Here is a 267,078-nt window from a genome sequence, read left to right on the forward strand (position 1 = left end):
AACAACTCGTTGAAATAACCTACTTGGACACCACAGAGCAGACTAGGGGTGAACAAAGTCTGATTTTCAGGGCTTTAGTCACAAACCAAATTGCTTTTTCTGCTAGTGGAGTATTTAGTAGGTAAGAAAGCTTTTTGATTTCTGTATGAACTGGTTTGTCTGTATAATCTCTGCCATTATGTTTGTCTAGTACATATACAATAAATCTATTCCAATTCTAGGACTGCTAATGATTTCCTAGATTTTGCTGATATGTCCAGGGAGGAAGAAGCATAAGCAGACACTCAAAAAATTCTTGTTTTGTGACAAATAAGACTGCAATTAAGTTAATCCCTGAAAGTTTGGAAATTAGGTGAGAGAAAGATTTTCATATTTTTCATGTTAATGTTGTCTGTAATACAGTTCATCCTATATTCTGTCATCACTTCAGCTTTCTTTTTAACAGTGGTGAAAATTCTGTGTATAATGTAATTTCAGGGGGCTTTTACACCCTTTTTTATTTGTTGCTTCCTTAGGGCAAATTATCTGACATCTCATGTTAGATGTTCTCTAACATACACTTAGGAGGATACTCTGTAATGCAACACTATCGTAGATAGTATACTGTCATAAATGGATCGCTGTCCTAAAGTTTCCTCTTTTTTTGATGATGTAGTTCATGACCCAAGACACACTTCAGTAAATTTCACTAGAGTTGGGGGGAAAAAAACCCTGCCACAAAACCCCCACACCTATAAAAGACACTAAAGGAGGAAGAACAATTGATTCTGGAGCCGGAAGCATAGAAAAAGCAAGAACATGGACAAAGGATAAACCTTTCTTCTGATCCCTTGAAGAAGGGATATGCAAAAAAGTGACACGGTCTGTGGGGGAAACCTGTCAAAAATACAATACATAATTATTGTCTATGATTTCAGGAAAAAGGAACTGAAAAATTAAATGGGTAATTAATTAAATAGATACTTAAAGTTTAGGGTTATTGCTTTTGAAGTTTGAATGGGTTCTTTACTGAATAAGGATTTAAAGCATCAAACTAAAAATTTGGTCTCAACTATAACCAGCTAAATTAAATACCAGCACCACTCTAACAGCAGTCTGGAACTTATTGTGGTCTTCTGTATGTTGAAGCTGTGATGCTTCATCAAGTTTTGCAGCCTGCCTGAAGCTTAGCATTGCCTTAGTTAAAAGAGCTACAAAACCTGATCAACCTAGTTTAAAGGTCACTGAATATGCATAAATGACATTGTTATGCTAATGATAACAGTGAAAATATCTCAGATTTGATACACAGAAAATCAATTGTGTATACCAATTTCTATATTGCAATCTGTAATTTTTAAAGAAACAACTGGTTTTTGGCGTGCATAAGTGAATAGATATACATATTTGCATGTTTTGTCTTGTACTGTAGCATCTCATCTGCGTAAATTTGAAAGCAACTAAGATCTGGGGAGAAGTCAATTTTAGATAACTGTCTACTTCATGCAATTCTAATGAAGCCATTTACGGAGGCAAACAGTGCTGAACCAAGTTTTAAATTCTCTGAACATGTCAATTTCGAACATGGATTTAACATGTTTCCTTTAACTCTAGGCAATAATGCTAAGCAGTAGAATTCAATAAATCTTTCAGATCCCTTGAAACTTAAAAAAATATAATCCCACAAACTGTTTGAGATAAGTAAAAACTGCTTAGGTAGAAATCTGATTGTAAGAACAAGAACATATAACAAGAGACATAGTCCCACTCTCCTCTCTACGGTTATGGGAGCTAGTAGCTGTAGTTGATTCCTTGCGTATGTTGCAACAGCTTCAGATGTTTGAGCTTCCAGCCTGTGTGATAAGTCCAAGAAAGCACAATGCTGTGAGACCATTTCCAACAGGATCAAAATTGGTCAGAATTCCTCAATGGAAATTTGACTAAAGAAAAAGTAGATAGAGAAAAATTGTCTTTAGAAATGTATGTTTTATTTCAGAAATACATGTGGATAAGGGCACTAACTTGGATTATCCCTCTGCAGACAGTTACTCTGTATAGATTGGTAGGTGCCAGCAAACGATTTTACGTATGCATATACACCAAATGCATATTGTAGCTCTTGACTTTTGATTTACTATAATATCCCCAAGTTTCCAGGAATGCTGTAAGTGCCTTACCAGCTCTTAAAATATTTGATGCACAAGATTTCTCTCTTAAGATCTTAAGAAACTCCTCTCCCTATCTTGCAATTCAATCCAAAATGTACAGGTGTGACAAGCTGACAAAGGTTGCTAAAGTGAAAACTAGACAGAAGGCTGTGTGTCTGCTAGTAGCAGATACAATGCACCTGTGAAAGATAAGGTGATATTGTATTTTTAGGGCTTAATCCTTACTAACTTTCTTTTGTACCTGATATATTGTTGTTTGTTCTTTTTTTTTTTTTAACTTGTTACAATACTTTTGAAGAAGATAATGCATTTACATGTTTTGTAGTCCCTATTATGATCATCATGCTTAATTCTAATTTTAAAAACCCTCCACAATTTCTACATCATTTTCCATTTTAAAGTTAAGTGCTACAGCATTTAAGGTTTGGGGTAAAAACAGGAGATATTGAATGGCATAGGAAGCGAACTGCAGGGAAGGTGCAGTTTGAATTTACAAATAGCATGTAAATTTAGGATTTAATATAATTCTCCATGATGTAGCTATGAACTGCTGCTCTGGGTGAAAGCACTATGAAAGATTCACAGGACCCAGATTTAATTTCCTTTAAAGAGGTAACAGTTCGTGACTCTAAGAATAAACAGCTTCAAGTAAGGATTGTTACATTTTTCCAAGATAGAAGGCTACATAAAAAAGCAGCAACTACAGTATTCAAAGAGGGACCTGGATGTTTGTACCACACTCAAAAAGCTGTTCTATCTTGTGACTGTGTCATTTACAGTTTTTGTTTGTATGTCAAAAGACTTTGGGAGAATCATTGATGGAGGTGAGTAATAGCATCTGTAATAGTGTCATAGTGGGCTCAATGGTGCTTAATATTCCACCTGGTCTTTCACTTTCCTCTAGAAATTAAGGAAACTGGTGGGTCATCATGTTTTGGGAGGGTTTTTTTTGGGCATGTCTCTGTTCTGTACAAGAAAATAAAGAGAATATGCCTAAAAATGCATCAGGAGCACTGTGCTGATCAAAGTGCTCTAAGAAGTAATTCTTTACACAGGACATGTGCAAGGAAAGAATATGAAGTAGAATTGGTTCATTAGAAAAATGCTTGTTTTCTTACCAAAGCTGCTTAGTAAAACTCTTGGAGAACTGCTTCTTTAGACCAAATTCCAGATTGAAGAATTTGGAAAACATTTTCTCTGAACTTTTAATTCTTATTTTGTTTCTCTGCACTACGAACAAGGCTATTGTATCTGAAAGTCCTAAACAGATGAGCAAAGCTTTTCAGTTATTTCACCCTGTTTAATTCCAGTCCAGTACTGTTTTTCCTTATTGTGACTACTTCCATGGATAGTTGTTAATTTCCTACTGATTACTAGCTATCTTGCTTGGTCTTTTAACTTGCAATCTTAGCTTTTGTTAGTGGAAAAAAAGTCATTATTTTTACTTAATGTTGAAAAACCCACCTACCCTCGCTATGATGTGCTACCCTTGTTCCTGTGCTTATTTGGATTCTTCTATGAGTTTTGAATATAAAATATTCTTATTGTGATTCTCACAACAAAATCCAATGCATATTAAGTTATTGTGTTGACTTCAGATTAAACTGTTTAGTTCTTGTGTATTCTCTGGCAATAAAATCCAGACCTTGCGTAGATGGCAAGATACAACATTGAATGGCTCTTGCCTGAGATCAAAAACATCCTGCTTCTCAAACTCCAAAATCTGTTCACTTCTGCTATTTCTGTTTTATTATGGCTTGACTTCATCATTCACAGCCAATATCTCTTGACAGCAGCTACATATATCCCATTCTAAATTATCTTAGCAAGTGCTGAGGAGTAGCCCATCATGATTTTGTTTGCTAAGAAAATATAATTGGACCTATGAAGCTGCTGAAATTAGCTACATGGTGTATTATGGAGTTGGTCTTGGCAATGCCTGAGTTATTAAAAAGAAAATAATAATAACTAGTAATCTTGTTCAACAAAAGCATTTAGTAGTTAGACTAGACGTTTTATGTAGAACAGTAATGGTATGGACAATCAAAGACAAGAAGAAAATTTATATCCAGGTTGCCTTAGTCAGTTGGAAAGGCAGCAGCAGTAGTCATCTCTGGTTAGGCTGGTTCTTGAGAAGAAAACATGCACAGTGTCATTCCCCTACTGCTAAAGAGTGAGAAAACCAATCTAATCAGAGGAAACATGAAATGAGATTATATAAGTCAAGTATATTTAGTTAGTAAAGAGAATGCCAAGTGGCTTGGATGTCACTGGCCTAAAGGATACAGAAACTACACTAGAATCCACTTTTCCAATTCATGGGTGAAAGGTAATGGAGTTTTTGTGTCACAGTATATACAAAAACAATGTATTGTCTAGAGAAAGGTAAGTAATTCCCAAGTTGTTCCTGTAAGACAAAAGAATTATTGCTATGGTACTGATTTGTATATTTTTTGTCCTTGCAATGACTTGCACTAAGCTGACTTAATTGTAATCAAAACTTTTTTTAGAATGTTTCTTTTATTTTTAAGAGAGTCAAACTTGTGTCTGATGCTAAGATTTTGAAATAATTTCTTAGGTTTTCATATACTGAAATTAATTGATGTCTTGTAAAGTTTATCACAGAACTTTTAGTGTCTCTCTTCCTTTCTAATTTTCTATGTACTTCTTACCATCTACAGGAAGCTCTTGACCATTTTAATAAGCTATTAGTAAGATCATACAGATCCCCTTCTAGTTCTAAAAATGTTGGTAGTAATTTGCAATAGGTAAGTGTTCATTAGAACTAAGTTATGGTGTGATTTGTTTGAAATTTCCTTTTACAAACAGCAGACCCAAGTGCAAAAAAATTGCTATGTCGTGATTAATGATCTTGTATTAAAGAGCATGGTTCTCTGTGGCAACAGAGAAATTGTCCTCCATTCATTAGAGATTTTGTATTTTTTCACCTCATTTGAGTATTAGTGAAATCAAAGCTACAGCTTCTTCTGAATTGTTAAATAATTAGATGAGGTATGTTATGTTCCCTGACCCTTTTTGTTTTTAAAAAAATCAGTCCATAAAAATTACTTTTCCCTTTTTTGCATTTTTATTGCTCTTCTAATGATAGCTAAATCCATGGTTGCTTGTCTTACCATAATGAAAAATCACTTAGCAGCTCAAGTGGATGACTGTCATTGATAGCAATAAAGGGTGGCTTGTTTGCTGAAGTAAAAAATGTCTTACATACTTCAGGGAGAGCTTTGGGTGTGCAAGAGGCATAGAGCTGATTTCTAAATGTGACCATACTCACCATATTTCGTACTTGAAAAATGTATGTCTTTGAAGACATCTTCTGCCAAGATTGTTTTGTGAACGTAGAAACCAATGTGGTCCTGTTGGGTTTGCACTCTGTAACTTCTTTCTTGATGTTAAATGGGCATGTGCTGCACAATGATGGGTTGTCTTGAAAGAGATCTATACTAGCTCAGATAAACAGAGCGGTATGTGTTCATAAATAGTGCATGCAGGAAAAAGGACAGCCATATTGGTAAGGCATCAACCCTTGTGTCATGAAATGACAGTATCTCTTTGTGACAGTGATAATGTATCTCCATGAAGTGATAGTATTATATATTTCCATAGTAAGTATCAGGCACAGGATTTTCTGTCTTTAATGTATATATAGTGTTGGAGGTTACTGCACTACGAACTTGTTCTGTGATAACTGCATTCTAACACATTTGGCATAAAAGCTGCCTATACACCAACATCCTCACTCTAGTTCAGTTTAACATACTCATCATTTTTTTTCCTCTTTTCAGAGTAGAATGTGTAGAATGCAGCTACGAGATAGTATGAAACAGCTCTTCAAAACAGTGAAAAAGAATGGCATTTGCTTGTTCACTGAGAGTAAAGCTCCAAAATTTGAAAGGCTAACAATGATCACAGCAAGCAGAACCTGCATTTTGCAACTTACCTGAAAAGTGATCATCTTTGGTATTTCCAGCACCGTAATGCAATACTGGTTCAGTATACTCTCTACAACACCTTAGAAGTCAATTCTTGAAGACCTTTTAATCACTTACTGGGTTGCAGCCTGACCTTAGCTGAAGTCGTATTTCCTAGTCTATTTAGCCATGCTGAGGAGAAAGTTACAGAGTAAAACACAACAGAGAGGTGTCGATTTATAAGGCAGATCTCACCAGTGCAACTTAAGAATACTTCTTAGCTGATAACTGGATGAGAGTCCGGATACATCTTGACACCAGATTAAGATGAGACCGAGTAAGTAACATTCTTCCTCCACCCTCTTACCTTCTGTGTCCACTCTAATTTCCACTGGAAGGAAAGTGGCTTGCCAGGAAGGGTAGATGTGTAGCTGTTTGCTTTAGGCAAGTGGCGTACCTGGGACTGTGGTTTACTCTCCAGAGCATATTTGCCTTGTGATTTAGACACAAACATAGGTACCAACATAGCTATGGAGCTATAGAGACAATTGGAGCTGTAAACCACATTTGACTAGAAATTACGTCCTGTGTGGGTGTGAAGTACCTGCAGACTTTCCAGCCTGGAGGGTTCAGGGAACGTGCTCTGTTTCGGTAACATTATCATTTTGTGTCTTCAAAGTGAAACTGGATCCCAGTTTGCAGTTTATGAGAAACTTGAAAATACTTGTATTGGTGGGAAATTTAGTCCTTTTTACTACATAACAGAGGGCACTCCATGAGCCGCAGATACTGCCTGTCCCCCAGCTGTATCCACTCTGTTTGCCTCCTGAACAGCAGCTAAACCTGACAGGATTAGTAAATCTGTTTAGTAGGTCAGAACAGGATAGTTTGGTTAGAATGCTGGTAGGTGATGAAGGTGTGTGAGGGAGGAACTTTCTTGTTCTTTTTCCCTCTGAGTTGGGCGGGGGGGAAGTATATAAAGACATAGCTGATAACTAGAAATGCAAGTCAGGGCAATCATAATTTGAGAGGGCAGTTGGTAGTATAATTGCACCACAGTAGCAATAATTATTATAATTACTTTTATTTACATAAATTTATTTTTGCACTAAATGCTGTAATTAATGTTACGGACACATCATGATTTGTGGCTTGTGAAGTGAAAGATAATTCAAATAGAGTTTTCCCCTTGCATGGTGAACAGTGACTTCCTTTTTGAGGCTAAGAAATATCGTAGTTTAATACTTTAAATAACAACAATCAATTTCCTGGAGAAACTCGGCCAAGGGTGGGAGCATATGGAAGGCACCAGCTCCTCTGACCACTGTTTGCTATTCACTAAGAGCAAAGGAGAGAGAGGTCTGCTCAGCTAATCACCTGAAGTCTCACTGATCCCTGCATAAGCAGGAGTCCTAATGTAGCACCTGGCAATAACAGGCTCAAGCCAGAGTCTGAAAGGTGAAGTCCTGAGCAGTGGGTACAAGAATAGGAAGAAGGTGAAATGTTGGTATGGAAACAGAATGGCACAGCACCTGCTGTTTCTGTTGTAGGGAGAGTTAAGGAGGAGTTGCACTCTTTAGTGAAAAATGGAAGGTACCAGAGGGTGGAACTGGTGAGAAACTAAATAATGAAGAGAAGCAAAGGCTTGGGGCTGGCAGTGTTGCTGCTGAGAGAGGCAGGACTTCTTAAGAAAGAGTCAGCTGGAGGATTTTGGGGCAGGTATACTGAGAAAGCAAGGTCTGGTAATGCGGGGGATGGGTGATGTCTTGGAAGAAGAAAAACAGGAAAACTGCTGATGTTTTATCTAGATTGGAAAAGGACAAATAGAATAGATGGGTGACTATAGTCTGTCATGCCTACCCTCTGATTTCTTGTAACCTTGCATGGATTTGGAGCATGTGCTATAAAGATCTGAAAGAAAGCATAAAGGATACTCTACAGCGTGGGAAAGATATGGGCAGAGGCACATGAGAGACGTACCATGTTGGAATACATCAGTGAGATGAGGTAATTAAATATATATATATATATGCTGTAGTATGTGTTGCAAATGTGAACAATGCATTGACAAAAGAGGCTTCCCTTGATGTGAATGGCAAGCACATGCTGAGGCAGTGCCCCAGCCCAGGCAGCGTGCATGAAGCCATTAGCTGTAATAATGAACTTCACAACTTCTCTCAGTTGGGTTCAGGTGGCTAACAAGACTGAGTGAAGCTTTTGCAGGGCCAGAAAACAGCCTGCTTTAAAAATTTTGAATATATAAAACTGATGAAGATGCACCATAAATGGATTAAAAAAGCAGTCTTAAGGATGTTTGTAACAGGACAGAGGGTTCCTTCTGGGCCTTACTGGTATCTTATTGCCACTCATGCTGCTGAGTTTAAACATGAGCCAAAGAGAGACTTCACTACATAAAGGCTTTTGAGGAAACAAAATGCCTGGCTTTGAAAAGGGAGTGACTAGAGCCTGGATTGCGCTAGGAAACCTTGGAGAGAAGCTTGAACTTCTTGGGACTTAGGTGTAGATTTGAGCTGAGGAGGAGGTGGTAAGAATGGTGGTGTTGCTGGGAAGGGTGAGCTGGGGCAGCTGAGGAGCCTCTACTACTGTGGGTGGCATGGAGCTGCATTGTGGTTTTCTGCTTTTCTGAACCTGCATTGGTGTGCTGCAGCTGGTTTTTTTGAGAAGTGCTGAGGATGCTAGCCAGAGAGCTGTGCTACAGCCCAGCATGCGGAAAACCCAAGGGAAGCATGAGGCAAAGGAACTGCAGTGGCAGATTGCTCCAGGACCAAGTGCACTGTAGTGGTAGCTGCAACACAGATTTCTAAGGGAATCCTATAAAGAAGCCTTTATAGAACATTGGTCTGAATCACTGCAAAAAGAGCTGGAAGTTGCATAATTGCTGTGGTGTATAATTTTGTGGGCATTGTAAAAACGATGGCGGGGGAAGTAGCTGCAGGTCACTTGTATATGTTCAGATGCACATGTTTAGCTGTGTATCGATCTACAGCTGAATGCAAGATGATGTTGGGTACTTGAATCCAAGTCTGTTGCCCTGCTTGCTATGCTGTGCAGAGTGCCAGAGAGAGCTGCCCAGCAGAACACGGACTGTGTTCGTGTAACACATTGTGCTTGTCGCTTGAGCTGTCATAGGAATGGGGTAAGTGAAATAGTGGGGTTGATGTGCTGCTCTGCCTGGGCTAATTAAAAGCAATTTGTTTATAGCTTATAATTTCCTAACTTTGTTTTGCTGTTGGGATTTGTTATTTGTTAATGTGTGTGAAATGTGATTTTTGAGAACTGTTAATGAGTTCTTTTGGTAGCATTCATCTGAACATACAAAGTTTTGTGAAGATGATGTTCTTTCTCTTTTAAATGGTTCTGTACTGTTAGGTACCCAGGCTGTTGGGGATGATTTTTTTACTATTATTTTGTTATATTGCTGTTGTAATTGCTAGGTGATGACTTTTAGATGCTGAGTGTTTTCTATGAGGAATGAAGCCACTGGAGTCTGTGGGGATTCAAGGGTGCCTGCCAGCAGTTTGGTCTCTTTTAATATGAGTGTATTTGCTTAATTTTAGTGGATGTGAACATACCCTCTTGGAGAGAGAGGTTTAGGAAAGAACTTTTATCACTTCCTCTTTGCTCACTGTTGGGTGAAGGGGAGCATCAAATAACTGAAAACTAATTAACGAAGAGAATGAATAGTAAGGAAGATACTGTGTTTAAGATGGAGAAGCAAGGACCTTTGAGAGCTCTTTGCTTGCGCTTCTGATCTGTAAGCTGAAAATTTCCCACTTGACAGGAGTGGTATTAACAAAATTCATAAATATTTACACGTTATGGTGACTGCTATGCAGAAAATAATATCTAAAATTTAAATTTAACAGTTTCAAATGCTTTCTGTTTTCTTCTCTGGAAAACAAGACATCAAGGAGGAGTAAGACGATGTGACTTGCTGATGCTGCAGGTAAAGAAACATTCAGCTTGGCTTGTAGTAATTCCTGAATGGAAGCGTGAGGAACATGGTACAGAGATGCCCAAATTCCCTGGGTCTGCAACAGCGTGTCTGTAACAAGGCTGACTGTATTAATGTAGTAGTGCAGCCAGTATCTATTTAAATGGGGTATGAGTTCACAAGAACTTGGCTATGCTACTCCCCATATCTCACTGCTGAATGTGTGATGGCGTGTGATCCCACTTGCATATTTGCTGACTTTCAGACAAAGGCAACATGAAGCTTGCAAGTTGGGTTTGAGTTTAGCTGCTGCTGTGATTTTGTGTAGATCACTTAAGTCTGCCTTCTTCCTTCATTTATGCTGCCTCCCCGAAATGGCAATAATGGTCCACCTTGTCTATCAGTTTAAAGCATTGCTAATTGCAAGCTGTTAATGCTTGTAAAACACTTAGTAAATGGATAGCCATCTTGGATGATGTCAAATTGCCACTCTGTTATTACCACAGAAATAAAAGCACATCAGTGTCAACTTGCTTTAGATCCACTTTTGACCCCAGGCCTGACATCACTGAGGTCTGTGCCTGGGGAGGCAATTTGTGACTCATATAGTGACAACAGAGCTATTTGCTCTCTGTTCTTCAAAACATATATAAATTAAAAAAAAAGTGTTTCAAACCTTGGAGGCAAAACACTGCTTTGCTTTTGTATTACTTCTTGGCAGGCAAGTTTCAGGGGAAGTTTCTCAGGATTTAAAAAATTATTGAGCACTTTGTGAGTAGACTTGGGAATGGCAAAACATTGTGCTAGAAGCCACCAGGGAGAAGTGTGTGGGTGGTAGTATGAGAGGAAGTTCCTATAACGGATACTGCGTACTATCATATTGCTGCCCTTCTGTATTTCTACTAGTGAGTATCAAAACCTGTCAGTTGAAACTGGTACATCCAGGTTCTTATGGCTTTCCCTAGCTACCCCAGACAGGAAATTCCTCTTCACAGATGTGGTACAATTCTGCAAGTCGGAACCCAGTGTTCGCTACTTTAGTGAGCAGTCCCAGCTAAATCTTGGGTCTTCCCACAGGAGAAGGATTTAGCATGGCTGGCTGCTGCTATTAACATTAATTTGTCTGGCAGACTAACTAGAAATCTCTCTTCTAGTTTCAAACCAAGATCCAAGATGACAAGGCGGCAACTGTCTAGTCATGTAAGTAAAATGCTTAGTTTATGCTGAATTTTTAAGCTTTTGATTCTTTCAAAAAAGATAAAAAGAACATAGCGACTCTCTTAACATGAATAGACAAATGCAAAGTCCAGTTGGCTTTGCAGTACTGGAAGGTTGTCCAGTCTATCTAGATCCATGTCCAGATTGATGATTTGGTCCATATCATGGTCAGGGTAAATGAGCTAATGTTCATTTTTAGCAAGGCCATATATTTCATAGCTGAATCTAGTCAAGTTAAAAATTTCCTTTCATCACAAATCCACAGACCTAAGTTGAAGGCTGGAATTAATACAATTCCTGTAGAACTTGTAAGAATATATATGGTCTGTCTTCCATGGCAATTTTTGGTGGCTTCCTTGAATACCTTCTGTTCATAGAGTAGAGCAGACCTTGGTTGTGCCCTTTCTAGTAAAAAAAAAAGTTGGAGGTCCAGTCTTCATGTCTGCAGACTGGGATAACAGGGCTAACCAGGCCCTTGGCAACAGAACCTGCATGTGTGGGCTGCAGGTCAGAGCAGCTTCTGAGTACTGAGCCAAGATACTAAATGCTAGAGGAAATGCAGGTGTGGGGGAAATGATTGCTGAGTCACACAGCAGTGGATAGGGGAGGAAGGTGTGAACATGACATTTAAGCTGTGGAATAAACCAGAAAGCTCAGGTCCCTGTAAAGATCTGTGCACTGGGATATTTGTGTTGAAGGACCTGAAAAGGCAGCCTGGGCTGAAATAAAGCAGACAACATTAGACAACAGCACTCCCAGCTGAGAGCTCAAACTTGCTTAAAGTTTGTAGCAAGTCATTTTAGAGACAGCATGTTGGAGAAACAGTTTGGAGTCTGGCAGACACTGGAGGCTTAAAGCAGAGAAAGATTTGACTGCTGGTTTGCTGTTGGTTGCTTAGGCAGTTTTCTGGGTAGGAAATGACAGCTCTTCCTGTCTTGCCTTAGCAACTGGGTGCAACTGTTCTGAGAGCAGAAAAAATTGGAATGGACAATCTCTCATGGAAAACGTATGTACTGTGACTAGATTCTGGTATTCTAGAACTGCTGATGTCACTTGCGCTTTCGGCAAATTAAATCAGTGTATTCTTTACTATTTATTTGTTTGTTCACTTTGTGGGAACTGTTTGATTTCCATGTTGGTGCAAAGAAGTTTTGGTGAACGCAACAGTGCTATACTTGCCCTGTTTATTCCTAAATTCTAATTACGTACTTTTTGCTTGAAATTAAGATAAAAAAACTCCATCCACCATGGGAATGTTTGTGTCAGGCAACAGTACCATGTGCTGTTACTTCTTGGTGCCAGCTGAAGCTCTTGAAGTTCTTGTTTGTGGTATGGACAATCAAAAAATGGAATCTACAGAGGCCCGAGACTTAAGCTTAATTGAAAGAAACTACTGGAGAATCTTAGGGATTTCTTCTATTCAAGGTGTCTTTCCCCAAACCCTTCCTGGATAGGATCATCCACACATTCTTCTCAAAAATCAAGGTGTGTTTTGGAAAGACAGGTTCTGTGTTAGTGTTCTCTTTAACCCAGTAACAAGAAGGAAAGAAAGGAAACAGATTTTGCTTATGATGACAAACTAGGAAATACAACTCTCAGTATTCTCTTTATAAACTTGGACTGATTCTATTAAGATAAAAAATCCTTGCTCATGAGACACTCTTTAGCTCAATAATATAGGAAATAAAGTACAATATAGAGTACTTTTTTTCCTCCCACAGTTGGCCATTTAGTTGTGGTTTCCAAAGAGTGTCAAGAGGAAAAGAGCTATTACCAACTGCGGTTGAAGCCTTTCTGATCTTGCTGGCTGGTATAGCAGCTGGAGAAATTAGTTTCCTGGCCTTGAACTCCTTTTTCTTTTCAATTTTCTCTTCTTTCTTACTGACAAAGAATAATGCTTGTCTGTGTTACAAATCACCTCCTTCTTTTGTAATTTCTGTAGTGTTTTCATTGGCTTTAGTGCTGCTGACAACTCTGCTGATGATTTCATGGAAGAATTGCCACAGAGATACATGGTTCATGTCTGTAATATCTGCTCATTTTGGATTTGCATATGGGATATTTTAAGAAGAGTAACACTGATTGTGCAACTGTGCCTAATATATGGACTGAGGGGAGAGAGCTCCTCACTTGACTTAAATCCTTCTAGGTCTCAAAGCTGCTCTGAGGTTTTGTGCAGTGTCCCTCCTATAAATACTGCCAGTATTGGAGAAGAGTAACACCTCCCTCTCAGCTGCATCACCTCAATTGTTATTCATAAGTGTGTGTTTCATAAACGGAGGCTGAGGGATTTTGTGGGGTTAGACCAGTGATCTTTGTCCCTCTTGCTGGACTGCTGTCTGTGGGGCTGTAACATAAAGGCCGCTTTCATTCTTCCCTTGGCAGATTCCTTCTATTGTGACTGTCTCCCTCCCTTCAAAAGGAAATCACATACAGTAACGGACGTTCATTATCTTCACATGTCTGATGAGTTCCTGTTAATGCCCTGTTGAAAAATACCCTTTGGAAATAACTGGAAATGGTTTTATTGTCATAATTTGCACCACCTTACAGAATTTCGAGTAGGGGATTTGCCAGCAATTAAAACAGTGGCTAGATATGTCAGGTAATACAGTTTTTTATTTGTTAGACTGCATATGTTTGGTGCATACATATTGGCTGTTCCTCATGTTTGGAAACAATTTTCCCCTCTGTTGTGAGACAATTAACAACAGATAGACACTAACGACAAAACTTAGAAGGTGATGTACATTATTATAAGGCAAAGCCAAGTTATTGAGTTGTCAGATACTTATCAGTTGTTAATCACATCGCTTCCTGGCTCAACATAGCTACACTGCTGTAATGAGGTTCTTGCTGCACAAAATCCGCTTATTTATAGCTTGTATAATTACACATTTGGCTTTAAATTCTGAGGTAGCAAACCAATCTCTACTGGCCAGCTGCTTTCTTAAACAGGAAAAAGTTAGCCTACAGTGCAGGGCAGATCTTTGAGACACCGAAATAAGCAAACTGTGCTTGACCTGGTGGAAAAATTCTGAGGAAATTTTAGGGTAAAAATCCACGTTGCTATGGTCATCTCAGGCTTATAGAGGAACCTGATACCTTTAAGTCCTCTGGAAAATCAATCATGACATCTGTGCCCTGTTTGGATATAAAATTTATTTATAATTTATAGTGCTAGATTGCACTCAGCACTCAGAGGTGTATGTACATTTCCTACTCACGCAAGCACTTGATTATTCAAGCTGTATTATCAAACTAAACTGTAAGTTCTTGCAAATGGGGCGAGGTGTAGGCTAGTTTTCCCTGAGAGCGTCAGTTAGGACTGTGTTGCAGTATGGCCTCCGCCCAATACAGCTTGCGAGCCTAATTCCCCATGGTCTTGCTGCATATGCTGCTTGCTCTTACGATGTGTGTATACAATACCAGACTATCAGGATTCCTTTCTGGCACATATCTACTTCGTACGCAGTTTGTTGTGAAGAATTGGTGTCGGTATTGCTCATGTGTATTCACTAGAAATGACTCAGTGTCGTTCCCATGCAGCATGGCTCTAGAGCTGGATTGGTTGGTACAGGAGAAATGACGTTGTTATGAGGGCTTTGCTGAAGAGCTCCCTTCAAATGAGTCATACAGGTTCCTATCTGTCCAGCTTGGTCATTTCCATACTTTTCATACGCCATAGTTTTTTTCAGAAAGATCTCTATGCTAGTGAGAAAAAGCTTGAAATCTCTTGCAAATCTGAAGCAGTTTTCTTCCAGTTATGAGAGGAGATCACAGTCTGAGGCTGAAATGAAGCCAAATCCCTTTGAAGTGCTGAATAAATAGCAGCAACCTTCAGAAGGATGAAAACTGACAATGCCTAAATCTTACTGACATGTAAAAGACACATTGTTAGCTACTGGAGAAAAGATTTATTTATTTATTTATTTATTTATTTATTTATTTATTACAATGTATTTGGTCTCATCCATTTCTTTAAACTCTACCCTGCCATGATCTGTACGTTTTTCATATAACAGGCATTTTTACTTCTTTGTTTAATTGGACTACCATGTAGCCAAATAATTAAGTGCAACCCTTAGAAAACTTAGCAGAAACACGTGGATGGACTTCGATCTCAAGTCTACCAGTAAGTAAAAAAAGACAGCTCAGATATGTAGAGGTACCACTACCAATGACTATTACTTCTACAAATAATTTCAAGCTTTTGTGTAGCTGCATTTCTTTCTTTTTTTCTAATCTCTGAAGCATTATGTATAGAAATAGGGCCTTTTATGTATCAGGACTCTATAATAAAGTGTGGTGAAATCCAACAACTAGAAAAAAAACCCTCGGTATGTATGTGTGGGCAAATTTAATTTTGCCTAAAGAATGTAACTTTCTGCTTTTTAGTTTGTGGTGCAGATACAGCAAATCTGCAATTAAGCCTTCTAGCAGGCCTGTACGACTGGTAATTGTTTTGTAATCCATCCTTGGAACACAATAAATGCAAACAGTAATCACAGGTTTAATGAGTATAATCTATCATAAAATACCTAACAAAACAGTATGTGCAGTATTACCTTCTGGTTGATGGTTCAGCTATTCCAGCTGTATTAAAGGAGTGCAGCAACTGCTCAGTACCTGTCTAGGCAGGAAGGAGAGGATAGACTTCTAAGTAAACAGTATGTATCTATATGATAAACAAGAAGTCTTAGTCAAAATTCATTTTGGTCTTGTGGACATAAGTGGATGAGTCTTACTGATTGCAGGTGCATGCCCTGCTGCTGCACTTGCACTGAAGCCTAGTTTATCTCAAACCTTCTTTGAGAGATTACACTGAATATACAACAGGATATTTAGAAAAGGTTGCTGAATCATGAACTCTTAAGACTCAACATTTGTCTTAACTGCATCTCTGTAGAAATTCCTATCCATGTCTTTGTTCTCTTGTGTGTTAATTGCTTCAGGTTTCTCACATGTGCATTTACCTTTCAAAAACCACATGGATTGCCTGGTTTCTGACTTCACGTAAACCAAAGGGAGAGTCACTGCAGAGCCGATTATACAGGCTCTAGTTCTACACTGCCCTTACACTTACTCCTTCATGAAATACATCTTGGACCAATCTGAAATTAAAACCCAAGCTGTGTGATTCTGTTGGGGAAGCTAATTGACACTGGATAACACAGAAATAGTTTTAAGCTGAAGTTTCTGGCCAGAGTTACTGAAAGACTCAAAACTTATAAACTTTAAATTGGGAAAACTTTTCAGCCTGAGATTAAACAGAACCTGTGACTTCAGGTGGGCCTTGCTGGCCTTTAGGTTAACTTAACTCTGTTGCTTACCTTCTCACCACCTGGAAATGTTAGGAGAATCTGTTGCTTGAGAAGCAGATAGTTGAAATGACAGTGCAAATACGATTCTTAAGGGATTAACGTTTTCTGCTAGGACAAATGCATAAACCTAATGTATTTTTCTGTTTGTTTGTTTTTGGTTTTTTGTTGTTTTTTTTTCCCTGAGCATACAGAATAGAATCCTATAGGGGTAGAAAGTTGGTATGCCTGGGTGGAAAGTTGACTTATGTATAAACATGTTCTGCAGACCCAGTCGATGTGCCTTTTCTGCAGGCGTCTTGTGCTGCCACCAGAGAAAATGCTATCTGTTTGAAACCTGTGTGTGGCAACTGTTGCCGGCAGTCTCTTTGTCTTTCCTTGGCTTACATCAGTTTAATCCGCTATGGAGTCAGCTAAAGGAACTGACTGTTCAGAAAGCTTACGTGAATTTCTCTTCAGCTGACTTGCAACGCAGTGTTGTTTCCAAGTGATCTGCCAGTCTGACATCAGTATTAAATAGCATATCGCACCTCATGGACTAACCATCTGATTCATTGTGACAATTTTTTTCTCTAATGTCTGAAGTTGTAATTAAGGGAGGAGCACGTGGGAGAGAATAAAAATCAAGAGATAAAATAAGAAACTGGATTGCAAAGGCAGGGAAAGAACACTGTAATTTATTACTCTAAAAGAAATATGGAAGCAATACTAACTGCACAAATAGTTGTATACCCTGGTTAAAAAACCCCAAACCATTTTGATTAATTTTACTTAAAGCTGAGCATTTTTAAAACTTTTTTTCATATGCTTATAGAAGTGTGGCCAATCAAGTAATAAGTGCAAGGAGTAATGCCCTTTACCATTTTCATGGATAAAAACTCCAGAGTAGATGTGTGCTCTTGTATGTAGGCATGTGTGTTATACCAAGCTAAAAACGTAGAACAGGGCGAGCATACCAGCACTCTCAGCTTGTACGTGCTGTGCGTTGATGTGGATTTTCTAGTCTGAGTTGGACTCAATTAGAATAAATCTGAAAGTGACATCTGCCACAAGTTAGCTTGTGTTTTGTAGTCACAGGGCATTAGTTAGTGCTTGTTACAGACAGGAATTTTTGAAATAATTTGATTCACCAAGAGCAGTGTCAGTGGATTCAGTTGCATTAGACTAAAGGTTAATTTGTCTCTGAAAACTAATAATTTCTCTGGAAATGGTGGCATTTTCAGTCACAGGTAATTTTTAAACAACAAAGTGAAGCCATTCCCTGTAAAAATATAGTGAAGTTGTTGAAGACTTTAGTATAATATTAGTTATGGTTTTACTTAATTTACAGCTATTGAGACAGAGAAGTTCTTTTGTGCAGACAAAGCAGGTTGTGGAAGTGGTGATGGGAGACTTCTGGCAGGCAATAGTTTTCCATCCTTTATAGCTTTACAAAAGGCAACAACATTCAGTTGAACAAACTAACCTGGCTTTTTGTGGAAGCTGTGGTCTGTGTGTGGTTTGTATCAGAGATACTTAGACCTTTTGACTACGATGGCAATAGATTCAGTAGCCACCTGCCTGGCATGACACAGACCCTGTGATAATGAGGATCACTTTAAATCATGGCTATGAAGCACGTGAAATACACCTCTCCAATTTCTAAGTGTTCTGAACATAATCGTTTATCAAGTGTAACACCTTTTTTGGTAAGAAAGTTTGACATGGAGGCTGTCTTCAGGGAAGTCCTTGTTAAAAGCCATTTGTAGCTTGGTGCATCCCATACTCGGCTGTGTGAGGGTGGCTGGGATGCGTGTCACCCCAGAGAGGCCCATACTTTTTCCTGGGACAGATGTGGACAGCAATGAGCAAACCTGCTGAACGTATCCCAGGTGCATGCTGTTGGGGAATCAGCTATTTTCTCACAGTATTTGGGCCATCATTCTTGATCCACGAGTTTAGACAGTTTCTCAAAGCGGTGTCTTCTACCATATGACCATATCTTTTGAAAGGATACTAAATGCTGTGGCTCCTGTTCCTTACAGTCCACTGTGCAATAAGGTGTATTCCTTTATAATCTTACTGGAGTTGGATGCCTTTATCTTTGAGCAGGGCTGTGTGGATAACGGAATCCTGGTTTGCAGCCTAGGGGAACAGTTGTTTTCAGTGATCTTAGTGCAATGAACTCACATGGAAGTGAAGATCCTGGGAAAGAGGACTTGTCTGGCAACTGCCTTTTCTTGTGGCATCCCTTTCCCAGTATGCCTACTGTTATTTCTCCCAGCCCTTTCCTACCCTTTCTCAGTGCCTTCTGTTATCACTAGTGCATACAGGCTTGGAAAAACGTAAGGGAAGAAGGGGAAATTTGTTTGCTCAGGAACTCAACATTGTTCTTAGATGCCTGGGAGATACTAGGAACAGTGGGATTGATTTAATACGATTTAAGACCGTTCATTCCAACTTGCCTTTCACCCAGGGATGCCTAGCAAGCAGGGAGAAGTTCTATTCTTTGAGACCTGTGCTTGTACTGTGATGTGGCCTCCTCCAGATCTCTGAAACACAGCCAGCAAACCTCCTGCCTCTTGAGGGGATGGCTGTGCAACAACTTCAGATTTACAGCATGTTGGCTGTTGCTTGGTAATTATTCTGTGTGGGTTTTACTGCTTGGCAAATGAAAGATCACTTGTTCCTCAGTTACTGCTGGGTAAGGGCTGGCACACAGCAAGTACCATGGCTTTGGCTGAAGGGCTGTGAAACTAAAGGAGAGATGACTTGCACTCTGGGCTGTATGCTGTAATCTAAAACAAGTGAGGCATATTCATACAATACAGGCATTTTCCTGTTTTTCCAGACAGGGATTTTTATATTGAATAAAATTTGTTATCAGTTCTGCTTCCAGGGTGGAGAGTTTGATGTTTCTCCTAATGGGGCATTAGGTGTGCTTGATTTTAAGCCTGCTGTGATCTTATTTCTTACTGTGAGGAAAAAAAATTATTGTGAAAGACAGTAAGACAACTAGTTGCAAAGTTATGTATTGAAAATGGATGTAAGTCTCTAACGAATGAAATACAGAATGTATTGTGAGAGCTTGCATCTACATTTGCAGGAATAGCCTGCAATTTTATTATTGTGTATGTTATGTAAATAAATGCTGTGTTCTTGGTCTTATGTTGCTCACCTTTTTTTCTGAAGGTAGCTTATGTGAACACAGAGGTAGGACTTCCTTCCTCCCTTGTAAACTGCTTTAGGCACTGGACAATCATCGTCTGAAAGCACAATTCCGTGAAGTCTGATCACAGTAGCAACACTTCTGCAGTATAAATGACTTTTTGTTTCAAATACTTACGTCACTTACAGAATGAAGCTGAGACTTTAGTGACTTGCTGAGGTAAGAAAGCAACCTCCAAAAGAGGTTTGAAAAGAAATCTGTCTCTTTGGCAGGTTATTCCAGAAAAACCACAGTCTTCTACTAACACGGTTAGTACAGATAAGTAGCAGAATGGTTTTTGAACTGAAAAGGTAAACTTGAAGTCTGGACAATTGCAGCAGTGCTGGCTTTGCCTTTTTTGGGTATTTCCTTTTTTAAAGAGAAGCTCCAGATCTGACTTTTGTCTCCTTGGAGTAATGTAGGATATCTTGGGAAAAGTTTGTTTAGTGATTTGCACGGTGGAACATGCTGAAAAAATACACTTTTTTTCTTTATCAAATCTATGGAATGAATGCAGGCATAAGACGGCTTATGGAAATCTGTAGCAGGTACAGTCTTCCTTTAGAAACACATCCGAGCTGTTTGTAAAATACAGACTGTAGCTTTTCTTGTGACTGGCATAACTGCCTTTCCATAATCTTTGGAAATGAAATCTCTTGACTAGAAAAGGCAATTCACTTAGCTGACTTTTGGAGCACGGGAGGAGAAGGAGGGAAGAGAAAGTAAAGAAAAAATATCTTTTTCACCTAAAGAAGGGCTGCAGGGGCTAGGAAGGACAGCAATACCAATGCCAATGAATCAACCAACCCCCTGTACCACCAGTATGATGTGTATAACCAAACTTAATTTTTTTCCTCATTTTCAAGTGGCTCTAAATTATAGTAAATATTTCCTATATTCCATCCTATCACATTATTCCCTCTTCTCAGGGTAAGTTAAATCACTGTTCTCTGTAGGTAATAACTTATGACAGCAGCAGCATAACTGCTTTCAGTGAAATCCGTAAAACTAGTTATATCCTATTTCCAAAGCAGCCCTGAGGTAGAGTAACGGAATCTGCGTGTGCTTTATGAGTGGATGGCTCCTCTCCAAATAGGCTTTCACTCTAGTAGTGTTAAATAGTGGGGTGTTTCCCCCTGCCTCTTCACCAAAAGGTTTGAAAAGTATGCATACAAAAATGCACCACATTTAGAATTGTGAAGGTGAGTGAACAGGGAAAAAGTGGTTTCAGTATTTCAGTATTGGAGAGGAGGGCTGGGAAGGGGGAATAGAAAAAACAGGAAAAGAATAGTGCAGTCTTTCTGCATGCAGCGGGACCTGATTCCTCACCGATTTAAGCAGCAGTTCGGAATCGTCAGTCTGTTTAGGAGAAGCACAGCAGTCACCTGCTGTGAGTTGCATTTCCAACAAGCAGGCTGTAGTTAATGTAAAATACCTCCTGGTAGTCCTTGAAGCTCTTCTGAGTTTTCATGTTACCAGAGTGAAATGTTGTAGGACCATTTCCTTACAAAATTTGTCCCTATGCTGTAATCTGTAATTGGCACGGAAATTAGGTAAATTCCCCCGATTTGCCATCTTCATTGGAAAAAAAGGACCAAGCAACCACTGCCTCACTGTTCATATACAGCAGTAAAATTAAAGAAAAACAGCAATATTTTGATGCCAGACTGCACAACTACGAATGAATATCCAGAGTGTAAGATGGGGAGAACTGGTGTTAAGGCTCCAGTTAGACGCTTTAGTCTATGTACTAGCCAGTGCTCGACAGACCGTTTTATAAGGAAAACATGCTTGCAGTGTGTATTCTGGGACTAATATTTTGTTGTCATATATATGCAATTAATACATGTTACATTAGGGTTAATGAAAAAGCAGAGATTGCAGATATTCTAGGACTAATCTAGTTGCAAAAGCTTGATGGGAGGAACAAAAAGAAAAATTTGGGGATGGGCTAGTTAAATATTTTAATATGATAAGAATCATATGAATGGAACTGCACTTTTATATGTATATTGCATAATTAGAAAACCCCTTTTGTCAGAGGATCCTAAATTGAGCATGAATTATGCCAGCTTTTACTGAAAGCACGTTTACACAAGTACTGTAGCATTTTTTGTACACAAACTAGATTCTGTATGGCCTAACTTCCTATTGAGGATTTTGTTGGCCTCTTGGCATAGCAGGCATGATTTGGGGACGTAGAATAAAACAGTGATTTTCTTCAATGCCTCCCTACTACAATAAATTACACCAATCTGGTGGCTGTCCTATGTATAATGGATTATTTAGATCAGCCAGCTTCCTGTGTATGTGTATACATATTCAACCATGATCATTAAATGCCCAAAACCTTAATAAAAATCTAATAGCAGTTGAAAGGGAAGAAAATGACAGTTCTGTCATAAAGAACAGGTATTTGGAGCTGTCTTCCATTCTTGAAGTGAAAACAATACAGTGTTTCCTTTTGTTTTAGTGGAGTGAGAGGGATCTAGATGAAGCATGTCAAAGCAAATAGAACATGTGTCAATGACAATTACATTTTACCCACAGTAAATATTCCTTTCCCAAACACGCGTAACTCTGAGGGAGATGTGGCATGACTACAGCTTCCTGAGGTCACGTAGTACTGGAGAACTGGTAGAGAAGGATGAGTGGGAGTGCATCACTTAACAAATGCCTGAAGTCAATTCAGAAGACAGAGAAGCCTAAATATTTCATAGATTCATAGAGTGGTTGGGGTTGGGAGAGACCCTTGGAGATCACGTAGTCCCAAGCCCCTGCCATGGGCAGGGACACCTTCCACCAGATCAGGTTGCTCAAAACCCCATCCAGCCTGGCCCTGAACACGGCCAGGGATGGGGCATCCACAAATTCTCTGGGCAACCTTTTCCAGTGTCTCACCACCCTCACAGTAAAGAGTTTCTTCCAGTTAGGTTCTGGCAGGCTGCAATAAGGTCCCCCCAGAGCCTTCTCTTCTCCAGGCTGAACAACCCCAACTCTCTCAACCTGTCTTGACAGGAGAGGTGCTCCAGCTCTCTCATCTTTGTGGCCCTCCTCTGGACCCACTCCAGCAGCTCCATGCCCTCCTTATGTTGGGAGCCCCAGAGCTGAAGGCAGTCTGCCAGGTGGGGTCTTGCGAGAGCAGAGCAGAGGGGCAGAAACACCTCCCCTGACCTGCTGGCCATGCTTCTTTTGATGCAGCCCTGGATTCAGTTGGCTTTCTGGGCTGCAGGTGCGCATTGTCAGGCCATGTTGAGTTCTTGTCCACCGGTGCCCCAAAGTTCTTCTCTTCAGAGCTGCTCCCAGTCCATTCTCTGCCCAGTCTGGGTCGGTACTGGGGGTTGCCGTGGCTCAGGTGCAAGACCTTGCACTTGGTCTTCTTTAACAGGTACTCAATGTAACTCTTAAATTATTCCAGTGAAACAAATTAATTATCAATCTGTTTGCTTCTGGGGCATAACCCAGAAGATTAGATGGCAAAGAAATTCCAATATAGGAATCCTGTGGCCAGTGAAGCATCCAGTGTAATGTGCAAATAGCCTTGCAAATCTGCATTTTCTCTGAATGGGATCTGCATTTACTGTTCTGCTAAGCCTTTTCTTTGCCTTCCTATAAATTGCTTTAATTATTGTTGAGAGGTTTAGTAGCCAATGTGTTATTTCCAAAGTGCAGAGGTGGGCGTTCTGGAGCCCTTTGTGGTTCAGTGCACCACAGTGCTTGTTTTCTCTTGCAAGTTCAGCAGGGGCAGGGGAAGTTCTTAAATTCCTGCTGTTTTCAAAATGTGCCTCCCAGCACTGACACCTGGTAACAAAGCCATGTGTTACTTCTTAGCTTCCAATGGATTTGGAAAGAGCATCTGAATGCTTGCATTTGTTACCAGGGCTTGTAGTGTTCTTTCTCTCTCTGTTGTGTTTGTGTTGTTTTGTTTTTTTTTTTAGATTTACTTTAATCTAAAAATGCCATTTCCCTTATCTTTAAGAAATCAGGCTGAAATATTTTGCACATCATAATTAATCCTGTGGTAGAATTTAAACAATATTTGGATTTCCTTACATTTAATTATTGTCTTGTATATGTCTGGTTCCAGAATAAAATGAGAGCAGAGTGCAGCAGTCTCTGTGAATAAGTGGCTTTTTTTTTTTTTACTGTTAGCAGGGTGTTGGGATGATAACCGTAAGCTAATCTCATAGTTGCTCTAAAGAATAGGCAGGAACATAAGAATTGTGATGCAAATAGGTCTAAAACATCCATTATAGGTTATTTTTCCCCCAAATTGAGTGGCTGAGGTATGTCCTGAGGTATGTTTTATGTATGTGTAAATCTTATTACCTATGTCAAATATTCTTTTGAATTTGTGAATTCCTGGCATCAACTATATTTTTAGCAATGCTTACAGCAACTAATCTATATGTATTTCCATTAAAATTGCCTTTTGGGTTCACTCTTTTGTATTTTGAAGGTACAGTTAATAGACATGTCAAGTTCATTCTTTCTGTATCTTTACACATATTCAGGTGTTATCCTTTCTTATTTGAATTTCTGATCTTTAGAGTAGCAAGCCCTTCCCAGCAATTTCCCATAGTGCAAATCATTTGCATATGAAAGACATGGAAAAGAACAACAATTTTGAAGACTGGGTGTGTGGAGGTGGCTTAAAGCATGTTATCCAAAGAGGAAACAACTGACTTTTGTATAAATAGTAATGTGTTTTCAGCTTTATCCTCCATTGTTTTCTTTCTTCAGCGAAAGATTTTTGTTGATGCTTTAGCAACAATTGCAGATTCAGCAGAATCTCTCATTGAATGACTCAAAGTGATTTCTAAGTTACTCATCCAAGCTCCTGGAGAATGTGTGGTTTATTCAAGCTGGAAAAAAACAAAATGCCTGATTTCAGAACAGGAACCCAACCTGCCATCTTGTTACCTAGTGACTTCAGTCCTGAAGCTTGTCAGGATCTTTCTTCTAGGCTTACTGAGAGACTTGATTTATCAACACATTACACCCCAGTGCTGGTCAGAAGTTTTGCAAGCTGGTTGGGGCTCTGGAATCAGTACTCCTAGGCTGCCCCACATAGTCTAATTGGCTCTACCCATGTGTAATGTGTATGAAATGATACGTATAATGTGTGTGTGTGTTAGCCACACTGATCTGCAGATGGGACAAGGAAGGGAGTCTGTGTATTTGGCATGCTAGGCAAGAATTGCAAGCACTTTGGAAAAGAGATGTAACTAAAGGAGCTTTCCACCCCAATACAAATCTGACAAGAAGCTGAAGTTATGCTGTGGTGCCAGTTAGGAAGTTGGCTATTAGCAAGAATGCTATTGATCAAAACCAATTTGCCAAAATTAAAAAAGAATGTTGAGCAGATATATATTATCTGGATGAATACTAAGACTAACAAAGAATGCGTTGGCTAAAATGTTAATCATAAATTATGCTTTCACATCAAGTGTTGGGACTGACAAGTGCAGTTGTATCTGCTGAGTTGAGTCTTCTCCATGTCTTCATAATCAAAGTAATTTTTTTAGTTTACAGACTGGGAGGACTTCTTGCATTATCCATTATATTATTGATTTAAACACCATACACCACCCCACCCGCACCCCTATCCCTGCCTGAATCTTGCATATGTCTGAATTCTCCTGATACAATCACTAAAATGGTCTTCAGCATAGTCTGCTCTGTTGAGGCAAGCCTCTGCCAGTGTTACTTCAGTGCAGTTGTGTGAATGTTGAAGAGAGAAAGCAAAGAGTGTCTCTGACAATATGATTTATTCTAAAATAATTTGCTAGCACAGCTACTCCTGTTTCTCTGTTAATTCAGATTTTGCAGTGAGCACAATGAGAAGCCATTTCATCTAATGCAAGGTACTAATTTGAAGCCTGCTTTCCTTAGGATGTGGATATCTGAAAAAAATAATAAAATTTCCATTGGATCTCTAGAGACTGCTGCATCCCAGAGTATCTTTTGAAATTTCAGTTAAAAAATATGAACAAACAGTGTAGGTTAATGTAATGTTTCTTTGTCTGCCTAAAGAGATTAACACAAGGCTGAGTTGTTAGAAGATGTTAATCATTGGCAACAGTGGTTTCAAAATAAATGGCTTTTAAGCCTCATTTATTTAAATATCTTAAATCATCCAAAGAGTACTCTCCTCTTATTTACTTTGCCTGCTGCTACTACGAAATACCTTATATTTGCTAGATGACTTTCACAGTGAAAAGTTTGACTCCGGGAGTCTTGCTTTGGTTATGATAACATGAACTCACCCATCTTTGCAATGCGGACAGCTGTGGAGCTGAAAAAGTGACACACATTTCAGCAATAACCAAACAATTTAACGCAGAATAGCTAAAAAGGGAGCTTTTAACCCCCTTACCTCAAGCTCTCTGGTATTCTCTGCCCTGGGCAAGATATCTGGCATATGCTGTAATGCTCTTAAGTCTTAACCCTGCAAGTACATGCCTTCTATTTTAGCAGCTTTATGCTTTTAAAAAGTTAGGTGAAAACTGCTAATTGCTGAAGAAGTCCTGAGAAGGCTGGATTTCTAAACGATCACAGGCCCTACGATAGTTGGCTTCTCAGCACTGAACTTGTAGGTGTTGCATCTCTAATTCCTTACATATAGGTATTTTGTCCTTCCTACATAATACGCAGAGTTCGACACCTTAGAGTGGGCCTGAAGTGCTGCTGTGTGGCCAAAGCACTCAAGTTAGAGGACAGCCATGTCCTTTGGGCTCCAAGTGCATTGCTTAGATTTGGGATGAATCCCCGAGCTTAATCTTCTCATCCCCTGTGAGAGCACTAATCACAGGGACAAAATTTTCAAGGGTGTTATATGCATGCACCTGTGGCAGGGTGGTGGCAGCCACACTGACTGCAGCCCCCCTGGAAAAATCCAGTCGACCGCTTACAGCCACAGCACAGAATTAAGCTACGTGCAAAAGCTGCTGTGCTAGGATAATGTGCCCTGCTGCCCAAGTCTCAGGTGGTGCTTTAATAGCAAGAGCATCCTTCTCCTTCCTCCTCACTTCGTTATAAACGAGACTAAATATTGCAATATAGTCCTAGCAGGTAGTCACCACGTTTGACATTGGCATACTTATTTAATGGTCTGTATAATTTAGAAGCTTGGTTTCATGCATTCAGGGTTGAAAGCCTTTGCTTGATCATTATTTTTCTATGCTTTGCATATCATGTTGCTATACAGTCTTTTATGTTCACTGCTGGTTATCTAGCTGCGTTGTAATCCAGCCCCTCTGCTACACTGAGACACAATGATTCATAAGAAACCCATATCTACGAAAAAAACCCGAATAATTTAAAATGGCAGTTTCAATCTGTAGCAGCAGTGGGGGTCGTAACAGTCTGGTTGCGGGAGAATTTACTGTAGTCTGTGTCACTGCAATCAGCTGAGCACATCAGCTGATGAGAGATTGTGAGTTTCATCTTGGAGAGCTGGTGAACTGTCAAATAATGAAGATAAAGTAAGGGAATTATGCTATTCCTGCTATTATGCTCCACGGTGCACCATTATGTCTTCCCTTTGCTATTGCATATATCATGTCGTGCTGGTAATGCCCAAGTTCATGAAGAGGGTTTCTGAGAACTTGAAATACTGCTGTCAGGGCTGTTTGTGTAGCTCACTGCTGGGTCAGGCTGGATTCTTTGCTGTGTGAAACAGAACTGTACAGTCTTGAAGCTTGCCTTGAACCCCAAGGAAAGAGGAAAAAAGGCTGCTAGAAAAACATAAGGAAAAAAAAGAGCAGGCCCAGACGTGTCCAGGTGTCATAGTTCTTACGGTGTCTATAGAAGATGATTGCTTTGCCTCCTAAAATTTTGTTGCATTGAATTTCTTCAGTAATGATCCTTTATTACGATGTGAAGTGGAATGCCTGGGCCCAGGCCTCTCTCAAATAAGACAGGGTTTTTCTTCCTGAGCAGGGTAAGAGGTGGATAACACCTCTTCTGGACAAGAGAAGGGCTGGATATCACGTGGCACAAGAGGCCGTGGTTAGCTGTCATCTCTGTCTGATTCCAGGGCAGAAGGTGTCAGCTCTCTTGCCTGAGGAGACGGTGGCAAGCAAAAGCTTAGCCAGGTGTAGTCTGTCACACGGGTCAGGGGTCCTTTTCACCCACGTGGGGGGATTGGGGCTATGGCAGAGAAAACGCACTCAAAAGGAAAAGAGATGAATTGTCCCTTTTGGCTGTCCTTGCTCGTGCATTTGGGCTGTCGCCGGCCTGTTGAATACCAAAATCCCGGAGCTGGGATGGAGGCACTGTCAGCACGCGTCTGCCCTAGGAAGAGCGAGCTGTTCAGCGTGGGTCTCGGCTGGGCAGTGGAAGGCTCCTGCTGCGTGCAATGCTAGTGAGGCCACGGGCACCTGCAGCTGAGCACACGGGGCCTGGCAGCTGCCTTTGCCTCTGGAAAGGGTGGCGTGGTTTGTCCTGGTGTTCCCGTACAATGGGTTTGCTGAGTGAGACGGGGTACCTGCAACCCAGAGGCTGTAATGGGGAGCTGCCTTTTCCATGGCTGTTAAGGCTGAGCTCTTCAAGCTATCTAATTTCACCTGCCTTCAGCTTCTTTGAAAACCCCCCTTTCCATGTTTGGTGGTTACTGATGCTGGCTCCAGATCTAAAACTAGTAACTACTCGCTCTTGCAAATAGCCCCTGGGGGCTATTTTAGTGGCTTTGTATCAGTTAGCTGGAACACTGGCACATTACATATATATGTGTGTGTGCGCGCGCAAGTGTGTGATGTAAACCTGTGACGGTCCATCTTGTACAGCCTTTCAGAGCTATCCCTCCACGCTGTTTCTCTTATTCTGTCAATACCAGAATCACAAAAGCTGTTACTGTAATTCTGAATGCATATGTGCAGCTGGGCTGTCAGCAAGGAATATATGTGGGCGAGTGGCTGAGGGAGCATGAATGAATGATTGAACAGAGGTAAACGCAACAAAAGATGTGGGTGGAAAGAGAAGGATTGAAATTGGCTCACCCACCACTTTAATACATTTTTTACAATGATGTATACAAGTGAGAAAAGGGTGAAGGGGTCTTTACTCCCCCAGCTGTTTGAATTCAATGTGGTTTTGTCTTGGGCATATTTTTGTTTCTGTGCTCTCTTTAGGAAGAGGGAAAATGCCCTGGATGCCAGTGTTCTTACAGCATGCTTGAATTTCCTGAATAAATAAGCTGCAGCTCCTGTGGTGAGTGTAGGGAATCTTGCTGAACTTAATGCTCATGGAAAGCTGCTAGATAAGAGAGCTTGGCTCTGTGAGACTGAGCGAGCAACTGACTGTGAGATTTTCTGATATCCTAACCCCCAAAGTGTTTAGCAGGCAGATTAGGTCAGTGAAGCAGAACAGATATGAGGATGTTTCATTAGTTTGTTCAATTAGATGGTAACTGTGACCTGTTCATGGGGGACGGGTGGGGGTGGGGGTGGAAGAACAATGTTTCTCACCACAGAGGGGGTTTCTGTCTGGGCTATGGCGTGGTTTGCCTGTAGCTGGCCTGCAGGAATTGAAGGGAGAATAAAAAATAACTCAGTCTCTGTGTTGCTGCGTAAGGGTTAGCTGGTGTGCCATGGGGAAAAGCATGTCCTTTGTGGCTGCCTGGGTAGGCAACCAAGCAGAAGAGGGTAAGAAGTATGTGGGTGAGATACCAGCTTTTCTTCTCAAGTCATGTACCATGCTAAGGTGGGAGGGAATCGAGGGAGGAGGGGGCGCCAAGCTGAGCTGTTCATACAGCTGCAGTAAGCCTTTGAACAAGGTAGAACAGGAGAGGAACAAACATTATTGCCTGGCTTCCTTTGAGCTAGGGGACTTGCACGCTTTCCTGTAGTGTGTGACTTGCTCTAGTCCCATCTAATCTCATTAGCCTTGATTTCTTATGTTAATTTGGTATTCTGTGGGAAATGGTACAGTGTCTCAAATACTTTGTCAAGTGCCTGTGAAAAAAAAAAAAAAGGTGTCTTGTACTCTTGATTGTGGTTTGCTTTGTAACCTTAGAGTTGTTAACCTGTGAACTAAAATAGCCTCCTCCCAATGGCAAGCAGTTTCTTTTCGCCCTGTTGTTGGTGCCACAGAATATGCATGCATTCTTACACATGTAATTAATTCAATTCATGGGCCTCATCAGGAACACCATCACATTTTATTCCAATATTTTGCTGAAAGATAAGGGGGCTCCTTAAATTACCTTGGAGAAGTGGAGCTTGCTATAACCATACAAAATCTGGTCAGACTTTGTGGTCAAATCTCCTGCTTTTTCTTTAGTAGTACATTAAACACTTTAAATTACAAACTTTACGGTCTTGACTATCCATCTGGGTTATTTGATACAAGTCAGACATCTTTCATTCAAAGGTGAATTAGAGAGCAGTCGCTGTGAAATTAAGAATTTTGGGGTGATAATGACCATCCGGTCTGTATAACTGACCGATGGTATTGTGGTTGTGGTCATGACATTTGGAACCATCAAATCTCACCTCTGATCTTTACTGAAAATAGGAAGCTATGCTTTTCTTGCCCTTTAAACATCAGAAATTTGTCAGTTTATTTCAGTCTTCATCCAGTTAACCCTGGTCCTAAGTGGGGACTAATGACAGCTCAGTCACTGCTCTGGACGAGTTGGAAAGGGAAGACTTGGAGGGAATATCCCAGCACAAGGGATGTTTAAACACCAACTCCCATGCTGGGGTTAAGCCATCTTGTCTCATTTGGGAGGAGGAAGGGAGCCTGCTTTGCATCCACAGTATTATTTACTTACCTTGTTTTATAACATAGTACCACACCTGCTGTCCTGTTTCAAAGGGATGGCAGGAGCAGCAGCATAGCTTTCTCTAAGACTATTTTGGGAAGCTGACCCATGCTCTAAAGAGCTCGTTTTGCTGGAATCCTGATCTCAGCTTCGTTTTGCAAACAGTATGTGTTTTTACTCTGAAATGCCTCCAGTGTGCAGTTTTGTTTATCTTACGTGTGTTTTCAAGGCATATGATTAGACACAAATCTGACATCTAGTGTGTAAAATTGGCAAAAGAAATAGCTGTATTCAGATCAACAGTCAAAAACTGAATACATTCTGTTGTTAATGACACTTCTGCAAAACAAAAAAAACCCATAAAAATTGAGGTAATGCATACTGTGTGATGGCAATCAAATTCAGTGTTCAAGCTCACTTAGCAGGAAATACTAAAAGAAAGCATGAAATTATCCAGAAAAGAAATAATCTTGCCTGTTAAGTTTTACAATGTATTTTCCCTCTGAGACCCCTTTTACAACATGTTTACATCTTGTAAACTTCTTTTTTAGGTGGGCAAGAGAAAATATGATGTCACAATGCCTAAATGGCAATGAAATTATGAGACCAGAGGAATGTTGCTGCCTCTTCCCTTCATTCTGCTGTAACTCCAGATGTCTAATTCTGAGAAATAAAAATACTACAGTCATTTTTCCTGCAGGAGATGGATTATGTTAGCGTGATATTTAGTCTGCTCTTCATAAACCAGGGTGAGTCGGGTATGGTGTAAAGGCAACTTAAAACTCATTAGATGGATCAAGGAGAGAAGGATTCTCTGTAGAGCTGGGGCAGAAGTTGCTCACCTGTTTTGCTCTCATCACTTGTTGGTCCGTCATGCTTGCTAAAGCACTCACACCACTGTTGGGCCTGATACATTAACTGATATTTAAACTATGGAAAAGGAGGGCTGTGGAAGTTGTGTAGGAGAGATTATGCACTGCAGTTTGTGGATTTCCCTGTAATACCTGTGTGCTATCTGTGTATTAACATCACTGCAAATATTTCTAGTTTGTTAGGGCTGGAAAAGGTTTGTTTTTAATGGTGTTGATATTAATGAAGAAGCTTGCTTGGCTCTAAAGGGATTTAATTGATCAGTAGAGACAGCATCAGGAACTTATTACATCCTGTGCTTATAGATTGACTGAATCCACCCTAAAATAGAAGACTAATGTAAGTTGTTAGTTCTGCTGGCTGCGATGGAGTTTTTGAGGACATACTTAAATGAAGGCTTCCCTCTTGCACTAATGGTGCAATTTATTTCTTGCCTAATCCTTTCCCATTCTCCATCTCCCTCACCAGAGCAGTATGTGTCTCTCCACGCTGCCATTGTGCGCTGTGAGCCTAAAACTATGACTTGGGACAACGATAGCGCATGTGGGTGCTGTTTGGCAGCTAGGCAGCTGCTGGTGTTTGCTTCCATGGTTAGCAGCTGGCAGGGAATTGTTAGGCTAAGCTGCAGCTTACATTTGTGGCGTAACCACTGGTACTTACATGGCTCTTTTTTTCCTTTTTTTTTTTTTTTTCCCAATCAGACTTGAGTGCCCTGCCATCTATATTGCAATTTTATTCACAACAGTTCTGTGGCATAGGGGAATATGAAAGATGTCCTGAAGCATCACTGTGTGTGTAAATGGACTTTGATGCAAAAATACTGCATGCTGTACCCCAAACTTCCAGGTATTCACCTCCAGTAGTGGCACTTCCCAAACTCATTTGGGTGCCTGTGTTCCTTGGGTGTCTAGGACTGGAGCTGAACAGCCACCACATTTGGGTGAAAAAGTGTATAAAAGCCTACCAACATGATAATCTGAGAGAGGTGCACTTACTTACGTGCACTAATGCTGTTTGTTTGGTTACTTGCTGCTACCTTATAGTTCCCAGTTCTCATCTTCTGAGTATGACAGAAAGCTCAGCTGTGGAGTGCCGCCCCGTATATTTATGTATGTGGATCCTCATCTCCAGAGTGAGGCACGTGGTTTTTCCGGTAGTGTGAGTAAGCAGCAATGATGTACGCAAGCCCATGCCTTGCAGGTAGAACTGTGTGTTGTAACCTCAAATACTAAAGAAAGCTTATCAAGTCTGCTTTGCAATCTCAGTTTAAGAAGGGAAAAGATGTTTCCAAAGGGTTTTTTTTTCTTTATCTAGAAATATCTTTGTGTGAAAAGATTTCCAGTAACAGCACTTAATCTAGCAGAGCATGGTATTACAAGAGTCAGAGAAGGGGGCTGAGTAAGACAAAGCTCTGGTAGGAAAAAGTCTTCAGATAGTTGTTCCACCTGTGTCTTGCCTTGAAACGCGCTGGATCCAAGGTTACTTTCTGAAGAGCTGCTGTCAAGTTTCATAGGTTAGCGCCCCTGGGTGAAATGTTCTGGCCTGTCTTCTGCCAGGAGTGAAACCACAGGTTCATGAGTCATCTTAGCATTATGATTGATGAATACTGGCCGATTAAAAATACTGCTTTTTGCACATTTTTGTGTTTTTTTTTTCTTTTTTTCCTTTTTTTTTTTTTTCTCCACTAGGCTAGCTGCATTCTCTTGCATATGGCAACAGTAAACTACTGCTGGTACAATTTTTTCACACGTGGTTTTATTTTTTTAGATAACTAATGGGGTTTAGGTATCCCATGCGAGAAGTATTTTAGTCCCTTGCATCTGCAAATAATTGCAGCTAATATGTGGTTTTTTACTTTTGAACTCTGCACTGTGTACTGTATGAACCAGGGAGCATCCATGTTAGACAATCCAAAAAATGGATTCTTCATCTATGTTGAACCCGTGCTGTCTGCATGTACAGGGTCTTTGCAGAAGTGAGCTGAGACCTGGGTACTTTATTTTTGGCAAGAGGCAGCTCATCCAAGCTTTTGGAATAACTGTTGAGAGCTAGCAATGATGTTGGTGTAGGTCTTCTGATTTCTTGTGCTAGGAGTCTGGCATAAGCTGACTGTCCCTTCCCCGGGACCATTTTCTGTCTCCATTAGACTCTTCTCCGCTCTCTGGATACAGTTCTTCAGTTCAGTTACTGTGGCTCAGTGTGTCTACAGTGGGATGAGACTGAGTATGTCCCTCCTCCTCGCTTGTTGATGGCTCGTCTTGGGGCCTGGTTTTGGAATGATTCACTTCAGCGTTGCATTTCAGTAATGCTGATTTGTCAGGACAAATGTTGGTTACAGCAAACGAAGGAGATGAGCCATCAGCCTACATGCTTTTGCCCTCCCTTCATTATTAACACCCCCATGAGGAGTGTCAGGACAACTCTTGTCATTTTGCTCCGGCTCTTATTACAGTAGGGGTTTCCTACCAAGACTGAAACGTATCTTCAGTATCTCTTAGGTTCCTGCAAGGATTATAGCTTTTTTAATAAAATGAAGGCAGGACTTTAGGTTTATTCTCACTCTCGTATATATTGCACTGTTTCTGAAATGCTACAAGTATGTTTTCATAGGGTGAACATCCCGCAAGGCTACATCTGAACAGTGAGTCACCTGAGCAAAAAGTGGACAGTCTTTGAGCACTGATGACCCAGTGAAACCTCTCCTGTAGTGAGGCTCCTCCTGGCACATCAGCCAGGCTGTCTTAAGGGTCCTGACATGAGTTCTGACTTGCTGATAACTACAGTCACTGTGAATCTCTTTGTATTGTCTTCTTTCTCTTAGGTGTCACCGTGTTTAAAATATTTTTGAATGCCTTCTCGGTTGAGGTTTAACAGAATACACACTGGCAGCTGGAAGGGTAAGAGTGGTGTTACTTTGCTGATCAGTCAATTAGTGAATCTCCTAGCTTACAATGAAGATAATATTAGAGCTCCTACAACAGGGGTCTTGCGTCAGGTAGGCTTTCAGGCTCTTGTGATTTACTGCATCATGCACTGCTACACAGACACTTGCTGATGTTTCCCGTTAGTAACACACATTTGGTTAGCAAAACTTCAGGACTTCCTTTGTGTCAGAATGTCTGCTTATAAACATGTCTGAAGTTTAGTGGCACACCTTGGGGAAATCCTGCAGCAGAAAACAGTGTGAATACTGAACATCCAAGGGGTGGGGACAGAAGCTTCTATTTTTTTGTAGAAGTATAATGATTTTACGTGTAGCTTGCACATAATTAACTATACTGAGATTTAGAAATTCCCTTTGGAGGAGGGGGAAAAAAAAAGCATCCATCCCTTGGCTGTCTGCCTCAGAGCGTGGGTGGGTGGGTGGATAATTCTGTGTGTGTAAACAAAAAAACATGAACAAAAGCCCTGTTCTCAACTTGTTGCTTAGCTGCTGTGGAATTTCATATCATAGAAATTACATTGTCGTGGATTACATGCAATTTGTCAGAAATATTTTGTACCCCAACAACAATTATCTGAGATATAGGACATAAAAGAAACTGAAAGGGTTTTGGTGGGGTGGGTTATTTTTTTGGTGTTCTACATTAAAATACCAGGAGTCAGAGGAGATAACTATTTGTGTCAAATCCACCCTCAGCTGAAGATCAGAGTAATAAAAGCAAGCAAATCTGTAACGTAGCAAAAGTATTTCTTCACTGAAGTGACACTGTGCTTTCCCAATGATTTTTATTTTTTTTTTACATCCTTTTTAGACTGCTCTGCACTCTGTAGAATAGTTGTACTTCTGTGACAGTGGCAAAAGTAGCTGTCCAGGTACAGGAACTTAAAATACTATAGATTTTTGTACCTCACAGATCAAGATTAAAGTTGTTTCAGTGACAGGTTTAGTGAGTTTAAATATTTACTGTTATTATACTTCTGTTGTGCAACAGTGAGACATTGTGTCTGTCAAACACTAGGTGCACTTACTGCCTGAAAGAATGACACAGCCTTAGAAAATTATGGGGAGATTTAAAAAGGAAAAATAAAAAAGAGAATGTGTTGGCTGGGAGGGCTAGCCTGAAATTTGTGTCTTCAGTCGCTAAAGCTTGCTCATGAAAACTCCCTACTAACTGCCTCACTGATGAAAAACGTGAGGTGCCTCTGCCTGCCCTCTTACCCTTCCTGTCCAAGGATTACTGAAGCTTTTTGCCTTTTACATCTCACTAATGTTGCTGGGGCTTGAATTTAGCCTTTAAAATTCTTAAATCCTGCTTGCTGTTGTTATCCTGTAACAAGGCAACAGTTTCTTCTGTGCTTCAATTTTTAGCCAATGGGAATTCCCTGGTTGTATTCCCCGCTGGACTGGTGCTATGCCTGGACGCTGCTGAAATGTGCTACTGTACTTGGTATGCTTGGAGCCGTGCTTGGCTGAACTAGCACAAGCAGAGAAGAAGAGTTGCTTTGTTATGGGTAATCCTAAATCACCCTGGGCTGCAAGTTGTGGAGTATCATACAATGCATTATAGATGCAAATACGTGTACATACATAGATGGAGCATGGCCTCTAGTTTGTGTGTTTGGCACTGTTGCTATATTGTTACACTCTTCCCTAGGAAACCCATAGCTGTTCTTGATGCAACTTTCTGTGCTTTATTTTTGTACATTTCCTGTTTTGGTAGTTTCTTACCTTGACCTCAACTCGCTGCATTTCCCAGGTGCCCTCTCACTGGGACAACAGAGCTGCTGGGCCACTGCCTGTCCCGTGGCAGCATGGAGAGCACCTGGATCCTGCCCGGAGGTCTGTGAGGACTGACCACCCCCAAGAAAGGTCCCTTCATCTCTTTTGCTACAGAAAAAAGCAAAAAAACTGCAGAAAAGCCACCAGGTACTGACATGAAGAAGCTTTTAATGATTTGTATTCTCTTTTCAGTTTATGTGGGCTCCTCAGGAAAGCTTGCCAGGGGATACATTGACTAGCTAGGTTTATAGGAATAAAATTGTTATTTTGGGGGGAAGCAAGCCGAACCTCTTAAGGGAAAATAACAGCTTATACACATTTAGATTTCCAAGTAATTCTCCCTACTCCATTTCCACATGGTCAGGTAAGTTTTAAAACATCACAGCTCCTCTCCTATAGAGCCTGAAAGTCTCATGTCCCTCAGTTCATAGACACTGACTATTTCCAGATCTGGGGGACAAATATACATTTCAAAGCTTTTGCTGTGGTTCAACTAGCTCAGGACAAGCCTTTGTATGGAATCCAAAGCTATGTTACCATGATGATACACCAGTCACTGATACTTAGGACTTTACAGCAACAAATCTGCACTATTTGTGGGAGTGTTTCTAGAAGAAATGGGGGTTTTCCCCAGAGAACAGATAATTTCCTGAAAATGTTTAATTGACCCGTTGAAAATAAAAATGTAATTAGCCTAAAGCTATATGTGGAATTTAAACTTGCAAGACTCTGTCATTATTTTAAAATCCCAACATTGTCTTTTTGGCTTATTTCTATTTGTAACAGTTCTTGGTACAGTAATTTGTTGAAATTGAAAAAATAATATGACCCTTTGTCCTGGTTTCAGCTGGGATAGCGTTAATTTTCTTTTCAGTAGCTGGTACAATGCTGTGTTTTGGATTTGATGTGAGAACAATGTTGATAACCCACTGATGTTTTTAGTATAAGCATTACTTAGCAACAACCAAGTCAAGGACTTTTTGGTTTCTCAAGCAAGAAGGCTGGAAAGGCACAAGAAATTGGGAGGGGACACAGCCAGGACAGCTGACCTGAACCAGTCAAAGGGTTTTCCACATTCCATACCCTATGACGTCACTCTGAGTATATAAACTGGGGGGAGTTGGCCAAGGTCTGCCCATCACTGCTCAGGGACTGGGTGGGCATCGGTCAGCAGGTAGTAAGCTCACATTTTTTGTCAAAATGACAAGTATTGTGCATTGCTTGGGTTTTTTTCCTTCTGGATTTCATTCCTCTTTCCTCTCTCTCTTTTAATTACAATTGTTATTTTTATAATATTTTATTTTAATTCAACTATTAAGCTGAATTATTATTATCTCAGCCCATGAGTTTTACCTTTTTCCTGGTTCTCCTCCCCATCCTGCTGGGTCAGGGATATGGGAGTGAGCAAGTGGCTGCGTGGTACTTAATTGCTGGCTGGGGTTAAGCCACGACACCTTCAACACTCTTAAGTCTGAACAGAAATCCACTCCCCTCTTCCAGATTTGGGTGTCACATTAACATGTGTTAAGGAGCCACGTTTATTTGTATTTGTTTCTGATTGTAAGTAGTTTTCAGTTTTTCCTAACTGAAGTTTAAGTGCAAGCATCTCTTAGTACATGCAAAGCAGAAATTCAACACTGAGAGTTTGAGGGAACGCTTGCTACGGATAATTCAGGTTCATAAAGATGTCTGAGAATAATGCACAACTAAGAGTTTAGTAAAGATTAAGATCTATATGAAGGCAGTTTTGGCCAACAGCATGTTTACCTGCTTTTTAAGAAGGCTTGTGCAAAGCTAAAATAACGAGGGTGAGGAAAGTCAATTTAAGCTCTTACTTACCTGAAAGTTAAAAACTCCTCTTATACCCCCAGCAGGTGACACAGAGGTCTTTTTTTTGTGCATGAATTAGGGCAAGTTTTCTTGCATACTCCTGTTACTGTCACATGCTCACTTAAATTTTGGAGCATATAGCTGTGGGAATGGAGACCATTATACCCATTAACCATATCTACTACTTTAGTTTTGCTGTGTGAACGCAGTAGAGATTCTTTCAGTTTGGTCTGGATATCACTTACCTTAGGCGACTTATTAGACAAAACAATTTCCTTGTAAACCCAATTCTTGTAATCAATTTAATGTATTAGTAGATAATTAGTACTGACTTACATAGTTTGACTTCAGAAATTAGCTTTGAGTACAATTATTTAAACTAGTGATGGAGTACAACTACTATTCCTAGGAAAGACAAATGTATATACAAAGTTTATAGAAAAATGTCTTAAAAAGTAAAACCTAAATTTTATAACTTCATAATCTTCATAACTTGTCACGATCTTCCTCTTTTGTGCATAAAATCTACTTCTAAACAACTATCAAGCATTATGGAAAAATTGAAATGAGTTTAAAAATGATGAACCAAAACATGCAATACATCTTTATATAAAACCTCAGCTGTCATCTTGGGGAAAAAAACAAGACAAAGAAAAAAATCTGAAATTCAGTGCTGACTTTACAAGAAGTCTTATTAATTTGCTTTAGTGATACTGGATTCCGTCCAGAGTTGGCCCAGGTGAGATTCCAAGATGCTGAAGTGCAGCGATGATCGCACGCAGCCGCGCCACAGCAGCGTGCACTGGATGGAGCCTCAGGCTGTCAGGGCACAGCCTGGAGACGCATTGGATGCCAAGCAGAGGAAACGATGCACAGCCGGCTGAAGAACCACTGTAAGAAATAATGAAAATGCCCATTATTCAGTAAGACTGGTCATGTTTGTTTAGAATAAGATCAAACACTGTATTTATTGAAACAAGTATGAAAGAATCAAAGCCACAGCCTCCTCCTTCAGGTCCACCAGCTGGATCTCAACTCTGTTATTCTTCTCCCCCCTTGCGTAAGGGAAGTGTGATGATCTGTGGGTGGGCATGAGCAACATAACTAAGAACTTTGCCTTGGAGTTGGAGGCTCAATCATTTGGAGAGTCAGAGTAATAGCAATAGAATTGCAGTTTTTGAACGTTTTATCTGCAGGGTTTTTGTAATAATTAAACACTGAAAAATCTCCCTGCAATTGGTCATTAAAAAAAACACACAGTGGTCTGTCTTCAGGCACACTTTTTTTTTTTTTAAAATCAAGAAAGGTCCCATCCTCCTATGTTGTATACACAGTATTGTTGTGTACATAACTGAACGTATTTCATCATGTTTAGAATACTGAAGTCTTTTAATTAAAAAAAAAAGAGACATTCAGTTAGTTTCTCATGATTTAGAATTTTGCCTTAAATACATGTTTTCCAGCGCATGTGGGTGAACGAACATTCCCTTTCCAACCGTTATTTTTCTGTTAATATGATGTCCTTGAAAGTGATGGAAAAGAGAGAGTGGAAAAAACCTCAACCTCCAAACCACCAAGTTTTTTTAATCTTGACAGGGCTGTTCTGCTGCTTTACAGCTGTGGCACATGTGCCTCTACATAAATTCTTTGCTTTTCGAAGACTAGTACGTTCAATGTTATGGTATTGTAAGGCCTCTGAACCAATCTGAAGACAGAAGAGCAAGAAAGCTATGGTGAGGCCATACTTTGCAGAAGAGGAGAACCTTGGCATTTGGTGCGGATAATTCACAAACAGAACGGATTGAATGTTCTGTTCTGGATAAATTCTATTTTGCATGATCTCCCACGTCTAATTCACCTTCTCTCTCCCATGTAACAATTTTCTAAAAGTGACAGATCACCTATTCTGATCCCAGGGGTAATTCCCCACCTTGAATGATTCATCTCACTTCAGCAATCTGCAATTTGTAAGCACCTCTGCTGTTACCAAGTTTTTCATAATAGTTTTCTTCAGCTTCAGAGCTTTTAACATTCAAAGCTTTTTTACCCATTTAGTGTAGGTGACTTCAGCTCTACACAAGGAAACAGCTCTTTTAGGAAAGCCCATGTAGGAGTGGAGCTGCCCATTGAACAAGGAGTGGTAATTTTTCATTTTCAGGTCACACAGTAAGGCTAATTTTAGGTTCTTGTGAGAACTTTGGAGGAGGGGGGGATGAACAAGTGAGTTAGAGGCTGAGCAGCAGCAGGGAAGGTACCTATTGTTTTATGGTGTGGGCACTGAACTCCAGTGAGCAGGAGGGCAGCTGGGTCCAGAAATGAGATGTGGAAACACAGTTCTCACAAGCAGCTACTGCTCTTTCCTTTACATGAGAGAAGGGTGGCAGAAAAGACCTCACTGAATATTACCTGTTTTCAGTGCCTCAAAAATAATGCTGCAACAGTCTAAAATGTCATTCCGCCACTTGGAAAAGTTTGAGACACAAATTGAATCAAAGTAACTTAGCTAACAAAGCCTTTAAATAAAATTACCTTTGTCTTCAGGAATAAACTGCATCATTCTGTTACCGTGAACAAATATTACTTAATCCCTTTTATAACTCTAACAATGCAAAATTAAAAATGCTACTCATATCTAAAATGGTAAATTTTAATTTTGAAACTTTCAGGTCCTAAACTCATCTGAAGGAATGAAAACTGAAGAAGAAAATCTAACTTGGACTTTTGGAGCTGTTCAGCACAGACTGTTCTTGCAGAGATCAACAAACTGAAGAAATTCAGTGCCTAAGAAAACCAAGGGATTGGAAATTTGTTAAAGATCTCAAGGAAAAGATTTGCACATACATGGCCAGAATGCAGACATCCTTGTCCTTATCCTTAAAATTTTAATAGCTGTCATCCTTCCATGCATAAAAAGGGTTGCAAGACTCCTTCATTTCCAGGAAAATTAGCAAAATAAGAAATTTTCCAGATTATTTTTTCAGTGTACCCTATCCTTAAAATGAAGGCAAGCTAATTCATGAGGTGATCTAAGTTCAGTTCCTGGTAAGTTTTTTTCTCAGCACAGGTGTTGAAAACTGAACTGATTAAAAAAACCAAAACACAAACCATAGAAAGCAACCGCCAACCCCCCAAAAAACTCAATGAATGCTGTAAACCCAATTTATTTACTTTACCCTCCCAGCAGCAAGTCTAATGATCAAGCCTCATTGAAAGGTAGATGTCCAGTTCTAAAACTGCTATGAGATTACATGTAAGCACACAGGTACCAAAAACTAATTACCCCCCCCCCCCCCCCCCCCAACTATTAAAGAACTCATTAGATGCCCAAAGCTGAGAAACTCACAGTCACTAACACAAGCATCAAAAAATTCTGCTGTTTGTAGAGACAATACCATCACCTGTTGGCTTTTGAGCACTTAAGTGACCATTGGTCTCTTGGTTAATCAGTATTTCTGGACACATGCTTGTATCTGTGCCTTTCAACCTGATTTTGATGTTCGGTACTTTTGATACTGCATGTGTGATCAGTATGGAGGAATACAGCCTCTAGGTGCATAAGCTCAATGAATTGCAATAACTAATGGGAACTCTCTTCAACTGCATCGACAAGTCAGGCAAGTGTCTCGCTGCTTGCAAATCTGCCCTGCAGTAACAAGAATAGGTTGACACCTGATAAAAACCAAGTTCCAGTATAAGCCAGAATGACTTTGAGAATCAGACTGATGTGAAATCAGATCTCTGAGATGCACTTCCATTCTATTGTTACACAAATGCACTCTGACGGAAGGTACTTCCACAAATGTTTTCCATGACAAATAATGTCTCTGTGCCTGTGTTCATATACTTGCTCTTACCTGTGTTAATTAGGCATCTGTTCCCCTTCTGTTGGGCTCCTAGTTGGAGACTAAAAAGAAATAGATGCAATTAATAAATAGTCATGTATATCAATGATAAATTAGGCCAGTGTGGAATGTCTTTCAAAGTTGATTAATTCTCAAAACACATACCTAGGATGAGTCACTTCTTACTTGTTTTACTTCAAATGTGAATATAACATGTGTCCCTGGGAGCAGGGGAGCAAGAGACATCCACAAAAATAGGCAGGTGTTGTGTAGGAGAATGACATGAGGTGCATTTTGTACAAATCTTATTTCTAACAGCCATCTTTACTGGTGGCAATTAGGAGAGGCGGAGGGTACATGGATATTCAGTTGTCTTGGTGAATTCCTCGGTCAAGAGTCTGACTGTGAGCTTGCCTCATGAAGACCTGATTTGGTGACAAATGGGCAGGAAACTAGCTTTTTGTTATTTTCTTGATTTTAAATTTAAGCATCATGTGAAGCTACAGAATACTTAAGAAACTGGAAATAAGCCAGGCTAAAGGTGTAGCTTCACAAGTCTAATGGACACTACTGTAAACTACCAACAAGTATTTTCCAGACTAGAGGCCCTGACTGAAATGCATACCGTTGAAGTCATGAAGAAGATAAATCTTCTGTGACTTCCTCACTCCACACACATACAAAAGCTTGTATATGCTTCAGGTTCCTGAGTTATTTCAACTTTGCTAACTGGGTTGAGTAAAGAAGTCTTGTGTTCCCATCGATCCAAATGTCAAAATTAGTGTCTTTGTTCTTCTTCCTATCGACCTATCAGAGATGATGGAAATTGGTTAATGTGCTCAAAATTAAGTGCTGCTGTTTTAGTTTTCAGGGAACTCTACTTAGACACTAACTGCAAGCTGGAGTGGCATCAACTGATGAATAAGCAATCTGTTAGCAGCCTGGACTAAAAACAAAGTGCTGATGAGGGTTGAGGAATGAAGCCAGACCTTTAGGATAGCAAACGTAATCAATAACCTGCCAGTTTGTGAAAGGTGCATAGAGCTCTTCTGAGTGGTTTTCTGGATGAAGCTGAGGAAGAGATTTGGTCTTTGGCAGATGGTTGAGCAAACTTAATTAAGCCAGAGCTGCTTTATTTTCACAGGCATCTACAAATCTGGAAGAAGAAATTCTGTGGAGGATGCCTCTACTGCAGTGGATGGCCTGGCTGTTTACAGTGCCATACAGAAGCGGGTCAGTATGTCAGTATTGAGCAGCCTGTAGCAACAGACAGTAAAATTGTCCTTCTGGGATATGAAGGCCACTTCCAGTGTAAGTACCTACTGATTTTAACAGCTAAGAAATAAATGCTTTCAGTTGAGTTCCCTGTGGAAAAAACTTTTGACCTTTCCACAGCAGGCCACCTACCTTGCCAGTCTTGCCAAGGATCCCAAGACGGGAACAGACGCAAAGACCGAATTGCTCATTTGCCCCACAGGTATATTTGTCACCAGAGCACTACTAAGAATCTTACATGTTTCCTAAGATCTATATTAATTTTAAACTATTACGTTAAGTTGCTGGCACTGAAATACTACTACTATAATTTTAAAAAAGTCAAGCTTCACATTTGCTTAATGCAGTACTGGTCTTCTGAAGTCCATCTGAATCATAGTTGGTCTTCTGTGGCCTTTATCTTGCTTGTTACCTGGCAGTGGCACCTACTGCTCAGCTCTTGCTGCTACGCTAGAAGTGGAGAACAGTGTCAGCCATTCCCGGTTCTGAGGAGGACTCTTACGCTATACTGGCTGTATCCCGAAAGACAAAGTTCAAGGCTCTACAGATTGGCTATGAGGGGATAACTAACTACAAGCAATTCAAGCCACCTTACGTAGTTTCTGCAATCTTGCACTTAGTTTTAGATGCTGGATGACTAAATCTGTGGGATGTGGCACATAAGGTGCCATAATGTTAATTGCAATAGAAGGCAGATTTTGAAATCTCATTTTCAGAAACAGCTAAATGATATTCACATAGGTAATTCAAATGTCCAAAGGCGCAGATAGTTTGTTTGGTTTTTTTTTTTTAAATAAAATCCTGTGCTAAAAAGTATGGACATGGAACGCATGTGAAAGCTGCATTGTCTTTTAAGACTGTAAAGGAAACTTGTCTAGCCATCCTCACATACATGTTGTCTAAGCTGCTGCCATTCATTCTGTTAGTGGACACGCACAAACCCAAGACTCTTAAGCACTGCCCATAACCTTAAGCGTAAGGTAAGGAATCAGTTACCACAGAGTAAGCTGAGCTCTAACTATTTGTGTGCTCATGTCTTGTGGGATGCCACAGCAGCAGCACGCATCCACCTTAGCATGACAGCACAGCATCTTCCTGGGAGAGCAGCACACATCTGCCTCACTGGGGGCAAATTCTGGCTGTCCCGATTTGGAAATGTCGCCCAGAGGAGACCTATGGCTGAGGCTTTCAAATGCCAAGACATACCTCCTCAGTTCAACTGTTTCAATCCTGCTGTTCTTTCCATTCTTCCTTGTCTCCTCCTCTAGTATTTCACGGTTGGCAAGGTGCCTTTCCGGACACTGTATGAGCCTCGCTTATAAATGAAGTTTCCCATAGGCAGTAGACTACTTCTAGTTCAGTACTTTGGTGGTGTCAGGAAAAATGCCAAGGAAAATCTTAAAATACCTTAAAATGTCTGTGCCACTCAGATTTCAAAATGGAGCTTTTGTCCCCAAATCACTTATGTATTTCCATTAAATTTTATTAAAGGTATTTTTTATTTGTTGTTCTGTTGGCTAATGTCTTGCTTCCTTTCTTGGAAAAGATATTATCAATGTCTATGGGCAAGGCCTTATGTATATTATATAGTAATGAGATACATCATTGTGCCTGTACTTTCTGCAAGTGAACATTCTACATGCTTAGTCCTTATTTTAAGAAAAAATAAATAGGTTTTTGTAGATATTTCATTCTAAGAGTGACGGAACTTTTTCTTTGCAGTTAATTTTTTTGAGGGGTGTTACTCAGTCTGATATTAAACTGTTGCAAAATGAGACACGAATTTTGAGATAGCATCAGATGTTTTAATGGAAGACTGAACTGAGTGCCACTCTCGTTAATAACTTTCATTACAGTGGAAGCAAGATCAAACTTATCAAGAAACTAAAAATTATGTTCCATACCAATTTATAGTAGTTCTTTTCTTTTCTCATTAAAATAAAATCAAATTCCTTTTCTAAAAGGCTTCTGACATGATTGAATCCTCAATCATTACTTCAAAACCCATCTATGAAAAAGGCTGTCTGAATCCTGATTTCAAACATGGAGTCTGAAGGGGGAGGCCCAGATTTTAAAGGTGCAGGTTGAGAGCCTGTATACGCATGTAAGAACTGGAATTCATTAAACAAATCTGAGACCTGCTAACTTTCATGCATACTGCTTTATTAAATGGCATCTGGAATAAAGGGTCTCGAAAACAAATGCTCCCTGGCCTGCTTTCCTTAGGAACTATGAAAGAGAAAAGAATGCGATTATCATTTTTGTTCCAGGCAATTTATTTACACCTGAGCTTAGGTATTGGTCTCCTGAGATTCTTCTTTACTCCTGCCACCAATATGCTCCCAGCTGTAGAGGGAGTTCCATATTTCAGAAGTTCTTATTTTCAAGAAATTAAAGCTTTGATAATAAAGTGCACCGTTGGACAAGACAGGGGTCTCCATAATGATTCTTCCCATTGTATTTCTGCAGAGTGAAGCTGCTGATGTATATGGATCGCAGGATACAAGACAGTGTAACAGAGGGAAGAAAGGTTGGGATCAGAAGGGAACACAGTGACTGTTATCCGACTTACTGGATAATTTCACAAAATTTAAAATTCTGGTGTTGATACTACATTTCTGCTGGTATTATTCAATAACCAAACTCTGGAGGGAGCAGTCAGAGACAGGACTGATGTGGCCTTAGAAGAAAACCCTACAGACAAATACTTTCCAAGAATCACTCTCATGTCATCCTGAGCTTTGCCTTGCCCATAGAAAAGACTGCAGGAACAAATGCAGTGATCCCAGGCCCCCAGGTGCCAAGCACCTCGTGAAGGCTTATGGACTGTCACATGCTCAGGATGCTGCATCCTTACCAAATGTTGAAGATATTAAAGCTGAAATATATAGTATATAGTATATATATAGAAATATAAAGTTTCTACTGCAACTCTGCTAGGGCCAGCAAGAATTTCCCTAAATTGCAGTATCTTGGAGATCCACATAAATATAACACTGTCTAACAGAATAATGAAAACAGTACTGTGGATTATGTTTCTCTTGCAGTACAGAAATTACACATTTAGGCGATAATTTTAAATAGCAATACACAAATGGTACTAAGTCCAACGTGAAAAAGAAACTATTCCCCTTCCAAGAATGTGTATGTACTAGAAGTTTACAGAAGTCACAGGCCTAAACTCAAGAGCATCTAAAGCAATCTTTTCATAACAACAAGAGATCGTTTGCAGGAAATGCAGGTGCTGCTGCTGCAGATGACATTCAATCACAAAGGGAAAAAGCATCTCAGATGACCAGAAGTACAGCTTTTATTAATGACTCACAATACTAAACTGCTGTGACAGTGGAAAGTTCATCAAGAATTGGCCAGTGCAAATTGATAGCTGATTTACAAATAAAATACTGAAGTCATCAAGTATATTGTTCTAAAGGAATCACCTACGCTAACTGTGATGAAGCAGTAGGAAATGGGCTGCAGAAAAGCTGAGCCACGAAGACTTGGTAAACTTTCTGCCCCATTAACTCTCAGTGAGCTCATCTTTGAGATGAAATCTTGACCCTGCTGAAGGCTGATTACACTAAGATAACTGGAATGTGGTCAGATACGGAAAATGCTCATTATAAATTCAATGCCTGATCCAAAAGTCTGCTTATGCTTTGGATCAGACCTTTGCAATATGCTTACAGTTCCAGGCTTCAGTGAAAGGCAGAGAAAGTGCAACTTACCATTCAGATTTTCCTTTTCTAGTCTGTTTCCAATAGTGGGGTCTCTAAGGTGATATGCTTTTTCCTTTAAGTAAAAAACAAGCATAAAACCAGCACCAGAAATCAGTAACGGAAATTTACTGTAGGAATAGCGAATAACTACAAAAAGTTGGATTCTTTAGCACTCTGAAGATCAAGCTTCCCTCTCCAGGAAAATAATGTTGAAAGAATGAAAAATGTCTATGATGTGCTATAAGTAAATACTAATTTTAGCATTTATACCTAAAAACTCTTGTGGAGTTTTTTCCCATCAGAAAGTTACACAGATTCTGGCATTAGATTAAAGAAGCTTGGAGGTTTATTTTTTTTTCTTTGGACAAGCAATTTTTCTCAGAAATCCCAGTGAAGACCAGATAATTGCAGTGACAGCATGAAGTAAATTCATCTGCTCACATTGGGGTGACAGTGAAAGACTTTTCTATGGTACAAACCCAAAGAGCAATCACACACGCAGTGCAGGGTATAAACCACCCCTCGAAAGCAGCTTTTTCCCTGCAGTGAAAACAGGCCAAGTAAATCCTCCTTGAAATACAGGCATCTTCTAGTTGACCAAGAAAAAAAAAGACTTACCTAATCTATGCAAAGGTAGCGGCACTAAGTTGTATCAGCTTCCTCCTTGCCTGACAGAGCAATACCAGCAGCTTCCACCAGCCTGTTTGGCCACAGGCAGACTTGGAAGGGGACGCCCACCACACTCACACGGTTTTCCAACAGCTGGTGCTGTGCTGCTGGTGCCCAGCCTGGGAACTGGGCTCCTAAACTGTTCTAAGCCGTGCTGTGACATGTTGCACTGTGACGACAAAGCTCACGCTATTTCTTCATTAAATGCAAACACAGAGAGCATTTAATCTCTCCTTGTTGACAGCACCTGATAGCTCTCCCGCTCCACATGGCTAGAGGAGCAGACTAGCTTTGGTTCTTCCTCTTTCTACCAAATGCAAAGAAAATATTTTTGTTAATGCACAACCTCATATAAAATGAGGACATAACCTCTTCCTCCAGCTGTCTTCTTAGAAGTAATTAACAAACCTCCTCACCGTGCCTTACTCCTTAGGCTATAGCTTTGATGGAGTTCTTTCAGTGACTCAATGCGTAGGCTTTTGTAAATCCTGGGTTTATGCACCTCACTTTACTCCACACGCTGAATATAAAGGAGCTGAAGAGCACAGCTAACAATTGTGAATTTCACTAAGTAGATTCAACACTTCCAGAGAGGCATCAAGCCTGGTGCAAGTCAATATATATTAACAATGTATGCTTGATATAGTTATGTTTCTGGTAGCTGACGCTGTTCAATAGTGCATTTGGTTTGTTCAGCTACAGAAAGTTTTGTGGTTTCATAAAAGATGCATAAGACCCAAGCGTCACATAGCAGTTCAAAACAGAAAGCTTAGAAGAGCAACGTATTAACTCATGATTTTAACCAAATGCAACAGCACCTGAAGTTAGGCGAAATAAATTCAGAAAGCCTCTCAAGTAAATCAAACCACCATGGAAATGGTTATCTAGAAGATTCAGAACCATACACAGCAAGTTCCTTGGGAGCTGATGGGTATATAAATCATGACTCTTATTTTTGCCCTCATATCTAGGAGCCAAAATACAAGTGTTTGTTTTTGGAACTTCTGATCAAGATTCCTGTCAAGAAACATAAATTTCAGACTCATACCTGTTGAGTAGACTGTAGTATCTGCTTTTCATTCTGCCACTGTTTAAATCTGTCGAGTGCTTCATCCACAGAAATTGCCCCCTTTTTCACCTGTTCCTGCAAGTGGATGAGTTCTTCCTGTTCAGCAGGGATGTTGTGTTTCACAGTGCTATCAATTACTGTGTCAGTGTGGCCTCTGTGTGCTGGTACAAAATGTAGAAAGATAAAGAGAAAATATTATTAACCCATTTCATTTGTTTTGCTTTATGATGAAAACACTTTTTTCAACAAAGGCATGTAAGCAGTGATTTTATAATTGGACATCAATAAAAACACACAGTCTTCAGGGTGGCTCCCTCCCTCCCTTTTCCTCTTTCTGTAGTTTTTTTACTGGGTTTTTTGTTTGTTTGTTTATTTCAATGAGAGAAATTTAACAAATCAGTGAGGATTTTACCATTACTCTTTGGCAGCAGAGTAGCATCTTAGACATTTCATTCGTTACTATTGTCCTGATCCATGGGTTCTCCATTAGTGTCAGTCAGTACTCCTTCTACCGCTAAAGCTGTTACTGACTTTTTAAAGGAAATTGTTGCTATGTTAAGACAAATAATATCCACAGTGCCTTTTTTTCCCCTTCCTTCTCCAACTTCACACATTTCTCAAAAGCTGGGCCTGAAATCTGGTCAGAAAGCATATTGAAATTTCACTTGATTTCCCTACCCCAAATTATTAAATACATTGCAGTGACAAGAAAACCACTAGGACTACAACCCAGTCCCTCCTCGAGGTTATGATACAGGTGCCCAGCTGAAGGGAAACGACAAGGAGACGTGTGTGATCAGTCACAGCTTGGCCCAAGGAGGTGTAGCACCACATATCGCCAGGATACTGATACTGAAATGGCCGATCCAGAACGCATGAGCCACCATGAAGCAGGGCTCTCCCTGCCCTCTATAAGGCTCTTGCAAAGGTGCCATAAAGCACCTGTTTCACTGCACAGGGAATGCAGCCAGGGGAAAAGTTGAAACTGTCGGTATGATTTAGCTCAGTTTTTCTGTGTTGTGCACCAATATCTTCATTTTAAGTGAGGAAGGACTGTGCAAAGGGAAATATACTAAGGAAACTAATGAGGAGCTGCTGTGGCTTCTCCCGTTCCTTCCTTTTGATCATTCGAGCACATGCTAGGCATGAATCTTGGCGAACTGTTTCTGTTTTGATGGTGTACTGACCCTAATGCTTCCACCTGAGAGAATTATTTGGAAATCAGACTAGTTTAGATAAAACTACATTTTTCATATCAGCAAAACAGGTATGCATGTGTGTATTTCTCAGACCCATAAAAACTCTGTTTTATCACAGAATGGTTTGGGTTGGAAGAGACCTTTAAAGATCATCTAGTTCAAGCCCCTGCAGTAAGCAGGAACATCTTCAACTAGATCAGGTTGCTTAGAGCCTTGTCCAACCTGACCTGGAATGTTTCCAGGGATGGGGCATCTACAACCTCTCTGGGCAACCAGTTCCAGTGTTTCAGCACCCTCTTTGTAAAAAATTTCTTCCTTATATCTAGTCCAAATCTACCTTATTTCAGTTTAAAGCCATTACTCCTTGTCCTATTGCAACAGGCCCTACTAAAATGTTTGTCCCCATCTTTCTTGTAGGCTGTAATAAGGTCTCCTCGGAGCCTTCTCTTCTGCAGGCTGAACAACCCTGATTCTCTCAGCCTGTCTTCACAGGAGAGGTGCTCCAGCCCTCTGACCATTTCTCTGTCCCTCCTCTGGACCTGCTCCAACAGGTCCATGTCCTTGTTCTGTTGGGGGCCCCAGAGCTGGACACAGCACTACAGGTGGGGTCTCACCAGAGCAGAGGGGCAGAATCACCTCTCTCAACCTGCTGGCCATGCTTCTTTTGACGCAGCCTAGGATACGGTTGGCTTTCTGGGCTGCAGGCGCACATTGCTGGTTCCTGTCCAGCTTTTCAACCATCAGTACCCTCAGCAGTCCTTCTCCACAGGGCTGCTCTCAATCCCTTCATCCCCCAGCCTGTATTGATACCAGGGGTTGCCCTGACCCAGGTGCAGGATCTTGCACTTGGCCTTGTTGAACCTCATGAGGTTCACATGGGCCCACTTCCTGAGTTTGTCCACATCCCTCTGGATGGTATCCTGTCCCTCAGGCATGTCAACCACACCACTCAGCTTGGTGTTGTCTGCAAACTTGCTGACAGTGCACTCAATCCCACTGTGTCATTGATGATGATATACTGGTCCCAGTATGGACCCCTGAGAGACACCACTTGTCACCGATCTCCATCTGGACATTGAGCCACTGACCACTACTCTCTGGATGCAACCACCCAACCAATTCCTCATCCATTGAACAGTCCATTCGTCAAATCAATATCTCTCCAATTTAGAGAGAAGTATGGATAAGGAGATTGAATGCACCCTCAGTAAGTTTGCAGATGACACCAAGTAGCAGGGCAGGAGTGTTAATCTGCTTGAGGACAGGATCAGAGCAATCTGGACAGGTTGGATTGACGGGCCGAGGCCAATTGTATGAGACTCCACAAGGAGAAGTGCTAGGTCCCGCACCTGGGTCACAACCACCCCACACAACGCTACAGGCTTGGGGAAGGGTGGCTGGAAAGCTGCCCAGCAGAGAAGGAGCTGGGGGGACTGGTAGGCTGAACATGAGCCAGCAGTGTGCCCAGGTGGCCAAGGTGGCCAATAGCATCCTGGCTTGTAACTGAGATACTGTGGCCATGGCCAGCAGGACTAGGGAAGTGATTGTCCCCCTGTACTCAGCGCTGGTGAGGCTGCACCTTGAATCCCGTGTTCAGTTTTGGGCCTCTCACTGCAAGAGGGACACTGAGGTGCTGCAGCGTGTCCAGAGAAGGGCGATGCAGCTGGTGAAGGGTCTGGAGCACAAGTCTTATGAGGAGCGGCTGAGGGAACTGGGGTGGTTTAACCTGGAGAAAAGGAGGCTCAGGGGGACCTTCCTGCTCTGTACAACTACTTGAAAGGAGGTTGTAGCAAGGTGGAAATGGCCTCAAGTTGTGCCAGGGGAGGTTTAGATTGGATGTTAAAAAAATCCTTAACTGAAAGGGTGGTCAAGCATTGGAATAGGCTGCCCAGGGAAGTGGTTGAGTCACCATCCCTGGAGTTATTTAAAAAATGCATAGATGTGGCACTTAGGGATGTGGTTTAGTGGTGGACTAGGCTGTGCTAGGTTAATGGCTGGACTTCAGGATCTTGAGGGTCTTTTCCAACCTAAACAATTCTGTGATTCTATGATTCTATGTTGTGGGGGACCATGTCAAAGGCCTTACAGAAGTCCAGATGGACAATACTGGTAGCTATTCCCTTGTTCACTGATGTAGTTGCTCCATCACAAAAGGCCACTAGGTTGGTTACAAGAGGTATGCTACCAATATTCTAACATAGTAAGAGCTAGAAGGTCCTGTATTCTTTTCCTAAGTGGTTTAGCATTCATAAGAAATATTACCAGTTGCACTGGAGACTGCAGTTCCCTGCTGCAGCAACAGATGCTTATATGCTGTCCTGACCTGCTGCTTGTTAAAAGGAGGAAAAAAATCTTCACTCAATGTTTGTTCATTCATTACGTAACATTGTCAATTATTTTAGAGTACCGTTAATGGAATTTATGGTAGCAACATTTGGATGTGCTACAACTCAAGTAACAACTGAACTGTCACAAGAAATTCATTTTTACATGGATCTTGGGGTAAGCAAGTTGCTCCCCATGCTGCTGCCTTTCCATGGCTGGAATTAGTGCACAGCTGAGCCCTCCTGCCCTTCCTTTTCTTGGTCTTAATCACAATGGAGAATGGAAACAGTACAGCATAAAGTAACTGACTCTACAAATCTTTTCCACAAGACTGTAAGTTTTATTTTTCTTTCCTTAATCTGATCTCCTAATGCTGCAATACCATTAAGGATATAAATGGTATGTGGGAAAATAGATACTAAATCAGTCACAATCAAGTCACAGCAAATCTCTTACTAGTTTTACTGAAAAGCATCAAAGCAGATAAAGAGCTAAATTAAATTCCTTACCGGGCTTCCTGCAGTATGTCCTGTTGTTGTCACCGGGCACTCGGGTGGCCTTTTGCTGGAACACTACAACAAAATTAATAATAAAAGGAAGTTGGTGAAAAATTGCAATAAAGAACATCACACTTCCTGAATGAAGGAAGTAGGCTCAGAAAGCAGGCTGGAATAAATTTCTTGTTCTAGCCTAGGAGTACTTCTCAACCCACTTGTCAGTCTAATGTTAATTACTTGAAAAACTGTTCTGCTGCACAGAATGGCAGAATTACTGATATTACAGATACCATGACAGGAAGCTTTGAAGAAAATAAAACAGACTTATCACATTAATGGAGTACTTGTTTTGAAAAAACAGCTAGATTTTGGAGTTTTCTTCACATGGTGCAGACACTGTAGCCTGTTTCTTCTTTTATGGGGAAAGCTAAGGCAGAAAAAACAATAGTACTTGGTGAGAATGATGACACTACTTAAGAAAGAGTTTGCGCACATTTTTGTCTATTTAAGCACCAGGAACAGCAAAGCATGATCACTTGTTCCACTAGCGTAGCCCATCATCTCCATTCCTGTGAGGTGGCTGGAGAACAGCCAGCCTGGGCATGCCCTGAAAAGCTGCAGTCAAACTTTTGCTGGCAGCGTATGTAAAACCCAGAAGGTGGGAACTTCTTGGCTTCCGACTTAGCTACTGCCATATAGGCTTTCCCTCTGAAGTCTCAGTTCTGTTTTTAGCTAAAAAACCTGATAACTAGAATAATTCCTTCCACTAAGTAATCTTCCTGACATCACTGCAATGCAGCAAAGGTGCCAGTTCAATGGAGCAAAGACTCGCGCAGGGGCCAAGGCCCAGAACAACGGAGCTCTGCTCAAGTGGCAGAGCAGACACGCTCCGCAGGGTACCCAGAGTCCTGGCTTCTTGCTCCTGCTGACCTGGGAAACTGAGTGGACCTTGGCCTGCTCAGCCTGCCTTGTATGATGTATCCACTTCTCTCAGGGGAACTTGTAAAATGGATGCTAAAGTCCGCTGTGAGATCTAAACTCTGTGCGCGCTACATGCAGAGGTGAGGAAGGAGCAATTCCTGAGGGTGTATTTTCTACACTGCAGAATAAAAGTCTCCAGCTAACTCCTGAGCAGGCTTGTATGGAAGGTGATGATGAATGAAAACAGCTGGGGACTTGATGTTCCTTAAAATGTTCTCAGGCTAAATGGAGACACTAGAAGAACTATACAGGCAGCAGAGTCTGTGGATGTTATGTCCCTAGCTCCAGCCTAACACCGTTAAAGTTTAACTTTTGTAATAACTTTTCTCTGTAATTCTCGAAGAATCCTGCTAAATATGGTTGCAGTGTTTCCTTCTATACTTGAAATAGTATTCTCTTTTTAAAGAAGAAATTAAAGTAAACCAGAACACAGAAGTAATGCAGGCAGCTCTAATTTTACTGCGTGAGGAGGAGAAGGGATATACTCAACAATGTCCCTGATTGGAAAGCACTTTAATTGATGTGCTTTGAAATTTCTGCTGAGTTTTGCAATGTTGGCGTAATCAGAAATGGAATTACTCTTACAGTTCAACGTAAAATTGTCAAAACCACTTTACATGCCGCATCTTGCTGAAATGATTTTAGTTGGCAGCAAGTATTCAGTATTCAGCAAGACCTCAGTGGGTGAGGTCAATGAAAACAAATTTCTGTTTCTGGAATGCCTGGAAAGACATATGCATACACCACTGCACGACTGCCACAGGTTTAGGGAAGTCTCTAGCAATTTACCCTTTAATTCCCACATTCTAATTACTTACAAACTGCTTGAATACCGTAGTGGAATTAAAGAAACAGTTAATCTTGCACAGGGATACGCTCCCTTATTTCTTATGGAAGATAAAGTTAATAGTCCTTCAGTAAACCAATAGCAATTAATAGCAGTTTTTTTAAGTGTCAGAATGCCACAGACCTTCAGCTGAGGAAGAAATAAAAAAAGTATTTTTTTTTTCAGAGCCTCTCTGCCATAGATAATCTGATTAAAAAGTTGCAGTACTTCTACTACACTTTTTTGCTTTATGTGTGCCCTCCAGTAATATCTGCATAATTAGAAGGCAAGTCCTTTTGAATTTTTAATCACATTGTGACTGGCTAAAATACCCATAGATGCTTGCAGGTCAAAATCTACAGATTAAATGTCCCGACCCAATACATGCTATATAATTTTTGTCTACAATGTATCTCCTCTCAGTTTCTCAGAATTAAAGGAGGCTGAGAGAACTAATAAGTAATTCCATTTTATTTCCTCTCCTCTCTTCAGTTGCTACAGGACACAGATGAAGTTCTTTGCATGCCCTAAATAAATTTTTATGTCTTAGGTATAAGATCACTTTTAAGGAATGTAATGTGACCTCTGTATTTCTCCAGTAAAGGAAACTCGGAGAGTAAGACACTACTGCAATATTTTCTAATAGGACATCAAACCAGAAAACAAAATTTAAAAAGTGTGACAAAACACAAATTTTGTGGCAAATATGTAGAACTCTGGGAAAATCCTTAAGAGAAGGCATGGAAAGTGAGTGGGATCCAAGGAACTCTAAATTGCCTTTTTTATCTCAATCAGAGTAGCTACAGAGGTTGTTTCAGGCTGTCTGCACATGCAGATAAATAATGTTATGAGGCTTGAAACGGGGTTAATATTGTCATGGTTATCACCACAAACAGAAGGGCTAGAAACATTTTAAATCTAAGTCTCTTGTGTATAGTTTTGTACCAAGAAGAGCATTTTAGTCACACACTGTGCAAGAAACTGTGATGAGTATAAAGGGTCTAGAAAGAGAGAATGAAATTTTTTACAGTAAAGGCAGGTTGACAAAAAGAACAGGAATTTGATTTTCAAAATTAATTGAGGTTCTAACACAAAGCTGTAATAGTAAGGAATCATAGATGCGCTATGACATTTCAAAAATCGCTTAGTGTTACGCCAGTAAGAAGTGAGATAATTAGAAACACAGGCAATTGAAATGCGGAAACAGTTACAATATAGGAGAGGACAACTAATATCAGATAAGAGGCAATGATCAACCAAGATATGGTTTCTAGTCTACATTTTACTTCACCCATCTAAACTACGAGCAATGTTGCCTGATTTGTTGTATTAGCAGCGTTACCTCTAAAAATCAACAACAGTTTGCCACTATTCACTAGCAATTAAAATAAAACCAGACCAAAGAACTTATCCTCTGGAAGAGAATGTGAGTTAATTGTACCTAATACTTACCTACTTACTCAACTTTTCCAGCAGAACAAACGCAAAAGAGAAAAGACACAGTGGAAAACCCCCCAATCAATAAATATCACTAATTTGAATTCAGTTTGCTTGGGGCAATTCAAGATGCATTTATCCATCAGCTTCATTGAGCTGATGTTCCAAACAAAATTACTATCGCCATGACTGTTTAATTTAGGAAACATTCAAAATGAAAATCCAGGGGAACAAAATCTTTATAGGAACACAAGGCTAAGTGATAATGCAAATTAATTAATACACTAGGGTTGCACTTATTAACACATCTCAGCTCAGTTGCAAATTACAGTGAGTTTGTAAGCTTCTTCCTTCTTAGTAGGTTTTTTGCTTCATTCTTTTTAGAATTGTTACACAATTAACTCATGATTAATAGAAGAATGCAGAAGGAGGGGTGAATTGCTGCTTGGGATATGTTGCAGGGAGAGACTCCTATCTTTGCCCACTCTTTTTTCCCCGTTGTTTAAACATTTTAACACTTAAACTGTGTGCACATTGATTTAGATTGTAAATTAGATGTAGCACAGCAAGGGATGATAAATACACAGAGAATACAAAGGAAGGAATATAATACACATATTATTCAGGAGATGAGAACTCTGCAGATGTTCGTTCACATTATTTTAGATCTCATTTCCCTTTTGTCTTGTGTTGTTTGCCGACACACTGACCATCACTCAGCATGAGGACTAGGCAGATGTTACCAATGCAATGCTAACCAACATTTTCTGAGAGATGATAAAGGACTGCCCCTAAAATTTAAGCAAACTAGTTCACATACTTAAAATTAAACCAAAAAAGTCTAGTGATTCTTAACATGAACTCAACCATGGAAACGGGATACTGTAAACAGTATGGACTTCTTTATTTTTCTGAGACAGCTGAGCACAGAACAAAAGTGTATCAGCATGCCTCGTGACCCTGGTCTCATTAGGTCCAAGCACTGGGGAGAAGGGATGGCTGGGCTGTGTTACGCTGTGCAAGGTGACAAAGGCTGAAGTCCCAGAAGCTGTCCTGTCACGGTAGCACAGGTGTTTGAATGCACTTACACTGGTACGAGGCAAGGGGAAAATGACTGGCCAGTTTTTAACTGCACTGGTGTCAGAAAAGCAGTGACCACATCTAAACCGGTACGTAAGTTCTGATCTGTTCTAGATGTGCTGTGTCTGACACTCAAGACATTTATGAGAACCAGCAACAGTTGTTTCAGCAGAATAAAAACTAGATGATGTCAAATGCACTTGTGGTAACACCAAACTGCCATGCTGCTCCGTTATTTGCAGTGGCCCAATGCAGCCCGCCCGAGTTTTTGAACCACAGCATCACGCCCACCCATCACAACTTACACAGGCTGTTGTCAGCCTCTGCCTTCCACAGCCACATAATTAGTCAGTTGAGATTGACAAACCCTATTTTCTCAGACCAAAAGGAAAATGACTTTAAAACCAGTGTAATGACAATGTGAAAACATTAGTCCAAAAATAAACTTATGCTCACCAGCAATTCTCCTCCCAATTTGCAGTGAGATTCTCAGTCTGTCAAATATGAGCTCTGATCTGTTACAACTCCAGCAACCTTGGTCAGGGAGGGACCTCAAGAGACTACACAGAGACAACTCCCCTACACTGAGGCAAGATAATAAAAGTAATACCAGAACCCTTCTTATGGAAGGGGTAAAAATTGAGGGAGAAGAATAGGTACTGGTGGTTAATTTAAGAAGCCGTTCAGAAGACGGTGTCAATGCTTGCTGTGCCACACACAATGCAGAGAACTTTCCCACTGTTGCTCTTACCAGAAATTTAACTTAGTGGATCATAGAAGTTGGAAGGACTCTAGCGATATACTCAAGAATATTTGCCCCAGCCTGTAAAACCCGAATATACTTCTGCAGTCCTGTTTCTTCTGTAGAGAAAAGGAAAAAAGGGGAAGACTCTGTATCTGGTTTTACCAGAAATATGCTATTTAGAACAGTTTGCTTTTAAGCCAAGACAAATATTTTCTCTCTGTGCCCCTTATTCAGTACATGTTTCAATCCACCGAAGTCAAGATAGCAAAAAATCTGATGGAATGAACACAGTGGATGACACTGGTTTACCACTTCCCAGCCGGGTCTGTAAAAACAGTTTAAGTGCTCTAAGACAGCTGAGCAGTGGTTCCTAGTATTTTATTCATGGAAAAACACCCTTAACTTGGGGATACATAATGAAATTCATCTGCACTGCAGTACTTTATACTCACCGTAGGAAAGTACTAAAAAATCCCTCTGTGGGACATAAATGTTTTGCACTTTGCATGAGACTACACTTTGGAAACCCCTGCTTTACAGCAGTTAAACAACGTGCATAATAAGAATTACTAACTCAAGATGCAATCACTACGGTTCCCAGTAATCAGCCTGCTAAGTTTTCAAGACACTAACAGATCTGTTCTGGGTTTTGTTTTTTCAATTCATTTATGTTGTCTATTCTGTATATGAGATATTCTGCCTACCTACAGATATTCACTGGCTGCTGCTACTTCTGCATACCTTCTGATTCTGAGGAGCAATGAGAAAACTATTTTCTTGTGGGATAGTAACTGGGAAACATATTTTTCCGCTTCTAACTTTTAACCCTAGTGTGAAGTCCCCCAGACAGCTGTCTTTAAATAGTAAAACATTTCCAGTGCACAGAGGGGAAACGCATCCCTTCAGGGATTTGTGAGAGGCTTGCAAAGGAATAGTGCATATGAAATTTCATTTATGCTGTTGTAGGTAGGACAGGTGTCCTTGCTGCAGAGAGCCTCTCTCATACTGGTGGTCCCTGATAAAGCGGTAAATGATCAAACCAGGACAGTAACGTAATCCTTAAGCCCTGAGGTAGTCCTGGGAGGTCAGGAATGGGAGGGAGGCATTATAGAAACTCATCCACCTGTCCTAAGATCCACCAGGGACTTTGGTTTCCAGCTCAATCAAATCTGGTCTCAATGGGGAAAATTAAAACTGCACTGTAAACTGAAAGTGCAACACCTTCATACATTTATTTAACAGTTGTTTTGGCAGCACATGATTGAGAAAACACTGAAATAACCTAAAAAGGAATACTAAGCACTTGAGGAATGGAAAGGGAGCACACTAAGAGTCACACAATCTGGACAACAAGCTATATGGCACCAATTTGCAGCTCCATTGGTTGATGAGCCTTTCACACAGAAGGCAGAATTCTTGCAGTGGTCTGAATGTGCTCTCTGTTTGTTAAAGATGCAGTATGTTTAGCAGTGTTCAATACAGTAGTTTGCATGTTCATTAAAATTTGAAAATAGAATAAATGAAACCGAGTAAAAGCAATTAGAATGTTCCTGTTTAAAATATTTCAACTCACTCATGTTTCCCAGAATTCGTCGCAAATTCAGGTCAGCTGGCCAAACCATATATTGTGGTAGTTCAGTTATGACAGCTTGCATCATGAGTGCCTACTGCCTAGGTTTTAAAGTGCAGATCCTGCTCTGAAAGAGACTCGAAAAAACGAACTTGTAAAGTTCCACGTTTGTTTTCTATAGATCAACAGTTCTGCTATCTTATTCTGCAGAGCACCAAGTGGGTAACCTACAGGGAGCAGGCTTTCTGCCTAGTATATACTTGAGCTTCCATCTATTTGAAAGCTACTCATTAGGAAGAGGGCTATTTGCTCACATTCTTTTATGCTGTTCTCACGGAAACCTCACCACTTTCGCTTAAAGGAGAAAATACTCTTTTGTAACTTCATGGACTTCAGTGTGCGGTGAAAACCCTCGTGCGAATTCAGCCACTTAATTTTGTCCTGATGGATTCAAAAAACCAAATTAAAAAGGAGGCACCAAGCATGCAATCCAAAAAGCAAAAGCCATTTCTGCTATGCAATGCTTATGCTTTTTTTTGCCAATAAATAAGCCCATCATCTCTGTGGGTGCATAAAGGGCAAGAAAAATTCTCTTCTTGCATCTCTGCATGGTGCTATCACAACAGCCCCTGTGATCCTTGGGGCATGAAACTTGTTCTTTCCATGAACTCCCCAAGTACATGGGGATCAGTCGTGGGTGACTGTGTAGCCTTAACACAGCCCTCCTCTGTGCATCCTGCTCCATTCTCTAAACCCATTTTTCCCATAGGACCTGCACCTTACTCGACACAGAAGGGATTCTGAAGATCAACCAGAACTGTGCAGTGAAGACAACCTGCTTCTTACAGGAATATTTAATTTGTTTTAAAAGTTAAAAGGTATTTACTGAATGAAAGGAGAACAAAGAGGAGGGAAGGATGCCTCTGTTAAGTAACTAAAAGCTGCTCTGCAGAACAGGGCTTCTCTCTCCAATACAGCCCCAGCGTAACCCCAGATGAGTCATTTCAGTCAGCAATCAGGCTGGTGAATCCAGGACATGAGGGTGCTGACGAGACACACTCATGATTTACTTTGAAGTTTGGAGCACTCGTAGTGGCCATGAAATCAATGGAATCTCTGCTTTCAATAGGTACAACCTTATCCAATACTGTTAGTCTTAGGAATTGCATCTTAGTTACTTCATACTGGAGATCCAAAAAATCAATCCAGAAAAATCCAAGGGTTTATCACAGGAGGGCCTGTGATAACACACTGGGACGTAGGGCAGGCACAAATTTTATTTTAAACAAAAATAGGAATGAAAAAAAAATGAAGAATTTTGCATCTTACGCTCCCCACTTTAAACAACAGATGAAACAGTATCTGTGATAAATAGCAGCATGTGGCTGTATACTTAAGGACTTACGTGTATACATGTATATACACATTTAAGAATTGTAATGTTTGTGGCATGGAGAAAGAAATAAGACAGCAAAATTACCTCAATTCTAACTTTTTGTTTATTCGGCTTTGCAGCTTCTGCAATGCTCTTTTTAACATAATGTATGATAACAAAACCTGAAACTGTCATTAATTTGAGAGATGAAAAATTTGTATATGCACTAGCCAGAGTAATTTTATTCTGCAGTGATTCGATTCTTTTATAAAGCAATGGATGAAAACACATGCAGATTTTAATGATGGACTGGAGTGAAATTTTCTGGTTCTTACAGCGAAATAATCTTTTTTTCTGATTATAAGCAGTTTTAATATAATAAACTGGAAACTGGGATACTGCTGGGCTGGACAGAGTTTTTTAAACCACTGCGGAGGAGGAGAAAAATTGGCAACCCAAGCCACAAGAAAAATCTTTCAGCTGAAGATATATCACTTCTGTCTAACATTTCACTATCTCTCTCAGGAATCCCTGCACAAAACAGGAGAGTGAGAAACTCCAGATCTGGAACCAGTAGGATGGCCAGGCAAAACAGAAGCCTGAGGGGTCAACTGAAGCTTTCTTGAAGCACTTCCACTTTTCTCATGTATGGTGTAAGTAAATGAACTTGACCCAGAGGCTGATTTCACAGAACAACAGGAAACTAATTTGTCTACCACTACCTGCTTACAAAAGCAAAGCTAAAAATCTTGGGGGTGTGTGTATATGTATCTATATATATATATATATCTGGCGTAAAAGAACTATGGTCCCATCAGAGCAGTTCCTCTATAGTCTCTTCTTTAGTGAACAGTTAGGGTAGACAAAGCAGAAACACTCTAGTGCAATAAAAGACAGTAAAAGCAATCTCCCAAATAATTTATCTTCACAGTATGGGTTTTCAAGTCACTGGCCTGTCTATTATTATGGAGGAGGAAGATATGAGACGCTGCTCTAGCAATCTTAGTAAAAGCGACCATTCCAGGACTTTTGTAGTTGTAACAGGCCCCCTGTATACATCCATTCTTGGATTACACTTTAACTGTTACGATTTATCCTTATACCTCCTGAACCTACTGAAGAAAGAGCAACTGAATGATGAATGCATTAGCCTACACATTCTGGCCCTCACCTGGAGTTATACAGCCTGGAGGCAGAGAGCTAGCTAGAAGAATAAAATAAATCACTGACTGAAATAGGCATAGAAAAGGAGGTGCTCCTCTGTGTTTGGCAGAATGATTTGGGTAATATTAATCCTCTTTTAGTGCAGAGCATGCGCTGGATGGAGTAAGCAATCTACTGGTGTCCTTTCTCAGCCTGTTTTTCTACCATTTATTCTTATGCATATTCTTATTACATGGCAGGTTTTTGTAGAAGAGGCTGGAAATGCAGGCAGTATGGATTTGGGGGCTTACACAGAGATCTCTGCAGTAGGTTCACAGAAATTACTTTTGTTATTTTGAAATTTGGCTTGAGTCTGAACTGGACCACATGATAAAAAAATCTCTTTCAGCTTTACCTCTCCATGAATAAGCTCAAAAAGGTCCCCCCATTTTCACAGAAATGGTAAAAGGACACAATCCTTCCTCAGGTGGCCATTTCTAGCCATACATTGCAGAAAGGATATTTGAAAGAAGAGCTCTCACACTCCCATTTCTCCCTACCGCTCTCATCAGGGGAAAAAAAAATCCCCCCAAAAAACCTACTACAATCTTTCTCAGAATTAAGCAAAAAAGTTTTGATAAACTGATAGGAACTGATAGGCTATTCAAATAGCACATTCTGTATCTCACCATTAAGAAGAGACACACTCATAGCTAGCCCAGCGATTCTTAAATTTTCCATCACAATTTTTGTAAAATTAAAGCAAAAAAGTGATGCTATCTGAGATGCAAATTGAAAATTAACATTAGTTAGAGATGTTCTCAGCTCATTTGAAAGGTGAGAACAGGTTGACTGAATCAACTGATATCTTGGTTTGAAAGTAACTGAACAAGGATCTTAGCCTTTTAAAATTACTATTCATCAAATAGAATAGACACATCTGTATTCTACCAGCAAATATTTACAAAGCAGCAGCACTAACCTTGTACTATATAGGGAGTGTTCTCATCCCTGACTGGTGAACACATGGGACGAGGGGCAGGGGCTGGTGGCCTGTTCATGATAAATGACCTGCGTTCTTTCCTTTTCTCCTCCTCCTGTTCAGCCAGTACGAAATCATACGGAGATTCATCCAGTTTCACCAAAGTGTACGGGTCTTCCTCCTCGCCATCTCCCTCGCATGTATCTTGGTCTTCTCTGTAGCGTGCTGTTATGAGTCCACCACCACATTCTCTTTCACTTCTGTCCTCCACAAAATTCCTCTCTGAAAAAGCAAGGAATTGTGTTCCATATATAGGGTAAAGAAAAGAGATTAGGACTTAAAGCTTTATAGTTTCCTAAAGTATCTCAGAGACCTCATTTCACTTCTCAGCTAAAGCACTCTGATTTTCAGAGGCTTCTGATCATCTAAGTCAGAAGAGAGGATGCCCCAAAGGACTAATTCCAACTTCAGGGCCACCTCATGATTTCACATCGGATTATCAAAAGCAGATGCTTGGCTATTAGCCACAAAATAAATGGGCTTATTTAAAAGAAATACCGAGTGCCCCTGTTGCTCCCGCAAGAGTCATGCAAACATATTCTTTAATGGTGAAGCCACGTAAGTGGTTCCTGTGGCATTTTGGAAAGTCACACAATTTGATAGCTGTTGCAACAATGACTTAAGAATTGAAACTTATTTTAGAAGATGTTGGATTTTGTCTTTCCTATATCTTTGATATCCCAACTTGTTTTGAGGGCTTTACCAAGATGTACTGCAGGACAAGGTGAAAAAAAACTTAAAAAGCCCCTTACAGTGTAAATGAAATTTATGACCCCTTATAATCTATGCTAAGACTACGTAACTCCCCCAGTAACTTCCCTGACTCTCTATACTACCTATATTTCATGTATTTCATAGTACAACTACTTGGAAGTTGCTTTCCTTTAGATTTTACATTTTACAGCATTAAAAGGAATCAAAGAGTTTCCCAGTACCTGGATTTGTTTTAATTTGTCTTTAAAACCACCACAAATGGTAAGATTTAGAAGCTGTTACTGAGGTTGGTGTTCCTGTAAATGTCTGTAACTTCCTTGTGCTGATTACCTGTCTTTCCTACAAAAACAGTAGACCTGCCTGGAATTCTTGTACTGAGTTACGTTTTCCTCATGTTGTGATCTACTACATGTGTATCTGCTAAACTAGGCTGTGGTCACTACTGGTGTTTTCAATCCTTTGGCCGCTATTTAAAGAACTGTTTTATCTGTTTATGGGTTCAGGGGAGCTAAACAATCTTTGTAAGTGAGATACATTTATAAATGGGATGTGTCATTTATAAATAGGATATAAATTATTAATATGTACTGTCAACATATATTCTGGCTGAGATGCAAAAATGCTTTAAAACAACAAGTGGGATTGATACACCTGTCATATTAAATATGAAAAATATTTTGTTTCCACGTTGCCATAAAAGTTCTGTTTCTTTCTCTGTCGGATATTCTTCCTTCCAACTCCCACTGGGGGCACTCTAATGCTGCTGCCAAAACAGATTTCACGAAGAGGAGACTTGCCTTTTACGTATTCCACAGCAACACCTAAAACTGTGGCTGACTGAAAATACGTCGCAATGACTCCTAAGAGCTCCTCTTTGAAAGCAAGCACCATCCTCATTTAGAGGAATTCTGATAGCCCCCACCCGACTCCCCAATGACGAAACTGAGGCTAACTCTCAGGAAAATTCACAGCGTGTTTTAAATGAACTATTCACACAGAAGTGCTTTTAGACAAACTCTTCCTCACCAGCACAGGATTCAGCGCAGGACACTACGTAGCTGAGAAACTTTCTCTGCTGGTACCCACACACAGATAGCCGGTGTTTGGCAGAGAGGGTCACATTACTACTTGATGGTATAGCCACATGAGAGCTACTCCAAGACAGGCATTTATATCAAACCCACAGTAACAAATCCTGTATGCCAAACCTGACTCCTCATTTATGCACACATAGCTGCAGTTGAGTATTTTGTGGGAAGTAAACTGCACCTTTAACATTACTTTTATTCTGCCCCTCTTTCTCTTAGAATCCACCTATGACTTCCTGCATACACCAGCTTTTTCTTTCACAGCAGAAAACAGGACAAAACCCTACCTATAGCAGGCTATAAGGCTAGAAAGCTATTTTGATCTACTTATGTAAACTTCAAAGTGCTTGGTGATGTAATTTACGACTTTAATAGGTTATGCCACATTTAAAAACAGAGTTAACTGTAACAAGCAGTGGAGAAACTGAGAAGCAATTTGTGTGCACACTTATCAGTAGTGTCCGTGACAAATAAGCTGGGTTTTTTCACCCTATGTGACTATTTAAGTCTGGTATTTAAGCTCAAATTCTTTTGCATACTTTTCTCAATAAGAAAAAATTATAATCATCCCTTCTGAAACAGATACAAATAGTATTTTGGGCTTTTCATCACTTGAATCAAACTACAATACTAAGAGGTTTTTACTCTGGGACAGAAGCACTTTAAACAAAAAGGAAAGAAAAAAAAAGGGCAAAGCATTTTATTACAGGTCACATTTTCTCTCTCACTTTCCATTCTGCAACACAATATAGCCTCTTATTTCTAACCATAACATAGGCTAAAATGTATTAAAATACTATGTTACCTCTCTCTGCACAGTCCTTTTCTATTAATTCCACCTATGAAATTCCAAGCTGTATTAAATCAAATGTGTTTAATACTTTTACATGGTGAATCTCTCCATACAGTCACTCACTTTCTATTAATTCTACCTATGAAATTCCAAGCTGTATTAAATCAAGATAATATTTAATATTTTTAAAGGGTAAATGCTTGAGTCAACTTGACAAAAATACAAGCTCAATCTTTGTTTCAAGCCTCTCTTGTAAATCCAATGCATCATGTATTATTTGGCAGCTCTCTGAGATGTGCAGTATGGCAAAAACCTGAAACCTGAACCCAGCAGTCCATATCACAGTATAAGCTGACATACCTGGTCATGAAGATCTTGATGTGGCAAAGTTCATGTGCACATGCTTGCTTTGCAAATTTAGAACCATACTGCCCAGCTACCACTGCTAGAAGAAGTAATCAAACATAATCTCTACAGCAGCACCTAGTCTACACTTGCACATGTTTGTACCTGGGGTTATTTTCCTCCCAAGATCATACCTTGTGCTAAATTGTGCAGATCGTCCTGTCTTAGGATGCCAGGTAGATTTTGAGGGGGAGGAGGGGGTGGCCCCTTATAGGAAAAACAGCCTCTTCTGTTCTCTTTGAGATCATCAGGTATGCTGGCATACAAATTGTCAGGACTGTTGTGAAAGCTGTATGAATCTTCCTCTTCTTGATCTTCATGTTCTGTCTCCTTTCTGCTGTCTTCTACATCATCTTTCTTTCCCTCATCCACCTCAGCTTCTTGTTGGCACCTTGATCCAAGTCCACATTGATCTCCTGGGTTCTGCGTGGCTTTTAATGCTAAAGAATGCATTTTATTTCATTTAAAATTTGCCACCTGGAAACATTTCCTGTTTAAAGGATTCCCACAGAAGCAACACAATGGCTTAATAAAACTTTTATGAACTGATACAGTAGGAAAGCTGTCAAATACATACTGTCAGTGAATAGCTCTTTAAATATTTACCAAATCAACAGTGGAAGTTTTTATTTTATCTTGCTACTCTGATACCATCCTTGTGCATGCAATGCTAAACTTTTCTAGAGCTGCTGTCAGAATGAAATCACACACAATTACCTTGCCTCCATGACTTGTATTACTTGACTTTCAGTGCAGCACAGAGCAACACTTAGTAAAACAAAGCTGTAGCTCAGGCAGTTGTGTAACTTGTTTTCGTACAATGGGTTTTGGGTGCTTATTTAAATCTCTTTAAAATGAAAAAAAAAACAACCCAGAAATGTTGTCCCTGGGAGATATGGCTGTATGCTTGTGGAAATGGAACTCTTTTGTCTTCAGTGGCCTGCAGACTGCAGAACAAGAATATAGTGGAGGGATGTGAAAGCGCACATTTTAGTCAGTATGTACAGCATCGAGATTTGGGTAGTCAGCCTCAGTAACATAACAAGAGTAAACTATCCAAGTCCATCAGCAGACTCACAGTCAATGCATAGCAGGTAACACAAACCCCTTGAATTAGGTTTCTACTCTGAGTTACCCTTTGGTGACGCCTTGCTTTCACCACTGATTCAAATGGCAGGTTAGGGCATTTAGCTGGCAAACATGGCCAGCTGTTCCAGTCCACAAGTCTGTGTTCTTCTTCCATGTGCCCATCCTGACGTGTTCCCATGTACAGCATGACAGAAACAGCGAAAATGTGATCGGGGCTAACCAGGTTTCTAGCTCTCATTCTCACAGTGTCTATCATCTACCCAGATGTGCTAAAGCAACCAGATTAAATTTAGCAAATAAGAAATATCCTTTTCATACAGAATATGAGACAGTTGAGAAAACAGAATTGTCAACAAACAGGTAAGATACAAATAGGATAAAGTTTAGCTTTATTGATCCATGATACTGCAAAACATATGCAAAATACACACCACCAGTAAATGCAAACCAGAAATTTTGTTTGCACTTTTCAAGGGGAATATGTATGGTCACACAGATTGTCAACAAGACATGCTTAGATGTATGAACATCAAGCTACAAAATGTCTACTATCTGTGTCTCCAGGACTTGGCTGCCGCTGTAGGCAGAGTCTCCCCTTATATGAAGGCTGTTCTCTGAAAACTTGGAGAATTTATCTGTTTTATAGATTCAGAGCAGAGATCACAGATTTCCAGAATTTACCAGGAGGGGTGGTTGCAGTGAGGTCTGTTTTACTGGGTGGTGACTTTTACCATGACTGCGTCCCTCACCTGCCTTCCCCCTTTTCCTAGGATATCTGCCCTCCCTGGAAGTTGCAGTAACATGTGGATACCGAAAGTATTAAAATAATTTGCCCCCTCTGTTTGTCCATAATCCCACTCAATACAGCGCATGCTCTGTTACTGATAAAGCTGTCTAACAACATCACTTACTCACAGCTCGTTGGGTTTCTGAGCCTAACATAAGCACGTAAGTGTCATCTTCTTCTGCTTCCTTCTTGCAATTGGTGAAGTTATCTGCTGTGTTAATCTTGAAAGAAAAATAAAGGAGAACATTTGTTTTGGTGATATCATCTCCTACCTTCACATTCTGCTATCAATATAATATTCAGCATTCTACTAAGGGAGAAGTGGAGACAGAAATATGCATTTACAACTATGTAGTGGCATAAGTACTATAGGCAAAAGGAATGCATATATCTGGGCACATATAAAAGACATAAGGTTCTGCCATGAAGTGATATCCAAATTTGCACAGCAAGGACTGAGGCTAATTGATCTTTCCTTAGCACTGTGCTGGGCTGTCCAGACAGTCCCCAACTCTGCTCCCAGCAGTGAAGCACTCATAGGTAGTGACAAAGACCAGTAAACCAGAAAGTCTATAGGACATTACTGAACAGCTCAAGGGTGCACAGCGTCCAAGAAATCTGTGGAGAGCCCATTACATTCCCATAGCCTAGTGGTTAGTACCAAAAGCCGCACGTGCACGAAACAGACAGAAACGGGACTGCAAAGCATGCTGACAGTTCTACCTCAGTGCCCAAATGTGGCAAAGTGTTGGATTTTGTTCCTCTAGACAGCTATTATGTTCACACAGCACTATTCAAAATTAACCTCAGGAGGTCAGAACAACAGTTCTCTAAAATGTTATCAATGCATTTCTTCACACAGAAGAGGTACAAACTTCTGCTCACCCATAGCCACTAAGAGCAAACCTGTAACATAACTACACACAGTTCTGTTGTCTTAAAATATACAACACACTTGTTAATTGCTGATTTTCAGAAACAACTGGAATTTCAAAAGGTGCCCTTTGTTTTCCCCCCAAGGAGTCCAGCAGGACCTTGATTCCTATGTAAGTGTAATACACAATGGAGCCCTCAATAATTATTCAGGAATTTTAAATCACAAAATGTTAACTCTGGAGTTTTGAATACACCAACCTCAAAGCAGGCAGAGAAACAGCATGGTCCACACATGATCCAGAGTGCAAGATGAATTACAAGCAGATTAGTGGACTTTGAAGTCAAGAGAAGAAACTGATGAACAGAAACTGCTTTCCAAGAGCTTGTCCAAGACTCTCAAGAAGTTTGTTCCTAATATCCTGCTGTCTCCTGGCATCCACAGCCACTGCCTCAGGGACAGAGTTTTCACTGTGTGAAAGGGGAAAAAGTTTGGAGAAATGGTGTTTTTTTCTGGGGAACTGAGAATGCCTTCTTCCCTGCTGCTCTTGTACACAGTCATCTCATGAATACCAGCTTTAAGACAGTGCAGCCATCAGTCTGTGCATCAGGTGCCTCCCTGGCCCACTTTGGTGCTGTTTTAAGAATATGCCTGGATCTCCACAAGGCTATACCTGCCTCCAACAACGAAGTATTAACCTCGGTCTTCTACGCCATATAATGTGCAAATCAGTGCACACAAACAGAACTCTGTTTTGCCTGAACTTCCCCATCGTTTGTCTTGTTCCTCTACACTTCACAGAAATATGATACCTCTTCAAAGCCCTGAAGTCAGAGCTTTCCAGAATATTTATTTTCAGAAGATTTAGGCCTGTACGTGCTAAATGTAATTGCATAGTTGAGGCAAAAAAAAAGGTCTTCTGATAAGTTCTGCATTTCTCCTGTGAACAGAGGATGTGTGCAGAAGAAATCAAACAAGCAGAGCTCTAGATCTATTAAGTTCTTCTGCTATTACAGTTGAGTACCATGAAATTCTTTTATCTTTGCAAACATGAAGTACACACGGATATATAGTTCATAGAATGAGGTAAAAAGGGCAAGTCAAGGAAACAAATGGCACTTTCTGATTTTCTTCTTTGGCATAGATATTTCTCAGCTGATGGAAACCTGGTGACTTGCAGGAAAACAACAGAATAGATATGATTAATATACATCTTTGAAACCTCAGTGTGTCAGAATATTGAAGGTCAGCCTGCCTGCCCTGCTAGCTTACAGTGGCTCCACTGATAATGCTGTATCTTAGGGAATTCAGGATGCAGTTCAGAAGTTTAGCCGCTGACGACATTTCCTAAAAGTCTCCTGGACCTGGGAAACACAGAAAAAACTGAAAAGATGGAAACAGACTTAAACTAAATATGTTTGCACTAGAAAAAGATTCTGTATAATGCACAAATTATTGATAAAAGCCTCCTCTGATACTGGGCATAAAGACATCATGCAGCTGAAAATGGTGCAGCACCTCCAAAGGCAGTGGAGAGTGTCCTTATTTAAGAATGCAAAGCAACATAGCTAAATCACAATAATCCTATGGCTCGGCTTGGAAACCTTGCCATGATGCCCTGAATTAATGCCTATTACTTTTAGGTTCTTTGATTTACACTTGGATTTCTTATTGATGTCAAGTCACCCTCCACAGGAAGAACTAGCTTTATGGGAAACCGGTATTACAAAAAAAGGTATTAAAAAGTTGTTGCTGTCAGCACAGAGCCGCTCACAACAGACTGCTGAAAAGGGCTCTGAAGGTCTGAAACTCTAGCTTTCTAGTTAGCAATAAAATTTCCTTAACTCAAGATGCCACAGGAATGCTGGAATGAATTGAAAGTCCTCTGAGAGGCTGATGATGTTTCACGTCCTAAGACTAAATGCCACCTCTCAACATCAAAAGGTAGAAACTTAATTTTCTTTCAGTTATGTACTTTGTCTTGATTAGCTGTCTTTCAAAAAGGCCAAGTTTTGTAATAGCTTCAGAACTGTCCCTCTTATACAAAGCCTGAATTGATTTACCTCAGTTATTTACTCAAGAATGCCATTAGCAAAATTATTATAACCATCTTGTCAGCATTTTTTTGCAACGCTTTTCTGAAAAGCTATCCTTTTTAAGACATGTTTTCTAAAGATTTCCTCCTTCTTATGCAAAGGATTTCTTACCCCTCAAAAATATTTCTCTCCAGTGAGTATGTACTGCGAGGGAATCCTCCCCCTGGCAAGGGCCCACACCATTGTGTATAGAGAGGAGTGAAACATGAAAGAATTCAGAGGAATCTAACCCAACAGTGACATTGTATCAAGTTATGGCAAGAGTGAGAAGCACCTTCACTTATAAACAGTAGTTCACAGGTAAATACATCAATCACAGCTCACATTAGCCTTTATGTATAAGATATAAATGGATATATAGAAAAATATATCCATACCTTATATTCCTAGAAAAGAAGTAACACAGAACTCCTTACAGTACATTGCTGAACAGCTTCAAAATCAGATCTTCATGCTTAAAATTGGGCACAGGACAATGCTTAGGGTAATAATTCATTAATTCATGTGATTCGTATGTGCTTGATTCCATTGTTTTTCCCAATTGTCTCCTTATCAGTTGTCCTTTTCTTCCAGAAAATCAGCCCTTAATAAGTTGGAAGTCAACCGTGTGTATATCTATCTACCTACCTATCGATCTATCTGTCCCTCTCTTATACACTGAATAATTACATCACTCGTGAGTCTACGTTCAGACTCACCAGTACAGTAAGAGGAAATAGAGATGTATTTCTTAAGTTGTAATTTGGGAGTTCATGCTTTCTCCTACATCCTCAGTTTTTCGGCATTGCAGCAACTAGGAAAACTGCTAGAGAAAATCCTCACCATTGCTTGTAAAATTCTTATGGATCCTTTTGACAAGACATTCTTTTTAGTTACAGCTGAATTAAAAAATAATTATTAGCCCATGGAAGTTAGTTCCCTGATGTGATGCAGGGTAGCTCATAGAAGCGCACTGGAATATTTAAGTTGTTGTATGGACTAACAAAGAGTTGCTTGTTTAGGCTTAAATATCAAGCACACCATTAAAATGCTGACATGGACTCAACAGTTTTGTGTCTCTGTCTTGACAAATCTGTCATCCCTTCTGTTCATTATTCTCTCACTTCTTGTAGACTTTGTATTCTCAAGTCACAGCTCTGTGCTGTCTGGCGTTCAGTGTTGCTGCACCTGAGAGCTCAAATGCCACCTTGGCAAACCCCTTAAATCTGGACAAGGCACATTACTGCAGAACCACTTACAACGCTAAATGAAATGTGTATTCTGTGGGGCTCTGCAGTGAATCTTTTCATTAAACACCGGAACTGCAGACAATTTTCTTCTCTACAAGTCAGTCAGACTCTGCCAGGCCTACCACGATATACTTTGCTGCATTCTCTCCACATATCTTCTTCTTCAGGATGAAATGATGTTTTTGCATCCTGTGTAAAAGATGTGTGAAAAACACCATGTTTTCCTTCCTCGAGACAAGATTTTCTTTCCTGAAAGTCAGTGCATTACTGCCTGAGCTAGGTGATCCTCTCCTCCTTTTCAGTACAAATTATCTTCCTTGTAGGCAGTATCTCAAGCAGGAGAGCACAAAAAAGGCAGCTCCCTGCAGCCAGTCTTGCAAAGCCCATAATTTATAGGATTGCCACAGGCCACATCTAAATTTTAATTCTAATCTTTATTTCTAATTCAACTTTCACACCTCAGTCAGTCCATCTGCCTACCGGTTTTCTTCATTAAGCCTTTTTCTGAGAGAAGCAAGACTTCAAACACTAGATTAAACTGAAGGTGCTGCCTTCAATTTTTAAGACAAAGACTATCTGATCTTCTTATGGACTCTAGGACATTTCCAGCTGCCTGCTGGATAGCATTTCAGCCTTGCTGTCAGATATCTCAAAAATATTATCCAGTCACACTAAGGCTTGTTCTTCCAGAGCTGAGACAGATCTGTCTGCTTGATTTGTTTGTAACACGTCACCACAACATTCCTTCTTATTCCACTCCCAACATTCAAAGTCTGCAACTCTGCCAAGAGGAGCATTGCTCATTCATGTGTGTCCCGCTACTCTGTAGCTCAGCATTTCAGATCAGAGGACCACCTCGGTATGGCTGTCCTCCAAGTGCAGCTTTGGGCATCTTCTTCTGACTATTAAGCAACAAGATGACATTGCCAGTCACCTGGACTTGAACCTGTGTCAAACACCAGGAGTGAAACAGTCTCCATTGTGTGGCTTCCTTGAGGTGCACCAGTCTGAAAGACTCCACAGCTGCCCTCTCCCTCTGCTGATCCGGAGCCCTGATTTTCCTGGGTCTCTGAGAAACAAGTTGCCACGTGCTGGTCAAGGCTATCACCATCTATATGGACTTGCTAGAAAGGCTGTGAGGGCATGGATAGCTCAGATGCAAGTACAGTGGTGCTTTTAAAATTATCTGATAGCAACTATGCAGGTACATGGATGCCTGTGTCTTTGGGGTCAGTGCATCCTAAAGAAACTATCACCATTTTCTCTAAATACTATTATAAAAGAAAACCAAGTAGACATGGACTCATTTGCACTTATATTTTCAGTGTTTTTTCTCTCTTTTTTTTCTCTTCAGTGCAGGCCTCAATACTGCATACAGTCCTTTCTTAAAAGTAAAGCCAACAGTTTTGAAAACCTGGAAGTAGATGAGAACTAGGAACATCTCAAAACTTCATGTAACTGGATAAGAGTATGCCCACCCATAAATCACCACATTGGATTGTAGAGCTGGAAGGAATACTGAAAAATCTATTATCTAAATTGCTAACAGGGTATTGAATAGCACTGGAACCAGGATGACTCTAATCAATAAGCCCTTCCATTCTGACAATGAATTGCTGAAAACTAGCCTTATAAAACATTTCCTATTACTTCTGATTACTCTTGTTAGCTGCATTTCATTGTGTGCCTTGGTCTTTCTCATAATGTCCTTAAGTGCCTGTGCTACACTACTGGGAATCTTAGTAACCTGCTACAGTTTCTACTTCCTAAGGACTTCATTCTCCTGTTGGGGTTGTTCTCTTACTTACTGTACTTCCATTCTTTTCTCCTCAGTGAGGTAAGTTCGCAATTAGAAATGCTTTTTTTGAAATCTACCACTATTATGTTGTTATTTCTCGTTCTCATTACAGAAACATTGTATTGTGTACGATATTGTATACAATAACGTATCTTAGATTCCTCTTGCCAACATTACTCTCTCTGGACACCCTCAATGACTTTCTCTTCTTTGTTTACAAAGGAAAGAGTCCTCTAGCTACTTCCTTCACCTTAAACATCAAAACCTTACCAATGCACTTAAAAACTTGCTGGATAATGTCTCCTGCCGTACTGCTTTCCAGGCAGGCGTTGGTGATCTGGGTCTCAGAACGAGCCCACACATTGCTGTTACACAAACACTGCACTTTTTCCTGTTTACCCTTGACTGTGTTTCCTGAACAAGCTATGCTCTTTCATATAAAGCATGTAAATTATTCCATCAGCTATCTCTTAAATGAATTAATTCCAAGTCTGGTCACATAAAAGAACTGTATCCTTATCTTAACTTCTGTATCTTTTGAATTTTTATACAATTACCTAAGTTTTTTGAGCACTGGCCTACTTTTTCTCTTCCTTTGGCTAAAAATCCCCTCCAAATGAAACTGTAAAGAAACTTCTGCCTTCCCAGTTGGCAGACAACAATACAAATCACTACGGATCAGCATTTAAGATTCTAGGAAAGGGAGATAGCACAAGCAACCTAAGCCTCAATTTGAGATCAACAAGCCCTAATATGATCATAAGTAGTTCTCTACTCCAACAGAGAAGGATGGGTTTTCATCTATTCAATTCAAAGCAATGGTGTGGATATCAAAAGAAGATATGCTGGCTTCTTTCTGAAAAAGTATGCTGGATTCTTCTAAAAAAGGTCAACTTGTTAAAAAAAAACAACCAACCCCACCCCACCCCTGTTTCTACATCTTCTCTACTGCAAAGTGGAAAGTCTCTTCCAGATAATTTAAAAAGAAAACTATGAACCTGTTGTTTGTTGTTGTTTTTTTTTTTAAGTGACATAAATTTTCAGTAATTTCACGGACTTTTCCATGTGACTTCCTGATCTAATAGAAAACTTATTGATCTCTTCACAAATTGTAGAACTGAAAATGAGATTTGCCTCTATTAAAAACAAAAAACAAAAAACAAAAAACAACCCCAAAACCAAACCTCATAGAAAACACTCATCTGGTCTTCCCACAAAACCCACTTTCACGTATGCTGTATAGATGTAGAAACAGATTAAGTATCATTCAAAACACCACCACACTTCACATTCTATGCCCTATGTTGGCATTTCTGATCTCAGGAGCAGAAAATGTTTCCTCAAATGATTCTATTAGTTCATGTTTCATTACTGAATTATTTGTTGGCTTTGACCCTAACATGCTCATTTGGAAACTCAGCTCTCTTCCTTACCCAGCATTAAAGCATCAACATGATACATTTCCTACCCCTACACTGCTTCCAAGTGCATTCTGCACAGCCATCATTGTCTGCATTTTAATGTTAGCTGGTTTTGGGTGGGTGACGCATCCACATTTTATTTAGAAAGGACTTAAATTCTGCAAAAGCAGGACTAGATTCCAAATCTCTTAAGTCCTACGAGAAGCACAACTTTAACACTAACTTTATGCGGTCCTTTAGGGTAGTTTCTGACAGAGAAGCATTTCCACTTTGGTGCCCATGAAGACAACCTTAACTTCCAGTAAGAACTGATGTTGGGAGATGAGAGGAGAGAGCCTTTCCCAAAAGAAGGGGCTGTCGTTCTGGCCTACACTATGCCATCTGCTCCCAGAAAGCAGTAGCAACAATAAATCACTGCTTTCTTCTGTTACTAGATACCCAGGGACACATTTGGCAGACTGTTTCTTTCCATGGAAGGTGAACTGTGCTGGCTAAACCAAGAGATCTGTCCTGTAGCCCAAGCAGGGTGCTGGTGCCTCTCAGGGGATGGAGTCCCCTCCTGTGCTCTGCAGGCTTTATCAACCAAAGGGCTTCAGTGCATTTCTGACTGATGTGGATACAGATCTCACCAGGCAGGGATTACAGAGGTTTGCATTGCTTAACAGACCACAACCACAGCTATAGCATCTCCTCACTGGGAGTGAACTTAAACACAGATGAAAATGGTATAGAAATAGGGTAAATTATCTCAGAACCTCAAGAGAGAAGAAAGTGTTTTCCTTAGCTGGATGTTTCCTCCATTTCACTGTCACAGGCATACAAGACTTTCTTTCTGAAGTATTTGTTCTTGCTTTCAGAGAAACTGGATGGAAACACAGTGGATGGACTTTTTTTCCAGCCCCAGGTGATTTTCTCAGACCACTCCTCAGACCTGCCAGCACTGTCTGCTTAGACTCTAGATGCAGCAACCAAAGTAGAAGGGACCTCAAATATACTGCCATTTGGCATCCATCTTGACAGTTATTGCTCCTTTTGTCTGACCCTTGCCATGGTCTACCCTGTGCTATACCCTTTGCCACTGGGCCTGCCCCAGCTTTCCAGAATGCAAAGGTGAAAACTAGATATGGTCCAGGAAATATCTGCCATTTGCACCCTCAGTACTTCATGAAAAGCTAGCAAACAATTTGGCAAACACTTTCCTTCATTCAGTTCCACCCACACCCCTGAGCTACAGCCTAGTGACAAGCCATTCTGGTTATAAAAATTTTTCTAACTCTCAAGTCTGCATTAATGTTACTAATATTCACATATTCTACAATGTAAAATATTCATCAAAGTATTGGAAGTGTTTAAGTATTTATTACTCATTTTTCCTAGGGCCTTGTATGAGCACCTGGAGAAATGACTGAAGAAGCCAGCTTCATAAAATTGATTGCATGCATGAGGACAGATCCAACATTGCTGTTCATTAGCTTTATTAATGTTAAGCACTTTTACTACCCTATTACCTTGCTTGATAACTCATGCTTGCAAAAAAAACAGATGAGAAAACACAGATTTCTCTAAAGCATGAGCACAGTGAAACATTCAATACAATGTTATAAGCAAAGACAAAAAGCACTTGGGAACCTAACCTAGTTTTAAAGCTGGGCAGGTGGAAAGCAAGGGGGGGTTTTGCTGCACATGTTCTGCCATGAAATGCTGAAAGAGAAAGCAGTTTAAAGCAGTGTGGGCTGAGTAGCTTGGGGGCTGGATCCAGCCCTTGAAACACTTAAAGCTGGCCTCCTGACCCAAGCAAGACTTGCCTTAGAGAAAGCCAAGAACAGCATATATTATCCGGCCAGCCAAAACTGCTGCCTTCTACTGCTTGCTCCCCATTTGCCAGAGCAAGCTGTGTGACGTGCAATGCACTCTGCCTTCTCAAAAAGCATGGCTGAGCCACAGCCAATGTACTGCGTGCTGCTGTGCAAGGTGGGCCTTCAGCTTCCTCCTTCTCAGCTTCACCACAGACAAGAGAGCCTGCGTGCTGCAGTGCCTGCTCTACACCGCATCTTTGACTCATACACATCTCAGGCTGTGCCCAGGAGCTGCATGTGTAGCATGGTTGAGCCAGACAGATCAGCACATCCAACACCCAGAAATGAGTTAGAAGACCCTTCTCTGTTTACAGAAAAAGTGCAGGGCCTAAAAAGTTCCTAGGATTTTTCTCACTGATGCTGTTCAGTGTTTTCCATGATGTCCTTTCAGTTTTCCATGCCTTATTGAGGCCTTATGATACCAATACAAGATGACAGCATCCACAGCACCATTAACATCCATTAGCAAGCTGAGAAGCAACTGACCCAAACCTGTGTGCCACACAAGTTGGACCACAAAAAAAAAAAAAAAGGGTATTTAAGATCAGTAACTGTATTTTTGAATGAAGCTGCTCATTCTATGAACAAAAGGCAATGATTGCTCCATTACTCAAAATGACTTCTCAGAGTAGCAAGCTATCACAATCTATCACAAACCTCATGCCTTTTTAGTTTCTCATGCAGCTGCTTACACCATGTGGCTTTTTATCAGATGTCTGGATATAATAAATGCAGCAATGTTTTCAGTTCTTAAGTATATGACCCCTACCCCTGTTACGACTAACTCCTAACACTTGGAAGTATTCAAGGTCAGGCTGGACAAGGCTTTGAACAACCTGGTCTACTGGAAGATGTCCCTGCCCATGGCAGGGGGGGTGGATTAAACGATCCTTAAATTTCCCTTCTGATCCAAACCATTTTCTAATTCTTCCTCAGCAGTACACATGATTTTCTTTCAAAGGCACATTCCTGTTGTGTAAAACTGCATCATCATCTTTCCCAGAGCACAGATTTCTTTTTTGGGTCATAGGTGTGTATAATTGCTTTATTTCTCTTTATAGATTTCAGTTTAACTGACCGGTTTCTGCTTTGTTCATATTAGTCCAAATCAGGAGTACTTAATGATCTAACGGACAAGCATACTTATGTTCTGATTAGACTAATCCTAACAAATTAATATGAATTTAAAAAAATACTAAACTAGGCAGAAAACTGAGCAAGGATGCAGAATGACAGTAAAAATAATATTGTGACTTTCACAATAATTTGGAAAATTCCTTCTGCATATAGTTTGCCAGAAGTCCCAACAGCTACCATATTTTCTGGAATACTAACGTGTTAGAATTCTTAAGTCAATGTGCTCAAACTATACAAATGGACACAACTACCACAGATAGATGACTACACAGAATAAAACAAATGAGACATGAACCATTCCACTACCAAAATCTAATGATTTTGAAATCAGTCTGGAGTAAATGTATGACTGAAACAAATTACTTGCAGTATATTAAGAAACTAAACAAATTAAAATATCAACGAATACCCAACTTTGGGCTCAGATATTTTAATAAGAGCAAAAAGAATTGCTTTTTTTGAAATCATCTATTGTCATCTTAAGTAATTTCTTTCTGGGCTGTCTTACTAAACCATTTCATTTGCACATCTGCCTTTAACTTCATTACAATCAGATTTACTGCACTGCATATCACCCAGCTAGCATCCCTGAACTGATCCCCATTTGCATCATTATTTTGTGTAACTTCACACTTACTTTGTATGCCTGTCTATTAAATCATAGTAAACTTTCTGCAACTTTTTTTTTTTTTTTAAACTCCTGCTTTTAACTGAATTTCTGGGAAAAAAGCTCTTCCATTGAACAAATTCACCACCACTGAGAAACAAGCAATAAACAAAACACAAGCAAAGTAAAACACAAGCTAAGTAAAATCTTGGTGTGTAAATAACGGTATCTCCCTTTGTGTTTTAAATGTCCATTTATTATTATAGAGAATTTGTGCTTGCTTTCTCTCTTCCAAGCATTTGTGCTGTTCTCCAACTACTGAGTATCACGGGATTTTTCTTCTGAGCATTCAAAAATAAAATTCCTCCTCAGACTCATTTTAGCTCATTTCTCCTTTAATGACAATTCTTGTTACTTCACTTTTCATACACCCACACGACTTTTTGAAAGACTTTCAAATCTTGTAGAGTACTGATTCTGCTGAACAAAATATCCACTGCTGTTTGACAGGCTGTGTAATCACTGCAAACTCCACAAAAGCACTCCCATCTCACCAACAGGTTAATTTTTCAGTCCAGCAGGATAAGAATTTTTCTTGCTTTTCTTAATTTTTTTCTGGGCAGAATGATAACCATTCTCCAGAGTGCTTCTCTTTCACTTGATGGCAATTATACTGTTTGAACTTTCAGTGTAGTTACTAAATTACTGCTCCCTTAGCAGACCAACTGGTAGCAGAGAGAGAAAATGCTAATTAATTAATTAATCAATCATTAGGTAACATCTAGGGTTTGTGTATGCTGCGAGATGAAGAACCCTTTCCATAAGGATTCCCTGTGGGAATCTGAACAGGATTTATAAATATAGATGTACTGAGCCTGGCTGGAATGGAGTTAACTTTCTTCACAGCAGCCCCTATGGTGTGGTGTGGATTTGTCACTTAAACAGTGTTGATAACACACTCATGTTTTGGTTACTACTGAAGAGTGTTTGTACAGCCTCAAGGACTTCTCTTTTTCCTCCTCTGTCCCCCTCCCAGCAAAACAGGCTGAGGTGGGCAAGAAGTTGGGAGGGGACACAGCTGAACACTGGGTACTCTATGCCATATGTCATCATGCTCAGCAATAAACACGGGTGGAGGAAGAAAAGGGTGGGTTTTTCGGCTTCCAAGGTGGCTGTTCAAAGCCTGCCTGGGCATTGGTCTGTCTGTGGGAGGTGGTGAACGATTTCCTTTGCTTCACTTGTTTTTTCTCCCTCTTTCCTTCACATACTAAACTGTATTTATCTCAACCCACACGTTTTCTTGCTTTTGCTCTTCCTATTCTCTCTCTTATCCCACTGGGAGTGGGGCAGAGTGGGTGAGTGTGCATTTGTGTGGGTGCTTAGCTGCTGGCTATGGTCAACTCACCACACTGTATACCCCTATAAGTATACTCTGTAAAAAGGAACATGTGTAGCGTAACATTGATTTCTAAAGCATTTTAGGCTATGTCAACTGCAGCATCAGCCACTATGCAGTGAAGACTTCCTTCCATCAGTTCATGACAGTTCTCAAGAAGCTGCTGTCCAGCTCAAAACTGCTCTGGCATAGCTTCATCTAGACCCCTAGCACCTCCAAAAGTCATCCTGTAATGGAACAAAAATGCTATACCTACTACAGAGGTTCCTCAGCTTAAAAGACAGACAGCATTTGCAGCGCCTGAATAAGACAGGAATAAGACAGAATTTTAGATCTCATATCTATTTATTTCTGCTTTTATTTTTCCTAGATGGCACATAGTAAAACTTTTTTGTTGTTGTTGTTTTACCCAAAGCAAGAAAAAAAGCTTATTTGGTTCTTTTAGACAGCCACAACATGTACAGGTAAGAATTTTGGCTTTGTAAAGCATAATTACGTTTTAGATGACCATAATATCATATAGGGGTGTCAAATGTTTCAAATACTGCAGGCGCACAGCAGCTAAATAACAGGTAGATAGAAATGCACCTGAAAGGGTAACCAGCTAGTGGAAGAGCAACACTTGTAGAAAACTTAACATTTGCACAAATGAACAGCTTATGCTTAATAAAGAAGAGTAAATAACTGGCATTTAGCAGGGTTTTTGGCCACTGAAATAATCAGTGACTCTATCTCAAAGGAAAGGAAGATGATGGAGAGGACACTGAGGAAATGCATCAAACATGCCTACAGCCTGCGAGTCTTTCAATCCCTTTGCAGTGTGATGAGGACAAACATGGTCTGGCTAATGAAAAGAACATGAGTCTTTCAGTATGGTATGCTTCAAAGCCTTATGCTCCAGATTACTTAAAATTATGTCATGGGCTGGAGTCAAAGATTGTTGCATCTATACTGCTGGCAGAACATTTATGATTTATCAGTGGGTTCTAGTTCTCCAGCATCAGCCAATCCCTCTTTTTCTGCCCTGTATTCTATGTATACACTGCACAGTGCTGCTCTAGTGTGTTAAGCAGATGCTGTATTTTGCACCAGAAGAACTATGTTTTAGATGCTATTGTTTGTCATTTGCACTCAATAGAAATTTCTAAGCTCTCTGGTGACCTCTGAGATTCAGCTCTTCGCCCTGATCCTGCTGCATGCCTAGAAATTTTTCTTTTCTCACAAGAACCAGTGAGAGAGTTTTGCTGTCTAGCCAACCTTTTTTTTTTTAATATTGAAGCAAAGAGGAGAGGGATAAAGTGCCTAAATCTGTGAAATGCCATGGTGTTTCTAGAATATGTGCCACACAGATGTGCTATCAATAATCAAGAGTTTTCAGATACAAGTTTTTATATTCAGGTTCTTAAAATCATCTTTACATTCCTAAACAACAGCTAAGAAAAAGAATGAGAACAGTAGTTAAAATAGTAGTTATTATCTGTACTGCACTCAACTGTGTCAACTAAAAAGCTACTGTTCTCAGGCTGTGTATATACACACCAGCAAATACATTTTAGTGAAACATTCCTTCTGTGGGGACACTGGTACAGCATATGGTAAAATCAGGCACTTGATGAGAAACAAAAGTGAGAAAAAAGGTAAAACAATTTTCCCTTTGCAACATGTATCATGTAAATTAAACCCCTAGTTAATCAGATAAATAATTAGCCTTTGTAGAATTTAGTTTTCAAAGGCCAGCCAGGGTCTTTCTCTTAATTTTTAGTTATCTCTGAACAGATACAAACTTGGCATATGTACTGGCTTTCAGATTCAACTACTAAAAAACTGTTGCTAGTACCCTGGCCATTCTGCATTATTTTAGTTCAGGTATATCTTTGTATATAAACTGAAGGATAGTGACACTGTAGTCAAAACAACAGAAAGCAAATCAGAAGACAGGCTCTGCTAGAGACTTCATCTCCTTCTCTTTGTAAAATGGAGATGTTAATTTTTTCATTCTGTAAGCAAGTTTCAGGTCTTGGTAACAGGCTGCAAACTGCTTTGAATCCTTTGGACACCAATTTAAGTGAAAGCTGTTCTCTCTCTCTGAAAAAGACAATCTATGCATTTGATCAGTGACCTCTACACTACTGTCTCTGGACAAATCATTTCCCTTTAATGTGCTTTGTTGCTTTCACATATTTTGGTGATGGTTTTATTTGACGGCTATATATTTACTACTTTCAAACTGTAATCCATTGTCTCAGAAATACATCTTGCATGTACAGAAAACAGCTAAAAGAGGCAAAAAAGCCAGCCTAAATTTGCGTCCATTTTGTGTACAGCATGCAAACAATATAAAGTTCATCTTCATAGCTTCTACAAGTCCTCTGACAATCCAGACCCCCAAAAAGAGGAGAGAAAGTGGCAACAGAGAAAAAGAATACCAAGCTACTTTTTAAAAAGTCAAACCAAGGTACTTACAACTCAGCAAAACAAAATTCTTTTCAATGATCTGTTATGCAACTTAAAGTAACACTGTGTTTCACTTGAACATTTCTATGGAGAGAAAGTCCTAATGCTTGAATGAAAAATTATACAACGTGGAATGTGAGTTCACAGAAGATGCTATCGAAAGAAATAAAGGTTTATTTGTCGTAATGTTATATATCGCTCTGACATGCTCTCATATCTTACGGAAAATACCCAGTCCTCTTAGCCTGTTTTTTTCTATGAACAGCAACAAACCAACAGTGAGCAGCCGCTTGTGCTTTGACAGTCTTTCTGAGAATAGATATATGTGATTTGTACCAGGGGCCATATGTACTTCAGCACTCGGTGACCTATTGTGAAACCTGCTGCGATATGTGGTCTCTGTCTCTAAACAAGAGCATCCTTCTTGAACTGTGTTGTTGTGTTTGTTCAATCTTTACCACAGCCTGTCATCAGCTGCAGCTGCTTCCCATATAGACCCAATGCACATCTAAATTTCTGTTACCCGTAGCACTGTATTCCCCCAGAATCCTGATGAACATGTAAGGGCTAAACAGCACAATGCACCGAACTATGTGCTATAAACCATACAACCTGTCACAGCTGAGGAATGGTTAAACAAACAGGAGTGTTTTGCATAAATCTGAAAGAAATACATTCCCTGATTGATGAATGAAAAACAATTGCTGCTTGCAGGGAACAGCCAGGTACTTGCTAAAAGTCGTAAAAGCTACTTTGGATCACATGGCATGTTGAGGCCTACTTCTGCTTCAGGAGGGCAAAAGAGACATAAAGACAAATTATAACTTGAAGGCACTAATATATGTAATCTGTGTTAAAAAAAAGTCTGTAATTTTTTTTTCTTCTCAATTTAAGGAGGGGAACCAACCAAACTTGGCTAATCAGCCTTCTGTTATGCTAATGACATCGGTATTAGAAAATGCTTAGTAAGCACAGCTCACTAAAAATGTATTTGACAGCTATCCTAAAGGCAGCTGCTACTAGATTAGAACTTGGTATGAATATAGATCTCAAGTATTACCTTTTCAGTAAGCACTTTCAGTTCTCAAGACCAGAAAGGAGCAAAAAACAAAAAGCCAAGGCAGAAAAAGACTATAAAGCAAGAGAGAAAAAGGGGAAAGCAACTTAATCTGACATCCAGTGTGTGGCTTCCTACAGCATCACATTCTTACTTAATACCAGTAGCATTTGTCTACTGCAATTACCCTTGCTGTCACTTACATTTTTCTAATTCACAGTCAGGATCCAGAAGCTTAGTTATTCAGTTTTATAATTTAGAGCAGCGGGCCAAGTTTTACATTTGGCAGACATACCTGCTGCATTAGAGTAAAACAAGATGCTAATGAACCTGGCACGTAATACATTAATGGATTGCTTTTTTTCTGCTTCCATCCCTCTCTCCGACACCTTGTAGCCATTACTATCATTAATACAACACTATATAGCAGTAAAGCAATACAAGCAAGCAGAGATATTGGAGTTAATAAGCAACTGGATTCTACCTTTTCACTTCAGTTTTTTCCAGAGAGTTTTTCCCCTAACAGGTCACATAGCAATTTTTAACTAATTTGTTCCCCTCCTTCTCCTCTGCTCTCACGCAGAGCAGAAAGTAGCTGTTGAGTGTAAAGAGAAGGTAACTTTACAAGAGCTCAGGAGCTGGAAGGACCCCAGCAGCAGATGGGAAGATCAGTAGCAGTCAGTTACAAAAGGAGTCCCATTTTACTCTTTCCTCTGGGGCCTCTGCCAGCCATGTTGCACACGCCTTGCTGCAACATGCTCATGCAGGATAACACTCTTGGCGCAGATCTTCATGTGTAGTAAAATGTATGTCAGCCTCAAAGGGATTATAATACTTTACATGAACTCTAAAACCTACTTTTTGTCTAAACATGTGTAGCAGCATAGGAAGAATGTCTGAATCTAAAGGTCTATAAACTCCACCTATAAAAACAAGTCTGTGGCGGAAAAAAAGTGTTCCAGACAAATCAACTACTGCTACCAACTATCACTTCAAGGTGACTTGCCACATCTGACCTCCTACTAAATGCAGTTACTCTGGCAGGCAGGAATAAGAAAAGCAAGACGGAGATGGCACTGTATAACCTGCTGTCTGTAGCACTCTGGTATTGTTCTCCAATGGACTCCTGAGTGTCCTGCCTTGTCTTTTTATTTTTCTGTTACATTGTAAATTCCGTTTTGTGGAAATCTAATAATGTGTATAAACTCTGACATGCAATTCCTGTGATGGGCAAACTTTTGATATTCATGTTTCACTGAACAAACTCACAGTACGTTTAACTTCTTCATACAACAGTGTATGATGCTGAGGAAGCTTGGAAATCAGATTTATTGCGGAGGGTGGAAACCATTTTAAAATAATCTCTAATACTGAAGAGAGGTTACTTTTTGTCACAGCAGGCAATTGTGGAGCATTGAGAGATACAACTTTTCTGGTTCAGAGGAATGGGTGAATAGTAAAACCTTAAAATTCAATATATTTTTAAACTCAAAAACTTTAGCAGACACCATAAAGAAGAGACAATGCCATTGCAAGGAAATCACAGTTTAGAGAATATGAAAACCAGCGTAACTCAAATGTATTTCATATCGGTATTTCCATTTCTGCCTAAAATGCTTGAAAGGTTCATTTCGCCATGGAGTGCTGGATGAACTGTTGTGCTGTTGAGCGCTGAAGAACCAAAGAATAATAAAAAAATATATTAACAACATACCTAAGGGCAGGAGGGATATACAAGGCCAAATATCCATCTTTAAGAAACTGATTAAAACTACTCAAGCATTCCTGAAAAACAGGCAGTCACATGATAGATTAATATGAAACTTAAAATTTTGCTCAATTTCCAGCCTGTCTCTACTTCAGCAGCTAGGTAGACAGGATAGACTGACAGAAGAGAGAGCTAGAGGCTGACAGATGAACAAGGACCTTGGGGCACGAGTCATGAAGTTGTTGACTTACTACACTGCTAGGTACCAGTCTCTAGCTAACTCATGCTGAAACAGCAAGCAGCAAAAACCACACAGGAACAGATATTGTGGGAAAATGACTTTGGAGGGGAATTAGAGAAAGCTGGGAGCTAATAGAAGTATAGCATTACAGAAAGCTTTTTAGAGTAAAATACAGCTATCACTTTCAGGATGGTTGGCACGCACGGAATCTGCTTTACCACAGCTCCCTATGCAACACACCCTGCCATCTCAGCACCTGCTGACAGAAGTAACGGAGGGTGGAGTGCAGTGGAGACACTGCAGCCAGGCCCTGTTGTGCTCCCTGCAGGAATGGGAACTTGATGGTCTGATAAGCTGCAGAGCAGTTGCCACATGAAGAATATATGAGAAGATGTCCACTGCTGAGCAAACCATTGTGGCTCAATTACATTCCTCCGATGAAATAATCTCACAGTAATACCAACGCACACCTCCATCCCAAAGTTACCTGCCTCTAAGGTACTGCTACACCTCACTGGGCTTGTGATACCCATCAGTAACAACAATATGTATGACTAGAGTCACTCCAGCTTCACCTAAATGTAAAGAAAATGAACTGGTCCTGGACCACAACAAGCTCAAAGGGGGTGGGGTGGGGAATGGGATTGTTGTCTGAACTCCTGAAATACCACACACTGATTTAGTGTCACAAGGTTAGGTCAAGCTGGGACACCTTCTAAAGTTGTCAAAATTGATGAACGAAATGAAAGGATTCATCCTTGAGAAGGACAGGAGACGAAGAACAGACGGGGAAAAGAAAACCATTATTTAAGAAAGAAGCATTCAAGCGAGGAAGTTCTGGCTGCAAGACAAGATTGTGCTGATAAGGTGCTGCAAACCCCATACATCAACAGAAACTTAGTTGAAAGTAGGATAAAGTTAACTGTGGTAGTAGCAGATCATGATCGCTGACTCAAATAGCCCCCCAAAAGAAGGCAAAACCCTGCTTGGAGAGTATGCGTAGTTAGTAAACAACTCCAGTAGTGCTATCTGAGGATGTGTGCTAATGTACATTAGAAGTGAGACATTTGTAACCAATCCTGTGTATGATAAATGAATATGCATTGTACTCTAAAGTATATATACTACAAAGTGAACAAATAGGAGAAGTTAGGGAAGGCTCCATTGTAACTTCTGGGATAAATCAACGGGCTGAACCTGTCTTCTCCCCCATAGGGATGCCTGTTGGGCAAGAACTTTATTCTATGACCAACTCATGCTAGCTGTTAAGTGTACTGCTTTAAGCTTGTTTTGCAGTCATCACCAGCGATCTTTGAACCTTATTCTATCACAAACTTGTATTTTGTGTAATAAAAATCTTCAGCTGAAGTTAATTTTGTATTAGTCTCCAGAGATTTGAGTAGCTGTTATAAGGGATTTGACTCAGTGATGCTGTCAGCAGGGGTCCCCGAACAGGTTAGTCAAATCACCCTCCGATACAGTGGGCTGTCAAAATGCAGGTAGTGGACAGGCTGGTTGGACACAAGGGTCCTGTCTTTCTCAGAAAACCGATAAGCTTCGAGGACCCCCCCCCCCCCCCCCCCTTCTTAAAGTGACAGATATCATCAAAACAGAAGCTACATGGCTTTGACACTTAGTCATGCCTTCAGTTCAGTGTTCCATGGGAAACTTGTTAATGCTTCATACATTAGGGTGGTTGCAGACTACTGCACTCATGTTTATTATGCTTTAGAAGAGCTCAGGTTTAATAAATGAAAACCAGCTCATGAGTACTGAGCAGACCCCAGTTGATTTCATTATTTCTTGACCATCAATTTAAATGGGATGCCTCCCCTTCAGCACAGCAGATTCTGCAGTATACAGGCACTCTGCATGACTGATGCAATGGAAATACCAAAATAATACAAACACTACATACATTTTCAATTTTTTTTTTTTATACTTCGCTAAAAAGCATTTCACTAACAATGATGGTGGTTTGGAACATCTGGAAGGAAGGGGGAAAGAACTGAAATACAAGTAGATTCTCTTGCTTGGGATCATCTTCTCAAGGTCTGCACAAGACTGATAATTCCCGAACATGCTGACAGGAAGAAAACCACAGAACTGGACTCCATTGCCCAAGGAACACACACCTTGCATCACTTCGCCTTCCCATAAGAGAAGACAAAGAAGGAAAAAATAATATAATCATACCTCTCTCCTGTGCAGTTCAAGCTGCACAGTTTTGGAAATCATGGGGTCCTGTGTGCCCTAGATTTGTCTTTGAAGTGAGCAAGCAGAGAAGAGGCAATAAAACGTTTAAGAGAATGATGAGAGAACAGATGAACACACACTACCAAACTCATTGTCTAATAACAAATGATTAAACACAAGAGACGATGTTTTATACAGCGGTCCTCCAATGTAGAATCTCAGGATGGTTATTTATTGACTCAATTGAAATCTTAACAGATGAATGACACCTTGTTTCTATGACAAGGCATCGATATTTCTAGGGAGAGGAAGTTTTAGTACCTAAAGTAATACTACTTTTACATTGTAGTAGACCAAAGGAACTACCAAAGTTAACACAAAAGACTCATATTTTAGAGGGAAAAGCAGTGTTACCTGAACAGAATATTTCGAGGAAATATTACAGTGTTCTTCATCACAACCCATCTCCACATTCCGAAATAGCAACTATGACTTTTCAGCCTAGTTTAGTGAAATAGGCGATTTACAAGCTTAAGGGACAACTTTCATTTACATTTTTATATTTCACTTTGTTTTGCTCTACCTGTTTGGCTGTTTAACCAGTCAAGACATTTAGATTTCCCTTTTTTTGCCGATTTAACTTTTTGATTGCCTTATATAATAAAATACTGTCAATGTTTAAGACACAAATATCCCATTTAGGAAAAATGTGCAACATCCAAATTGTTTTTGTTAATGTAAAAAAACCAAATAGACACCCATGAAAACTAGAGCTCTGCAGAACCCCAAAGTATTGGCACAAGAAGGGCTTGGGGAGATGCTCTTGTGCCTCCACACAGACTGGGAAGCTTAAAGAATTTGTCCTCACAGTTCTCAGTGCAGGATTGTGTATCCTAAAACTCATGTCCAAACTACACACCCACTGAGTTAAAAAGCAAGCAACTAACCAGAAGAAACCTGTTAAGACTGACAGAAATATTAGGGAACAAACTATCTCTTCTCTTGTATTTAATATCTTGAAGATCTCTTATCTTGTCAATGTATCAGAGTATCATTTACCAATAGATTTTCAGGCAATGTCCTCTATGGCCAGAAAAGAAAACAGAGAAATCCTTTGTGTAAACCTTTTGTTTCACAAGGCATCTACTAAGGGCATTGATCTCTGAAATACATCATGCTTTTCATTGTAGTTTTCTGTCAAATATAGATATGACAGCCTAAAATACTGTGCATCTTCAGCCATACCCCAAAATAACATACAGAACGTATTAACACAATATAATTACAATCATCTACTTCAGCACACCTTGTGAAGACCCGAGACACATCCAAGTCTTTGTAGCGTGTATATGCAAACATGTGTTTGCTGAATTACAAAGCAGAAATTGAGCAGCCTAATTCTATTCTATTTACAGTAGTAAAGGTGTCACTTATCAACTGTTGCAACATTTAAGTGAAGAATTCAGTACTTCAAAGGCATTTTTCATAAACAAAAAAAGTACCCTCCCCAAACCTCCAAAGAATGTACCACAAAATTATATATAGTCACCCAAAAGAGACAAAATGAAAGGGTTACATAGAAAGAGAGTGAGAAAGAAATAGAAAAGCGAAAACAACATTAAATCAAGCTATGGTGCTTTTCAACAGAATAGTCAGTGTATTATGCCTCCTCTTCAGGCAGAAGAAAAGATAACTTTCACAACTCCAATTTAGTTAGTTAATGATCTCAATATGCAAAGATGGTTTTGTATGTACACACACGTGTAGTATTTATGAAGCCACTTATGACATTTGTGGCTGAAGGTGAATAATCATCACATTACAAGCAGTACTTCACAAATGTAGCAATTCCTTAAACATCAATGGAGCAGAGGAGTCACCTCCAGTCTTTCGCACTTAGCAGACCCATACAAAGACAAGTGTTTTTGTTTATTTTGTGGGGTTGAAAAAGAAAAAAGAAATTGATAGTATCTGGAGATAACTGCAGTGACTCTTGTGAAAGAACTGGAAACAACAGAAAACAGAAGATACTCTGGGAGCTTGAGTAAGCGAGCAATTGAAGAACCATCCTGATAGTATACCAGGACTAAATTTGATGCATAAGAGCGATACCATGCATGCAAAGGAAGGGTAGCAGCTGACCTTCCTTGACCAACAAACAGGAACAGTGGTATATATGCAGGGAGGCAACTTCCTACCAAGACACAGGAGAAGTATACAAGCCAGGACCCAACATCACTGAAGTAAACAAGTTTTACACTGGCTTCAATGGATCTCATAGCACTGATGCAATTTTTAACTCCTGTCACCCACAAACACCATCACTTAAACTTCCTCTTCAAAACCAAAAAGTTAGCACTGGAAAATTTCTACAGTGGTGAAGAAAAGCATGTTATCTTTTACCAGACTCACAGTATAGAGAACATCTTGCTATGTTTTTATCATAGCAGACCTGTAGAAAAAGGTTCTGGCAAATACAGTCATAAAGTGGCTTTTTATCCTCCTCTTGTGTTCTGAGATGGTTAAAAAAAAAAAAAAGCTGAAGCTGAAATGTGTGGTATTTTTTTTTAAATAATCAAATTCTGCTCTTTTTCTGTAAGCTAGAGCTCTTAGCTATCTATACAAGGTGCTCTACGGTCTTGATTATATCCTGCCTGCTGGATAGCCACATCTCTGGTGTCCTATAATGCTTAGGCATTTTTCTTAGATATCTCAAAAAATTCCAGTTCCCTTCTCTAGTGCTTCTGCTAGGTAGAGACTGGCTACTACAACCTTCTCAGGAATGCAGTACAAGGGCTGTAAGAGCAATATATAGGTCAGGAATGTTGGCTCCCAAGATCCCGTAATTTCTTAGGCATTATCAAGAGCTTCAACCTTGTGCATATGGGGAAAAGTTAAAGCCCGCACAGCCTCTAAGTTCTTCAGGAGTCCAGACCCTTTACCTAAAGCAGTAGCATAAAAACTATAGATATCTGTGAAACAACACATGCTCATACGCCCTACTATGCTTCAAATTCCTTGCCACGTTTCAGCACTCCTTGGGGCTAGGTCAGAGGTTCAACGCACAGCTTTTGTTGAGAAAAGGGAACCAGTTTCCCCTTTTTAAAGCAATCTGTTTCCCTTTCTTCTCCTTTCCAAACCTCCCTACTGCAAGCACTTTTGTTTTATAACCCTCATCCTCTTCACCTGGGGACTCTTCCATCAGCCTCCTTAGGTGATCCAAGTCCCACCAGCCGATCTGTTGCTTAGTTACTGCTCCTCTGTTTCAGACTCAAAAATGATCTGTCTGGGGCAATAGCCAACTTTTTGTAAAATATCGCTCCATTTAAATACATGTTCACTGTAGTTTAAATGACCTGTTATTTTTGCTTTCTGGCACTGCAGATACTCTCCCTCTTCTCCCTGGTAGATTTTATAACAATATAGGAAGAGAGACTGCCAAGAAAGAAAGCAACCTCAATGTTCCAAGTGGCATTCACAGTTTGATACAGACTCTGTTCCCAGCACTGAAGAGAAGTCTCATGCTGCACAAAACCTGAAAAACCTCCCCCTGTTTTAATAGCATGTGACAAACCTGGAGAACACGCTCAAAATATGTGGTTTTGTTTTACATGGAGCTAATTGTGACAGCTGTATTTTGCTGTACTGAAGTCTCAAAATCCACTTATAACATGCTTACACTCTATGCTGCTAGGTGACGTACGAATGTGTTCTGCTGTTTCCAAAGAACTCAAATCCATTACAATTTGACCTTCTAACACAGCAACTTTCAAATTTCCCCAAATCATACCACTTTTTCCCAAAAAATCTGCATTTACAGGCCTGATTCTTATTTCCCAGTTGTTAGTTGTAAACCACACCAACTTCCCCACCTGAGCTGAATTATTCTGGATTCCCTAAGCATCCATGAGTGGAGAATCAAGAAACTGAAAAAAATACAAAAAATGAGACAAAGTGCTTTTCTCTTCCTCGATTCCTACAGACAAACAACTGTCTACAACATGAGATCTGAGGAGCACTAGACTTGTGTCTCAGTCTGTGTTCTTGGGAAGGTTGTTAGCGGTTCCAGACTGTGACAAAAGTTTTCTCAAATTTCTCCCTATGTCCAGCCATGAATTTAACAACTGCAATAAAAAATGCTGTTTTGCTTTGATTTTGCATTCCTCAACTTTTTTTTTTTCTAGCTCAGAGTGGTAAGAGCAGTGTTGGCCATTAACATGCTGCCAGTTTACCTTGCAGATATGCCACCCAACACATGTTCCTCACAAAGTTGCTACCTTCTTTTCTCCAACTAAGCACATGGAATAACTTACGAAACAAAGACAGGAGGCTGCTTGTGGGAGACATACAGACAAAGATCTATGGCAAAACCTTGTTTCTGGCCCCATCTATCAAGTAAGTAAATAGAAATACTTCCACTGTACTGTCTTCAGCAGGTATTTGATGTTACTCCTACTGCATCGGGAGCTGAATTTTGTAGACAATTTTAGGAGAAAACAACAACCTCAGGACCTTAATTGCAAATGACAATTTAAACAACAGGAAAAGAAAATGAATTTATCAACCATCTGGGCCATAATATCAGTGCAAAGTTCAAAAATGAGTATGTTTACTGTAGGAACTATCTCCAACAGCCTTAGTTTCATGAGACAGCATTATACTCTTGTATTATACAGTGCAAGTGCTTGCAAGATAAAAGACTACTGACAGTGAATAAAGACATGAAAACTCTAGCCTCAACAGTATTAAAAATAATCTAGCTGATAAAGATAACCAAAAGTAACTTAAAATAGCTAAAAAGCTGGAAGCACACAGAATAAGCTCACACAGGAAATTGTTTTGAAATTGCTGTTCTAGAGGCCATTTTTGTTCTGGAAAGCAGTTTTTATCATCTGTCTGGACTGCTATCAGTGACCACAGATGAGAACCACCAGAAAGCAACAATTGCTCCCTTCCCACGTGCATGTCCACATTTCCCACTGAGGGGCCTTCCAGAGACCATGTCTGGGAATCCAGGCTGAGGAACATGCTGCAGGGTATCTGCCCTGTAATGTAAATACAACCTTTATGTATTTTTCAGATGCTGTCTCATAAGAGACTTTTATTCTGGAGGCCATGTATTTTCCAACTAAGGTCTTTACAGTCATAAAAGAGAATGAGGCCTGCAGGTTGACTGGAAAAACATTTATTGCCCAGAAGTGAAGGACCATGAGGAGCTGTGTTCTGTGCACCCAGGTATACCACCACTGCCATTAGCAGGACTGTGGGCCAGGTGGAAATTCAGGACAAGGCTCGGATGTGTTGCCCTAGGAGTGTTGTTAAGATTCTTGGAGATTATCAACAAGGTAATGAAAAGGGTAGCAGGGCACAATAAAGTATGAAGCTCAGCTTATGCTAAATACAAAGTTTGCTCTCCTTCCAAATCCAACCACATTCCTTTTGTATTTATATTGTGGCATTTGACATACTCACATTACGTGTCTGTTGTATTTGTGCTTCCACCCCTCAAAAACAGCATTGTGAAACAATAATGAAATTTCAATGAAACATTATAAAAAAGAAGAAATACGAAGATTTTCTGTGAAAAAAGAGAAAGCTTCCACAAGGGACCTTACTACTGCTATCAACTCTTACACTGAAAGCTGGAAGGAGTGATAATATATAAACTTAAAATAGAACAAGCAACACATAGCTTAAAGATGTTGAACATTTGTGACTGTGTACACAACCCTTGACTGTATTATATTCTGTGGGGCAGATCCTCAGATAGCCATTTGGAGTCCTGAAATTAATTATGTCAGCTGAGGAGCTGCCTTATGAGAGTTTGAAGCTTAAATTAAACTGAGAATACCAATACATTTATTTACTTCTGTACCTCTTGACTAGAGGTCCAGTTATTATTCCAGGGATTTAATGGACTATATTCATGACTCCTGATATTGTTCAGTGTGCTATTTTAAATTACTCACCACAGTATAAAAAGTTAACTTCTACAAGTAGCTGCATACCCCACTGTCCCAATACATTATTTTCTCGACTGGTTACATTCGTTCCCCCAATACACACATACACACAGACTGCTAATTCTGACAGAGTGGAGTAATGTTCACATCGCCACTAAGATTTTCTGTTTCCTGAAAAATGCACCTTTATCCTGCATTATTTTTTATATTAGGGAAAACAAGAAAACACAAAATGCAATGTCTCCATGTCAGATTGGTATACATATCTTCTTGAAGGCAGCTAGTCTCACGACAAAGAGCTGCAGACAAACCATGCCTTGTGTTTAGTTTTTACAGGGTTTGACCAACAAAAGTAACTTCAAAGCTCCATACAAATTCTTCTCTGATCTCAGATTTTCTTTGTATTCAGCCTATGTATTAAGCTGCATCACACACTCAGAGTCCCCTCTTACCAAAATATTAATTCAGTGTACTGGGAGGAAAACTGGCATCCTAGTTAAAGCAAGAGAGTAGTAATACTCTTGTTTTCTCTCAACATTCAAAGAAACTGCAAATATTATAACCCATGTGATATACAGCAAACACTACTGTGCTCTGTCTTTGTCTACAATTAAGGCCACTTGGAATTTCAAAATCAATGTGAGGTAACCACAAAGTGCACAGGAGTATCACTGCTGTATAGAAACATCTAAATCAGCTCACTGGAGGCTTACATGTAGCACAGTCTGAAACACGCAGCCATGTGCTATCTCTGCCCAGCTGGTGACCAGGAGTGGAAGACTTAACACGACATTCCCACAGCCATGCAAACGTAGGATGAGGTTTTCCTCATTTCCCTAAAAACAGTCTAAAGAAGAGTAAAATCCAGATAAAGGTATGCAGCCATCAAAGACTGAAGCCTATGGGGAAGAATTTGGGGACAATTAAAAGAAGAAGTGGGAATTAAAAGTCATTCTCCCATTTTGAAGTTGAGAGATTAAGCTGTAGCTGCCAGGGTGCCTTTCTGCAGAATACCTTAGCTGCCTCTATGCCCACTTTGATATGCAATAGACGGTGCATTTTCCACTCCTCTCATGTACTGAAGCAATTTTTATTCAACACACCATAGTCCAATTCAGCTTTGTTAAAGCAGACAGTTGAAGAGAACAGTAAAGTTTTAGAGGTGCAGGTATGTATCATGCACACATATGCCTACATACCTTATTTGCAGTGACAGAAAGTGTAGACCTGTCCCACACTGTTTTACCACCAGCTCTTTAAAACAAAACACTCTGAACAATGCCCCTCTGTTAATTAACAGTCCAACAGCTACAGAGTCTGTCTGTGTTTCATGTTTCCCCCCCAAAAATGCAAATCTCAGCCCTGAACAATGAGACCCAAAATAGAATTCTGTACAAGTAATGCAACAGCACAGGGCTTGTGTCATTTACTGATAATGACTACTACAATTATTTTAATTGCTTTCCTGTTTATAATTTTATGCACACGTTTCCTTAAGGAGGGAATAATTTTTAATATAAACTTAACAAGAAAGACGTATACTAAAAGATGCGAGCTTAAATTAAGTTTTCTGATCTCAAACAATAAATTCCATGATAAATTCACAGAAAAAATACAACCAGTAGCAAAAGAAGATTAATAGGAGGATTCCAGCCAAAATAGGCTTTTGTAATCTGGGGGTCTGACAGTTCCATAAAAAATAGCGGACAAGAAGAAATAATGGCAAAGTTACAATCACAATAAAGGTAACATATAAACTAGGTCTTTCAAAAGATAATGCTGTGTGTGGAACTTTGCACCAAAATTTCTTGAGCAAAAAACTGACTGCCTATAAAGTTATCTTTTGCTTCTTGTTCTAGTACATATGCAAATGAGAAAAAAACACAGATTTTAAAATACACAGCAATCTGGCCAGTAACAGAATTTACATAGCCACCTGAACAAAACAGGAAGAAACTTTATAGGGAACTATAAACATAGTAATTTATGAAAATCCACAACTAGCACTCATCTCTGGAGGACTGTCAAAGAATTCTGCTGTAAATACTGAAATAGTATCTTATAAAAGGAGCCATAATCCTGTTCTTCTCTTTGAAATTTAAATGCTGTTAAGTGTCTTTGCTTCTTTTAGTTTGGGGAATTGAGTATCACCTTTACAAAGGTAAAACTAGATAGGCAAATTCTGCTGTCAGAGCACATGAAGCAAAGAATATTAGTGAGTCTGAACCCACCTTCCTTCTCCATCCAACAAGTCAGTCAAGGGCCAATGTTAGAAAGGGTTTGATATCAGCTCCAGTTGCATGTCCTTTTTCTAACAGCCTGATATGGCTCTCATTGCACTGCTCTCCTAGAAAGTATTACCACATTAGCCACTATTACTACTTACCAACCCTCCTGGAATCCCCAGGCAAACAAAATGCCTTACAACTTTTAATGCCATTAGAAAATAAATATGAATATACTGCATCAACCCAGTCCTAAGAGCAGACATGGGGCAAAACACCTGCAGTGCTCTCCATATTCACTGTTGTGGGCTCAAGAGATTTCCTGAGCTAAATATAGTTTCCCTGTATGTATTCACCCACAATGATTTTCTCTTCCTAGTACTATCCCAATCTCCCTCTGACTTAATGGACACACTTTTAAACTCTGAGCATTCACAGCAGCCTGTGGCAATGATTTCCAGCTGTATATTGCCTGCTCTGTGAAAAATAATCTGTCTTGAACTCTGTTCTTACCAGGTTCACCCAGTGCTCTCCAGCTCTTGGACCAGAAGAGAGGCTGATGGAGGGATGCCTATCTCCCCACTGCCTGCCCCTCAAGATGCCTCTGTCCCTCCCCTCTTATATTCCCCACCTACTGATGAACACCACACACAAAAAGCAAGTTCTTCCATAAGCATATATTCTGACAGAATTGCATCAGCCTTGGCCCAAGACTGATAAAGGAATCCTAATTTTACCTATATTCGCTGTTTTTACCATGATTAAAAATTGATTAAAAGCCCTGTCTCAGCACTCATGTAATAGTATCTCCTTTTCCAAAATAAACTACGAGCTTGTTAGCTGACAAAAATATCCTGCCCTGAGAGCTGCTCCTTTCCTAAGTAAATTGCACCAAGCAACTCAAGGATCAATAAAAATACTACTACTGCTAAAACCTCTCCTTGACAGATTTGTCATGTTCTTGACAGAACTGTATTTTATTCTTCTGAACTTCAAAAAAGTGTCATAAAAATCCTTCTTGCTGTTTCTGAATTATAAAATATAAAAATGCAGACAACATTCTTCAGTTCTATTCACATCTTGTTCAAAAGATTTCATAAAATATTTTCCTGGGACTGGCATTATAGAGCAACTTTTTCTAACAGTCATAAAATCATGGAGTAACTTTTGTCAACATGACAATCTTTGGTCACTAAAATTCACTTAACTGAAAATTTTCTCATTGTACACAGCTCTAAATCTAGCACGTTATGCCACACACTCCTTAGAAAACTTTACTTCTAATTTTAATATGGTGATGTGGGGTAATACAAACCAAACAGAATTATTTTGGTTGCTTTGCCCTCTCAGCCCTTACTTGGAATCTGTATCTCAGTATTTCCATGGCAGTAGTGAATAGGGCTCAAATCATCATTTCAACGTTACTCTACAAATACTGTGTTAAAGTGTACATGCTTACATTATCAAACAAAACTTGTGGCTTTGCCTTGTCTACGTTCTTTCAGCCTAATTCTCAGCTGATTTATACACAGTATAAGTAAGGACCAATCCCACTGCAGACCAAGGAACTGTAATGAAATCAACACCAGTTCCTAACGCTTCACACCACTGAGCTGTCATGCTGTATCAGCTTCTGCTTCTTTACCTTTGAAAGTCCAGAAAATGCAGCAAACTCTCTAGACCTGATTTCCCCCATAAATTAGAACTAAATAAACCACCACAATCACCATCTTTGTGTGTAACAATCATTGTGGACTTCTCCTCTAAACTCCATTCTGAAAAATCAGGAGTTACTTTTAAGGCAAAACACCCAACTAATTCTGATTTCACTTTTATCAGCAGTCTACCAGTTAAAAAGAATACGAAGGTTACAGATCAGCTATAGTGATGAAATCAGGGAAAGCTTTTAAAAAACACTATCATCCAAAGAACTCAGATATCCAAGTCCCACCAAAATAGCTTATAATTTTTAGAGTCATAGATGCTTTTGCCAATCTACTGCATTCAGCTAGACATGAATTTATGAGTTTTGCATGCTTTGTGTTTAATGTCACCAGCCAGTGCTGCAATGAACTTAGGATAGAGATCCTTTGCTGAATCAGAGCTCATCATTTTGCAGGAATAAATACTTTTAAAGCTGCCAGTAAGCAAGGTACCATAACTTCATTGAAACGGACACAATTTATCTTGTTCTAAATATCATAGAAAGCTATGAATCACTAAAGTGCCCAGTTGCTTCCTGCATCAGATCAAGGTTTTGAGAGCAAGACATTAAAACATGCCTGACAGTCAGAAGCTTGCATACGAGCTCAGTGAAAGCTGGCAATCGTATTTTCTTTTCCTTATAGCTCTGTCCACACTTTCTGATACCAGCCTCATCAACTACCTGCCACAGTGAGGCCTGCTGTGACCCTTAGACAATGCCAGTGAGCTGTTACTAAAAAACACTGTAGGCAATGCAGCTGTGTTTTGGTGCTAGCATATTCCCAATTGATTTTTCTCCTCAAGTACACAAAATGATGTTAAGTATCATTCCACTAGAATACAGCACTGCACTAATTTAGCATTTTGTTGCAAAATCACACTCAGCGATATCAAATATTACTACATTTTGGCCCAGGAGGGCAGAACAATCAACAAATGGATTTCATGGCTAGAAGCTCCCTAGCCTAGAAAATCAGAAGCCTGAGTGTTTGCCATCTTCCAGTGAAATCAAGCACCGTGATATACAGTGAGCTCAGAAATCAACATAACAAGGGAGGCAGGAACAAGTATTGTAAGGAGTGGGAAAAATAAATGGGCTTTCAGAGCCAGTCCTCATTTAAAACAGAAATGGTTTTGTTAGTTCTAATCTTTGATAACTACCTTTGTTCTTGTAACTAAAAGAATGAGTGTATAGCTTTCCGCTAATTAGACTGGAATGTATTTTCATAAGAAGGGTGTAATGAAGAAATCTCTTAACTGCATAGCATGGAAGTGGTGATGATTCTGAATGTTAATTCCAAATTACTACACATTATAGCCTATTAACCTTTCCCGTTGCATTATTTTCCAGGATATCAAATCCATAAAGTAACTGTGTAAGAATTGGGAGCAGACTATTCAAAACTTTCCAGTTGTTTCACAATTTTCTGATTGACTTAACAGCCTAAGCATAGAAATACCATTTCAGGCTGACAACACATGCAGTTTCCATGATCACTACATCTGACAGATTTGGCCATCTGAATTAATCTTTGGCCTGGAAATGTCAATATTTGACTCCTCCCTAATTTTTATTTTGGTCACCTGGGTCACATGGGAGATCACTTCAGAATGATTACAACTGCAAACTTGTTCTGACATCAACTTACCTTTTAATCATGGTAATTTCACTACTTAGATTTTGAAGCTGCACCTAATTTCAGCCACTTTGCTGAAAGCACAAGGGTCCACTGCAAGCAACTTTTGTGAAAATAATTGGGCTAAATTCAGTATTGCTATAAATGAGTATAGGAACTGAGTGGAAAACAGGCGTGAGTTGATTTAACATTCAGAGGGAATGGAGGCAGAAGAGGCGATGAGCTGCTCCTGTGCATTTTTTTGGCCCTCTGTGTTTAAGACCAAATTCCATGTTTGCATCATCCATTTACAGGGAACACTGCTCACTTGTCAGAGCTTGAGTTTGATTCCCCACCTAAGATACTTATTTTGCACACACATACTAAACACAAAATCAGTTCTAGTCACATCACCCTTCTATTCCATTTGGTTTTTACCAACTCAGACCTAATCAACAGCTCAAACTACTATTTAAATCACCACTGAACAGACCCAATATTTGTTTTGTCTTACTTTCACACCTAAATTTTGCTCCACTGGAAAAGGTACATACTGCTGCAGGAATCTTGTGGAGACACTATACAGACTTATTTCACATTTTATGACATGTCTAAAGATCAAAAGAATCTTTGAAATAAACTTAGATAATTGACCACACACAAATAAAGAAAACGGTGTCTTACTATTTGTAAGAAAATGACTGTAGCAAGGTAGTACTAAATGAGTATAAACGCAAATGTACTTTCCCCCACAGTTCACAAAGGAGAAGAAAAAGATGTCATCTTTGCAAAAGGTCATATTTCAGTATAATTGCTTTTTAATGTATTTTATATTTGGTTTTCTCTGTTATGTCTTACAGTAAATACACTTTATTTTAGCGATCCTTAATTGGGGATTATATTTACTAGAGAGTGAGAGAAGCAGGAATTACTGCTTTTTTCTGCCCTTTTTTTTTTCTTTTTTTTTCTGTGCCTTGGGCTCAGCTAAGGCATGTGATCTGTTTATTGTATATGACTACCTGTATCATATTAATGGAAATGGATTTAGTTGTGGTCTCTGCTATTGTTTCTGCTGTATTGTTTATCCACCAATACTAAATCTGCAACATGAGCTCCCCCTTAGAACTGGCCACACATCACAGGAAAAAGAGAAAACCGGAATAAGGAGTGAACTTTCTGTATCTGGTATGGTCAAACTCCAAGCAAAGCTTTCTCCTCATGAGCATGTAACAACTTGTGAGTGTACTGAGTAACAGAGCATGAGCTCACATGAGTGAAACGCTTTCCTCCCTGGAGCACAATCCCAAGGGTCTCTCCTCAACACTTACTATATCTTCTTACAAAATCTGCAAAAAGCAAACATCTTTAAGAGATAACAGTAGTTAAATTCCTTTCCACCAAATACTAAACGTTTCATCACAGTGAACTGGAAATGGCCAGATAAACCTAACCCCAGGTTTGCTTTTATAGTTATGGCAAAAAGCAAATGGAAAAAGTTATGCTTATGCATTTATTGGGGATTACCAAAACTTCTATGTAAACCACTGTGAATGATCAGGAAAAAGACTCTGTACTGAACATCTTGAAGTCCCTTAAGAAATATATATAATACAAAAATAAAAGTGGCATCAACCCATTATGTATTTCCAGCTGAAACACATACTCCCTGGTACTACATTATAATACCATGACTAAAACCAAATTCTTACACAACGTTCTTGCTATGCTACCTTTGCAAATACCTGAGCTATTGTACAGCTCAGTTGTTTGAATTTCTTCCTCTAAACTATCTATTAAATGTGGTGGTATTAGGCAATAACATGTGTTGCAAGTCTTCTCTTCATGTAAAAGTGGTTTTAGTGGCAGGTCATTTTCTGTGTTTATCCAGCTTTGCATTTTATAAAAGCAGAAAACACTTATCATACTATTAAGGTAAATAATGCATGCCACATGAGCCTTCCTCTGTCACAACTCGTTAGGTGAGCTGCTGCACTCTTTCAAGCAGCTAGACACAAAGAGACATGTCAAAACATGACTTCTTCAGGCTTGGCTTTTAGGATTTACTTTGACAGAAAACTCTGAAAAAAATTAATTCACAATGCTGACAATTCAGGTAGATTAGAATTGCATCTACCTTTTTAATATTTTTTGATAGGTCGGCATTGTTTCTCTAATGTATAGCTGCATTACACAAGTCCTAAAGATGGCCTATCATTTTTACCTTGTTCTTGTGGTGTCAATCAAAGACGATCTTGCTTTCCTTGTAAGTACTGCACAACAGAACTGCTTGCCAAGTAAGTGTAAAACATGTAAGATGTAATTTTGTTGAAAAGTCTATTTTTTTAGATTATGTAACACCGGAAGCATCTGTCTTTCTACATAATACAAGAAACAGTTTTGAGAAAATTCAGCTGTAGCTACTATTTCCTTGTGATCTGCAAGCTTGCTATTTTTACACAATATATACTCTTTGGAACATACCATTAAAAACACTTATTTTAACCTCTGAAGATTTTATTCTTCTGTCTTTCAGATTCTAAGCCAGCCATGCAACTACAGTGTATAAGCACCTGACACAGGAAACCAGCTCCACTGAAAACTAATGTTTTGGTAGCTCAAGAGCTTATAACAATGCAGTTAAACTAACACTAGTACAGATACTACTAGTTCACACTAAGCAGAGTAAAAGGAGGATTGCGTCAATGATACACACGTGGTTCTCAAGTCAGGTTGTTTTCCACATAGCCTTCAAAAAAATTCATACAATGGTTTGGGCTGGAAGACACCTTAAACATCATCTAGTTCCAACCCCCTCACCATGGGCAGGGACACCTTCCACTAGACCAGGTTGCTCAGAGCCCAATCCAACCTGGCCTTGGTTTTGTTTTTTTAAAAACCTAGGAGATCTGTTACTCCTCAATACCATGCAAAGGTAAAAACCTAAAGAATGCAATTTATCAATGGAAAATATCTCAAAGTTTTCTCTTGTTGTCCTACTAGAGAGGTGTAGGAGAGCCAGACTGCTTGTCAAATATGCTCACCTGCCATATCAACACTCAGAAAACACAGCTTTCAAAAGGCAGCAAACAAAAATAAAAAATCACAACTTGATACTTCAAATACAAGTCCAGGAGAAAGTGTTCCCTATCCATTCATAGATCCCTTACTGCTACCTACTGTATATAAGCCAAAGGAATTATCTATAAACATCAGGAGATCCAGCCAAGTGGATGTGCGGTCTCTAGGATGTTCCTGAATGAACCCTTGACACAGATTGTGAGAAAAGACTGTAGGTGTTCTGCGAATGGTTAAATTCTAAAGTTCTGTTTAATTATGACTGGAAGCACTTTGTTTTATATTTTAGAACATAGCTCACAGAAGAAATCTAAAAAAAAAAAAAGAACAAATAAGCAGACAAATGCTGAACTCGTATGCATATTCATAGTTTTTTTTTTCTCTTTGCAATATATATCTTGTTCTGACCTAGCATATAGGTAACATCCTAGACAAAAAAGGTACACGCTCAACAGCCAAATCTATACTATTCTGCACACGCTCAGCTGTTGTTATGAATGTATCTTTTTTTACTAACCAGTGATCAGAACTTTCTATTCTTTTTACTTTTTCTTCTTTTCCTGTGTTACCTTTGAGACAACAGTAAAACACCAGTAGTAGGATCCATTTGGATTGCTAGCGAGTTGTTTACACAGTCAACTTTGTATTTTCATGGTTAACAGTTTCCAGTTCAGCTGATGTAAGCAATACAGACTAAAGACAGAACAGAAAACTGAAAAATCAATGTAATCAAACCCTAAACTGTACACAGAACTATGGCATACTGAGAGTTTGGTGGTTAGTGAATAAGAACAATAGGAATAGCCAGTTTCTAGCAGCCAGCTTATTTTTCAGAGCTTGTGTATAAAAATCAATGCCCAAAAGCCTTCCAAATGGAACAGAAAATTAAATTCAAGCCTGACATTTAAATACCAATGGTATCTAAGTGAAATGTATCATCCTGAAATCTGACTCACGCCCTTCTGATTTGAAGAACATTACTTTCAATATGTTAAAACACACTAGTATAACTAATAAAAGGTTTGCCAGACACAATAAAATGCTGGAATCATCATACCATTGTCATTTTGTCAAGCAGCAGTCGCTTTGGTGGATTCTGGAAGAGAAAAGAACTCTGGCAAGCAGCATTCACCCCCATGGCCAAAAGCAACAGCTTTTAAACAAACTGTGGTCTCAAATTTTTTTCCCTTACCCCATTTGTCAATTGGTGATTTAAATTCTTCTAAGTCCACTAGTCTTTGACAGACTTCCATTCAATGTTCTTTTTCTTAATCTAGTAGATGGAAGCAATGTCAGTCTCTTCATTCGATTGCTTTACAACACCAAGTAAGCTCTGAACAACAACTACATCAATGTCAACTGGAACGAGTTAATCTAATCACCTCCATCTGGAGATGAATGGGAACAGACAAGCACTCAAGTGCCTTTCAGGTGCAATTGCTTCACTTGGCACCCATGGGGTTCTTCAGAGAAGGACCCTTCCAATGAAGTTTTGTACTGAGTCCTTACTGGATAATTCATGGGGATCATCTGCCCAAACAGTATCATACTCAGTACTGGAGTTATCTAATTATGGTCTTCAAGGAGTAGCATACTTCTCTGAGCATGGTAGTCAATCCACATTTTAACACCACTGATTTCTCCTTGTACGTCATTGGCTAATTAGCAATAATGATGTCTTTTGATGCATCGGTCTTGTTCTGGCATGCTTAAAACAATGTAGGTATGAAAACTTCTTCCCTGTTACTTCCCCCTGCTCACAAACTGCATCAAACTTTTACTTTCTGTTTTTGCATAGTAAACATAAACCCAATTGAGGCAAAGTTCTATGTGCCTGTATTTATTGCTACTTCTTTAATATAACCCAAAAACATTTATAAGCAAAAGTAAGCATGCTACTGTGGAACATCTTCAAGTAAATAAAGGCCCCAAACCAGTACAGAAATTTCTAGCCAAGAAAATCAAACCAGGAAGAAAGCCCTTTTCTTCCATGTACCAGGGACTGAACAGTAAGAATCTCAATAAAATTAGTGAAAAATTAAACCAAACTGTTAACTTAAAGATTAACTGCTTTGTTACTGCAAAGCTGTTGTCACAGACAGGAACTCTAGTGCCCTACATACTCTCACAGACTAAACCCATTTCTTTGCTCTTGGATCCATGAGTCTATACAGGGTTATTTCTTCAGCTCAGTGCTACCTCTCGTCTTTCCTTACAATTCTGCAATACAAGTGCATTTTTTCTTTAAGTCAAGTTACTAGGTAATTAATATTCTGAAAATCTGCTCTATACATTCTTATATTAATAAGAATTAATTATAGCATCCCAATGTAGCTTTGCTTGTAATCTATTCAAGTATTCTGATGGTTCCCAGATGAACTTTATTCTTTTCACACTTAAGAAACATCCACTGCATTTCTCATAAAGATGGTAAATTGTCAGTTGAAGGCTGATGTATTTGTTTGTTTAGCTGGGAAAGAGAAACTGTAAAGATTTCCCACCCTGCTCTGCCTATAAACTCTGGCTTGGAAGTCCATCACTCAAGAGAACATGCTTTGGCCTTTCCACCAAGACATTCAACAAAGACATCAAGTAACTGCAGTGGTGATAGTATTCTGCAAAAATAAGGCAAAGAACAAGAGCTAAATTAAATTTTGGCTGCCACCTTTCAGTCTCTGCTGACATGGGCTAGATCTGAAAGGCTAATCTAGACAGATGGCTCTGCGGATAGAAACTGTCTAGTTTCTGCACCACAAAGAAGAATTTCTACACAAATCTACTTAACATGAAGCAAACCACTGAGGAATTTTACTGTTTGTAAAACAGCACTCATTTTCCTCCTAGTTTAATTAGCCAAGGAAATGAAATACCTTGCATGTAGATATTACTCTCCTACAATAGTGTAAAAGGATGGCTTGAACACAGAACAGCTTAACCCCTTGGGTAATGCACAGCCAATCTCTATTAAAAGGAGTTGGTTAGCATCTCAAAAAGCAGGAATAGCTCCCACATTTGGTGGACTACATGCTCCTGGTGATATACATGCTATTCTAGTAATCATTTGTCCACCCCCACCTCTGCTGCTGTCAGCACTGGTAATGAGTGCCCAGCACTCTACTGTATGGCTTAGCTAGTACAGAAATTTGAGCTGCTACTGTCCATCATCTGTTCCTTCTCCACCTACAAACTTAAAACTGAAGGAGAGAGAAACTTCCCACCAACACCCATTTTCAGACTTCAGAGGAACGAAACCTGAAAATATCCAAAGCAGCTACGATGCTTCTTTCTGCGCGCCCCCCCCCCCTTTGTTTCCTGTATCTTCTGATTTTACAGGATTTCCTTTCTGCCATAGCCGGGACATACTCAGTGCTCTATGGGACTCAGGAAAGGACAAGTGGAATAAAACCATAGTTCTATAAAATCTTGTGTAACAGATGCACTTGACTCCTTAACCAAACTAGCAGTAGTTTGGTACAGGCTCTGAAGGAGGTAAAGGTCTGAGCCGTAGCTGAGCCAAGAGTTTGGTACAGGCTCTGAAGGAGGTAGAGGTCTGAGCTGTAACTGAGCCAAGAACTCCTCTAGTTTCAATCTGTTCTCTGAAAACTCACAAAGGAGCAGAGTGACACTGTGAACATCGATGCGTATGAACCTGGAACACTGATCATGTGATTAACATGAATAATACAAATAGTGGGTGGTTTTGCCAAGACTCATTTATCAAGGAGTGAAGAAAGTGGCGGGTACAAGGAGTCTCATGCATACTGTTGCTATTGCACATAACTGGACTATGAGCCAACTACTTTATTCCATAAATATGACAGCCTAAATGAGCCTTTTTTGAGCTCTCCCTGCTAGGCAGCGTAGCTGCATGGTGGTGGTCTCCCCTTGAGCTGGGATGCCCCTCAAGGTTGCTCCTTATGGCAGAGAAACCTTTTGCCAATGGCAGGTTTTCGGTAAGCAACGGATATCATGCCTAACATTGTAGTATGGTAACTATGATTGGTGCCTTAGTAACTTTGACTGGTGCCTTGGTAACTGAACCATTGTTCAAATGACTGTGCTGTATGGTAATAGAGTGAACCTTGCCATTGAACTTTGTTAAGTCACAATTTTACAGCATTGTATTAAACCCGCTTTTGCTAATACCTGCTAATTTTGGTAGCAGGGGGGCTACAGCCATGGCTTCTGTGAGAAACTGCTAGAAACTTTACCTGTGTCTGATGGAACCAATGTCAACCAGCTCCAAGACAGATTTGCCACTGGCCAAGGCCAAGCCCATCAGCAACGTGATATCACGCCTCTGTGATAGCGTATTTAAGAAGGGAAAAAAAATCTGTTCAAAACAAAATTGCAGCGGAAGAGAGGAGTGAGAATATGTGAGAGCAACGGCTCTGCAGACACCCAGGAAGGAGAGGCAGGGGGGTGCTCCAGGCACTGGAGCAGAAATTCCCCTGCAGCTCGTGATGAAGACCATGGTGAGGCAGGCTGTGCCCATGCAGCCCATGGAGTTAATGCTGGAGCAGATATCCACCTGCAACCAATGGAGGACCCCACGCTGGAGCAGGTACATGCCCAAAGGAGGCTGTGACCCCGTGGGCAGCCCGCGCTGGAGCAGGTTTGCTGGCCGGGCTTGTGACCTGTGGGGGACCCACACTGGAGCAGTCTGTTCCTGAAGGATTGCACTCCATGGGAGGGACCCACGCTGGAGCAGTGTGTGAAGAACTGTAGCCTGTGGGAAGGACTCACATTGGAGAAGTTCATGCAGGATTGTCTCCTGTGAGAGGGACCCCACACTGGAGTAGGGGAAGAGTATGAGGAAGGAGCAGCAGAAACATGCAATGAACTGGAATCCCCATTCCCCATCCCCCTGCAGCACTCACGGGAGGAAGCAGATAAATCAGGAGGGAAGCTGAGCCCAGGAAGAAGGGGGAAGGTGTTTTTAAATTTTGATTTTTAGTTCTCATTATCCTACTTTGGTTTGAATGGTAGTAAATTAAATGAATTTCCCCAAGTCAAATCTGTTTTGCTCATGACGGTAATTGCTGAGTGATCTCCTTCCTTATCTCGACTCATGAGCCTTTTGTTATATTTTCTCTCCCCTATCCATTTGAGGAGGAGGGGAGTGACAGAGCAGCTTTGGTGGGCACCTGGTGTCCAGCCAGGGTAAAAACCACCACACTTTGACAGTGGTCCTTCCAGCAATTTACATCACCCATTTGACACAAATAAGTGTATTCAGCAGGATGGCAAGTAGTATCACTGATTACTTAGGGAAACACGGAATAAGTCTGGGTCCCAAATTCTCAGAAGAATGGGCTCGTGACCACTGGCATGACTGGGGTGTTACTGAAGAACAATTAACATTAGCAAGAGGAAATATTAAAGATGATAAAGGTAAAGGAATTATTTTTAAGATGTTAGGCACCTACCTAGAAGCCACCTGTCAGGATACAAAAAACCAAAATATAGAGAGACAAGATCTGAGAGAGGAAATAGAAGGCAGGAAGACAGCTGTGTTATTACTGGCCCTGCAAATTGAACCACTATAAAAGCAGTTACAGGAAGAAAAGGAGCAAAAACAAAAGTTGGAAGAAAAAATCAAGATGATGTGAGGCAGGCCCCACACCTACCTAACCCCATGAAAATTAGGAAATTAATAGTGTTTCCAGGAGCGGGATGGTGATATTTGAGGTGATCCTGATGATTATGATGACCCCTTGATCCCCTCAGTTTCCTCTAAATATCAGGCTAGAGCCATCATTAAAACAAAATATGTTCTGGTTCCAGTTGGTCATCAATGACAACTGCTGAAATCTCTAACAGATATCAATACTAACACAACAGGATGCCGAGAAGCTGGGTGTGCGACCTGGACAGCAGAGAGTTAAAAGTCACCAGAGAAAATGGAGCATGTGTTATTTGCTAAACCCCAGAATTTAATTTATGGCTCCTGGGCAAGAAGTGCCTGTCCTCTACTAGCTTTGTGATTAAAAAGCACAATGAAAATATTCTGTATTTTCATGTTTTAACTGGAAAAAACTGCTGCTTGCCAGATGGCAGTGTGTGGTTCTTCAGGTACCTATGCCAACCCCAGCAGAAATCAGGAGACTACAGTGTGCGTATTCCATGCAGACCCTGCACTCCCCGATTAAAAAATTGTCAATGTACTGTGACATCCGGTTTCTGCTGCTGACCCCCCCCCCCCCCCCCCCCCCCGAATTTCTAGTGTAATAGCAGACTTCAAAAAATGGCATATTATTTCCAGAACCCACTCACCATACAATTCACTTGTCTTGCCAGTCCAAAAGTTGGATGGGAGACAGCACCTGAGAGTTGATTATTGGTGCCTAAATGCCAACACAGCTCCACCAACAGCTGCCATACCTAATATTGCAACTAATTACCTAATATTGCTGCACTACAAGGAGCCACACATCCATAGATGGCAGCGCTAGATGTTAGGTATGTTCTTTATGGTCCTCTTGCAGGAGAAGAATAAAGAGAAATTTGCTTTTACTTGGGAAGGTATACAATGAACGTTTAACAGGCTCTCACAGGAGTATAAACATTCACCCATGACTGCTCATGCTGTGCTTGCTAAACTTTCACAGACAATCTCACTTCCTCAGGATATGAAACTGTACCAATATATAGATGATATTCTGATTGGAGGGACCTCCCCTGAAAAGCTGGGAGAAGTGGCAGAAGCAGTGTGGCAGGCACTATATAAAGCAGAAGTTGAAGTTCCAACTGAAAAATGCAGGGACCAAGTAGAGAAGTAAAATTTTCAGGTACTTGGTGGGTTGCAGGTAGTGCGGCAATTCCACCAGACACCTGAAGTAAAATAGAACAATTACACATGCCCCAATCTAGGAAAGAATTACAACAACTTATGTGTATTTTAGGATACTCGAGGAAATATACCTGGAGTTTCAATCATTGCTCACCCACTGTACTCACTTTTATGGAAGGGAAAACCATGGAAACGGAAGCCAGAATAGGAACAGGCAGTAAAAACTCTAATAGAGGAATTAAAACATATCAGTCACTGGGGCCAGTACACCCCTGTGGCCCTGTTATAGCAGAATGGCGTTTTGCAGGTACTTGGCTAAGCAGGCCAAAAAGGCCTTTAACGTTTAGCTTGACTGCATTTAAAGAGACAGAACAGAGATATTCTGAGTGGGAAAAGGGACATCTGTCTTTTTAGTTCAAGCCGTTAAACAAGTTGAGAAAATACACCAGGGGCAACCTGTTCAGACTAGAGGGCCATTTAATTTGCTAGAAACAATCCTAAAAGGAACTGCTCCCTTAGAAGGAATTGCACATAAACCTACCACCAGGTAACAGTATGCCTACCTGATGGAAGTAGCAGATGAAATGCAATTGACATACAAAAATTTCCAAATTACAAATGCCTATAAACACTGACCCACTAGTACTAAAACAGCCATTTAAACCATCACTGATTCTAAATGCACCTCTCCTCCCTGAGAAAACACCAACTGAAGACGTGGTTTACCAGTGCCTCAGCAAAGAGGGTAAATGGCAGTATAAAGCCACATTAGAAATTAGCACCAGCGAACAAGTAATAGAAGAAAGTGAAGGTAGTGCACAAGCAGGAGACTTAAGGGCAGTTATTCTAACAGCACAGATTGGAGCCAGTTATCTTTGTTGACTCCTATGCCACGTGGGCAGAAGCCACACAACAGCTCTGTCAATGAGAATCCCTGAACTGGGAAGTAAACAGATCTCCAATTTGGAGAACTCAAGATTGGCACCTATTACTAAATATAGCCAGAAAAAAATCATGTAAGATGGGATGGGTAAAAGCTCATGCCAAGGACAATAAACCGGCCACAAACTAGAACCAAAAGGTGGATGAATAGAGTAAAACTAGGAAAATAAAATTAGTAAACTCCTTAAATCCCAAGTGGCATTGGTTGAGAGAATGACTACGCCAAAGATTAGGCCACATAGGTAAAGAAGTGCTTTATTTTGCTGCAAGGGTTGGCCTATAAAGAGAAAAACTCATGAAACTAATATTACAGAATGTCCCCAGAGTAGATTGAAATTACAAGCAGATTATCCCGCTAAGGCACAACCTCTACATATCAATGAAGGGAAAACTTTAAGCTCTACATGGTAAACTTAACACACTTGGCCACTCAAACCCTCTGCAGGATATCAGTATATCCTCACAGGAGTGGAAGCAGTCTCCAACTTGTGGCAACTAAGTGCCAAAAAGCCAAAGGACAAAATACAGTACAAGGGCTACTGTTTTTGTTCTTAAGTCTGTCCCCTCCTGATGTCATCCAGAGTGATAACGGCTCACACTTCTCATGTATGGAAGTGCAAGAATGGGCAAAACAAGAAATTCAATGGGTATTTCACACACCATATTATCCTCAATCAAACAGGATGGTATAAAGACCTAATGGCTTATTGAAAAAGTGCCATAAGCCACACCAGGCCCACTGGGACACTTGACTTTCCAAAGTACTTGATCAATTCAATAATTGGTATGGGCCCACTGGGAGCCCTGTGAGCCGAGCATTCTTTGCAAAATCTGAAATTGATGAACCTTCTGACAAAAGACAATAGCTGACAATTTTACAGCAAGGATAACCTGTCATGGGAAATTTACCACAAATTGGAACTGTACCTATATGACTCTTAACTAAACCTCACGGCCCATTTGCCTGGGAAGCTATTGATAGCAGTGGTACAAAACATAGAAATAGCGCACAGTGGATTTTTCCTTCTTTTTAATGGGCTAACCTGTTCAGACTCTCCCCACTGAAACAAGTCTATTTTTCTCTTACAGCATCCTGCAGGATGGCAAACAGAAACGATATGTTCATATTACTATTCCAAATCCCAACAATGCTTCTTCTCCCAGCCTGTGGCCAAAGAACCCTAGGGTGGCCATGGTCTCAAGCTTGTGTTAAGTATACCAGGACTATAGGAACACTCCCTAGTAAGGGAGGTTTAAACCTTTCCATTGTGGGCATGCACTGAACTAAAGTATACTTAGAAAATGAATGGAGCTGGGATAAAAATGAAATTGATGTTAATAAAGTTCCCCGACTTCAGGGAACAGCAGGGAAAGAAATTAAAATAGGATACTGGATGATCAATGTCTCTACCCATGAGAAGGCAACTGAGATTTTTGTGCACAACATTACATCAAACATCACATACAAAACGTTGGGCTTTGAAAGACTGGGCTGTTGGTACAATTCTACCTTAGTACAACCCATTTTTATAATCTGCCTCTGGGCTCACAAGGACATGGGACTATAATTTAAATTTAAAATAGACATTACTGACCCATTCCTCCCCAACATCCACCCTGATTGTAAAGGATAAGACAATTCTATCCCCATAAATTACTGCTCTGTCCTCACAGACTTCTGAAATTGGACCGTACACTATCAAATACACAGGCCAACAACAACTGTTGTTTAATCTGTAGTGGTCCCTCAGACAAGTGGAACTATCAATGCAGATCAGTATCTCTGCAATTAAACCTACTTGCTCGCTATTCTTAAGTACCTCCTATGCAGGATGGTTAGTGTAGTTGCACGGATGAACCTTCACCTCTCTAAAATGATCAAGAAGAGATGTGACTGGTATTTTAGGAACAGGATTAGGAATATTAAACAGCATGGGCACTGAATTTTTAGCAAACAAAATAAGCTCAGCAACAAGTAATTTACACAAATTAGAACATCCATTGCAACCTTCTCTATCAGCACTGGGAACTAACCAATGGCTCTCACTTAATATATTACCCCAATGGGAAGGAATTAATGAAAAGGAACACCAACTAATTGTGAACACACTAGGTGCAGCCTAAGTTAATGTCTCTGTCGCTCTGAGTTGTATTCAGGCTCAACTATGGCTATCATTTACTGTGGCAGTGATTGTAAGAGAAAGTGAAGAGGGCACCTTACCCACTGTAATTCAAAAGGTAATCTGGGATAACACAACTGAATATGAAAGGGAATTCCAATCCTGGTGGTTAATTAATTTCACTTATGACCCCACCAACAGTAAAGCCACAGATTTTATTCTATCAATATGCAATGCTTTGGTATATACCATATACCCAATCATTGTGCTAAGATTGAATCAAAGTGGAACTGTCCTGTATTAGTTAGAACATAGAGTATGAGCCCAACAAAATGGGAACAAATGGCAAACTGTCAATGTTGATGCATGTGTTGTATGGGAACAACAGGGATTTATTTGTGAAAGTAATACCATTAAGGCCCAAGACATTCGTCTTGACACTGAACAAAGTGTTTGCAATTTTGAAATACTGATTAAACCCCTGAAACTGTGCTTGTGTATCTTGCAAAATGGCTGTGTTTGTATAGGAACACTTTGTGAGTCTATATTTACAGACAACAGCACTGCACAGACACACAATCACTCAAATATCTGTATTTCTAATTTTAAAAAAATCATAGGATACTACTTTTAACTATTCGGCTCCTGTCACAACCCACCAATTGCTACAATCTAACTATACACTGTATAAAGACTGATTGCCTAACCCTATTGGAATGACTCTCATATTGGTCAAAGAATTGTTGCAACATGATGACCTGAGTCAATTGCTAAAATTAACTCAGAACAACAAAGAACCCTGACTACCATCCATCATGACAGGAAAGATGCACCATGTCCTAGAAAGAGTGAAGAAAGATCGAGAACATCAATGGTGGAAAATTCTTTTTGAATGGTCAGTAACAGTATCTGGAATTTTGAATCTGATGCTGCACCCAATTGCAGTTTTGACCTTATTGTGTCTATTGCTTATAATTCTGTATACCAAAGTTTGACAAAAGATGAAACAAATTACATCAATCCAACAGTAAAATGTGTACAATCAACTGATTCTGTATGTGAAATGATATAGAACTAATATTAATTGTGACACTAAAACTAAACAGCTTATGAAATAATTGGACTCTTACCACTGATATATGTCACATATTTACGACATACAAGCAAGAGATGTGTGATGGAAGCACATGACCCCTTAACCAAACTAGCAGTAGTTTGGTACAGGCTCTGAAGGAGGTAAAGGTCTGAGCTGTAGCTGAGCCAAGAACTCTTCTAGTTTCAATCTGTTCTCTGAAAACCCACAAAGGAGCAGAGTCACACTGTGAACATCGATGCATATGAACTTGGAACACCGATCATGCAATTAACACATGACTAGTGGGTGTTTTTTCAAAGACTCATTTACCAAGGAGCAAAGAAAGTTGTGGGTACAAGGAGTCTCATGCATACCTTTGACACTGCATGTAATCTGACTACGAGCCAACCACTTTATTCCATAAATAAAACAGCTTAAGTAAGCCTTTGTCCTAGTTTTGGCTGAGATAGAGTTAATTTTCTCTGGTGCAGTGCTGTGTTTTGGATTTGGTGTAAGAACAATGCTGATAGGACACTGATGCTTTCAGTTGTTGCTGGGTGATGTTGATACTAAGTCAAGGACTTCTCAGTTTCTCAGGCCCTGCCAGCCAGAGGGCTGGAGGGACACAAGAAATTGGGAGGGGACACAGCCAGGACAGCTGACCCAAACTAGCCAAAGGGATATTCCATAATATAGAACATCATGCTGAGTATATCAGCTGGAGGAAGAAGAAGGAAAGTGGGGACATTTGGCATTATGGCCCTTGTCTTCCCAAGTAACCATTGGGCATGATGGAGCCCTGCTGTCCTGGGGATGGCTGAACACCTGCCTGCCCATGGGGAGTGGTGAATAAATTCCTCGCTTTGCTTTGCTTTACCTATAAAAGTGTCTTTGCCTACACCCACGAGTTTTCTCACTTTCACCCTTCTGACCCTCGCCCTCATTCACTGTGGGGGGAGTGAGCGAGTAGTTGTGTGGTACTTAGCTGCCAGTTGGGGTTAAAGCGTGATAGCCAACTTTTCAGCTCTCCCTGCTAGGCAGCGTAACTGCACAGTGGTGGTCTCCCCTTGAGTTGGGAGGCCCCTCAAGGTTGCTCCTTAAGGCAGAGAAACCTTTTACCAATGGCAAGTCTTCGGTAGCAACAGATATCACGTGTAACCTTGTAGTATGGTAACTTTGACTGGTGCCTTAGTAACTGAATCATTGTTCAAATGACTGTGCTGTATGGTAAGAGTGAACCTTGCCATTGAACTTTGTTAAGTCACAATTTTACAACATCATATTAAACCCACTTTTGCTAATACCTTTGACAGTGATACTTTCAGTGATCTACATCACTCATTCATGACACTTTTATCTTCTCCTACTACCCACAAGCTCTGTGGAAGCACTGTCAGTGCAAATATTTTTGTAAGACGCAATTGCATTTGGAAAGTATATTGCCTTTAAACCTTGGGGGCTACATCAGCTCCAGAGCTAAAAGGTCAGCACAGCAGCACTAATGCAAGATGTATAAACAATGCAGGCTACTTAGATAATGAACACTATCTCTTCTGACCTTCAAATGTGAACTTAGGCTGTACAATCATTCCAATAAAATCCTCTACAATGTAAACCATAAAGTTACTGCCTTAATTGGACGTTGTCTTGGACTTACATCTGCTGGGGGGTGGGGAAGTCTTCTCATTTCCTACAGTACATTGCATATGGTTCCCTGATTTTTGCATCAGTGTTTCCCAGAAAGTATTGGCATCTGTGAAACAGAAGATCAGCTGCACACTCCTGAAGAAAGAACCTCAATGCATGAACCAGACTGAGTAGCCCACAAGTGCATAGCTAGAGGGCACATGTAAACCTCTGCCTTAGTGTTTCCATGGAGGCTCAAGAGAACTGTGCTGTAGCCCGATGGATGCCTGGCTCTGAGTCTAAATAGTATCCGACTGCAAACATTGGAGAATATCTAACCTCTCTTCCCTATGGCCTCCACAACGAGCTCCTAGTCCTCTGTCTAATGCCACCAAAGCATTTTTTTTTTTCCAGGAAACAGACTCTAGTCTTATCCTTTGGTACTCCTGTAGGAGAAACAAGATGTAAAGTTGGGTTTTTTTTCAGTTTTAAAGATGTTTAAAGATGTAAAGGAACAACCTGGCGCTCTCCAACTGTATATATTGCTATATACAGAAGTACTGTTACAAATACAAAACACAAGACTACCTCTATAGCCATGTACACAGAATATTTATGATAAATCCATATATGAACAGGACCCAGTTTAATGAGACATGAATAAAGAGGATAAGTAAGATTCTATCTGCACTTCCGTACTGTGCTATATATGTATTAGAATGATGAAATTTTTTTTGCACACTGCAACTTTTGCAGAGGTTAGTGGAAATGATCTTATTATTCAGCTAACTTCTGAACCAGGTCAGGAACTTCCTCATCTCCAAATGAAAAATACCTTCAGCTAATGTTGAAAGTTTCTGTGCAATCTTTTCTTCTAAAAATAGGAGAAATGTAATAACTGCACTGCTTTACTAGAACGATAAAAAAAAGAGTGCAGAAAATGGTCATCTTATAGCCTGTCTGATGGAATGAAAAGAACTGCATTACCAGCAATAGTTCCAAAAATTAGGATCAAATTAATCAATGCCTGAGCTGAAAAAAGGAGACAATTCTTTTCAGTAAGTTATAAAAATAAAATAAAAATGAAAAAATTAAAAATGGCTAAAAAGTAAAGTTCTGTGAAATCAGGCTAAGAGGTAAAATTACAACATTTTCTTCTCAGAAAAATTTTAATACACATTTTCCCCTATTTTTCTATTATTTTAAAAATATACAAGTGGGGGAAGTGATAAAAACAACAGACGACAGATGTCTTCTGCCACGTGTCAAGTCAAATTAAATTTATGCTCTAAGATATACTTCAGCCATGAATACTGAAGGCTAAATAGTGACCTGTTGTCATACACATCTCTAGAACAATCATCCTTGGAACATTCTGACAAAACTACTTCCCACATACATATGCCATCTGAACGTATTTGCACCGGTTCAAACTGTGTTGCTAGAATTAACATCAGTAGTATTATAAAAACTGGAAACCTGCTTACAAAACATCATCAAGTCCTGTGAAATCAGACAGTTCCTTCAGCAGTATTTTGAGTCAGCACAAAATATTTTTAGTTGAAGCCATCTTCAAAATCACAGCTAACACAGCATTTTAGGCATGTATAAGCATGCACAGAACTGTAAATAAGAAACTTGATCTAATCATTAAGAGTTTTTAAAAAAATGCCAAATAACTTTAAAATTTGAGCATACTCAAGTTCTCTGATAGCTTGTCTATTCCTTACAAGTTCACCTTCATCTCTGCATTTGTTTTATTGAAACCCTGTGCTGTTTTGCTCAAAGCTTAAGACAAATAAACAAATATGCAAAATTTAAAGTAAACAAACAACTATGCAAAGCCTGAGAGTGATGCTTCTCAACTAGCAATTATTAAAGTATCCAGAGAAAGGCTATTTTTTTAAATATTGTTCTATAGTAAGAGAGTGAGAAGAGGGCTTTACAGAGAAGACACTCCTGGCTAGCCATATTTGCCTTGGTTGTAATCTCTTATATGGGTATAAATGAGAGTCACGACTAATATCTCTCCTGAAGGTGCCATAACATATAATGCTGATGGTTCCATAATGGGATATTTCACTCTGTGAAAGTCTTACTCTGCTTGCATCAAGTTCTAGCTGTTTCTGGTGTTTAAGCATTTTGTAGAACACCCACAAAAAAGAAAAATAAAATTAAAAAAACGGAAGAAAACACAAAACTCTTAATGAAGAACCATGGGCAAATGTTTTGCGAATACTGATTTTTGGGGTTTATGTTTTCAAAAATGTATCTGTAGTAGGTTTGTACGCCTAACATTGCAGTTCCCTTAAAATGTATCTCTACAGAGGAAGTTCTCCACTAATGCATAGGCCTTACTGGAAAAGCAAAAAATAATTCTTTCTTACTGAGAAATCTGCAAAAATTGCTAAAAGGTATATGGATTTCCTGCATACAAAAGGCAAATAAAATTAAAAGAAATTTCCAAGGGATTAGTTTGATGAATAATAAATCAGAAGGATAATACATTATCACCATCACTAATGTTAGAGCATTTTACCAATGACTGGGCATAATACAGTGCTATATTAGTTAAAATTATTGTAGGTTAAGAACTAAACCCCAGTAATTATTACCATTATCCTAAAAAATAGTAATTTGCATTTTAAAATCACATTTATCAAGGCTTTTCTTTCAGTCTCTTCAACTCTGAACCATTAAGTGCTGCAGTTTTTTCCCCAAGCAACTGAATTAGAGACAACCAGCATGCACTCTTCTGATCATACGACTCTCCACAACCTCCTGTGTGATATAGTTCCAGTTCCAAGAGCCTTAACAGACTCACAGGAACAGTATGACTCATCTCTGTTCATGGAGTGAGTAACCCAGAACAGAGTGGGGAATCCCAAACCCCAAATACAGATTAGCAGACAGATTAGCAAATTCAGACAGGCACTGGTCTCTAAATCAGATAAAAAATACACATACTAGCATGCAAAAATGGAGCCAGAAAGAGCCTTCTGCACACGCCCCAGCAATTCTGATACTAACAAATCCCATGCTATTACTCTGAAATCCTCAGTAAACATCTGCATATCAATCTGTGAGTTGTTCCAAACTGCTGCAGTATAAAAATCACTGAGTTCTGCAATTTACCAGTGTTAAAACAGGGTGGTAAAAATCCCACTGGCCTGCCTGCAGACACCCTTACATTTCTCTCAATGTTTGTATGCTGACTTTTTCTGTGATCCCAAAACAAGGACGTTCTGAGTGTGCACTGCAACATAAGGGAACCTGGATAGGACAACAGTAAACTATTCCTACCCTCACACTCAAGCAGGAAAGGGACAGGGAGACTTCTCCATCCATTGCTCTATTCATAGGAAACAGGACAGATCCACATACCAGAAATTTTAAAAAATTCTTCACAGTCAAAAGGCCTTCCTTATCTGATGGTTTCACCAAAGAGACAGGGCTTCTGCATCAGTTACAAATCTTGAGCTCCTACTGCATGACTCCCTGCCAAACTTAATTTGTCTGTTTTGTATGAAATGTATAAATGATACAGTAACAGTTACTGAAACAGCTGTGAATGAATCATCAGCTACAGTAAACACCATTTAGAAAGCCCCAATCAAAACATCTTGGTAATACTGCAAGTTTTGGGAACTGCAAACACAGAAATAGACTATCCCTAGACTTGCACAATCTGCTGCTCTCTGGATTTTTCAAAACCATCCAGAAAAGGAAGAAAGGAGGAGCAAGACAGATAAAGCAGCAGGGAAAGCAGCTCATTTCCTTTAGCTTAATTTTTCCCTCTTATACAATTCTTCTGTTGTATAAACAAAATCTTTTGAGCATGGAGATCAGAGAGGAATAACAGGTATGCAACTTCTCCTCAAGCTCCTCATGCAGTCTGGCTTCTCAAAAAAACCTTGCCATCTTGCTGGGTACATGGCCTAACACACTGGCCACTTCCCCCAGCTTTTTGAAGAACAGCCTACAGTTCCTTATGAAAATGAGAGGTGAGATAACATGCACAAACCAATTTTGACCACGACTCAGAACTGAAAAAAAGCACAAACCTTTCACTACCGTCTTTACTGACTGTATTTTATTGGTCATGGCAACACAAAAACCAAACAGGAGCCTTGTCATGCTGTATCCACTGGATGTCAAATATAGCTTCCAGGACTAATTTTGTTCTGAAGAGTTTCCTTCTGATATTTTGTCTTGCTTTGTTTGTTTATTTTTAATAGATTATTGCTGTTTTTCATCACCTAAATCTAGCTATTCTTTGCTGTTAGATAAAGACTTGGCAAATTACAGAATACATAATTCATCATCTAAATATATACAAATGGATAACAGCTCAGTTGTGATTGGAGCTACTCTGTTCCTTTAATATGGTTGTGAATTTTGTGACTGTGCACTTAACAACATAATTAATCTATAAAATGTTTTCAAACTATCACTGTAATACACCATAGCATCTCATTCTATAGTTCTTTAACCCACTTACATGTCCACAGACTTCGTGGCACGGAAAAGCATAAAGAGAAATCACACCAGGCAAAACACACGAAGCAAACACAAAAGTCTATCTAGACTTTTTCTAAGTTTTTAAATATTTTTAACATTTTAAATTTTAAATTTAACTAAAAAATAATAAAAAAAATACTTCTGTAAAAACAGTATTTACTTCATCAGTCCTTCCCACTTAGAAGTTCCCAAGTCTCTGAGCCCACCTCCACATGTATTCTTTTATAATGTATTTGATATGCAAACAGAGGTTTACGTAAGCATTTTTAGCTGTACTCATCTCTAGCTGTTCATCTCCAGTCCACAACTAGACTTACAGCAGGACTAAGATTTGGAAGCACTTAAAAAATACTGATTGCCAAATATCATCTTCCTGCCTGCCAGCTTTTAATATTGTAGATTTATCTATAGTATTTAGAACTAATTTTCTATTTTGTCATGTAAATAAGTATTTTTAAAGGACACACAGGCAGGAATGCCTTGCACTGCCAGCTACAATGTGGCTGAGATCATTTGAGATGGATACTATGTTTATTCAGCTGAGTCAGGATTTGACCATACGGAAGTTTAATGGCAAAGCCTGTATGTGGAACAGTTACTGATTACCTACAGAATAATCTGTTTCATTCAGAAGACCAGTAAGATCAAAGTAGTGCAAGACTGTATACAACAAGGAACAAAAATCTAGAGGAAAAAGGCTACTTTCTGCATGAATTCACAGGAAAATAAGCTATACTTGAATTTAAACTATGAATTTAGCAGTCAGGTCACCTTTATATTTAAGTTTGTTAATCTTTCTAGCCATTTTCTTGTAGCATATATTCATTTGCTTGGAGAATGCATACGGTTGCAAAATTTTTAAGAACTCCCACAACTGGCACATAAAACTGCTTCAAAATGCTTCGCATTCTTCTGTGTCCACTGCTATTAACCTGAGGATCCCTGCTTTTCCTTCTTTTCTAGGCTATCTGCATTATTTTCCCAGAGCATTATCTACTTTTCTCTCCACAGAAAGACAGACAGGGCATGTGTCATACAGACAAATTCCTTCTCCTCTTCAGAAATAATGTTCTAACCTGCATTACCCTCCAATTAGGTAACTGCCTAGGTCAAGTTTCCTGTGCTAAAAAAAATGTCAAGTTTTTTGGTGATCTGAACATCAAAGCCTGTCTGCCTTAATATTCCTTAAAGCACAGAAAACAGACAAAAATACAACTGTTCTTGTTGTAGCAGATCACTGTGGCTTGCTGTCACTGAAAATGCCAGGGGAAGCTATGCTTGAACCTCTGCTCTAGCTATTTATTCTTTTCTTCTTTCCTCTATGCTGATACGCAACACGAGCACTACTGGATAGAATAACCTGGAATTTCAAAAGGGCAGACTTACTGCCTTTTTTCCAGACCTGGAAGCTATTTCAGGGATACTGTCCAAGGTTAACATCATTTATGTGTACTGTGAACCTCATTGAGGGCAGTAACTGGAGTTACAAGGGGGAAGAGAGAGAGAGGTGAGAGACCCACACCTCAAAATAAAAGACTCTTCTCATTTAAAGGTATGAAATATTTCTCTGTGTAGAGTAAGAACACGTAAGGCTGAACAAGAGCTCTAACATGTTCCAAGTTCACCAGTCAGTGCTCTATGAGGCCAGAGAATATTAACACTAGACTAAAATAGCTTTACACCTTTTTAACATATCCACCTATCATACATAATTAATACAAAAGTGCCTCATACAAGCACCATAATTTTATTAGCAGACACAATTTAAGTAGCACTAAACAAAAAGCTTAAAAACATAAAAGTCCCACACATACATAAAACAAAATTTCCTGACTTCTACTCCCTTTATCTTTCTCTAACCCTAGAAACAGCCCTCCTGTTATTCTGACAAACTGACAGCCCCAATGGCATTCATCCTTTTCTTAATTGGTGTCGCACTTCTCCGATCAATAGAAAAAAGAACAAAACTTTGAGGAGAGAAGTGGCAAAGAAAAAATTACAGTGAAAGCACCTGAACTATGACATGTTTCACTAGATCTGAATAAATTCATAAACCTAATATATATTACAAAATAAATAAATAGTTTGCAATGAAAACAATAGTTTGCAACTAGGCCTAACAAAAAACAATAACCAGAGTTAACTTTCATAACTTGGTATTAAACTGCAGGTTTGATTTTTTATCTACTAAGTTCCTTGGGACAGAATCGTCTACTCACTCCGCCCAAAGTGACACAAGCTCATGTCGTGGACAAGCTGTAGCCCTGTTACTTGTCAAAACTGTAAAGAATTGGGTAGATGCCCACAAATTCATCTCTATTACTTTAGCAACTTTGGGATTAAGTATCAGAAATTTTGGTGAGGGAAAGACAAAACAAACAAAATGATCAGATTACCAATCTAAATTTTACACATGTAACGTATCTAACTTCCATGAAGCAGAACTGGCTGATATTTTAGACATCATTAATAAAATAAATATGAGATTTCTGCACTGATTTATCCTCCTCCTGCTGCTGTTGATCTCTGCTTAGTCCATAGATTAGTCATCTCTACTAATCTGCCTTCTGCTCAACACTGCTCTATGCTTTGGAAATAATGTTAGGATTCTCAAACTAACAAACTAAAAAAAAGTAATAGTGTTTTGTTTCCGTTTCATTCTTACTTACTCCAGTCCTTTTTGTATAAAAGGTTAGGGAAAGCAGCTTTTCTTGAAAAAGGACTGAAGAACTTTTCTGAAAACACTCCTTTCCAAAGGCCTAGTGACATCCACTGAACCTGTGATGCTTCAGGGTTTGAATATTCCATTTGCTGCGTATTCTCAAAGCCTGATTAAGTCTGCAAGAGCCAGAGTGCAAAGCACAGTGCAAGACTAAGCCCAGATGGAGGCCGGTTTAAAGACATCTGACATTCTTTCAATTTTTTTTACCAGCTTCCTTTGCATGGAGGTAAAAAAAATAGTTAAAATACAGAAGAAAAGAACTGACAAAGATAAAAGGAGTATCTTAAAGAGCCATTCTGAGCAAAATCTTAGCTTTTCCACATGAATATAACTGGGATCTCAAAAAATATCACGTTACTCAGAAATAAGTTTATTAAAGGCCTCTTAGAGCTTCTCTAAAAATAAAGTTAGGCCTCTTCCATCTCAGACTAGCCAACTTAGCAATAATGCCTGTTACATACAGCCTGAATGAGGGAAACAGGATTCACCATCACAAAAAGACACACACAATTTTGTGTTCCTGCAAACACTACTCAAAAGCTGCACACCACTATCACAGTTTTGGGTATTGTTGGTATTCTTTTTTGGGTAGAATAAGTTCCTTATTTATGATGTTAAAATATCCCCAATATTAGTGTTAATGGGAAAAACCTGTCATGAAATTGTACCTCATCCTTGATCAGCATGAGATCAAAAAATGTGATTATAATTAGAAATAGATCAGAATCACAAATGGAATCTGACTTTTTATTATGTCAGGCATGTTACTCCCACGTGGCCTGTTTCAGAGATTAGCTGTGATGGGAGTAACAGAAAGCCAGATCAAAACAGAAGTTTGCAGAAACCAGGAAGGCTGAGATCCTGTAAGTCCATTTCTTATAAATAAACGTCTTCGTACTCCTTTAAGTAGCTACAGACAGCTAAAACATGGAATAACACATGTAAAGTCTGTACTCAATTTGTCTCTATCCCTCTGCTGTATCTAGATGTACAACATGAGCGTAATGGATCAGGGGAATGATTTTGTCAGAATTTCTGAACTTAGGTCTCTAGTTACTTTTTGCAGATCATTCAAGGTGATGGGAACAGAGGGTGTCTAATCTGTATAATATGTGTATTGACCAAATAAATTTAAGCTTTAAATCTTGAAAAAAGCACACACTGAGGATGCAATGTTTAAAACATGTAGGAGCTGGGGAAAAAATGTAGTATACAGTTTGGCAATTAAACATTGATATATAGGATGACAAATACTGACAGATTTTTGTAATGTGAGATAATTCTAGTTGTTATTCATAACATCACACTTTAATGCATGATATTTCATGTGCCTGAGCTCTAGGAAAGATCACCATGTACTTTTACATACAACCTACACTGATATGTGAACATTACATCTAAAACAACATTTGAAGGATATAACCAAGAACACCTTTAAAATCACAAAATGCTTTCCTAAAAACATAGAAATGCAAACGTTATCAGCCAAACACTAGAATAATTTTGTTAAATCACACTATTGACACGATTTACGAGATAGGGATGCTCATATACATTTCCTCTCAATGCTGACACCAATTGGAGTATTCAGTAACCATGGAAGCATTTATTCCCCAAATCACTCAGGAACAATTATTAACCACATTCCTATCCTATACACCAGCATGTTATGACTTTGGTGTAGTACCAATAGAATCAATAAAAGTTATAAGACCATTGTAATAATCTGTGTACCAATCTAACACAAATCTTGCTACAATAAGAAAAATCTGCAAATTAATCTAAAGCTATTATCTAACAAACTAGCAGTATTCAATTAACATTTCACTGCAATCTGAATTATAATGAACACAATAAAATTTCCCAACTATTAAGTATTAGAAATGGAAATACTTGTAACTAGAAAAATCCAAAAGAAAGGTCAAATTACAATTCTGTATATCAAAAATGACTCACAAACTTCTTGAGGCTATGATGAATTGAAGTTTCACAAAATATCAGAGGAAATGTTTGAAACTAGTATCATGAAGCTCGGGCTCTTGGCAATTAAAATTCTTACAGTCAATTTATTAACTAAACAAACTAGTAGCATTCAAATACTCCATGTGATTCCTTGTAAATGGGGCTAGATTTCCAAGTCTTCTAAAATATGTCAACACTGCTGCTGTCAGGTAGCAACAATCCATTTGTTTCTTCTGGATGGGTTAGATCCTGCAGTTCTTATGCTTCGGCTTTTTAAAGTAATCTCTTGTTAGTCTGCTAAATAGTCCGCTATTTTTTGTGAAAACATTGAATTCTGCAGTCACTGAGACCACTCTAAATACAGTCTTGTGTAGAGAGCTGCTAGATGACCAATTCATGTTGAGTTCTGACCACTGTCTGTTGCTGTAACCCTTTACATTTACAGCAACTGTCCTCTGCTGCCAGGAGCACAACCTTTTTGGTTACAGAATATGACAAACCATGATTCATTTGCACTATTCTGCTAACTTACAGGATTTAATACAGAGCCAAGTATTAATTCAACAGCCTGTTAGCATATAGCTACTTTAAATACCATTTTTCACTAGTATTTAAGAATGAAAATAATGAATAGCAGCACTCAAATTTTTAAACCTATATTTAATTGCAAAGCCTTTCACTCTTGCCCACATAAATATGGTCAATTTTCATATATTATGTGAAGCGTGGTGTTCTCCAGCAAAGTCAAGCAATCCCATCAGTAGTTTATCTACATTTTCTATGAGAGCTATTGAAAGATCTTTTGAAGCTCTCTTAAGGAAATGAGAAGAATAAAAATATAGAATACATGATTCCCCCTGTCCCCAGCAATATAAACAAACTTATGTCTGCTTTTCTCTAGGGAGCCAATTCTTCTTAAACTATCAACAATTAATTATTTCACTTGACCTGGCCTCTATTTTTGACACATATGAAAAGTCTTATCTGTGTCTCCAATCATATGGTTCATTCAATGCAAGTATAAAATATCTCTGCCTCGCCTACCACAGATTTTTCTGTTCTTAAATGCATCTGTATTCTTTTGTATCCTTTACAATGTATTGATACACAAGAGTATAAAAGTTTCCAGTCTCATCCAGTTAAAAAGGAGAAGAAATTCCACCTATATAGCAGAAAAACTTATCATAGTAAAAATTAGGAATATGCAACTTTTGTTGCTTTATAATATTGTCATCATTACTATCCACAAACCATCTACAGCCCTTTTTACAGTAGATCACAAAGTTTGCTTTCTCCAAATACACTAAATTCTAAAAATCTTTTCTTTTATAACCAGACTTCTGCGTATGGTGTTCAGACCACATATCCATAGCTAGCTTCCCCCTGAGTCCTCATGGACTTAGGCAACAACGAAAAAGCTGTGTGTGATCCATTTTGCTTAACACAAGCTTTTGAAACGGATACTAATATTTTAAAAATCTTGAAAGTCTGCTAAATCCTTCTCATTTGCTAGGTATAATGGCATTTGTTTTTGTTAGTGGCCATATTACATAAGTTACAAGCACCAGATTTTGACCATAGGCTTATGAGAACATGGTGTCACAGTATAACTTAGCTTGATGCTCACTGTCAGAACTCCAGACACTTTAGTGATCATTTTTAGCTTTTCCATCTCTACTCAGATCAGCATACCTTGTCCAATGTATATTTTCACCCCTGGTGATCTTCAGTTGCCATTGGAAAAATTAGGTTAGAAATAATTCCCTAAGAACAAATTTGCAATTCAAAGTAAGTGCAAATCCCCATATCTTCTGTTTCAAATCCCTTTACTTTTTTCAACTCTATTGTAGCAGGCAGTTAAAACTTCAGCTCTTAAAAAAGGTATAGTTTTGTTCATTTATGCCGTGGGCATGTTATTTCTGCTCTGTGGAACTACTGTTTTTACTCAACAGTAGCCCACCAGCTCTGCATTTTTCCAAGGTTGCTTAAAGCCTCTGCTGATACACTTCTACCATCTACCCTTTCTGCTGGCACCTACTGCTTCCAGATATAGAGTGAGTCACTGTGAAAACCTTACCCAGTTGTTTACCACTTTCTAGAGATTTTCAACTCCAGTAAGTCTTTTAACTGCTCCTCCTAGTTAAGTACTGCCTGAACAATGTGCTGCTTTTTGCTCCTGGCACTGTGCATTATTTGTTCTTCAGTAATGATTCACAGTCAAGGGTCTGACAGAAGCCTGTTTCACTGTGTGCCCAAGCTCTAACTAAAGACATTGTATTTCGTGAGCAAAGCAACACAAAGCAGTCCCAATGTACTGTACATGTATACACTAGTAAGAAACATAATCTTTCTCTTTGCATTATATGGATGCATTTAATATGAATAAAATAAAAAGAAATTACAAATAAACCCCTATTCTTTAATTAATAATATGGAAAAAAAGGCAGTGAACAGTCCTCACTCATGAGCTCAGTCATTACTTCTTTCAGAATTCTGAAATTATCTATTTTGGATTTTCCAGAAGGAGGCTTTCTTTTCTTGTTCTGTATGTGCATGTTTAGCTCAGACCTGTACCTAGGTCTGTCTTGTTTACCTTCTATGAAGAGAGGATCAAAGAAGTCCATAAAAATCACTAGCTTTTACAGCTGTAACTTCACTGATTGTGTTGTCAATGATAACAGGTGTCCCTAGGATAAGCTGGCCAGAATTGACTGATCATCTATATACCAGTACCAGATTTTGTCTCCTTTAAGTAACACAAGACTAACTAATTTGGAAAACACCTTGCATTCATATAAAGTCTCCATGGAAACTTTTGTTTAGTCCTTCAACCCATTTATGTAAGACAGGACAAGCTATCAACCAGCAGCATTTTAAAAAATATACTTCATTAAAAAAGATCTTTGAAGGTTTGATTAAGTGATCCAATCAGGAATCACACTTATATTACTTCCATGCCTGGTACAAACACTAGTTTCTGTGTTTTCCTAGCTAGCCCAAAGGGAATTTGCTAGTGTCTTCCATAGGGCAGAAGACAATCCTGCCTACTTTCATTCTCGTGGCTCTCAGAAAGTGGTATTTATTAACAGCAGATGAACTCACTTGGAATTCAGAAGGTCACAGGTGGTCAACTGCAGGTTTCAAGCCATTCTCTAATATATCAAGGATGGCTCCCAGGTCACCCCAAGACTATACAGCTGCAGCAGAGTAACCTGAAATCTCAGGAGCAAGTAAAATCAAGCAAATCTGGCTCATAAGATTGGCATCAGTGGAGAGTGCTAAGATCCAGTTATATGCCTCACACTCACAATAAGAGCCATAGAGAACCATTAATAACTTCAGCCTGAGAACAACTCCCAAACCTCTGGTGTATGTATACTACTGCTGCTAGCTACACAAAGATTCTGGTACATAGCTCATGGGGTTGAGCAAGGTCTGTTACAGACACAACATACAATTTCAAATAAAGTGATTGTAATGGTTATTAAACACATATTATGAAGCAATCTATTAATATATTGGCTTTCTTCCTTAAAGTGAACATATGTATGTCAGTCGCTGCATGTTCTGAGTTTGGTAGACTGTGGGAACTCAGAAATCGTTTTTAAGTTCACATCAAACACAAGAAAAGGAAATTACTACTGCTAGACACCCTATAGTCCTGGCGATGAAATACTGAATCATTTATTGTAAAAAAATATATGGGGTGGGAAGAATAGAAGGTAAATAAAGAGTGTGCCTTCTGTGCAGGGTCCTCAGACAGAATTATAAATTGAGACTATGCATGGCTGTGTTAAACAGAACTAACACTATGCATGGCAGAAATGGATTTTCTTAAGCAGTTTCATATAATGGGCTTGGTAGCTTTGAGAAATGCCTTTTCCTAATGGTCATTCTATTGACATAGTGCCTAAAGACAATTTTTCTAATTAAGCAATAAATTACAGCTGTCTGGTAAGTCACTATTAGATCTGTGCAGAGCTCTGAATCTTTGGATTGCTGAGGACACGATAAGACTCTTACCTAACTTCACTCATTAATTCTTGCTTCTCCACCTAGTTTTTCTTAGGGGTTTGAGATCAAAAAGCTCCCTTTAGACCTCACAATGTCACTCAAAAGGTAGGCGGTTTTGGCTCACAGGTTATATTTATCACAATAACCCTTCCTCTCCTAATTTTCCTTCATTTTCCTCCCTGAAGCTGAAACACCCTTATTACTGTTATGTTCTGGTTTTGGTTTTGTTTCTGTTTTTTCCCTTCTGAGGAGCTGGAGAAAGACATTGTTGATATACTATCTTTCTTTGTGCTCAACAACTTGTAAGATATGACAGATGTTTGATTCCTTCCAGATCACTGGGAGGCAGCCAAAGGGCATACTCCAGATAGTTTCATTGAGAGCATATACTATATCAAGATGAACCTGTTTTTTGACAGCTATACATATACCTTCAAATTGCTTCAACTGACAGAGGCAAGATTCAAGACTTGCTTCCAGACATTGTATTGGAATGCCCCAGCAATCCTTCCTTCTGTAGTAAACCTGGAGCCAGCGTACAGTTTTTGACCACTTCACCTTTTCCTTTGCACTGTAAGGGCTTCTGAGATATCTGTATTTGAGGAAGAAGAGATAAATAGGCAACCTTCTCACCTAATCATAAACTTGGTGGAATAGTCAGTGCAGGAACGTTAATGGAAAGGTGCAAGGAATGATTGCTTTAATGGACAACTATAGGTTAGTTTCTCCCTTGGAATATTTCTTCCTTAACCTCATGCAATTTATTTGTAACTTAGGTAGAGGATTCATGCCCTTATGATGAAAACAACATACTACATAGGGACTAAAAATTCTCAATACCCACAAAAATCTCTAGCCTATTGAATCCTAGCTTCAGTGGTATCTTAACTAGCTGAACAGAATCACAGAATCATAGGGAAGGGACCTTAAAAATAATCAGATTCCAACCCCCCTGCCATGGGCAGGGACATCTTCCAGTAGACCAGGTTGCTCAAAGACCCATCCAACCTTGCCTTGAACACTCCCAATGAGGGGGCATCCACAACTTCTCTGGGCCACCTGTTCCAGTGTCTCACCACCCTCACAGTAAAGAATTTCTTCCTAATATCTAATCTATATCTACCCTCTTTCAGTAATAAGCCATTCCCCCTTGCCCTGTCAATACAGGCCCTTGTAAAAAGTCCCTCTCCAGCTTTCCTATAAGCCTCCTTTAGGTACTGGAAGGCTGCAATAAGGTCTCTCCAGCTAATTATTTTCACCCTAAGTACTACTTCTGAAAAAGTGGATAATCCTCATCCCACCTTCCCAAAAAGCCCCTTAGCCAAGTATCTTTGCCTATGTTGCCATGTCAGCAAAACAGTCAGAAAGACCTTTGATAATCCCTTGGTTTTACAGTCCTAAATACATTTAAGAACAGATATATCATCACAAAACCCTTTTTCATTTTTCCTGCTTCTAATTCACAAGCATTTTGCCTGAAATTCCATTAGTATTCAAGTTTTCCTTAAAAATTGTAAAAGCCTTTTAAAACAGTGAATTGTAAATAACTGACTTCTACTGTGTCACTGCTATAGTTACAGAATATCAAAAGATGAGACAAAGTACCAGCCAATTCTTTGGAAAAAAACATCCCACTCCATTTTACATTACACACAAATTTCAACAGGCATCTCATACAGAAGTAAAGTTTCCAAACCTGCAGTTCCATTTATCATTCTTTTTGCAACAAGGTTGTACTCAATTGCGTAGTTATGACAGAATATTTTTAGTCACAGTTAAGGTGCAAGGTTCGAGCCTGAATAAAAGTCTACATAGAAACTTTAAAAATGTGTTTAATGACTTTGACTTTTTAAAAATGAGAAATCTAGCCTTCTCTCCTTAAAGCCAAGCTTTTCCATACTTAGTCTGTACCTTATCTCTTCACTAAAACATAAATTGTCAGACCCCAAAGGGCAGTATATGCCAGCAAATTATTATTACAGGGAGCATGTCCTCTAATAACATGTGAAAAAAAGAAGGAAACCTCGTCACCCAGTAATAAACTCCCCAAACCAAATCTTAAACATAAAACACCAAGCACTGATAATGGGAAGCCTCTCCACAAGCAATTTTGGAAAAGAGAACCCAGCGAACAAATGTCTGATGGAAACCATAGGATAACATTTTCATATCTGCTGGCAGAAGCTCACAGGTCTTAGCTTAAATTCCTCAAGAAATTTAAGGATTTGATTTGTGAATATCCAGTTATTAAAAAAAGTATCAAATAATACATTAACTTATTCATTTAAGTAACTTCCAGTGTACCAAAAGATATATGTAGCAAACATTTCTGAACATTAAAATATTGTGGCAAGAATACAATCCCAGCAGGTTTCACCAAGGAATCACCAGTGGATTAGCATGGATCTCAGAAACCAGCCTAATCCTCTTTCACATACTCTACCAGCTATTTGAAAGTAATGAGCTACGGGCCAGTGCAATACTACAGTAGCATTTAAATTAATTAAACAAATATTGATAGCAGATTCATTTAATTTAAGATTCTTTAATATATATGCACGTCATCTTTCTACACATTCCTTACCCAGCAGAAAATTAATAGCTCAGGAAGACATTGCAACCAGATTTAAAAATATAATTGTTTCATGCTGAGGAGCTCTGCCATATCATATAGCCTTTTACAGAAACACAAAGCTAAATGTAAATGTAAGAATAACACTGTGTTCAAAAAAGCTGATTCCAGATGAGCTTCCAGAACTCCATAGCAAATAATGAGAAACCTTGCTGAAGGGATTCCTGCTATCTAAAGATTTATTGTCATTTGGTGATAGTAGCTACAAAGCCAGGTAGGATTCCTTCTGCATAAAACATCCAAGGAAAAAAAGTACCCTCCATTTCCACAATACACTGGTTTTGTAGATTCTTATCTATTTCATCAAGTTGAAGATAATTGAAGAAATTCTGTATTCTGCTTCAACCATTCAATTAAAAAAAAGATAGAGACAAAGAGATGAGGCAGAGAGATGGTCAATGATGAATTACTCGCCAATCTACATCCCTGCCCATCCTTTAAGTCTTCCAAAGAGTGAAGAAGAATGGAGAACAGCATTGGTGGGAAATTCTTCTTGGACGGTCACTGACAGCAACGGGAATTTTTAATTTCCTGTTTCTTCACCTAATCAATATTAATCATGATACAGAAGATATACACCTTCACTACAATTTATAAAAATATAGCTTGGCATTTCAGAAACAAAAACTTTCTCCTTCACCCTGCCACCTGTCTGAAACATATCTTCCATAAAACAGGCTCTGAGTGAGAATTATGACCACCTGTACGATTACATTTCTCTATGCTACTGAGGGAACTTCTAAGAGCAGTGAACTCCGTAGCTATGGATCTAGACATTGCAGGATGTACCTCAACATAGTTAGAAAGGAATTTATGTAACTCCCTTCTGGAAAAAAACAAGCTTCTTGTGAAAAGCCTGTCTAGGGCACTGTGTCAATCTATGCAGTTCTAAAGGAACTTTGCCAACATGTACAGAATTACATAGCTATTATATATTCAATAGTTGCCTAAGAGATGCCTGAAGCAGGCAGGCAGAAAATTCTATTAAACAAGAAATCCAGACAAGACTTTTGCTGGTGGCAGAGGAAGAAGATTCTTCCATGAGTCCACTGTTCTGCCATGGATTGGCACAGGTTTGGCCATAGATCTTGGGCAGGTTAAAAACCCCCTCCAATAACCTGCATTTTCTGCCTTAGATTTCAGGCAATCAATTCTGAAATGTTAGAAGGTATTTTAAAGAACAAAAATGAATTTGTGCTGTCTTGATCATGTGGTGGCAACATGAAATGACTGCTTCAATTTCTATATCTAAATAACATTTATGTCACCCCTAGGAATCTGGTTTAAAGGCTAAAGCCAACAATCAGAAGTTATTTGCATTAAACAACCTATAAAATGCTTTCTGAATTGTATTTTTCTTAGAAACTGTGATGTATACTACAAGTGGTACACAGTAATCTTCCTGACTACGACACATTGAGAAGCACAGTTCTTAGTAAAAGAAGGGAGAAATTAGCAACCCAAAGTGCTAGAACAAAGAATTACACCCATACAAACACATAAATGCCTAAACTGGCTATCAGTACGACCTTCAATTTGAAATCGTTAGGTCACAAATTGATCATACTTCCCTCATTAGTCACTTAATGCTTAGAAATTTTCTCTCATCTATTTTTTAAAGTCTTCCTTTGTGTGCTGGATAAGAACTTCATGTACATGATCTCTTTATTTTCTGGAGGCAGAACTTTTACATAGGCTTAGAAGACCACAGCTGGTGACAAGAACAAGCTAGTGCCAAAGCAATTTCCAGGGACAAAGCATATGCAAAAGACAGACTATCTGAAATAGGGTTCCAATGTCCCACTAAACTACTGCAACTTAACAAGGTACTACTACTTGTCACAGGTACTGTAACAACTGGCCACAATACATTTTGAGCCTGTGGCTAATGGAAAGCAAAAGTACTTTGGCCTTTCTTACTGGTGTTTGAGCCATCATCTGGTCTGGAGCAATTAAACTCAAAAGACTCATTGTCTCCCTGTTCAGATACTCTGAGACAAGGATTCCTGCCAGTATTCTTATTGAATGACTTACTAGTTTTAAATTCACACACTTGATTCAAGCAATTCAACCTAAAAGCAATTACAGAAAATATTCAACTACTTGGTTCTATAGAGGAATCAAATCACAAGACTAACAATTCAGGATGTTATTGCAGAATGTTAAGTGATATCCCTCTTTTATGCTATAGAAAAGGGAATTACTTAATCTAAACTATTATGAAACATGTAGAAATTGAAAATGAATGTCCATTTAGGTGGCTTTGTGCTAAAATGCAAGAAAAATACCATTTGCTTAATAAACTGCTGGCACATTTGAAACTGCACTTTACCATAATCACCATTAAAGCCTCTTTTAGGGACAGCTCCATCAATTTAGTACCTTTAACACAAACGGTTCAAGCTTGCAGTGTTCCCTCAGCACAAAGGACACATTTTCAATGAGTGTTTGAAGTGCAGGATTACTGACAGACAAGGCAGATACTACCACTTGTGGAAGCACACATTTATACGGGTTCTTAAAGAGCGTGATATTTTAGCATTTAACAATCTGCATATGACACTGGTACTAAAAGGAGAAAATCTCTTCCCCCCATTCATACACCTGTATCACAGAAGCATGCCATATGTTATATGATCCCTTCTTTGTACTTTGTTTTGACACAAATCAGATCAGCTCCCAGCATACCCACCAGACGTTTCAAATCTGCATTCTCTGGGCGTAACACTCCCACATCAACATTGTTGGTGTCCAGTTCCAGAAAAGAGGTTTTCCCTTTAAACAAGGACAGGGAACTTGGGCCATACGGATGACCCACTGTGCAAGTTAGCCAGCTCCTACAGCTCAATGCTGTCAACAGAGCCGTGAACACTTTTTCAGTAAGCCTGCTGGACATGGGAGCTGAAGGGCCTTACCAGCAAAGCTGCATCACTAAGAAGCTCTGAGCACAGATCTGCCCACCAGCCACCAAAGAGGGCTGCACAGCAAAGCTCCGGGCTTGAAGGTAGAAACAGTAGCTGTGGTGTTGCCACTTTTTCTTTTGCTGCTCTCTCTCTCTTTCTAAGCACCTTGGGAAATTGTTATTACCCTAAGGATTCTCCAGCACAAAGGCAAATGGAAGATGCTTTCCAGGATTCTGGACAAACTGAACGTATGTTTTAATACACTCATTCTTCTGAAACCCTACTGCTCTTTAAGATAGAAGTGATGAATTACTGTGTATTATTTTGGGGGTATTCCTTAAAGAAGTGGCAAAACACAGGTAACAATCTTAGAACAGTGAGAGGTCTGCCAAGTACAAAAGTATTTCTATTGTAATAACAAGCAATTTCAACACTCCAGCTGTAACAGAAAGTTCCTGGAACATGGTTAAGCTAAATTCTGCTTGGCTCACAGCCATGCAAGTATTTCTTTTCTACATTCCCATCAATTACAGAATACAGTAAGTGTTTTTGTTCTTAAGTGGACTATTACAGGGGACACAAATAAGCCATTTTTCTTCCAGTGGTTGGAGCTAACATTTCTAAAATACCATATTACACATTTGGCAGACTTAAAGCTCCAATTTTTATATGTGTTGCATTAGTAAGCTGTGCCATTTGACTCAACTGAAAATGGGTAGTACAACTGCATGTCCTAACCAGACTACACAAGCTTATGATGGTAGTAGAGTTGTTTTTACCTCAGTGCTGGTATAAGTATTCACACCTGGGAGACCAGCCATCTTGAGCAGAAAACAACTATTGTTAACTGTTTATGTGCAAACAATAGCAAATATGTAACATGAAGGAACCATTTTAACAAAAAATTACATTGTATGAAGTCAGTTACCATTATAAATCCATGTCTAAATTGATACTTTTATACTGAGGCTTTATTAGGACAATTAATAATTCTACTAAAACAGAAAAGCTTATCAGAGGTATGCATATAATTTGCACACCTTTTAGAGTGAAATATAACACCCTCACAAAACTGTCTTCTGCCACTGACAGTGTCTACCAAAATGTAAAAACGCATGTAAAAAGAAGTGTAACGTACTCTCTCAAGCCCTATTAATTGTAGTCTGCCGGTACCATATGTGCTTACGTCTCCTCTTACAAAGGTTCTAAACTATATCATGACGTTGAGTATGACTGTGTTCCTGAGGATAAAAAGAAAATCACTGATTTTCTGAAGCCTCCAATCCTATCTGGGGTGCAAAACAAAGACATCTGAAGTGCAGGGAGATTAGTTTCTAAAACACTAGTGCAAAAAACAGATGTCCTACAGAATTAACCATTTCATTAAACATGATAAATTACCCTTGGAAACTATGTTCCCATGCTCAACCCTTTGACTCATACGACCATCTCAGAAAAGAAATCTAGGTATCTCACTGAAACTAAAATATCACCTTATTCAAATTCTGCCTACTCTTAACAAGCCTTTACAAATACATTGTACCGTACTGGCAGTACATGAGCAAAGATGACATCTGGCCAGATGGACAGGTAGGGATACTGGGGAACTAAGTTCCATTCTCTTCAAGGCAAACTGGTAAACCCCAAGAGCTGAAGGCCCTGACTGCTGAAGGCATCAGACTGCTACTGGGAAGACCTCTCTGACCAGTGCAAGGATGACCGGGACACAACAGCAACAATTAGAAATTTCTGAATGTGAAATTACTAACATGTTGATCCAGGAAGACAGCCTGGTTTTATGGACATCTTTATGCTGGATAATAAGGAGGATCACATTTTCTTCAGTTAAATTTGATCCCAATTGCTGTATCAAAAACTGACGTAAAAGCATCACCTCTGTAGTATAACGCCCCTCCATCAACAGAAAAAAGATCTGCAGTACTTTTGAGATCTGTATTACAACAAGAAACAAATATGAAGCTTTTGCAGCTATAGACACCCATGAGCAAGATCTCCATGGACATGCTGTGCCAGCAGCACACCTTGGTTACTGCAAAAAGAACTATCTGGTGCTTTGCAGTGGGCTCTCTGTTAGGGGGCACTGAGGCACCCATCTGCTGGCCTGACCAGCAGTCATGTGAGGTGTGCTGCCTTCTGGGAGCTAACATCCAAGTTAATGCTGAGAGTGAACCACTACTGGTCAAGAGCATGGACTACTATCCTCTGGTACCCTTTCATGTGGCCATGAATGACACTGCAAGCTAGAACGTGGACAGAATAAAGGAAGAATATAAAGCCCCGGGCATACAGGTGAAAAATTTTGGTGCCCAAGTTATCTTCCCTTCCATTTTTCAAGAAAGAGGAAAGGGTGCAGCCAGAAATAGACATGTAACGCACACTAACTTGTGGCTTCACAGCTGGTGCCATCATGAGGGGTTTCACTTCTAGGACCATGGGAACTTCTTTGACTGTAGCCTGTTAAGGAGGGATGAGATCCACCTGTCTAGAAGTGGCAAGGGAAGCTTTGGCAGCAGGCTGGCCAGCTTGGTAAGGTGGGCTTTAAACTGAAGGGCTCAGGGGGAGGGGTCCAGCATGGCAATGCATATGCCACTGACTCCAACTGGGGAATAAGCCAGGCCAACCAGAGCGCTGATGTGTGCTCCTTTGCTGCCTCCCAAGATGAGTACCAGAAGGCCAGCCACCTCAGCCACCTCAAGGCCTGCGCGGATGAGCAAGGAGCTTCTGGCAAACCTCAGACAGAAGGAGGACATTTACAGGATGTGGAAAAAGGGACAGGCCAGTTGGACGGAATATAAGGTTGTGGTCAGAACATGCAGGAAGGTGACGAGAAAGGTGAAGGTCCATCTGGAATTAAATCTGGTGATGGAGGTCAAAGACAGCAAGAAGGGCTTCTTCAAGCATATCAGCAGGAAAAGGATGACTAGGGAACATGTGGGCAGGCTGCTGAACGAGGTGGGTGCCCTGGCGACAAAGGACACAGAGAAGGTGGAAGTACTGAATACCTTCTTCACTTCAGTCTTCACTGCCAAGGCCAGCCCTTGGGTCTCCCAGACCCTGAAGGCAAGAGAGGAAGTCTGGAGAAAGGAAGACTTGCCCTTGGCTTAGCAGGATCACGTTAGAGATCCCTGAAGCAAACTTGATATCCCCAGTGGTATGCACCCCCCCGAGTACTGAGGTAGCTGGCAGATGTAATTGCTCTAGAGCCATTCCCCATCATCTTTGAAAGGTCATGGATAACAGGAGAGGAGCCTGAGGACTGGAGGAAAGCCAGTGTCACTCCAGTCTTCCAAAAGGGCAAGAAGGGGGACCCAGGAAACTACAGACCAGTCAGCCTCACCTCCATCCTTGGAAAGGTGATGGAACAACTCATCCTGGAGGTCATCTTGAAGCATGTGGAGGAAAAGAAGGTCATCAGGAGCAGTCAACATGGATTCCCAAGGGGAAATCATCCCATACCAATCTAATAGCCTTCTATGATGGAACAACTGGCTGAGTAGATGAGGGGAGAGCAGTGGATGTTGTCTAACTTGACCTCAGCAAGGCTTTTGGCACTGTCTGCCATAACATCCTCATAGGTAAGCTCAGGAGGTGTGGGTTAGAGGAGGGACAGTGAGGTGGATTGAGAACGGGCTGAATGGCAGAGCTCAGAGGTTGTGATCAGCAGCACAGAGTCTGGCTGGAGACCTGTAGCTACTGGTGTGCCCCAGGGGTCAGTGCTGGGTCCAGTCCTGTTCAACTTGTTCATCAATGACCTGGATGAGGGGACTGAGTGCACCCTCAGCAGTTTGCTGATGATACAAAACTGTGAGCAGTGGCTGACACACCAGAGGGCTGCGCTGCCATTCAGTGAGACCTGGACAGGCCAGAGAGCTGGGTGGAGGGGAACCTCATGAAGTTCAATAAGGGGAAATGTAGGGTCCTGCACCTGGGGAGGAACAACCCCCTGCACCAGTACAGGCTGGGGTTGACCTGCTGGAAGGCAGCTCTGCAAAGGAAGGGCCTGGGAGCCCTGGCGGACAGCAAGCTGACCATGAGCCAGCAGTGTGCCCTGGTGGCCAAGAAGGCCAATGGTACCATGCTGGGGTGCATTAGGAGGAGTGCAGCCAGCAGGTCCAGGGAGCTTATCCTCCCCCTCTGCTCTGCCCTGGTGAGGCCGCACCTGGAGTGCTGGGTCCAGCTCTGGGCTCCCCAGTTCAATAGTGATGAGGAATTGCTGGAGAGGGTCCAGTGAAGGGATATGAAGATGATGAGGGGACTGGAGCATCTCCCTTATGAGGAAAGGCTGAGAGCTGGGTCTGTTTAGCCTGTGGAAGAGAAGACTGAGAGGGGATCTTATCAATGTACACAGATATCTTAAGGGCAAGTGTCAAGAGGATGAGGCCAGGCTCTTTTCAGTGGTGCCCAGCGACAGGACAAGGGGAAACAGGCACAGAGTGAAACACAGGAAGTTCCATCTGTGTTTCCATGAGGAAAAATGCCTTTACTTTCAGGGTGACAGAGCACTGGAACAGGCTGCCCAGAGAAGTTGTGGAGTCTCCTTCTCTGGAGACATTCAAAACCCACCTGGATGTGGCTTTGTGCAACCTGCTCTAGGTGAACATGCTTTAGCAGGGGCATTGGACTAGATGACCTGCAGAGGTCCCTTCCAACCCTGACCATTCTGTGATTCTCTGATTCTGTGATAAGATTAATTGTCCACTAAATACAAGGAAATATTCTATCACTTCAGAAAATACAGCTGCCCTAGTTTCAGCTGGGATAGAGTTAGTTTTCTTGGTAGCTGGTGCAGTGCTGTGTTTTGGATTTGGTGTGAGAACAATGCTGATAGCACACTGATGCTTTCAGTTGTTGCTGGGTGATGTTGATACTAAGTCAAGGACTGTTCAGTTTCTCAGGCCCTGCCAGCCAGAGGGCTGGAGTGACACAGGGAACTGGGAGGGGACACGGCTGGGACAGGTGACCCAAACTAGCCAAAGGGCTATTCCATACCATATAATGTCATGCTGAATATATAATCTGGAGGGAAGAAGGAGGAAGGGGGGGACATCCAGCATCATGGTGTTTGTCTTTCCAAGTAACTGTTATGTGTGACAGAGCCCTGCCTTCCTGGGGATGGCTGGACACCTGCCTGCCCATGGGGAGTGGGGAATGAATTCCTTGTTTTACTTTGCTTGCGTGTACAGCTTTTGCTTTACCTATTAAACTGTTTTTATCTCAATGCACAAGTTTTCTCACTTTTACTCTTCCAATCCTCTCTCTCATCCCACTGTGAGGGCAGCGAGTGAGTGGTTGTGTGGTGCTTGGTTGCCAGCCAGGGTTAAACCACGACAACACCAGATCACATCTTTAATTAGGTATGAACTTTCTTTAATAGCATGAGAAAAGAGAAATACCAGATTGCAGATATTCTGTCACCCTCAGTTTTTTCAGCACCTGTGTCAATAGCTGTTCAACAACAAAATTTAAATAGTACACTCTCATTCAGCATCTTGACCACTGCCAAACTGCCTTACTTTCAGTCTCTGGGGTCTACAGTTTTCTTCCTCTTGAACCTATTGAAAAAAAACCCAAACCTAAACCACTCATGAAACACCGCTAAAGCTATCCTCATGGTTCTCCACTCATCATGACAGGCCTGTCTTTAGTTTTCTCAATCCCTCTCCTACACCTTTACATTAGATACCAATTCTGTCAAAGAAAATACTTGACAAATCTCTATGCCCTTGCTCTAGAATTTTAATAACTAACTCAGTCAGCCAGTGTTTCCACTCCTTATGATATCTCTTTCTACATTAAACTACCCTTAGGTTTCTTGCCTTTTCCTCCTCAGTCATGTAAAACATTCTCCCTTACATAATCTAGACAGGTATTGTATTTCTTCAAGTGCTGTCTTTGGTCTTATGTCTATCCATCAAGATGATTGGTTAGCAGAAAAGCAAAACTTCTGGCTTTCACTCCTTGCATTTTCTACTCTTGACATGGCTGTTGTTACCATTTGTCTGTGAACATGGAATCCAACACCAAAAAAACAAGAAAACCCGACACTATCAGCAAAGCTGCACCAGGTCTTCTCAACATAGGCTTACTTATGCTAACAATCACACCTTGTTTTTCTTTTGATATATGATTTACCTGATTTGTTCTCTAGGCTTTAAAACCTCTAGGACAAGAATTATCATCTTTGCTTACATTATAATTAACACAATAAAGACTTAAAACAGGTTAAAGCTCTCAAATATTGCTACAGTATATTGCTTTTTATACTGCCAATTCTGTTAGATTTCATTGGCGATAGTTTGCATGCTAGAACTACACACAGACCGTTATTCTATTATTATCTTTCATGCAGAAAGGCAACTATTACCCCAAACTCCTCCTGCATACCTGGCTGAAGAAAGATTTACTCCATCTAACAAAGGGTGCTAAAATTTAGCCTTCCTTCACAGTGGAGTGGACAGCCAAGGCAGGGCAACCACTCTTTGTTGAATGGTTAAGAGTGGCAATCCTAAGAGAGTTCAGAGTCATTTCTAAAGTGACTTTGAAAGAAGTCTTTATCTCCTACTCTAGGTGGTTGGGCTAAACTACTTAAAATATAATCATTGGGTGCTGACAGCACCAAGATAGCTAGGCCACAGGAGGAACTTCTGATTCACTGTTCTCCCTCCATTCCATGCCTCAAATTCAATCAGCACAAAAGCTCGGATCTCCATTATGACAGTGTACAAAGAAAGGGGCTGTACTCCATTTTGACCCCTTTCTGAGATAGGAGGAGTGTAATAATATTTTCAGACAGAAGGACTACAACGTATGAGGCTTTACAAGAGTTGTTACTATGGGATCTCAGCAGTACAACACCTGGTCCCTGGTTATAGATGACATGAAAAAGCATGTGGACTTACTGACAACTCTGTGATTAATTTTCTTAGTTCCCTGTGCCCGTGCTTCTCAGCAATATTTGCTGGATCTTCTCCATGTTTGTTGGTTATTTTGCAAGCCCATGAGGCCTCAGGGCAACTGAGTAGAAATGTTGCAAGGTTCTTTAATCCAAATCTGGCTGCACAGTGAAGGAGAGTAGGAAATTCTTCCAAATAGCTACCTGTATATGGAAACAAAGTTTTCATAAGAACGGTTTTGCTTTTTTGGAACATCTTCCACCTTCTTTTGTAAAAGTCCTTTGAATATTAGTGCTACAGAATCACAGTTATCAAACTGCCAATGCAGAACTGGCATTCAAGGAACAATTCCTCCAACTAACAGTTTTACAATTCACTTAAGTATTTTAATAAAGAAGCCTTTAGCATAACTGAGAAATCTCTTTTTTTTTTCTGATAGAGGGATTTTAAACACTTTAGTTCTATTGAGAAATAAGTGTTCTTGCAAGGGGAAGAAAATTCTACAGCCAAAACATGCTTTTGCTCTAGATGTATACGATTTAATGCTTTAGGAATATTTTAATTTGAGACATTTGAATGGGACATTTTTATAGGCTTATGGTGCTATGTTTTCATATTAAAAGACATTTCTGAAAATTCCCATGTCTCCCAGAGACTTGCAAAAATTGGCTTACCCCAGTAATGAAAAATCAGAGAATTTAAAGATTAATGTATTGGGTAATGGTTTTTAGGATTTATCTGAAATAGCATAACACTAATTTCTATCACAGACTTTATTTTTCAGCTTGGAGGACTGGGACAAATGTAAAGTGAAGTTAATCATTTCAGCATAGTCTTTTATTCTAATTCTAATTCCACACCCAAAAAAACCCCCACAACAAAAAAGAGCTCAAGCATAAACAATACTTCCCACTGCCTTAATACTCTCCTTTATAACCACTTGTGGTTTGTTGTGTAGTGATTTGTCTATATATCAGCATGCAGCGTATCTCTCTTCCAAGTATGCATCCAATCTGCCCCAGGCACCACCAACTTCATGCACCCTCAGGGTCTTTACTACCCACTGCATGAAGCAGTGCTTCCTCGAGTATGTTCTGAGCCTGGCTCCTGCTAGGTTCAATTGATAGTCCCTAAAATTAATCCTATTCTCCATCCCTGTCTGCCCTCTCTGCACTTCAAGTGATTTACTGATTCCCAGAACTTCTTTCTTGAAGAGATCCAGTCTGCTTAATCGTGCCTTACAGAGAATAAACTCCATCACCCAAGTGTTCTTCTACCTTTTTCAGCTTTAATGTAACTATTTTGAGATGATAGGCAAAGAGTTGCACATGACAACTTGTGGGTGAGCCATGTAATTTATGCATTGTCATAATTATGTCCTGTTTTGTTCTTTACTCCTTTTCTAACAATTCCTAGTAATTCATTTGCTTTTTGATCTGCTGCCTAGCAACAAGTTGATGTTATCATAGAACTGCGTGGTCTTATTTCTCAGTGCTAACAGCCTGCTCAAAGCCTCTTATTTTGTATGACAACATAGGACTGCTTTTTCCACTTGCATCACTGTTTTTACCTACAATTAATATCATCTGACATTTTACTGCATAATTACTAAATCTTGTAAGGCCTTTCCTCCCATAATTTTTTTTTCCAATTAGCCCTCTTCCTTACTACTCTGAATACTTTGTATCACTAGTGTAAGTTTTTTCCAACTGCCTGCCTCCTGTCTTTGGCCAGTTACTCATCCATACCCAAGCAATTACTGACTTAATCAGGTTTGCTGACTCTTACAAAAAACCAACAAGAAATCTATAAAGCAAGACTTCACATTACAGAAAATTTATTTGGTTACAATTTCTATTAATTTGTCCTGGTAGAAGCAACACATTAACCTGCTTCTAGTTCTCAGGTCTGCAGAGAAATTGGGTTTTGGAATCACAATTACACCTTCTAGCACTACAGAACTGAAAAATTGCACAGTACTGTTAGAAATACAGCTATTTTACTGTTTCCTCAGAGCTGTTAATGAATACCAGTTAGTTCTGGCAATTTCTTGTGCTCAACCTGACCATTTCTGCTCTAACTTCTTGATTGCTTCAACTCCAGACAGTCTGAACAAAGTGGGCTGAATAAAGTGATGCCACCACTGAGTGCTGCTGTATCAGACCCATTAGAGCTCCAATATGAACTGGACTTGAAGGCAGCCAAGTGGTGTGCTACAACTGACATTGCCAATGCATTTTTCTCAACTGCTTTGGCAGAGTGCAGGTCACAGTTTGCTTTCACATGGAGGGGTGTTCAATATACCTGGAACTGACTGTCTCAGGGGTGGGAACCACATAAGCTCAACCATTTCAGTTCTGTGTGTTTCAAGCCACGTTGCTCTTGTCCCAGTTGCTTTCCTACACACAAGAAGTTGAGCTCCTTTCAGGTAAATAGTAAAAAGCTGGTGCTGGTACCCAACAATTGAACATACTACTTCTCCTGTCCTGAGTACCCATCTTGGCAGACAGGGCTCAAGTAATAGCCTTTTGTAAACATCTGAAGAAGAGGATGCTCATGGAACAGAAGAATAATATCTGTTAAAGGATGGGGCACCGTAGTTAATGAGAAGGTATAAATCCATATGTTGGGTATAAAGATGGTTTAAGTATGCGGTTTAAGTGTTGATAAGAAGGAATTTCATGACAATGGAATGGTTAGAAGACATATATATGTATGTATGAAGTTATGTGGGACCTGAACATAATGCAAATGGTATAGAATAAGGCATGGAGATTGTATTTGTTCTGGCTGAGCCCCATAGCAGCCCTCACAGAGCTGTGCTTGTATCAGTAGCTAAAAAGGTATTGATAACACACAGTGTTTTGGCCACTGCTGAGCAGTGCTCACACAGCATCAAGATGGGCTCTCCAACAACTAGTAGGCTAGGAGCGAGCAAGATCTTGAGAGGGGAGGTAACCAGGACGGCTGACCCAAACTGACCAATGGCATATTCCATACCGTACGACATCTGGTCAGATATAAAAGCTAAGAGAAAGGAGGAGGAAGTGGGGGAATGACACATTTGTTATGTACAATGTCTGTCTTTCGGAGCAATTGCTATGCATACTGAAGCCCTGCTTCCCGGGAAGTGGCTGAACATTGCCTGCTGATGGAAAGGAGAGAATACCATCTTTTGTTTTCCTTTGCTTCCATGTGCATGACTTTTGCTGTTGCAGGTTTTTTTCCATCTTATTTTCTCCCCTCCTGTTCTGCTGAGGAAGGGACTGATACAACAGCTTGGTGGGCACCTGGTATCCAAGGTCAACCCACCACAAATTACAAGAACTCTAAGTGTTATCCCAGAATATAGCCATTTGGACTTCCTGGGTTTTGTCTGTACTTTGCTAACTGCAGGGACGGACACACAGACACACCCACACACCCTTGATGTAGACATGTACCAACTTAACAAGCAGTCATGTGAGCAGTATGCAAGTGATTTTAGGGCTGGGACAACAGCATCAAAGCTAAGTGTACTTTTACATATTGCACAGAATTATCTTAAAGTTCCCAAGCCCAAGCTAATACTTCAAAAAACATCCACAAATCATCAAGTTGCTTTTCTTAATGCTTGTCTTTTGCTTCTTTGTTTTTTTTTTTGAGATATCCAGCAATTAAATAGGTGTTTAGCATTAACTTTAAAGAGCAAATTACATGAACTCTAATCAACAGTCTTCATCCTGTTAGCAGACTCTAGAAGGTCAAATATAGTCAGTACAAAGAGCCTTCATGAAGTATTAATAACATGATCTAAAAGAATTTCCACTCATGCTAATGAAACCTGAAACAATTGGTTACAAATCTGAAAGGGAAATCAAGTCTCTATTACCAATGGACTGGATGCTATGATTACTCCATCAATATAAAAAGTCAGTGGTATTCATAAGCCTGTTCTACGCTTTTATCTCAGTTTTCAAAGTAACACAAAACAGAGGTATCCCAGAACCAACTCCAAAATCCCTTCAGCTCCTTCACAATTAAGCTTTTTCCTGGTTACCACTCAACTCATCCCTAGCTAGGTTTGATATTCAAGCAGGACTGCTACACTTACATACTTGGAACATTACAGGAGACTGTATCATTAACAAATGAAATACCTCAGCCAGCCATGGAGGATGGTAAAAATCATATATGAAATAAATTAATTTCCTAAAACAACCTTTTTAAAAAATATTATTTCTTGCAGTAAGCAGAATAGAAGGCTGTCTTTGGGTATGAAAACTTTAAAAGCAGCACTAGCAGTGAGATCTTTTACGTAATACTCAAAAAAGACATAATGTTTTTAACACCACATGAACAATATTACAGCAATTTGACCAAGAACAGTAGATAGAAATAGTTTTATTTATTTTTTATTTTGAGAATGAGTATTCAGATAAATCTAACCTGTACATCTTCACAACATCTTGGGCTTCGTGAGCTTTCTCATAATATCATACAGCCTCAAAATGTTGGTTCTAGTTGTGATTTTAGGTAAAGGAGCCATTGAGGAAAGTGCTATTGCTATACACAAACCTATTGTTTGCAACTTTGTGCAACAATGCAACAAAATTCCATACATACATGCAGATACAAGAAGGACTGTTTTTAATCAATAGCAGAGGGATTTTATTTTTGTACACGGTCCAATGGGATCTTAGACTGAAAGGCAATTTCCAACAAGGTTAATGTTAAGCAAGCATCAATGCTAGCATCACTATTACATCTCTGAAAAAGAAGGTAGAGGGTTTACCTTATTTTCTTGGGATTGTGTTAAATCTAAAGACTGAAATTAATTATTGAAGTGTTAATTCCAGGAAACAAATCTTGCTCAAAACATAAATCTACTGATAGTCATAAATAATTTCATCTTTCCTACCTTTTCATGGCATCCACTTCAAAAATAAGCATTAAAAGGAAAGTTCTGTTCGCAGAGTAATTCAGATTACTTTCACAGTGTGAATTTCCACACCATGCTTAAAACAGGTGCAACAGACAAAAGTAAAAAAACCCTAAGTCCAGAGAGGACAAATAACATATGTTGCATGGGAATTACAAAATTATTGTAGCCTATCTCCTAATTCCATTCAAGAGATCTCTCTGCAACATCTATTGTTACAGAAAAATTTGAATACTATAGTGAAACCCACTTCTATAATAAATATGGCTGTATTATCTATAAATAAATAACTGACCCTTGAATTGAAAGTGTTTCAGTAGTACAAAATATGATGGGATAATAGTAATTTTAACAGTAATTGAATACTCCGGGTGAAAAAAAAAAATCATCACATTTGCACCATTGTTGGTACACTGTTATTACAAGTAAAACTGAGTAAAACTGGCTGCCTGAAATATTTTGCATAGCTAAATATGCAGTTTGAGCTTTCTATGACTGGATTTTTTAGCTATGAGCCTTCCATGAAGGTAGACACAGTTTCTTTTCAGTAATGTAACTGTATAAATGCGCTGATCTTCCCAACAAATACTTAGCAAAATACACTATTGACAAAAATCCAGATTTTTGCAGGCCATGCAACACAATACCTAGTATCACTGTTAGCTAGTGGACATGATCATCACAATGTGTAACTACATTCAAAAGTTTCAGGTCCTTCCCTTCAGATATTACTGAACTTCTTGGTGCTTCTGCTCTGCTCAAAATGAGCAGAACCCAAAGACCTATTTTCTTGTGCAAAGAAATCTGAACTACACAGACCTCATATGGTAGGGTGGTTGCATGGACACCTTCCAGAAAAAAAATGCACATCAGGTGAGCATACACGTGGCTTCGTGGCTTCTGGGGCTTCCTATTGTACAGATGCATTAAGAGCAAAAAGCTATCTGAAAGTAGCTGACTGCTGTCACACAAGTCCTACCACCCTAAGCTAGTGATCCCAGCTAAAAAAAAAACAAAAACCCACAGCATCATGCTCTCCTCAGCCAGGTGTCCATACTCCCAAATGAACAACTGAAAATTCTGACGACAAGAAATACAGACTGGTAACTCAAGACACCACCTGGGGTGACTCTTCCTTTAAGGAATCCAAACATCACTGAACTACATCATCATACTATTCCCAGTATCTTACTTTGGACTTAAACCGCTTTCTTTTGAACATGGTAATATTCCATCTCCAGCATAGACTGTGTACTAGCAAGGTTCTGATTAGAAATGGAAGAAGCTCTGTTCAGACTTCTCTTCCCTTCCACTCAATGAATTAATGCTAGGCATGAGATTAATCAGTTGCTGCTGCAGTTACAGATTCAGCAATGAACAATGTAGGAGGATAAAGCTTACAGCCATGATGACTGCTGTTTCTGCATTCCAGTCAGTCACGAGCAGTTTCAGACATCAAACTGTACCAGCTCCTCCCACAGATGGCTCATATATACCATGTGGTCTGAAGGGAGAAGGCCACACAAACATCAGAAACTCGTGGGGAAAGCAGGTATGCGGCTTTGTCTATTGGTCCTGGGCTTTGACATTCCATTTCATTTAATTATCACAATGATTTTGGACTACGAGGGTCTCTTCAGGTCCAAGACAGATGTGCATTGTTTAGTCATGTAAATCAGCAGCTGGGATTAGGAGGCCCCTGACTTGTCACCTTGCCCCTCCACCCACTAAATGCCTCATAATTACATCTTTTCTAGGTATCACTATACGGTGGTATATTGAAAATACAGAAAATAAGCAAGCCCTCTATCCTCAGGTACTAATCTCACGTCATCTTCAGTTGCTACAGCACCACCAGCCTTACTCTCAAAGGGAGGACCTTCATATCTTGTTTCAGTGTCATGTGGGATTGGTTGTCCATTAGTGCAGATGCATGCAAAGGCTTTATTGAGTGGTACAAATGGACAGATTTAATTTCTTGACCATTACACAAAAGCCTGGTACCATCAAGTTGTGACACAAGGCAAAAAGTTATTGTGAGTACCATCAGACGACCATACTGAGCTCCACCAATTTAAGACAGCTTTAAACACTCTGATTCACGAAGCCTTTTCAGGCAACAACCAGCAGCACCCTGCACTTACACAAAGTAGGACGCAACCTTCAAGGGCCAAACTTTCCAAGTCTTGCTGATAGAAAACTCTGAACTATTGAACTACTTGAGGCCATCCTGATACAATTGTTCTCTTGGCAAATACTATACCAACAGCTAAGATGGCTGCTGTTCCCTCAGCAACCTCAAGAACACTTCAATGCCCATTTTGCATGCAGCTGTGGTACCAGTTACCATTCTCTGCCCTGTATAAGAAAATGGATTTGACACCCAAGCAGCGAGGGGAAAAGGATGTTGTTGGACTTGACCTCTCAAATTCCTCCCCTAAATACATATTTGATTAATTAAAAAATATAGTAAGGTTAATGACCTCACAAGAGATGATTGAAGGCTACTGGTCTTTCTTTGTGCCCTCATTCTGAAAAGAGGCACCACTGTTTAATTCCCTCCCGCCACCTGACAAAGGTGAAGAAGTTACCTCTTTCTTTCAGGTTCTACAGCAAAAGTCAATGGTAACTAAGGGTACCAGTGTCAAAATTAACAGGTAAGAATAATCGACTACAAGATCTATTTGCATTTGATTTTGGTTGGGGTTTGGGGTTTTTTTTTAATTGTATTTGCTCACTTAATTGCCAATTCACAAAATTCAGTGAGCTCTTAAGACAAAATTAATGTTCTAATGTAAAGAAATTTCCACCATACCGTGTTTAACTGCTTTAACTGAAGTTTTGTATTATACATGTAGGAAGAGGCTGTAATTATCTGAAAGCACACATGCTTCAGGCAGAAAAAAACATTCTTGAACTTGCAAGTTTGTCACACTGAATTGTGTGACAAACTGAATTGGGGAAAATTGCTGAACTTTTATCAGCTGTGAAACTGGAACAACTGATACATTTCAGCTAAATATATAGAACTGAACAAAAGTAGTAGTGATCAGGGTAACTAGAAACGAGCCACTTTTACTCAGTAGCAGTCTTTTAATGAAGAACGTTAAAAGAGAAAAGCTGCTGTTGTTTGGAACCTACACTAAGAACTAGTTAGCTAGTGATCATAAGCAGGAAGGAAAGGTTAAAGATAAAGTGACAAGTGGCATATTTTTAAGTGCATTAAGGTGGCTTCTTCAACTTTCAACTAACTTTGAGGCCAGTGCTTGTCTTAATTAAAGTTTTAGTTGACATGCACAAGGTTAAGAGGGAACTGCTGTTTTGTATGTTTTGTCATGTGATATTCCCTTCTCTGATATTCTCTGCAGAGGGTTCTAGAACACCTCAGCTATAAAAAAAGCAGAAAATCTAATATTACAGTATTGTAGTACTGTCTTAGTCTGTGGGAATTTTCATAAAATTGCAGTAAGCAAACAAGAGCCTAAAGTGATATTTCTGCAGCTCTTAGAAGACATCCTTCTTATTTCCCAAATTATTGACACAGAACATTACTTCTTTTTTAGCAATTTAAATAGACAGTTAAAATGACTTCTACAGTGTCAATATCAATTAAACCAAATAAATACTTAAAGCCCCATCTGTTTCTTTTCAAAACCCACCTGGACACAGCTTTGTGAAACCTGCTTAGGTAAACCTGCTTTAGTAGCGGGGCTGGACTAGTTGACCTGCAGAGGTCCTTTTCGACCCTGACTATGCTGTGATTCTATAATCTCTTTAGGTCTCTTACTGCCCATTTTCTCTGCAAATATAAATTTTCTCAGCTGCAAATTTGTCAATTTGTCTAAAGCTAAAAAACATCCAGACAATTATAAATACATATGAGTCTCAAAGTAATGATTTATAGAATTCTTTGTTCCACTTTTCCTTGCTATGTTGTCTTTATTGTGGATTCCTCCATTTCACTAGTGGATTTAAATACTTAATGATTGTCTTATTAACATATGTAAGTAATAACCATAGCATCAGCAATAAAAATCAATGCATACAAGTGACTTACTAGTTTGTTGATGGTGCTCTTCTTCACTTTGGAATGGGCTGAATTTATAAGTAGATATTTTGCTTTTCAATAACCAAGTCAGAACATTGTCCAGCTTCTCTACAGAAGAAAATTTAAAAGCCTGTTTAAAATAAGAAAAAATCAAAGAAAAAAAATTAGTTTATTTATTGCATATGTTTTTAGCTTTATCCTCAGAGTGCTGCTGAATCAAATGAATGAAAACAGTGTTATTACAAGTTCACTTTTAGTAAGAGAAGCAGTTTCTGAAAGCTACAGAAGAGATACCGGTATAGATAGAAGAAGGATCATGGTAACACAATCCAACTGAAGAAAACCAGCTATAACAACTTACGAAGTTCAGCCATGACTAAAAACTTCTGAATGAAGGGTAAGGACAGGATGATTATTTCTTGATTTAGCTGTGTACAACAACGCTGGGTGATAACCAGGAACTGTTCTGACAGACGCGAGTCGCCAATAAATCCAAGGTCTTACTACAGCAGTAATTCAGGATGAGTTGACTTCAGTAGCCTTCTGTTACCCAAAATCTTTACATTAAGATTGTGTACTTTGGTAGGTAGGAAACGGCTTCAATTCAATCTGCAGAGGCCTAACATTGCTGATAGATTAAGAACTGATAGCAACCAGTGAAATTAGCTTCCTATTAAATACATAGTCTTTAGACATGAGAAATCCTCACTGACTTGCCACAAGATCTTTCTGGAGAGAAGGCCAAGATCTATTCCTAATGACTCTCAAGGCAGCCATAATTAAGTTTGTTTGCTTGGTGTGATAGGAGACTACATGATAAGCACGACTACAGAGATTTGAGCAGTAAGGTTATTTTACACTGTTTACTATGGCACTAGTCCAGTCTGTGCTGCACTGGGTGCCAAAAGATGCTCATTGATGGCCATCCATGCTCATACTCCGGTCAGATGGCAGCAGCTGTGTGTTAAAGGTTGCCTTTCCACAGTTGAACTGTTTCTGGTCAAGACAATTCTGGGATCACTAACAGGGAATATCTGCAGATACACTTAGCATATAAACTTAAAAAGAAACTCTGTGACTGACATGCTGAGAAGAAAAGGACAGAGGGGTCTACTGATGAAACACAAAGTTTAATTCCTGAGGCTGTTAAAAGTGAGTAAGAAAATAAGTGTGACATGATCAGAAAATGTCGAGTACACAGGCAAGATACAATTTTCAGCCGAGTCCTAGCCAGAATTAGAAGACAAGTTTGCGCAGATAGGGAGCTACCAATAATAAAATGATTATTTTTCCCGTAATTGATAGTAGGCCTTCCAATATTGATTATGACACATCAAATTCATCACATTTAGTAACCTGTCACCTATTTCTTTCCATAATTCACCCTTTCTGTACTGCTGAATTATATTCTCTGTATTTGTTACTCAATAATTACGAATACATAATTTAGTCCTCAGTAACCAAAGCAGTAAGTATTATAAAAAAAGACTCTACCTAGAAAAAAAAATCTTGAAGACTTGTTCTAGAACAAAGATCTAATTGGAGTACCAGACTTACAGTGTGAATTGAGAAAGGATATGCAAAACCTCCCAAATATCTAAGAAAAAAAAATCCTATTAACATGAATACCACATTTAAAAATCAAGGGGAGTAATTCAGTTAGGAAACCATACTATTCTCTCTTATTCCAAGTAGGTCTTCTTAGATACAATATCATCATTGGTACCACCTTAACAGAGTTCAATCTAGAGTAGGACAAAGAGAAGTAATAACATAGGAACTGTCTCAGATGAGAGTATGTGCAGGTACTGTGCCATGAAGAAAGAGGCTCAAACCCACTGGTATTCACTGAAACAACTGTATAGCAGAAATTCCAGTACATAGAGAATAAACATATAGGTGGGTTTCTAGACAAACTGAACTTGAAGTAATATTTATAATTTCCTTTTAAAATAGCAGGGATACCCCTTACACATTCCATACCCCTACCTATCTAGCCTTCCCTGTTCAAAAGAAAATGAACAAAGTAAAAACACCCCAACACCACCTGCCTCTTATAATCTGTCCTGAAATGCTCAAGGAGCAATTTCAAACCAAATCCATTTCAGACTGTCTTGTATATCAAAGCCAAATAAACACCCTACAGCCTCTTTTCAGCAAGCATGCTCGTTAATCTTGCCAGCAAAGCTCCTCTGCTTTTTAATGACCTGAGGCAGGAACCTTTCCTTCTCCCTTTTATTCAGGCAGAAATCTGGTAGAGAAGTACCTGAGGAGTGTTTAGCTCTTATTTTGCACTCAGACAACCAAATTTACATGGGATAAAACAATGTTTCACAATCCGAGATCGAGCAAGTTCTTGAAATGAGAATGCACAACTTCAGGAACTTGCAGCAAATTTTTCAAGGCCATAAACAGTTGCATGGCTTAACTACATCAGGCTAACTCAATTTTGACAAGCTGCTGAGACAGAAGTTAGACTGACTGATCTCCCAAAGGGAACAGACTAATTTACAGTTAATTTTCTCATGCTTTAACAGGCCTGCCTTCCAATGGCCTGTCTATACATTCCTATGATTTCCAAGTCAGGCACAATACACTTCTTATACACAGTTATTAGTGCAATTTGCTCAAAGTTTTCCACCTCATATTTTTTTTTCTCTTACTTCAGGGATCTAAAATCTGAAGGCTCAAGCAATGATTTAACAAGCTATCTTGTTAACTAAACCATAACGAGGAGCTTTGTTCTGCTACTCTGCAACAAAGGCACAGCAGGAAAATCTAGGTTAGTTATTTTTAAAAGTCTACGTTGATGCCTTTTGTCTCACATACAGGAGCACTTGTTCCAGTACTTAAGTGAAGATAACAGCAGAAACAACAGCGAAACCTAACTAGCAATAGTATCTAGCACTATCTAGCTCCATACCAACACAAAGCTCACTTCCCCCAAGAAGGAATTCAGTTTAGAGAATTTTACTTTACTGCCTATTCCTGCTCCAAAGCACTCACAGACTCTAAGTAAACTGCATTTACATATTTTGATGCACCCTACACAAGTCTCTAAAGGCCCGTGAAATCTTCCCAAGAAATCCCAACAGTACATGCCTGAAGTTCATGCTGAATCTTCACCAAAGCCAAGGGAAGTAGAACTGTATTTAAAGTTAAGCACACTGCAAGGGAACACTGAGCCATTCAGGAGTTTCAGGAAGTCCACATTTTATCTGAATATTGATTTAAAACATGACAGAAAAGAAGTAAAAGCACTACTTTCTCCTTGTGTTCTTGCAGACAAGTTATTTCCAGGAGCCACTCAGAATTAAGCTAGTGAGTTTGTAGGTAATCCTTATGGTCTCTGAAGCACAGCCAGCTGCTCTTTGCTCCACCTTTCAATCTTGGTCCTTCTGCAAGTGCTACTACCTGCCCTAGAGCTCATCACCAGTAGCTTGTCCTCCTCACTCAGTACCACCTCCTCAGGTGTAGGCACTACCTGCATTCCTTCGCTCCCTTTTCACAGCAACATGACACAGCTGTATGCAACAGAGGAGCCCCAACTGCTGACCATCACACATGGGCTGCCAAAAACATCCTTGAAAAAGGAAATGAAGCACATAGCTTGCTACTTTTGTGAATGAGATGGTCTACATTCTTCAATAACTGCTAACAAAGCCTGAAAATATGTGCCACTGAAACACAGCACACACAGCCAGTAAATTAACATACTTCTTGCTGGCTTTAGCAGTACTAACAAGGTTAGATTTACATAAAGATGAACTCTTTCAGTAGTTCTTATATATCAGACACTACTTTATATGCGCTTCAATATCTAGATTACTTCTGCCAAAAAGAATGGGCTAGACTTAAAAAATCACTTAGGCTTTTCTGACAGTTTTAGCCACTGACAGAACATGGAGAGATTTCATACCTAGAGGAAAATAAAGAAACATTTTAAAGTAACTGCTGCTGACATGGCTTAGAAGATTGAAACATTAAGAAGGTTCAAATTATCTTTGGGGATCAGGTAAAGGCGCATACATAATATGACCACGTAAGTCATGTAGTGTTTTCTTACAAGTTTCCATAGAGGATCTGCAATTTATTTTCCTTCTTCTTTTTCAACATACACTGTAACCGGAATCCTGTTTGATATCTTAAAGGATGTTTTTATCATAGTCATCAAGTCTCTTAAAATCATAGCAGTACTATTCCGTCAAAGCTTGTCACACAGACTTTCTGAATCTCTAGATATTCTAAGTCACTCAAACAAACATGAACCTTATCAATCATTAATTTCAGTAATAAGGATATGACCATATTTTCAATTTTTTTTAAAAACCTAAGAAATCTGTACCAGGAAACCCCAACACTAACTAATTGAATCAATAGTTGCATTTAGTAGAACGTCTGAGAGAAAAATCAATACACCATGTAAATCCAGCAGAATGCTGAAATAAGAAGTTGATAAAAAGTAAAAAAAGATATGAAAAAGTTTATTTATGAATTATAAGAACCTTAAAATCAGTCTGTACACTGGGTTATTACAGAAACTCCCTAAGACAGCTTCTTTAATGCAGAATTATAAGAAAACAAGAGAACAAAAAAATTCACAGCCTTTAGCCAACACCCACCCTCATATGTCCTGATAGCAAGTTCATTGAGCATTATGATTCAGTTATTATGACCCCAGCACTTCCTACTTTACTATAAAATGTCAGAGTTTTTTTCTTGAAAAGCTTATGCAAATAAACTTACTTCATTTTTTACTCTATTTATTTCCTTACATTTTAAATATTTATTCAGTTGTTTAAATGTCTTGCTAATGTTGATAAATGACTTCTAAATTCAGAAAAATTCGCAACACAGAAAATTACAACCGAACAGATGTGGCAAAGAATTTAATCCAAAAATGTAATTTGTAAAAACCTTAGAATATGTTTAATCTGAAATGTGGCCAATGTTAATCTTTAATTGCTCTCTGACAGGAAGAATTCACAAATGCAACAGTACCACACTTCGTTGGTCTCCCACTAAGATATATGAACTGTCCCGACCATCAGTAAAAGGAATGGATTAGCTGTAAGCCTATGTGTTGGGTTTTGTTTATCTGCTTGGCTTTACTGGAGGACAAAGTGGAGAAAGGGAAAATAATCTTAACAACAATAGCACCTCAAACTAGCTGGAAGGGTTGGCAACACAATATACAGTACAATGAAAGCATTTTACCAAAGCACTGTGGGTTTGGTATGCATTACTGTAGCAATTTGCTTTCATCACAGAATTCTAATAAGGAGATATTTCTCAGATTGCAAGCATTTGTGAAAATCTTGAATTTTTCTTTGAACCACGGAGTAATATTGCTTTGATCAATAATTGCTGTAAGCTTTTCTATTTTATTTTAATTTTGTTTTCCATTGCGTTTGATTGTTACTTTGCACTGTTGCCCCCCAGATACTTTTGCAAATAAGCTGATAGTCTCAAAGGTTTTAATTACCCTGGCTAAATAAAAGTTACTACTACTCCTGCTACTTGACAGGAATTTAATTACTATCAAGTCTGTTTTGTTTTTCCTTGTGTGAACATATTTTTAAAGATTAAGGTAATTCATGTTATGTAAATTGCATCTTTATGATCTATCTTATTGCCATTAAATCAGGTTTACATGGGAGCTTAAAGTATTTTAAAAGTTTGTGGAAATACTTTAGCTATCTAGCTAGTTAGTTTACCTCATTCTGTGGCCCAGCAGGTGACGTTAAGTGTGATGACAAATCTTCCAACACATATGTACACTTACAAAAGAATTACCATTAGTATACTTCCCCACAGAGCAGCCATTATATTGTGTGGATTGTAAAACTTATCCAATTATAAATATCTTCTTGGTATTAACTTTTCAGATGCTAAAACCAAAAAATTAAGAGCAGGCAAACAGCATCGCCTCATTTAAACCCTTGCTTATTATCCAGATGAGTAAAGCTGAGGAAATTGTTAAACATACCTGGCAGTCACAACCTACAGCTGTATTTCCTGGTGTGCACTATTGCTCTGCCTAGAATTATTTTTGCATTTGAATATAATTTGAATTGCATGTGTCTTACTAAATATTAGTCATGCTGGTTAAATGAAGGGTCAAACTCCTGAATAACGCAAATAATTCTCCAGTGGAAGTACCAGGTGTGTTGTAGGTATCTAGGTTACCATGTTAATTATAATTTTTTTAATCATTATGATATTTCTTACGCATGAAATTGTAAATGAAACCTGTTAGAAGCTTACTTTGATGTCCTTCAAAACACAGGCTAAAGAATGATGGATATTAAAAATGCATTTGTACTTGGAGTTGCACTATTTTTCTTGTGCAATAGCCTGTTTTCTTAAAACAGAAGTGACTTGTACTGGGAAGGAATCTACCCCCACCCTTAATAGAACACTAATATTGCAATACATCATTTTTTATTAATCCTTTCGTTACGAGTGTAATGCCTGAGGTGGTAGATAAGGTAGATTTGTCACAGGAAAATGAGACTGTCTGCACTGGAAACACAGACCATTATTTTTGTTCTGGCTTTGCAGTTACAATATAGACATCATGACAAGTCTGCTTGGGCTATCCACCATTCAACAAATGATAACTGAGATTCTGTCTTTTCTTAATAGATGCTTTCTTTTCTTATTATTTTGTATGTGCTATTGGCAAAGGACACGTTGCAGAGCACTGCAGCCTGCTGTGCTGATTTGAAACCCAGCTCAAAACCTGAATTCTTCTAAATATATGCAAAGAATCTGCATGGCAACCAGCAAACCACATGAATGATAATTCAGCAGCTGTAAATGTACTCTATATGAATAGCAACCTACTGTCTCCCATACAAACTATGCCAGAAAAATCCTGCTTGACCGTGAATGAATAATAACCCTCCAAATACAATGTGATTTAAGATTACTTGCTTCTATTGGTCTTAGAACATACTAAAAAGGGCACTTTAAATGGAGAGGGACATTGCTACTGTTATTATTTTCATTCTCTGTAATGCAGGATATTGTCCACTAGGCATATACAGCACAAAGAATGTTTATATTACTTTCTATACAAAAACAAGAAAAGAGAAAATTTGTTTTCACTTGCTTACAACTAGACATCTCAAAAGACAGGCCTCTGTAATCCTAAACCTGTTACTGAGCCATTACTCATTACTGTGCAATCAAAAGATTGTGCATTATCTCTTAGCTCATGCAGGCACTTATATTGTATTTTTTAATTAAAAATGCAGAAGTCAACTTACCTGACAAGTGAAAGCTATTGGGTCAGCCACCTTCTTGAAAATGTGCTCAATCTCCTCTAGTGCAGTATAGTACTCTATCTGCGCTGTGGTCTTAATGACTCCCCCACAGTAGACATTTATATGTACAGGGCCAGCACAAAAATCTTTTAAAACACAAATCAGAACAGTAGCTGAAAATATTTTACAGTCCCAGACCAGAGGTCTTGGGGAATAAGTAAAAGAACAGGAAAATACCACAGAAAATGCATAGAGTCAATTAAATGGATTTGCATTTCACACATGATTCAGTGTAATCAGTTTTTTATCCAGGTCTTTCAGTCTAACATTAAAAAGCTGACAGAAGAAAATACATATCTGTAAATCTGTATAAAACAAAGCTACAGTATTGCTTCACGTTAGAAAGGAGATGAAAAGAGCATGCTTCAAATTTCCAACTTCCCTTTGATATACTGATGACCTATAAACAGATCCCCTATGCCTACAAACTAAGGAAAAGTTCATTTATTACAAATAGTGGAATTGCTCTTCATCTTTTGAAACATTTTTCTTAATTGCAGACAAGGTTCTCAAAATTGGATTTGAACTAGGCTGCAGAAATTGCAGTGTAATTATTTCCATTCCAGTTGTTTACCTAGTAAAACCAAAGGAAACAGGCATTTGTACAGTCTGTCGTTACTTAAGTGTAACTTGCTCTGTGTACGCAGCATAAGCCCCTTTCATGAGCACATTTTATAATTCGTTAGTATTCATTGTGCCAGGCATCCTGCTGTACCATACCAGCACTAGCACAGTTTCCTTAAAATTCAAACTCTGCCCACAGAAGAGCAATAAAAATGCGCAATCCTGAAAATGGAGAAGAGTAATAGGGCCAAAGAAACGAAACAAATCGAACATCACCTTAAATCACTCAAATGGAAACTGATCAAATGCATTTTTTAATAAAAACAACAAACCAAAAACATTTTTTGGTCAGCTGAACTCTTATTAAAAAAGGGTACTCCCTAACTTCCAACTTTTCCAGATTTTGGAACAGAAAAATGCTTACAGAGGGAAGCATTAAATACCAATAATATAAGAAACAAAATGAAACTTGGGCTGCAGGTCTCTGCCAGATTTTTCACAGTATTTCATTTACTGTTCATATTTTATTTCCTCATGCACTATAGAAACCTCACTGTAATCAACAATGTTCTCAAAGTATAATTCTGGAAGAATCTTTCAAGATCTGTGAATGAGGATTTCAGCTCTCCTCTGAAATCAGTTACAGATGAAAGTTTCCTGTTGGTCATGTACTTCCCAATCAGGTCTCTAAAAACAAACTCTCTGCACGATCACAGTGATAAAAAAACCTCAGATCATATGTGGCTGTCACCTCAGGAGACTGTTCTGGATGAAAATCAGACCACAGAATTACCCAAATGTAATTCCAAGAAGCCACTGTTGAAAATTGTAGCCTATACATATATATTTCTTCTATCTAATGTTGTATTCTAATGCTTTTAGAATAAAATTTAAGTTCTTTTGCGAATTCACAGCATGCAGTGCAGTAGCAAGCTACACTCTAAATACTTAGGTGAAAATTTTTTTAATTCTTAACTCACATCATGTGAGTAGGGATAGATGTGGCACTTAAATCTGCACAGACCTTCTAAAAGAAACTGTTGTTACATAGCTAAAACTGTTGACAACTAGTTATAGATGAAGCAGTTGAAAAAATCATTAGAAACCAGCAGAGCTGAGTGATACAGAGAAATGGCATGGATACAAACAAAGAAAAGAAATTATTTCCTAATCAGTAAGAATTATAGAGAGGAATATAACCAAATTTACTGCATTAAACACCAAATGAAACATTTTAGTAATGGAGTAATAAGAAAAGAATATTAGCTTTGCATTTTATGGCAGTAATTTTGAAGAATGTTAACCTGTGACTAATCAGTGACATTTTAAGACTGCCACCTGCCATTTAACCACACAAAAACAACCTAAGAGAACCTAGTTTCCCATAAATCACAAGGCCTTTCTTCTCTGCATTATTAATAAATGTTCTGTGTGCAAAACCCATGTACAGGAAACACCTACAAAATAGCGGGAAGTAAAACTACTTATCAGAAAAAGTGATGTGAGCCCAAAGTTTTCTGTTTACTTAAAGAAAGTTTTTCTTACCTAAGGCTTTCACGTACTTGACCTTTTTATTCCAAGAGGTTGGCTGCGTCCTAATTCGTTTATTACCTGCTATGAATTCAATTTCTAATGTTTCATCATCTATTTCATCTTTCAACAGAATGAATATTTCACCAGGATTCTATAAAATTAAAATATGTTCTTGTTAGTCCTTCAGAAAATTATACTGGAAGTGTAAAATGCAAATGAAAACATAACTGGGAAGAAAAGTTCCTTCATACAAAAAAACAGTAATACCAAAACATGCTGCCATCTCAGTGTTATACTTTAGTATTTTACTTACATAAATGACACAATTAATGTAGTATTTTAAATTCATCTTATCTCACAAAATTTTAAGACAGTATTTTAAATACATATGTAGCTGAACTGTTATGTTTTCTAAGAACATTCTACTTTATAGTCCAAGAGAATGACATTCAGCCTAATAAGAACCACCTAAAATACTTTAGACTCAAATTCTTTACAGTGAACTTCCAGTAAAGACAGACAGAAGCAGCAGGTAATGTGATACAATACCATCCTACTGCCTCCTGAACGAGAGCGAATGTTACTCCCTTAGAACTGTACTGATTGCAATAACGTAAGCCATCTTTGAAAGACAGATAGCAAGCAAGAATACATGACGTTCTATAAACACCGCAACCTCAAAATCTGACTGTGGCCAGTCATTTATATAAATTAATGCAGTGCTGGATATTGTACTTCCTCTGTTTATATTTTCATATATTTTCTCACAGAAACTCTGATTAAAACCAAACACATATGAATATTTGTGTCCATTGGATATGCATGGAGATATGTATATATAAATATTTCTGATTTAATTTAAAATTAGACAAGGTATATGCTCACACAAGCACTTGTGTAACTTGTGGTATGGCCACATATGCATGTACCCATATACCCATCATGGATTCTTGCCATGAGACACTCCGTATCCCTCAAAAAGTGCCTGACAACACGCTCCCTCTAAACTACAAGGCCCACATGACAGTTAACATCTCTACTCAAGCTGCCAAAAAATTCTAATAGAGATAAAAATCCCTCAGAGGCTCTCTCAAAACTATTTTATTTACAAATCTTTTGGCTGCAGTGCGGATGTGACAAAGGCAAAATAAACCCCACTGCAGTCTTGATGAACTCTCATTTTGGCCTGTTACCTGCTATTGGTTTTCAAAACTGTTAATAGTATGAATGAGTTTACAGCAGGAAGAGGAGAAGAGCGCTGACTGTTATCCTAACGATTTTAGCACCCAAAAACCTTACCTCACATGATATTCTTCCTGGAAGCACCAGTATTGACTGCTCATTAGTTTCTAACGTTTCAGAAAGCATCTCTGTTTTAAAACAGAGTTCCGTTTTTTCTGATACTCTCCTGACATCTGTCAAGTTAACATCAGAGCTAGTGTGGTGACCTGAAATATATAATGTGGAATGAGGACATCGTTAACAAACCCAGCAACAAAACATAGCAATGATGTTGTTTCCAATATATAACTCATATGGCATTTGGAGTCACATTAAGAGCACTGCATGAAAGCCTGGCAATATTCCTTTTTCTGCAAATGTGGTAAGGTTCCCCCCTTTGATAATCAGAGCTCACCTCTGAAGTCCTGAACCTGCAGCCTTCATTTACATAAACAGATTCTTCTCATACATTTTGTCTTGTAAAGTCAAAGACAAGGCCTTTACACCAAAATCATTGTGACCAATGAAGTCACAAGATCAGCCAGTTTTGTAGTCTCAGAACAACAAACTCACATACACTGGGACAAAGCGGGATTTTTACCACTCTTGCTTTCTCTATATGTAAACAAGGACATGCTACACATTTACAACATCAGCCTGCCTGGCTGCAGGAAGGATTTATGTAAAGGCAGTGATACCTGTGACCAGGTGACTATGACGGTAGACAAAGATCTTAACACAGGCTATGGTCTCTGCCTTCCTTTACAGACAAAATGAATGACTGAAGGCATACATTTTTTGTGTAGGATATTCTGGGTTTGGAAATGCTATGCCAGTCATACAGATAGCTTGCAACCAGTTTCTCTTCTGCTCTGCTATACCAGTAAAGGCCCAAAAGCCATAGCGATTCCTTCACCAAATCACAGAATTTTAATGAGAAAATATAAAAGAACTGACAACTGCATCTGCAGAGCTCTGACTAAGCCTACATTTCAGAAAAGCTATTCTTCACACCTGCCACTTTACAGCTGTATCACTACTACTCCTTTCCAGACACTCCATTACCCTGTACAAAACGCTCTTGTCACCCATCTCAAAGGACTGCAGCAGCTCTTCATCACACAGGATTACCCAGCATATTGCAGTAACCTAGTTAGATTAATAGTATCATTCCGAGCAGCTCAGAGTTAAAGTCTTGACTGGCTGGTGAGAAAATATCCTGAGAGTCATCAAGAGTATCTTGTATTACTGTAAATTATGGAATATTCACAGTCAATTACATTCAAGGACATAAATAACTTTTCAGGCACATATTTTCCTCTCAAATGAATGTAGAATATTAATATAAATTAGTGATGGGCAGAATACAGAACAGTAGCAATTTGGCTTTGCTCAAACAAGTACTGCAGCCATTTTGAGGTTTTTCCAAAAGTGCCCAAGTGACTGAGCTATACAAACCACACAGTACTCCTAAGCGGCACAGAACTATTTACATCCAGCATCAGTATTGGTAATTTACAATTAGTTTTCTCACTTCTTGCTTGCCTTTATTTCCCCCATATGTATCAGTTCATCTGATACAAAATGTTTCCTTTCCTTACCAAATTTGCCTTGCTTAAGAAGGCACAGACTTCATAAACTTTATAATAAATGTGCCTGCTACGTGAAGTTATGCCAGACAATGCAGTACAGAAACTTGGGTATGCTATGTCTGATGTAGACTTTTTTTTTTCCCAGAAGTGTGCTTTGGTTGTTGGAGAGATCTTAGAAAAAGAAAAAAAAAAGAAAGGAAAAAAAAAAGTAGCATCATTTGTCCTTGTTTCATTAAGGAAGCTAAAGGTTCTTTGAACATCTAAGGTGTGCAGGTTCAGCATTGGTCACCAGCTAGTAAATTTTCCTACCCTACTCCTGCTTATAGTCTCATGCCTTTAAAGCAAACATTCTAAATTTAAACTGTGAATTCAGTGTAGACTGATAAAATTACACTGAACCTGCGTGCAAACATACTTTACTGAAATAGTTTTAATTCCACTTGTTTTAATTTATTTTGAAAGTTAAATAGGCTACACTGAACAAAGGCTATTTTGATTCCGAATGAGAATCCACGCAGAATTCAATGCAGTTTAACTAATCCAGCTCAAAAAGTAAGAACATTAGTTTCTACGATTATCACTGTGAAGACTAGACTTTAGCACCGCCCTTCAGAAAATGGAAGGCCTGAACCCTTGCTGACGTGAACAGCTAGGATACTATATGCCCACAGCGCGTACTTTGGGAATATTACGTGTTCATATTTTAAGTCTCCCATAAATTTTAATCACATAGAATTTACTTAAGACAACTCATATGAGGTGAATGCTTCTTCTGAAAATTTGTCTTCCACTTTAAGCAAAGGAGTCTTGCAAAGACAAGAAATATTTCATTATCAGATTGACAAAATGAAAGGACTGAATAACAAATCTGGTAGGCACTGGATTTTCAGATGTCAGCTTTCTGTCAGTGATCATTCTTCAGGGATCGTGTGGATGCATTCTAATCTATGTGAAGTTCACGACAGCTTTATTTCTAGCCTGCACTCTGCTTATCAAAGATGACAGTATTAACTTCCACCTTTTAATGTCCACAATAATTCATCTACTAGGAAGGTCAATGCTAGTGCTAACAAGCTCGTTGAAATTAGGATAATATTTTCCTCCCACATTAATTGTATTTTAGTATTTTTATTATGCTTAGTGACATATAACTACAGTATCAGGACTTCAACTCAGTCAGTATTGGGATTACACAGCCCTAGAGTTCAGACAAATTATGAAGAAAATGGAGCCTTTGCATCAGACTTGGATATTCAAGAGAAACAGCAATTCCCCTACTGACTGTGAAAGCAGTTAGCAATTTATTAGCTAAAAACCATCAAGCACAACCTCTTTCACTAAATGTCAGGTCTACCTGAGAATCAGTGAAAGACACGTACAACAGTCCAAGAGTAACAGGGATCTCTATTATCACTACTATATATTTAATAACCAAACTCCAGAGCAACCATCTCCAGCACTCAGATTCCTACCAGCAGTTGCACACACTGTCCTAAAATGCAGAACATGAAACAACCATGTCAAGTGTTATTTGTCAGTGCTGAACAAACAATACATCAGAGATTAAGCAATACTTGGCTTGGTGGCATTAACTAAAACAATGTAGCTCATAAGCGTTTAATACTAAAGTAATGAGATTCTAGTAACACAAATGGAACAAGTACAGACAGTATTTGTTTAATTGTGGGTAGAAGGTGTTGCCTGATGTACAGGTCTTTTGAACACCTACATTCTGGACATCTTCACTGTGAATCCTCTTTACAGTCTCACTTTTAACCTGAAAGCAATGGCTAAGGAGCTCCACTAATTGCTAAGGCTTTCAGAAAAATGATCATTTAACAAGGATTTAAAACTGTAGGCGAAGATTAGCTTAAAAGAAACATAAAAGGAACATCATTATAATGCTGAAATATCAGAGAGAGGATTTATTAAAGGGTATTTGTTGCTTGGTGAATGTGTTCTTTTAACATTTTATATAACGGTGACCTATCTGTGAGATTCTTAAAATGCAGCAGTAACAATTATAATAATGGATTAATAAAATTGGACCCTTTCTTGTAGGATTGAAGTATAAGAAATTATTAACTATATCTAATGATCCTTAGACAGCACTATGAGCTAGAAGCTAAAAAGAAAGGAAAATCTGTTATAATCTTCCCTTGAGTATTCATGTCTCTCCCACCAGGAATTACTGTCTGTTACTGAGGGTAATGCTCTATTTCCATCACATTACTTTTGTTGGCTTACTTTTGACAAATATCTACTGCTGATGGTCACATTGAAAGGATTGATCTTAAATTTAAGTTCATATTTAAATAATAAAATCACACACATTTACTGTAACAGTTATTCACTTAATTGGGCACAGTGCTGATGTTTTCAATTTTACTTCAATGTTCTCTTAATTCATGCAACTTCAATACATCAATTTGGTATATTTTACACAAAGCCTTTTGGAATGCATTATTGCTTTTCATTTAACATTTTTAACCAAATTCATTAAAATGACTTTGAAATTGCATTCCTACACATAAACTCAGAATTTTTAATGAAGCCTCTCTACTCTCTTGTGGATTCAACAATTAATGCCTCACCATGGCTTCTGAACAACTTCCACACCACATCCAACCTCCTTCCCGCTACCAAATTCTAACTTTTCAAATACACTATTTAGCTATCCATATTGCAGCCTACATGAGTATTATAAACTGTCTCTGTCTTTGATTACTTGGTACTTGCTATGTGTTTTGAGTCAACAATGTATGTGACAGATTAGGGGTATTAAAAATAGCAGAAACAAACTTATGAAAGATTTATGTGTTTTCTAAGGCTACCCATGGAATGAATCTCACAGCCAAAATTTAGTTGGCTTTACAAAAGCAAAATACCTGCTAGCTAGTTCTTCCTCAAGTCTTGCTAAAGCAATGCTAGCTGAAGAACTGCAACTGAATTACAAACAAGGTCCTCATTTATCCCTAGATCACACAACATACAAGAGGATGAGAAATATGGGCAAATCTGGTTAGGCAGATGGCAGGGAATGGAAAAGTAATGAAGCGCGTGGCCAACCTGCCACATGAAAGAAAAGACAGGGTGTTCCAGTGTCAAAGAGTAAGCCAAAGGGGATTACAGGGAAGAACACTCAGGCTAAATTCAGCAGATCATGTAAGTGCAGGAGTCATCCCATGTAATATGGCAGGACCCCTCCTCAAGACAATATGAGGTAAAGGCAGAGATGGTCCCACTGGGTTCTGTGAAGTGTAATTGAAAAGGTGCTTATGTGTAAATAGCTTCATTGCAATTCAAAACCTTCAAGTCAAACACACGTGTGTGCTCTGCAGAAAAATGGATGAAAGTAAAGCCATACAAAAAAAAACCAAAATAACCTTCTGTTATGTGGAAAAATTAGGAAACAAGACTTACGCACGTCATATTCTTTCTGCTATCAACCATGAGTTTATCATACACATTTATGAAAGCTAATCCTCTTAACATATGGGTATTTGTAAATGTTGCATGAACTCAGAAAAGTGCAGCAGAGTGGGATGGAAAGGCAGCCTCTAACTGCATGGATTGCTCTATAAACGACTTGAGAAAGGCTGTGAGAAACATGGAGGCAGAAAACATTCACCACACTGGGCTTCATTCAATGAGCCTGTTTTCCTCAGCATGAAGATGAGATTTATTATTTTTTACCATAAGCCCTATCTAAGATATGATTTCAAAGCAAATCCCTTTTTCTGCTCTGCTGAAAAATTTTCTTTTACTGATGGTGAGAGAGGACTTAGGAACAGAAAGGTTTCTAAAAATCACAGAACAATATTAAATACATTCTAAAACATATAAACATCTGACTTAAATCTTAACTTCTTTCATTTGTTTTCCATCATGTAAATTCCAGACCAAGGTAAACATATCCACTACTAAACAAGCTTTAAATAATTTTTCTCTCTATGCTGAATCATCTATCTTTTGCAAATAGATTGACAGTTACCTTTGTTTTTCTCAAAAGCATTCTCAGTCCCAGTTCCTCCTGCATGGCTGCATTCTTCTGTCAAAAACAGTAGATTTCTGTGAGTTGGCCTATTTTGCACATTTCCAAAAAGTTGCTATTACTTTATTTATGGTGAACAATTTTTTTTCCAAATAAGCATCAAGTTGACAGTTCCTTTAAAAGCTACGAAGAACAGGTTTTCCTTTTCTGAATATTTGGAGTTGGTGTTTATGTCATCTAAGCAACTGATGGTGCTGTAATTTTCATTCACATCTATTTCTCTCCCTTATCAGAGCAATCCCTGGAACAGCCCCCACATCTAATACTTTATGCATCACTTCATACATGTAAGGCAAAAGCTGATTTGATTGCAAAGGTGCGTACCAACCTGTTCTTGTATTATTAGGTATAATTTTGTACACAACAATAAAAAACACCCCACTGATATAATTGTAGCCTAATGGATTGATTCATGTAAGCATCTAAGCACAATGTAAGTCTTCTTATGAGTAGCCATATTGGATCTGATAGTTAAACCAAAAAATCCTGCCTTCAAATAACCCCAAAACAGTAAAAAGCAATTTACCATTAATTTACTAATAATATTTAAGAAATAATTTCCACATAAACTAGATGTTTCTTTATATATATACTTTTATATAACTGTAACTGTATATTCAGAGACAATCCAAGGCTATGACAACTAACTAGTTTGTAACTGGTCTGTGGCTTGGAAGAAAGATTTGACTTAAACTCAACAATCAGTGCTTTGGTTAGGATGCATACATTTAGAGGCTTTTTGGGACTAAGTTTATGTTTTACTATATTATCAACTAATGTTATTATTTTTACTGCAGTCAAACATATGATTTTCAGCTGTACCAGCAGTATTAATAGCATGACTGCTCTGTGAGCTTTAGACACATAGTGAGACAGTCCCAAGGAGTTCCTAAACTGTTAGGCACACTGATTATTTTGGAAATAACAGCTACCTGCCTGAGGTCATTTAGCTGCTGAGCAGAACTGTTGATGGAGCCCAAGCCTGTCATTTCCACTTTCTACATTCTGCATGCTTTTATCCTGTCTCTTCTCCAGGGAGAAGCAAACTGAAGTCTGGCCCTCTGTGTGTACCAGCAGTTCTCAGTTATTAAAGCCTGATGTTTTATTGAAGAGTCCATCTATCCACTTCAGAGTTACTGGAGTTCTACCAGAGTAAGAACACTCTAGCTGGCATTTCTATTCCATTTCTCTGGGGTATCAGCGCACACACACACACCTTACCTCTGTTTCAGTGAAGGATTATACAGCACTAAACATTGCCCCAAATCTGAGATGTGCTGTTTGAACAGCGACAGGTTATCCTCCTGCTGCTGACTCAAATTACCACTGAAGACAAAAGGACTGATACGCAGAGGCATCCACAGTTGTGAGCAGACCTCCAAAAGGTGTTTGCCTGATAAAATGGTCCTGCAACTTCCTTATTATTCCAGAGGGGCTAGCTGTAGCTGCCTAGTGGCTCTATATTTCTATAACTACAATTCAAGCTTCTCATAACTGGCCTGGCACAAACTGCACACTGTGCTTGTACAGAGATGTGACACGAGGTTACATTTTGAATTACATAGATCTAAAAGAACATAGCTAGAGAGAAGCACTTTAGAATCAAGCCATACTTCAGGGAAGCACACCTGTCAGGCAGGCCAAATGTTCACATATCAGGCTGAATATGGGTTAAGTTTTTACAGATACCGCCCTCAAGGAACTACTAGTGAGCAGCCAAACTTTCCCCTCTTGGCCATGTTTGAAGCTATTCTCTTGATAAAGAATACTCTTTCCAGTCATGAAAGTTCAAAAAATTACATGGCTGAAAGGACATGAAGTTTAACATAAACAAGAAGTCCTTTAACAACTGCATTGGGAGAGGCTGGGGGAGAAATGCTGGTAGCTGGCATTCTCAGCCTTTGCCCTACTCAAAGTACAGGATACATATTATTAATAGCATGAAAATGTTTACTGACACAAGACAAATATACTCCATGTTACAGCATCCCTTGAATCACTCTGGTAACACAAGCCAGCTTGGACTGCAGCAGCTCAAACAGCGTATTTTAGCCTGCATATGACCAGCAGAGCTCCAATACCTGCACAGGGCTCTTACCAATGCCTGGATGAAATTTATGATGCTGTTCTTTATCTGTACAACAATAAATTACATGGAACTTGTCTATCTAAGAGACCACATGTCTCCCTGTGCCACGCTGCCACAGCTGCTGTCAGCAGAAAGATTCACACCAGACACATTTGGTATTAAAGAAGGGGGGGGGAAAAAAAAAAAAAGTCAGTTGTCAGCAAGACTGACTCACTAGGGGACAGGCTGGTTTGCAATTTACTCCCACCTTTGGTTTGAAATAGCTAAAATCTACTGAACCTTAAAGCAGGCTAAAAGGTACACTACTTTCTCCGGAACACAATCAAGAGTGATGTTTTTTAGACATTTCTGAAACCTATGCTTGCTTTCTAACTCCTGATTGTTTTCCTTTTTCTAGGGTTACGAATAGGAAAGTAATGTGAGGTCTTTATCTTTTAAGACACTGTCCTTTAACCCAACACCTAGACCCCAAAAGAGCCACATTTTAGTAAAACAGGATTTCAGATAGCATTATAGGAAAGAACAGTATAGCAGAAAGAGGTACTCCTATAGCTCTTCTTTATCTGCAGAAGGGATGCCACCTATTTTGTTACAAAGGCCTGGCCTTTCTCTGGTTTAGTTTGGTAAAGGCTACAGGTAACACAACATGCACATTTAAGTTAGATTGATGAGACCTCTGAGCAGAACCAAAAGATGTCTGCTGTTAAACTTAATAGGAAGACAGCTATTATATTTTAAAACCACCTTTTTTGTGCTCTGCTTGCCTGTCCTTAATTGGTCCAGTTAATTAGTGCTAGGATTACAAGCTTCAATAGCACATGCTAAAAAAGACAGAACTGTTTCACAGCTGGGGAACAGACTTTTCTGAAGCTGAGTATTACCTAATGAGTATCTAAATCTGAGGATAGCTCTATTTTGCAGGTAAAATATTGAATGCCAATTCTACAATAAGGCATTCACATTTTATCTGTGTGGGTACAAGGCTCTACACCCAGATTCTAGTAAGATTGCTTCACTTTTCCAACCTTAGTACAAATTATAAATAATGATTCCTTGGGGAGCAAAAAATTTCCTGAGGAACCACAACAGCTTCTCAAAATACAGCTATCTAGTAATAAAAATAAGTCTACTTTTCTTATATAGAAACAAGAAACACAGCAAACACATAACATTTCTGAGTGGCTAAAGAGCTGACTTGCTCTATTATCACCTACAGGAATAAGTGCTCATATATTCATATCACGGTGATTAGCATTCCACAACTGGATCTTTTCCATCACTCACTAGGCAAATCAATTGTTTTCACATCTGCCTGTAGCTCGTATTCCCCAAAAGGATCTCAGTGATCATATTGTTTTTCCATTTTCCAATGTACTGTCTGACCTTTTCCCTCAAGGCCTTGCACAATTGCACTTTAGTCAATCACTTCTTATTGATTTGTTAGTGCTTGCTCATTCCCCATCTATCTTTGCTTTATTGGATATAATTTGTTATGGTCTAGGGCTTTTTTATGTGTCCTGTCATCCACTTACTGTTCTTCCCACCCTTGTTGCTTTAGATTTCTTGTTTAGCTTTACACTTCTGATCTGTTTAACTTTCATTCCAGTTAAAGTCTAAATTCCATCTTCCCTTGACTTATCCCTCTTTCGTACAATATCTGTGCAGTCAAAACAAACCTCAGATTTCAGCATGCCAGTCCCCACTTCAGACTTTACATAAAGTGCTGTTATTTTGTGAATTTACAGGATTCTAGCAAAAATCCTTTCTTGGTTTATAATGCCTCCTGACACTTCTGTTTTGTGTCACACATACAATTTAGCGCTGCATACACTTCCTTCTTATTGTAAAGAAAAAAGAAGAACAAAAAGTGCCCGGAAACATTTTTTCAGAATTCATCCAAAGCCAAATCCTGTCTCGTTACCTGAAGATCAACCTGCTTTCTACAGGGCACAAACACTGGCTCATTTGCAGCTGCCATATTTCCTTTCTTGGCTTTGTAAAGACTGACATGCTGAATCTTGGAAACTGCGATCATTTCACTTCTTGGGCTACTTTTCCTTCCAAAGTTCTGCAGTGGTATCAAATCACTGCTCCCTATTGCACCACCACAGAAGAAATGACCACGTATTGCCTTACACTCATGCGGGAGTCAGTCTGAACCTCACATTCAGGATACAATTATTGGGAAACCCTCTTTTCTAGTTGGCCTTTTCACTCATCACAGCAATTGAGAATCTTTTTGGTCCTCTTAGCAGTAACTAAACATTGTTAACCAGCACAGGCTACATACAATCAATGCTGTCAACTACCAAAAGCTGACTGAGAACTGTGGTCCAGGCAACTTGAGCGAAGATTAAGTGAAATTTTTTATTTTAATACAAGATTTTCTTAGCTGGAAAATCCTCAGTTCACTTTAATACGACATCAACCATTCAGCTGATGGGAAACTTGGACTTACGCTGCTCTTCAAGTCCACCTATAAAAGCAGAAAAGGATTCATATAAAGAGAGTCAGGGTTTAACATGGGAGTAGCTTGGAGAAACAATTCCCTAGTCCTTTCTTTTCTTAGGATTCTGTTCTCTCTGACCACTCCCTCTTTTACTGTCTCATTTTTTGGACATCACATTCATGAATGACAGGTACAGTGACACCAGCTTATTGAGCACCTGGATGATGAGCCAGTAATAACAAAACTCCTTCTTTATATTAACAAACTTCTTCAATGCACTGGCCCATGGCACATTCAACACACGATCAAAAGAGATATCCTTGGAAACCTTGACAGTAGGTTTGTAGGCATAAAACACTGCAGCTTTCCAGGAGTTTTCTGCTTGAGACCACACCGGTACACTCAAGGTGCCAAGAAAGTCATAAACAGTTCCTATCAGAAAGGAGCGGGAGACCAATAGAAAAAAAATTAGTAGAGAGAAACAGTTGGTGCTAAATACTCCCTTCCACATTTCAAAGAGGCATATTTCCAACTAGTTCTGGTCTAGACCTGTAGAATGCACACCTTTCAGTGTCTGAAGTGAACCCAGTGAGCACCATAAGTGCATTTTCCCTTTTAGCTTTATCTGAAAAGAATCCAACGTGCATGCTCCAAAATTCTTCTGCATTGTGAATGAAAGCATGGTGAGCAGGAATAACTGGAGCATTTAAAAGCACACAGGTTGATGCTGGTGTCTTGAAATTAACTGAAGCAGCTAAAATTCTAAACTCCACACATCATTGACATGTACACTAAATTAGTGCCAGTAAGGAAGAGTCACTGAGCTTGCAGCGGTCCACTTTGCCAGCAAAGACAACCCATAGAGTCACTAACCTTAGAGTCCAGCAGCACAGAACTGCTATACCAGGAACTCCAAAATAACTTACTCAAGCTTTTCTATCAGTTAGCATGATGCTGCTGTTAAGCCGATCAGTACACAACAGTGTCAACCCAGAAATCAAGTTAAGTAAGAACTGGGGATAGGAAAGATGCTATGTAGCTCTTCACTAGGAAGTGGAGATTTTGCCTGTTTTCTCTACTATAACTCTTTATGGGCTTTCACAAATATAAATAAACCAGAATGACAAATATCAACAGGCACTGAAGTCATGATGCAGGTCTTCTCCCAAAAACTGTCTGACAATGAGCGATGCTACAAATGTAATGCGAGTAGGACTGATCTGCAATTTCATATCAGCTCTCTCTTTGCTACAAGCTGGGAACACAAAAAGAAAGCTCTCCATTTCTCTACTCTGAAACAAAACAAAAAAAGGAAATGTCCCAGCTGAATCTCTGTCCCCTTTTCACACTCCTCATGAGAATGTGTGGGTATAGATCTGTGGGTGGATGTTTGAGAACAAGGCATGTTCCTCTACACAACTGTATGCTATAGTAAGGTTAATTTATTGCCTTTCATGTCTGACAAGATGTAAGAAAACAAATTTAATTTTCTGAAGAGTACTGGCTTTATTCAAGTAAATGCAAGGGGAATTCAACTCACCATCTGCAAGAACTGCTTCATAAATGTAAGACAAAGAGTCTCCAGGATTTTCATTCTGTGGCTTACCTAGGAAAAAAGATTAAGTTCTTTTAATGGTATCTACCTAGAAATATCCCTAACTGGTCATTGACTTTCATGACACTATCTCATCCCACTACTATCCTACTTCGATTGTTTCATAGAATCTTTACTTTGCTCTAAGGAAGATCTTAACATCAGAAATCAAGCTAGGAAAAAAAAAAAAAAGAAAAAAAAATGGTAAAATAAAACAGTTAAGCAACCTAAACTCTCAGAAATAAGGAAATACCATGATAGCAATTTCCATTTTCTTTTTTTAGATGTAATTCTGTATGTTATTTAAGATGTAAGATAAAGCTATTTTAAAGCTAAAGTTTTGCAGATAGGAAAAAAAATATCCAAGGACTAGCGGAGAGGAACAAGCCTAGACACATCTTGAGATGGAACTGTATTTAAATTTTTTTCAATAAACATTCCTGTGACTGATCTTTTCAATTTACTATAGCAGGTAAGAAAAATGGACTTCAGGAAGAAGAGAAGTTTGCCTGAAAGTCAATATAGCAAACAATGCAAGAGGAGTGGGGCAAAAATGAAAGAGAAAAAAATCCCATGCAGGAAAGTGAGAAATGGAAAATGGATGCAGGCATTGGGGTTTGGAAGACAACTGTGTAGGGCTGTGTTTGATAACACAATAAATCTGGCTACAGAGTTCCCAGTATTGGGTCAAAAAAACCGATGGCCACATCATGTAAAATACTGGTCCAATATTAAAAAACTCTGTCAGTTCCGATTTGCTGAAATTATTTTTGGCTTAGTAACCACCAGGAGACTTTCTGCCATATTAAGCAATGTCTGTCTATGCCACTCTTTCTTTATGCTGGATCAAGTTATCACCTGGTTTTCCACATCTGAGGTAACATTCACGTAAGAGATACAAGGCCTTCTTGAGTTCCATATTGTGAGATCCAACTAACTCAACAAACATGCTGTTACACAGCATCTGTGGGATCCCAGTCAAGATCCTGTGTTATATTGCTGGGTACTCTGGAAGTGACTAATATTACTACAATGGACCAAATCTGAAAAGTAAGAGTCACTGAGTAAGGGCACCAAGGCTGGGATGCGAAGAGGAGCCTGGGAAAGCAATTGCATTACAATGACTTCATTACGGTTGCGTAAACCCAAACACTCAAAAGCAGTCTTTCTCCTTTGAAGTATATTGCTGACTATTTCTTTTAAATTGATCTTGTGGACAGTGCACAAGTTAGACCTACTCTGGCATTGACTTGTGGTTTTGTACTTAAAGAAGGTGTTGTTTACCTGATTTGATTCAGTTATTCTTGTAATAACAGAAGTCCAGTGAATGAGGAGAGAATTCCAGTGAGGGGAAAGGGCAGCGATATTAGCTGACTGCTGATCTAGAGAATTTAGGTTATTACAGGTTCCCATCCTGAAGTTTTCAGGCAAAAAGCTAGAAGGCTTTTAAAACATGCTTTTCAGACGTGCTCATTAGTTTTGCATTGCACTTTATACGAAAGACGTTACAGCTGACCTGCAGACATCTCAGCAGTCACAAATGCATTTGAAATTAAAGGAAGTTTGAATATAAACATAAAAAAAATATTGTATACTGTTATGTGTTATGAAAAGTAATGTCTTAAAGTGATTTCAGAACTGGAAGAAATGCTTCACCCTAATCATGCTAAATACTAGTACATAAAATGATAACCTACTGTTTGACAGTACTCAATACAGAACAGAGTTCTACAGGAATGCACATTAGGAAATTAATAATTCTGTTTTCTCAACAGGATTTGAATGGCATTCAGTACATAAATAATGCAACTGCAAACTCAAACACAAAACAAAGTATCAAATAACTGGTAATTAACTGAGCACTATTTATCCTGTATACTAATGAGGGCAGGTTCTTCGTGGGGGAGCGGGGGAGGAAGAATGCACTTACATAATTAAAGGCAATCAATGCAATGAACAATGGTCCTACCTAAAGTTTAATAGGCTAATTTGTGCCTGTATCTTTTTGACATTTGAACACCTAACTTTCTAACTGTAATAACATTTTCTGGACCAAGATCTGTCCTTATAGCCATTTAAGTACGTACAGAGAGACCCTAACAAGAGCAAAATCTGATTCTAAATAAAAAAGTTTTCTTCAGTATGAAATTAAGTAGGTGCTACATAGGTGTTACAACTTTTCAAATCTGAAAAACCACACGACACATTGTATCCTATTTTCAAAAAGCTGGCACTAACTCAACAGAAATACATCATGGTGAAATTGCAAATAGCAATTTTGTTGTAACAAAACGTGTGTGCCACAAAATATACAAGGAATGCATTTCCAGAAAACTTCTCTAGATGCCTACCAACAACAACTTTTCAGTAATTGTGATTGACTCTCATCATGTTTTGCACTGTGGTTATCAATAATGCATTATGTGAAGGACATGTAAAACTACAGATTCATACAGCCATATTACGGTTCTAGCTGCAAAATATCTGCTGGAAATCTTGAATTATTTGTAAACTTTAGAAATAACACCACAACTGCAACTAAATACTAACTGATCATTGTTGTGCCATAAACAAGACATAAATTTGGATGGTGTCCACTTGCAACCTTGAAAGAACAGACTAATGATAATAAATCCATTAATTAATTTTAAAATATATAACCTAAAGAAGCAACAGTAGAATCAGATTACATTAAATTAGTACATGTTGTTGCAATAATGTTTTTGTTCTAGCCACATTTTTTATTATTAATAAAACCTTTTATGAGGTTGTCCTAAGTGTTAAAAAACATTCACTTTAAGATGTCAGTGTATTTACTTTTCCAAGTGTAAGCAGTTTAGTGTCAAAAGTAAGAGGAAAACACATTACATACATGATGCATACTTCAGAATCCAGGGGTACAGGTCACCACGACTGGCTAGACAGATCAAAACATGAGCTGCCTAGAAACCAGACTACATAATTAACTAAGCCTTTTCTGGATTTTGCAGGAACGAGAAAAAACAGAGAACTCAAACAGTTTAAGCAGCAGGGGGTGGTAGTTTCAAAATCCCATCTGTGGCTGCCACCTCCAGGCTGCCACTTCAGTTTCTCTTCTGGTTTGAAATAGCCAGGATCACATACCAGATGAAAAAAAGCGACACTAACTTGTTTTTTGTTGACAGCTGTCCCCATTAAAAATCCCCATCGGGGCACTGGCATCCCAGCAATCATCCTCTGTGGAGATGGAGAAACAGAACATCTCAGGAAAATTTATCAATCTGGTAATCTTCGCAGCCGTCCAAAGACTCACTGGCAGGGCAAAACAGAAACTAGGACTATACTGGAGCATACTTCCACTAACAAAATGTCCTTTCTGTCCTTCTGCCTATGATAAATTCATACAGATTATTTTTGTTTTAATAAAAAAATTTAATTGGCATTTGAGGTGCTCCTCAATAAGCAGATGACCTCATTACCTTAAAGCACCAACAGTGGTATCCACTGCCTGATTGTAAATACATTGAAGGAGGAGGAAAGAGAGGCACAACTAAGTAGTCTCATCTACTGCAACTTCCACAGCAGCAAACTGTTGCAGCACATACAAACTAGCAGACTGCAACAAGGCTTTACCATTGGTCAGATTCGACTGTCTGTGCTGTATCTCCTTCCCCCAGCAATCAGACCACACAACTCCTCCTCCACTCAACCCCCATCTCCTACAATCTTCAGGGCTATTTAACCACTTAGCGGGAACGAGCTACAGCTGCACATTATCCATGTCAATCAACCCACTGCCTCTGAGGCAAGGTCACAGCTGCATGTTATCAATGCTAATCAACCCACTGCCTTCATTCCTCTACAGTGAACGAGGCCAGAACTACCTCCATTCCTCCCTCCATTTACTCAATCTTGTGTGTCCTTGTAAGAAATCTTTACAATCAAGACACTTAATTCACACACACAAAGCCACAGTGTATTCAGTACTCACAAACAAACCAACCCCAAAATTCTAGTGATTCTGTTTTCTCTTCAACGGTGGTTCCTATTAGCACTTCGTGCTTGTCAGCTTCATTTCTTCGTAGATTGCAAGTCATTGTCGAAACATAGGTGAAACACTTGCCCACTGAAGAGAATGATAAAGTTCCACCTAAATTAAGGGGTTTAGCTCATCAGCACAAGTCTTGCTGACAGTCTAGGAAAATGTATCATTATTGGTTACTCATATTTGAGTACCAATGTGAAGAGGATTTTACAGAACAAGCAAAGAAGTGATTCAGAATGTGAAGTATTACTTCAGTATTCAACATTATATCCAAATGCCTGTTACAATTCCAATAAAACCTATGCCACTGTTCTAGAAATGAAACAAGAGATACCATAAAAGCATATGGTAAAAATATAGTGATTTATTCCTCTTTTTCTGTGACCTGCACAATGAAAATTAGCCCCATATTTGAAGCAGGCTGAAGATTTGTATGCTAAGCCCTATCATAAGCTCCCAGCCTCTTTGTCCTTCATTTACTATTAGAGACAAATACCCAGCTAGTATCTCATTACTTCAGATCTAAACCTTACTAGTAGTTGCAAAAAGAGTTTTCTTAACATTCCTTTTCATGGTGATTAAAATTGTGTGCAGGTACACTGAATATTTTTTAAGTAACAATCAGAAATTAACAGCATATTGCTGTCTCAGATAAAAGTTACATATTCATTCTGAGAATCTTTCCTGGGCTTTCAAAACAGTAAATAGAGTTTTCTAGTTGGGTTATGTCACTTGACATACCTCTTCTCACTTTTTGATAAAATAGCAGGTAATGAATAGATACACATAAGTTTGTTGAGCAGTTCCCAAATATCAGATTTTCTAGAAGTAGATTCTCTTCATTATTTCATTTTTTTCTTTTTTTTTTTTTTTTTTGGGGGGGGGGTGTAAGAAAAAAAAAGAAAGAAAAAAAAGCATAACACTGCTTAGAGAAAAGGCTGGAAGTGGAAGTGACAAGTGTTGTTTAGTTGAACTGTAAACAACAAAACCTAATAAAACAGCAAGCACACTAATGGATACTTCTGATTCCTGAGCTGTACTGAAAGTCCCACAAAAAAAGTCTCATAAAAGTGTCAGCACACTTTAGAAACAGTGTCACAGAAAATTATTTTTGAATCATCAGTACAGAGGCACGAATAACTACAGGGAATTCAGGACATTTAAAGTGCCAAGTAACTACCTCCAGCTGCAAATATCTATCTGTATCTACAAATCTCCTGCTTAAACATAAGGCTCGCCTGAATTTGAAGTGGAAGTGTTTCAAGACTAAACAAAAAAACCCCAGCTATGTCTAGGCTAAAATCCACCAGGGTACATTGAAAGTATGTCAATTTAATATAAAAAGGGGTACACACTTCAGCAGACCACGGAGAAGCTGTAGAAAGAAAAAGGGAAGGGAAAAGACAGATGCAAACAAAATGTGTCTCCTGATTCTACTTTCAGCAATATTAGAGAAAGCTGTTAAAGCTAAGTCAGAATTCTAGAGTCACACTGGGCCATCTTAAATGTTAACACTGAATAAAAGAATTTCTAAATGTTCTACTCTTTCCCTGAGGTTTATCTTTTTTATGACAATAAGCCCTTACACAAAATTCAAAACCAACTCTAAATCTAAAAGGTAGAGGTTTCAAACAGTGAAGTATTTTGTGAACAAGTCCTGCTAAAGGAATATTTTGACATCAATAAAAATATTTATGTTCCTCTTCATGCATAAGGTGAATATAATAAAATCTGTCACCATCCAGGAAACATATGTTAGGCCAGTTGCCATGTCTCAGTTCTCCCTTTACTCCTCCAAGAACATGTTCAAACAGAAATTACAAACCCTTCAGATTTTGTGTTTGAATCAGATTACAGGGCAAACAAGCTCTCTATTGGGTACAAACCCCCCTGCATCTTTCATTGTATTTAGTTTTACTGAACATTTTAATTAGTATTGGGTTTGGCCTAGAATTTTTTGCATATATACTACTTTAAAAGGTAGAAAGAAGTTTTAGCAGATAAAGAGCCCTACCTGCTCCAACAAGATGAAACTAATACCATCTTGTAAGTAGGTTTCAGCAAAATAACTGGGGGGGAGGGGGGCATATAAAATTAGTTTTATTTTGCATTCTTTCCATCTCAGACTATAAAGACAATGCAAAGAGAATAGCATCTAGGAGAGAAGACACAGCTGAGAACTTACCTTGCCTAGGAAATTTGCAAAGTACGGAGAAAGCTGTAGTGGAAGGGTGGTGATTACTAGCACCTAAGCTATTATTAAAATTCTTCAAGACTGTGAGGTAACAACCTGATTTAGCATCCGTCTCCAGTTGTTCTAACTACCTACAAGTCATTCCTGAGCCCTGGCATCAATTAGACCTAGGATCTCAATACCATGCTGCCCTAAGGGATTAACAGAATTTAGTTGCAGTGGTGTAGAGCAGCATAGTGCCATGTAATCATTGTAATTAAAGTGCATCACTAAATTTTTAGACTTCAGTAAAGTGATAGCTCTTGTTAATACTGAGGAGAAAAGGAGGTGCAAATGCATGGAGGAAGAAGTTAACAGCAATGAAGAGTTTATGGGGGAAAAAAAAAAGGAATGGGAAAGCATGAAGAACATACACAGAAGTGTTTTCATCTGTATCTCCAAAAGCAATGTAAGGGACAAGGGATAAGCACTGAAAACAATTTAAAATGACAGAAGATGATGATCCATATGAAGAGATATGGGAAATCTCGTAAATGCATAGTCCTGAAGAAAGGCATAAAATTTGCTCCAAAGCAAAAATAATCCAAGCATACTTAATAACCCCTTAGCAAGCCATTTTAAATACAAGGGAAAAATCTTCTTCCCAGATGTGTAATCTGTCAAAATCCCTGCCACAGATATCACAAAGGCTAAGAACTTAACAGGGTTCTACAAAAGTGTATCATAAATACAGACACTGCAAACAGTCACCATTACCTTTAAGCAAAGGTAAATAATGATAAAATACACACATCTTCATCCCTCAGAGATTAAATCAACACCCAGGTGACAGCAAATCTAGCACTTGGAATACTTTCACTGTGCAACACAGAGCAGTGCAGAGGTCTCCTAGCAAGCACCTATCTGAGCTGGCCTGCCTGATGGCCTGGGCACACCAATATAGAAAAAACAGGGCCAAGGCAGTTCTCAACTATGTGTATGGAGGAGGGCTTACAGCTTGAGGCACCACAGGCAGCAACACTAATCCCAGTCCTGGATCTAGTTCAGTCAATTTAACTTGTCCCAGCTACAGTCTGTGCATCCCTGGTATAGATGTACACATTGAGACTGAGGCTTTCAACAACTATTCACTAATTGAGCTTTGTACTTGTCTCTTAAGTTACTGATAGTGACCACTGCCAAAGAAAAGGTCATTTGAGCACTTATTAGTCTTTCGACATTACAATGTAAGTAAAATTAGTCTTTCGACATTACAAAGTAAGGGCACATGCAATAAATACTTCTGCGAATGCACAGACCTAAGAAAAGAACCATCATCTGTCTTCTAGGAAACACTTTTATCAGAAAAGTTTGCAATTTCCTGTGCAACTGACTGCTTCTGGACCCAGCTCCCTACTGTATACACACACATAGAGAGAGCATAGACCCGCTGTTTTCATTCCAGTAAAAAGCTGTAATGACCCCCAAAACTTAAAAAGTCTGAGAGACACTTGAAAAGATATACTGAGGAAAAGGTTAAAAAATACTGGACAGCAAGAAATGTTAGAACAGGAGATGGTTAGGCAGGAGAAGTTTAAAACTTTGTTTTGAAAACACTGATATGATATTAGCCACACTGTGTGTAGACACATTCTGGGCAGGTTTGCAAGCCTCATAGTAAGCTTAAGTTTATCCGCTCAAGCACAAGGCATTAGGGACATCTAGATAGGTCACACTGACTGAACTAGGGTCTCTCTATCCCTGTGTTCAAAAGAATATTCTTGGTTGCTCATCTGCACCCAAAACCTGGTTAATTTCTAAGTAAGAACCCTGAACTGCAGGATGTCTTTCTCAAGCCCAAACTCTCATTCCAGTAAAATGGAGGTTACCTTGCAGGTAACAAAGACAGAAACACAATGTTCTGCTTAGATAAAATCATGATAACATAGCAAGAGCTGAGAGGAGGTAAGAGATCTATAGACTATAAAGAACTAGTAGTAAGTATGCTTTTAAAGCAAAACACACAGCTATTTAGTTGAAACCTGTACACAACTTGTATCACCTTTCCAAAATGGCCCATGCGTCTATCTTTCTAAAGCTATTTCTTCTTTATATTTGTGCAGCCTGACAAAGTTAAACTTCAGGTTAAACTAAACCATGTGTACAGACTGCCATTTCAGTACCTCTCACTCTCAGGAGAGGAGGTTTACTTACATTCCAGAAGTGCTAATCTCTACAACAATGCTTCTTTGTAGTTTCCGTGGACGTGTAAAAACATACAAACCGGATAGTTTTAGTCCTTACTACTTGGGTTGGCAAAAGGGGAAGAAACTTCTGCTCTTATTTTCTGTGTCACACAGAAAATGATGCCATCCACAAAACTGGGTCTTAGTAATTATTTTTCACTGTCAGATTTATCTAAAGAGATATATATATACACTGTCACATTACGGCATTTTGAAAGAGATAAAACATAAACCCCTAGTTTTGTACAGTTTCTGAGATTTGTAAATCCAAGAAACAGAGAAACAAGTGCATATCAGGTCTTCAATCTGACCATGAAGTGATGGCAGGATCACAGGTGCCAGCAGCAGATTTGAGGCTTTCCAAAACTGCTTTGCTGCAAAAATGAAGCTGGACTAAGAGTGCACTATCTCATCACACTTCAATAAGAAATGCATCACAAAACTAAAACTGCTGGACCAAGCTGAAGAGACATAATTCAGATTTTCTGGAAAAAATATCACTTTTTCTTCCAAATGATACTAATACAGCTAACTTTTAATAACCATACAAAGTTTTCAGTTTTAGATTACCTGGTTGAATAATTCCAGTAACAACAGAGAGATACTCCTCAGGTTCCTGATCAGTGGAAATCTCTTTGCTGCCTCCATCTAAGGTCAGTATCTCATAAAGAATCTCTGAGTTCTCCACCCCACAAAGTAGAATCACCACGTTATCTGGAGGTTTTAGAACTTGCTCCAGAAAATAACTCCTCTTTCGATTCAGGCAGTTAAGAAGTCCACACAATAGTATCAGGAGTTTACATTTGTAACAGGGTAAAGAGAACAGCTCCCGGTGCTTGAAAGATGAAGCCTCTAGATTGTAGAGTAAGATTCCTCCTTCATTCACTATGTGTCCAAAAAGAGATTTTAAATACAAAGCCCACTCTTCTGCTTCTTGTTCATATATTACGAGAATATCCTTTGTATTTCCTAGAGAGAAAAAAAATATTAAAAAATAATTTCAAATGCATTTTGAATCCATTATAAATATCAGAAGACAGATAGTTATGTTTTCCCCCCCTCTTAAAAAACCTTGAGGTGCTGGACAGGTTATCACCTTGAAATGATAACCATCTACTTATTTCTAGACCAAGGCAGAAAGATCACCCACAAAAATGCTGGTAAAATAGCTCAAAATAATATATGTTTAGCATAGCTTCAACTAGTATTTCAGAATAAATACTGAAATTGCAGTGTAGAAAGCAGAGCGTATTCACACATTCTGCTTACTCCTAGATTCTTGACAAATAGGTGATACTATTAAAAATGCAACAGTTAGCTATCAATGGTAGAGGTAAAGCATATATATTTGAACACTGGACATGATCTGACTTCATTAGAAACACGATTTGTATGTTCAGGATATTTTGGCAGCATGGTATTAAGACAGTTGTTATCGATCTCTCTTTCTTGTCCTTATTCTAACAAAACTATTTACGAACCTGACAAAAATAAATCTAGAACTACATTTTTTTAGTTCTGCTTTCCTTTCAAGATGTAAAGCATGATGCCACAAAACGTAAAACATGACTAATACTCTTCCACATGTTAACTAGGGTGACAGTATGTAAAAGGCAACAGGCACAAGCTGAAACACAGGAGGCTCCCTCTGAGCATCAGGAAACTATTTTTTTGTTGTGAGCACTGGCAGGTTGTGGAATCTCCATCCTTGAAGCTACAGAGGGTACCTGGACATGGTCCTGGCTCTAGGTGGCCCTGCTTCAGCAGGGTGGTTGTACAAGACAGCCTCCTGATGCCCCTTCCAACCTCAAGCATTTTGTGATTCTGTGAAACAATAGAAAACCTGTGATTTGCTGACCAACACAATATACATTAAAACACCAGGGTAGTATACACTAAAATACCCCTGGGGTAGTTCACAGTAACAGCCCTGTGGAGCAACAGTAAGAGACTCAGGAATATAAGTAGCTGCTGCACTTAACCCTCCATTGAACTTGACTGTGTCTCCCAGGTTCCTGATGGGTCAGGCAACCCGATGGACACTTGTCTGCAGTGCACCAGAGCTTCTTTGCAGGTGAGCATCTAAGCTGTCTCTTGATAGTCACAAAGAAGCAAGGAAATGGTGGGCATACACAGAATTAAAGTGTTTCTTGGGCGCACAATGGATCTGGATAGTGGGATGCGCTGTTGGAAGCATAATACTGATGTAGCTAATGATAATAAAAACTTGTCATGGATCCCACATAAGTCTTTGTACAAAAGAAGAAAACGAACCTATATCTCCAGTCTAGGATCAGTGCTTTATCTATTGGACTTCCCTTCTTTTTAGAATACATTCTTTCTAAATTTTAATATAATCTAAATTCTAAATTTTGTCCATTCATCTTTTACTCAGGAGATGTTTCAAAGTCTACCCACCTGAAGGCTGACTAAAACTTGTACCATAGGGGGACACTGTGGCTTAGTCTCTTCACATTGCTATATGTATATAAACTGCTTGGAGAATTGCTGCTATCTTTTAAACATTTGTGACTACTCCTCCTTTCAAAGTCATTGGAAATCATATAGGGCCATGCTCAATATGGTAGTGGATGATGATATTTCAAGATAACTGACTTTGACCAATACATTAGAGCAAGGTAGTATTTGTCAAAATGTATTTGGAAAGGTAACTGCTACACTTTCAATGGTAAAAGCATTCTAACAAATTCCTGTTTCTGCTGAAATGCTGAAATAAAAATAAATAGTAGCATATTTCTCATTTAACTCAGCAAAATTATGTGGTTTTTGACACTAGGATAAGAAACCTTACTTGTTGCAATGTTGTTTTCAGCAGCTCATTTGGTTTTCCATAACTCTCACAATAAAGAGACAAAAAGCTATGAAGCTTGTTGCACAGTTTCAAAAGAAGAAATTATGTTAACAGAGCTCTAAGGCCAGAAGCTCTTCCAGTCTTATCACACCATTCCACATCACAGGAAATGGAATCACCTTGCACCTTCTATTTTCAGTTCCTGTTTACTAAAAGTACTGTAGTGGTCCTTCAAAAATACGGATTTAAAGAGGATGCTTAGTCCATGAAGATTCAAGAATTCATTCTTTACATTTTGCTTGAATTTGCTTAGTTTCAACTTCCAGCCACAGAATATAATTTTACCTATTTCTGCAAGCTTAAAGAAGTACCTGCTCTCAGAAATCTGTCCCCTAAAGTCTTCAGACTCCCATGAAGTGACTCTGAGCCTTTCCTTCATTACAGTTTGTAAATTGGAATTATTACTCTTCCCACTACAAGAGAGGCTTTGCAGAACTCCTACCATTCTTTCTGCACTTTTGTGAACTCTCCCGCCCTTTCAAAATACTTTTTGAGGAACCCAAAAACATATACAGCGTTGAAGCTCCTTGATGAAGTGTATGGGAAGAATAAAATAATCTCATTTGAGATTACCTTGGATGTTCATGGAAAGTTCATACTAACTCTTTAACTTAAAAAGTCTCATTTTAAGTTCATGCACATCTGTGTTTCCTTCTATTATCATGGACTTGGGTAAAGACATAGCTAAATGGAATTGCAGGGGGGTATAAAAAAGCATATTTAAATTGAATGGTAAAAACGTTTGGTTTTTTTATAGCCTCACAGAATCTTCATGTCCTGATTGTGCAGAAGAGGGATCTGCTGGTGTCTCCCACTTGACCAAAAGCCTAAGTATCCTCTCCATGTAGAAGGCGAGCACTAGTAAGAAATAGTGCACAACTATGCCTCATCCCTGTGAAGACTGGAAGCACCCACAAAGTGTTCCCATATGCCAGAGCAGGAATTAACTGCTGGACTCAAACATTCAGGCACAGCTGAAGAGCTCTCTGTGTGCTGGGCATGGAGGAGTAATTCCTTCAGTAGAAATAATCTTAAAGAGCTGACATTATGTAATAATCATAATAAAAATATACGTAAGGTATAAAGTTCACCCCTGTGCAAATGGACAGTACAAGGCTTGGGCATTCAAGAAATGCTAAAGATAAAAGTGAGCAAATTGCATTGAAATGCTAAAAGAAGACACAGTAATTCTATTTCCATTCAGCGTATCTACACCCAAGTCCACAGCTTTGATCTTAGCTAAGTATGCATGAGTGTTTTAAGACGTTTATTGTAGGCTCGACTTTATTTCTTTTTAACTATATTGATTTTTATATATAAGAAAGAAAGCTTTATTTATATAAGAAAAAGGAGCAAAATACACCTAACACCATACTTGATGGAAGAAAGACTCTGCAACATACATCTCATAAAACACTAATTTAATATGGCTGCCATATTTAATTTGTCTGTCTATACGTAAAGGGAAGAGCCACACTGCTGAGGAGAGACTCATATGAGTGAGGTATTTCACAATGGACTTTGGTGCAATGTTTATTGGTTTGAAGAAAACAGCTAGTGCTATAAAGTCACCTATGGGAAACCAAATGTGGGTTTGTTTTGAATTACATGCTTGTATTTTTTTTTTCTGCTATTGATCTGCCTTCTGTATTGAGAGTTAACTTCGATATTAAGCAGGAATGCAAGAACTACATCTTACTTCCCCAAAATTATCTTAAGAGATCAAATATCGGTATTTCAAAATGCTTGCCTGACTTTAAATGTAGAGTCAAAGCTTATCCTAGGGATAGTTATGAAGTCCCCTATCTAAAACCTACTCCATGTGCCTTTAGCTTTTTCCTATTAAACAATGGTTTTGCCTTCAGAAATTTTGCAAACGTGTAGATGCTTGAATGCATCTTACTTGAAAATTAAAGCCCACCTAAAACTCTGCCTTCAAAACAGTACCATTTTAACCTGAAACAACAAAAACTGGCCTATCTTTAATGCGATGCTACCCAATATTGAACACACAGTAACAATGCTTAACTTCTCAGCTAGAGTTTTTTCCCTTCATTATTTTCATCTTTCACTGAATATTTCTTTGAAGTTACTGCACTTGGAATATAATAAAAGTTGAGATTAATTTTGTTCCCTTGAAAGTTAATGTAATAGGAACTATCATATCCTGAAATAATTAAGCCATGCTTCAACTACTCCTGCTTGGAAACTGACTCAAAGGTAGAAATAAAATGTATTATTAGTTCAGCAGTGAGAAACAGGCAATGAGAAAGAGTAAGAGAATTGAGGCAGTCATCCACAACCTGAACGGGTTCTTCTGCCAAGCAAAACTATTCTCTAGTTACTGGAATATAGCTGCCCCAAAAAGCACATCTCATGAAACATGCCACCTGAAACCTTCTTTGAAAAGACCTTCTGAATGTTATGAGAACCAAATGAGATGAAAACATCTTTGCAGACTAGTGTGATCAAGCAGTGAGAACTTACATAAGGCAACAGAACATCTTTTCATGGCAACAATTAAAAGACACAGTATGGAGAAAAAAAAAGGCAAACATATTAGAAAATTAAACGAAATCTTCAGAACTCTGTAATGCACTAAACATCAGGCAGGCAAAGGAAACAAATCAAAGATTGGGGGCTGGTGGCTACTCTTAAACAGGTACCTCTGTTTATGGATCTTGCAATCTTGTAAAAGAATTTCTGTGCATTTAGAAGTGATCAAGTAGTACTTGGTAACACACCTTTGATAATAACACTGCTAGATCCAGAAAAGCAAGATCTCTGCACAGATGCCAACTTATTCCCCACATTTTAAAGACTTACTGTTCATAGATGATGTGCTTTACTTCTATATGCCTGCATTTTACTATAGTTTTTTCCAGCAATTCAGCAGTAACGTACTTTGACATAAGTAAGGCTGGTTTCAATTAGGCTAGGGTTTAAAAATTGGTTCTACAGTCCCACCGCCTTAGGATGCTTTGTTTAAAAAAAAAAAAAAAAAAAAAGGTGACACTTGAACAGCAACATTTCTCATGGCAATTTCTTTCTTGGGGTCATCTACAGCCTTCTGCACTTGGGGTGCTGGACCTTGGCATTCTCTGTTGTTCATTCAGCTGCCCTAGAGTTCCTGTAACCAACCAACAAGCTTGCCACAGTCAACTCTAACGAAAAAGTTATCCAAGTCTGCTTAAATCATTGCCTCAAGCACACTGGCTTTTGATATCTGTGTGAAGAAAACTCCCTTTCAAATTGTTCTCAAACACTATGTTGAGAAAGGAGAGGATCAACTGCTAGAGAAAGAAGAAAATTCACCTCTTATTTCTTCCTGTCACAGACATTTTCACTTGGGGAAGGGGAAGTTGTTTTACTGTTGGTTTTTTTAATGCCAGTCTTGAAAGAAAAGAGATTTGAGAAAGAAGTGTATTAATTCTGTCAGTATGTAATGAGCTACTGTCCATCAGCAAAAATCTGTTGGAGTACAGTTGCTGAATATTTCAAAGAAGAAGTGGAAAAACACAAAATGAAAGTTTTTGGTCACTTTCTCGTAACATATTGATGAAAACCTGAGGTGACATAAGCAACACAGAAAGACATCCATTGCATCTTCAATACTTTTTTGAATAGCAAGACTACGCTCTAGGATTACCATGAGTATCTTCCCATGTTAAAAACTTACACAAAAAGTAGTAGTAGTTTTTTCCAGGCAAAGAGAACCAGGGTAGGGAAACTCAAGATTTTAAAATTAACCACACTTACCTGATTAGACTCCTATGTATCTTAAGATTCTCGTTTCACTTTACAAATCAAATGTCACCCAAAGAAAATTAATAACATTGTTCCATAAGCTCCCATTTCACAGAAACATGCCTTCTTCATCTAGAGAATCTTGAGTAGATGGTTTTTAAGACTGCTCGGGTTTGAAAAATGTCTGTTTTCCCTCTGAGGCATTTCATCTGCTCTCTCTGTTCCCCACATTGCTTTCGCCTTGTAGGATAAAACTAAAGGTATAGTCAAGGGTGATGACACAATGACAAAGAGCGGAGCATGAGAAACATAAGCTCAGACATTTGCAAAACCCTTCTTCTAATCTCAAGAAGATCCATTTCCATTTGGGCTGTATGTAGGATGAGAATGGCAACCACATATAGTAGTTCAAATAAGATTTCAGAAACAGAAGTCCTTTAGTCTCTTGGCCCCTTTGCAATCTTTTCACAAGGATTCAGCCATTCATCTCCTCATATTGCTTGCCCTCATTACTTAAAATGATATAAGGAACTATGGAAGAAGTTCCACTAGGACTTCAAACAACCCCTGCAATTTAGTATTTGGAAACAGAATGAGAACATTTAATTCAGCACTAATCAGTTGCCTTAGCATAATGAACTGCCCCTCACCCATCAAGAAAGCATTGATTTTCCCAGGCAGCACACCGGACACACATCCAGTAAATATATCTCAAAATGCATCTCTAGCTCTTGGTTGCTGGAATCCTGCAAGGCAAATCCCTTGAAGCAAGCCAAAATGGATTCATCGCGGGAAGGACAGCAGAAAGCACTTTAGAACTACTTGCAGATAATGGAAAATGTTATGTTGCTTCTCAGAGATGTTCCTCTAATGGAAATGAAAATTATAAAAGCCTGCTTGTAAACTTTAGAGTGAGATCAAAAAGCACCTAAATTGCTGCAGCACTGTGGCACACCTGTTTCAATTAAAGCAATTATCCTAAACCATGGGACATTCCTGCCATCACTGTATCAGCCAGCAGAGTGGCTGCACTTCTATTCTCAGATACCTATTTAACTAGCACATAATAAGAATATTTTCATTGTTTACATACCATCTATCACTCATTGCTAAGCAGTGTGTGAAAACAAGTACTTGCTCTATATAAAATCAAGCCTCATGTCTTCATCATTCTTCTCACTAAGCTTAGTGAGGTCTGGAGTGGGCAAAATGAGGTTCAACAGAGAGGAAAAGGTTCCTACAAATGGGATGAGTTTAAGCTTTGTCTTGTGGGCTTTCTCTGTAAAGAAGTTTCATTGACCTTCCCTACAGTCACAACAGGAACCCAGAGCCAGATAAGTTCCTGAGGTACCTTTCTACAGCATGGACCTGACACAGGTTGATTACAAAGATACCCAACCTGACAAAGCTACCATTAGGCCCATGTCCTGGTTTCAGCTGGGATAGAGTTAATTTTCTTCTTAGTAGTTAGTATGGTGCTGTGTTTTGGCTATGATGTGAGAACAATGTTGATAACGCACTGATTTTTTAGCTGTTGCTGGGTGATGTTTATACTAAATCAAGGACTTTTTAGTTTCTCAGGCCCTGCCAGCCAGAGGGCTGGGGGGCGGGGCACAGGAAACTGGGAGGGGACATGGCCAGGACAGATGACCCAAACTAGCCAAAGAAATATTCCATGCCATATGACATCATGCTGAGTATATAAACTGGGGGAAGAAGGAGGAAGGTGGGGACAATTGGCATTATGGTGTTTGTCTTCCCGAGTAACCGTTAGGCATGATGGAGCCCTGCTGTCCTGGGGATGGCTGAACACCTGCCTGCCCATGGGGAGTGGGGAATGAATTCCCTGTTTTGCTTTGCTTGCATGCACAGCTTTTGCTTGACCTATTAAATTGTTCTTATCTCAACCCTCGAGTTTTACATTCCTTTCTGATCCTCCTTCCCATCCCTCCGGGGTGGGGTGGGGTGGGGTGGGGTGGGGCGGGAAGGAGTGAGGAAGGGTGTGCATGGTGCTTGGTTGCTGGCTGGGGTTAAACCGTGACAGCCCAAAAAGCTGTTTCTCCTGAAGAGTGAAATGGCCTTATTCCCTGGTTTAGGCCTCTCTGATCTGTCCTGTGAATACATATGCAAGTGTAATGATTATCACAGCATCTTCACCTGTGAACATCTTGTCATTCACAGCTGAATACCTACTGATTGACACATGCTCTCATTTCTAAAGAACAAGACTAAACATAAACATGTGATACAGAGATCAGAACTCAGTTCTCTATTTCAAGGTATACCTCATCCTGTATCACCACCACCACAAGACAAAATTTTGGGTCACTATAGTCACTTCCTTGCGAGAAAAACCACACCTTTGGTAGATTTTAGCACAATGTAATTGGATAATTCAGAAATGCTTTAGACACAAACAAATCATGAAGAGAAAAATATACCATAATGACAGGATAAAGAGGAAGTATATACACTACTTTTTTTATGATTGCTGTGGAACAAGTCTTTTAGGTCACATGAAAACCTGAACAAGCTGTATCAAGTTTGTATTAACTGATGCTATTGCTATTAAGAACAACCAATGCCCTTATACTATCACTATAACTACAGATCTATAAACATGAAACCTTTTTAAAAGTTTCAATTTCAAAATTTCACTGTTAGGGTATACCAAAGTGACCTTACTTATTTTATTTTTTGGGTTTTTTTGCCAGTGTTTCTCTTCTCAGGCTCTCTCTAGATGCCTAACTTACTTCAGGAATTTTTGGATTTATGATTACATTTAAACTCTGCTCGTTTAAATTCAACTTCTTAGCTTTTTGTTCTGCTTTCTATTGTTTCTTTCTCTGCCACCTTTGATTCCATTGTTACTTCAGTTCCTCACAAATTCTTACCTCAAATTTCTTCAAAATAAGAAACAAAGGATGGAAAACATTTTCTGCAGATACTAACTAGTGCTAGAGGAAACAGTCTCATAAAATCCAGTACATTTACTTCTATCACAACAGAACATACCTCAGAAAACAGTGCCTAAGTACCAAAACAGAAAGCACTAATCTTGCAAGCAAAACAATTTGGGCATGTTGCTGTGGTTCCAACTGCTGTGATCTGGGGAGGACACACAGTAGCACTGCTGTATCAAACACAAAGAAGGTGTCTTACACATTAAGTAGTGTAATTTGTACACCAAGGACTGGGCAAACACTGATCATCAGACAATCACCATTATATGACAATGTTTTTCAATAAATATCACCACTTACTGCAATTTCTGCTGAGATATTTCTGCGTTCCCTGAATTTGTAATGAGGTCAAATGCACTGAATTAACCATAGATGACATCTCAACAGTTGCCAAGTTAAGACTATCATTGACACAAGAAAACTGTCTGGTAGAACTCTCTTAAAGCAGCCATAGAATCACAGAACAGTCTGGGCTGGAAGGGACCTTTAAAGATCATCTAGTCCAACCCCCCTGCCATAGGCAGGGACACCTTCCACTACATCAGGTTGTCCAAAGCTCCCATCCAACCTAACTTGTAATACTTCCAATGATGGGGCATCTACAACTTCTCTGGGCAACTTGTTCCAGTGTCTCACCCATACTTCTTCAGGTTTCTACAACTAGTTTTGTTTGCTGCATGTCAGCAGAGTATCCAGGAAGGGCTTCTGACACCCCATGAATCAAATAGATTGATCTCCTGCTTTTGCAGACTGGTTTTACATTCATTTGTTATGCATCTCATTTACTTGAGTGTTCACTCAGAAATTAAAGGAAGTGTGAGAAGCAGTTTCAATTTGATGTATAACATGTCTAAGCCGTGAGGCTGTAGAAGTGTCCTCCCATTTCAGCTCATTTCTTCTGTCCCTTTCTGACAAATACGTGACAGTCACCAAACCTCCCCCCCCAAACAATAACCAAAAAACCCAAAACCAACAAGACAAATCTCTAATCAGCATTGGGCAAGCACTTTATATTTGTGTTGACCTTTTCAACAGCATTTATGGTAATGATTCACACAGAAGAAAGTAAATGAAGTATAAAACTATTACATAAATATGTGTAGCTTCATAAAATGAGCAATGACAGAGCCAACAGTGAGTTAGAAACAAGCTAAATAAAAGATTCAGCAACAACCTCAATAGAAAGTTGACATCTCTATATTAAACCCATCTCAGCTTCCTCTTTACTGCCTTAAGACAAAGATCCTCAACACTAGCTATGTTACAAACTACTTTTATTTCTGCCCGTCAGACAGAAAGAAATCAAGTTAGTCACATGAGTGCAAGCCTACCTTCACACAATTCACCCACAGGATTACAAAATTAACCGTGATGCCCAAATACCATAAAGTTTACATGAGATTCAAAAAATGTCTTTCCAGCAAGCCTATCTCCTCAGTATAAGTTTAATACATACAATTTATGTCTCCTCCCTGCAAAATATAAATTCTCAAATTATTACCAGTCCGAAAATAGGACAAAACCAGAGAGTTACCTGAGCACCCATTTTGAGTCCTCCTCTAGCAGACAGCCCTCACAGAAAAGTTTAATGTAATTACTACTACCTTTGACCAAATGGGTTGCTTCCTGGAAATGAAGCAATTGGAACTACTGTATGTTCTGATTCTTGCAAACAGATTTACCACACCATATATACATACCTACTATACTTTACTGTCATTGCTGTATATTCTCACTGTTGGATAGAAACAGGAAAACCAAGTCCTTCTTGAACCAGTTCTGCAACAAAACTAACCCTTACCTCATTACAGTCAGAGAACCTGTATAGTTCAAATTTACAGTAAAACTCAGAAGCTTGAGGGGCACAGAACAGGACCAAGGAATGATGAAACGTGCTGTTTTTTTACATGATCAAGCCCTTCACTGTTTGACCAAATCTAAATAACCAAATCTTTACTTCCCTCTTGAATATCCAAAAAAAGAAAAATCTTAAAAGAAAAAACAGGCTGAAGATAGCATAGGTTGTATCGGGTATGGCTGAGCTCCATAGCAGCCCTCATAGTGCTCTCTGCTTTGTATCAGTAGTTAGAAATGTGGTGATAACACATCAGAGTTTTGGCCACTGCTGAGCAGCGCTCACACAGCATCAAGGCTGGCTCTCCAACATCTCCCCTTGTCATCAGTAGGCTGGGGGTGGGCAGGATCTTGGAAGGGGGCATAGCCAGGATGGCTGACCCAAACTGACCAACAGCATATTCCATACCCTATGACATCTGGTCAGATATAAAAGCTAAGAGAAAGGGGGGTGTGTGGGGGGTGTGTGTATGCATTTGTTATTTACAACATCTGTCTTTCACAGCAACTGCCACACGTACTGAAGCCCTGCTTCCTGGGAAGTGGCCAAACATCGCCTGCTGATGGGAAGTAGAGAATAACATCTTTTATGTATGTGGAAACAAAGGAAAACAACCTTTGCTACTGCTTTATTAAACTGCCTTTATCTTGACCCACAAGTTTTTTTCCATCTTATTTTCTCCATCCAGCCCTGTTCTGCTAAGGAGGGGAGTGACAGAGCACCTGTCATCTAGCCAAGGTCAACCCACCACATAGGTCTGTCACCGCCTTCTTTCCACATACACTTTATTACTGTCTAATCTAAGATTCCTCAAGATACAACAGTTTAACATGCTACTATATGCCACCTGCTCACCAGTAACTGCTTGCATGTTTGGTATAGATATGAAATAAAATGTGCAGTCTTACATTTCCTCCTCTGAAGTGCATACCTCCCATGCTCCATCTTACTTACAGATTATTCTTAGTTATATAATTACTAGTTATAGTTTACTGCTAGAACTGCACAAACAAAACCACAAAAAACCCCTCACTGCTATCAGAAGAGGCAATCCTACACATTTCTACTATACAGTTGTTTATACCCATTCTGGCAACTTATTTTTTTATTCACCACTTTGATCAACTCTCCAGCCTGCTTTGCCTTGCAGTTGCCTAAGCACTTCAGTTGACAAAAGGGAAAATGAGGCATGGAATAAATACAAACCTCTGAAATTAATGAGAGAGGAAAATGGCCACTTGTAGCAACAACTATGGCTTATTCAACATTAATATTCAGTTGAGATCATGCGTATACTTTTAAAACAAATCATCTGAATGTTTTAAAACCAATCCACCATTGTTTTTATATCTCATAAAAAATGAGAGTTTTAAACCTCACCAGGCTTTGCTTTACCTTACCAACTAGCCGTAAAGCACATAAACCGCATACCATTCAGACGAAAGTAAAGCTGAACAACGTGCTTTGGAATTGCACCTAATGTTCGCCACCTTCTAATGCCACAGGGTGAGACTACAGCGAGTTCAAAATAAGCTCCCTCTAATGTATCCTGTATGTCTGAGGTCCTTAGCACCTACTGCTGGCATGTACAACTCCCCCTCTGTATGGAACACTATTTACCAGTGTGGAACTAGCCTTACAGCATCTGGGAAACTAAGACCTGAGAGTGCTCGCTGACTTGGCCACAGCCACTCAGTGCTAAACCGCAGGTAATGTGAGCATGCATCAGAGCTCCCACTCACCCTTGCATGCTTATGCCAAAGCAGGTTCCTCAAGTAACACGGCTACTTTCAATTCATAGCTTGTACAGACTGTAATGCTATATGATCCTGTAGTCCTTAATGCATTTATAGGTACCTGGATTGGCTAATTAGGACTATAACAAAATGAAACACTTGTTAAATGAAACGCTTATTATGACATTAAAATTCAGTGAACAAGACTTTAACAATATAATAAGAATATAAATATCCACAAAGAAACCATATTTGAGTCATTTTCAAGAACTGACAGTTGCTTAAATATCTTATGACACTTTTCATCAACCTGATCTGCCAGCAAGAAACATAAAACGATTAAAAAAAAAAAAAAAAGAAAACAGAAAAAAAGAGGAATGTACGTTTGGAAACACTCCTCTAAAGACTCCTACTGCTTTAATGAAGACTTAGATTCTTAACTATAATTTATTCAGTACTGGATTGTTTCAGGCAAGCTTTTTTGTTTGTTTTGGGGTTTTTTTTTGCTAGGTGACTGTGAAAACTTTGCCCTTTTCAGTATACTGAGCAAAATACACTTTTGGGAAGAGTATATACATTTTGGCAATTTAAATTTTACAGTGCTCATCTGTGACATAAATGTGGCAATAGAAATAAAATAGTATAATTGACTTCTATGATAGTTTAAATTAATGTTCAACCCTTGATTTCTGATTAAAAGCACTAGCTTTTCACAAAAGTCTCCAAAACATTAAATCCAGTGAATGACTTGTCACAGCTTCAAAGGATAGTTCTGCCTTTTTATGATGTTATTTAATATATGTTTTAAAGAAGAGGTTGTGTACAAGATTAATAATAATACTGATTATTATACATCTTCCACCATGAACAGCATGGACTTAACAGAATGTGGGAGTACAAAATTTCTGGTATACACTATCTGCTTGCAAGCTAAAGCCCAAGAATATGGATTGCCATTTTAATGAATTCTATAAGCTTTGGCGTTGAAATACAGGCTGCAAGCTTGCCAATGAAACAGAACTGTTTTTAAACTCCCATAGAAAACCAACTGACAATAGCTTGGCAAGAGCACTACAAGAACATTAAAATGAAACTGTTCTGAATGTACCCTGTAAGCAGAAAATATTTCTGTTTCCAAACTGATAAATGTAGGATCTGCCTCAAACTTCCACAGAAAATATATTTTCTCCAGTTCAATCATTACAGACTCTTTCATGCATTAAAGGCCAAATTAGATTTGGCGTCCTCTAAAATTGTCAATCTTGAACAGGGAACAGAATTTATAAGGGAAAGGAACAAATTTGGAAGTTTTGATGATAAGATTATAGCATTATAAAAACAGAATGCAAGTATGAAAACCTTAAAAAGTTTTGATTAAAAACTGGCAAAATTTCCCCTGACAGTGCACAGCAACTAAGCTTCATTGATTAAATAGAGTTATTCTGACATACTAGCCTGGGGAATCAGCTTAAGTGAAATGCTCTAGTAGCAGACATCGGGGAGGGGGGGGGGGGGGGGGGGGGAGGAAAAAAGATTTATTGAGTTCTCTGCATTTTTATTGGATTTTCTAGATGATATTGAACATTCATTCCAAGCAAGATGTTTTTAATTCTTTGATTCAACCTTTATCGAATTTTCAGGTAACGTATCCCTACCTTTTAAAAGTACTATTTAAAAGATTCAGAAAAAATTGACATGTAAATTATCTTTAGATATTAAAAGTAAAATTAAGCTGCTAGAAATTACTTTCTGGATATAACTAAAATCATTTAGACACTCATAAAGATGTTTGTGTGGTCTCTCTGGTTTACTTAAAGGCCTAATTGACTTGCTTTGAAATCAAAGTGAATGGAGACTCATAAATCACACTGATTGTTTAGTTCAGTTTCCTGAACAAAAACAAAAAGGCATTTGAAAATTAAGGATGATCAAATAGTTATTTTTCAGAGGGCTCTTTTTATATTCTTTTTAAGTCGGATCTGAAGTTGTAAACATCTTAGAACTGATTGAGCCACCTTCTCTTTTAATGCTCAGTTAAACTGAGCATATAATGCAAAGAACTTGTTCAAGGTAGATATAGTCCACTCATACACCATTAACTATATTGGCCACCTTCTAAAATTTTTTCATACATATGCTCAAGCACACACTCCTGGCTACCGATACATGATTATCGGTCATAACTAAATTCTGTGAATGCTACTGCAAACACTTCAAAAAAATCTCAGTAACAAAACCTTTGTGAAATCACTGTGTGATGAAGGATTTTCATAGAATCACAGAACAGTATGGTTTGGGTGGGAAGGGACCTTAAAAATCATCGAGTTCCTTTGATGACTCCATCGAGTAGAAGGCAGGGACGCCTTCCACTAAACCAGGTTGCTCAAAGAGCAAATTCATCCAGCCTGGCCTTGAACACTCCCGATGATGGGGCATCCAGAACTTCTCTCAGCAACCTGTTCCAGTGTCTCACCACCATCACAGTGAAGAATTTCTTCCTAATATCTAATCTAAATCTACCCTCTTCCAGTAATAAGCCATTAACTTGTCCTGTCACTACAGGCCCTTGTAAAAACTCCCTCTCCAGCTTTCTTGTAAGCCCCCTTTACGTACTGGAAGGCTGCAGTAAGGTCTCCCTGGAGCCTTCTATTCTCCCCGCTGAACAACCCCAACTCTCTCAGTCTGTCTTCATAGAAGAAGTGCTCCAGCTCTCTCATCTCTGTGGCCCTCTTCTGGACCCACTCCAGCAGCTCCATGCCCTCCTTATGTTGGGAGCCCCAGAGCTGAAGGCAGTCTGCCAGGTGGGGTCTTGCGAGAGCAGAGTAGAGGGGGAGAACCGCCTCCCTTGACCTGCTGGCCACGCTGCGGGCGCACATTGCCGGGTCATGTTGAGCTTCTTGTTAACCACCACCCCCAAGTCTTTCTCTTCAGGGCTGCTCTCAATCCATTCTCCACCCAGCCTTTATTTGTGCTTGAGATTGCCCCCACCCATGTGCAGGACCATGCACTTGGCCTTGCCCAACTTCATGAGGTTTGCATGGGCCCACCTCTCAAGCCCTGAGGGGCACCTCCATACCCCTCTGAGTTACCTACTAATATCACCTGTCACCTTCTCTTAGTTGTGCTGATTGTTATAGGGGGAGCAGATCAGGCTGCCTTACTCAGCTCTAGTGTCTCTCCTGATGTGACGGGTCTTTCCTCTTCAGTCTGCAGAGCAGTGAAGTGGTTCTGCAAGGGCAACTCAGGCTTTGGGGAAAGTCTCTTCCTCCTAAGGGCTACTTGCTGTTGTAAGCTTCCATTCTTCTGCATATTGATTTTATACTGAATACTTAATATTCACCAAATTTCCCACCATTTCTTTTTAAAATTATTTTTTTAAATCTTATTTTTAAAAAGGAAGCTAATCAAAGTCAGAAGATACCTGGTTTTTGCTGTTTGTATGGTTTTGTTAAAAAAAAAAAAGTGATTTCTGTCAGTCATGCATATTACAGTTTAACAAAGAGCAAGTGCCCAAGTCTTTTCAATCACATAAATCTTAATAAATCAGAGGACCACCACACTTGTGGGCTTCTGCTATAAGTACTGCTTGTTTTCATTTAGTTCCCACTATCATATCAGCATTAAACTGCTTTGAAGTCTATACTGTATTTAGCCTTCCATTTTTACAGAAGACACTGGCATTACTTAAGATGGGGGCTTTTATTTTCAGTCCTCAAATAGCTCTAAATGGTCCTTGTTCAATTCAATCCAGGCATATTTTTTTCCTTTCAGCTATTTAAACTGTAAATGTTTAATGAATAAATGAAACTGATGAATAATAGAAGGGTGTACTATATGAATGTATATTTTAACATATATTATTCAATTTCCTAAAAGTTCAATTCATAAACGCTATTCCATACATTTTTCTATTTTTAAAAAAGCTTTTTTAATGTTTTGTATTTTCCATTAGAATATAAATAATGCTTACTATTTCAACCATACCTCTAATCTGCTATTTAAAAAAATAAACAAAACCCCACCACTTTTTGTTGAATACAGTCAAACTTGAATTATTTATTCTTCATGAGTTAGCATTCCCCCATGCCATTGAGAACAACTAAAAAATGTAGTATTCGGGGGGGGTATTTGGAAGAAAGTATAATGATAAGTAGCGAGTGAAAAATATTACTTCATTACATTTTAACAGGAAAATAGCTTGCTTTGTTTGAGAGACAGAACACATGCATGTCCTCAACACTGAGAAACTTGGCGGGTAACGTATGTTAAGGCATGAACTGAAATGTGTATTCACACAAGGACTTAAATAGATTAGAGAGCCCTTGACAGGATCTCAGTGAGGTCTGGAGGGACAATATTGTTTATCTTTTAGTCTATTTCTTGTAATAAGTGTTTTACCTGGTTAATATGGTATATCTAGAGTAGGGGATCTTGGATCAGGTATTAGTTCCTAGATCCAGTTGCAGTATTCAGTTGCACCTTAACTTGGTGTCACAGCAAAACTCAGGCATCCATGAAAAACTTTCTTCCTTCTCACATCTGATGTTGGTTTCCATAGAAAGAAAACCCAAGAATGCAAGCTGGACAAAAGCTGTAGTACACTTCAGCAGGAAGACCAGGCACAGCTATTAAGTCACTTGGCTGATGAGATAGGAGTTTTCCTTGTGGTTTTAAGAGGTTTTCCTAAATAGAGTAAGATGGAGAACCTTGTAAGAATGTACTCTCCTCATTCCTTCCAAATTCTTTACCCTAAAGTCATGTGCAAAATCAGGAAACTGCTAGAACATGTTTCACAAGGGTAAAGAGAAGAACAATAAATGCATACAGGACCTATGGACTTCAGAGCTACAAGAAAACTTTTCTTCCTCTAAAATAAAGGAATGAAGAAATAAAGACACCTACTAAAAAATTCTATTGGAAAAGGGGGAAGATATTTGCAGTTCTTTTCTTCAGCTATGAAAACCCACAAGATTCAGCAACTTGCTTGAAGTTTACCAGTACATACAGAGAGAAAAATACAAAACTTGAGAAAAGATATTGCATTTCAGCTTCATAGCCTTACATTAATTGTGTCTAGCTCTTAAACAGAAGCAACAGCAGTTATAAAAATCCCTATTCCCTTTTTCTAAAGAACATCCTTAGGCATATACAGACATAAGCACATCACATTTACCACACACAAATGAAACATTTAAAATGCCAAGTCACCAATGAAGTTTTAACAATTTTTCACCCTTTATTTGCTTTTCTTTTTTGATTTCCTTATTTGAACATTGTATTTATCAATAATAATAATGAAGTATTGCAGTATGAATCTGTACTTGATATAATCATAGAACTCAGAAATAAAACTATAAGGTAGTATACATCAAGACAGCTGGACATGCTACAGACAGCATTTCCAAGAGAAGCCCACTACTCTAAGTATCCGAGGAACCCACTACTGCACCAACCACTGGAAAGGTGGAACATACACTTGTAAAACCATCTCCTTTCATCTCAGCATCCTTTAAGAGCTTCTCTGGACAGGAAAGCTAAGCCCTGCACTGCACATTACAAACCACCACTATGTCCAAACTCTGCACAGATGCTCAAAGACTGCAAAGAGTTGAATAGGCTTTGAAAATAGGTTTGTTTTTTTCAGTTAAAAGCAAACATTACTATTACTACTATTTATATATTTATTTTTACTTAGTAATAAGGGTCCTGGGTTTGTAGCACTAAGACATTCCTAACTTGGGTAACATTCCTAGTTTTCTATGTCATTCCTAGACAAGCTGTTTAATTTAGGACATATTATCTTTCTTCCTTTTTTAAAAAAATTATCATAGTCTTAAAGAGAGTAATTCAGCACCAAGACAACAAGTTTCAAAGGACCATCATAAATACCAAAAAGATCAAAATCTTTCTGTGCAGCATCCCACCCAAGGGAATACCTATTGCTACAACTACCATATTCTTTATCTAGATTTAGTTTTGGGTCTATCTGCACAGCAAAGAACTGCTATACAAAGACTTACCCTTTGGGTTTTTGCACACTATTACAGCACCCTGAACATTTGACTCTTTCTACCCTCACCAGAACTACATTTTCTTTGCTTAAAATAGTATGGGACCTATAATTAAGTGTATTCACAACAATTCTTGCTCTGACCTGACAGAGGACACAAATGTATCTTCTACATGTGCCTCAACATTAACAATAGTTTTCCAGCATTCTACATACACATAAGAGAGCTACAACTCTACCAATCATGTTTAAGTCAGTTTTTATAAACAGACAGCAGAAGCAAGTAATAATAAATGAATAAATAAATCTATTTTTATCCTTTTCGTGTTTTGTTCCCCCACAGGTTGAAGGGTACTGCTCTGAAAGTTCTTATGCAGCTGATCAGTTAACATTTACTGCAGACCTGCATATTTTCAGTATCTGCATTACCTATCCAAGATTTTACTTTCAAAAGACTGAGTACTCACAAACACACCTGTGGTAAAATGCAACAGTAATTCCTAAGTATTTTGAAAAGAAATCCCAAGTATTTCAAGGAAGGTAAACAAACAGGCTTTTAAAAAACATGGACATTTAAGAAAATCTATTCATGAACTGTCTGTCCCACATTTTCAAAAAAGCTCATCTCCTGAAAATAATGGGAACTACTTGGCACTACATGCTCTTAAAAAACCTTGGCATCTTTTCAATAACATCTGTCACTTATATTTTTGAACTACACTGATACTACCTTCATGATCAAAAAGGAAGAAGCTTTCCTTTCCTAATCGCAATATACATTACTGTGTACTTCAGGGTTAAAATACTCTGAATCAATGCTCAGATGGTATACTAGTAAAACATTGCTCTCTGATGAAAGTATCACTGAATGCAGATATTCCAAATTGTCTATACTCAGACAGTAACTGTATTTCCTATAGATGTTTTGAGGTCTCATTCACCATAAAAGCAATTTCAAGATACTGCTAAAATGATTTATACTTACTGTTGTAAATTTGTTTTTAATAGCATGTAATATTTGGCAATAATGAAGCATCATTAGTTGGCAATTGGTCATTTAATAAAAATGACTGCTCATCACCCCTAAGTTTACAAGGAGCAATGAACCATAGCCACAAACTGAAGCTATTTATAATCTCCTGTATAAAGTTGCAAGTTATTTACAGCTGTTAAGCATGTGATCTGAAAGCAAAACAGTGCTTTCCAGACTCAGCTATACCTCTGCTTGAACTATCTCAACATCAAAAATGTGTAAGCCTTAATTGTACACAAAGACTCACAAAAACATTGAAAAACAAAGTAATGATGGGACTGCTTAAGACTAGTTTGCTTTAACTGGCAGGCCTGCAATTGCATCAAATTATACTCTGTGGCTTAGTACAAAGACTCGCTTTCTTACTATACAGGGAGCCAATAAACTCTAAATAATAATCAATATTATCACATGAAATAGGTCCTAGTTTAAAATTTAAATCCTGATATTTGTGACTCTTATCATCTTCACAGTGGTTTCAAAATGCCTAGATATTTAAAATAACATTCTGAACTTACTACTTTTGTTTACATTTAATAAAACCTAGCTGTTTATCACAGATCACATTGTAATAGTCTGGTTTTAATTTATACAAAAGGTTAAGTCAACTTTATTTTTTAATGATAGCCAGAAATGACTGGACCTTCCAGGAGGATATAATTATATCACAAGCTATTGCTGCTGTTTGCATTGTGGCACTTAAGCTTACTAGAGGAGTTAAAACATTATTTATTACCTACAAGCAAATAAAGGAGTATATAAGCTAACCTAATGCTCAAAGACCAGCTTCAAAAGATACACAGACAAGAAAATAGTGACACTTGGACACAAACATTCTTCTTTTCAGAAACTGAGATTACTGCTTTTCCACCATTACTGTGGCATCAGTGATACAATTTTTCAAATGTGAGTGGTCAATTGCTTGCATGCAAACTTCAGTAATCACTGCTTGGAAGAGAAGGGAGACCAGAGAGGATTATCATTAGGAAAATGCCTTAGAATCAACTTTTAAACCTGAATCAGCAACCCAACACGTCTGAGGACAAATGGTAGCTTTGTATTAATCATAAGGTACTTGAGTTTCAAAGCTTAATGGATCCATTTTTCTTCTTCCTTATGCAATGTATTTTTAAAATATCAAAATCTAGTTTCTAGCCACCACTCGCCTGAAAATGGTGTGCCTGGAGTACACATCGGAATAATTTCTTTACCCACAGTGAAGATCTCTATTTATACATTCTAAGGAGACAGATTTCAGCTTTAAAATATCTGAATATTATATCTTTGTTTCTCACTGCAGAAATACCAAAATGTTTCATCAATAACAAAAAATAGGAACTTCCTTTCAGAATAAGACAACTGTAAACAGATGACAGTATCTTTTTGCAGTACGGGCTTCTTTGACACTCAAATTACTAATACATTATTGGTAGTAATATTAATTATTCATATTATGATGTTATTGCTGAATATGCTTCAAAGTTCCACCACTAGACCCCTTAGATTTTGAATCAAGTCATGGTCTGAGACCTATTTTGTCCCTGAAAGTGAAAGGGTTTAAAATTTTTTAAGGCTATTAAAAATTCAAGTGATCCCCAATTCTCAGGAAAAACAAAAGTCAAGTATTAGTTGTGTCTATTCACTGGCCAGATTCCCTCACAGAACATCTGTCATGTAAACACTGCCCCAAAAACAATTGGATGCACAGAAATGTACACCATGTAAATAAAGAGTTCACAATGGAAGACCTCAGTGCTGATATTTATGTTCATAAGTATGGAGAGGAGTGACAACTCAAACACAGCATAGCCATTTGCGAGTTATACTGCCACTACCTCCTACCTCAAGTGAAGACGGATGTCATCAAGGATCATGCATAATGGATATTTTATTTCTACTAGGTACAGCATGTTTAATGGAATTTGCATAAAGGAGTTTATCTAGGCTACAGTTTCCTACAAAGTACTGACAAATAACAAGTTTGTCCCTCACATCAAGTATCCCAAACAGGTTTCAGATTTGTGCTAGACAAATCCACCCAAATTTGGGCAACCCACCCAAAGCAACTTCAATACCTCACAGCTAGTGTTTCATCAGGAGAAAACAGACCTCTTCTCACTGTGGAAAGAAAGGTTTGGTGCCGCAGTAAAACTGCAATAGAGGGGTCTATGCACTGAGGACCCAGGTGACTGAGGCTTGTGCAGAGCAATACATGAAAAAAAAATGACAGAGACAGATGATGACAGAGTAGAAGGCCAGCATATTCACTGCTGGCTGAACCTACAGTTAGTTGTTTCCCTGCCAATGTGTGGAACTGGCTGCCAGCAGCTGGGAAACTAGACATCCCTCTTTGGTGCCCTTACGTATTTGCTCAGCAATTACTCCAACAATTTCACATGCATACTCTGAGCTTGACTGCCTTTATTCAACAAAAACCAGACTTTAAACTGGATGTCCCCAGCCCATGCACAATTCTATACCATCATTTATACAAAATGATCACTAAGCAAACGTCTGATTATCAGAATACAACTGACCAGTCACATCTAGAAATATGTTTGCCTAATAACTGGGATAGTACATGCATATTTAGAAATGCTGTTAAACATGTGGTTTTGCTCATGCACACTACTTTTTTCTTTAAAGAACTGTGAAATACTGCGAGTCTAGATAGAAAATCCTACCTGTCAAAGGCTAGGTAGTAGTAAAACAACTACATCCATTTTACAACCAGCCTTGGGCAGAAATCAAAGCAGTCCTGAATTTTGGCATTTTATCTAAAGCAAATGTATTACGCAACAGTTGGGAAAATCACTTTGCCTTTCCTCCCTAGTGTTTTCATCTGTATAATGAGAGTAGTAGGTAAAGGTGGGTTGCAATGCTAACGTCATTAGAATGCTGCATTTGATAATTAATATATTATATGGTTACTTTGATGTTATAAAAGGATATAAAATATTAGTTACTCTGAAAAAACCTGCCTTGACATCTGAAGTAGTCATTTAAAATGGTGAAACAGAACAGTAAACCAATGCATTGAGTCACCTTTGCAGAGCCAAGCTTTCAGATCTCTCTTTCTTGATTCCTCATTCATAAAGAAAGGATAAAACATCGTCCCATCTAATGGAGGAGTCACAAAGGTAAAGCTGAGCTCCCTGTTGCAAGCATGTCAAACCTCTGGCATCTGGCTGCACATCTTTCATTTCCCCTTTAATAAGTGCCCAGCTTTGCTGTCACTGGTTTGATTTATGTGTTGCTGAGCCTTGCAAACGCACATGAAGAAAACAGGAGCAGTAAATACACAGTATTTCTGTGAATAAGGAAACATGACTGGGAAGAATGAACACAGGGACATGGAGTCAGGGGTTTCTGGTTCTGATTCAGGACTGCCTCTGTTTTACACATGACCTTCATAAGTAATTTATCTTTTCATCAATTTTTTTTCACCAGTAAATGGGATGATAATACAGCCCAATACTACCAAGGGACTAATGGAAGGTACAGTAACAGTTTTGAGGAACATAAGATAACGTGACAAACACCCATAAAAACATAAATAAGGAAATGAGTATTTTTGTGCAACGTCTAGCAAGGTTTTACTGTATGGTATAAAATAAGGCTGGATCCTGAATGCTGAAAGACTGGAAAAGGATGATCAGTTTTTAATTAATACCATAGCATATGATTAGCCAGTTGAGACTATCCCAGAGTGAATATACAGGTAGGACAGAATTAACATTGCTCATACAACTTTTATTCTTTCATGTCCTAACTTTCCAGTGCCAGACTTCCCACTCTTCAGAAAAGTTACGTTCTGTACTGCAAGACAGTAATAGGCGCATTGAATACTACTTGGAATTCAGGGTTATTTTCAAGGAAAAGTTATCTAAAACTGCCTTGAGGTACCAGGACCAGCTACCTCAATAAAAGCTCTGGCATAATTTGTCATGAAAACTGGTAACATAAGCTGAAATACCAAAAGGAAAAAAAAAATTTTTTTTGGACCAGCCATGCTAACTGGGTATGCACCCAATAAGCACGCAGCCTTATCAAGACAAAGCAGATAATACCTCAGGTAGGTTTCTCCACTCACCAGCGTGACACTTGGACGACAACCTGAGGAAGCCAAGGCACTTCCCGGGGAGCAGCGCATCCCATTTCTCCACAGGAACCTCACTGCCACACCACCGCCACCACCCCTCACCGACAGCCCGCCAGCAGCCCCAGAGGAAATCACCGCACCTGCTCCCGCGGGCATGCCCTCCTGCTCGCCGACCCCTCACGAAATCACTCCTCACCCACGAGGCCTACCTGGGCACGGCTCTGGCCGGGCCGCAGCCCAGCCCAACCCGACCCGACCCACCTCCGCTCGCCCCCGTGCCGGGCTGGCGGCTGTGGCGGGGCGGCCCCCGGCCCCTGCGCCAACGGCTGAGGCAGCGGGCGGGACGGGCGCGCGCCCACCCTCACACCCCCGCCCAGCCCCCCCGCACCTCACCGACCTGCCGGCCGCATGGCGCCGCCGCCGCTCCTCGCTCGGCCCCGGGTCAGAGCGCGCTGTCCCGGCCGCTGAGGTTGCCGCCTCCGGGCCGGAAACGTGGGGCCGCCCCCGGCTCCTCCCGGCCGTGGGGCTCCGCTGCCCGCGCCGGCCCCCCCATATTCCCGCCGGCGGGCAGCACCTGCGCCCGGCTCTTGGTGGGAAGGGTGAGGGGACCCCGGCAGTACGCCCCCCGCCCCCGCCTCCCGCATTAGACGCCGGTCGAGAGGCCTCGGCCGTCGAAGTTGGTGGGATGCAGAGAGAAAATGAGAAGGCAGGTGAGCCTTTCCAGCTCCGCAGAGGGTTGGGTTTAGTGCGCTCTGCACCAGGGACCCCAGGTCATCCCAGGGACCCGTCGCCTTGCACAGAAAGCCCAAGGGCGGAGGGCACCTGGGCAATAGTCCCCAGAGATCTCTGTCGTAGTATGGCAGTCCCTGTGCCCTGCCGGCAAGGTGGCGTGATGCAGCGTTGACTTAGTATCTCTGTGATAACTGTGCCATATATTTATTTTTTAATGTGGCACAGAAGAGAACCAAAATGTAAAGAAGTAAGATGAAGTAGCCAATGAGAGAGACTGCAAGCACCAGCTCACTGCTGTGCTGTCTGCAAAATTTAGTCAGGAGCCATCGATCAAGGTAGCATCTTTCAAGTTCAAAATAAAGGTTTGACCCACCACGAGGAGCCGGAGTTGCGCTTTAAAATAGGACTGCAGGAAAACTGAAAGTACTTTCTGGAAGAAAGAAGTGTTGAGCTGGTGTCCAAAGGAAGCAAAGCTTAACCAACTGCACTTTATGCATGAGTATGTGCTTCTCGGCCATCTGAACATCCTGAAGTGTTCCCCTTCCCTACCAGAACTTTAATGCCTTGTGACTGATTTTATTGAAATTTATCAAAGGTTTTAGAGATCTCAAAGGTGAAGTGGCTAAGTATAAGTTTCAGGAAGATGGGTGTCCAAAATAGAGGAGACAAACGTGCAGCTCTGCCTGAAGGAAAGGCTGCAGGGTGAACTTCAAGCAGTATTAGAGAAAGCAAAATCCACATAGAGGCAGTCTTTAAACCTTCCGTTTGCTATCAGCCACAAACCACACAGCTGCAGGAGGCTGGACTTCAGTCAAAGAACTACTTCTGTAAAGCCCTTGCACGCTTCAGGGCCTGTGTCCAACTGAAATATGTAAAAAACTGAACCATCGTGAGCTGTTCCTGTTTCTCTTCTTGCACAGGTAGATGATACTTGGTTTTTTATTTGGTATGTGGGTTTTTTTTAGCGGGGTTGGGGTGGGTCAGTATGCTTTTGCTAATGAGTGGGTAGTTTTGGTGAATTTCTGGCCTGGCCTACCACACAGAGGAAACGAGAAAACCTCTAGCTACGTATATGCAGGTGTTGTGGTTTAACCCCGGCCAGCAACCAAGCACCACACAGTCACTCGCTCACTCCCCCCCTTACCCAGAGGGATGGGGATGAGAATCAGAAAGGAATGTAAAACTTGAGAGTTGAGATAAGGACAATTTAATAGGTAAAGCAAAAGCTACATGAGCAAGCAAAGCATCACAAGGAATTCATTCACCACTTGCCACGGGGCAGGCAGGTGTTCAGTCATCCCCAGGGAAGCAGGGCTCCATCACACATAATGGTTACTTGGGAAGGCAAACACCATGCTGCTGGATGTCCCCCCTTCCTTCTTCTTCCCCCAGCTGTTATACACAGCATGATGTTCTGTGGTGTGGAATATCCCTTTGGCTAGTTCAGGTCAGCTGTCCCAGCTGTGTCCCCGCCCAACTTCTTGTGTTCCTCCAGCCCTCTCCCTGGCAGAGGGACTTGGTATCAACATTACCAAGCAACAACTAAAAACATCAGTGTCCTATCAGCATTGTTCTTACACCAAATCAAAAACACAGCACTGCACCAGCTAAGAAGAAAATTATCCCAGCTGAAACCAGGACAACAGGAAAAATCCAAACTAGAACCAATTGTGTCAATCTACAGATGCATCAGGAGGAGCCTGGAATACCTCCCATTGTTCCTTTCTGCTCATTTTTCCCTTCATGTTCCATTCATTGAAGTGACAAGTATCTCGACAATACCTCATTCCAGTACTGTATTTTTAGACACAAGGGACGCAGCACTAGAGCGTCAATAGTCTTGAGTCGTGAGCGGGATGAACAGGTATGAGATATAATTGAAGAACCATTATGTCAAAGTTAAACATTTGGAAATATTGTATCTGACTATTTTGCCAAGACAATAATGATTTCTGCTTCTTAAAAGACAGATTAGATAATGTGGTTGGAATCAGTTGGGATGATTTAGCAGTCTGAAGATGGTCTTCACTGTAGGAGTAAGAATTCAGAAAAATAGAAAAGATAATTAATATAAATGTATTTAAAAATAAAAATAACTAAAATGAAGCTTGGAACTCTGTTATTCTACTAAACCAAAGCAAAACTAGTTTTCACTGGGTGTTACGATGAGGGGCAAAATGGAATTGTGATAAGCCAGTTCTTTACATTTTGAGAAGAAATAAAAGTAATCCAGCACTGTGGAAATGAGTCCTAAAAGGAAGAATAAGGTTTGTCCTACTCATATTTTTAAACCAAGAACAGGCAGGCTTCTACTAGTCATAGAAAGATTAGCCATCAGCAGAGTCCAAAAGCAAGAAGCTCTGCTCCACATGGAGGCCTTGCTGCAACATTGGTCAATGCGTATGGCACACACGGAGGCTTGCAATGGTATGGGCAAAATGTTTGTTCTCATCTGGGGGGAAGAAGGAACTGTGGTGCTATGTGTAGGATGATCTGGATAAGGCTGGAAGGGGACCACCTAGGACAGGTTACTGAGAAGATGAAGACAGAGATGGAACATAATGTAGGAGCTGTGTTGTTAGATCACAGTTTAAAGGAGGATAAAACTTGGACGGGATTGTAGCAGTTTTAAGGAGGACTGCTTGGTGTAGTGTAAATCATTTGTCATGGTACATGCACTTTAACCCCTATCTGATGATGATTAGGCTGGATGTGTTGGGTCTGTGCTTTTAGTTGAATCTGATTCAGCCTTTGCTACTGAGCTGAACTAGTGTTCACTTAAATATGGTTTTCCTGAGCTATGGTGCTGCCACCACAGCTTTTGAGACAGTGATACTGGCCTGTCCAGGACAACAATAAGAACAACAGAGGTAACAGTGAGCGTGGTGCTGGTCAGCTGGACCATTTGCAACTCAAGATAGTATTAGGCATAGGAAGGCCTACAACCAGCAGCCTTATTTTTAAGAGCAAAGGAGGGTTATTGCCATCAGTTTATACTTCTTCCTATACCAGCCCAGTTATGAAGGTTTTCTCTGATGAGGTGTAATGTCTGCATGTGACTAGATATTACTGCCAATGCCATTTCCAGCAAATACTCCTGCTGACAAAATAACTTTACTGTGAAGTCTCTCATGTTGAGGTCTTCTCTACAAGCCCAGCAGAAGAATTAGGTTTCCCCAGTTCTTTAGCTTCCTAATCACTGCACTTTGTATGTGTCATAAATTCAAGGAATTTATAATTCACACTGGAAATGTAAGAACACTCACTGTTTCTAGGCAAGGACAAACTAGTTAAATTATTAAGCAACCTCAGTACTTGTCATGCAGCAGTGCTATATAAGAGGGAAAACAAACAGAAAACCCATGTTAAAACATGAAGAACATGTCTTGGGAATTACGTCAGTGTTGTGTCCAAGTTGTCTGGGTGTGCTTGATATGAATTTCAAGCTTCAATTTTAATAAATTTACTTCAAGTATAAGCTTACCTCCAAAGGTCCTAGATTCGTGGCACTAATTTGGGGATAATTACATACTTCCAGAATGCTTTTTAGCTTTGGTTTCTCACTGATATTCTCAGAACTGATTTCTTATTAATACTGGTTTTCTTTTTCCTTTAATGAATATACTGCTGTTATTGAAATAGTGGCTTCTGGACTGGATATAATTAATATTCAATACATTGCCAGTTTAATTTCATGCATATATTACACATTTGTTTCCTACAGATCTGCTAAATTTGGAACAGCTTTTTGTCTATTGAAGAGGCTGAAGTAGTCTTGGAAGATTTATTCACAGTTCATTATAAACTCTTAATTTTATCTGCAACTTTCATTGTAAAATTCACTGATGATATTTCTAGGTTATACAACAATGAAAATAATATATATATAAACACTAATACAAGCAGTTAGGACTATTGCATTTCGCAGGATACTATTTGGTTTTGTATTTTAACGGGGGTCTGCATATATGTGGGGTTTTTTAGATACATGCTGTCATCATGTTAGTTTATCTGCTTGTGCACACAGATACTTCATTTCAGATGTTACTATAGGAATTAACATGGAATTAGCTGAGTGTCCACTCTCGTTAAGTCTAATGGAAAAAAAGAAGAAACTAAGTATGTGATATATTTCTAAATATTGGTTAAATCTTATGAAGGGATATCAAAGTGTTAAGAATGTAACTCAGTTTGTATGATAGCTTTCAAGGAAGCAAGAAAATAGTGCTTGAGACCTTCGTTTTGTTACTAAAGTTAATGCCTGCTAAAATAATAATAAAGAAGATCTAGAAGGGAAGATGAATCCAAAAGAAAATGTTACTGTATACAGTAACACTGTCAGTTAAGGAAAAAATGGGTCAAGTGAGACAAATTTAATAGCTTCTTTCTCTAGTACCATTATGATTAAATTGGCTAATGACAGAGGTGAAATATAAGAGAATATAAAATAGTGCCCTGGAACATAAAAGCACTGCCAGTATGTCATAAAAATTGAGTCATTCTTTAATTTCATTCTTAAATAAAAAAAAAAATCTATTGCCTTCCATAGGGTCCTTGGTGGTCACAACAGGGTTTTATGTAGTTTTGAAGAAATTCAGATACATTATACATCTGTGTGGATTTAAAGAAAAAAAGTCTCTTCACATGTGTAACAGAGCAGAAATGAAATTCTTCCCCCCCAGAACAGAATCTCATGTACCTGTTATTGTGATTTAATTTTTGCTATGCGTGTACATGTCACATCAGTCCTCATAGATTTTGCTTAACAAAAATCTATGAATTCAGTGACATTTAATCCTTCAGTGGTAACAAACTGAATTAATGCATGTTGTGATTAGAAATCAGTTCAAATACTGTTTATAGCATAAGAAAGTCAATGCCACAATATAATGCTATATAGCAAACTGCTCTTACATACTTAGGAAGGTAATACCTGATGTGTCTTGTCTATGCCTTATGGTAATTGTTGGTAAATATGAATTTTTAATGTCTGCCATCATGGTTGTTTTATACCTTTATTTGGAAATCTGTATTGAAGAACTACACTGCTAATAAATCACTTGATGCAGTACCCCACAGGATGCTAGTAAAACTGAGATTGAATTGATTTGGACTCAAATCCTACTAGATAGACAACAGAGTGGTTTATGGATTATAAGTAAAGCTTGGTCATAAATGAACTGCTGGTTTGTCTTCCCATATGCAACCCCTAACAAAGGAATGACTGGAAAGACAATTAATAGTTGTTGAAGTCAGTTCAGATCCCCAGTAGCAGAATTCGGTGTTTCTTTGCTTCACTGAAAGTGTAACTGGATGCATACATACTGGATTTGTTAGACCTAGATTACTCACAGTCTTTGGCCTGTATTCTTGTCTGATGCAAGTCAGGTTTATTCCCTGTTCAGTCTTCTCAGAGTCTGCGGACATACCTTCCTATACATCACTCTTTCTTCCTTTCTATCATATTGTATGTTCTTTTCAAATTAGTAAAATATCTGCTAATATGTTTAGCAAAGTAGTGACTGCTTGAATGACAAAGGAGTGATGCTTGGCTCCTCTTTAAAAGCAATTGTTAAGAATAGTCTGGAAGATAAAGGAAGGGGACATTTGGATTGCATTCTTGAAAAATAGCTAATGTATGTGTTGTGAACAGGGAAGGACTAATTTAAAACAATTTAATAGGACTGTAGCAGCATGTGGAGATTTAAAACCAATGAGGCTATTGATTTCAATGTTTGGGATTGGAAAGAGAGCTATCCAAGAATGAAACCAGAGCAAAGGTGATGCATAGTTCCTGACCAATAGTCAGCACTTGCTTTTTATTGATTGCATGTGCCTTGGAGACTAAGGTAACATTATTTTCTTCTCAGTAGCCCATGTAACATTATGCAGTCCTGACAACTGATTCATTGAGGACTATTTGTAATCTTTAAGAAAACAATTATTGTACTGTAATGGTTTGTTAAAACAATGATGATTTACAGCCTCTTCCTGTTAATTTAATAATGTGCATACCTTTGACTGTTGACTACAGAATTAATTTAATCCAGATTATAGGCATTATTCTTCAAGTAAGAAATTCCTTTTCAGATACAACTGAAGTATTATGAAGAAACCAATAACATGTCTATTAAAGAATATTTTCTAATAGCATGAAGTTTAAGTACTTTGTGATAGTTTTCAAAGACAACTTGTCAGGTGGCAAATGAATTGTAAAGAACCTTTCACTGGAATGATCTTACTCACTTTTTAATTGGAATTACTCAAAACGAGGTTGTACAAAACACTTCCTTCAAAATGAACAGCTCGGTCCTGTCAGAATAGAAGAAATAGACCATGTGACTTAAGAGTTTTTTGCTGAAATTGTAGTCTAATTTGTCAATATTTTACTTTTTAACTAATGAGAAAAATCTAACAGTTCCTGTTGCAGAAGCAATTTCAGCATACATTACCTTGCCATTTGCCTGCAGTTAACTACTTGCAAAGATACAATTCTTTTTCATATTTGCCTCAGCTTGAGGTTTCACAGGGCTTTTTTTAAAGCTTTTTTTAAAAAATAACTGATGAATGTAACATAGACTTTTTTTTTCTCAGTGTCCTTTTTCCTCTTACTAATTTCATATCACAGAAATACAACTTTATAGCATAGACCACTGTGCAAAAACTGTCAGTAAAGTCCCATGAGAAAAAACATTATTTAAAATACATAGTGATGCAAGTTTACAGAATAGAAACAAAAGATTAGCAGCAGAGAATAAAAAAATAAATAGAAAAACTGTTCACCACCAGAGTGGACAGTTTACAAGATTAAGAAATAGTATTTCAAAACTCAAATAGAGGTGGATTTGGCCTGCTGTATTTCAGAGATCTGTGGTAACTACCTGCTAATTCATACTCTGTAATATTCTAAAATTTTATTATACTAAGAAGCAGATGATTATGAAGAGATTCATTGAAGTGTAATTACCATAATGTTCAAAATAACTGCCAAGAGCCAATTGGTAATCCTAGTTATTGAGCCACAAATTGTGAGGGAAAAATATGCTGTGATTTTAGACTACCCAAATTAAATATTCTGTTTGATAACACCTCAGTCTACTAATAATCACGTCTTTCAGAAGCCCTTCCATCCCCAAATTTCAGTTCTGAGAGGTGATAGTTTTAGTTGTACATACTGCACAAACTGGTTTTGTCTTGTGCTAGGTAGAGAGGGAGATGTAGGCTTAACCCAAAAATATCTATGACCAGTCTTTTCCCCCATGACATACCTGCAGGAGCAGCTTAATGCTTGTCTCTTCTCATAAAGGAAAGTATGTTAATCTCAAGGAATTATGTTTCTTTTCTAGATTGTTTGTTTGTAGGTCATGTTGAACTCTTTGGTTTTGTTTTCTCCAAAATATTATTGTACCGAGGAAATAAAATTCAGACAGCAACTTTAGATCCACATTTAAAAATAGATAGTTTTTGTATCCTATGTGGGTTGATACTCCTTTTCTCACTTTGTTGAAAGTTGTCTTTTGAATTCTGATCTCCTAGCTCACAGTCTCACTACATACAAATCATCATACTTCCAGATGCATCACAAATATTATTTAGTTTATCATCTCCTTGCCCATATGAGATTGGAAAGTGTTTATCTCAGTTCTATTAAATCTGTTGAGGCTGGATTATTTCAGTACTTTAGGGAAAAAAAGTGAATAGGTTTTTAGGAGTGCAGAACGTGGAAGAGAGGCAGATCTGAAAGAAACACAACTCATACCTTGTTTGGTCCCACATCTGCTGTGGTGGAGATGCAACAAAGCAAGTACGCATGTGACTCATTTGCCTCTGTCCTGGAGTGAAGGCGTTCAGACAGTCTGTCAGGTAACTGGGACTCCAAGCCACCCAGAAATGACTCCCCAGCGCCTGAGGCAGGAGGGAGGGCTTGTTTGATCCTGCTGGCATTGTTTTACACATAAAAGGGGCAGAACAAAGACTGAGTTTTAAGAGAGGCTGACTGACTTTGCACCATGTAGCCTGGTATCGCTATTTTAGGCTTTGTAGCTTGATAGAGACAGGGAGAAAATATAGCATTGAAAGCAACTCTTAAGAGTTGCATGTTCGGCATACACTATGCATTTTTTTATTTTTACTTTTTAAAGTGCCCATAAGTAGGTGGGTGCTTGCAAAATGGGACAGCATGATGAGAACGACTGTTAATATCAAACATGCTTTATATGCAGTAGCTTTGCTAAAAGTTGTATTTCAAAAATGACTTTTTTCTTCCTCTGTTTTATAGGAGTTGTGATATATTACCATAATCAGTTTGGTAACTGTCCATAAGTCCAGTTTAGAAACCTCGTATTGGTAAATAGTTTCCTTCCCTTTTTATAAACTTTTTTTTCCTGACATTATCTGTCCCTCTAGGGGTAAATGAGCACATATCCAAGAGGTGGCCTGATCATTTTTAAAAGCCCATCAGAAGAGCAGGAGAGGTGCTCAGTCGGTAATGCTTTTGTACATTCAGCCTCTTGTAGCAAGCAGAACCCAACAGAACCTGGCATTTTTGAGAGCTATGAAGCTCTGGGTAGCACTGATCCATTTTGGAGGGCACATAATAACATCTTAATATACTTTTTATTGGAAAATAAAAGCGAGATAATTTTCTGTCTGAATATATAATGTATGAATGACTGCTTTTGAGACACTGATACATAAATTATAGATAGCCTTTCAGATTCTGCACTATGTATTATTAATTAAAAACTAAAGATCTTCTACATCCAAGTTACACCCTGATATCTAGGCCACTGGAGAACACATTATAGCATTGGGTACTATATAACCCAGACAGAATGCAATAAAATGCTGCCTTTTTGTTGTTTATGGGTAGCATTTCAGTACATGAAATGCTCACGAACCTTCTATTACAGTGGACCACAAGATTTTTGCTTTATGAAGAGGAGGCGTGAACAAGAATGAAGGTGATGCTATATTTTCCTTCACACACAGACACAAACAAGAAATATTTGTATCATGCTTTGCCTGGATTATATAATTTCCCACATGGCACAGTGTGTTCTAGGAGATCTCTCTTTCTGTCCCTCACTCCCTCATACCATCCCATCTCTTTACAATAGATTTTAATGTTGTTTGATGGGTGCTGTAGTTGCCTGTTGGATTCTTTCTCAATTACAGGTTTAGAGAGCAAATGATGAAGACAACCAAAATTGCCTGATATTCTTAATAGCTGAGCTTCTGAAGTAAAATCAGAAAGATACATAACACAGCATGCCAGCAGCAATTCCTTTTATGTCAAAATGGGAACAGCCCATCATAGATGGCTGAGATGTTGGCTAGTGATTGTAGATTCATATTGAAGAATGTACTCAGGGAATGTCCATTGCTTGTTTCTCGTATTCTGAGGAGGATGTGCTATAATTGACAAACAGCCTTGGATTCATTCTGTAAGGCAAAATAAATAAAAGTTAATATCCGACACATCTACAATCACAAAATAAACAGTCAACAGAATATGTCTGCCCAAATCTTCACCTAACTTTTTTTTTGGTACTAATTTTACATGGAGACCTTCAGATGGTTGCATTTTTGTTTACATTCTATGAATCAGTTGTAGCTTTTACAGTAATACATGGGTTTGTAGTTTTTCATTTTTGCTGGCAGAATTGTTCATGCTGGGACTGTTACACAGAAGAGCTATGAATCTTACGCAAAAGGCAGACAATACAAATGAAGATAAATGCAAGCTACAAAAACTAGACTAGAATGAGAGCTTCACACATCCTATAGCTCCTGCACTGGAAACAGAGAAATCATTGTCTGTGGAAAGGACCTCCTTCAAAACCCATACAGTTTTGAGGTGTTGTCCCAAAAGCCAGATTTTGTCACAGCTTCCTTAAGCAAAGTTTCCAAAGACTCCAGGGGAATTATCACAGCAAGACTCAACTCTCCAATATGCATACAGGATAAATTAAAACAAAATTTGATGTCTTTAAGGATTTCACCCAGGGAAACTCATCTCAGGCAGTAGGATTAACAACCATTTATTTTCTTTTAGTGATGTGAAGGTAAAATAGATGCCATCTGCTGATGATCCAAACAATTTTTCACCACCCTCTAGCACTCTTGTGCTTGGAAGTAGCTGCCTTGCCACGCTCCTTTTTCTATGCAGGCATCTTGTGTATGAATTGGAGTCCAGCTATCAAACAGCCCTTGTGAATATTTGAATGAGTTATTTTCCGATGAATAACCTCCCTGCATTTCATTGCCAACTAAATGAAAAGGGAAGGAAGGGCTTGTGAGGGGGTAATTCTCTTAGACTGTAATGGGGTAGCTGCTGGGACTTACAGGTTGGTTGGCTTCATTTTCCTTAAAGAAGGAGCTGATTCAGCAGTTGCAGTTGTGGTTTGTGCTGATGGCGGCCTGCCCATGCAATCAGCACGGGCAAAGCAATGTAATCGCCCTGTAATGCTACTTCAATTGACTTAACTTTGGCCTGCAATGTACCCACATGATTGGCTGCTTTGCAGTGGTTGACAACAGGAGGGCTGTAACTAGGCAAAAAAACAGGATTTCCAAGGCCTCCATAGACCTTGTGCAATAGTTGTCTCTCTCCGTCACTCTTCTTACCTCTGTATTACCTTTACTGCTGCCTCCTTCCCATGCCTTTTAGGGGAACAGGTAGATCATGGCCTACCAGTGTTGATCTAACCTGAGTGTTGCCATGCCTTGCAGTGTGCAGAGTCACAGCATGTCCTGGTTTCAGCTGGGATAAGGTTAATTTTATTGTTGGTAGCTAATAACTAGTGCAGTGCTATGTTTTGGCTTTGGTGTGAGAGCAATGTTGATAACACACTGATGTTTCTAGTTGTTGCTAGGCAATGTTTACAGTAAGTCACTGACTTTTTAGTTTACCAGGCCTTGCCAGCCAGAAGGCTGGAGGGGCACAAGAAATTGGGAGGGGACACAGCCAGGTCAGCTGACCTGAACTAGTCAAAGAGGTATCCCATACCTTGGGATGTCATTATGAGTATATAAACTGGGGAGGTTGGCCAGGACAAGCTGATTGTTGCTTAGGGACTGGCTGGGCACTGGTCAGCAGGTGATGAGCAGTTTTATTGTGCATCACTTGTTTTCTTTCCTCCCTTCCCTTTGGATTTCATTCTTCTCCCCCTCTCCCTCCTTTTCATTATAACTGTTATTGTTGTTATTATTATTATTGCTCTTTCATTTTTATTTTGTTTCAATTATTAAATTGTTCTTATCTCAACCCTTGAGTTTTACATTCCGATTCTCCTCCCCATCCCTCCGGGTGAGTGAGTGGCTGTGTGGCACTTAATTACCAGACGGGGTTAAACCACAACACAGAGCAAGCTCTAATGGACCAGGGCATGAGTGTATTAATGGTTCAGGGAAAAAGAGCATGGTATGGGCTAAGCTGAAGTGAAAAAGGATGCGGTATTGTAAGGGAGGGGAAACCACTGACCTTTATCTATTTCCAGACTTTGGGAAGCCCACGTTGCCAGAAACTGTCCTCATCATACCCTGTGAGTAACCCTCAGGGGCACAGTGATTCAGAGCTACACCACTGAGTCATAGTTCACCAAAAGTGACTTTCATTAAATATTCTCATGCAACTTCTAGCTAAACAGAATGGTATCAAGGTCAAAAATTAGGCAGATCTGAAGACTGTTGGAAACACATTTCAAGTTACAGTACTTAGAAATAAAAATTTTGGAAGTAAGATTGAATTTGGGGTACTGAGTTTAGGACAAGACCTTAGATATAGATGACGGAAGGTATCTGTCACCTTTATTTCAAAATCCTAATGCTAACTACGATCAGGGACAATGTTCTGGACTGGATGCACAAAAAGTCAAATACAGAATTACGGTACAGTTCTTTTCTGCTTCTCTGTGCTCCAGCAGGGAACAGAAGTTACATTTGCTTCCTTGTTAGTAATTCATCATACCTTTTTCCATCAGTTCATATATGCAGGGATACATACATATATTCTTGCAAGCAAGAGTCTTGTAAGGGTGATATTTCTCACCCACCTACTTTAGTATCCTATAAACAAACAGTTTATGCATTTTTCAGTCTTGTGCAGCTTCGTGGTGCATGTGCCAATACAAAGTCAAAGGATTCAGGCAATACTGACTTTCCTGTCATGTTCCATTGTTTCAGAATAAATGGTGCTGTGTTGTCTGTTAGTACAGTGCAGTTCTGTGGGGCTTGCCTTTTAAATACACTGTTTCAAAACAGGTTTTTGAAATAACTATTGTGGCAGCAGGATGCTGAGTGGTGAGTGGGCTGTGTGAAAGTGGCTCAGAGATGTGAAACTCCAGCATCATGGCTCATAGGGATTATTGGACACCAAGCAAGTAATGCAATAAATGCTACAAAGTGAAGGCAGTCAGTTGCTGACTTCTGTGGTGTAGAAAACAAACTATCGTTCCTCTGAGCCATTTAACCCATGATGTATGCGCAGAACAGGGAAGATGAGACAAGATGTGCAGCAACTGTATGCAATATTGTATATTGGAAATCCTCAAAGCTATAGCCATCACCAAAATTAGAGTTATGGTGAACACTGAGGAGCCATTTAATCATATGGGTTTTGTCTCTGGTTGTAGCTAGTGTTGATTTAAGAGAAAGAATAAGAATTAATGTTGAGGCAGACAGCTTAAGTGGAAGCTATGGTGCAATGTCTGTTTCCTAGTGTTTGATTAAAGCAACTAGAAATGAAAGATATAGCTTAAAAAGCCAGGCAATAGTAAACCTAGAAACAATGGCATACTTGTGTTCCAGACAACTGTTCTTTCTGGAATTTTGGTGTGCTTTATTAATTATTCTTTTTCTCTCCTTTTGAAACCAATGTAGTTAATCAAGTCTACTGAAAATTGTGGAAAGATTCTTGTCAGCGTGGATATTGAATCAGTCCTTAAGACCTGGCTTTAGATACAGAGGGATGCAAAAATAAATGTCAAAATATAAAAATATATGTACATGTATGCATTAGAAATGCTTATACATACACACATATACACATATACATATATATAAACTTCCTTAAAACATTTCTGAAAAAATTGTGTAGAATAAATGGTGTTTGTAGAGTAATGGTTTTAGTAATTTGTTACACTTTAATCTCTATGCTGTTCATGAATAATTTTGTGCATTTTTTGCCGGCTAAATTCATGTCACACTACACAGCTATTTCATATTTGGGCCACACATGTTTGGACAATACCTTGAAAGTATTTTTAAGCCTTGTAATGGATGGTTTTCTTCCTACATCTTTGATTAAATAAAATCAGGGCAGTTCAGAATTGAAATACATTAGAGATGTTTGGGGTTTTTTTTAATTGACTTCTTTAAGTAGTTTTACATATTTTTACAAGTTTTTTTTCTTGTAAAATGTCAACAGCATATACATAGATTTATGTATATCTGTGGATACCGCATAGATGTGGTGTATATATTCAGAGGATTTTTGGCTACACATACTGATTTTATGTCTCCTGTTTATTGTCTAAAAATTGAAGAGGAAAATAAGTTTGGGTTAAGTAGCTAGAATTATGTATATGGTAGACAATTATATTTGAGTAGAGATCTAAAAATGTGAATACATGAATGCTATAAATATTGCCCATGTTTTTAAATAAATAGACATAGCACTTCTTCCTACCTCCAAAGCTGCCAGTTTATATTTGGAAAGAAAAGTGATACCTTTATGAAGCACACACATACATCTCCTTTGCTGAGTTACCTCCTTATTCAGTGAAGGCCGTATTCTCTCAACTTTCCATTCCAATTAAACTGTAGGGAAAAACTCTTCTATTTTTTAAATACTTCAGGCATGTTCCCATTATTAGTATGCTGTAATGAAACCCAGCAGGTGTTCCTATCAACAAAACATTGCATCTCAGTTGGACATTCTTGTATAAATATGAAAAATATATGCAGATACAATTTGATATCAAAACATAGCAGCACATTCTAATACTTGTCACAAGTGGTGTGAAGAGTTTACACTTAAAGAGATGTATCTCTCTAACTTAAAGAGTTAGAAACTCCAACCTAAGTCCTGAGCTACCAGTACAATTTGTAATGTGAAACTGCGCCAGGCCTCAGGACATAATCCAATTATTCAAACATTGCAGGTAACAAGTTAATAATTCTTAAAATTAACTTCTTGCTGTTTTGTCCTATTTGAAGAATGCTGCTTTTTATTTAAGTGGGTTGCATAGCTGTAGCAAGGCAGGTGGGTACAGAACATCACTTACATTTATGTGGGACACTGTGACAAACATTTCAGTGTCTTAGTGCAAGGGAGAGAACAAAAGGACCCTGCAATACATACTAAATGTGCAAAGAAGCAGCTGGGTGAAGAAAGATGAATGCCTCACTGGAAGGTGGCCATGATGTCAGATCCTAATGTCTCCTGCGTTCTTTTATTACTTGGATTAGGAAAGTAGGAACTGAAGATACCACTGACTTCTCTGAGTCAAATCTTTTGTTTGATCTGAACAATGTAAAGTCTTCCGATGCAACTAAAATGCTCAGTGCAAAGCCCATGCCTGCATTCTTTTGTTTTCCATAGAGTTGAGTGCTTTCCTTGCATTTGTGACTTGGCCACTTGAAATGTCCGTCAGAAGAGTCGAAGGAGAAAGCCTAAGAAATCCTGTGTGGTGTTTTGTCACCCCTCCGAGGCTCCAAACCCTGGGTTACTTTGGGTAAAACACGATCCATGTGGCTATCAGTGCTATGTCAGTCCTGCATCACCACATCCAACAATGAAAACTGAAAGTCATCAGAAAATCAAAAAGGCAAAGAGGAAACCCGCAGCATATGTCTGCCCCAAAGAATCACACAAAACTTAAAATGTACAAGAGCTGTTTGATTCTAATCACTTTCTAATCCTGGATGCTCATAGAGGTAAGTCAGAACTGCACCATGCAGAAGCTACAGTTTCTTTAGAAGTGAAAACTGAGATTCTCATACATTCTACTGACTGCAGTACTTGACCCATAAGAAAAAATAAATAAATACTATGAGATTTTCCAGTAACACTGCAAATTGGCAAAGTTGCAGAAGCAATTAAACTGAGGCTGTTCTAGTCACTGCACAAGGGATGTTCTGTAGTTAGGATGAGGTAATATTGGAACTTTTTTTTTTTTAATAGAAGCTTCTTAGCTATCTGTACTGCTCATTCTGCCAATCTATGATGTGGTAGGTGGTGAGAAATGGAAGAAATATACTTGAAATTATATTTTCCCAACAGATTTAAACTCATAAGTGGCAAACTGGCCCAATCATCATAGCTATTTCTTCAAAAGTCTAGAAATGAGAAACCAAACCTTTCAATTTTTTTCGCCTGTGACAATTTTTTCAATTACCTGAGACATTTGTAGTGTGGGATGGCATTAGGAAAGATATATAAAACTTGAGGCATTACAACAGTAGTGTAAGCAAGCACAATTTCATGGTAGCCTACCAGCAGCTGGAGTTGAAGGTGTGAGCAAAGATACTTGACTGTAGGATACCCCAATACTTTCGTTCCCACTAATTGTGAGCCCCAAGACATATATCTTTTGACATCTGCCATACATCCAACAGTTACTGGATTGAACAGAAATCATAACCTGGATGTAGGCCTCTAAAGAGCTTAGTTGCCCTCTGTGACGAGCAGGGAGGGAGTATGTGGCCATCTATTCATATTGCATCTGCTGCAGTCAGCAAGAATCGTCATGTTGGCACTAAGGCTGTAATTCACGACTGCAGCAGGCCTCTCTGGTGAGGTGTCAGGAGCCGCCAGTAGTTTCACTGGTGGGTGTTGTGTAATAGTCTAATTCAACATGCAGACATCTCACATACACATTGTCCTTTTTGTTTCCTCTTTTACTCATTTTTTTTCCTCTTTTACATAGTTTCTGATCGGTTTGATTACCTGGAGTGCCCCCCCTGCCATTTGCCTTCATTTCCCTTCCATCCTTTGTCTCTTGCCCCCACTTTCCTTTTGATGCGTCTTCATTCCTGTGCACTGCAGGAAAATAAACAGTTACCATTGTAACAACATCAATATTATTAGAGAGATGTTTCTTTGATCTTTTTCCAATAAAGTCATCACAGGAAATTTCTAATTTGTTCTGAAAGAGTGTTCCATAAATCTTACTGCTTTCATAAATGTCAACTTGGCATTTCACAGGGTTGCTTGAGAAGAAATCACTGAATGCGTTTAGAATGCTACAGCTATAAATATAAGGTATCCAAAAGGACAGTGATCTTCTTCAGAGAAGCAAATCTGACCAGTGGATGGTGAAAACTGTGAATTTATTCTCAAGGCATGTTCAGTTTTCTTATTTTTATAATAATCAGAAGTATTTGTTTTTCATTCATAAAGCCATTTGTTGAAGTAATACTAAATATTTAGAGCAGTACAAGTACAGAGAGTCCATTGCTTTGTTTCTTTTTCATGATACCCATATTGTCCATACTTGTGCCTATACAAAATGAGATTATTTCCTTTTCTGAAATGACTTCCACTGTAGGCAGATTAGCCCCACTCAAACAGAAACAGGAATATGATGGAATATATTCTAATATAATTTATATTCTAATATATCATAATAACGTTATAAATTATGATTTTCCTATGTTAGTCGTTTTATATGAAGCTGAACCTGTTAGCTCTTTATTGTCCCCTTTATTACATGATTACTGTAACTTTTTTTCAGTGTCTTCATCCACTTTGAATAGCTTCCTATCTTTTCCAAGTGAAGCAGTAAAATAATGTCACTTGGAGCCTGGGTTCTATGTGAAACATTTCTGTGGATCCTGAAAAAGACTTCATTTGTCCTCTTTATTCTTTATACAAATAACTGCCAATTTTTCTTTTGTCAGTCTTACGGTCTTTCTGGAATTCTTGAAGTTGTGCCGGCTCCCTCTGGTGGCTAACTACCACTGGCCAGTCTAGAAATATTTTTAGTAATAAGAAGGTAGAACATAGGAATTTGATAGAGAGGTTAGTTCTTATGGCTGGCTTCTTATTTATGTGGATTATCATTAACAATATACATCTATATAAGCATGGAAATATAATAAAAATAAGTATTAAATATAAATACACATAAATATAAAATTAAATTTGTGGTATTGTAACAGTCTCTAAGTGAAGACTCCTGTTTTATTTGAAGATATTGTGGTACCTTAGTTGTTAACCTGCAAGCCAGGCATGGTTTCTTTCTATCTTAAGATTGCAAAACTGGGAAAGTTCATTTTAGCAGTCTTTATCATCAGGCACTGATAATCAGGCCTGAAAAGGAAACAACCATCTTGCCACTGTTTCACATTTCCACCTTTCCAGATGCTGTTTTCACTTCTTTTACATTTGCTAATACACCTCGCAGAGCTGGAGAGCTTAGTAAGTTTAGTCATTGAGACTTCATATCAGCAGATTTGAGATCTGTTCCTCTGCACGGCAGTTTAGGGTGGGATGTGAGCAGGAACCAGGATGACCTCTCACTTGTTCACAGTTTGCTGTACAGATAAGACATGCTTTGTAAAGCAGAACATGGCAGTATTGACCATTTACCAGGGTAAAGATATCAGAACACCTTGAATGCTTTCATTTCTACAAGGCATTTGCTAGTTTTTTGTTATTTTTATCTTGTGTTATGTAGATCTTAACAGCAGAATTCAAAGACTGAATGTGAACTTGAACTATGAACCAATTCCTTTGTTAACTTTTTAGGCTAATCCAGTGCCTACTAACATCAGTGGTAGCCATAGTCTTCATCAGAGGGAAATCATACTCTTAACTTATATTCAGATCAGAAAAGATAAAATATCACATCCCTTCATGTTTTTAGAATTACTAAATAGGTTATTTTTTCTTACCATAATTTCCCTATTTGTATGTAGTAGCATAAAAGTCAACATTTCAAACCCTCTACCATATTCAATTTTATCAACTGATACTTTCTTGTAATTATATATGCTGTTTTGGCAGTTGTAACAGAAAGGAAATCCAGTCTTAACAGCAAAAGTACATGTTACTTCGAAAAATTGCCCGGAGTCCAAGGTCCAAGAAAAGCAATTTAACCTAGTGAAGGATATTTTGTAGTTGCTTTTTTTTCATTAATTTCTATAAAACTGATGATTTTACTCCAGTGTCCTACTAAGCACATACTTTTTTTGCTTTTGCTGCAACCGACACAGCCAGTGAAAGGAAGTCTGTAGTATTGCACTGCTGGGAAGGGGTGCACAGTCTGCCATGTGAGGGAGATGAGGGGAACAGACTCAAAGGTGTGACACACTGTTAGTGGACAACTGCACTCAGGCACTGCACTGGCTGCAGCTCTTTCAGAGCAGCACAAAATTTATGACTTTTGCCCATATTTGATGGAATTCACCCCAGTGATTACTGGCCACCCAGGATCAGGAGCCCTGAACCTACAAGTTGGCACTGCACTACATGGTGCATGCTTACAGTTTTGTGAGTGTGAGGACAACTCAGGTACTTCTGCCATTAAAACCATCTTTCTCTCTTCCCTTTGTCATCTAGAAAAGCAAAAGTAAAAAAAAAAAAGTGCCAAATGCCTCTTTTTGCAATTATCTAGTATAGCTCATGCATACAACTCAGTTTGTTACCATGTATCATGAGTTACCTAAATCACATTTTGCATTGCTATACACTGATACAACTTCAGGGAGTTAATTGATGAAATCATGCCAAAATTCTGATTTGGGTTAATCAAATTGAGGTAAGAACCAACTATAAACTAGACTGAGCAATCCTGAGGTTTTATGAAACATTCTTGAAAAGAAATCCTAGGGAAAAAAACCTGACAGAGTATATATGACCTTTTCTTTGAGCCTGTAAATGCTGTATTGTTTCTGTAATGTGTCTAGGTTTGTTTTATGATAATGCTGCTTAGCTCCAAAACTATTTTGAATTGAACAGAGAGAATTAAACAAACAGGCATAGAACTATACTGTTTTTAAAACCCTTGATTCACATTTAAGCATGGGAAATAACTCTTTTGTGTACAAGGATGATATATGAACATTTTTAGAGTATGTTGGATGAAAAGTTTTTGTTTCCATGTTAAAAGGTCTCTGATTGGTTCCCTGACTGTTGTGAAAAAGATGACTCTATGAAGCCAGTAAGGCTCCAATGTGTCCAGCTGTGTCAAAAATAAAGGGAAAACTTTTTATCTCCTTCTTTCCTTAAAACAAAGGAGGCAACAACTCTGTGTGGCAACGGATCATCTTCTGTGACATTCATCAACATGTTCCTATACCCACATGAAGTCTGATCTCCATGTCAAAATCATTCAGGTGACTTCCACAAATTTCAGCAGCTTCTGGTTGGATCCCAAACTTCTCAGTGAGATTTAAATTAGCACAGTAACAGATCTCCTGGCATTTAAAAGTCTGTTGTGAAGAGTAAAATATAATATATTTACTTCACTGTTCAAAAGGTTCAAAGAAACTAGCTGTGAACTCCAGAAAACTATTAAGCTAGGGGCCACCTGTAGTTCTGTTTGTGGTCCCTAAGTCCATAAAATCTTGTCTCCTAGAAAAATGAGCTGGTTTGCAACGGTCAAACTATAGGAACCTGAATATAGTCCACAGATCTTAATCAATTCAAAAGTGAACATTTCTAGTAAATTGTAAAGTTTCTTTCACAGCCTAGCAGAAGAAAGAGATCTCTGTGAAGGATTGTATTTAATTCATACGGTTTATGACAGTGAATGCAATCAGCTCCAGCTCAGCTAGGTGCAGTAACTTACTTTACTGCTCTTGCAACACAAATAAAATTCAAATCAGAGTCCAGGTAAAGTGGGCACATCTTCTTTGATAATCTAATATAAAAGTAATTCTTGGTGGGGATTAAAAAACCTGTGTACAATTTATACAGAAGGAAAACTCTCTTACATGTACTATGTGGAAACCTTTCTTAAGGAAACCCTGTGTGTGCCTATAGCTCTTCACTTTGTGAACAGAGATGTAGAAAGAAGTAAGCAAGGGAAGTCACATCAAAAACTTCAGGAACAGCAGGAAAACTGAGACAGTTTTGAAGCTAGTTTCATACACTCATTTCTTTTTTAATTGCTTTGATCATTTGAAAAGTCCATGTTATGCACTGAAAAGCTGGAAGACAGAGCACTTGCGTTACTGCATGAATTTAGCAGCGTACTGGAGCTAAAATAGATAAGCACATTTTTTGAGTGGTCTTTATTGACAGAAGAGCATGAAAAAGTGAAAGTTAATATATTTTTATTAGAACGTTAGATTTTGTGGTTTATGCTGCATTGTGAAAGGTTATTTTCCTGACTCTAATGTTCTGATGGGTTAGGAAAGTTGGCTATTTGGGGATATAAGACCACAGGTGAGAAAGAGATATAAATGTTCGGCTGTGCTGGTCCAATAGTATTTTCCCAGTAACGTAACAGCATCAGTTGGCCACTGTAACTGGCACAGGGAGAAGCATTCCTGGTTGCTGCACAGCCTCTGGAGTGGCATGGGAGAATGCTTGATTAAGCAAGTGGGTTGAGGGTATTTCTGAGGGACTGAGCTGCTGTGTGGCAGCTCCAGACTTAGATGATTTACCAAAAATAATTGCTGTCAGAGTGTTTTACTGCTTCTTTGCTCTGCCCTCCACTATATCCAGGGCTTCATTCTTCCCTGAATTAACATTGTATGACAGGAAGAGGTGCTGCCTAGTAGGTAGAGCACTGTTTATTATAGGGTGAGGCAGACCTGGGCTCTAGCCCTTCTGCCCAGAATTCTGTATTATTTAATGAATATTGAATAGAAAACTGCAGAATTGGACCTTTGAGCAGGAACTGCACACGTAACTGCTGCAGGATTGTGTTTGTTCTGTGTTCTCTTTCTCTGTATTTTGAAGATGTGGTGCCGTGTAGAAAGCACAAGTGCCAGGAGCTGGCAACAGCATGGTGGTCAGGGCACTCAGGACAGATGGCCATCTAATGAGCTTATCAGGCATGCTCAAGAATTACCAAATTTCCAACAAACAGTGAGACAAAAGTGGGAGAGAAGGCTGACAGCACTGAAAGATCAAAAGCTCTGGAGTTTGTTGACAGCTAGGTTTCAGAACTGTGGTTTTGGCCACATCCCTCTAAATTCTGCTTATGCATCTTAGACAACTGTATCTCTTGTTTGGTATATAACTCTTTTTATTATTTGTCTTTGTTGGGTGCCTACCCTCTCCTTCCATCCTGAAAGAGACATTGCATACTACCTGGAAAACACTTGGACATGGCAGCAGGGTTAGTAAGTATCCAGGTAGTTGTAAAGGAATGTAGCATAAAAGCTCTCTGATTATGACAGCTGTATGCCCACAGTAGGCAGCTTAATTTTATGAATTCTGTGCCCTAAGAGTGTATTGTTTTAAGCAATGAACTTGCAGTAATGCCAATAAAAGCCTAAAAAATGGAGAAGTATCAGGCAGACAATATTTTGTCAGGACTCATCATAATACCTTACAGTCCATGTCTTACAGAAAATAATAATAATTGAAAATCTTTTTCCCCACTGCACTGGTGTGAAGGCATTCTTGAATCACCTGAAAAAGTGCTGTTTTCCAGTGCTAAGGTCTGACTGAAAGAATATAACTGTTCAACATATTTTTAGGTCATTGTAGGAACCAGTAAATCACAGCTGATAGGTTCAGGTAGATTTCTTACTAGAATCACAACCTTTTCACTTCATATAAATCCTCCAATCACATGGTTCCTGGCCAAAGCCACAGAGAGCAATTGAGCCAAGCTTAATGAGCAAAAGTTATGAAGGCTCTTATTTCTTTCTTTAGGCCCAAGACATATATCTTCTGACTTCTGCCATACATCCAACAGTTACTGGATTGAACAGAAATCATAACCTGGATGTAGGCCTCTAAAGAGCTTAATTGCCCTCTGTGACGAGCAGGGAGGGAGTATGTGGCCATCTATTCATATTGCATCTGTTGCAGTCAGCAAGAATTGTCATGTTGGCACTAAGGCTGTAATTCATGACTGCAGCAGGCCTCTCTGGTGAGGTGTCAGGAGCCGCTAGTAGTTTCACTGGTGGATGTTGTGTAATAGGTCGAATTCAACATGCAGACATCTCACATACACATTGTCCTTTTTTTTTCCTCTTTTACATAGTTTCTGATCGGTTTGATTACCTGGAGTGCCCCCCCTGCCATTTGCCTTCATTTGCCTTCCACCCTCCCCTTGCTTCAGGGAGCCATGGAGAGGGAGCATGCACTCCTTATGGCTGGCATGAAAGTGTTCCTCCATTTCCCAAGCACTTACAGAAAGAACAGTCTCTGAGACAGGCAGAAACATTATGAAGGGTCCAGATTATAGCAGAATAATCACGTTCATTGCAGTTGGTCATTCGGGATTATTCTTTGGTCAGAATTAGTGGTTATAATTCCAGTTCTGTGAAAGTAATTAAAACTGCAGACTAGCTAGCCCTTGGTTCCCTTGCCTTCTTGCTGTGTTTGGTAAAATGAGACATGCAATATTAATTTGCTCCAAACATGCTAAATGTGCTTTGTTTTTTGCACAGCTGGGCAGTTCCTGAATGGTTGAAGGCACTGAGTCCTCACTGCAGTACACACAAAATGTAAAGAGACAGCTGGGTAACAGGCAGACCATTAGGTCTTGTTGCTCTGTTCTTTCCATGCACTGCAGTAATCCTACATAAAAATTTGCATAATGTTGGAGAGACTAGTGTGCAATGCCCAATTTCATTCTGGAAGGAACAGAAATGAATAGTTACTTGTATGTAACTTTAAATGTCTTGGTTAATGTTTCACAAAAATAGAGGAAAGAAATGAAGTTAGTAAGATGAAATTGAACCAGAAAGAACTTTTTCATGTTCTGTTATTAAAAGCGAAAAATTAAAAAAGTCTCCTTTCTGCAAACTGGTAAAATTATATGGTAATTTACCATTCATTATTAGGCTCAAACCAACTTGTCTTGTAATAAACTTCATAAAGTAGTCCTACTGGAATTCTGCCACTGTTTTAATTAACAAACATGATACATTTTGGTCATTTATGTCTGTTTTATATATCAGGAAAAATGGGCTTCATCTCAAGTTGCATAACTGATGGTTATGATTTGTACTTAAAACAACTAGCAGGTAGATTCAGTCTGTTATTCCTGTAAATCAAATTATTTGAGCTTGCATTCCTCTTGTTCATTATATCTGTATTTGGGATGAGGTTTTGTTGTGCTTTTTTTTCCAAAATGATTTCCAAAAGGTATGTCTGGGGGAGGACATGAAATAATAACCCAACTGTTTACAATTACAAAGAAGTATTGGTGTTAAAAGTAACGGAGAGATTCACGTGCATTTAAGCTAAACTATAATTGCAATTTGCAAAATCATGATAAGAATTCTTAAGCATGCTTATAAAAGTATTCATTCACTATTATAAGTTTATAAATACATCCTACTCTGAGGTCGTGATGTTTGCTGATGGAGGTTACTCAAAATCTGCAATATTAGGATTTTTTTTTATTGTTTTGTGGTTTTCAAGAACCCAGCCATTGTAAATAAACACAGTAGTGCTTATGCAGTTTTAAAGAGTAAGAATTTCAAATAAATACCCCCATTCTATTATAATATGAAAATAAAATTTAGATTCATATGAAGATAACAGTTAAGCTCATGAAGTAAGGACATGCAAAGCAGAGCCATGACCTTGCAGAGGATTCAAAGAGCCTTACAGACATACACAGAAAAATTTCACAGGTATGACAGTTTCTTGCAGGCTTGAGCCTGACCTGTTTCATTCACTGCATTTTAAAGCAATTGAAACTGGCTGAGGCTAGAGGAAAGGTTAGTGTTTCTTAAAAGGTAATATCTCCAGAGCCAGTGAGACTGACAGTAAAAACCAGATGCCTAAGACAGGGGTGATCAGACTTCTGGAGGTTTCCTAGGGAGGCCATTTCCATTTTCATCGGTCAAATTCCCTCTGCTGCTTCTACTTACTCACTTCACCAGCTCTTACAGGTACACAGGCTTTTCTATTGTAATGGGTAAAACAAACTCCACAGCTTACCCTTTCTGAATCAAACTAGTATGAATGTGTGGACATGTGGCATGAGACTATATGTATTTGGTTTATGTCAGTGTTCAAAAACAAATGTAAGAATGCAATGACAGGTAGAAAATAGGCATATCAACCAGTACAACCTGTAAAGGAAAACCAGCTTCCTTGGAGGTACAAGACCAAAAAAAAAAAAAAAAAAAAAGCATTAATGCTATTCATGCTCCTAGGCAAATTGACTATGGTTGGTTTGTTTGTTTGTTTTATTGGAGCTAAAGGGTTATTGAAGTACTGAATACTGAGAGAAGATGGTTTCCCCAGCAACTGTGCCTCCAAAAAAAGGTTTTGGCTTGTTCTTTTGCTTGTGTGTTTTACGGCGTGTAACCAAATTATATCACTAGTAGGAAGCACATACCTAGACTAGTGGTCACTGCGGGTCCTGTTGGTGTTAGTAGCTGTGGGAGTTCAGGATGCAAAAGCAAAAGTCCTGCTGGAAGCAGGTGAGCTTAGTCAGCAAGATGACTGCCTGAGACAGAGTGTGATCTAAGAGGGTTGATTCTCCATTTCCTTTAAAGCTCACAGAACACAGACCTTTGTGCTCAAAAGGACCCGGTGTTGCCTACCAAGAACCATGGTCAGAGTTTAATGAGAAAGAAATACAAGCCTTAGGATGCCTTGTTTTAGCCATAGCCGTGTAAGTCAGTCTTAGTAGTTTGTTGTAATTAAGGAAAACTATCGTAGGGTAAGTGTGATACAATCTAGGACACAGAAATCCTAAAACATTTGCATTTTGAGTTAAGTATTTGGGGCACACATGATTGTACACTGAAATATTGAATAACTATTCAGTCAAAGAGAGAGAGGACTTGGGATTATTTAAGTAAGGGGTGTATTGCCCACTTTTGGTTTTATTCATCTAGGCTACTAATATAATAGCCCAGGCAGGATTCTTTGAATGTAAAGATTTGGTGTATTTCTAGATTAAAATGTTAAACTAGAATGAAACAAACTACTGTTGTGGTTTAACCCTGGCCAGCAACCAAGTTTGCTCACTCCCCCCACAGTGGGATGAGGGAGAGGATCAGAAGAGGGTTAAGACAGTTTAGAAGGTAAAGCAAAAGCTGCGCACGCAAGCAAAGCAAGGAATTCATTCCCCACTCCCCACGGGCAGGCAGGTGTTCAGCCATCCCCAGGACAGCAGGGCTCCATCACACATAACAGTTACTTGGGAAGACATCCTAACTCCTACTTCCTTCTTCCTCACCCTTATATACTCAGCATGATGTCATGTGGTATGGAATATCCATTTGGCTAGTTTGGGTCAGCTGTCCTGGCTGTGTCCCCTCCCAATTTCTTGTGTCCCTCCAGCCCTCTGGCTGGCAGGGCCTGAGGAACTGAGAAGTCCTTGACTTAGTGTCAACATCACCCAGCAACAACCAAAAACATGGGTGTCCTATCAGCATTGTTCTTACACCAAATCCAAAACACAGCACGCACCAGCTACTAAGAAGAAAACTAACTCTATCCCAGCTGAAACCAGGACAATCTGTAATTGTAAACTGACGTAAGGCAGGCTATTGCAAACAGATTGGAGGTATGTTGTGCTGCTTGACTAGTCAGGTGAGGGGCTGTGTTTTCAAAGGTTGTGACTTTCAGATACAGAGTTGGTAGGGACCTATTAGTAACAGCAAATAAAAATATCTTCAATCTGTTAAGCTGGTTCTTTCAAACCCAGTTCTGATCAATGTGTTTTTTTAATTCCTAGACTGGGGCATTGATACATAGTTATATGAGCATACTATCACAGCAATTAAACTATGAAACCCCAGTAACTCATGCCGCCTCCAGAAGATGAATTATTTATCACTGAGCAGATTGCCTGACATGTTGATTTGGGGTTCTGGTTTCCAGTGTACCTGAAGACAGTGAAGTCTAAAATCTTACTATTGGTCTTTAAAAAAAACCCACTAATCCAAACAAAAACAAAACCTGACTTTGTGTCTCCGGTGTTCCATGCTGTCTCTAGCCATGATATGAAGGAAAGAACTCACTGATGGAGTGAAGTGTGTGTGTGTTTATCAGGGTGTTTTCTGCAAAAGATATGACAGCCTTCTGTAACGCCTTCAGGACAAATGTTTGGCCTCTGTAACAACTTTCTTGTAATAATGAGCTGTAGTGAAGAGAGAGAAAAAAATAATTCTTGGGGAATACATTCTAGTTCAGCCACCTATTCATCACTGAAAAACAGAAGAGTACCTGGGTGGTACACCTAATTTGATCTGAATTGTAACAAATCCAGCTTGCTACCACGGAAAACCACTTGAAATACCTCAGTGTCTGTGTAATTCATCTATGTGCAGATACTCAAACCAAAGCATCTAGTTCCATTTTATACATTTGGATAGATGATGCTTATGTCACAAACCCTGTGAGGTCTATACCCTTCTGAAATGACAGCTAGAGGCTTGGGATGAATAGATATCCTAAAGCATCTAACATGGCAGAAAGTATCTTTATACTGATCCTCAAACCTCACTCTAGTGATTAGGAAACTTAACTAAATCAACTGAATAGATGAACGTAGAATTGTTTTTTCGATAATATCTTTTTCTGGTGCCCTCCCACTCCCAAACATTTTTTGGGATTGTCTGTTTCTTTGTTTTAGAGTTAGCAGCAACAACTTGCATTTGCAGCACTACCATGGAAAACTGGATGTTTGGAAGTGCTGATGGCCTTTCCACTCCTTGACTTGTTAGAATGAGAGGTGGTAAGGTCTTTCTTCTCAAAGATCGTTTGTCAGTCTCTGCAGATGGTAATTTCTGAACCTCTTCCCACCTAGTGCATGTAAACCAGAAGTACATGGGAAATATTCAACCTCTAGAAGAAATACTCTCTGCTTTGCTTCCTTTGAAAAACATTTTCTGCCCTGCGTTATCAAGAAGACAGCAGGGCAGAAAGAAATGGTGGGAGAGAGTTCACTAATCCCCAGTGGTATCAACTGTATTCCATCAGACAGTGAAGTCAGTTGTCCTCTCAGTCTTTAACACATCAGGGTACAGCTAACCCCTTCTCATAGTCTCCCTTGTGTCAAAGCAAATCAAAGGCTTTGGCAAGACAGAGGTCTAATTCTGAGGTGTAATTCTGTACCAAGGAATAAAATACCTGGTAAAATTCCTGCTCATTTGTGGAATGCTCAGGGCTCTAATAACATAAAGTTCAGGTTGCTTAAATGCTACTTGATTTGCTTGGAATAGACAGCTCTGTCTCTTTACAGTATATACTAATACACTCTTTTTTCCCCTTTCAATTAAGTACACATTAAACATGTCATCTTTTGCACCTTTGTTTGTTTGTTTGTTGTAGACATAACTTGATTATTGACATTTTAGGGCTCTAAATCTCAAAGTATGGCCTTTGTTAGTTGTGTAGTCCAGTCAAAATTTAGATGGTAGATTTTCTGTTCTGTTGTTGATGTTTTAATAGGGGTAGTCATGTATGCATGATGAATCCATCTCCTTTCAGGTTAAATGCAACTAATATCACATCAAGGAACTGATTAACATCCCTAGGAGGGGGGGGAAATGAGGAATTCAGCTCTTTAATAGAATTACTCTGCAATACACTGAAATTCAAGATAATCCCTTTCAATCAAATTGCATTTGAACAGATCTTTTTCTCCAAATCAGTAGGTGAGCTCTTTATAAAAGCTGCATATTTATTTGTCCCATTTAAAAGAAACTAATTTTAACAATGCATATATTTATGCTTCACTGGCCTACTAAGCATTATTATCTTGCAGTTCAGTGACTTTCAGATGTGTGTTACTCTAAGACATTTAGTGGTAGAGTTTTGTTGAGTGAACTGGCACAGTACTTTATAAAACTTGCATACATGTCCTAATAACTGCCTTACATCACACATGTCAAGGAAACGTGCAACACTGTTGCCTGGAATGTATATTATGTATACCCACGGTGACCTGCAAGAACGGCCAAGGGAAATTAACATGTCTATAATTAGTAATTAGGTGTCTGTGGCCTAATATATGATGGAATGGCCATTTTATGTTTGTGGTGATACCCTCATCTTTTTATATGCTTTGCTAGCTGCTTGTCCCTGTAGTCTGAAGAGAGCTGTAAGGTGCATACTGGTGTGTATGCTAGTGGAAGTGGCTTTGGGGCTGCATTAACACTGTAAACATCCCTGAAAATGGTTACAAGAGCACGAGTTGGTACAGGACAAACCTGTGCCAGGGACAGTTTTAGTAATTCAGCTGTAGAGATGAGAGAGTGCCAAGCCTGAAAACATACACCGGCACTGCTTCATTTGTTAGTATGGACTTAATTTTGTAACTCTCTGACAGGAAGATTATGGAATTGTTCTACCCCGAAAGAAATCCAGTCTTCTCCACCAGCTTAAGGGTAGGTTCAGAGAGTAGGGGGAAGTCGTATTTTTCTCATTCTTCTTTACCCTTTTTGATTACCTTGTTTGTCTTATTTAATGAACTACATTAGTGTGTGTAACATATGGAGTATAGTGGCTAGCTAATGGGAAAAGATAAGACTCAACTACAGTTACAAGAGCTAGCAATATCTCCTAGTATTCAAGACATAAAATAGGGCTTATTTTTTGTGGCTAGCCGAAGCCATGCTGATGATAGAACTCGGTATATTTATGATTAAGTAGATCCTGGAAAGAAACAGAAGACTAAATACTTGAGGGTTTGAGTAGTCCCTTGGAAATTCTGTGAAGAGGGGAAGATTCCTTCTGCCCTGCAGAGTATTAACATTTGAGCATAACCTGTTCTTCCTCTTAAATTTTCTAATGATATTGTGCAGAGCTGACATAACCAGGCCATAAAGTTTAGTCATGTTGTTCCAAATCTTTATCAACAACTCAGATATTTTTTATCGAGATAAGGTCATTTGTGTTATACTGTCTTTTCTATTTTTTCCCCATCTTCCCATGAATCAGAAGATGAAGATGTTATAGTGGGGTTTTTCCTTTATATTATGAATTTATTTTTGCAATCGTCTTACAGGATAGACAATCTAATGGGGAAACAAACAAACAAAAGAAAAGGAAGTCAAAGCTTCTTTGAGCTATTTATAAAAGTTATTAGTCCACAGCTATAACAAAGTAAAGCAGGTGTTTAAACTTAGGTGAAACCTGTAAGTAAGTTTATAAAATTATGAATTCGTTAATACATTTAACCATCAAAACTTTAAGCAACAAGCACAACTACTTGTCTTCTCTTTATTTGCAAAGTGCATATCAAATAACTTCCCCTACAATTTTAGAGGAAAAAAATAAATTAAAATGTTGTTGTTCTCTTTGAACAAATTTACACCTAGAGAAATGGCCTAGTAGTAATCATTTAGCTATTTGCCTACTGTGGATGTATTTTTAAAAAAACTGTTCAGTTTCTCCCCTGAATGTAACATTAAATTTTTTCACCTGTTTTAGCTCCTTCATTATCTCTATTTGTACCATTCCCTAAACTATACTCTTTTTTTCTTTTTTTTTTTTTAATTCATGACAAGAGCTACACTTTTAGGGATGTACTGACATATCGAAAACTTTCCCTGGGTATCAATCCTGGGTGCCATTTTTGATTGGTTTTGTTTGGCTCTTTTTTGTCTTTAATTGGGTACAGTATCTTCTATGCTTTTTTCATGTAACAGGATGTTTGACTTCATCACCAGGAGCCTGGGAGTTCTCTCCCTTCTCGTTTTCCAGAGATTCAGAGGAAGAAGTAATGAAGCAAATCTAGGGTTTACAGCTCACATGGAAATCTAGGCAATAACAAGCTTGATTCCTTGTAAGAACTAGCAGGTCTGAAGAACTGGGGAGCATTCATCAGGTGCAGACACAGAGATAGTGCCGGGCTCTTTCCAGAGATACATGGCTTTGCAGAGTAGCAAATGAAGTCCTGTCTCTGCTCTGTTCCTTCTAGGGTAGTTACCTGCCCATTGCTCACAGATGTCATTGAAAGCTGAAGTACTGCAGTACCACCTTTGTTGTTGAGTTTTCACAAGGGTGTGAGAATTTGTACAGAGTTTTTTCCTGAGTGGTGTTGTTTTTTTCTTTGAAAATCAGTAGAGGTCTGAAGGAATGTATTGTTCAGTCTTGCATGAATTTTGTTGGGAAGTGAAATACAGTGGGAGGCCTTTGGTTGTGCTGCATGAAGCATATAAGTGACCCCCTGCAGGTTTCAGAACAATTGTTAAAAATACAAGCTGCACTATGCACATACTCCTCATCTATCACATGGTGTTTAAACACTAAGGAGAAGTACATGAAAGTCCTTGAACAAATCCAGTCTCCTGTTTTTGCCAGTTCTGTTTTAGTCTTTCAGATAAGGTTAGGATAAGCATACATATAGTGGGGTCCTGTGACAGAGTGGGGAAAGAAAGGCATTTTGCAATGCCATTGATTGTTATTCTCCTGTAAATGTGAAATTATTAATCTTTCCAACATTTGGAGTTTCTGCGTTTTATGCCTGGATGTGGGATTACTTTGTGCTTTATATATCAGGTTAATAAAGAAGGCTTTTCCTTCTAAACCTTAAAAAATGTATTTAAATCACAGGGGTTTTTTTGGTCTTTAAATGCTGCAAGAATCTGAGGATCTCAGAAATGCCAAGTCCCTGAAGGATTCCATTGTATCCTTTTAGGCAAGGGGTTCCCAAATACACTGACCATGATTGAAAATGGGTTCCCAAAGCAAAGGCTGAAATTCTGCCACCTTTATGTAGTTCCAGCCCAGTTGGGCATTTAATGCAAGGGTTCTCAGTTGAGGAAGGCTGACAAAATCTGGCCTGTGATGATTATGACCGAACATCACAACCAGCTCATCCAGGACAGATTGTGTCCAGATCTCACAGTGATTCTCAAGAATGAGCTGAGCTCAAGAGCTGCATTCAGAGCTCAGAGAGCTGCATTCAGAGCTCAGAATTTGGCCCAGAGGAATTCTCAAACCATGTGACACAAGGAGAACAAAGTTTAAAAAAAATTGAGAAATCTACCATGTTGGGGAAGAAAAATTTTCATGAACTTTATTGATTTTTCTCTTCTCACTTAGGCTTTAACTGGAATTCAGCACTTGTTTAGTCAAATCATAGGATTTCATATAATCTTCGGGTTTTCTTATCCACAACCAATTGAGAAAACAGTCCTCTTCAGAGAGCAACCCCTTGAACTGGTCTAGTCAAATCAAGAGAACACCTCTTGGGAATTTAAGCTAAGAGATTCTCTCAGTTCAGGTTCTTTGGCAACATTTGAACATATTGAAAAAAACTGCTAAATATCCAGATTAAGAGTTATTGGAATAAATGGCTCATAGCTGAGGTAACTTATTTCTTAAGACCTTTAGATGGAAAAATAAAGCATAAATTAGTCATATTGCCAGTAAAGTTATTCCCTGTCACAACCTTTTAATTTCTCTTCTCCTCTAAACCACTAATGAACACTCTAGCTGTAGAAGAAGCACAAACATTGTGCTACCTAGTTAGTACTTTTGGCAGTTCATAATACATCAGTGTCTGCGCTGTCAGATTCTGCTTCAGATCAGATGGCCACAGATCTGGCACTATGACAAATACTTTTAAATTTTGCATAGCCCAAAGAAGTGGGGAAGTTTCTGCAGGTTTAGGTATGAATGCAGCCCTTTCTTCAGCCAGGTGTTTTGGCTTTCACTAAATTTCACTAAAATCACTGGCATAATCCCTGCTGCAAATAGTCTGTTTCCTCTCTGTACGGGTAAGGTACTACTCCCAGTGTGTAAACAAATGGTGATTCATTAGCACAATGACATAGAACAACAGATGACCTTGCATATGAATGGGTTATTCTTCTACTTCAGTTATGGTGATGAATCACTTCCCTTATATGCTCCTCCCTTCACTTCTACTTGAATAGATTTCTTAATATTCAGAATTCTCTTCTTGAAAGAACAGTTGTCCCTGGGGGTGGAGAGGGGAAGGATCTTTACTTGTACAAAGCACAGAGGAACACAACTTTGCTGAGTTATCAGGCAGCCTTCTTGTTATCAGTGCCTCTATTTACTGTTTTACATTGGACGGTACTTTCCTCTTAAAGTTTGTATCCTCCTGATATGAAGTATGTTTCATATGTGCAAGCATAAATCATACATGAAAATTCTTATTCCTTCTGTAGAGTTCTCATTGAAATTTGGAGACTGGGTAAATGTAAATTCTGGGTAAGAACATCAAGATTGTTCACTGGAAAATCCATTAGAATAAATCTCTTTTGTCAGTATTTAGAAAGTAGTTAGCATGTTTCAGTTTTCTTATCCTCCAGCCCACTTGAATACAGGGAAGCCTTGTTCTGAACTTGCTACCCCCACAAGCTCTTCATGTTTCTTAAAATACTTCAATATGCAGCTTTCCTGAAGGGCTTCTACAAACAGGTACTTAGGAATCTCTGGATGTTTCTTCTGGAACTTTGTTGCATAGGTAAATCTTAAAACCATAATCACACATTTAAATAGTCCTTTAGGCACTTGGCCATTTGTCCCTATTACATATCAGTGGTAAACAGCTGAGTTGGCTGACTTTTAAATACAAAAACATTGTGTTCTAGCAGAAGCTGTTAATGAGAAGACTACTGAAAAGACTGTTGGTGGAAGTTGGCAATTCAAACAGTCCTGTTCCTAGAAGTTCAATGTCAGATATTAACAATGGCTTTGTAGGTAGGTCTGAACACTCCTTTTGGCAAAGGAATATGTGCAGCATGCCATCTAGCTAAGCAACTTCTGAAGCATGGGTTTACACAGCTAAACTGTTTACACATTGCTTAGACTTGAGGTGAAAAGAGTGGCGACTCACTGACGTTCCTCAAATGGTTAATAACTTGAACCAAAAGAAGGAAAATATTTCTGAGTCCATAGTGGATAAGGCAAAAGTAACAAGCTTAAACTGTAGTAAAGGAGGTTTAAGTTAGACATCAGGAGGAAAAAAAAATCTTCCTAAAGACAAGGATGAATTAATCACAGAAATAGACTGCCTAGAGGTTTTAGAGCCCCAGTCTCTGAATGTTTTTTTAAGAGTAGTTAGACAAACCTTGGCAGAGATGCAGCTGATCCTGCCTCAGGGCAGATAGATGGACTTATTAGCCTCATGAGCTCTTTCCTAGGCTAAATTCTTTAATTCCATCACTGCTCAAATCATACGAGAACTGTGTGGCAAAACAGGGAACCACACTTTCTGCACCAACTCCTGCTAGCATTACAGCTAAATCATGCTTTCTTTATTAGAAATGGCTTGAAAACCCTGAGTGTGCTTGCTTACTTTGATCAAGAGATTGTTGCTGCTTACTTTCCTTGTGCTTGCATTTCCCCTGGGCAGATAGTGACTTAATCAAAAGGCCAGCATAATGTGTCCCTTATATCCTGCAAAGGGTCTGTGCAGTTGAAGTCAGGAATAGCACATCTGCACGGATAAAGGTAGACAAAGATCTTTCCTTACTGGTGCACCAGAGTATACCAGTTATGAGTTGCAATAGCAATAGGCAAAGAGAAAGTTGCCATCTCTGCTTCTGCAGATACAGCAGCCCTAATATTTTGTACAAGTATGGATCATAGTCAGTCGTCCACATCAGAAATGAAATAATAGCCAAGAGGCTATGTAGGTCAGCACTATACTTCATGCTGGCAGTATGGATTTGGTCACTGTAACTTTTATACAGGTTTCCTAAACAATGAGGACATGCAAATTGTCATCAGGCTGACTTAAAAAATCTTTGGATTCTAAATAAAATGCTTACCTGACTTCCTTTTGCTAGCTGACGCTTCTCTGTATTCTCATGAGTAATTAAAAAAACCCAAACCCAAAATTTAACAGAAATAATAAAGTGAGTAATAACATGGCTACACAAAATGAGTTTTACAAGATTTGACAGTGCTGCAGCTACACTCAAACTTTCCTGATAGGAGCCAGCCAAGAGGCTTTTCCAAATTCTTCACTGATCCTCATTCATATTTTTGCATTTCTGTTTACTTCATACTGATTTTTATGATACTGCAACTACAAGTACATATATCCTGAGAAGAATGAAGTGCATCTGAAATACACTGCTGTTGTATTGTAATTGCTGGTAGTAGAAATTATAATGATTTGTTGTAACTGTGGGTGAGTAGCTGTCTGTAAATGATCATAATTGCCATCTATAATGCAAAAAATAGAAGGAAAAAAATAGTTACTCTTTTCTAAATTTCATAAATCTGGGGTGAAGGTTGTGGATTTATCTTGTACACATTGAAAACTTTTTTCCAGAGTACCCACATATCATTCTAAGCAGTTTAAACATTTGGCTACATAAATCTGTTACATTCTTCTGAGAGAAGATTAGATGTAATGATTTTTTGCTTTTCAAATCTCACATGCAGCCTTTCTAAGCAAAAGAATATATTTGAAGCTATGGGACTTACTGCACTACAGAATTGCTCTGGAGAAAAGTACATGAAGAACCTGAGGAGAACAGACTAAACAAATACTACTTTGATTGCCAGCACCAGGTTCAAATTCTCATTGCAATGGTTTTGTCATCATGTAAAGGTTTCTATGATCATATGGAGAGCCTCTAGGAAACTGCTGAACCTGGGATGTGTGACAGAGAATCAGACCAGTGGGTGGACTCAGTCAGAAGAATCTTTTTCTGGTGATATATGTATTTTTTCTAAAATATCTGCATAACATCTCAGAGTCAACAAATGCTTAAGAGAAAAATTCTGATTTGTTCAGGTAAACAGAAAAAAAAGCAGACTATCTGTCCTAATGACATCTCATATTGATCAATAAAATGCAGCCTTCAACCCTGCCATTCATTTGTCTCTTTTTCTCATGAAGAGGGATTGATGGAAGAAATTACAGACTGGACTGATAGTATTGACACCACTATGTTTTTTTCTGCAAGGTCATATCCATAGGTATCTGAAGGAAGAAAAAAGTTAACTAAAAAAATGAGTACGAGAGAACCCCTGAAGATGAAGCAACTGAGGAATATGGTGTGAAATTACGAAGAGAACACAGAAATATCCCAGCTTCTGCTTTGACTTGCACCCCAGAAAAGCAAACTGATTTAGTGCAATGTCCCTATAAGTAAAATTTATTTCAGCTTAGAAAAACACATTTAAAATATTATGTAAGTGTTCAAGAAGGAATAGGAAGTTGTTTGGTTTTTTTTTTTCCTTCTTCCTTAAGCTGCCATTTTGTGCTCTGTAGCAAAGGAGTACCTTAAAAGGAGAAACATGCTTTAACAAGCATGGAACCAATTTAAAAATGAGCTTGAGTCATAGCTTCAGTTTTAATTGGGTCCTGATTTACAGTACTTTGACATTTGCTATGTTTCCACATCACATATAAATACAAAACGTTACGAGATGCAAGAGAAGATTGACCATAGGTGTGTCAACCAGATCCGCTACATTTTGGAAGTTTCACAGCGCTCACTGAACTCCTGCTTACATCTAAGCAATGCTTACTGCATACATTCCTTAAAGTAACTTGTTCAATATTCAGACTCTCCCTTGGGTTTTCAAATGCTCTGTACCTCCTCCAACTTCCATGTCCCACTCCCTCAGTTACCAAAATGTTGTTTTCACCCTTTTGTACTTCCACTTTCATCACTCATTTTTGTGGATCAAATATTCACCAAGTCACCTGACTTGTCAGATAAGGAGTTTGTTACTTTTAGGATCAGTAGAGTCTGCAAACTCCAAATGCTGACCACGGTACAGGGAAGCTGAAAAACTTCATGAGATGTGCATGTGGGTAGATGACAATTGGAGAGGGTGCTAGGTTTGAAAAAGAGCATGGCAGAGCAATGGCCACCAGATCCATCCTCTTATCTTTCTCCTATGATGGAATGCAAGACACTACAGCTCAGAAGAGGTTCGTGTACAGTATTTGGTCATATAGAGTCTTTGGTCATATGGAGTATATGTGGCTTTACCAAGCCTCTAGGAAGATAATTCCTGATGGTTAAACCACTAATCTTCTGCAGACCAAGCATTAATGTAAGAACATGAGATGTGTGTGGGAAAAAAAGCACATTATTGTGACAAAAGAATTGGAAAAAATCTGAAGTAGGTAAGTATAGAATCATTGCTGCAGCAGAATAATAGGTGTCATTCTAGGATGATGAACAGCTACTTGGGGTGTTGCTTAAGCTCAGAAAAATTAGAAGAAACTTGTGCTGTGTTTGTCATATCCAAGAGAAGATCAAAGTATATGCTTGGATGTAATCCAATCAGCAATAAAACCATTACAGTTCTTTTTCTAGCAAATCCAGTCAATATGTCGATCATACAGATTAACACTCCTACGATAGCAGATGACAAAGATGCAGTTGATGAGTTCTACCAACAGCTTGAAGAGACATTCAATAAAAACGAAGCAAAGCTATCACCCTTGCAACTGGGGACCTAACTGTGCAAGTCTGGCTGTCGGATGCATAAGCTTTCCAAAGAAGTAATGGAAAATGACTACTCATTTTGGTTTACTGAATGAAAGAGGCATCTGGCTGAACTTTGTTGCTTTCATGTTCATTCATTCTTCATTTGACACAAATTGAATATCCAGGATATTTGTGTAGATGGGTATGGCATCATGACTAAGAGCCAAGTGATGCTGAAGGCTGAACTTGTAGCAGGCAAAGACCATCCCGAGTCAGAAGATCAATTGTTGGTTTTTAGAATGTCAGAAGACAGATATTCAGCAGCCCATTGCTTCTTGTCTGGAGTAAGAAAAATCCGTGTGGTATCTCTCTAGAAGAGGTTGGTGGTATTGGCATGGAGGAGTAGTTAGTTAATCCAGATGGGCTATGGAATAAAACTGCCAAGTGCAAGCTACCAATGAACGCATCCTGATAAGTCAGTAGTGTGCTCCGAACATCTGTGAACAGCAGCAAGCAACCGTTTCATTAGACAGCATGTGAAACAGTAACGTGCTGCCCAGAATTTTTCAACATGTGCAGAGTATTTGCTTTGAGAGAAGCTCTGAAAGGATTTGCAAACTAAAAAGGAATGGCATATCCGCACACACATACACACATGCTCCACCTCACCCCACCTCAGATGGGTGATAACAAGGCAAGCTGCAGTCTTGGATAATAGGCAGCAAATGCTGGAGTTAGTGAAAACCATGAGTGAAAACTGCATCAAGGACCTTAATGTGAGAGGGAATGAAATGCCTGTATACTGACTCAGTTACCACAGGTAGGATGCAAGCAAACTTTACCTAGTGATCAATTGCAGAAGCAATAGATAAATTTAGTTATCTGGAAACTTTTATATCCAACCACAAAGACATTCAAAGGGAAGTGGAGGCAGAATTTCAATTCAGCTGTATCTTCTCACAGAAAAAAAGAATAAGAAACCCTAGAAACATTTAGAAAAGTACAAAGGTTCAACAGGTGAAAAGCTTAATTTTCCCCAATACTGACTTAGAGAAGCAAACTGTAGGAAACTAAGCCTGATCACAGAAAGAGAGCCGAGATGTGCAGGCTTTATGCATATTGTAGATAGAAAAGAATAAAAATGCTTGTTAGAAATATTGAAAGATCAAGATGGTCTCCTGTAAGAAATCAGCATGAGCAACTTCGGTATCTTGGTGCTTAAGATATAAAGAAGAGAGAAGGAGAGATTTACAAAGGAGAGAATGACTGTGCTTTGTACCAGATGGGAACAACTAGAATGAGCTGGAAAGGTGGGGGGTATTGTACCGTACTTTGCATCTCAACAATGCATTCTCTCAAGAAGACTCCGAAGGATTCTGTCAGAAACGTTCCCAGACAAATGCTTTGCTTTTTCTTTTACTGTTCAATCAGTTGGCCAGTCCTGAATTCTCTTGCATTTCTTGTGAGCCCCTCAGTGGCTTACTTTAAATGCCACTTTCAAAACTGCCTCCGATGAGCCTTTTTTGAGCAAGACACAGTGAACTAGATGACATAGTGGTCTGTAAGCAGATGAACGTAAGAAAAGCAACTTAATGCAGCTTTGGTAATTTGGAACAATAAAAGATTAGTGACTGTTCTATATAAGACTTTTTTTCAACATATTTTAAGTCCAAGGTAATGAAGAAAAGAAAAACAAATAAAAGCTTATTCTTCACCTGATTTTCTTCCCATAGTGCATGGATCAATACTTGGTTAGCTTAGCCTGTGTTCCGGGCATATCTTCTAAGACATCAGCAGAAGCACCGCCTCCAGCAGTACCTGCACACAGTTTATATAGATCTCATTCCAAATTACTTAGGCTGGTACTAGAAGGAAGTATTAATGTCATCAGTGTGCAGTACCACCTCTTGGCAACTGTCCTCCCTAAGAAGATCAGTTAGTTATATGCTATGTGACTCTAATGAAGTAGTACTGAGAGACAAACAGTAGTTAAACTTAATATGGATAAACCTGTAATTTTAGATCTTTGAAATGCAGTTATTCTGTACTTTTTACCTCACTGCTTTCACAGCCCCTCTGTATTGCCCACTTGTATTTTTCTGACTCATGCCTACAGTAATTGAAAACTAGTTTTGCTTATTTGATGGAAAATCTAGACAGATTGAAATGCAGCACATAGTGTCTCTGCTCTCTGCTGCTTTTATGTACAAACTTTGAACAAGAGCCACACAGTTTAACACGCTCATTACATTTTATTGTGTCTACTGCCATGCAGTTAGTTTCAAGACTTATTACTTTAGGAGAAAATGTAGGTTATCTAACAGTTTCCTGGACCATTTGCAAATACTAGGTTGCAAAATACTATACCTAAGTGCAAGAAACCACAAAGATATCTGCCCTCAGAACAACAGATTCAATTACAGAACTGAACTTTTTAGTACTTTTTTCCCTTTCTCCCCCTCTCCCTGAAAATAAAACCCCCAAACTGCCTGTTCTACTTCTGACTCCTGCAGTATCTCCATCCACCCTTTCTCTTATGTATTTAATTGTACTGTTTCCCTCCTTTTGATGCACAGATAGATCAAATTAAACTGGTCAGTACGTAACCAAGATAATGTTGGACTTTGCTCTATGTTTTTCAGTTAAAGCTAACTCCATATTTATCACTTATGGTCTGATTTAGATAATTACTTTTATTTTTTTAAGATCAAACTTTCCATGCTGCGAAGAAGAAATTTGGAGACTGACATTCTCCCTTTCAGTCCTTGTTTTCTGCATCCTAAATTGCAGGTTTCATGCTGATATTACAGAAGTAGTTAGAGAAGGCTTCAATGGTCTCCAGAGCCTACTGCAGTAGATTAATTCTTTGCCCCTTCCTCTCCCATTTACAATTTTTGCAGTCTGTGAAATACAATGCAGCTTTGCAGTCATGCTGATGCTCTTCAGCCTCCCCTCTTGTTTATTTTATAGGAAAAAAAAACAAACTGCTTTTTCTGGATTTATTCTTAAACAATTAGGAACAGCATAAGACCAGAAAAGGGAAAAAAAGGTGATGTTTGATGAGCAGATCAAGTGCACAAAATGATAACTTGGGGTTTATCCAAAGGACATTTTATTTTACCCAGACATGCTTTTTCTCCTTGTTGCTGTCATGATTGATTAGTGAAGCACCAAACAATCCATGTAATTATTCACCAACTGCAGACCATCTGGAGTTAGGAATTTGCAGTCTTTCTAGAAATGTATCTGCACTGGGTTTGCTGCATGCTTTTGAGCCTAGTACTTAATCACCACATGTGGGAGGTGTTAACTAGGGAATTGCCTTTCCAATCTAACTACATTATCATTTATATTGTGCTGTAAATGTCTATAACATTTAAGATGCTTTACAAAGGGTTAGAAGTGCAACACACACAACAGCTCATACCCCAAAGAGCACAGAGTTGAAGTGCACAAATGGGTACCATAAAATAAAAGGCAAATGATGAGGGGAGAGTGGCTGCTAGAGAGGTAAAGGAACAGATGTCAGAAATTTTTTGGAGGAGGAGGTGAGTGAGGAGGAGGGAAGCTGTTCCCATGTGAAAGATGATCTAAAATGAGGAGTGGGCGAAGGAAACAATTTGGAGTTTCTTACAAGTATGTCTGCTGTCCTATCAAGAAGTGTTTGCGCTTTTGAAAGCATAGCTAAATTTAACAAGAAAAATAAACCTTTTAAACATACTAGCCTAAAAAGAAATGGAAAAACCCTACCCATTGCATGTTCTAAACATACTGTACATTACAACAGTAACTGTCACCAGAATAATGCACACCTTACAACCAGAATCTCTCCAAAAAGTCATAAACTGATCATAAATTGTATCTCTCCTCCTTTGGAGACCAGGCAAAACAACTGAGCCTGAAGAAAGACCTGAAGGTCAGCAACTTGGACAGGAAAGTCAATAGTTTGGCTCTGTGGATATGAGGCAGGAAGACAGGAGGCTTGTCCCTCAGCTGGGTTAATGCAATGGATGCCAGACTGGCCACCTTATACTTAACCAGAGATTGCCCACATTTTTCACTGTGGTGCTTCACACATGCCCAGTGATAACTGGGAATGACATACCTTAGCAACATGGTCTTTTTGGCTGAGACTTCAGAAATTTACTGTTTCAAGATCCAGCAGAGACAGCTCTGTCATTGTTGAAGCTACAAATACGTGTTCATAAGGAATCATTAAATATGAGAAGACATCTATGTTTGGGATAATGTCTCCTGGCTGGGGGAACATCCATGCTGCTTCATGCACTAGTTTCTGCAGAACCAGTTTCTACAACTCTTTGACACATATAGTGAGGCTATGGTCTGTATAGTCTGAAGTAACAAAAGCCATCTTGTTTGTCAGTATTTGTGTACAATATCTGGCCCTACTTCCAGGATACAACAACAGGTTTCTTTTGAAAGGAGGAGAAATGGATAGATTTGTTGCATATGCAGTGTTCCTCCGAAGGCATGCCACAATGCAAACACGTGGGTGGCATCTCTTTATGCTAATAAACATTATAATGCCATGACCTGCTCTCTGGCAGAGACATGTCAGAGCTTATAACTATGTGATTAAGGTCTTCTGCTGGTATAATCTGTTCTCGCTGCTTACAGAAAATTGACCTTGTCCTACTGCTGAGCCATGCTGTAGCATTGTCTGGAGGAGCACTAATTGTTATGGACCAATTTCATGGTTGGCAGCATGCTAACAATTAGACAATATGAATGGTCATGATCTAGTGCTGAAATTCATGCCCTGTTTAGATACATGGTACAATTGTAAACACATAACAACAGCATGTAGCTAGTTCAGAACCATTTTTAGACAGCAGATAATGACCAGGAAGCCTCCCTAACACACCTGACTCTCTGCTTTCTCATAAACTGTACCTGAGGAACAGGAGCCAGCGAGCAGGCTGGAATAGTCCATCTCCTATTGGGCTGTAAGCTACCATCCATATTTTGCCCCACTGATTGTGTCTGGTTCTCTCATTCATTCATTGTGATGCAGTTTAGTCTTATCCTTACATAATTTGTCATCCCTTCCCAGCTTATAGCATCTTGAGTTTGATCTTAACGATCTCCGTCCTATACCAAATTGATTAAAACCAGTCATTAATATTAATCTCAGATCCCTGTAGAATCAGTCTTGATGCTGGGCAATGGATAGTTACTTAACAAACTGATTTTTGTAGCCAGCTGCATACAGCAAATGAAGGGACAGGAAAATTAGGTGAGGAATGTTCCTCTCTACTGATCTGGTAATTAAGAAAAGGTGAGAAGCAGTAAATATCACCAAAGTTGTCATATAGACTTAGCAATGTTTTACATTCTATCACACTTATTCCCATTCTGTCTCTCTGAGCAGGCAGCTGCTAGACTTAACTACAGTAAGTTAATGTCAGAAAACAGAAGCAAAATATTTTGATCTGGGGACTGCAGAGCTGTGGGTGGTGTAAACTGTGGCCTCCTTGTAGATCAGAGACGAACCAGGAAGAACTTTTAGAAGAGTGAGAAGCTAAACTATGCTGTTACCAAATTAATGTGTTATCCTTGCTTAAGTCAATGGGAGGCTCATCATGGTCTCCAGTAAAGTCAGAATTTCATTCTCAGTACTTAAAACTCTACCAGGTTAATGGAAAAAGACTTTAAAAAATCACTTGCTGTACATTTTTGGAGATTAGATATATATAGTTGGTATATCCCACCTAGCCACGTCCCAGTTGCATATTGGGCAAGACTCAAACATTCATTAGGTTTGCCACTCCTTGGTGCCTTGATTTCTACTAAATGGGAATCTTGGCATATGGAATGGATAGAAATCCTGGTCTGCTCTGTTCTTGTCTCAAATCTGGATGATCACAGGATACCTGAGAACATCATGGCACGTATCCACACATCAGTCAGGCTGAGAAAATCTCTGTCTTCAGAATGAAAGAGGTAGATACCAATATATGGAGAAGCCCATGTACTTCCAGTAACAATTCAGTCTTTCTACCTGAAGATACCACTGTTTCATAAATGGTCTAATAATGCTCATTGTCTTGGATGTCACAGAAAGGTATCCATTCAACACATTAGAAAAGTGCTTTAACCAGGCTGAAGAGCAAATGGTAGAATGATGTGCAGTAGAAAGATTGTTGGAACCATCTGGTGATACCTTGTCTGATTCAGGCCATTCTTCCTTCGTAATTCGTACTATTTATCATTACATTGACAGGTCCAGCACAAAAAGGAAAGAGGGAAAAGAGAAGGGGAAGCAGGAAGGGAGGAGAGTCTTTTCCTTGGTCTGCCAGGTAAGGGTCCCACCTCTGTTACTTACCCCTGCAGAGTATTTCTTCCATAAAGCATTTAAAAGTCCCATATGCCAGGGAAACAGGCCACTGTTGGAGCCCTATCTGAGTTGTGCATCTGCCAAGTTTAAGAAAAGGTATTTTATAATGAGCTTTACCAAAAACATGTTTTAGAGGAAACTTTCATTACAAGCAAATAAGTTAATGAGGGGGAAATACCCTCATGTTTTCCAGAAGCACCCAGTACAGTGCTTCTGTAAAAAAAAAACACAAACAAATCCCAAAACTTGATCTTACTTATTCATAAAGGAGAATTTTTCTTCTCAGCACACAGCAGTATCCTTGGGAAGAAAGAAGAGTTTGTAATCTGACCTGGAGTCAGGAGGTCTATACTGCATCTTTTGTGTACCCAGTGAGCTATACAGTTACCTTGGCAAGCCGTGGTGAAGCTGTATGATCACTGACATTTTGTTTGCCCAGTGACTTTTAGAAGACTGTAATTTTCTATGCCATGCTGATCCAGGCAGATCAGATATGATTTCATGAATAAGGGGGCAAGGAAGGTAAGGAAAGCTTTTTAAATTGGGACATTTTCCTGATACAGTCTAAACCAAGAGTAGTTATCAAATTAATTCATAAACACCAGCAGCCACTGACAGTTCTTTGCTGCTTCCAGATTAAACAGAATTCAGACCAGTGATCAAGAGGAAAAGGGTCTCTCACTCATTAACAACCCTGTGAACTATCAGTTTCCCAAGAGCACTAGGTTTTATAGGAATGTCAGGAAATATGCAGTAGTCATGGTGTAGTGTATGCTTAAAATGTTAATGACCTTTCTAGCTTAAATGTCTTGTGAGTTACTGTAATTAGACAGCAGAAGACTTTTTAAAGATGCGTTCCTGGAGCAAGTTAAGCACTGTTTCTGTTACATGTCATTCTTCAAAGACAGCGTCTGAACACTGTTTAGTTTACCTCAGACTTCACTGTAGCAGCCTTCTCTGAATTTAATAAGGCTGCATTAGAATAAGCAGTGCCCAGGGTAACCTGAGTCAATGAAAAGCAATTTAATTTAGTATATGGAAGAGGCACATTGTATCCCTCCCCACCCCCCAAAGCAGATTACATGAAAATCTTTCTTATGTATTGAATGAATGCTTTCAGTATTGTGTATCATACTGCAATGTCTATCACATCTTGTGTACATTTTTATATTTTGGTCACTGTGTATTTTGTCTAAGATGCAAAGATGAGCTGAGCATAAATGAATACACTCCTCTAAACATATATAAAGGCAGCTATTTAATTCACTGAAATATAAAATAAAATAGAAGAGCTGAAGCACAACTGGTATAAACAGGATGGCTATGATGGTCTACGTGTATATGCTTTTATTCTTTGCAGTTCTGTAAGATCTTCAATGCCATATATACAGGGCACACACTAGGAAATCTTGTCACCACTGCAAGGAGCTTGGCTCTTTAGTGACACAGCATGGTGAAATATCCAGAGCTAGTGCCCAAAAATACAAAAGGGTTATGTCCTGTGCTATGTGCTGATTTGAATTTCACACTGATGCCAAGGGCCAGTATATGTGATACATTATACATTGGTAATGTGGAAAGTGACGACATCCCAGAGACACCCTAACCTCTCAAGTCAAAGAGTGACCTCATTAGGCCACAGAGGAAAACTCTGAAAAGACTTCTGCATCCAGGATCCAAGTCAAGATACATATGAGACATGTTATTTAGCATAACAATAAACACTGTCTTTGAATACCTTGCATTAATCAAGACAACAAAGGGTGGAGCTCTACTTCACCATACAGGCATATGGCACAGCACAAATCGGTGTTCGCAGCAGAGGTCACTAACAGAAACCATCCTTTACCACAGGTACAGAAGCTGTGTGTTTTAGTTTCCTTTGAACTATAAATACTCAGAAATTGCACCAGAATGCATGTTGCACTTCTATTTCATGCTTGGTTTTGATCCCATCTTTCATGTCTATTTCATATATTCTGTTTTTCATGTTGAGGCTCCTGCTAGCAGTTTGAATCTTCTTGAGGTGTAGGTGTCAAAATTAAATGCCTGAGTGCAGAGGTCAGCATTTGTTATTCTCTGCTTTGGACTGTATGTGTTAACATTTAACAGCAAAACTTAAGTGTACAGGATGCAGCACTTCGAAGAGTTTTAGTTCTTCTGACCTAGAGAGCATCTGTACTTAATTTTTTGCTACCCAGGCAACAGTTTAGCTTCAGGCAGCAACTCATAAAGTAACTGTATAAGCTAATAAGAGATCAAACTTCTTCCGAAAATAAACTATGTCACCCTGTGATTAGTTGTAAGAATGAATTAATACCAGAATTACAAAGCTAAACATTGTCTCTGTAACACCAAATTTACTTCTGTCTCTAATAAACTGAGTTCATGTTTGAGAGATAAATTAAAAACTAACAAGCTTAAGTTCTCTACCAGTTGAAAAAAGGTCAGGAGGAAAGTAAGATTTATCCAAACACATGTCCATACTTTTCTTATAAGTAGGCTTAGAGGGGCAATATATCACAACTGTATTCAATGTTTGTTCATCAGAAATTATCTCACAATTCACAGTACATAATTCCAGGTGTTGCTAACATCTGTACATACTATAAAAACCTTATATATAGTTTAATGATACCTTCTGCTGTTTGTAATTGTTATGGATTAAGTTTGATCAGCCATTTTTGGAAGACAGACAAGTTTCATGCATTAGATATGTTTGGCTGATTCTCCATTCTGCTGTGAAATTCATGGGTAGAAAAATGACAAAAAAAAAATGTACAATGTGCTGGGAAAAGGTAAATGAGTTAAATTAGAAATAAAGGGCTGGAATACCGCACTGTGTATGTGCATGAAAAAGATAGCAGTACTTATCTTTGGGAAACAAACTCCAGCAGGTGTTTGCTGATGAAATTGGTTTGTGAGTCAGTCATAGCTTTTATTGCTAGCATGCCATATAGCCACACTGATCATGAGTCTCTAATATTTTTTTCCCATGTTATTTGTCAAGATGACCTTCCAGACCAGTCCTGTGTGTCCTGTACAGGACTTGAGCAATGTTTGAGAGATGCCGCAGGCAGCCCTTAGGGAAGCCTGAGTACTGGGGGGAATGCAAAGCACTGCGGTGACTCTGAACTCGTGCTGTGCACTGGCTGGGTTCTGGGGACCGGAGGCTGGAAGGCCAGGGCACAGCAGGGCTGTGGGCCATGCAAGGTCACTGTGGAGAGCTGCAGGGCATGGGGAACTAAGACCGAGATGTAGCCTTATGGTCGGTCTGCAGAAAGGTACTTGAAATTCCTGTTGGGTTTCCATTAAGGAAAATATTTCCCAACCCTACTTTAAAGAGTGTATTTCCATGGCTAGACAGCAGCATTAATGAAGAGCTTTCAAATTCTGGAAGCCTAGTTATATCGTTCTAATGGCCATCAAGGGTTATATTAGCAGCTGTTCTATGTGAAGAAGCAACTCTCAGTAAAAGAAAGCTCCAGTCAAACATCCACCACAAATTACACTTGAGCAGAGCAGTGATATCCTCTTAGCATTAGCAAGTACCTCAGAGTTGGAAGGCTTCTTGTCAGTGCGTATTTGGTATAGCTTCCCATGAAAAAGGCCTTTAAGCCATCACACCAGGTTTGATGGTACAGTCATTTCTGAAGTCAATGACTCCCCGGCCTCTTACACAATAATTGCAGTACCGCTGCCTTCTCCTTTTTTACCCAGCTGCCGCTTCCTTTGGCATACTTCTGCCTGCATGTTCCATGGGAGAAGATCTTCGCAACTTGTGTTCTTCATGTTATTTCAGGTAGAACTAAGGCAAAGAAAATCATAAACTGAAGGAACATTCTTGTATACATATATATACATATCTAATGTTTTCTTTTTAGACACTCTGTATTGAGCTACTGTTGTCTAGAACTAGTATTCAGCTTAATGGCACCCATCCTCTCTTACTTCGCCCCATGTCTTTTGTGATGAAAGAGTAGATTCTTCCAGAGACAAGCAATATTCCCAACAATAGAACAACTGGGACAAGTCTTCAGTATGCCCAATTTTTACCTCTGTTTATTGGCCACTAGAAAAAAAACCCATGAAGACAACCTGGGGTCATCCCCTTGGAGCTCTCCTGTTTTATCTAAGAAACCTGAGCAGAATTTTGTAGGAGTAGGTAGACAAATATAATAAAACTTAATAGCACAGATACAACAGAGACAGATGATGTGAGTGTGAGCTGAATGTTCATGCTCACTTTCTTCTCTGTGGGAAAATCTTTACGGTTACCAAATAGCAGAAAAATACTAAGAAAGATCAACAGCAATCAAGAAGCAGCCAACTCTTGACAATGTATTTGAAATTTTTAATTATGTTCAAATGGCATCTCAGTATACATACTCATCCTGGGAGCCCTAACATATTACTTTCTCAATAATCATCCATCTCAGCCTGGGCTGCAAAGAAGGATCCAAAACTGACCTTCCTCCACATTAGAGTCTGGGCTAATGTTTTCATCATGATGTTTATACGAGAACATCAGTATAGAAGATCCATTGCTCTCCTCACCTGAGATTTCCCATGCAAAGGCTTCTTTAGTGAATTCAGCTTACAAACATATTTTCCAACTCAGTATCAGAAGCCTATTCTAATTTGATTTGTGTTTCCTTCTGGTCAAAGAACAGTTCTAGGAAAGTTATTCATTACTCTATGCACCAAATACTTTCTCCATTCCATCAGACACTCTGTAGACCATACTATGCAACAATTTTTTTCAGATTCCTTCTGCTGTCCTACCAACCTTTCCTTCTTTCTGGAGTGGAATTTAAGCAGCACCTTGTGTAACTACTCCGTGGAGTCCCAGACACTCTCAGTGTACTGTGGTAAACAGAAAGTATCCCACTTTCCCTGAAATGAGTTCAGGATTCTTCGGTCTGCTTCTTCTAAAAATTCTCATAGTCACTGAGCCCTACATAGAATTTTAATGGAAAGCATATGACTAGTATAATTCACAATGTTGTTTGGTCTTTGACAAAATGTGACTACAGTAGAGAGATCATCAAAACATTTGCCTGTGTCTTTTCTTTTACCCCACAGTAACTAGATTAGAGGAATCTTTCTTTTAGATCCTTCTCTGTAGCCAATTCAACTGTTCCAGACCCAACCACTCTAAGGATCACAAGCAGTGATTCAGTTAACCTTCCTTTGAAAAGTTTGTTGGTAGCATTTGGAATTAACCTGTAACAGTTAAATTATTATTTCTCTCCATCCTGTTCTAGTTTTGCCTTCTAATGAGTCAGAGGTGGCTCTCCTAAAATAAATCTATGGGTTCTGGATGAAGAAAATACTAAATTACCTATTTTTCCTCTTTTTGGAAAACATAGTTCACCTACCTCTTATCACAAACCCTTTGTTAAAGAAAATAATGCTTTCATTTCAGTAGGAAAAAGAAGATGTTTTCAAAGAGGGGACATGAAGCTGAATACCAGAAGAAAACTAATTGCTGAAATAACCAAAAAAGGTCCTCATTCAAAAGCCAAAGATTTTTATAGTATGTTCTCTTGAGTAGGCTTGGCTTGAGGATTTTGTGTTGTTTGTCTTGATTTCAAGATTCTGGACAATATGTGTATGTTACATGTCATGTATTTATCCCTCATTTTTTTACTGAAAGAGAATGATCTTCCTTATTTAATTGTTTATGTACATATTCCCCTTAGTATATGATAATGTATCTATTGGGTTTGGGTTTTTTTTCCCAGAATTTAAATTTCCTGTGATGTTAAGCAAGCATCTTGCTTTTTTCATCATTGTCAGGTTCAGAATTGGACAAGCACTGAGAAGTCCTGTTTAGAGATGAGAAGAGTGTTGAATTTTGGACATGAAAGTTTTAGTAATTTCGATTGCTACTGATTTGCATGCAGAGACAATATGACTAGAGAAATGAAAATTTGACATTCATCTCCTCATATAATAAGAATGACTTATTCTTTAAATCAAAGTAACCTACTTTGGTTACTTTTAATGTGTTTTCTGTTTTTTTTCAGCATCTGATTGAGGTGGGGTTTTTCTTTAGCAGAGGGATTTTGCATTCAGTGAGTTCAAACTTACTCACTCCTGACCTTAGAAACTGCAATTTCTGCCTAGAAAGTTATATTTCTGAAAATAACGGTTAACTGCCAGTAGAAACCATGGGTAAATCTTAAAAGATTGCAGTAAATGCTGCAATTTTATGAAATTCCTGCCCATGAGTGTTCTTGTTCTGCATGGTCGTTGGGATCTGTGCAATTTAGTATGAATATATATTATGTGGGATTAGTTCTGCCAAAAAATAAGAGCTTGTGTAGACTGACATGGTGACACAAATGCAGGTTTTCCTACATGTGCCTGAACCTTGGACAAAATTCCATTAACCCTGATACTCAATACAAGTAGTGTAAGTGTGCAATGCTTCCTGACATGGCCCTGGTGATAGGGACTGACACGTCTCTGAGATGATTCATGTACACACATGAGCTGAGCCTGTTGCAAAGGTCATTTATACTGAGATATACATACAGATGGACAGAAGCATCTGTGGAAAATTTGGACAACAAGAGAGCAGGTAAAGACCAAGGGATAATTTGGTACTGAGTTATATGCCCTTTTTAAGGAATGTGACTTGTTCTGTGCCGCTATGATTTTGTTATGTTCCGTGTCCCAGATGAAAGGTTGGGGTAGAATAAAATTACCTTCTGTGGCCTCTGAAAAGATTCTTTTGCAACAACTTTGCTAACTGGTTTCTTGGCAAGATCCTACTCTACCAGGTACTGTGGCAGCTGGACTAGAACGACCACGTTTCACTCGCTTTTGTTTGTTGGGAATGATTTCTGGCTGGCCATGGAAAGGGTTGGATCTGACTTGCTGAGCTAAAATATAATCAGTCTTGGACTCCAGAGGAAGCTTGGGTGGATTTTCAGAATATTCTCAATTCAGCAGAGCCAAGTGTGTTGAATTTTTTTCTTTTGTGAAATATGAGGGAACACTGAATACAGAAACTCAGATATCAGTTGAAAATAGCATGGAAGTTCTAAAGTGTATGGAGAAGAAAAGGTTTAAAGTGTAAATAACCCCTCTGCAAACCAAATAGTTGCTGACTAGCATAAAAGAGTTAATTACAGCTTGCTTTGCAGTAAGACCTTTTTAATACCTGCAGATGTCCAGTATATTCTTTTGTATCAGCTAGCCATAAGGGGTTACATGATCCTCCACCATTTCCTTTTGCGTGGAAGTAGACACTGTTTGTAAGGTAATAAAAAAGATTAATAGTATGATTTTTATTGAAAAGAAAATGAACATCACACTGAAATGCGTTTCAACTTTTTGGAAGTTCAGACTGGGCTCCAGCAGGGCTCTAATCTGCCTTTGAACTTAAACTGAAACAGTCAAATCAGAGCCACTTTGTATGTTTGGATCATGGCTTTACAGCTGAGTTTCAGCCCCATCCTGCTGGGAATCCCCATGCCCTGTTGCTGTCTGCCTGGCGAGGTCAGGCATGGGATCCTCACTGCCAGAGAGAGCAATCAACCTTTTCTTGGCAGCTCTCGGAAAAAATCAGCTACCAACTGTTTCCCGTGACTGAATGAAGCCAGTGCTTGCTGCTGCTGCTTTCTTTTGGGCCTTAATGCCTTTTATCAAGAGTTTTCCTTTTATTAAAAAGACTACTGTGGCAGTGCACATAAAAAATTCAAAAAGCTTCGAGTAAGGAAGAGACTTCAAATGTTTGGTGTCTTAGTGTCAAAATGAGGACAACAATGGCCCATACATTCAGAGGTTACTCTGAGGTAATGCTTTTGCTGTTCTACTTGTAGGCCCATTAAATCACTTACAGGGGACTGCATTACCTTTGCTGTATCGTCACACTTTTGGAGAAAGAAGGGGTTGGGTGAAAGAGGTCCTCCTGCCTCCCAGTTACACTTTTATGCTAATATCTCTGAACGACCTTTCTCTTGTAGACTTTTCTGACCACACAAAACTCTTCTTGAATCTGTGGATGTCCAATGTTCTTAGAAAATGGGTTAATAGCACTAACTAAAATGCTGCTGGTACACTTTGATTCAACTATATATTCAGATATAGCATTGCTTAACTGGGCTGAGACTCAGTTTGAGAATCTTCTATCAGGAAATAGCTTGATGTAAAAATCATGGACTTAAAAGCTACAAAACATAATTTTATCAATCATTAAGCAATTCTAGGAAGTGATCACATAATAAAAACCTTTAGCAATGCTAGGATAGCCATCCTACATAACAGTGTGCAAATTATTAAGTTTCTTCCTTATGAAAGGGCAAACTGAAAGCCTCTTTTACTTTGGGGGTCTGCTATCCTTCTGCATTGATCTTTTGGCCTTTGTTCAGACAAGATACTGTTAATTAGCTTGTCTTCTCTGTATATACTGAAATACAGATGTTTGCAGAAGCACTTCTTAATACAATCTATTTAATTAATAAGCTGGATGTACATATACTAATGCTGTCTGTATACATATAGCCATTGTGAAATACTTCAATAAAAATGGGACCTACGATCAATATCCCAGGTATGTTCTCTTTATTGACCTAAATAGCTACCATGAAAAATCTCCAGACAAGTCTACAGCAATGCTCCCCATTTTGAATGTTGTGGTACCATCTAAAGACAGGAAACCTATCAGTAACCAGGACCTGACCCACAGAAGGCATCTAAAAAGAGTCATAGGTCTAGTTAATTCTTTAAAGTAAATAAAATCTGTAGATTACAACATCAGAAGCAGTCACAAAGTCTTCCCTCCATAACACTGGTCTTAAAATTTCCCCAAAATAATTACTGTTAGAACCAAAGCATAATTTTAATAAAAAACTCATCTCCTTTTTCAAAAACTACCAGCCATGGAGAATTCACCACAGCCTTTGACAAGTTGTTCCAGTGCTTAACTATCATCACTTACAGGAAAAGCACTTTATTGTCCATCTAAAACAGCCTTTCTGCACCTTTTTGCCAGTTATGCTCATGTCTGCTAATCCAAACAGCCTTTTACTCCTCATGTTATTACTCACAGAGAGGGGTTAAATTGCTTCTTAACCTTTTCCGTTGTAAGCTAAATAGACTAAGCTTTTAGTTTTTCACTGGTGCAGGACAGTGTAATCCTTTAAGCATTCATGGCTCTTCTCTACATTTTTGCATCATTTTCATTCTCTTCTTGAACTGTCAATACCAGAATTGGAGAGAATCAGCCCGTAACTGCAGTAAGGAATGCCAAATGAAGGGGTTATGCAAGCTTTCTGCTCCTACTGGGTTCTCCTTGTTATGTGTCTACTATTTTGCACCTGGTGATGCTTTTTGACAAAGAGAAGTTAGAAATATGAAGCTTTGTGTTTCTGTCTGGAAGATGTCTCTCTTCCATATGTATTTAAAGCCCTCGATGTGCCTGAACCACTGCTACTTAGTGCTGTATGCTTTGCTCATAAAATGAAGGAGGGAGTCACAGGCTTTTGCAAATGGAAGCCACCAATGCAGAAGGACCCAGTTCTGGCATGTTTTAAAGAAACAGTTGTTTAAGAGACTGACAAGTTATCTTTCTCTTTTGCTTAAAAAAACCTGATGACAAGTATGTATTGGGCACCCAAGGATCTGATGGAGCTTTGATACAGTCTCACACCAAGCAACGAATTGCAATAATGTGAAAGGTCAAGCTTGAAAGCTCATGAGAGCCTTCACTTGAAAGACAGTGAGGAACAAATGCTGGAGCCATCCTCAGTTCACCCCACTGGGTGCAGCGGGCCAGGTGTGCAAGACACGAACAGCCAGAGTGCCTGCCGTGTAGGGATCTTGCCGCTAGATGCATCATGGGGTTGGCTGGGGCTGCCTTTCAGCCCTAACTGGGTGTATGTCTGTCAAGGTTATAAGTCAAACATAGATCCTAAACATGCATCTCATATGCACAGGCTTGCAGGCCAGTAACGCTAACAAAAAGTCGATAGCTGTTAACAGATAAACCTCACACATTTAGAAACAAGGATAACAAAACCCCTGCTGTGCACTTCTATCTTCTGGTAGTTAGCCTTGTAGGTGGGCCATACTGTTATCCTGGAGCAGCCTATGTACCAGTCCATTTCAAATTGCACTGATGCTTTGCAAATTCAGAGTTTTTGGAAACATTGTTGGAGTAGAGCCTGGGGTTTTAAAGGGGGCAATAGGAAACTAAACAAAAGATGCGATAAAGTAGATTTCTTGTTCAGTTGGTTGATTTGGGGTTTTTTTGTTGGTTCATTCACCCTTATTTTGGAGCGTGTTTGCCTTAGTTACGTTTTCATACCTCCTACAATGTGGCATCTTCACAAACGCAAGAGAAATTATTAAGGATTAAACAGCCAAATTATGTGGCAGTTTTGACATCAGACAAGGCATAGAAATTAAAAACACTGAAATTACTCATTTTGTAGCATATCTACTCATATGTCAACAAGGGGTATGTTGTGTGTTTGTGGTTTTAAACATGTTCCAGAATCTTAACTTTCCTCCTATTGTTTTCTGTAGAAGCATGATTGTTTCAGCAATGTTCGGGAAATGTTAACGTGTGTTATTCCGGAAGAAGCCACAAAAATAATCTGAGGCATCTAGGACGCAAATTGGAAGTCCAGTACTCCTCTGCAGTTAAACTGGGCTGAGGTGATGGTCTAAGAAAAAGATTTTTAAAGCCCTATGGAGTTATCACAGGACATCTAATCCCTGCAGTAAAAGTGACAAACACTAATTTTGGGGAATGAGGCTGAAATAAAAATCAAGAGGATAGGTTCAGTCTCCTAAGAGGATAGTACTTGGGAGTTGAAATCAATTCAAATAAATGGATAGGTGGGAATTGATGAAAAAGAGAAAGAGATATAATTATGAAGGGTTATGTCTGTATAAGCACTTTAGAAGTTTCTGTTTCTAATAGGGAGGGAATGAGTGAACCTGACAAGAGAATTGCTAGAATGAAGGCATTTGAAGAGAGATACAAAAATCATTCTTCAGCCTTTATCACAGAAATTGTCAAAAAGTCTGGGAAAGTATCATAGTTAATAACCTGAAAGCTCCAGAGTAAATTGTTTTTCTCATGGGCTTAAAGATTTTAGAATTTCCTTTCCTTCTTTCAGTTCTTGGTCATCCCATAAGCATTTTGGTTCCTGATTTTCCTATGATCACTTTCTTATCATGTCCAAGAAGCAGATTTTAATAATGACTTTTCTCTTGCATTTTGAAGGAATATTGAAAAAAATCTCAGTGTAGGTGCCTGACAGCAGCAAATTAAAGACTTTGTGATACAAGAGAGGCACATGCTGACAGAGGAAGCTTGTGGAGCAACTGCCCTCCTTCTGTGTGTCCGATCTGTCATTCTGATGCCTTTTAAGAGAGATGTTCATTAAGAATAAATCTCGTTCTGCCTTTTGACATCCACAGCAAAAACAATGTGTTTACATTCTTTTGCTTGCATATGTGTGCTGAATTTGCCTGAAGGAGCATTACTGAACTAGTGCATAACCTTTGGGAGCTCTTACTATAAAGTGCAGGCCTTTGACTTTTTCCTTGCAAAGACAGTCTGAGTGTGAGTTTAGGAGGAGTTTCATGAGGTGAATTCTGCCTGCACAGAGCAGAAGCAGGCTGTATGAACCTAAGTGTGGGGAAAAGCCAAAGTAGCTGCTGCTGCTGCTGCTGCTGCAGAAATCTTGAGGTGATCCCTGTGCATTGGATTCGGTCCATCATGGAAGGGCCCCCAGTTTAGCCCATTCTTTGCCTGTGGAGGAGGGCTCCTTTGACTCTTGCCATGTGGAAATTTTACTGAACTTAGCATTGAGGACTCTGCACTCAACTTTTAAAAGAAGTCCTGTATAACAAAAATGAAGACAGTGGGAGTAAGGATGAGGAGACTGGGCACAAAAGTTCTGAAATACCTCCACCATGTTAATTTTGTAATTGTTCCATCTCAAATCACAGAGAAGCTGTTGTAATTTCTTTTTAGAATTGGGGTTTGGCTATTAAAAAGTGAGTGAACTGCAGAAAACTACCTGCATGTATACAACCCATTAGCACTGCTAATGTAGATGCCCTATTGGCAGCCTCAGTGAGAGGGTCTAATGGCAAAGCTGCAGTCCTAGGCTGACCATGGTTCCTCCACAGGTGTTGTTTGTGCAGTTTGTGTTGTACTCAACTGATGAATGGCATTCTCCCATACTTTCAAACCAACCTCTGTGAAAAGCACTATGTTTAAGGTCTAAAAATTACATGGAATTAAATACAACCAAATTCTAGCACTGTACAAAATATATGCTTTCACAGTTATAACCCAAACCGTTCCAGATGTATATAAAGTTTGATTTTAATTGGCTGTAAATTCAAGAAAGGTGATACGGTCTGATTTGTTATGTTATTTTAGAAAACAAATGCAAAATGTTTATTTAACTTTAAGCAGCTCTGAAACTTGCCTACTGTAACTCATAATCCCCTGATATTTTTGGATAAATGCTTTTAGACCAGAAACCATGAATGCAACAGACTCTATGTAGCCTTCTGTGGTTTCTTAGCATAAAAATAATCTAGGACTAAACAAACAGTAAAAAAACCCAACCAAAACCCAAACAAACAAAAACCCAAAAAAATCCCAGAACAAAGCCATAGAACAGAACTATCGACAACTTGAAGAATTGTGTCATGTTGTTAAAAAAGTTCATGTTTCATTTTTGTCATATGGAACTTTTCTTAGCAAGGATCATCTAACACTACTAGAACTAATGTGTCATTTTGCCTAAATGATATTAAAATATCCTTGAGTAGCTAAGTATAGCTGCTCCTCACAGAGATTCACAGAAAAACCCAAGTGGATCCTTTATCCAGCTTACATTTTAAAAAAGGCTGGACTTGCTCCCTTGAATAACAAGAGGACTACCTAGCAAAATAGGTTAAAAAATTGTGAAAACACTGTCATTGCCTATAATGCCAAGAACCTGGAGATACCATCAATTGCTCTGTCATCACTGACACAAATCAACAATTAAGAATATTTAAAGATACATTCTATACATTTTTTATCATCAGTCTTCAATGCCCTATTATGTATTTTTCCTTTCTTGAAGTTTTTTTTGTTCTTTCCCCCTCTGCTTCACAGCTCTCAGAAATGATCCAGTCATCACAACATGCACCTTTTTTTTAAATTATTTTTTCTTTTCCCAAAACCTGCATTTCTACTACAAGTGTCCTGGATCCATGTATCCATGTAATTAGCTGGAAGTCTCATTTTTCATTTATGAAAACAAAATAATGTTTCTGCTCATTATGGTTGCCAAAGACATCTTAAGAATATAAACCCCAAAGACTTTGGGTCAAAAAGAACATTAAAAAAAAATTCCAAAGTTCAAGCATTTTCATGCTCTTAAGGCAACCTTTGTAAGTTAGTCACCTTTTGCTCATGTTTTGAACGTTCACGTTTAGTGGTACTGCATTCAGAAAAATTAAAGGTTATCAGAAGAGCAGCTCTATGAGTAAATGTTAAAAAAATTGAATACAGGAACATATAGCTAGGATTATATCAATGGTGGGACCTGGAAAGGGGTTTCTTTTTCCCTCCACAGATTTCTGTTTGGGAACCTTCACCCTCCAGAAAGTAGAAACAGAAGGCACACTATGCAGAAAAAAATTGCTTTCTAATACAGCTATTTATCTTTGGTGAATTTAAAAGCTACCAAAGATGTGGATCAGTACATACTAATACAAAAGAAAATCTGGTAAATATATGCTCCAAAAAGGGAGCAGAAAGTTTTCCTTTGAAAATATAAAGTATGGACAGCTTTATCAAATATGCAGAACTGAGAAATTGTTTTACTACTGCCTCATCAGAGCCTATCTGCATGGCATAATATGCATTGATAAATAACCTCACTTGTACTGCTATTGTATATTGCCTTTTTATGTTGAAAACTCCCTAGAATAGCCGCACAGTTTTTCTGCTTCACTGTCCAAACCACACATGATTTCATCTTTCAGTAACATTCACAGGAAACACACGTATTCAGTATAAAATGGGCCTGATGTACCTCTTCCATGCATGAAAGAAAAGTCTAATTACAGACTTCAGGTCTATCATATGAAACACAGTGATACACTTTTATTTCAATTAAAATATATAGGAATGCAATGGTAGACCAAGTATAAATGCAAATCAAAGGTATATAAGAAATCATAGGTAGGATGATCCAATTTTTACATGGGCACATGTTCACGGTATGGTTAGCAGAGGCCTGTACCACGGTAGCTGATTAAAGCTGCCAGTACTTCGGTACAGAGTCACACATCCCAAAGAACTGTAAGGTACTTCACAAGATACTAAGATTCAGAAACTTAATGAAATACACTTGCCCCTGGCAAAACAGAAGGCAATGAATGGCCATGCAGCACAGGCACAACACTTCCTATGCCAGTGCTTATAATGTTGTGCACAATGTCAAAAGGCTTTAATTTTGATTTCCCTGGCACAATTATTTTTCCTCATAATTAACTCCACTGGCTATTTAAAAGTTTAGCTTGATTTACTCTGGCACAGAACCAGATTCAACACAGATTTACTGAACAATTACTCCCTTAGTTACCCATCTGGATTACAACAGTGTAAAACACCAGCAGAACATGGATTAATACTACATTCAAGACCATTCTGATGCCCAGCCTGATGCCAAAATGTATTGATTGAGCAGAAAACATTGACAAAATGAAGTAATTCATTATTTTAAATCTTGAAATAAAAATTACAGTGTCTTCTCGCTCGTCACTCTCAAACAACTCACTTGTGTGTCTTTTCTGTGGAATAAACTCAGATTCTCCAAAGTGTTTAGGTGCTAAAGTCAGTGTGAAAAAATACGGTGAGGCTGGTCTCCAGAGCTCTTTCCTAAGCTCTTCCTGAGCTCTTTCTATCCATAACCAAGCATCTACACATAAAATACTAGAAATCCAAATAAAACACTTCCAGTAGTCATATTTTGATTATGCCTAGCTGAAAATGTACCACTGTAAATTTGATCTGCGGAACTAAAGTTCAGCTCTTGTCAGATCAACGTTTGGTTTATTATTTTTTCAACAAAATATTCATGTCAAGTTCTTAGAATGATTTTAGGCAAGTGAACAGGAATTCCAGTGTACTCTGGAATTCTGGTGAGGCACGTAAATGCTGTTAGTAATGCTCTTATGCTTATGCAATATATTAAACTTAAATTCCAAAAATTATACAAATGAATCATAAGTTTGTTTATTATGAAATTAATTGTTGACAAAGCACAAAATCATGTCATGTTCTACCTTTTTTTTTTCTCAGCTGATCGTGGCATGCACATCCTTTGAATTTGAAGTAGCACACAAAATTGTCCCAAAGCATTTATCACTGTTTATAAGACCAGGAAAAAGAAAAAACCCAAGATTCTTAATGACACTGTTATTCTGTGCTTTTTTTTTTAATACTTGTGCATCTTCCAAGAAACAAGGAAAACAATTATTAAAAATTTGGAGAGGGTGATGGCAAAATCCACCCTCAGTGTCTTTTAATATTTGACCACATACTTTCAGTTCCACTAGTGTTACCTGTCTGTGGCTGTGTTGTGGCAAGCTAGCTCCGTGACGTATCCCACGTGCTGCCCCTGTCACCATGCTCCTTGTTGTTACTGCCTGCTGCTTGCACCCAGGTTTCCTCCACAGGTAGTCAGGGTGTGAAAGGCTGGGAAGAGAGTGTTGAGTCTGAACATCATATTGGATCAGCAAACTGTTTGCCCTTGCAGACCTGGTGGCTGAGGAATACCCTGGTTTAAATAAGACAGAGGGCGATTTTAGTCCATTTATACAAAGGCTGACATTTTTAGGACAAAGTTGCATCAAATTAGGAAGGAGAGGGATGCAGAGATACTAAGAGTCAAGGACTGAATGAATTACCAAAAAGCAATTAAGAAAGGATGACAGTTATTATCTCCCATTACTAAGAAATTATAATGGCCTAAAGACAAAGATTTAAAAAAAAAACCTGTGCAGACATCTTCCCTTGGTGTGATGGTGGTTCTGCTGCCTAGGTCTTACTGACTCTAGTAGGAGTTAAGCAACTCTGCCGTGTGGAGCTCTTTGAAGCAGTATTTTACAGTCTCTTTTGAAATACGTATAGAAACATATACTACAGAAACCTTGCTCTTGTTATGTGATTTTAGCGTTGAAATTTAGCAGTCACCCATCTCTCATATGCAACGTGATTGATTTTTCTTTGATGTCTACAGCCCATCAGATAGACCAGTACACTCAGATGCTCTGCTTTGGCCACAGATAGTTCTGTAATTACTGTCCTGCTGTAAAATGAAATTGTGGACACCTGTCTGACAGATGAACCACGCAAAATTTTCTTTGACTTTTCTAGGCCCTGATGAAAAGAGAGGCACATGCTGCTACTGTTCCCATATCTAAAGGATTAATGAGGCTATTTTGTAATTGTTATGCAAGTTAGGATTGATCTGGAAAAGCAGCATAGAAGTATCACCTTATTTTGCAAGGCAAGGGTAGGACAGGAGCCTGTCTTGTGTCTACAAATACTATCTCCGTTCTGTTGGAAATTTTCTTTCAGTTGGAAATATATTGATGTGATAAGGAAAAAAAAGGAGAACCCTGACCTCATTAACAGTTGTAGCCTTCATTATGGAAAGGTGGTGACTAAGGGAGGTATGACACGGGTCTCTAAAATAATAGATTGTTCAGAGAAAGCAGGTAGGCAGGGATTACTCACTATTTCTTACAGTACAAGGCTTCTTCTACACTCACAATATAAAGTGACTTCAAAACAAACAAAAGGAGGTAGTTGTGCAGGCAATGCAGAGTAAATTGGTGCAGCTCCTTAATTAATTACATTGTGAAGACAAAGAACTAAGAGTGCCAAAGAAAGGACTAGACATTCCTATGGGAGATGGGTCAGTCAGTGGTTGTTAAAAGTTTTTTCACATGCAGTTTTCAGCTTGCGAAGTTCTGAAAAGACTGGTTAGAAAGGTGGTTGAGTATTAAAAAGAATAGATTGTTTTGTAACTGTTGTTCTTACATATCTTCCCAGATAAGTGATAATGGCCCCTAGCAAAGAGTGGATAGCAGGGAGCTGGAGGGATTTGCAGCCAAATGTAACTGCCTTTATGTCCCTTTTACCTGAACATTGTGGGTTTCTGTAACATAAGCTGCTCATAACAGTGAAAACCAATTGATTTTCATGGCATTTTCTTGGCTTTTACCATGTGATGGGTTTCTCATTTAGACCAGCACATGGGTTCTCATTTTGCCTATACACAGGCATTTGTGTGGGCTGTCCTGTCAGTGTCACTCTTACCTTGAGCAACTGTTAGATATTTCCAGTTCTAAAGTAAGTCTTTTCATAGAGTGAGAGCTGTGTTTAGTAGCAGGGAACACTGACTTCGATTAAAAAGGACCTCCTGAAGTGGGCTTAAATGCCAAACGTGCTGCAGACACCAGGATTTTTAAATTCATGCTATAAACTGGAGTAATCACTTCTAATCCAGGCAGGACTTCAGGATTCTTGCCTGTGATGGTGAACCACTAGTGAGATACATTTTCTAGTGCTACAACTACATTGCTAGAGTGGATGGAATATTTTCTCCCGCTTCTAAGGACAGCTTCATTTGCAGCTTACAGAACTCTTTCAAAATTAACTGAATCACTTGGTAGTTAATAATAGCTTGGCAGTAGGTAGTAGCTTTTGGAATGAGCAATGGCAGAAAACCTGAAGGGAAACTTGTCTTCACCTATAGGGCTTCTGCTCCCTGCTCCTCTAATTTAGGTACAGAAAATTAAATATTGACTGACCATGAAAATGTATGGTACAGGCTACATATCGAGTGCAGGCTGGACAGAAGATATGTTAAGTACTTACTTCCTGGAAGCTGACTTTCAGTAAGCATGCATGCTTAAATATGAAAGTTAATCCCTCAGCATCATACATTTTAATGCATGGCTGACCTTCCCCAAAGCTCCAAAAGCAGCTCTGGGTAGTTACATATATACATGTAACTAGAACTAATAGATACATGTTCACCCAGCTTCAAGGTTTAATGTAAACCCAGCAAATGTTAAATCTATGTCGTTACATCAATTTTGCATGGCTATTAATCATTACATGGATGCAAGCGACTAACTCATTTGCTGCCCAATTTATACACCCGGTATACAAAGTCTGTTACTGCATTTCTGTCACTACTGTACTTCTCCAAGCTTTTGCTTGTATTTCACTGATTTCAACAACATGCCAACAGAACAAAGCAGAGTGGAATTCTATTTGATACCATGCCTGAGAATCTGAAGACACATTCTATTAGAAAGCCCTGGAAGAAAATCAATGCTGTGATGGGTAACTATACACTATAGATTAATTAAGGCCAGAGGCAAGGGATTAAGCCCAGCACAATCCTGTATGCATTCTGATTGCAAACACAGTTGGGAAGCAAACTTCTGTAAGAGTGCTCCAAGTTGTGTGGCATTGGCAAGGCTTTTTTCCCTCAGAATTTCAGTTTCTCTGTCTCTGTATGTGGTAAGGTACCAGTGACACTGTGGCCACGTGAATGAAACCTTCAGTGTTCCCTGTGCCGCTGTGATGTGGAATAGCATGTCATTTGTTTGGTCATTTCCTCCAGATTGGTAATTACATTTTAGCTTTATTTTCTCTCCAGATTTGTATCATGATAAATCATTGTAATCAATGCACAGATTCCTTATGAGGGAACCTTTGCCTGCTGGACTAAGTTCTACATTATTACTTGTCTGCATGACTCCCTATGATAATTAGAAGAAT

The 267,078-nt window shown here is 39.0% G+C and overlaps 1 protein-coding gene and 1 long non-coding RNA gene across 5 annotated transcripts; one reads left to right on the forward strand and one right to left on the reverse strand.

Moving 5' to 3' along the window:
• Positions 1–38,236: 38,236 nt before the first annotated feature.
• BANK1 (B cell scaffold protein with ankyrin repeats 1) lies at positions 38,237–205,397 on the reverse strand. 4 transcript variants are annotated; one of them, XM_080386519.1, is made up of 18 exons: positions 205,050–205,093; positions 182,062–182,158; positions 180,905–181,303; positions 171,838–171,903; positions 165,700–165,756; positions 160,192–160,340; positions 158,905–159,043; positions 156,739–156,881; positions 149,474–149,594; positions 140,502–140,698; positions 67,743–67,839; positions 65,877–66,182; positions 62,683–62,964; positions 52,556–52,618; positions 48,502–48,683; positions 46,794–46,857; positions 41,803–41,852; positions 38,237–38,828 (listed from the first exon to the last, which is right to left on the reverse strand). In XM_080386519.1, exons 2-17 carry the CDS (start codon positions 182,147–182,149, stop codon positions 41,842–41,844), a joined length of 2,364 nt encoding a protein of 787 aa, XP_080242645.1. In that variant the 5' UTR covers positions 182,150–182,158; positions 205,050–205,093; the 3' UTR covers positions 38,237–38,828; positions 41,803–41,841. The 4 variants fall into 4 exon arrangements, with proteins under 4 accessions (XP_080242645.1, XP_080242643.1, XP_080242646.1 ...); XM_080386517.1 differs by lacking the exon at positions 205,050–205,093 and adding an exon at positions 204,644–204,845; XM_080386520.1 differs by lacking the exon at positions 205,050–205,093 and adding an exon at positions 204,621–204,845.
• LOC308063561 lies at positions 41,859–43,850 on the forward strand. The gene is made up of 2 exons (XR_013927985.1): positions 41,859–42,824; positions 42,935–43,850. It is a non-coding gene; the product is annotated as an uncharacterized lncRNA (long non-coding RNA).
• Positions 205,398–267,078: the final 61,681 nt, after the last annotated feature.

This window comes from Falco punctatus, assembly GCF_963210335.1.
Source record: "Falco punctatus genome assembly, chromosome: 1".
NCBI classification, from domain to species: Eukaryota; Metazoa; Chordata; class Aves; order Falconiformes; family Falconidae; genus Falco; species Falco punctatus.

What these genes read in the sequence shown, in the direction of transcription:
- BANK1 (XM_080386517.1), bottom strand. Translation starts at nt 204,808, where the DNA reads ATGCCCGCGGGAGCAGGTGCGGTGATTTCCTCTGGGGCTGCTGGCGGG. An exon ending in TGAAGCAGTTCTTGCAGATG is followed by an intron (nt 165,757 to 171,837) that starts GTGAGTTGAATT and finishes TGTTTTTGACAG; the next exon opens with AAGAATGCAGCCATGCAGGA. An exon ending in TACTACAGTCTACTCAACAG is followed by an intron (nt 46,858 to 48,501) that starts GTATGAGTCTGA and finishes TTTTACTTAAAG; the next exon opens with GAAAAAGCATATCACCTTAG.